General features: G+C 31.9%; 21 protein-coding genes, 2 non-coding genes and 1 pseudogene across 31 annotated transcripts; 6 read left to right on the forward strand and 18 right to left on the reverse strand.

The window, feature by feature from the left end:
• Window positions 1–6,542: 6,542 nt before the first annotated feature.
• Window positions 6,543–8,369, reverse strand: LOC130811343 (uncharacterized). The gene is made up of 3 exons (XM_057677613.1): window positions 8,021–8,369; window positions 7,646–7,719; window positions 6,543–7,445 (listed from the first exon to the last, which is right to left on the reverse strand). The coding sequence occupies exons 1-3, from the start codon at window positions 8,138–8,140 to the stop codon at window positions 6,818–6,820; spliced, it is 822 nt and encodes a 273-aa protein (XP_057533596.1). The 5' UTR covers window positions 8,141–8,369; the 3' UTR covers window positions 6,543–6,817.
• A 5,011-nt stretch (window positions 8,370–13,380) lies between these two features.
• Window positions 13,381–14,662, reverse strand: LOC130811344 (uncharacterized). Its single transcript, XM_057677614.1, has 3 exons — window positions 14,383–14,662; window positions 14,044–14,093; window positions 13,381–13,927 (listed from the first exon to the last, which is right to left on the reverse strand). Exons 1-3 carry the CDS (start codon window positions 14,497–14,499, stop codon window positions 13,471–13,473), a joined length of 624 nt encoding a protein of 207 aa, XP_057533597.1. The 5' UTR covers window positions 14,500–14,662; the 3' UTR covers window positions 13,381–13,470.
• Window positions 14,663–16,764: 2,102 nt separating this feature from the next.
• Window positions 16,765–23,331, forward strand: LOC130810213 (uncharacterized; annotated as a pseudogene).
• Window positions 23,332–29,053: 5,722 nt separating this feature from the next.
• On the reverse strand, window positions 29,054–31,903 carry LOC130811345 (brassinosteroid-responsive RING protein 1-like). The gene has a single exon (XM_057677615.1). It carries the CDS (start codon window positions 31,838–31,840, stop codon window positions 31,319–31,321), a length of 522 nt encoding a protein of 173 aa, XP_057533598.1. The 5' UTR covers window positions 31,841–31,903; the 3' UTR covers window positions 29,054–31,318.
• Window positions 31,904–47,351: 15,448 nt separating this feature from the next.
• Window positions 47,352–62,888, forward strand: LOC130811346 (uncharacterized). Of its 2 annotated transcripts, none has more exons than XM_057677616.1 (23): window positions 47,352–47,736; window positions 49,427–49,534; window positions 50,940–51,088; window positions 51,426–51,507; window positions 51,657–52,072; window positions 52,293–52,725; window positions 52,813–53,036; window positions 53,793–53,988; window positions 54,082–54,206; window positions 54,300–54,474; window positions 54,592–54,645; window positions 54,836–55,015; window positions 56,423–56,535; window positions 57,705–57,887; window positions 59,429–59,486; window positions 59,810–59,869; window positions 59,963–60,004; window positions 60,078–60,202; window positions 60,302–60,434; window positions 61,149–61,226; window positions 61,401–61,517; window positions 62,084–62,146; window positions 62,370–62,888. In XM_057677616.1, exons 1-23 carry the CDS (start codon window positions 47,590–47,592, stop codon window positions 62,454–62,456), a joined length of 3,348 nt encoding a protein of 1,115 aa, XP_057533599.1. In that variant the 5' UTR covers window positions 47,352–47,589; the 3' UTR covers window positions 62,457–62,888. The 2 variants fall into 2 exon arrangements, with proteins under 2 accessions (XP_057533599.1, XP_057533600.1); XM_057677617.1 differs by having other exon boundaries at window positions 47,673–47,736; window positions 49,427–49,481.
• A 376-nt stretch (window positions 62,889–63,264) lies between these two features.
• Window positions 63,265–69,655, reverse strand: LOC130811348 (ferric reduction oxidase 2-like). Its single transcript, XM_057677618.1, has 7 exons — window positions 69,409–69,655; window positions 68,870–68,969; window positions 67,862–68,053; window positions 66,986–67,220; window positions 64,833–65,401; window positions 63,951–64,657; window positions 63,265–63,742 (listed from the first exon to the last, which is right to left on the reverse strand). Exons 1-7 carry the CDS (start codon window positions 69,611–69,613, stop codon window positions 63,603–63,605), a joined length of 2,148 nt encoding a protein of 715 aa, XP_057533601.1. The 5' UTR covers window positions 69,614–69,655; the 3' UTR covers window positions 63,265–63,602.
• Window positions 69,656–74,145: 4,490 nt separating this feature from the next.
• Window positions 74,146–76,032, reverse strand: LOC130811349 (probable receptor-like protein kinase At5g24010). Its single transcript, XM_057677619.1, has one exon. The coding sequence runs from the start codon at window positions 75,894–75,896 to the stop codon at window positions 74,505–74,507; it is 1,392 nt and encodes a 463-aa protein (XP_057533602.1). The 5' UTR covers window positions 75,897–76,032; the 3' UTR covers window positions 74,146–74,504.
• Window positions 76,033–83,362: 7,330 nt separating this feature from the next.
• On the reverse strand, window positions 83,363–87,088 carry LOC130810214 (uncharacterized). The gene is made up of 3 exons (XM_057676191.1): window positions 86,291–87,088; window positions 83,810–84,355; window positions 83,363–83,467 (listed from the first exon to the last, which is right to left on the reverse strand). The coding sequence occupies exons 1-3, from the start codon at window positions 87,086–87,088 to the stop codon at window positions 83,363–83,365; spliced, it is 1,449 nt and encodes a 482-aa protein (XP_057532174.1).
• A 1,100-nt stretch (window positions 87,089–88,188) lies between these two features.
• On the forward strand, window positions 88,189–94,065 carry LOC130811350 (mechanosensitive ion channel protein 1, mitochondrial-like). Its single transcript, XM_057677620.1, has 8 exons — window positions 88,189–88,332; window positions 88,575–89,433; window positions 89,526–89,803; window positions 90,259–90,359; window positions 91,126–91,233; window positions 91,490–91,711; window positions 92,983–93,127; window positions 93,803–94,065. The coding sequence occupies exons 2-7, from the start codon at window positions 88,643–88,645 to the stop codon at window positions 93,094–93,096; spliced, it is 1,614 nt and encodes a 537-aa protein (XP_057533603.1). The 5' UTR covers window positions 88,189–88,332; window positions 88,575–88,642; the 3' UTR covers window positions 93,097–93,127; window positions 93,803–94,065.
• Window positions 94,066–94,980: 915 nt separating this feature from the next.
• On the reverse strand, window positions 94,981–95,054 carry TRNAV-CAC (transfer RNA valine (anticodon CAC)). The gene has a single exon. It is a non-coding gene; the product is annotated as a tRNA-Val (tRNA).
• A 732-nt stretch (window positions 95,055–95,786) lies between these two features.
• Window positions 95,787–100,005, reverse strand: LOC130811351 (mitogen-activated protein kinase homolog MMK2). Of its 2 annotated transcripts, XM_057677623.1 has the most exons (6): window positions 99,536–100,005; window positions 98,449–98,578; window positions 97,989–98,126; window positions 96,801–97,133; window positions 96,400–96,583; window positions 95,787–96,297 (listed from the first exon to the last, which is right to left on the reverse strand). In XM_057677623.1, the coding sequence occupies exons 1-6, from the start codon at window positions 99,673–99,675 to the stop codon at window positions 96,122–96,124; spliced, it is 1,101 nt and encodes a 366-aa protein (XP_057533606.1). In that variant the 5' UTR covers window positions 99,676–100,005; the 3' UTR covers window positions 95,787–96,121. The 2 variants fall into 2 exon arrangements, with proteins under 2 accessions (XP_057533606.1, XP_057533607.1); XM_057677624.1 differs by lacking the exon at window positions 97,989–98,126 and having other exon boundaries at window positions 99,536–99,865.
• A 2,868-nt stretch (window positions 100,006–102,873) lies between these two features.
• Window positions 102,874–105,385, reverse strand: LOC130811352 (protein BPS1, chloroplastic-like). The gene is made up of 2 exons (XM_057677625.1): window positions 104,992–105,385; window positions 102,874–104,133 (listed from the first exon to the last, which is right to left on the reverse strand). The coding sequence occupies exon 2, from the start codon at window positions 104,124–104,126 to the stop codon at window positions 103,077–103,079; it is 1,050 nt and encodes a 349-aa protein (XP_057533608.1). The 5' UTR covers window positions 104,127–104,133; window positions 104,992–105,385; the 3' UTR covers window positions 102,874–103,076.
• A 5,001-nt stretch (window positions 105,386–110,386) lies between these two features.
• Window positions 110,387–117,119, reverse strand: LOC130811353 (probable serine/threonine-protein kinase At1g01540). The gene is made up of 7 exons (XM_057677626.1): window positions 116,297–117,119; window positions 114,404–114,508; window positions 114,196–114,318; window positions 113,923–114,093; window positions 113,723–113,852; window positions 113,001–113,210; window positions 110,387–112,915 (listed from the first exon to the last, which is right to left on the reverse strand). The coding sequence occupies exons 1-7, from the start codon at window positions 116,932–116,934 to the stop codon at window positions 112,748–112,750; spliced, it is 1,545 nt and encodes a 514-aa protein (XP_057533609.1). The 5' UTR covers window positions 116,935–117,119; the 3' UTR covers window positions 110,387–112,747.
• A 4,855-nt stretch (window positions 117,120–121,974) lies between these two features.
• On the forward strand, window positions 121,975–136,154 carry LOC130811354 (CAAX prenyl protease 1 homolog). The gene is made up of 14 exons (XM_057677627.1): window positions 121,975–122,125; window positions 128,371–128,518; window positions 128,697–128,781; window positions 128,891–128,986; window positions 130,573–130,638; window positions 130,773–130,871; window positions 131,047–131,160; window positions 131,248–131,358; window positions 132,659–132,721; window positions 133,536–133,628; window positions 134,549–134,665; window positions 134,874–134,945; window positions 135,028–135,093; window positions 135,805–136,154. The coding sequence occupies exons 1-14, from the start codon at window positions 122,095–122,097 to the stop codon at window positions 135,919–135,921; spliced, it is 1,278 nt and encodes a 425-aa protein (XP_057533610.1). The 5' UTR covers window positions 121,975–122,094; the 3' UTR covers window positions 135,922–136,154.
• Window positions 136,155–136,761: 607 nt separating this feature from the next.
• Window positions 136,762–140,269, reverse strand: LOC130811355 (uncharacterized). Of its 4 annotated transcripts, none has more exons than XR_009041161.1 (5): window positions 139,754–140,197; window positions 138,667–138,821; window positions 138,172–138,238; window positions 137,273–137,462; window positions 136,762–137,014 (listed from the first exon to the last, which is right to left on the reverse strand). XR_009041161.1 is itself a non-coding variant. In XM_057677628.1 (5 exons), exons 1-5 carry the CDS (start codon window positions 140,127–140,129, stop codon window positions 136,936–136,938), a joined length of 729 nt encoding a protein of 242 aa, XP_057533611.1. In that variant the 5' UTR covers window positions 140,130–140,269; the 3' UTR covers window positions 136,762–136,935. The 4 variants fall into 4 exon arrangements, 3 of the variants coding, with proteins under 3 accessions (XP_057533611.1, XP_057533612.1, XP_057533613.1); XM_057677628.1 differs by having other exon boundaries at window positions 137,411–137,462; window positions 139,754–140,269; XM_057677629.1 differs by having other exon boundaries at window positions 137,424–137,462; window positions 139,754–140,198.
• A 294-nt stretch (window positions 140,270–140,563) lies between these two features.
• LOC130811357 (sphingoid long-chain bases kinase 2, mitochondrial) lies at window positions 140,564–145,820 on the reverse strand. Its single transcript, XM_057677631.1, has 12 exons — window positions 145,527–145,820; window positions 145,346–145,422; window positions 144,640–144,693; window positions 144,472–144,531; window positions 143,398–143,475; window positions 143,224–143,270; window positions 143,083–143,123; window positions 142,845–142,929; window positions 142,620–142,734; window positions 142,418–142,540; window positions 142,130–142,230; window positions 140,564–141,758 (listed from the first exon to the last, which is right to left on the reverse strand). Exons 1-12 carry the CDS (start codon window positions 145,669–145,671, stop codon window positions 141,629–141,631), a joined length of 1,056 nt encoding a protein of 351 aa, XP_057533614.1. The 5' UTR covers window positions 145,672–145,820; the 3' UTR covers window positions 140,564–141,628.
• A 499-nt stretch (window positions 145,821–146,319) lies between these two features.
• Window positions 146,320–149,130, reverse strand: LOC130811358 (50S ribosomal protein L5, chloroplastic). Its single transcript, XM_057677632.1, has 3 exons — window positions 148,728–149,130; window positions 147,387–147,587; window positions 146,320–146,856 (listed from the first exon to the last, which is right to left on the reverse strand). Exons 1-3 carry the CDS (start codon window positions 148,965–148,967, stop codon window positions 146,521–146,523), a joined length of 777 nt encoding a protein of 258 aa, XP_057533615.1. The 5' UTR covers window positions 148,968–149,130; the 3' UTR covers window positions 146,320–146,520.
• Window positions 149,131–149,156: 26 nt separating this feature from the next.
• Window positions 149,157–149,230, forward strand: TRNAV-CAC (transfer RNA valine (anticodon CAC)). The gene has a single exon. It is a non-coding gene; the product is annotated as a tRNA-Val (tRNA).
• An 864-nt stretch (window positions 149,231–150,094) lies between these two features.
• LOC130811359 (uncharacterized) lies at window positions 150,095–160,644 on the reverse strand. Of its 2 annotated transcripts, XM_057677635.1 has the most exons (12): window positions 160,487–160,644; window positions 160,137–160,213; window positions 159,739–159,981; window positions 159,552–159,650; window positions 159,018–159,193; window positions 157,854–158,047; window positions 157,513–157,621; window positions 157,136–157,431; window positions 153,252–153,593; window positions 152,394–152,469; window positions 150,841–152,319; window positions 150,095–150,411 (listed from the first exon to the last, which is right to left on the reverse strand). In XM_057677635.1, the coding sequence occupies exons 3-12, from the start codon at window positions 159,813–159,815 to the stop codon at window positions 150,248–150,250; spliced, it is 3,012 nt and encodes a 1,003-aa protein (XP_057533618.1). In that variant the 5' UTR covers window positions 159,816–159,981; window positions 160,137–160,213; window positions 160,487–160,644; the 3' UTR covers window positions 150,095–150,247. The 2 variants fall into 2 exon arrangements, with proteins under 2 accessions (XP_057533618.1, XP_057533616.1); XM_057677633.1 differs by lacking the exon at window positions 160,137–160,213.
• A 1,559-nt stretch (window positions 160,645–162,203) lies between these two features.
• On the reverse strand, window positions 162,204–171,114 carry LOC130811360 (protein REVEILLE 5). Of its 3 annotated transcripts, none has more exons than XM_057677638.1 (9): window positions 170,736–171,085; window positions 168,332–168,389; window positions 166,891–167,014; window positions 166,621–166,800; window positions 165,795–165,920; window positions 164,206–164,315; window positions 164,061–164,120; window positions 163,026–163,138; window positions 162,204–162,952 (listed from the first exon to the last, which is right to left on the reverse strand). In XM_057677638.1, the coding sequence occupies exons 1-8, from the start codon at window positions 170,975–170,977 to the stop codon at window positions 163,031–163,033; spliced, it is 1,008 nt and encodes a 335-aa protein (XP_057533621.1). In that variant the 5' UTR covers window positions 170,978–171,085; the 3' UTR covers window positions 162,204–162,952; window positions 163,026–163,030. The 3 variants fall into 3 exon arrangements, with proteins under 3 accessions (XP_057533621.1, XP_057533619.1, XP_057533620.1); XM_057677637.1 differs by having other exon boundaries at window positions 162,209–162,938; window positions 170,736–171,114; XM_057677636.1 differs by having other exon boundaries at window positions 162,205–163,138; window positions 170,736–171,114.
• Window positions 171,115–174,077: 2,963 nt separating this feature from the next.
• On the reverse strand, window positions 174,078–194,206 carry LOC130811361 (C-terminal binding protein AN). The gene is made up of 10 exons (XM_057677639.1): window positions 193,309–194,206; window positions 191,113–191,330; window positions 187,030–187,046; window positions 181,099–181,667; window positions 180,108–180,267; window positions 179,881–180,011; window positions 178,007–178,798; window positions 177,841–177,888; window positions 176,087–176,200; window positions 174,078–174,665 (listed from the first exon to the last, which is right to left on the reverse strand). The coding sequence occupies exons 1-10, from the start codon at window positions 194,002–194,004 to the stop codon at window positions 174,594–174,596; spliced, it is 2,817 nt and encodes a 938-aa protein (XP_057533622.1). The 5' UTR covers window positions 194,005–194,206; the 3' UTR covers window positions 174,078–174,593.
• Window positions 194,207–199,003: 4,797 nt separating this feature from the next.
• LOC130811362 (chlorophyll a-b binding protein CP26, chloroplastic) lies at window positions 199,004–202,355 on the reverse strand. Its single transcript, XM_057677640.1, has 5 exons — window positions 201,657–202,355; window positions 200,998–201,048; window positions 200,276–200,396; window positions 199,997–200,131; window positions 199,004–199,413 (listed from the first exon to the last, which is right to left on the reverse strand). The coding sequence occupies exons 1-5, from the start codon at window positions 201,980–201,982 to the stop codon at window positions 199,153–199,155; spliced, it is 894 nt and encodes a 297-aa protein (XP_057533623.1). The 5' UTR covers window positions 201,983–202,355; the 3' UTR covers window positions 199,004–199,152.
• Window positions 202,356–218,389: 16,034 nt separating this feature from the next.
• On the forward strand, window positions 218,390–221,500 carry LOC130811363 (heavy metal-associated isoprenylated plant protein 39). The gene is made up of 3 exons (XM_057677641.1): window positions 218,390–218,612; window positions 219,096–219,171; window positions 220,827–221,500. The coding sequence occupies exons 1-3, from the start codon at window positions 218,607–218,609 to the stop codon at window positions 221,240–221,242; spliced, it is 498 nt and encodes a 165-aa protein (XP_057533624.1). The 5' UTR covers window positions 218,390–218,606; the 3' UTR covers window positions 221,243–221,500.
• A 7,906-nt stretch (window positions 221,501–229,406) lies between these two features.
• Window positions 229,407–233,992, reverse strand: LOC130811364 (uncharacterized). Its single transcript, XM_057677642.1, has 9 exons — window positions 233,694–233,992; window positions 233,319–233,604; window positions 232,726–232,827; window positions 232,544–232,626; window positions 232,344–232,460; window positions 231,621–231,723; window positions 230,912–231,533; window positions 230,568–230,758; window positions 229,407–230,246 (listed from the first exon to the last, which is right to left on the reverse strand). The coding sequence occupies exons 1-9, from the start codon at window positions 233,810–233,812 to the stop codon at window positions 230,130–230,132; spliced, it is 1,740 nt and encodes a 579-aa protein (XP_057533625.1). The 5' UTR covers window positions 233,813–233,992; the 3' UTR covers window positions 229,407–230,129.
• Window positions 233,993–241,477: the final 7,485 nt, after the last annotated feature.

The raw sequence follows: 241,477 nt of genomic DNA on the forward strand, positions 1-241,477 counted from the left end.
TAGGATCTGTTAAGTTTGCTCCTGGCTTCTGCTAGCCTCTGGAACACTACTTGTCAATATCATAGTATGTGAAGTATTAGATTCGTGAAGAGGGTTAAATGCTTAAAAGTTGTGCTATCAATTCCAAATCAAATGTTAGGTGACTTGAAGAAAACCTTCAAAAAGGCCTCTTCTTATAAACAATTTGCTTATCAACCGTTGAAACCGACAAACTAACAACATGAAGCTAGTAAAAACTCAATAATCCGAAATGTGTACTCTCTCATATTTGTTTACACAAATTCTTATGAGAGAAGATCTTTTCAAGAAACGTATTAAATATATGAGTTAATTCAATTAATACAAAGGAAAAAATAAGAATGTGACTTTCTAATTTGAAGTCATTTCTTTAAGAGACGGTCTCGTATAAGAGTAACTGATTTGTTTAATATATAAAACATGAATGATTTGAAAGTTGGGATCGAATGTATGCAATCTTACCTTTTTTAGTAATAAGACTAAGAGTCTATTTCGATTGAATGTCGATAGAAACATAATATACAACTTCACATATATATAAAAAGTACACATGAATTAACGAATCAGTTAAATAACTACGAATAATCTTTGACCTCATCGAAATAAGCGAGAATAATATAATGTGAGGAAGATTGTAGTTTTTCAAAATTTAAGGAGTCTTTATTCTAAAATGTTGTACACACTACAAACCAAGAAAAGGAGAAAAGGCTTACATAATTATAATATGTACCAAAAACACCATTAATTTAAAGTATTATTTACAAATCACCAAGTTGACTAAAGGGTAGTTCATCCTCTCTCATTTACTTGTTTGGGTGGTGGAATTGGGCATAAGAGCTTAGCATGTTTGGCCGCCGCCACCGTCGCCGCCGCTGGCAACACTGGTTTTGGTGTGTGAGACTCCACAAGTATTGACCACAAAACATGCACATCTTCATATTGGCAAGATTTCACATCTTCATACAAAATGTATATCCCACCACTTCCTATTTCACATTCACAATCATAATTAAAACATACACAAAAATCATATTCTATCTGTTTCTTTGAGTTTGCACTGTTTGAAAATTATATGATAAAATCTCGTAGAGACAGAGGGAGTACATTCAATAACAAATGAAGATATAAATAGGACTTACTCTTGTTTGGAGGCGAGTGGAGGCGAAGCCAAAACTTCTTTAATGGAGAAAAAATGGATTGTAGCCACCCCATTTTGGATAGAGAGAAAAATGGGTGAGGCACAAATTAGGTGAGGCACTTCATGAGAAAGAAAGAAATACAAGTGAAGAGTGTTTGCTTAGACAAGGGTAAAGAAGTATTAACGATCACTATCCTTATAGTGATTTTGTTCTATAACTTCCTTTTCCATTATACTTACTACACTTTTCTTATTTAACCATTTTAAATTACTTGTTAATTGTTATATTATTATTTTTCGCAAAAAATAACTATTTAAAATTATATTTTACCCTTGCTTTTTTATCAATTATATTTTATTAACTCTTACACTTATAGGTTATAATGGACTTTTTAGCACAAAGATATTAAATTTTTAATTCTTATGTAAAACTTTTATGTCAGCTGTAAAACATAACGAAGGAAGTATTTATATCAAAAATTCTCCTATAAGACGTGTAACTATATGAAAATCTTCTCATATAAGACTGTGTAACTATATAAAAATCCTAAACTTTACTAAATAGTTCAACTAAATTAATTAAATCATTTACTTGATATATTAAAACAGTTATCTTTTAATTTGAATTTCATATTTAAACTGTATCATCAAAAAAATTTCAAAATGAGACTCTCATACAAAATTTGTTATATTGAATTATGTATCTAGTTTTCCCTTACAAAATAATCATAATAATTAATTTATAATTAAATAGATCACATTTTTTGTGATATTTGGTGAAATATCATTATCTAAAACCTTTTTCTCTTGTTAAAGAAGATGCAATCCTACCAATAAGGAGAGATTTAGAACACTTTCACGGTTTCCCACAAGCTCTTTTTTTAACTTTGGGTGTTTTTATGATTGTTGCCTTCTATCTCAAGCTATCCTTTTTTTAAAATTTCAGTTATTCTACGTGGCAAATGTTATATTGTTACATAATAAATTACTATCTTTTTTGCCTACTATTTCGGTCCACCTCTTGTACTGTATCTTTGTAAGTAATATAGCTAAGTGTTTATTCTGAAATTAGGTAGATTTTAAATTATGTGTTTTAGTTCAGTTTAAAATCGAGTTTTTGTTGTTTATATTTATTTTTACATAAATTTAATTTTATCTTGAAATTAGGTCAAAATCGGATGTAATTACATTTATTTTTACATAAATTTAATTTTATCTGAATATCGAATCTGCTCTGAATACTTTTAGAGAATAGTTGATGACTCTCAAACACGAGTATTCTTTAAGTATTCAACACACACCAAACTCATTTGTCTAACATGAAATTGATTATTTCTAAAGACAATGGGGCCAAATTTTGCCGCAATATGCACTTTTTGGGTTATGTGTTGCGCTAATTAAACATAAGTTACTTTGTTATTGTTAGTACTTCTATTAATTAAGATTAATCATGGTGATTTTTCAAGATATTGAGTTGATTGATGAAGAGAATATGCCACATATTTAAATAGTTAAAATGAATAAATTAGATAGAATAAGAGGCATGGGCTTATTTAGAAAAAAAAAACAAATAATGTTTATATTAAGTAAAAAAATATATTCAATTACTAGATGTGAAATATGATTCGAACACCATTCTTAAATACTTATCCATTGAAGTGTAAATCACAACGAAGAATTAAATCAACTCAATAATCATTGAGTTTATAAAAATGAAAATTGAAAACTAAGACCAACTAAAAACATTTATATTCATTTCAAAAAAAAAAAATAAAAAAATAGAGGATGCAAAGAAGAAAAAGGCAAGAGAATCCTGCAATAGTAGAATACGCTTTTCTTTAAAAGCCAAAATGAGTAAACAGTGGCGCATACTAGGATTCGAACGTAGATATGTGGTGTGACAAAGTTGTAGTCTTACCATCTCCACGAATTTTATTTCTTAGTTCTCTATTTCTAATTGTTTTAATAAATTTATGTGCTATCATGTGACAGGCTAACAGTATGGACGCCCCAATGCATTCGCCACTGATAAAGGGCCTTGTCAACATCTAAGGACGGCCTACTCAATGATTGGTACTTTAAACTTTGACTTAATGCGAAAAATTGATAGAATCCGACAAAAATCTAAACTGCCTAATTTATTTTCTTAATATGACATTTTTTTAACTCATCATCCATATATTTAAGTTATAAGTGTCTCGACAATTTTATCATATAAGTCAATATTACACAACTATAAGGCGGTTTATTCACATGTATGAAACAATGGGGATAACTAGTATGTACGTATGGGTATGATGTTGCTGCTAATAGACTCTTGGACATATATTAAAAAAATTCCAAAAATAAAATGCGCTCTTAGAAGAACATGTGCCTTTAGCTTTAGATTATAACGTTTGTATGCTTCTCAAGTTATTGTCGATCAAATGATAAGGCATGCGCTAAGCACTGTAGAAAAGAAGGAGAGTAAGTCACCCATCAGACTTAATGCTTGATTAAAGTTTAACGCCACTCATTTAGATAAGTTTTGTCTACTAACAAGAAATGTGAGGCTTGGGTAAAACACGACCATATCATATGGAATATATTCAAGTTGAAACAGGACAAAGAAGTTTCCTCATGGAATGAAGTCAGCTCGAAAATCAAAAACTTCTATAGGATTTTAAATATCTCAATTTATTGATTAAAATAAATTAAGATAATTTTAATCATTGTTGTTTACAATATGTACAAAAAAATTACGAGTGGGATGCCAAGCAGCAAACTTACCCATTTGTTCTTGCTTAGGTAGAATCTTTAGTATGCGATGTTTTTAATAAGTACAGTAAAACCTAAAAGTTTGTATAAAGAGAGTAGCCCGAGCAATATAATCGGTGTAAGGGGGATCCATACGCCCATGCACTTGGGACATAGTACTGCAATCCTTAATCTACCGCTTGAGTGTTCGAAGAAATGGTATGCATTTATCATTTTTTTTCAACTTTACCATCATACACGCATGTACGAACGCAAATGTACACGCACACAACACACACACAAATGTTTTGTTTATCTAAGTCAAAAAGGAGGGAAATTGGTGGCCTAAGTGCTTACCAATTCTATATCAGACTAAGCTGGTGGTTGTTTGAATAATAAAGATATATATAGCATTTTGGCTAACTCTGACGATATAAGACTCGAGGTACGTTATTTTTGTTTGTTAAGTAATAGTTTATATTAATACTGTAAATTTTTATTTGATATTTTTATAAGCTATATATATCGAATGGCGGATAAACTCCCACAAGCTTGCACAACTATGGACTACAACAAAAAAAACTTGAAGGTTATTCTGGAATTAACCAAGTGCCCAAAGCCTCAATCTTTAGTACATGACATGGGTTGGGTCTGGCAGCAATACTATCCCTACCTATGGGACTCCCTTGTACGATCGTCAATTAAAGATCATCTCTACCCATGTTTGCATAAGGGAGAGACTTGTGCGACAAGAGGAGCAAATAGTCAAGTTGGCGCGCTGTATCTTGCCTCCAAGGAGTCGAATGTATGGCTGATAACATGCGATAATTCCATTTAGATTTATTGCAACACCGTTTAGCTAGCGTTAAAAATGAAACGCTACACTTGTTGGCTCTCAAGCAGGGGTGGACCCACCTCGTGTTGATTATTTTTTTTAAGACATGTAATAAGGTATAATACATTTTATATATACAATTATAAACATATGTTTTTTTATATCTTATCTTTAATTGTTTTCGTAAGTCTTACATCTATTATATCAAAATAAAATATGATGAAGTATTATATTATTATTTTTATATAAAAACGTATATTATTTTTCATAGCAAAATATAATATGGTTATTTTAAGGAAAATATACTTTTAAAATTTCATTGTATAATTCTCTTTTAAAATTTCTAACTTTTAGTTATTTTTAAAAAATTCAACCATTACCTTAATTTTATCAAAAACAAACACCTCCGCCAAAGTAATATTACTACTTACTACAAGAGGAAGAATAGCAATTCCTTGTTGTGGACTGAGATGTTGTAATGCTTATATTTTTGAAGTGAAGGTTTTGAGACCTAGCCATGTTGCTAAAGATGTTATTTTTATGTTGCTTCTATGTTTGAGGGTAGTAGGAAAGATAAACTCATTGTTGAGGTTGTCGTGTTTTTTCGCCTTTGTTTCTGTGGTTTGTTTTATCTTGCTTGTTTTAGCCTTTGTGCTTACCTATTGTTTTAGGTAAGTGACTTTTTTCTTTTTATAGCCTAAATTGCAAAAAAAAAATTTGGAGTTAATATATTCTCTTACTTAAAAAAAATAGAAAAATTATTAATAGTATTCCTGAGTTTTGGTACTTTATCAATGGTACCCCTAAGTTTTTTTAAATATCAATGGTATCCTAGTATTATTGAGCGTCTTATAACTATAACCTTTTTAAACTTCTTCTGTCCAAAATTGTCAAAAATCGTTAATTTTTTTTTATTTTCTTTTATTTTTCAATTTAAAACATAAAAGAAAGTTAACGGTTTTAGAAGATTTTGGACAGAAAAAGTTTAAAAAGATTATAGTTATAAGACGCACAATAATACGAGAGAACCATTAATAATAAAAAAAATAACTTAAGAGTATTATTGATAAAATGCCATACTTACATTTATAATTTCCAAAAAATTACTTACTACTTACGTTATTGGATTTTATTTTTTTCATATGATGCTACAATTACACGTGTCAGATCCCTCGTAACACTGCTACTAATAAACTTAAAGCTGACTAAACCATGTTTGTTTTGGTCTAGTCTACCTTCTCTATTCAAGTGGGCTTCACATTTGCCCACAATCTCTACTCATATTCAGTCACATAGGAGTACTAATTTTATTTTTTTCTCCCTGTTTTTTTATTCCTCGTTTTTTTTTTTTTAATTTTGTTAAGTAAATTTTTTATCGTTAATATATCTAAATATATATTCTAAAAAATTATAAAAAAAAATTAAAAAATAATACTATACTTATACATTAAAACGAGTTTTACGGGATCTCAATATATTTTACATTCTAAATCTCTCCTAAAACCTTAATCAAATTTCTTTTTCCTTATAATATTCAACTTGTCTTGTATGAGACAGTTTCACCATAAGACATATCTATATAATTAACTCTTTAAATGCTCATTTTAAGATTATAAATAATCACTTTGAAGCTATAATTGATCACTTTAAAATTATACGTGATTATTTTAAGACAATAAATATATATTAAGTCGGTCTATTAGAAAAAATCTCATCATAAAACTATCTCATATAAAAAATTGTGAATAATATATTATTTTAGATGAGAAAAACATTATAAAGGAACAAAATATTATTTGGAAAAACCGATAATAATTCCAACTAAAAAGGGGCAATGAAAAAATGTTTTTCATTTCAATCATCCCATAATGAACAACATAAAAGTACAATGCTACCCTTCCAAGTTCCCACAATAAATAAAAGAAATCTGAAAAGCCTCAAAACGCAAGTGGCTAGTACAGGCTAAAATACTGTAATCTAACCACTTCCTATTACTACAACTCCAGTCATATAACAATCTAATTAAAACCGATAAACAAATATCTGGAATAACACACAATGTTACAATTATACACTTCTAAGTTACACCATTACATTAAGGACTTAAGCGACCTAGCCTTAATAGGTTTTCGAGGTCGTTTTTGACCCGATCCATCTTCATCTTCGTCATCATCATCAATATAATCTAAAACTTCATCCACTATTACAATGTCACAAGTTTTCTTAGCATATTTTTTGTTGTCTTCATCTTGTCCACCATTATCATCCTCGGACTGACTCATAAAAGAGTCGGACCCTAGAGTCGTATTAGTAACACCATTATCCATACCCCAATTACAATTTCCTCCATTTTTATTTATGTAAGAATTTTCATTTTTACAATGCTTAATATTTCCTCCTCTTCTCTTGCCCCAACTTGGACCGAACCCGGAATAATAGTAATACGAATACGGGTTATTATTATCATTATTAGCTTCACTACCCGTGGCTGGAGCTGGTAATGTTGGTTTTGGTTTCTTAGGGCGGCCGCGCTTCCTCGGCTCGGCGAGGATAGACGGTGGTGGCGGCGCGGCTGGAGTTAGTTTCTTCGGCTCAGCCACGGTACTCCGTCGTTTCTTGCAAAACGATGTCGTTTTTGGTTCAACTTGATAGTCAACAAGTTTTGTTGTTAACCCAGTTTTTTCGATGAACTCCAGCGATAATTCCCTTAAATCTCCACTAGGAATAGTATTTATAAATCAATCAAACCCAATAATAGTATAGATTTCTCAATTTCTTACATTATATTTAATAAAACTTGATTTACAACTGGTTATTTATTCAAAAATTAAACCCCAAAATGATGAAACCCTAGAAATACAAAAATTGTACAAAATGAAGATAAATTAAACCGAAAATAACATAAGATTGAAGATTACCTCTCTGAAGCATGAATACAATCAACTAAACTTCCATTAACAGGTAGACAATCATCCCATTGTTCTTGAAGAAACTATAATCGTTATCGAAAAAAAAAGAATAATATAAGAAAATAAAACCCATAAACAACATTTAAAAACTAATAAAATCAAATATAAACCAAGCATGAAACTAATTACAGATTCTAGAAACGAATAGAGATTAAAATGAGGAATGAATTACGAAAAATTAACCTAGATTTTATTATAGAGCAGAAAAAATGAGCTGAAAAAAACCCTACTAAATAATAATTAATACAACAAAATGGGGATTGATTTAAAAGCAATAATCAAGTAAAATCATGAAAATATAGATCTGGAAAAGATTAAAAATACCTGGGAAAAACAGGAATCATCGTCCCAAGGAGCGCGATTAAGCTGACAAACTGTAAATGAAATTGGTGTTGATGAACATCCTTCTTCAGCTAAAATTTTTCTGTTTTTTCTAATCCTCATGAGAATGAATAATAATTATGAAAGTAAAATTGGAATTTGCAGAAGAATTTATGGAGGTGAAAACTGGGGGAAAATGAAGAGAAATGGGTTTGGAGTTGGGTTTTTCTGTTATTGTAGCGTGGTTTGTTTCTGGTTTGTTCTTGGTGAGGGTGTGTTGTGTTGGGTTTTTATTTTTCTCTCTTGTTTTGTTGTTTCTTAGTTTTTGCAGATTTCTTTAATTTTCTCTCTCTTGTTGGACGTGTGTGACAAAGGTGGATATTTATAATCACTAATAATTTTGTCAAAATAAAGTTTATCTTTAGTCTTATCTTTTGTTAAATTTGAAGAGGCACATAAAAATATAAATTTGAGAAATTTATCTTGAATACTTCTGTATATTGCTTATTTGTTATGAGCAATCTTAATTATTTATTATTTTTTAAAAAAAATTATTATTTTTTAAAAACTCAATCTTTGTATTTTTTTTTGCTGATACCACTCTTTGTTATATTTTAATCTGCTATTATACGTACCTATCATCAAATAGGAGTAGGGTTAGACCAACGAAGTATAAGGGGAAAAAAAGTGAGTGTAACTGCTAATAGGTAACGATAATAGCCAATTAGAACGTGAAAATGGGTGTAGTCAGCAAAAAAATATACAAAAGTTGGATTATATAGATATAATCAATTGTGGAGATTATTCACAGCAAATAGTCAATAACTGAAATTATTCTGGACAATTTTTCCTAAAAATTATTGTTAATATTTTTTTGATAAATTTATGTAATAAATGTATTTTTGAAAAATTCTCAAGACCTCTAAATTTGACCAAAATCGAAAATGAGGAAGAAATTACAAACTAAAAGTTTGATTGACCGACTATTTTCACATATTTACTCTTATTATAAAAGTTTAATTCTTACCGCTTAGAAAAATATCATTTATTTTTAACGATTATCTGCCTTACCAAGTTACTCATACTAAAAATATTTTATATTAAAAAAGAGGTACATAAAGTTATTTTATTGGTTTTATTGTTTGAATTTTAACTAAAATATAATAAATTATTTAATATATGTGAATACCATGAAAAAATAAGTTCAATATGGCTTGCAAAATAAAAAATTTGAGAATGAGTTTACCTTCTACTAGATAGATACTACAAAATTGTAAAATTGCGAATATTCTCAAATAAGAATTTCCCTTAGATTCAAATCATCTTGATTATCTTTTTTTTTTTTTTTTTCAAATAAGAATTTACCTTAGATTCGAATCATCTTGATTATCTATTTTTTTTTCAAATATACATCTCATATGCACATAATAGTTGTCCTATAATTTATATAGTATAAAAAATTAATTATGTAGAACTATTTATTTATGTACCATTTTGAGAAAAAGTAATTGTTTATATATATTGAGAATTCGAGATTATTATGTATTAAAAATTATTTTGTTATGTTGAACTTTATTTTTTCAATTTTGTTTTGTATTCATTTTACAAAATTCAATGAAGCTCCTTTAATCATGAGATCAACTCATATTATATTTTTTAAACTAAGCTTGGCTTATTATCCGTCCAAGTCATATATGAACATTTGTAAGTTAAATAGAAAGCGTGGGGTCATGATATTAATTAAAAATATTGTAAAGCCCGCGAAATATTGTAAAATAAAAAAATAATAAATTTATATCCATAAATAATAAAATAGCACAATCATTTGATCCTAAATTAAATATATAGTAGATTGAGAGAGATAAATAGAAACTAAAATTATCTTCATATCATAGAATTAGCTACAATTTTATTACAATTAATTCTTATTAGAATTTTTATATGAAATAATGTAAAAGTTGGACAAAAACAGAGCGAAAGAGAAATATTACTTGCAAAATTAAAAATTTAAGAATGAGTTTGTGAATTACATTAAAAAGGTTAAATTATTGTAAAAAAAATAGCATATATAAATAAATATATGAGATAATAAATAGTACTCCTAAGTAGGCTAGAGAATTAATATTACAAAGTAGTATGTATTAACCCTTACGATAAGTGGTGAATGGTGAGCATTAATCTCATATTATAAAAAAAAATTATTTGTAAATTAAAGCCTTAAAGTTTAGTATTTTTGCGAATTACAGTTTCAATGTTTATTTTTTGTAAATTATAGCCATTAAAGTATCAAAGTTTACATGATTAGGTCAAAAACACAGAATTCCGACCATTTAACCTAAAATTTTGATCACTAAAATGGTCCGAATTATGTGTTTTGGGTTGATCCTGCAAAGTTTGGTGGTTGTAATTCGCAAAAAAAAAAACATTAACACTGTAATTGTGCAAAAATACTAAATTTTAAGACTATAATTCCAAAATTATTCTTATAAAAATAAATGTTAAAATTTTTAAACATCAAGATAATCCATAATTTTCGAAAAATATATAGGAGTATATCAAATCAAGGGAAAGTGATAATAATTACGGAAAGAAGCTACTTCATGTTGCTTTTTTAGCCTTTCATAATCCATATAATATACTTCCCATATAATTCCTTTTCAAATTAATCACCTTATATACCCTTGCAATTGGCCGAAATTAACTTTTATGCCATTATTTTCATTTCTTTTTAAAAATTGAAATTTTTTGGTGTGAACTACTTGATTCGTTCTGAAATATTCGTTATATAAGAGTTTTTGATACTATTTATCGTTCAAGCTTATTTTATATATTGCGGCTAATGTGTAAGAAATAATATAGTCAAGTGGGATCTTGTCTGAATCGTTTAATCACATACTTTCATAATATTAAGTTTTTATAATTTTTAGATATGTATAGTTCAATGTATAAATGATCAAAATAAAGGATTGGATTACGTAAAAAATCAAATGTAGCAAGTATAAAGGAACGAAGGAAGTATATTTTATTTGTCACTTCATCATTATCATGCCCATACCCATATTCATAAAAGAGGATGCGGCCAAAGAGTTTTCGGACTTGAGATTAATCCTTAAATTGATAGGTCCCTGCAACAGAGATTAGTAAGTGAAACTGAAACTACCTACTTGCGTCTTACTATACAAGTTTGACCCTTAAACATAAAAATTGGAATAAAATGTATATAATTAAAAAAATTAAAAAAACTAGGTAAAAATGAATAAAGAATAATATGTAAAAGACAAAGTTAAAAACTAGAATACCAACATCTAAGCGATCATTTTCATAGTGTGGATTGTCTTTTAAAATTATTTTGGATTTTAATAATATGAATAGATTCCAAAATCCTGGCAAATTTAAGAAATTTAAGAAATTGAAATTATCATGTCTGATTGGATATTTAATATGGGAGTATTTTATTTTAAGAAATTTTAGAAATTTAAATGATCAAATATTATAAACCTTTTAATGTTGCATCTTATATATTTTTGGGTTCGATTTCAAATTTTAAGTTTATTATCTATGTACAAATTGTATTATTAGGGCAAACTTACAAACATAAAATATGTCATGTTTAAATTTCAACTATAACATATTTTATTTAATAACAAGATTAGGTCAAATTGAGTTATTTATTTACTCGATAAAAATTTTAATATAAATCCACTAATATCGTATTAAATTCAATTTAATTAGTAGGTAAGATAAGTGTTTACATGCATATTATTGGTCATGATGAATCATATTTCCTTTTAATTATTATTCACATAATTAATTTGTTTTTTCACTTTCTCATAATATATGACTTTATATTTTTTTAAAATTTTTCATCAATTATCATTTGACCAAAATTGATACATTTGAGAGAGTAATACTTTTCATAAAATTAAATAATTGATTGAATTGAAAGTTGATATAAGCTAATGGTACATGTAATTGTATTTGCTTAGTCTCATAAAATTTGTTATATATTTTTAAAATACTCTCATTGAAGTATAAAAAACTTAAATATTACAAATTTGATGACACAACTATTACTCGTAGATAGCAAAATTGTGCAGAAGAGGAGGGGGCTCGGGCCTGATGAGTAGGGTCCTTTCGCATATTTTTTTGGTTGGTTCTTGCCTTTTAGTTTGTTGGTCTGTCAAACAGTTAAAAAAAAGTATTTGATAAATAACTTTTAAATCAGCTAAGTCAAAATAACAAAGCTACTCCAGTTAATTTTTTTGTTGGCTTTTGCCTTATTGACCCATTTTTTCTCTAATAAACAACCAATAACCAATACCTAAATTTATTAAATATCTCCATAAAAACCAATAAAAAATTAATCAATATTGCTAACTAGTCAAACAAGTCAACTCAAATTCAATTCTCATTATAAATTTTGTCTCCCATCTTATCCAATTTTATATTTTTTTAATAAAAAGGCTAAGAGCTTATGCTATTCTAATTTAACCGGGTCGTTACAACTCGCAAGCAGCTACACGCCTACACCACATGACCTAACAAAAAAAAATAAAGACTTAAATCACAAAAAAAACAATTAGGACTTAAAAATCTTTTCTTTTTCTTTTTATGTATTTTCCAATAATAAAAATCAATAAACCTACAATGCTACAGCCTACAACTCTACAACCTTCCTAGCTAAGTCTATATTATGTCTACAAGACATAGCTAAGAGTTTACAACCTCATTAGTCACAAGGAATACTAGACATAAAATTTATGCTGTGTTAACGTATTTAATTTTTTTCAAAGTTATTTTTGTGAGAAGTCTAAATTTTTTTTTTTAATTTGTATAATTGAGTTATTTATTCAGTATATTCAATATATATATTTTGGAGAGACCATCTCACACAATAATTTGTGTTTTTTAATGATAAGTTTTAAAATAGTGTGTTGGGCTGCCAACAAGCCTACTCACACAAAGAGATTATTTTCCATGATCATTATTACTTGGCGGCATAAAGTATGTATATAGTCTATTATAATTTGACAATAAAGAATTATAAATATTTAACCCTATTATTATGCGGTAGTTGACTCTAAAAGTCATATCTCATGTAGACGTCACTACAAGCAATATGTTGTTTAGTTTCAATTTTCAAATAAAAATGATGACTGTGACCCTTTGGTAACTTATTGTAGAGAATGTAGATTTTGCGATGTTATATTAACAACATGATATTGCAAGCCACACGTTATATCGTACCATTCTAAGAAAATAGTAAACAATTTGTAGAAATTAATATAAAAAGGATATATGTCAACAAACAAAATTAAAATAAAATCAATATAATAATCAATATCAATATTAAAACCCAAATTGGGATGGAGAAATTACAAAAAAAAAAAAAAAAAAAAGCTACAAATTAATTAGTTCCATGATTATGTTGATGAAACACAAATACAATACAATCACATTAACGATTTCAATGACCTGGCTTTTACCGGCTTACGAAATCTTTTCCCACCAAACCTATCATCTTCATCTTCATCAAATTCATCTTCAATATAATCTATCTCCTTCTCCTTATCTTTGCAATTAGATGAAGAAGATGAATATGGAGATTTTTGAGAATTATTTCTTTGTCGTCCCTCATCTGTCCAATTACACTGTGGCCCGAACCCGGAATAATCGTAAAACGAATACGGACTCATTGTTGGTGTTGTTTCGGGTTGCTTTTTCGGCCGTCCTCGTTTCTTCGGAGGCGAACTACAAAGAGGCGGCAGTTTTAGCAGGTGATGTATGTGTTGAAATTCTTTTCGACTTCCGATTTGTTCTTCGAGTTTTGGCGGCGATTGTGACGGTGATAATGGTGGTGGAAGCGATTTCTCGACGTATTCAAACGATAATTCCATAGACTCCGGAAAACTGTAAGTTAATTTAATTTTATTCGTAAAAAAAATTAAACAAGCATTATTTTGCAAGATGTTTTCAGCTATTTCAGCTTCAAGCATATTAAAACCCTAAAAATGGAGATCAATTACCTATTTGAAGATTGAATAATTTCACCATTATTCAGACCATTCCATTCACCCTGAATGAAATTAAACGACATCGTAAGAGTAATTATCAGCATTTCAGCAATCAGCTAGCAATAGCATACAACTAAAACAATAATTTTACAGCTAAATGATAATGGCAGGCATTGGCAGCTCAACAGAAAGCTAAAAAACCCTAGAATAGCTAGAAAAGTAACAGCCACCAAAAATGGATCAACTAAACCCTAAAAATTTATCGTCCGCCATAGTTTTATTGCATAATGAGTAATCTATTTTCTGAAATTAAGAAGATAAAATAAAAATAGATCTGAGAAATAAAAAGACCTGGAGGTTGAAAGAATCAACATCCCATGGAGAGCGATTGAGTTGACAAACCAGAAATGACGACGACGACGACGAAGATGCCGGTGTTATCAACCTTGCATTTTTTCGAATCCTCATTTTTAAAATAATTTTTTTTCTATTTTTAGATCTAAATCTAATAATAATGGAAAATATATTTACTTCATTTATTTTTTCTCATGAAATTTAACATTTTTTCTTCAAGGGAGCAATTTGATTTTGGTGTGGTTCTCTCTCTTCCAGTCTTCCTACATCGTCGTCTCGTCTACTACTGTTTACAGATCTCTTACTATATAATAAAGAGTTTTTTATTTGTATTTTTTAGTCTGTTTTATTAAATTATTTTATTTTAATTTTTGTAATGATTTATACATTTTAAATTTTTATTAACATATTTATTGACTCTTACTTTTTTGTTTACAACTTTTGTACTCTCTTTTATTCTCTTTACTTGTTTCATTTGGTTTTTGGCACATTTATCAATATACGTTTTTAATTTTAAATATTTTTAATTGTGCTTGAGTAAAAATTATAAAAAATTGATATTAATAAAATTTATAATAAGACGAATTAAATAAGATTTCATATGACTATATTGTAACTTATAGATTAAGAACAAATCACATAATAAGAGTGATTGATAAATAGTGTTGAAAACCAAATGGAACAAGTAAAGCGAATGGAAGGAGTATATTTTTTAATTTTTTATCGAATTTATATTTGTGTATTTGGATGAATAAAAATGGAGGGAAAGATATGAGAAGTATTTGGAGAGATGAATAAATCTTTGTTGGATAACATAGGGATTTGAAGGGGAGGATTTGAAAGATAGATATAGGCAAATTTTACTAAAAATATATCTTCTTTTACATTAAGTTTGGATAGCAAATTAGGAGCAAAAGTTTTGATAGTAAATTAGAAGAGAAAATAAAGGAAAGAAAGAGGAAGGGAAGGAAGGAGATGATTAAGGAGGACTACGGAGATTGTATCTTGTATGGGGAAGGAAGGAAAAATGAAAGAAAATTAGTATTTTCCTTCTAAATCTTTCTACCTTAGGAGATATTATATTCTTAATAAAACTTGTTGTTCCCGTTCAAATCCCTCTCATCCAAATCTTTTCTCTCCATTTTTATTATTCGAACAAAAAATTCTCTATCATTTTAAATCTCTCTCTTTCTTTTCCCTTTATTTCTTTCTATCCAAAAATAATATCAAAGTGGAAAGACTTTGAAGATCAACATTTATTTTCATTCTTTTTTCCTTCCCTTTCCTTTTAGACAAACAACTAAACATTAAACAATATTAAATATCCACTACCTCTCTCCTTTCCCCTCCCTTTTATTCCCCTTTTCTTCCTTTTATTTTTCTCTTAATTTGTTATCCAAAGATAATGTTAAAATTATTTTTTAAAAACAAAAGGAAAAGTTGTAATAAAAGATAATAGAAAGGAAAATGAAATTGAATTTATATGTTGTTGCTGCTTCTTAGTTGTTACTCTAGTCTATCTTATAGAGTTTGTTTTATTAATCATATTCTTAAAAAAATATATAAGGCAAATTCAAGGAGATAGAGTGTCATTTAATGACAACTATAATTAGTTTGGACCTTACCACTCTATCTTACTAGTTTTACTATAGTGTTTGACGAATGATTTTATATTGTACTTTTGATTTTCAATCTTGATTGACTAAATATTCAAAACCTTTTAGTTTGGACCTTACCACTCTATTTTACTAGTTTTACTATAGTGTTTGACGAATGATTTTATATTATACTTTTGATTTTCAATCTTGATTGACTAAATATTCAAAAACTTTGTTTGATACTCATTTTGTCTTCAATCATGAGATTGTTAATATTTTTATTTTAATTTATTTCTTTTAGTTTTACAATATTTTTATTTTTAGTATTTTTCGTATTAATTTTTTTTGTTTCTTATCCAATTTTTATTTATTTTTTCTTCCTTATAATGTCTCGCTTCTTTTAGTTCAGTGGATAACATTTGACACAATGAATTTGTGTCAAGTTTGTTTAAAGGTAAAAAATTTCGAATGGTTATGATTTTTGATGGCATAAGGGAGTGAAGAATTGATTGGATTTAAATATGAATTAGAAGTGAAAAAGATAAAAAATATAATAAGATATATTTTTAAAAGGGGTTGATTTGTATTTGATTAAGAAACAATGATTTTATTTTCAACAAACAAAGTTTATAAATTTAACCCTGTTACAAAGTGGAAAGGATAACCCTCCACTATTGGACAAATTAAATCTCCCTTAAAACTTGCAAAATATGAATGAAATAGATCAAAAAATTATTGTATGATACAATCTCACTTTAAGTGATGGAATTACAATTCTCAAATGAGGCGGTGTCACGGTGAAACTATCTCTATTGGATTGACTCAAGATACACTTACGGTTTTAAAGTGATTACTTATAACCTTAAAGTGATCAACTAGAGAAATTTAACTAATTATATCGGTTAATCTCATATCAGCTCGTTTCATGATGAGACAGTCTCATACAAGAATTGTTCATCTAACAAAAAGGTAAGCTTGTATAGATGAAGAAAATAAGCCCACTTCAATTCCGGCCTACTCAGAGCTCAGAGAATATGGGCTAAAAATCTTTCTGGGCTGAGCTCACCGCACATCTTATACAAGATTTATAGTAAGACCCAAGCTCATCGCCCCTATAGGCATCAAAATCCATAGGTATCATCCAAATAATGCAACTAAATGATAGGAGTAATTGTTAATAAATTTGGTTTTAAAATATTATATGTGAATTCTTAAAAATATTAGGTGGTCCATGATTAAAAACATTGATAAACAAATTTATATTTTTTTATTTTTATTACAGAGTTGAAAGGAAAGGAGACGATTAGACGAGATTTAAATCCATGATTAATGGTCATTGTTTTCCAACCGATATTAGGGGTTAGAAAACGTGAAAGTAAAAAGTTGAAACCGAGCAAATTAGTATATAATACTAAAAAGGAAAGAAAGAAAACATTAAGTTCTAAAATCTAATTAGGGCATATGGTTAACTTCCTTAGTTCCTTTACTCTTTGGCTAGCTTTTAATAGTAAAACATTTCTAAAGTAAGTAAGTTAATCACCTTTTTAAAAATGAACAAAGTTGCATTACAATTTACAAAAGTAGTTAACGCTTTATCACCTTACCAAAAATGAACATATATTATATATTTGGAAAGTTAATTTCTCTATATTTAGAGTATTACTCTCATTTCCTCCACCACTTCTAAGTAACAACTTTAGTCTTGTCTTCACACCCCATATATTTGTCTTAACCTAAAACTTTAATTATATAAAATGAGAAAATTTTATTCCAATTAACCAATATCTAAAAAAGAAGAAAAGATATTTTCAATAAAAGAATAAAAACTGGTATAATCTGATAAAAATGAAAGAAAGAAGCAAAAGATTATAAATTTGATAAGATTTCTCCATTTGAGAATCTTAAGAAATATTACCTTATTTATTCTCCTTTTCGATACTTAAAAAAGTCCTCTTTTTCTTTTTTCTTTTTTTTTTCGGTATTTGGAGTTACAATAACAATGGCTTTTGATGCGCAATTAGAAAAAAATAAAAATGTGTCAAAATTATCATAATGCATGGAGTGTAGAACTGATGAATACTCCCTGTTTTGACCCTTTATGTTATTTTTCTATCTCTACTTATTTATTTATTTTTATTTTAGAATTAATCTTTTTGCATTGTTGTTGTACTGTTTTTTTTATTTACGTTTTTTTGTTATTATGTATACAATAAAAAATTGTTTTAATTTGATTTTTATTTTTATTTCTTGTGTTTTGCAGATTGTTACTTCGCATTTTGGTCTGCATAAAACAGGGTAATTTTAGCCTGTGTCCGCCTAGTCCATACTCGTGTTATTAAATTAAAATTACATTAATATTGGATTGTTTAACATTATAATAAATTATTACAATCGTTTTTTATACTAGTATTATGAATTCACTCTTGTTCACTCTTGTTGGCTACGTAGGAATATGTACATCAGTACATTATATGCAATTAATCTTAATTTTTCAAATATTAAGCTTAGTCTTAATTATAATGCATTTCCACACACATAGAGTGGACCATGCGCCTCATACATGCTTCGTAAATCGTAAACGAGCCCTCCATGGTAATATGAGAAGGTTAGTAATTTCCAAATCAAAATCATTACTTTTAATTCAATTATATGAAAATTATATTAAATCGAAAGATTTTCCTATTGAAAGTTGTAAAAGTGGTAGTGTTAGATTTTATCTTGAAGAATTGTTTTTTATTAATTAAAATTGTTATTTAGTTATTATTATTATATATTTAAATGTAGTTAATTTAAATATAAATGTCGTATTACTATTTAATTGAAGAATTAATTTTAATTTTTTTAAAAAATTTATAATGCAAATATATAAAGTCCTGACATTTTAAAATATCTTTGATAGCTATACAATGTTGTGGTGGATATACGCCATGCAGTGGTAATTGTGGAGAACAAAAATGCCCTGAATTTTGTCTTGGTACAGAGGTATATAATTTATAATTTTTTCTTACTTTTTTTTCTTATTAGTTTAAAATTTAATTTGTTCTTTCTTACTTAACGGGTCAAATTTCAATGAGAACCAAGCTTATATAAGAACCGTGAGAACCAACCTAAATGATAAAAAATTATTACCAATTACAAAAAATGCGTTACTTTTGGGCAAAAAAATGTTACTTTTTTTTTAAAAAAAAGTTGTTACTTTGAGAAAAAAAAATTAAAAAAAAATAAACAAAGTAACACGTTTTTTCGGATAAATAACACTTTTTTATGTAAGAAGTAACACCTTTTTGTGAGTTTTGTTCAAAAACTTTTTTTATATCATATTTTTTTTATAAATTTTTTTTTTGCCTAAAACTAACATTTTCTAATAAAAAGTAACACTTTTTTGTCAAATAAATAAATTCCCACCGTTCTCATATATGAATGATTCACACTTGAATTTCTTCTTATAACAATTATTAAATCAAATTAATTTGTTGCAGGTTTTTTGTTGCTTCCCAAATTCAGTTGCATCAACACGTTTTTTGTTGCAAGATGAGCTTATTTCACACCACCAAATGCGATAATTGCATAATTGTATTCTACTCTTCTTTTTTCTCTGTTCAATTTTGTTGGATGGTTTATTCCACTTCCTATTAACAGTTATTTGAGTGGTTACTCCAATAACCATATGGTTTTAGAATAATATTTCTTTGACTTATGAAGAATGTACATCTCGTGTTTTTAATTATTTGCTTAACATTCACAATAAGTCTGTTATATCATGGACCTTCAACCATCAGCTTAAGCTTTTGGTTAAGTTGGTTTCTTGATATGGTATCAGAAGCTAGCGTGACAAGAGGTCACATGTTTGAATCTCAAGCACCCCTCATTTAAATTGGAATATTCAGGGCCGAATATGAGCGTGACAAAAGGCTCTCGTGTAAAGGGGCGTGTTAGAGTCTATAACATATCTTAAAGCCTCAACCATCAATTAAAGTTTTTTGTTGAGTTTGTTCCTTGACAAAATCTAACCTAATTTAATAAATTTCCTTATTTTTAATTTCTGAGGAATAGTTTTCCTTAATTAATTCTTAATTAACTACATTAATCACCCAATTTTTCTTATAGGTTCTGTATTAATTTTTTTGGTGGATTAGGGATTTATGTTCTGCCTGCAGCAATTGTCATGCATATGTAGCTTAATTGCTTGCATGATTGGAGATGATGATCTCCAAGATCTTACACAATGTTTGAGCTGTGTTTCCGATTCAATTTTTTACACGTAAGTTAATCATTTCAATTTTAATTTAGTTTGGTATTGAATCCAATCATGTGAATACTGAAAAGATAATATAACGGTTTAACGGAATGTTATGGATGGGTTCAAATTTCATCTATTCTTTATTTTAAAGTAAAATATTTAATGTCATATAGGAAAAGAGTATTAATGCGTCTCTAAACTCTCATAGTAGGGGCAAGATAGAATATATATCATTCTATAAGAACTTCAACTATAAACTTAATATTTTGATTAAGTTGATTGGTTAATAATCTTTTATCATAAAAACCTAATTCTAATTATGTTTTCTTGCAGGGTTTGTGCATGTATGCAGGTATAGATATTTCCATCTCTTACACTACACTTTTTAGTTCTTAATTACTATACAAACTTCTTTCTTAGATGTAGTCTTTCATATGTCATAACCCATATTTCCTAGACTACAAATGAATCATAAATAATAGGATTGTGATAATTGATCAAGTATATAATATAATATTGGACCTTTATTATTATTAGTGAAAAGAGAGGTAATTAACCTCACTCAAGGATCACAAATTAAGGTTTAAGTTGGGTGTTTATGTTGTGTTAAAGTTTAGAATCAAATAATGCAATATAATGATGAATGACAAAAATAAGTAAATAATCAAGACAAAGATTTCAGGTGGTTCACCAATTTTGGGCTACATCCACCATCTAGCCTAGGATTTATATTAATGTGTTTAAAGGATAAAATACAAATTTAAACGAATTACAATCGAGTATAAATATGGAAAAGAGAGGAGCTAAAATGAGAGTAATTTACATAGGCAAAGAATGGTAGTTCTTAGATGAGACTTTGGTGCACAATATGAGGGCCTAAGTCTCATGTATATATAGCCAATAATAGTGCATTAAGGGGCAGCAACTGAATTGGAATACGAGAGATCAGCAGCAGCTTCCAGTGGCCTCGAAAAAACAGCAGCTGACCCGCTCGACCGAGTGCTTGGGCAAGCCACTAGTCGAGCAGCTGGTCAGAACGTGCCATGCTGCTATCCCTTTTCTTTCCTCTTCTATGCTTACTTTGGTCTCCCATGCTCATGCACATTAATCCTTAGACTGAATTTTGCACTCTAATTCTTCACATGTCAAAAATACTCTTCCATAGTATCATATACTCTTTGATCCCATACTACCAAATCACAAATATGTGATACTTTGTCCTCCTCTAATCTTAACACTAACTAAAATGATTAATTACCTTAATGATGTTTTGATTACTTGGTAACACAAGTCCAATAATCCTAACAATTAGCTTGAGTGTTTGCTTTGTTTCTTGACATATCTGAGGCTCTAGCTGTGGGTTTGAATATAATACATCTCCCATTTTAAGTAAAATATTAAGCGTCAGGTATGAATAAGGTATGTCTTACATCCATAATGTTCACCTAAAATAGTCATTGTGATAGGGCTTGATAGAGTATGTTATCAAGAAACCAGCTTAGCAAAACAATAGCATTCATGGAAAACCTATGGCAACCTTTCCTATCATGAGAAAAATACTTTAAACTTTTAATTGAATTTGTTTATTGACATGGTATCAGAGTTAATATTCTAGATTTTATTTGATCTTATTATTGTTGGTCAATTCATCATTTTGATTTTAGATATCAGTCCATTTTAATATTCTCTCTAACACTATGATTGTTTAATACCATATACTATTATATCTCTTTGAGTTTGCTCTTTTAATTTTTAATTTTTACAAACTCTAAGATAAAAGAAAGAACTTTAAAATTAACAATCTTTGAAATATATACTTTCTCCGTCCTTTAAAGGATTGCCAATGTAAAAAAAAAAAACTCTTTTCATAAACTACTCAAAAGAAATGATAAACTCGATATGTGCCACGAGTGATTCTCTCTAACAAGTGGCGAAGCCACACTGGAAGCCAACGAGGCGCATCCATGGAAATTATATCCTAATACATTTTGGGCAATTACTATATATTTCTATAATTATGAATATATTATAAAAATAATAATTGCGGCACTTTAGTTTTTAAAATATTTATCTGGTAGAGATTAAATATTATAATAAATGTGGCAATGCACAAGAGGTTACTCTTAAGTATGTATTAAGATTAGTAGTGGACTAAGCTATAGTTAGGACTTTCTAATCCTCGTTAATTTCTCTTATACAGAGAGGCCTAGAAAATTGATGTATGAAGTGAAAAAACCCGAATCTGTTCTTGGTTCAAACGCGTGTCAGTTGTATTTTTAATCTGATTTCCCTACTAATTTATAATATATGATATGAAGATTGATTAAATTTACAAATTGTGGTTTGAATTTTTGAACAAGTTTTAAATTTATTACTACTTTGTTGTAATTTTATAGACTTTTATCTTGAATTATAGTGAAATTCTCCCATTTAAAGATTAGAATTTCGATTTCATGTTATGTATCTAATTTTTAGTTGCTAGTTTTTCAAAAATAATTATTTTGCTAGTATTTTAGCTAATCAAACACCAAAATTCAAATTTCTAACTTTGTCCTACTCATTAATATACTAAATATTAAAGTATATAATATATCATGAGATTCCTTGATATAGAGCTTAAAATCTTACTAACTAAATAAATTATTCTTAATGACCTATCAGTATCAAATACTTGTTTCTACTAATATTAATAAAAATATATTTCATAATAATTATAAATTTATATACATTCATAAATATGTATTCAGAAATAATATTTAATAATATATACACAGAAAATGTACCAAACGAATAATAATAAATAATGAGTATATTAATTAATAATAACAAAGTAAAACTAGTAGAAGAGTTCAAAACAGACTTGACAATTTAATACTTACCAGACTTTAAAATTAAATTTGATTTATTCGACTCTAAACTTTAATGAACCCATAGTTTCTAGCAATTGATGTAGCCAAGAGTATGATTACAAATAAGGTCAAATTTGGTCCATTGTTTCTACTGGTTTGTCACATAATTATGTTAACTTAAATAAGATTGATGTATATTAATACAAGTAATGAAAATTAACGTAGTTTCCCAATGTTGTAGTATGAACTTGTATCATGAGTTCATGACTATGAGCTATCTCTACAATTAGTTAACATGAGTTCGATATTATTGAAATTTTTTGCAACTCTTTCTAGATGAAATGAGTCATATATAATTAAATATTTGTGCAACACTTTCTAGAAATTCTTTGCTTAAATTAAATTTACCTAATTTTTATAGAATAGTAACACTCAATTCTATTTTCTTCTGAAATAGTATTTAGATGTTTAAATTCTTGGAAGTTCTACACATTTTTATTATTACAGAATAAATTTTAGCCATTTTGTCCCAATTACTTTTGCACGAAGATTTTGAGTATAATGGATTAAGTAGTAGGATATTTAGATTTAAATAAAAGAGAGAATATAAAATTAAAAGTGGTGTAAAATTCAAAAATAGAAATAAGATAAATTATCGTCACTATAATTCTTTTTTGACCCGTCATCACTATAATTCTTACTTACACATGTTTTTAGTTATTTTCTCTCACTTTTAATTCTATGTACGTATATCTATACAATTTAATCGTCTATACTGTTTCTAAAAGCTTGTAGAATTATACTCTTCTATCTCAACCAAAATTAGTCGGGTCAAATTCAAATAAAAAAATAAGAAAAAAAGAATAATAATTAGAATATAATGCGTTGAAATAAGAAAAGAATGTAGTGTGTAATAATTGATAGGGTCAAATTCAAAATAAAAATAAGCAAATTTTTCGATGATAGATTAAAATAGAAAATAAGCAATACGATAGTATTCACATCATATCTCCTTAGGCCTTAACCAGAATTAGTGAAATTTTAATTTTCAAGTTTCAACCAATTCTATTAATTCATTAAATGAAAAATAATTAGCCGACAAAGATGAAAGATTTGTGGGCCACAATGAATAACAAATTATGGTTATTAAAGAATCCAACTTTTATTAGGTTCTTAATTTTGTTAGTAGGTGTTAGTTACAACATATGTATCATAAAATGTGACCTAATTTTTTAATTCAGTCCCACTAAATTTTTATTTTTTTTTATTTTGACTAAAATTTATAATTTTTTTATTATTATCTCATTTATACAAATCTCACTTCCCTATCAAATATAATATCATCTATTTTTTTTAGTAGGTTCACGAGTTACATGTAACAAATTTACTGAGACAGAAGAATTAGGTATTACATCATTAAAGATAGGACATATGCCTTAGTTAATATGCAATATTAAATAGAGTACTCTTACGTTTTATGTTTCAAGATTTTATTCTCATTAATCATCATAATTGCTTGATTAATCATCATAACTTTCTTAATCATACAAAACATATTGGGTTGTTGGGTTGGATGCATTAATTAAAACTGGCATTTGTCTTCTTTATTTTGCTACAACATTAATTTAGTACAACATTAATTTGGATTAGTTGATCACTAGTGGAAAAATTAAACAAAAAATAAATAAATGAAAGTACGACATATAAAATAAATAAAAATATATTTATAAATAAAAATAAGTTTATAGATGAGATTAGGAGGTAGAACTATATCAATAAATACAATGTATCATAATCAATATAACAACTAAGAAACATAACATAATAAATTTAAATCGACAAAGAGAGTAGTTATTAACTAGAGGGGGAAAAACGCATGTAGCTTTATATGGTTGTGATCCTATACTACACAATATCATGTTGAATGTTGATCAAGAGAATTGCTAAATTTTATGAAGCTCTCTTCCATTTCATAGATTTAGTTATAATGTGAATTTGTACAAAATAATTATTTAGTGAATAAAAAAAATTGGGATGAAATGAAAAAAATTAAATTAAATTTGTAGATGAAATTTACCTAAAAATTATGATATTATATATAAACACATACATATATACAGAGATGAGATCCAATAAGATGGTTGTTTAAAATAAGAAGGATAAAAAACATTATACACACTTAATTTCAATTAGATAAAGAAAATATAAGATCATGATAGAGCTAGAAAAACCAACCAAAGTGGTGAATGGTGAAAACTAAAAATAAGTTTAAATACAAGTTTAAAATATATACATATTCGGGTGATAAGTTTGTAAATTATTAGACATTTACTAAAATATGTACATACATACTTGAAAAGTGTTCATGTTCAAGTGATTTTTTTTGAATAACACAAACTTTTCCCTTGACATATATATAAACACCCTTTTAGACATTATATATACCTTTTGCCACAACATATATATCTAAGTATAGTTATCACAGTTTTACATGATTTTATCTAATCATCCCATATATAGAGAGAGAATGAATAAATAAAATAGTAACAAATTGAGTAGAAGGGGATTTATAATATATCCATTTGTGGTTACAAATAGAAAAGTTAATAGGAGTAATTTATATGGGGTTAGGTGCATTGATTAAACTAATCATTTATAATTAGCTTTAGATTGAAGCTAAATGTGGCAATTAGGCATTATGTAACTTATGACCCTATTTATGTTCAATTCCACTTAGAAGGATAAAAATATTGAAAAATATATATCCCAGAATCTGTTTTAAGTGTAACCAAAAGATTTTGTGCTTGTACACTTGCATTCTTTATATCCAGTTTTTGACTTCTAAGACACTCTCTACTTTAACTAATTGATTTTAGTAATCATTTCAGAAATGATCAGGTTGAAAATTAATTTCTAAATTCTGATAGAAATTGAAATATTATCACAAATTTCTTGGAGTTTTTGCAAATTTTACTAGATTAACTTATTCCGAAGCTTCAATCTTCAATTTGAATTTTTAATTTAATTAGTTGCTTGATACATAATCAGAAGTCATCGTTAAAGAAGGACTACAAATTTGAATCTTATCCACTTCTCATTTCAAGTAAAATATTTAGCAGCTTATATGCGGGTTGAGAAGAACATGTATTACATCTACAGTACTTCTATTCTAAAGGACTCTCATGTGAGAAGGCGTGATATTATAGGAGTATAATTTATCATAGAACTGTAAATGTTGTAAAAGTTTTTTGTTAAGTTGTTTCCTTAAAATATTTTATTTTCATTAATGTAAATTAATTATAGAAGTCACATTTAGTAAAAATTAATTAAGTGAAAATAAGTAAAATACAAACAAAAAATAGAGTTCCAAAGAAAAACAACAAGAAAAATAATAAATTTAATGAAAAAAGGCACAAAAATGGTCCAATCTATGAACCATCTTTAAATTATTGAATTTATGGTCTAATATTTCAATAAAGAAAACATGGACCAATTTATAAGCAAATCAATTAGTTTTGTCTTTAATATTTGGAAGACCCTTCAATAGCAAGTTGATTGGTGATGTGGATAGCTTTATTATTTTTCATGTGTTGAGTTTCTCTGTGTAGGGTAATTAAAAACCACTCACAATGAAAAATAGTAATAGTAATATTTTAAGTTTGGTCTAGTCTAATTTAAAAAATTAATTTTAATACTAATAAATTATAAAAATAAGTAATAAATAGATTATAATAAAATCTTAATACTAGCTTTAAAGTCTCATTTAAAATAGGAATGAGTATGAAACTTTTATTACAAGAAAAAAACTTTCAAACAATTAGATACACTCATAATATTTTATAAGGATTCAACATATTAAATTATTAGTTTTAGAATTTTAATCAGAGTTTCCTGTAATTCAAAAATATCATAATAAGACAACAAATCACCCTTTAAATGTCTTAGTCAATTTTTTAGTTTTCATGTGATTTATAATTGTTAATGGTATGGAGTAGGGATGAGTATCGATCAGTTTGATCCAATTAAATTTGGATTCAGACCCTAATTTTATTATCGAATTCAGACTTAGATACAGATTCATAGAATTTGTAAAATTTGGACTCAAACTCAAATCTTTAGTATCTGGTGGGTCTATGATCTGAATCTGGGTCCAAAATATTTTTTCTTAAAAACTTTTTAAAAATTTATTATGCAATTTTTGACTATTTGTATAAATCTTTAAGCATTTTCGACTAATAAATATCTTCTAATACTTAATTCTAATTGAGCAAATAACTATATGAAATTTTCTAACATTCAAATTCTTAAAACAAAATATTTATTAAGTCTTTTAATTTTTAAAGTATAAATACAACGACCACATTTGAAATTACATAAAGTTTAAAATCACGTAACGTTCAAAAATATAACAAAAATTCAAATCAAATAATTAAATACACATAATCTGAATTGGATTTGGGTATCAAATATATGGATTTGAACCCAAATTCAAATCCAAATGTTATAAACTCAAATCCAATCCGATTTCATAAGGTTTAAAAACAACTAAATTCAAACCTTTAATTTAAAATTAGATCGAGTTTAGAGTCCAAGACCCATACTCCTCCTTACAATATCGAGGGAGGGAGTATATCATCTAATAGTAGTAATATAAGTAGATTACTAGCTTAGAAAAGTACTGAAAGTATATTCCCTCACCACTTTTTATGGGTGTTTGAGGAGTCCCCAACACTTTAGTCAGTTAACCCACTTTCTAAATTCCTCCCCCCAATCCAAAAAAAACAATTAAAAAGATAAAAATTATTTCGGTGAAAGTAAAGAAAACAAAAAAAATATTCTCTTTGCTTAAGGTGTTTAACAGGCTCGATGACTCAATTTTTACTGACCTTATAAACGAATTTGACTTGATCCGACTTCAAAATAAATTTAAAAATATGTAAAGATCAATGTGGATACAAGACCCGATTTTGAACCGACCTAAAACACCTGAACCGAAATCGACAAGATGACCCGAATGAACACCTCTACTCTCTCCCATTAAGAACTATCTCCATTTTCTTTTAATCCATTGGGTTTGTTTCTATTTTTGATCGTAACTCATTATTTTTTTGATTTTCATCTATACATTGATCTTACTTTTGAATCATCGGATTCACACAATACCATAATTTATACCTCTAACTCTGGACCAACTAAATACAAACTATAGAGGTGTAAAGGGACATGTCATGTGCATTGTGCAATCAACAAAGAAGTAAAAAAAAAAAAAAAAAAAAAAAAGCATTAAACAGGCAGTTGAACTTAGTTGATGATAAAAATTGGTGAGATAGGGATAGATGAATACACATACACATACACATACACCCAAAAACTAGATATTACTGTGGAAACATTCAACCATTTATGTCTCCATTTAAATAAAGTATTTAAATATGGCCCCCTTTTTGTTTTGTGTTTTAGGAAATCATGGGGGACAACTTTGCAAGCTAAGCTTCCCATCATTTGTATTGTGTATTGCATTTATACACATCCATCATACTTTTCTCCATATACATCCAACTTAAATGAATTACTCCTTTTTTTCCTTTCAATTTTTACCCTTAAATAACTCAAAAAACTCTTAACAAATATAAATCATATGGTGCAAATTTAAAAGATAAAAAAAGCTTATATCATTATTAAATATTTATCAATTCGATGTTTTAATATATTTGGATGTATATTTTTTTGACAAAAATATATGTCAGTAAATATCAATCACGACTTATCTTAAAAGCTATTAAATTGATATAAATTATTAGATCAATAAAGTAATCCTTGTGTTTGCAATTAAAATTACATAATACGTCTAAAATTTTAAAAGTTGGTCCGAACGATCAACTTCTACCTTAACCTTCCCTCACCTTAACTCATCGCTTCGCCTTTGTATATTTTACATATGAATATGAGTCCATATTTCATATTATTGTGTCATACTTAGATTCAATATTTCTTTTTTTTTTTTAATTTCATATGTCTATATTCTTTCATCTATTTTTTTTCAAATTTTTATATTTACTTCCAAATAAATTAATAGAGTAGAAGTCGGTAGTTACATTAGGAAGATTCTAGCTCATAATCTTACAATAATTGTCAAGTGTTTCTACCAACTAAGCTACCCACTTTTGAATTTATACTCTTATATTCTTATAAGATAAATTATTTAATTTTATATATTTCTTAATGTATTATTTTAATTTTAGTTATCTTTAATTATATTGATCGGTTAAAAAAGTCAAAAATTAATAATAATAAAATTAACATCGTAATAAATAAGCAAGATTGCATTTAACTATATTTAACTTATAAATTAAAAAAATACAAACCGAAAATAATTTGTGAATTAGTGTAAAAAATAAATGGAAAATGAGAAAGAAAAAGTTTGTTATTATATCCACATTCCGATCATAATCATGTTACTCGGTTATTAAGTAATAAAAAATGAAACAAATAATTAATGACCAAATCCACTAAACTATGAGACACTAGTTTAAGGTACTTTTTTAAGAAGCAAAAGAGGCTTTTTATAGGAGTATATTAAATATTAATTGTATTGATTTTTACAAATAAATTTCTAAAAGTTTGAGTCTTTTATTCTATTCTATACAATTTTTAAAGTTATGAAAAATAAAGATAAATGAAAAATATACAATTTTTTTATTTGGAGGTGAGGAGAGTCTCTAATCGGCAATTTGATTAAATGAAAAATTGGTAAATATAATATTAGGGAATATTTTAAATGAAACTTTAAATAGTTATCAATTTTATTGTCGACATCTATATATCTGGTGTATTATTTAATTAATCTATAAAGTATTTCCATTAGTGGCTAATTGTTTTTAATTGATGAGTTAATCTTACTTACCAAAAAAAGTAATTACTAATTACACATCGAGGACCACAAGTTGTGATCCAAAAAAACAAAAAAATAATGGCAAAATTATGATATTCTTAGGTGACAAGATCCGATCATATCGCTTGTTATCTAGCTATATGTGTCAATTACTTTGATCTTTAGGTTTTTTTTTTTTTTTTTTTTTTTTTCTTTTTCTTTTCTAAAAATATAAATATTTTTGAACCTCTCAAACATTTGCTCCTATCCACTTTCTTTAGCTAGTATCATTAAAACCGTACAATAATAATAATAATAATAATAATAATAATAATAATAATAATAATAATGTTTTCTCAAATAATATGTTATTATCCATTATAATTTACAAGTATTTCAAATACGTTTATTTCTTCCCTCAAACATTTAAATACAAATGATGTGAAAATCATAAAAGTGAATAAATAGAAGTCGTAAAAGCTACTACTTTTGTTTCATAATATTTGCACTATTTTCATTTAATACAAATATTAAGGAAATCATTTATTGATAGAAAATTATCATTGTTGTCCATAATCGTCTTTAAATAAAACATAAGTGTAAGAGATAATGAAGTAGTTGTATGAAAATTATTAATGGATTTACTTTGGTGTTGAAAATTAATTAATATAAAACAAACATTTAGCAAATTTCTTAAGTAATAGGAGTATTAACAAAAAAAATATATTCCCTTTAATTTTTTTAATTTGTCTCATTTATTTATTGACCACTTTTAATTTGCATTTTATTCTTAACTTAAATTTCAAAATATAGTTAATTAAAATCTTGTTTGATTCATCTAAATGCAAATTTTATTAATATTAAATTTTAATAATTTTTAATTATGCACAATTAAAAATATTTAAAATTGAATTAGTAGAGTGAATAACGTAACTAAATGATACAACTTAAAAAAAATTACAGCGAGTATATTAAAAGAAATAGAAGACCTCTAAATGTGAAATCTATTGGTGTGAAGTACTCTATAATAAACTCAAAGACAAATTATATAGAACTATAAAATTAATAATTATTTTAAATTTCATTCAGAATGTTTTCTAAAATTTTATATTTATAAAAGATATTTTCTATTGAATTCAAAATAATTATCAAATTTATTGCAAAAGAAAATTAAAAAAATATATATATAAATGTATATAGATTATAAGATTTCATTAATCTCAAAATTAAACTCTTTCTAATTATCATTAGTTATTTACAGCCGCATCATGATCATATTAATATACACCATCAAAATCAATAAAAAAAATCTACTTTAATTCTAATTATACTAGTATTTATAATATTTATATAAAAAAAAGAAAAAAAAATAAAATTAAAGAGAAGAGAATCCAGTGTAGTTAAAATGATCAACATACTGATGAAGATCACAGGAATCAGCAGCTAACAACCGTTGATTAAACTGATCAAGCAAATCATGAAGTAAAAAAGGTGTACGGCAAAGAGGACACGTACGATGATCAAGGTCCATCCAACGGTCCAGACAATCTTGATGAAAAATATGATTACAGTTGCATAACCATCTGATTTCTTCTCCTTTAACAAATTCATATAAACAAACAGCACATGTTTCTTTTTTCTGTTGTTCTTCGGATACCCGAATAACCGGGAGAAGTTCCCGGGTCAAGATGGCGGATAAGGGTGGGGTTGTGGGTCCCAATCGGGCTATAGAGGGTGTTGGTTGTGGGTCGGGTAATGGGCCGGGTTCGAGGAAATCGGATAAGCCCATGAGAGTGAAGAGGTTAGAGAGGATGGTACGGATAAGAGTGAAGAAGGTAAGAGTGTGAATGAAGAGAGTAGGGATGAAGACTTCTGTGTAACCAACGGGGAAACCCATGATGTGTTTTTGGTGAATGAATAATAAGATGGGGGAGAATATGGATGGAGTATTATATTTTATATAAGGAGAATGGACTACTTTTATAAGGAGAAAAGGTGGTGGGGTGGGGGAATCACTAATGGTAACTTGTTAAGTGTGTGAAAGCATACTCACAAAGTCTCCTTCAGAAGTGTTCATTTGAGTTATTAGGTTAAATGTTTTAAACTGGTTTGAAATTGAGTTTTGTGTCTGTATTGTTTTTTACATGATTATACATCATTTTAATGTCGGGTCAAATCGAATTCGGTTATAAGGTCCGATAAATTTTAAATCATAAGGTCCGTTTTAAACCCCTCTAGTCCCAATAAATTGCAACAACATGACATTGCATGCAAATAGAGAAAATAATAGTGATCAATTATTTTGTGTGAAAACAAAATAAGAGGAATATAAAAGAAGATATGTGGATGGAAATTTTAAAAATATGGTAAAACTATTACTATTAGAAATGTAACAAAGTTAAATGAATGGGTTAAGATGACTAGAAGTGTTGAAGCCTCTTAGAGTAAGAGGATGTTTGATAGTATTCAATTAAAATGATTTATTTGACTGGTTGATTTTATTAATGAATTATCTAATCAGTTGATTTTAAACTCGCTGCTGAGAGTTACTTGTTTAAAAACATTTTATTCATATGAAATAATTTTGTCAACTAGTCCATTTATCAAATACTAAGATTTGATAATTTGATCACTAAACTTTCTATCCGCACCAAAATAAATTGTTATTCAATATATTATATTATTATTTTACCTAATATCTCATAGTAGTAAGTAATGCTCATTGTAGGTCCGAATGTGCATAAATTTCTCATGTTTTATAAAGGTTAATCAACTTTTTCTTGTGATATCATATAGTAATATTGTTTGTTTTCAATTGAAGAGTGGATAGTAATAGTCTAATAAAGTAAATGATAGACTTATATTTTAAAATTTTAATTATAAAATTAAATTTATAATTGATTTGATTATTTAATATGCTATTAGAATTAATATAGCAGAATGTTGCAGATTCAAATTTTATGTTATTTATAATCAGTGGCGGATCAAGGGTTCGGAAACTCAAGGAGCGTCAATTAATGGACGAAATTTCGACAAAGTTTCATTGTAAAATTAACAGCTATTTTACACTTAGTTGATAAAATTTTAAATACGAAATATCATAAAAGAAATGGAACAAAATAAATCAACTGACCTAATAAAAAAATAAGACAAAATTACTAAAATAAGGGAGTATTTATCATCAAAAGACTTTACTATTAATTTTACACTTTTACTTTTACCAATAGAAAAGTCTACTTAAATTTTTTTTTTCAAAAAAAGCCTAAAAATACGTAACCCCGTAGACTTCAATATACATTCGCCAGTATTTATATTAAGTGAAATATTTAATGTTAAGTGTGAAGAAATAATGTCTTAGATCTTAGAATGGAAGTGTAAACTTACATATGATTAGAGTATGCTCCCCCTTCCCTTTTCATCCTCTTTTCCTCGTCTCTTTACCCTCACTTCCTCATCTTTCTAGCTTTCTCTCCCATTCTTCTTCATTAATTCTCTCGTCCTTAATATGTTCCCCCTCTACCATGGTTAATAAAATCACAATTCTGATAAATGATTTTACGATTTTACGATTTAAAAATAAGCGAGCGATTTAAATCGTAGGTAGAATCTTAAGTTGGTAGAATCTTATATGATACTAATTAATATAAAATTTGTAGAGGTAAAATCATAACACAATTTTACGATTCTACGATTTAACGATTCGATTCTACACATTTATTTTTAATTTTATAAATTTTTCTTATGTACCAATTTTTCTTTCAATTTAACAATTCATCATCATAATTTTAAAAAAAATAAATTTCTTCGTCTAGGTATGAAGATTTAAACTAATTATTGAATATTTTTTTATTTTATTCTTAAAAATGAATTGAATGAAACATTAATTAATAAACTTAAACTTTTGAGGTGAATAAGTATTACTAAATAGCAAATTTAAGTTTATTGTAGAATCTTACAATTCTACGACACGATTTTACTGTTTCGATTCTACAGGTCTGAACGATTCCAAGTAGAATCCCGATTTTAACAACTTTGCCCTCTAGAGTATTGGTGGCCACATTGGCATGTTCAATCGGTTATATTCCTTCTATTTTAAAGAAATAGCCTCAAGAAAAAATTGAGTAAAAATTAAAAATAGCGAATAAAAGCTGTAAAAGGATCCCTATTTTATAAGAAAGTAAGAAAAATATATAAATAAGATGAAAAATTAAGTTAAATATATAAATAAGAATTAATAAAGATGGTAAGTTATAGCTAGAAATAAAAATAAATCAAATTCGATACGACTAACTAAAAAATAAGATTAATTTTTTTAGAGCAGAAAGAAACATTTTTTTCAATTCAATTCGCTTTTTTATGTTTAAATCTTATCTAGTTATTTTTTATTCAATCTTTTGACTAATTTCTTGAAAATAAGTTGATTCTTATTTTTTAAGAAAATCTATAAAAAGAAAGGTCATATTGACAACAACTTGATTCTAGTAGTCTTGGATTTTTTTTTTATTTTTGTAATTGAAATTTAATTATCATCACCAATATAAAGAATTATTTTTAAGTTCTCCTTATCTTTAGAGATTTTTCTACCTTACCCTCCAATATAAAAATAAACCAAGGACCTTTTAGCATATTATAATAGTTGTGACCACTTTATACTAAAATAGGTTTAATTATTAAATTTACTAAAAACTAGGCTTTTTGAAATTTGATTCTAAGTTTTTCTTTTGAGCAATGGAATATTATATTTATTCAACAATTGAATTGATGACTACTAAAACAAAGATCATGATTGAAAAGAAAGAAAAATTGGACATTGTTCTCTGTAGCAAATTATACAAAAGATTTGTGTCCAAAATTAGCACCTAATAATACGTTTAATTATTAAATACTACTATTACTTATCCTTTACCCTTTTAATATCTTTATTTGTTTTTCTCTTTTGTTTAATTACTATGACGTACTTAATATTTAATTTTAATATGGGATTTTTGATAACAAATAAATAAAAATATATTAAACAATTATAACTTATTTTAAGATATTGATATGTTTAACAATGAGCTTTAAATAGATTAAATTTCAATATTATTATAAATTTAATAAGATTTCTCAATATTCACATAAAATAATTTTTATTAGTATTTTTAAATACAAAAATCTTGCTAACTACACTTTATTATACTACATTGGACTATTGTATGGAAATACTTAATTTGCTTTGTGATCTATGGAGTTTTTTTTTAAATTTTTTTATGGATTATGAATTTAATTTACACTAGAATATTGTTTACTTTTTTAATTAAAGAGTAGATAAATCAAGTAATTTAAGTAGAAAATAAGAAAATATTAAGTTTAGATTATTTATGAAAATACATATACTATAAATTTTGATTCATTAATCATTATACAAAATAAATCATCACAATCTACCATATATTATTTGACAAATTCTTAAATTTTAACCATAAAGTCAAATTTACAATAATAAAATGAGGCTCAAAATTGTGTTCAATTCTAAATTTATGACATAATTATTATCTTTAGAAGTTATAATGTTAATTATATATGTTTTTTGTTTGTAAATACTAGTTTTTTTTTCATAAATATAAATTTAAGTAAATATTTGTCAGTCCCTATTTATTACTAAACTAGTGTTAGTTAAACTTCGATTTTGTAAAAATGAACAGCTAAAAGAAGGTCTCGTGTTCGATCATATAAAGATAAATTTATGAACATTGAAAATAAAACAAACGATGAAAACTCCAAAAAATTAAAAATAATCAAATTGTTTCTAGTGATGATATCTAAACAACTACTTAATTATCATGTTGTGGCCACATTAAAAAATTTACATGTTTTAAAATATGTATAGATGTATATGTATATATTGATCAAATTGTTTGAATTACATAATACATAAAATAAAAGCACAAAAAATTATTACAACTTGATAACAAATAAAGTGATAATTGGTAAAAGAATAAGATTAATGTTGCGTTCACATTCTCATTGGAATCAATTAATGATAGAATATATATTCTAACTATCTCTTTGAGTTTGCACCTCTATATAAAAATAAAGGCTACACGCAAGTCTGCGGGAATCATAGAGGGATTAAACTCCTCAGCCACACAATGAAATTGTGGGAAAGAGTGATAAGGAAGAGAATCAAACAAGAGGCGGTGATTAGGGAACATCAATTTGGTTTTATGCCAGGGAGATTTACCATTGAGGCCATACATGTGTTAAGAAAACCGATGGAAAAATATATAGAGACGAAAAAGGATTTGCATATGGTGTTTATAGATTTGGAGAAGGCTTATGATAGCGTACCACGATGTATCATCTGGGAGAGTTTGGAGGCTAAAGGAGTCTCGCGGAGTCATATTGAAATTATACGAGACATGTATGATGGAGCATCAACTAACATACAGACACCCGTTGGAATTACAAAATCTTTCCAGTTAGAGTAGGCTTACATCAGAGATCGAGACTAAGCCCTTTCCATTTTGTAGTAATCATAGATAAGCTCTCCAAAACTATCTGGTAGATTGTACCATGGTGCTATTCGCTGACGATATAATATTGGTCGCAGAAACTAGCGAAGAGGTTAACACTAAATTAGAAGAATGGAGGGAGTTTTTAGAAAGCCAAGGGTTGCATATAAGCCGTACAAAAATAGAATATTTAAGATGCAATTTTAGTGGCGATGAGCAACATGATGGCCCAGACTTGACAATTTGAGAAGATGTAGTTTCATGTATGACTAAGTCCAAGTATCTAGGGTCTGTTATCCAAAGTGATGGAGAGATAGATGAAGATGTTACACATTATATACAAGCGGGTTGACTTAAGTGGCAATCGGCTACTTAGGCTGAAAGGTAAGTTCTACAGAGTTGCCATTAGGCCAGCTTTATTGTACGGGACAAAGTGTTGGCCTGTTAAGAAGATCTATGAACAAAAGATGGAAGTGGCAAAGACGAAAATGCTGAGGTGGATGTGCGGTAACACCATTATAGACAAAATCAAGAATCATGAGTTTAGAGAGAAGTTAGGAGTTGCCCCATTATCTACAAAATGCGTGAAAATAGGTTAAGATGGTTTGGACATGTGCAAAGAAAGACTGTCGACTGCCCCGTTAGAAGGATAGAAAGCATCATAGTGGAGGGTAAGAGAAGTCGAGAAAGACCTAAGAAAACGTGGGTTGAGCAAATAAAGAGTGACCTAAGTGAGCTGCGCCTCTCCGTGGACCTAATTAGGGATAAGAATAGTTGGAGACGTCAGATCCATATTTTTTATTGCTGATAGTTTCTTTAGATGTCTTCTTGTTGCTTCTTACCTTTTTTTTTCAAGTAGTTGTTCCTTTGTGAAAATATCGTCACTCATATCCTTTTTATGCAAGGTTCCAAAATGTTTGGGGGGGGGGGGGGGGGGGGGGGGGGGGGGTAAAATCGATCATTTTGCTCTAGTCCTCCCTGTAAAAGGAATACGGGTATGAATTGTCCGTCAACTTCCCTCACCCAAACCCAACTTTCCTCACCCAAACCCTACTTCCTAGCAGGACATTAGGTATGATGATGATGATGATGATTTGTGAGTCTTAAGGTGCAAATTCAAAGCTAAGGGATAGAGGGAGTATATCATGAATTTATAACTACCAATTTAAGCTTTTGGTTGAGTTATAAACTTAACATAGCATTAGAAGCCAACATGATAAAAGGTCACAAGTTCAAACTCATCATCCTTTCATTTGAAAATGGAATATTTATACTCATGTATGAAGAGAGTATTTATTGAGTTCACATTTCTAATATAAAACGATCTCATATAAAGTGATGTGATGAAGTATATAATATATTTTAAAACAGCAATTAATTATAAATTTAAAATTTTATTTAAATTAATTTTTTCACGTGTTATCAGAGCTGATGGTTAGAAACTTACTCTATATAGTTTAAGTAGAAATTGATGCCAATTGCAACTTAAAGCATGGTTGAAGTTGAACAAGACACCTTTCAATTTTAATTATAGAAATGAGAATGTTGATACCTAGTTTTATTGTTGTTGGTGCTTCTATTCCTATTCCTAGTCCTATTCCTATTCCTATTCCTATTCCTACTCCAACACCTACTATCCTAGAGTCCTAGTTGATAATGAGATGAGGCATAAAGATAAGAGTAAGACATTTGCTAATTGTGATGAAATGTCATGTCAATCATCTCATATCCAAGTTAAGAAAGCATCATCTAACTGAAACTCACCAAACATGATAGTAGCTTCATGCCTATTAACTCATAATCCATCCCCTATGCTTTTGCCACGAGAAACATAGATGTGAAAATTAAGAAATGGAGAAAATTACCTTAAAAAAACACTTTTATGAGATTTATAGAAAGTGAAAAAAATACATGCTTAAGGTGAAAAATAAGTTTAAATATGTAGATGGAAATTAGAAAAAAATTTTAAATAATGATATATATAAATTTAGCAAATTTTATGAGACAAACAAAAAGAAAAATGCGCAAAAGTCATGAGAAAAATATTTTTTGTGTTTTAAATTAAAAAATAAGAGAAAGGGAAGAAAAATTAAAGGTATGAGAAAACCAATCAATAAATAGAAAGGAGGAGGAGATGTACAAATAAAAAAGCAAAATACCATATGTTACACTAGATAATGTGTGTTTTCAAAAAGCATTCAAAAATAATATTTAATAACTTTATAAACACCAAAACAATTGGATATTGCTAATAATGCTCTCATCATCATCATTATAATATCTACCGTATCCCATTTATAAAACTGTGAAAGAAAATTACTCAATTAAAAATTTAACTTATATTTATAGTCTAAAATATATTACGTATAAACAATATGAATTTGAGAATAAAAAAATGACAAGGTTTGATCTTACAACTTTTTTGCTATTATAACACTTAATATCGCCTAGACTTACTATTTTTACGTGAAGATTAAAATGTTATCATGCACACATAATATTGGCAAATTAAAAGTCGGAGGCGTCCCATCCCTTCCTAAGTATGTTTTACCATTGCTCACACAAAATTTTTGGGCCGAAAGTGTGAATACAACACGAGACTTTATTTTGTACGATATATAATATTCTACTTGAAATAATAAGAGATGAATGAATGTTGAAATTCAAATTAATTTATTACTTTTATCATTTTATTGGCTTCTAATACCTTATAATTTTCCTAATCTAATTATTTTTTATTTTTAGTTTTATTGAGACATATCATTGATTGATTATTCATCTAAGAATGACTATTTACTTAATTGTTTATTTAACTGTATATATTTTTCACGGATTTGATCAATAGAGATAGATTTATGACCAATCAATAAATTATGTGTTCCTTGATCATCGTTTATTGATTGCATTGGTATAATATTGTTTACAAGTTGCAAAGAAAAAGTATGGAAAGGGTGAAATAAGAGGAAATATTGCTCCTAATCTAATTATCTCTTTAATTAGTTGTCTCACCTCTTACATGAACTTCCATTATCTTGTTTTTCCTTTTGTAGCCAAACATAACCCAACTTATTACATTTATTGGCAAACTACCAAATGCTTGCCTAATCATGTTCTTAACCCCACTCTTGTTTGGGGCTTTTGGGGTTTTTATATTGTTATAAATTTTCTATATTTTTTTTTATTACAAGGTAGGTTAGGGCAAGAAAAGATGAGGACTCTGAGAATCAAAATTAGAGCATTACTCAGAACAAGTGATATTTACTCCAGCTAAAAAAAATTTGATTCACTACAACAAATTTAACTTTTCGTGACATTGAATTTAGTGACATTAAAAAGTTGCCACCGATTTATATTTTTAGTGTAATAATTGTTGGTTTTTTTTTAAGTTCCACTATAAAGTGATTTATTATCCTACGTCGCGCAACACTTTAGTGTGATTTTTTATTATGCTGTTACAAGGTCTAATAAATATGACTAAATCCACTATATATACTATTAGAAATTTAAAGTAATGACATTTAAATTAAATGTTGCTAAATATATCTCATTAAAAGCAACTTATGTTGTAGTGATTTTCTTTCATTATGTTGTTACTACAATGTGGAAAAATCTTACAAAAATATTACCACTCGCGTTTCATGAAAGTTCGATGTTACCATGTAGAATTTCACTTAAATATAATACTAACATAGATATAAAAGTAATTTTTTATTTCAAGGTAAGGAGAATCCTCCATAGGTAAAAAGTGAGGAATCTTTCTATAAATTGTTAAGAATATTATTGTCTATATTCTAAATTGTTAAAAATTTTATCTATAATTACTTTTTTGATTAAATAAAAATTCTCTTATTAATTAGCCGAAAATGCTCAAAACTTGTATAGCTTAAAAAAGTCATACTAAAACTTATCATGCCAATTATCTTCATAATTGGCAAAGAGTATATATTCTATGTACCAAGTGAGTAGAACAATAAGTACGTACAAACAACAACCAACATTAGCAATTAATCAAATAATAATCAAGGATTATGAAAAGGTTAACTTGACAATAATTAATTGTCAAATTTAGACTATAATTTGTATGTTTTGTAATAATGATTAAATTTTCATCAACCAAAATGTATTTTTAACTATTAAGTATCAACTATAGATTAACAATTAATATATTAAAAACTACCAACCAAATTCATGGATGAAGGATATTGAGAACGTAATTCACCTAAAATAAGCTTAACTCTACCAAAAGTTTGACCTAAAAGTTTAATATGTTCAAATCTTACTTATTTTTTGTGTGAAGGCTTGTAATGTAATCACATTTTTAGCCCAATAATTCTCAATAAAAGAATATATTTGAGTGTATAACATATTATAAAAGGTCAATCATCAACGTAAACTTTTAATTAAATGATTATACTAAAAAAACGAATAGTAAGCATAAAATTTCGAAACACGACAAGACATAAACTATAATGTCAAAGTGGAGTATATTAGGTTTTTGATGGGTTTTAATGGGTCCCACCACAACTAACCTAAAAAATAAAAGCAAGATTAGAACAAGGTGCGGAAACTAAGGAGGTCCATACAATATTACTATTACATGACCATATAAATCAACCAATATAGCAAATGGGGAGACAAGATAAGCTAAGGAGTGTCAATTGAGATGTGAAATTGGGCATCAATTGAATGTATATGCATGCACGTATACAATATATACAAAATAGTAAGATTGGATGTGTTTTGTGACATTTATGAAAATGAAGTATCAAACTTTAACCCAAGAGAAGTATGTCGGCACGTGTGATGTGCGTAATGGTATTAATTTCAGATAAAATAAGCGGTTTAATTATTTGTTTATTCTTGTTTCAATATGTTTGGATTTCAACTCTCACGTTATAAAACTCACAGATAAATTTGCTTCGTTTATATTTTTTCGATTCACCTAGCTAATTGATTTTGTTTTGTCACGCTTTACCAAAATGAAATAAACAACCTAAGAGAAGTGGCTCGGTGCGTGTGATGTGCCAAATCATATTAACCTGAGGTAGAGTAAGTGGTTTAATCATTAGTTACTCGTGTTTCAATACGTTTGGATTTCTATCCTCATGTTATAGAACTTACAAATAAATGATAGTTGCTTCATTTATATTTTTTTCCATACACTATCTAATTGATTTTGTTTTGTCACGCTTTACGAAAATAATACATCAAACTTTAACTTAAGAAAAGTGGGTGAATGCTCATGCTTCAATACGTATGAATTTCGTTCCTATCATCATAGACCTTACAAATAAATGATAATTATTTCATTCACAATTTTTTCAATTCACCTAAGTTAAAATATAGGGGTTTAATTTTCACCAATATATTTTTTGTGATTATTACTTGTAGATTATTTTATATTTAAAAAAAAGGTGTGGCTGATGGGTATTGATTAGAATTTTAACAAGCATATAGAAGGAGAGGACGGGCCAAAAATGTTAATGTTCTCCCTCGTCGGAGTGCCTAGTGAAGCCAAGACATGAATGGGCCTCTTGCTTCCTGCTGCCTTCGTCTAACATGTGGCTTCGACACTCTTAGTTGGTTGTTTCAATTTATGTGGGATATGGGTCTTTGTCATTATCTATCTACTATTGTTGTGGGTATTTGTGAACATGAATACCATGATTGTCTCTCTTATTATACAAATAATTATGCTTATGGGTTTTCATTCGGGACATCGGGTAGATTTCAGATCAGATGTTTCGGATCGATTTAATATCGGGTTATGTGACTGTATTGGTTTTTACATAATTGATAATACATTTTTAATGTCAGGTAATATCTTACAAGGTCAGATAAATATCTAGGCATCACTCATCAGAAAATGATCATGTTAGTTTCTATGAGAGAATTACACTGAGTATGGTGATGATGAAGAATGATGGTACATAGGTGTATATTCTTATATTGTAGAGTATACAATGTATGATTTGGGGCTTAGTATGTAATATGAGTCCTCAATCATAAGCTTAGATTGATAAATGGTTATAGTCTCACAATATGTTATAAACTAATATTGTACAATATGTTCAATCGTAGATGTTATGACAAACACAAGAAAAATAAATCGAAAATAATAAATATCACACATAGATTTAACAAGGTCTATTAACAATGTGTTAGTTACATCCATAGGGAGAGAGAACATATATTTTTTTATTATGTGGGAGAGAGAAGAGTATATCATCATCATCATAACCAGTGTATCCCACTCATTGAAATCTATGGTCAGGGTTTGGGGAGGGAAGAAAGACGGCAACTCATATCCATAGGGGAGAGTGCGGTCAAAAAGTCCCTCAACTCGAGAAAGGTCTTCAAAGAGAGAGAAACCTACAACTTACAAATAGAATAAATAGAATACGTACAAATAACTAAAAATAAAGATAAAATTAAAGAAGGAAGTAAAGTGATAATTAAAGGTAAAGAACAATAACAAACGATGGGTATAAAGGACATGTTTAGTAATTTAAAACGTGGATAAGGCGCCGCCAACTGCCCATATCCCTGGTCAGGTGAAGTTCATGCAGGTCACTTTTAATCTGTTCCTCCCACGTTCTCTTAGATCTTTCTCGACTTCTCTTGCCCTTCACTATGATGCATTCGATCCTTCTTACTGGGGCGTCATGGGTCTTTCTTTGCACATGCCCAAACCATCTCAACTTGTTTTCCCGCATCTTCGCAGAGAGAGGTGCAACCCCTAACTTCGGAGAGAGAAGAGTACATAATACAGAATTCAAATCAGTAAGTTAACAAGAATTTATATAGGACTCTCATAAACAGGACTAATTACTAAATCTAATTAGGTTTGGATTCAGATTCTAAGCCTAATAACAAAAACAGTCAAACGGACATCTACGCGTATAGAAAAACATAAATCATATTATCACAATATACATAATTGTTAAAATAAAAAGCCTCAAATATTAATTTTTTAGATTCTCTAGTTTTTCACTATTCTATTGTATATATACTAATAATGAAAAATAACAATTACTCTTAATAGCAATTTAAAAAAAACATAAAGTATATATATATAAAATGCTCGTGTTCATAAATTAGATTTTTAAAGTGAAAACAACTCAATTAATTAATGATATTGATAGGCTAAACTACTCTATTAATTACCTCCGTTCGTGGGGCATCAGTCCCACAAACAATTTGGTACTTCACATTAGCAAGTTGCAACTTACATATCACATTATAACCGAGTTTTATCTCAAGTGAAGTAAGTATTTGTCAAGATAGTATAAGTCTATTTTTCTTTTATATATATTTTTAATAACTATTTTAAATTTTAATAAAAGGTGGTTTAAAAGATAAATAATGTTGTTTTATAATTAATACTTTCTAGTCCCTTTTATTCTTCCTAATTATCCCATTACTTTTTAGTTACTATTCACTAATTACTCTTAATTTATATTTTATTTTTAATCTATAAGTTAAAATATAGTCAAGTGAGATCTTGTTTTACTCGTTTCATTGCAACGATTATTAATATCAAGTTTTTATAATTTTAACTTTGCACAATTTGAGATATTAAGAGTTAAAATGTTGTTTTGACAAGTGTGAAAAAGGTAAATAGAACAAGTAGAATGAATAGGAGGGAGTATTAATTATTAATTAATTAATAAAAATATAATTGTTGTAACTAGCTAAACCATGACAACATGAGACGACTTGCAAATACTTGACATAAGCTCCGTGATTGTTCCATGCACTATGTCCACCATGCACCATGTCCACAATCAGTTGCAATTGATCATTATGACAATTACAAACACCCATTCTCATGACCATCCCAAACTCACATATTTTGGGCATTGGTAGATTGTGGGAAGTATTTAGATGAAGTTATTTTAATCATGGTAGAGTGAGAAAAGAAAATGATTAGATGAAAATCGAACTTAAAATCTGTTGGAAATTATAAGACTCTCAGCTCTCCACGTCAACTATTCGTGTGCTCAACCAAGCAATCCGTATGCATTAATAAGAAACACAAAAGTTAGTTAGACTCTTGTAACCAACTTCTGTTGTGTGTAACAGAAAGTTGTTAGTTATAGCTGTGTATTTTGGTTCTTCCCTTGCTTCTGATTTCTCTTGTATATATACTCTCATACTCTCATTACTAGTTTTTCCTTAAAAAACACCATTTCTAATTTCTTAATTTCTAAAATTAATTGATAAGTTTAAAGATTAGTCAATACATACAACTTTAAAAGCTCAAATTTGAAAAAAATTTACTCCAAATATAAAAAATCATTACAATTATTACATTGATGATCCAAAAATGATGACATAAAAAAATAACAATATAAAATTCAAAAATTAATCAAATTTTTAAAAGGGGATCATGTTGTATTATAATTCGGTTTGACCTACTTTTTTAAATTTTCTATTTTTTGATTGGTGGCCGAAATTCAATAATTATAACCCACTAATTTCGCCTAAGTTTTGAATTTTAAGTAAGATAAAATATTTATCATAATTAAAGTGATCAGGGTTACTATTGTCTCTTTGCTTTTGTTATATTTCTATTTTATTTATTATCTTTTTAAACTTATATACAAATTTATTCCCTCTCTTAGTTCATCCATAATTTTAATATTATTTTCTTTTATCTTTTTATCTAGTTAAAATTTGATAAAATAGACATTAAACTATAAAGACATGGACAATAACATGTCCTTTTTTTTTTATATTTTAAATAATGGCTTTTAAGAACTAATATAAGTACTTAGTGAAGTCGATATTTTAAGGAGTAGGTGATTATCTTGTTATGATACGAGGTTAACTCTATTGTCTCCTTTGAGTCCTTTTACGGGAAATCAAGACATGTCATATAATTTAATCTTTTTCATTTTTGAAGTTTCAAGTCCACCTAAAATTGGGCGGGCAAGTGCGGTATATATCCCCTCTCCTATATTTATACCCACTTCAACTTTTCATATACGTTATTTATCCATCATCCATCATCACCATCAGTATATCTAATGTATCTCGCTCATAGAATCACGATCAAGATTTTAGGAAGGATGAAAGCAACATATTAATCCTTATTGAAGGAGACTGTGCGCAACCAAAAAGATCCTATGCTTGAAAAATCTGAAAAAAATAAAATAAAAAAATAAGACAATACAAAAAGCAAGTAGTAAGACAAAATAATTTAAACTAAGTAAAAAACTAATAACATAAACTAAAGAAACATAAATAACAAACAAATACATAGAAAATTAGAAACTATAAACATGGGAAAGATAACCACTTATATTCTAGGGCACTAATTTCGCATCTCCAGTTAGATTGATAGTACCTAGTTCTATAACTACCAACTACTCTACACATAACGTGTAAATTTTTCATATCTACGCCTTCTTACTTGAGTATGTAATAATTTTCAGAAATTTTTATTTAAGATTGTATCACCGTGAGAAGATTTTAAGGAGTTAATAATTTATAATTTTTCATATCTACGCTTTTCCACTTGAATATGTAGACTATCTCTGTTGGGTTGGCTCTTGTTACAATGTACACTTATAGTATCAAACTTATCATTTATAACCTTTAATTTATCACTTAATAATCTTAAATTGACCAATTATAACCTTAAAATGACAAATAATAGTCTTTAAGTGATGAAATTTGATAGTCTTAAGGTGATCACTGATAACATTAATATGATCACTTATAATCTTAAAGTGACTAATAACTTTAAAGTATTCATATACATTTTTTAAGTGATCACTTTTTATAGTCACAAAGTGATCACTTATAGTCTTAAAATGATCACTTACAATCTTAAAGTTATTGCTTACCAATTTTGATGATTGAGTCATCATACTTTAAAGTTGGAATGAAAATTTTAAGCATTGTTTTGAGTCTTCAACTTGGTCTTTTAGGTCTTAAAATGGTCAAATTCCATGAGTTAAAATGTCAATTATAAAGCCTTAAAGTTTTTCAAGTATTAGAATTAGCCTAAATCTCAAAATAGGTAAAATTATACACTAGCTTTTTATTTGGCTGCGAGACGACTTCAATTGAGTCAACCCAAATTATTTAAAAAAATAAAAATGGTTTTTGTACAAGTGTGAATTCAGATTTTATTGTTTTTTTTAAAAAGGTTTTTTCAGTAATAGGCTGCTTATATAAGTCCATCTCACGGTGAAACAGTCTCATACAAGACTTGCAGAAAATTATATATATCATTGAATTGGCCTAATAAGACGTATCTACATAAGTGTGACGGTCTCATCCAATATTTTGGGAGTGCATAAAGTGGGAAGTTGTGTTGCCCTAACTTGCTCGATGTTATGTACATAAGCCCACTTTAAAGATCCACAACCCATCTTAACTAGTCTAGTTATGTCGGCCCAACCCCTTTTGCTCAAGAAAATTTAAAACAAATAAGTACTTTTAACAAAAAAATAAAAAATTGAGCTTCAGGTAAACTTAATTCCAAAAATAAGCGTCTTTATATTTGGGCCTAAGGTTAGGTATTTGCAATTAATAACTGCTAACAAAAGAGAGACAATATTATAACGTTAAAAGGGATAAAAAAGAATTGTTTGTTCGCATTTATTGCCAACAAACATGATTTTCATTTTTGTCCCTTCTAACGTTATGACATTGCCTTTTTTTTGTTTGTAGTTAATAACTGCAAACAAACAATTATGACTTTTTTTGACCAATATTTTTTTTGTTCGCCGTTAGTAACTACGAATAACTCTGACCTTAGACTAAGACATGAAAACGCTTACTTTAAAAATTAAATTTACTTATTTTTTTGTTATTTTTTTAAAAAATTACTTATTTGTTTCGATCTTTCTTTGCACTACCGACTAATCTATGCTTCCATTATCTTGACCGGTCCATTAACCCGAAAATAATATCTTACCCGAAAAAAAAGAAAAAAAAAACGGGAAATGAAAGATTTATGATTATAGTGAGGAGATTCAGATCCATGAACGCCTGAGAATGAGTTCGTCGTGTTTTCCCCTTTCTTCACTGAAATTACGCTTTCGATTTCTATCTATGAACCCTAAATTTGCTCGCTTTATTTAATAATCCTCCATTTTTCTTCACATCTTTGTAAATTTCTTCAGCTAAATCGAAAATGTATATGGCGTATGGATGGCCGCATGTTATGCCAATTGAATCAGGACTTTGTCCTTCTTCTCAACGGATCGTATATCTTAAAGTTATTAATGGATTATTTCTTGTTGTTACTCCTACTCATTTGGAGCTTTGGAGTTCTTCTCAGGTTGTTTTCTCCCTCATGATTCAGTTCAATTATTGTATGTTTATCGGATTATGTTGCTACATTCTGTATTTCAGTTGATGTTGTCGGCATTTTTGATTCGAATTAAGTTTAGTGAGTTTAATTTGTGTTGTTGATTAGGTGAAATTATTAGTTTTGAAAATTAGAATTCACTGTGCATAGTACAGGCTTTGCAATGTACTGGATCAATTCTAGTGGAATTCGTTGTATTGTGTTTTAGTCTATTGTAAGTGAAGGATTTCTTATTTTCTGAATTTTTTGGGGATGTCAGTTCTATTGGTTTTGCAAGTATGTAAATTTGTTGTGAAAGTTTCTTTTAATTGCTTGAAAAGGGAATTATGTTGAATTAGCGATAAATTTTGCTCCCGCATTGATAAGTGAACTGTGATTTTTAAATTTAGTTTGGATTTAGACTTGGAGTTGAGGAGACTACTTTCTCTGTTCTTAGACTTTAGAATTACTATGGCAAGAGTAATAAGAGGACGAGTTAGGGAGAGAGATACATTAGAGTTAAAAGGAATACATTAGAGTTAAAAGGTATAGAGTGTTTGTATGTGAACATTGAAAGAAACACTTTATCAAAAGAGCAATAACTCAATTGTCAAAGAAATTTTATGGAAAAGACTAATACGGAATGTGTAAAGAACTATAATGATGGATAGTAGTTATTTACTTATTTTCTATCAAAATTGTTTTCGTATTGGGAGTGACTTGGAATTTGTTGAAGGGATAATGATGGGGTGGGTATTTATCATTTTAGCTCTCCTCCTGTTCAATGGAGCTGAGATCTATCTAACTATGTGGTGCAGTGAGGTTCAAACCTGTCCTCTCTTTTTTCATCTTCATTAAATCCTCTGTAATACATTCTTTGTATTGCCCCTACCCACCCCTAGTTTGAGCTGAATTAACCATAAATTTGTTTGAAGAACCAAAAGTTGTACACCCTAAGAATTTGATGCTATTTTTTGTGTAAGACTTCTTTTGATTTTCCAACTTTTTAGCTTGGTGAGACTGTGAGAGTTAAAGTGACAAGATTTTCAATTAGTTCTTTAAAATTTAAGGGATTTCATTTCTCGAATTTCCTCTCCTCTATTTTATGCCTCTTTATTTTCTATCCAAATTCCAAATAGAGGAAATGTCATCCTCCATTTCTCTTCCTATTCCTTTTCTCCCCTCTATTTCCTCCCATCCAAACAATTTGTCGTGGGTCACATGTACCAACATCCCGCTGGTTTTGGGTGGGTGTAGACTGTGGTATGAACTCTAAAAATTAAATTCTATTCCTAATGCCTGTCAGCAAAATGGGGCGGGTGTACCGCACAATTGGATCGGTTTTGGATGGTTGGAATTCTTTCTCCAATGCAGCTTCAACCTATTGGCATCTCTATTGACTTGTTTGCTCTAGTTGGGGTGATTAATTGTAGTCATTGGTTGCTGTTCTAATTGAACTAGGGGCTCTTGTGAAAAACTTGCATGTTGCTTCTGTTCTGATTCATTTCTTACTGCTTTTTGTCTTTTGTATGGGGTTTGGGGTAGTGTTGAATCATATTAAACTTGTATATTTTTCTCTTGCACATTCTTTGTTCATTAACATTCTATTGGATAAGTCAATATTCCAATTAATTATTTTTATAAATTGTTTATAATGAGCTTTATTTTTCTTGTTGATCAGCATAAGGTGAGGCTAGGGAACTATAAAAGGGATTCCAGCTCAATCCAGAGAGAAGGTGAGAATATACAGGGCGTGTGGAGTCCAGATGCAAAATTGATTGCTATTCTTGTGAGTTTGATCTGTTTTACTTATTGCTTCCTTTTATGAATCTTGTTTGGGTGTTATTCAGATCAAATATGCTTTTTGGATCTCATGTGGTTTCCACTTATGTATAGATAGAATTCGGTAGCTAAATTTGTTTCTACCATGAATCTCAGGGCGATAGTGATACAAATGAGTTTCTTTTTTTTTTTTTGGTCATTTTCTTCTGTATATGTGGCTGGGTTAAATGCATAATATTGTAGCTATTGTATGATTACAGTATTGTGCATGGCAGTCCAAATTTCTGAAAGTATGTGCTAAACACGTGTTAATATATTTTGTGCTTCCAGATTTTCTGCTGTATTTGGTTTTTTATATTCAGGACATGTATTGTGTTTGTAAGATCAAAAAGCTGCCTTCATATTGTCTCTGTTTTTTTTTCTAATCATTTATAACCTATTGGTTGGAGTCTTGGAGGTAAGAGACAGTTTGCTTTTAGTAGTGGCAGAATTTCTGAGGAATCTGCTTAAGGAATGAAATACTGGAATATGCTTGATAGTGGTCCCTTCCCTGTTAGTATCTATAGGGATCATTTGTTCAGTCATACTTGAAGACTAATTTACTGTAGCTAGAGGTTTTGAATAAGTTTTACAAGATTATTATCTACATGCAAAAGAGTAAAAGGATGGTTGATACTTTTGAGTAAGAAGTTATTACAGTAAAAATGAATTGGAAGAAAAAGGATGAAGAGACGCTAATTGAATATTTTTTCATGATCTAAAAGTATGGTAGAAGCAGGGAGTATTAGACATAGTGCATGAATGTTGTACAAAAGGGTTAAAACTTAAAGGTACTTGAGTGTTGTTATTGTGGCGGGAGTCAAAAATGAATATTTTCTTCACGGTGATGATCAACGTGCTCCTATTTTTGTTTGAATTAGTAGTGCCTTCATGGAAAGGTAAAATACATTTATGTCTTAATCAAGAAAAGTGAAAGTAATAAAAGAAGTGAATGAGGCATTTGTGTGCATTATCAAGGTGCTATTAGTAGTATGCACATGATGTAGTCGCAAATGTATTTATGTAGGCTATCGTGATCTAGTGTTATAGTCACAGTTTTCTCAAAACTATATGTATGTTTATTTGCCTTATAATGGTTGTTATAGCCAAATGCAATGTTGCAATTAGAACCACTTTTGCAGGTAATATAGATGCCATTGCCTATCGTGGTCCAATATCACAGTCACAGTTTGATCAAAAGTATCTATAGTCCACTGTGATGGCTGAGATCTATTGTCCTGTATATGGGATTTTCTCATATGCATAGTTTGGGATTGATTTGTTCTTTAGTTCTTACAGTAGATGGTATATACTGATAGTTAAGAAGTACACAATTTTGGAATGCCTTTAACTGTAAAAAAATTTCCTTGCAGACATCTTCCTTCTACCTTCACATATTTAAGGTTCAATTCACTGATAGAAGAATACACATTGGAGGAAAGCAGCCATCAGCACTGTTTCTTGCAAATGTTAATCTTGTTCTGAATGAGCAGGTCCCTTTTTCTGTCAAGGATTTAGCAGTGTAAGCTCCAATCTTTACTGGTAGGCTTGGAATACTGTGCGCCTTTTTTTAAATTCAAGTAAAATGTCTCGGTTTTATTTTTTCTTTCCTTATGGTATCAAGCGCCATATGTTGCAGTTAGTGTTATTTGCTCACTATTTCTAATGAGGTAGAAATAAGATTATTTTTTGCTAATTTCATAGCTGTACGTTTGCATTGTTTGTCTATCATCTGATCATCTGAATTGCAATGAAAGTGACTTGCAAATACAGTAACTTGAAAGTCTTCACATGAAGTTCATTGATGATTCATTCAATCATTTTTAAACTGGCTTCTGATTAGTTTTCACCCTTTACAGGAGCAATATTGTATGTGATAGTAAGCATTTACTGATGGGACTCTCGAATGGATCCTTGTATACTATATCATGGAAAGGGGAGGTATCCTTTCACTAAAGAGCATTAATTAGCCTTTTAATTCTCAGACATTGTATTGCTTTATAGTTTGTTCTTGGAACCGAGTGTTATGTCTTCCAAATACTTTGTATCACTTTGAGTATAATTTGATTTTGTTTTTTTTTTTTTTTCAGTTCTGTGGTGCTTCTTTCATTGACTTACATTTGGGTGAGAGTAACGAGATAATTGAAGGGTCATATTCTTTTCAAAATGGTAACAGTGCAGGAAGAAGTCTAGAAGTAAATGATATGGGTCCAACTATATCTGGGCTTGCCTCAATTGTAAGGTTGGAGTTTTCATTATTACTGAGGATGCTAATAGTCCTTTTCGGTGATGGGAAACTTGTAGTGTGCTCTTCGAGCAAGAGGGGCCTTAAGCAAGCTGAGTCTATCAAAGCCGAAAAGATTTTGGGTTCAGGTGATGCTGTGTGTGCTTCTGTGGCTTCTGATCAACAAATTCTTGCAGTGGGTACTAAAAGAGGGGTTGTTGAGTTGTATGATCTTGCTGGATCAGTCTCTTTAATACGTAGTGTTTCCTTGTATGATTGGGGGTAAGCCTTACGTTTTGCAAACCCTTTTGACATTTGTTTTTAAAAGTGTAAGTCTAGCTTTATTTGCTAGATATGGAATTTGTGCATATTTTGTATGGTGATGGACTTGTATAATATTTCTGTTGTTTGGCTCGCTAGACAGCTAATCCTTCTTGGTTGAAACATGAGAAGCTATTTCTCAATGTTCTGATATGATGACGTTGAATGATCTTTTCTGCAGGTATTCTGCTGTGGATACTGGTCCTGTCAGTTGTATCGCATGGACACCTGATAATGCTGCCTTTGCCGTTGGTTGGAAACTAAGAGGACTTACTGTTTGGTCTGTGTCAGGATGTCGTTTAATGTCTACTATCCGTCAAGTTGGTTTGAGCTCTGTCTCTTCCCCTGTGGCTAAGCCAAACCCAGACTGGAAGTTTGAACCCTTAATGGCGGGAACTGCAGCAATACACTGGGATGAATATGGATACAAGCTGTACGCAGTGGAGGAAAAATCTTCAGAGAGAATTCTGGCATTCTCATTTGGTAAATGTTGCCTTAACAGAGGAGTTTCAGGCTCAACATATGTTCGCCAAGTAATTTATGGTGAAGACCGTTTGCTGCTTGTGCAGTCAGAGGAGACAGATGAGCTTAAAATGTTGCACCTTAATCTTCCAGTTACGTGCTTTACATGCCTGTTATGTTGAACTTCATTTCAATCTTCTGAAGCATGGCCATATCTGATGGATCCTTTATTTATTCAGGTCTCTTATATCTCACAGAACTGGCCAGTTCTACATGTAGCAGCTAACATAGATGGAACATTTTTGGCAGTTGCTGGTCTTCATGGGCTGATACTTTATGACATACGTTTGAAAAAATGGCGCTTCTTTGGAGATATTACACAAGAACAGAAGATTGAGTGCAAGGGTTTGTTGTGGTTGGGGAAAATTGTTGTTGTCTGCAATTATGTTAAATCATCAGATACGTGAGTTCATATTCCATCTCCATTTGCTATTCTTTTTGTGATTAACCCATCACTAAGCACAAACCTGATAAATTTTGTCTTCAATAAGACTGAAAAATGATTTTTTTTACTAGGTTAAAGAATGAAGTTAATGTTTCTAGACCATAATTCTATTTTGAATAATCAAAATCTGCAAGCTGAGGCCTGAGAGCGACTTCAGATATGTGTTGTGTACCTTTGTCATTGTGCAAGCTACATTTGGTTAGCTCATCTTCGACCAAATAGTGTAAATACATGACAATGGTAACAGGTGTCTTCTGTTGTGATTATTAATGAGAAATGATGTTCGAACTTTGTGATGGATACCAACTTGCCAAGAAGTGCTCTATTGTCAAAAGTATAGTGTTGCAGTTGCTTGATGTTATCTTTTTCTGCATAAACATCATTTTAATCTAATTGCATTTTGCTTTGTCATGTATTTTTTGTTGAAGAGTTATATTAAGCAGGTATTGGGATAGAGCATTAAATTATCTCCTTCTGAATGTGGTCTGTTATATGGGGTTATGACATGACAATATGTTCGGAATTGTTTCCTTTTTTTTCCAAGTTAATTACCGCCTCGTATATTAATTGGCCCAATGCATTATCTGCCGTCTTTTTTTATGCCTGTCTGGAGTTTTTGCTCGTTTTCTTTCGATAGAAGCTTGTCTGTGGAACTTGCGTATTATTTTTTGTTTGATAATCATTTCAAGCTTTTTTTTTGTGTGGATTTTGCAGGTATGAGTTACTGTTTTATCCTAGATATCATCTTGATCAAAGCTCATTATTGTGCAAAAAACCATTGTTGACAAAGCCAATAGTCATTGATGTTTATCAGGATTATATACTTGTGGCCTACCGTCCATTTGACATCCACATATTGCACGTAAAATTATCTGGTGAACTAACACCGACAAGTAATCCTGATTTACAGGTAAAAATGCCTTCATTTTGTGCTCTACGTACTCTTGCTCATAGTTTCAAATTCATATCTTCATGCATTTTTAAGTGATAAAATGACAAACAGCTTTCTACAGTACGAGAGCTTTCAATCATGACCGCAAAAAGCCCTCCAGCATCTATGCGGTTCATACCAGATCATTTTAAGGGTTACACTTCCATAAACCACAAGTCATCTCAAGAACCTGTGAGGTATATTTTCAAACGTAAATACTTCCTCAATTAATCACTAACTTATTTCTGTCCTTTTAGGATAATGCTTATGAGGTACATTTGGTTTTGTAGATGTTTGATATTGCGTGCAAATGGGGATATGTCCCTTCTAGATATGGATGATGGGCATGAACTGGAACTTACAGATTCTGTTGAATTATTTTGGGTTACATGTGGCAAATCAGATGACAATGAAAATCTCATTGAAGAAATTTCTTGGTTGGATTATGGTCATCGAGGAATGCAGGTGATACTTTGTCCCTTTTTGCAACCAATAATGGAAGCTTTCCACTTTTATTACACCTTGGCTGTCTCCGTGTTTTTGATGAGTGATGAGAATATATTTGAAAATCAACTTTTACAGGTCTGGTATCCATCTCCAGGTGCTGACCCTTTCAAGCAGGAAGACTTTTTGCAGGTATTGTCAAATTTTTATTGAATTCTATAAAGTTGAAACCTGGTTTTTATCATGTGGGAAAAGCTAAAAAAGTTGCTACCACTCGCATTTTTCTAAAATTGGTTGCTACCATATAGAATTTCCCAATTATTAACTTTAAATCTTTAATCTATTTCTTTCATCTCTGATGTATAATTTTCACTTGTTGTAGTTGGATCCTGATTTGGAATTTGATCGTGAAATATATCCTATGGGACTGCTTCCAAATGCTGGCGTGGTAGTTGGCGTTTGCCAGAGAATGTCGTTTTCTGCTTGTACAGAGTTTCCATGTTTTGAACCATCTCCTCAGGCACAAACTATATTACATTGTTTGCTTCGTCATCTTCTTCAGGTATTTCTAGCCGTTTCGTTTTTCTTTATTGGGGTGGGATTTTTGTAAGTGTAATAAATTAATTTCATATATTTGTTGAACTCAAACACCTTTCTTTTTCATGTGAATGCTGGTGTATCCTTTTGACCATGTAACCTTTTAGAATCCTAATTGTTAGGTCTTATGAAGCTCCTTTTCCTCTATTATTATAGCAGCTGTGTGAAACTATTGTAAGTTTGAGGATGGCCCAAGTAGAAAAATCTTGTGGAACAAGAAGCATTATGATGAATGATGATCCTGTGTGAAGTATTGATGATGAAAAATCTTCTATTGGTGACGAGAATTGGCTCATTGTAGCTCTGAAGTTTCTAATTATGAAAATTGATGGATACTAATCATTTGTTTGTCTGAAAGGTGATTTAGAATTTTGGTGTTTGTTTGATTGCAAATTTTAAATGGAAGAAGTTTGTCTCTTGTAATTTGTATAATCTTCCACATTCTAAAGCTCATTTTTCTATATAAAGCAGATTGTATTAGATTAATGCCCTTACTCTAAAACTTGAATTGGACTTCACATTGCGAAAGATCTAGGACTTAGCAGTCCTGGCAAAGTGACTATGATATTTTTCTTTTGATGAAGGTAGCCTTCTTTTATTGATTTTTCTGGTTACCAACTGCTTCTATCTACATTACTTTTGAGAAGATAGCTAAAAGAAAATTAAGCTATTTTTAGATTGTCTTTTTCCCCCGCTCTGAATATTGGGACTCCTTTTGTGTTTCATTGTTTTACGGTTGCTTGAATATATTTGAAAATTTTGTTTTATAGGTTCCAATTGATTGCTCCCTTAAGCTCCCCCCCTTCTTTTTTCTATTAATGAAAATGATGTGTTTAGGTAAGATGCTCGGAATCCAGTAGTTTCCTATAATATCGAGTTAGATATCACACTTCCCTATTTTGTTTGTTAATAAAATTTTGCATTCTCAAATTTTTACTCGATCTCCAGTTCTCTTGCTTTTTTATTGGTCTTTATAAATTGACTGTTTAAGTATCGTAATGTTGTCTCTAATGCTTTGCTCCAGAAAATCCTGATAATATCGGTCTTCCTCTAAAAACCCGGAAATTGTTCAGATTTCATTATGATTATTAGTATTACTGACATGATTTGCATTCTATAATTCCTCAATTTTCTGAACTAATTAGTGTGAGAAGGACATGTCTTTGTCTGAGTGTTTGACTTATGTTTGATGTTCAGGGTATCATTTATATGTGCCTTCGTATTTGCCTCTTAATGTTTTGCAGTCCGTTAAAATGTCTCTTGTGGGTTCTTTGCTTCTTTAGTTGGGGTTTTCGTCCTTCTGGTGCTTTATTTCTTTCACTTTTTCTTTCTACTAGGTCTTCTCTCATGTTTAAATTTCCTACTTCTGCAGAGAGACAAGATTGAGCAAGCTTTAAAATTAGCACAATTATCAGCAGAAAAGCCCCATTTTTCCCATTGCCTTGAGTGGCTCCTTTTTACTGTATTTGAAGCTGAAATTTCAAGGTATCTTACGCTGCAGATGATGAATGTAATTTCTTATTGGATTCAGTAGTTGCGACTTCTTTACCTTATATAATAAGGACAAATGTTGGGTTTTGACTACTGCCTATCTTTGGACCACTTGATTGAAGTCAACTTCTCCCTTTCCAATATTTGGAATTGAGGAGCTGCAACTTGATCTATTTTCTCTATGGTTATTGTGATATTTAATATCCAATCTTTTAAGGTGTCTTGGTCTCTTGTCAGATTTTGTTTAACAAAAGGTTACATATGTCATAAAAAAAGTTTCAGATAAGATAAGTATTATTATTTGCAGATGTGTGTATGTTTTGTTTTTTTATGACTCATCATCATACATGCCTAGAGTCCTAGCTACATTTAATCTTCTATGGTATCCTCCAATGTATATTGTACTTGGTTTTTAGTTTTTTCTGCCACTGCACACAATTTACTTATACGGTTACCACCGAAAAAATACTACATTCCATCACTCCATTATCGTTAAGCAGCTCCGACCTAGGTGGGGTTTGGGAATCAAATGTAGGCAATCTTACCCTTGTAAATCAAAGAGGTTGTTTTAGATTGACCCTTAATAGCAAACAATATTTGCATCTTTACATAAACAAATACACGTGATTTAACAGACCATTTTACTATATATGTAGTGCATTATATTTTTAAAATTAAAGAATTAAAAGAAACAGAATAGCTCAATGGACCTTTACATTAGGTGTTTTTTTTATGGTTAGTATACTACAACATTACGAAAGGCTCAATCCTGAGATATGGGGTTGACAAATCAATGTTAAAGAACAACTGTAACAATTCACCTTTTCCGTTCATCCCTATCCAACAGTCAATGCTTTACATGGTCCAGTATGCTTAATTCTACATATCCTTGTTTACAGTCCACCACATACATCATCTTTGGTCTTCCTTGAGTCTTGAACTCTTTTGTGGTCTTTTCTTGTGAGTATATCTTTTGGAAAATAATCAAAATTGTTTTCAATGCCTGTGGTTGTGGGGAAACACTTTGCTTCTCCCTTGATCCTAGTTCCATACATGTTACCATGTGCTGTACTTCTGCTACAAGTATTTTTCCTCCTTTTTACCTGTGATGGTTTCAATTTTATGTTTGGTTGTGTTAAATTGTGTCAAACATTTGTTTTCAGGCAAAGCATGAATAAAAATCAGAAGGTTGTTTCCAATCACAAGTCTATTAAATCTCTCCTGGAGAAGACGTGTGACTTGATTCGGAATTTTCCTGAATATCACAATGTTGTTGTGAGTGTTGCTAGGAAAACAGATGGTCGACATTGGGCAGAGTTGTTTTCTGCAGCTGGTAGATCAACAGAGTAAGTGCCTTATGTTCTTATTCAAATGTCTTTGGCGCTAGCATCCAATGTGAAATCTTAACATGTTGAATCTTTGATTTTTATTTATAATTTGAATATAATTATTTTCTTCGCATATATTTATGTTCTTCTCCCGCAATCTGGTATACATGTCTCTAGTTTGCATCCCTTTGTTTTCCGTTGGATAATTTTGTTATAATACTTCCTCCATCTATCCTTGATCTTCTTATGCTCAAGAATTCTATAATTTCTATCCTTGATGCAGTTCACCATACTAAGATCCTTGGTGTTTGCATGACTTCTCTTAGCCATCTTATAAATTTTCTTCTCCCTTTTTACTGAATCTTGTCTTACACTTCTTTGTAATTGGTTTTGCCTCTCAATCATTTAAAGATTAACTTCAGACATTCTCTTTAAATTCTAGAGAACGTCCTCTATATGCTCTCATTGTTTATAGGAAGTCTACTTTGGTTATATTTGCTGCACTTTGATAAGAAACACAAATGGCCATCTCTCTAAGTCTACTTGTTAATTACCGTCAAATCACATGATAGTAATTCCTTAATTTATATACAGATCTTCCATGAATAGTATTAAAGCTGTTGCGACTCATTCTAACATGATCATTTACAAAGTTTTTAACATACAACTTTTTGTTGTTAAAATGCTTTGGTTCACATCATCTAACTCCTTAAAATTTTTTTTGAGCACTTAATCAGCTCCTATTTGTGGGGCTGTGGTGCATACACATTAACGACATTTAAGATTTCACCACATGCTATCTTTGTCCGAATGATGCTATCATTTTTTCTATGTGCCTCTACCACAACCTTGTTTAACTTCTCGTCTAAGATAATCCAACTCTCTGTTCCTAATTTGTTTTGGATACCCCAATTTATACCACTTTCCCTTCCTCCGGATATCCTTTGCCTCTTTGCCAAACCAATTAGTCTCTTACAGGCATAAGATGTTGATACTCCTCTTTTTCATCACATCCACTGCCAAAGACTTTCTTGTACACGACCTAATGTTCTATAATGCAAAGCTTAACCGATTCCTTTTTTTTGTCTCGTATGCAAAGTACCATCAAGTACTGTAATCAATAGGAAGCTGGGACATCTACAATCTCCAATTGTATTGTGCTAAAGAACAGTCACAAACTCATAACTTAATTATCTATCGAGTTCTGTGATGAATCTCCCCCATCTATATGTCCTCTAAAAGAGTTGGGTAAAGCGTATTGTAACTTGAAAGGAAATACTTTGTAATTTCTATAGGATAGATTTCTTAGTGTCGATGCTAAACTGAAATTTTAATTTTAGGAATGGAGTGGTATCAATTATAACTTGCTAGGGAAATGATCTGGAAGATGTAGGTTTCAGGATTTATATTCTAAATTTAGTTGTTAATTGTTGGTAACTTTTATGTATTACCCTGTTTATTCTCTCTACTTCGTTCCTTCTGATAATAGCTTAAGTAAAGTTTTTTCAAGTTTCATCCGAATAGCTTTGAAGTAATTTTTTTTAAACGCATTTGCAAAGGTTGTTTGAGGAGTGTTTCCAGAGAAGATGGTACCAGACAGCAGCTTGCTATATACTCGTAAGTGAAAATTTTGATTTATTCATATTCCTATTTCTTTGCTTACATAACTTTGTAGTTTGGAAAGAAAATTCATGTATATAGAGTTGAAGCTTTTTGTTTATTGGTATCAAGGTGCTCTCTCATATAAGATTATGGTTGTAGAAATTTTGCAATGCTTACTTCTCTAAGTATGTTACTTGTGATGATGTGAATAAGTGTCCACTCACTTTATGCCTCTATATTCTTTCTTGGTACGGTTCATGTATGAATACGTAGGTCACATTACCTTCATGCTAGATTCCTTCTTGTTTTTGTGTCTCAAAGATGTTGACCTTTCCCAGGTTATCGCTAAACTTGAAGGCGTTGCAGTCAGCCAGTACTGTGCTTTGCGCTTGTTACAGGTAACATTGATTTTGAAACTGTATCAAAGCTATATTATATCTTCACTTTACTTGATTTCCCTCTGACTAATTTGGAGCCTTTACACATTGCAGGCAACTCTTGATGATTCTTTGTATGAACTCGCAGGAGAACTGGTAAGAATTTTGGATTGGCTGTTATTAATATTTGGTCATGTTTAGTCCACCAATATACATACTTCACTTTCAGGTGAGGTTTTTGCTCAGATCTGGAAGAGAGTATGAGCAGGCACCTACAGAGTCTGATGGAGTTTCTCCTAGATTTTTGGGTTATTTTCTTTTCTCTTCAAAGAAGCAAGCAGTTGATTCCAAGAGGTATTTTACTTATCTTAGGTTCTTGCAGTGTAGATATTATTCTTAGCCTTCAAAAATGTAAGCGATGATAATCAGGCAATTATTTCTTTGGTGCATCAGCTCAAATAAAGAGCATACTGCTCATATTGCTTCTGTTAAAAATATTTTGGAAAGCCATGCTAGCTATCTGATGTCCGGGAAGGAGTTGTCAAAGCTTGTTGCGTTTGTCAAGGGCACTCAATTTGATGTGGTGGTTAGTGATCTTTAGCATATATTGCTTTATTTTGTTAACTATATTGTATATTTAATAGCGTGTTTCTAATATTTGAGGCTTTATTTTGATCCTGATCTATTATTCGGCGATCCTAGGATCCAAAAGTAGGCGACCGATCTGGATCATAGGTAGGATCTTAATGCTATTAGGATCGTACGATCCTACTTAGCTCAAGAATTTAGGTGGTAGGATCATAACACGATTCCACTATCCTACGTTCCAACAATTCAATCCTATAAGGGTAGTTGCAATTGTAAAAAATTATCTAATATAATCTAGATTTCATTTACATAAATACATGTAAAATTACTGTATCAATACGACTAAAATTCATGTTTTTCTTGATTCACAGTTTAGAAATGATTATTAAAAGTATTCTTTTTCATAACTTAATAAATGAAGTCTAATTAATTTTTGTTTACACCTTAAAACTTTAAACAATTACATATAATTAATAATCAGTTATCCAAAGCGTATTAATGCATATTTATAGGATCAACCCGACGATCCAATTCTACCGATTTCGATCCTGGCCCCTCATGATCTTAGGTAGAATTCCGATCCTAACAATTTTGCATGTTATTACTTCCCAGGAATTCAATGACAGATCAACATTTTATATTTTGTTAATTGACATTGCTTTAAGTTTGTCTTAATCACTCCTAATATGTATCTCTCCATGCATCTAAACAGGACTTCCTTCAACGAGAAAGATATGGCTGTGCCCATTTAGAAAATTTCGCTTCAGGTCTTGAACTGATTGGGCAAAAGGTACCTTCAGATTTTTTTCCTTGTCTGCAATGCAATGTTGTTCAGAGTTTCTATTATTATCAAGAGATTGATATTGATTGTGTTCTCCTTTAAATTTATTTTTGTATTTCTATTTCCAATCAATTGCTTGCATGTTTATCCGGATCGTACCTAAATTTGACTGTACATGTGCAGCTCCATATGGGTACACTTCAGAGTCGCTTGGACGCAGAATTTCTTTTGGCTCAGATGTGCTCTGTCAAATTTAAAGAGTGGATAGTTGTCCTCGCCACATTGTTAAGAAGATCTGAGGTACAATGCATGATTTGTAGTAGTATTTAGAGTTACTTTTAACACTTGGCATTAATCTAAATGTTGACTTGAGGCAAACCATTTTTCCTCAAGAAGTTTGAAACGGACTAAAAACACTGCATATGCCTGTAATAGTGATCATGGATGAATAGAGATTTGCATATTTGTCGTTTATTTTAGCCGTCACACTTCCTATTTTGGAAGCTTCATTTCAATTTTAACTCTTGTTTTGGCTTTAACTTCTTACATTTCTTCTCATCACATGGCCACTCTTTTGTTTTTCTCTCTTTGTCTTCCACTTTTTCTTTTGAACGTCATCCCGTTTTAGTTGAAAAACATAGCTACGTATGTTGGAAACTACATTGCATTTCAAGTACTTTTTTTAGATACTCAACCCTTCAACATTGTTATGACACATAAGTTGAGACACTTCATTGGTTTTTGGAATGCTAGGATTTTTCTTTATAATGTTTAGCCTCTCTGTCTTTGGATGATGCCTCTTGTTCCTTAAAAGGATGAGTTACTTTTTGTTTCATATCGTCTTAAAATATTATGGTTTTTTACAGGTATTATTTGATTTATTTCGGCATGATGCACGTTTATGGAAAGCGTATTGCTACACTCTTCAGGTATACTTCATAACTATTATGGACTATAATCAAACCTCAATTAGTATTGTACATATGAAGAAAAGAGGACAAATGAATTGTTTTCGGATGCAAGGGCCAGGTAGAGGACAAAAGAGTATCCCTACAAAGCCCTATGCCCCGAGTGTTTAGTTTGTTGGTGTAACATTTACATTTTTCATTTTCATTGCTCGTATGATTCCATTCACTTCCTTTATAATCGCAGTCACATCCACCTTTTGTCGAGTATCATGATTTGCTCAAAGACTTAGAACAAAGGCTTGCATCGCTTCCAAATTTTCAGGAGATATAAGAACTTAGACCAAAGACTTGCATCCATTCCAAATTTCCAGGAGATATAACGTCAAAGTAGCATTGTTACACTAGCGCTCACCCTGATTCCCGATGTTGTGTCGTAGGCTTCTGGTCGCTATTCATTTCGGTAGTTTTCACTTAACAGGGTACCTATCACCTGTCGAATATGCGTTGAAGCGCAGCTTAGCAGATAATGTGTATCATTCTTTTTTTCCCCTCACATCTGTAACATTTACTTATAATCTCAATTAGATTATAGAATCTTCACCAGTTGTATATAGAAGCTAGAGCTTAGGTTACAGCCATGAAACAGTGAATTGCTGCTGGTAGTTGACAACCCTGGATCAATATATGGCTTGTATACTGTTTTTGTATTGATTGAATGATATTAATGTGGATTTCTTAAATAAAATGGAAAGCTTCCTTGTCATTTTACTTATATTTTAGCATATTATTCTTTGATATCGATTCCTAGTTTTAAAAACCGAAAACTTCCCGCTGAATCCTGTCGTGGAATCTTCTTCCCCGAAAAATGACATAAATATTTTGCATATGTATCCTTCGTTTCTGAAACTCTAAATTAATGCTTTTGGAAACATGCATATAAGGCGTCTAATCGTGTGTTCACCCCAATTTGATACGTTCGTTTTTCTCACAAAAATAGCTTTTAAGAGCAAACGCAGCAATTCGATCTTGACCGAAGAAGTATATATCTAAAACTAGTTTTATCTTATTAATGTAGTCGTAAGTTCTTGCGTTAGAGAATAAAAAATGTAGTGAAAACACAAATGAAAATTTATTTTTTCCTTAATATTTAAAAGAAAAGATGGAATTACACTCTAATCGTGGAAGTTTGCTCCACCTTCCATTTATATTTGTACAGAACATCACATTTTTGTAGACTATAGTACATTATGTATGTTGATTAGAAACTTCAAATTTTAGGACACACCAAAAAAGACAGGTCAAGGGATTATATTATACTTCCTTGTTCCATTATACTTTATACTGATAATGATATTTTTCCATTAAATATGTCACCATCATTTACAAGTATTCAGAACAGAGGTAATATTATATATATACTGTAAAAGAAATGCAAGTTCTCATGCTTCAATATAGCTTCCGACTCCAAGTTGGTATCTTACCAACTAAAACTGATTGATTCAAAATGCAAATTATCCACCAAACCAGACCCACATATAGCTGCAACCTCATGTCTTAGCCCACGAGGACCCGAAACGAGTACTCCTACACTTGACCCTTTGCAATCGAACAACAATTCTGCATAGCAAAATAATGTCACATATTAGGTTCAATGTACATTACTATTCTCTTTGACACATAAAAAGTAAAACGACATTTTTGGTTGACTTTGGTCTTTTTGGCTGATTAAACAGCCAAAAAGTATTGTTAATATCTTTTAAGCCAGCTAAAAAGATAGCTTATAATTTATATGAGTAAAATCGTTTAAAAAGATAGCTCGGCTTACTCTTAAGATCAGGTCTTCCACCATAATGAACTTCAGTAGATTCGAGGATAGATTGATGAGGAAGGCTCTCGAGCTCTCGATCAGCATTATAGAACCGTGATTCAGGTGTTGCGGTTGGTGTTATGCCTTCCATGTGAACGATTTTCTTATTTTCCATTGCATTTTTCTTCTTGTTCCAAAGGAATGCAGCACTGGCCACAAGGACCATGCACCCACAAAGGATCAATACATAGTATATAGTTTTTGCAGCCGAAGGGAAGATGTCATTGGTGTTATGATCAATAGGGTATATGTAGTAACGCGTAAGTAGCCCCATCAAAATAAGGAACATAACGAACGAAGACATGATTATGGCTCCGAGCCAAAGCCAACTGTTTGTACCTAGGCTAGGTGAAATGGGTGAATCGGAAGCATTTGGTTTGAACCATATAGTTCGCGGTTGGTTTGAGACGTCTTCATTTGGTACTTTATCTTTTGTGATGTAGGCTTTGATTTGTAAATCGAGACTTGAAAGATCACAAGAGGATCCTGAGAGTGGTAGGATGAGATTCAACATGGATAGATCACATGATCTTTTGAATGATGAAATTAGGAGGACTTTTGGGGTTGGGGTTTTGAAGTTGGTGCTCACATAAACAAGTTCTTGGATGATTGACATGAATGGTGTTATCCCACTTCCTCCACTCACCATCACCAGTGTATCATGCCTGCAAATATTCAGTAAAAATCAGTTCAGTTCTGTTTAGTTCAATTCAGTTCTGGTGCTCATAAAACATGGGCTAGGCCTAGTAGTAGACAAGCCCAAAACGGATGGGAAATGTTTGTGGGTTTGGATCAACCCAACGGACAAAAGAAAGCAGATGAGATGGTCTAACAACGAACCTTAGAAAATGGGAAGAAGCAGGGCCATAAGGGCCTTCAACGGAGACTTGAAGGCGATCAATCGAGGAAGAATTGATCAAGTCATAAAGCTTCCTACTCCAACTCCCTTCAAGCTTAATAACAACACTAAGCTTATCTTGATCCAAATTGGCACTAGAACTAATAGTGAAAGGGTGCCATTGCAACTTAGAAACACTAGGAACATTCAAAAACATAATACTTGTAGGATTATAACATAAACTCCTACTTTTAGCAAAGTTAAGCTCGAGTGCACCACACGCTAAGGATCGAGCAGACAACAAACGAACAGGTTGGCTCGATTGGAGGAAACGCAAGTATCGATCGATCATGAAAAGGTAGAAGCCAGGAAGCATGTATAATGCATACCCAATTCCCACATGGAACATGAAAAACACAACAAAAAGGATGTATAGATAGTGTGTGTAAAAAAATACTTCAAAATATTTTCTTCTAATTTTTGGGAATGTTGCTGCCCATAAGATTAGGCCACATAATAGGGATATTTCTCCTGCTACATTTGCTACTCCTGTTTTTTCCCATTTTAATGCCTGCATTAGAATTTCCAACATAAAAATTTAGATCATATAGTAAAAACTACTCCTAATAAATAAGTTTCAATTTACATTCAAATTGAAATGTTAAACATCAAATAATTTAAAGTGAGTATTAGCCCAATCACAATTGTTTCAAATTAAAATCACCTTAAATGAGAACTTTGGAGAATTACAAATTCTCAAATGAGATGGTCTTAGATTAGATTATTTTTATTGGATTGATCTAATATACACTTACTATCTTAAAGTAAATACTTATATAACCTTAGAGTGGTCATTTACGGTTTTAAAGTAATTATTTTTTATAGTTTTGAAGTGATTACTTATAACCGTAAAATGATAAGTTAGAGAAATAGACTAATTATATGGGTTCGTCTCATGGTAAGACAAACTCACACAAAACTTATTGTTTGAGAATATAATTACACAAACTGTCAATTTGTGTGAGACGATCTCACTGAAAGACGCGCCTTATACATGGGTCGAATAGCCCTCTCATACATATTATGAGAATATAGACTCATTTTTTAAGATCGTCTCCCCGAAAGATAATCTCCCACAAAATAGCTCAATTAATATTATATAACAGGTCTCTACAATAACCGGGGCCACATTGCACTTCCAACAGTAAGAGAAAAGGGGGAATTTTCTTTAAAAGCCCACCACAAAGAATGCTTTTAGAAGCTTCCAATTCCATTATTTTTGGCCCATCTACTGTTTGGTAGTCTTAAGTTGTTCAATTCACCAAATATAAAAGCAGCTTAGTTTCTAGTCTTTAAAATAAGAAGTTTATTTTTTATAAAATTCATATGAGTTAGACTATTTACTGATCTTTATATGTAGTGTGTCTTATCATAAGAGTGACTCATATAACAATTTGTGATATAATAAGTTTTTTGGAATAAAATAGATTTATGATTAGATATATGATATGATTGTGGCAATTTAATTTTTGATTATATGGGACTAATTTTTATCATCTAACTATAAATATTCAACAAAAAATAATTATTATCATGTCACATAGATGAGGGAAAAAAAATTAAAATTAGAAAGAATAAAGAATTTTCATATCCACAAATCAAGGCAAAAACATTTTATGGTGTTTGATAGTTGTAATGTTATATTATGTTGACAAGGAGATAAAATTATAAAAAGATTTTATGTTGACAACGAAATAATGAAATACTATTAGTTAAATGTGGAGTTAGAATAATATGGAGACCAATGATTGTATATTTGTATATATTGGGAATTGGAAAATGTAAGAAACTTTCTTTACATACTTAAAATAAGGAATTCACTCCATCATATTATATAATTAGAGAATTTAATCCATGTATAAAATACGTCACGTCGTTTTATAGTGTAACTGCTTTTATATAATAATTTGTAATTATAAAATGTAGGAAAAAAATATAGAGCTACTCTTATAATGGACTGTCATTCAGTAAGACGATCTTAAAATAAAACGCAAATAAGCGGATAATTTGTATTGATTGGGTTATTTAACTCATGTACCCGATACATCTTACGATGAGACCGTCTGATAGAAGAGTTTGGGTAAAGAAAAAATACCTGATTAATTTCACCAGCAACAGCCCAAAGAGGAATATAACCAAGGCCATGAGCAGTGAAGGTAGCCATGGTTAAGTGACCAAGCCAAATGTGGTATTTTATGCTTCCTTCAGATGTTAATCCGAATAGTTGTAATATGGATGATCCACGGGTTACCGGGTAAAATAGCAACGATAAGCATATGTTCCCTGTTAACCCTAACCTAAGTGTTGTTGCCTCCCACTTATACAACCATCTGCAACATTTTTATTTATTTACATTTTATTTACTTCATCTTTAAATAATTAATAATATTTCATAAAAATAAATATTCAATTTAGTATTACAACTCCATTAAAATAGTTTTACTCTTAAGCTTAAGTTTATGTAAGATTGTTTTATGATGAGACAGGTTCATACTAAAACAAACGAGTGTTTGAAGTATATATTATTTTTAAGTATCAATTAAACATATAAAATGACGCGTTAAACATTAAAGAATTAAAAATAATAAAATTAAGTACGAAAATAAATATTTTTATTAATTTAGTAGGGTTATATATATAGTCCATTTTAAAACTATCTCATAATGAGATAGTCTTAATCACAAGAATAATTTGTTAAAATAATAATAAATAGTAATTTAAAAGAAAATTTATTCAACAATAATCATTACAATATTTAAAAATATTAAAGATCATTGATTTAGTATTAATTTTTAATTTTTATCCATATAGAATAAATTTGTAGAGTAGTTAAACTTGTTATTTAAATTATTTTTTACATAGAATTTATTTATAATAGTATAATTAAGTCATATTGCATCTTTTGATGTTATAAATGAATATAAAATATGTGTATAAATATAAATAAATATAAATAATGTAAATTAATTACCTTCCTCCTCCATAACCTTGAACCTTAATATTGGCATAACCAATATGCAAATACATAGTTAAGGTCCAAACAAAAAAGGCTATGAACATCATTAGAAAAGATAATTCAATTCCTGAGACGATCCCCAATGGTTGTCTAACCAGTACTGGTCTTCTCAATCTTGCTAACCACCTTCCACTTTTCTCTTCTTTCCTGTTCATCATATAAATCAACATATTAACCTCTACGAGAATCTAAGTCCAGACCTGCTCAAGATCCAAATTATTTGATTAAACATTCCATTAACATGTCATTTTTATGTTATTTAATGTTTAAAACACGTTATTTTTAATGTTAAAATTGTCGGATTAAATATTATGTTTATTCTCACTTTGGTTGTTTCAAATAGTCATTTTAATTTGTATTAAAATTGGGCACTTTGTATAAACTTGTCCACTGTGAAATAGTCTTATACAAAAATTACTCATATTAAATTATGTAACATATCATCAACATCATCATCAATCCAAATAGAGTTTGGATAAAGAAAAATGACAGACAATTCATACCCGTTCTATCTTTAAAGCTAAGGAAAACTAGAGGAATGTGGTTAAGTTGGTTTGAGCATGTAATGGAACGTACATGCAATGGTACGTGAATATTTGACCCACCTTACACTAATTTTCTGAATTCAATTTTAAATTTGAAATAATTATATTAGAAAGATTTTAGTTATTTAACAAATAATTTGTTTAAATTTGATTGGTTACATAACTACTTAGAGTTAAACTAGCATAACAATAATCAAGATTTGGGTAACAACTTTTGATAGCATTTTAAGCATTCTCTTTATGTGACTATATATTTATATAGAGTTGTTTTGATTTCACTAACACAACTAACTTCAACAATAATATTACTTAAAATAGAAAGTGTAATTAATCACAAATTAAGCTTCTTTTAAGAAATTAAAATAGCATATTGCTATTTTTTCTTATCAAAGAAAATAGAAAAAATAATCTCACATACCTTGGTTCATATTCAATACAATTTTTTCCTAAATGAAGGTACACAGATCCTAAAGCAGCAATGAATAAGATAGGAAATGTGTATATCAACAATTGATAACCTGCAAAACAATATTTTTAAAAAACATATTATACTAAATAAATTAAAAACTAGCTAGCTATAATAAAAATATTATATCATATAATCATGTATTTATTTTATTTTATTTTATTTTATTGGTATATATGATCAGGGTATGGAGATGAAAGAAAGACGGGAACCCATACCCATATAAAAATTAGCAACAAACAAACTAAACTCCTATAAAAAAAATACATGTTTTAATTGATACAAGACATGATTCACTCTGTAAGATATAGGTATCGTTATCATCATCGTACTCAGTATATCCCGCTCATAGGAACTATATGATCAAAGTATGGGGATGAAAAAAAGACAACCCATACCCATGGCCATAAAAGAGTATAAAGCCAAAAGAGTCTCTCGCCTAGAGAAAGACCCTTAATAACATATAAGTATGTATTATGCATATTGATTACCTTGAGTACCAAAATAAGCAGAGCTTAAGGCAGCTGTCATTTTAACTTTCCAATTAGTTTTGTAAAGATTAGTGGGCATTAAACACCATATTATTAAGTAACCCAAAATTACCACCATAATTACAACCTTAATCACCTTCCTAATCTCATTTATTTCTCCTCCTCCATGCTTAAGTTGTACTTCTCTCTCTACTTTTGTATCCATTTTTTCTCTCCTTCTCTCTCCAAGATATTCTTTGTCGTCTTGTGTCCCTTCAAACATAGGACACTAGATCCACTTATATAGTGAGAGGAGCACAAGGAATTTTTTAGATACGGATTTATAGTTTATTTAATTATTTTTTTAGAAAAAAAATTAACTTTTTTCCGTGTGTGTGTGTGTAAGGTGTACGTAAGCTAATTTAAAGGCATGCTACACTACATTCCATATAAGCTATATGTAAGCTTTAGCTTACGTGGCTGAGTTTGACAATTTTTTTTTGTCAAACCCTACACTCAATGTCTCGACGGAGAATCTAATTCGTAATTCGGTTATAACTTAATGATTAAAAACTCGTATTAATGTTAAATTGTAAAACATATAATACAGACAGGTTACGACCAACTCTAGATTAGTATTATAGATTCGTACCTACTATATATCCGATTTGTAGGAATTTGTTAGAGTATATAACATGTTCTAGGATTTCTATGTTCAGCTTAAACTTTTGGTTAAATTGGTTTTTTGACATGGTATTAGAAGGCAACGTGAAAAAATGTTCGGGTTTGAAACTCAACCATGCAGCCCTCAAATTCAAGTGAGATATTACTCATTGGATATGAAGACGATCTATGTTACATCCACACACTAGCCTAAACGACTCTCATGTGAGAAGGCGTGTTAAAATATATAATATAATTTGGGATTTTAACCTTCATCTTAAACTTTTGGAACTAAATTATATTTGGTAGGATTTTCCCTAATAAATTATTTCATTACCTCATTTGTAGATTACCAATAGTAGTCCAAAATGCACGACTCATGCAACCATTTTTGAGTGATGATATACCTATGATAAATGTTTTCTTGTTGCCCCAAGAAAGAAGAAAAAAAAGAAAAAAAAAATTATGTCTTCAACATGATCGTTTTTGAGGGGTGATAAAAAAAATCGGTAAAATACAAATGATTAATATTTAATATAATTAGTTTACACATATATATGGTAAATGAGACTAATTAAACATATTTATAACGTAAAAGTACACATATAGATAAAAGTAAGAAGAACCAATTTTATGATCAATGTAGAAATTAATTTTTTTGATGAAAAATTTGTAGAAGAAACATGTTTATGGGAAGTTTGAGTCATAATCTTTAGGTTTGATATATGTATAACGTATTTAAATATATATTTATTTATATAAACATATATAATTTGGATTTAAATTGAGATTTATTATAGTAGTTTAGGTCTGTTTAAAAGAAATTGACACTTTTTGACAATATTAATTAAATTAAAGATTTATAACAAAATCATGCATTGTGGATGTACATGGATAATGCTTATTATTAGTTAATATATCTACTTTAATTTTCATTGTTCAATTAATAATGCTTTAGGGTAATGCTTAGTGTTTTTAAATAAAAATAAATCTTATTGTAGAAAGAAACATTTAAAAAGTATGACACATAGAAGTGTCATAATCAATGGGAGTAGACTAGTAGAGAATAAACAACTCCTAAAATAAATACAGAAAGATGATGAGCACTAAGACATTTAGTGAAGATTGTAATAATTTGAGTAGCAACCAACAATTTCTAAATTAGGATAGCCATTAAATATGATTGACTTTATAAAAGAGATAGATAATCACTATTTTTGGCAAACATTCCTTCTCATTGATATCTTAAAGTGGTGCAAGAAGAATTATGTTTGACTTTTAATAATTATTTTATTAATTTATTATTGTTAAATTAATGGCTCTATTTATTTGGGTGTGGAACCTTGTGATTTGTTGAATTTTCGTGTGTTTTTGGTGTGGCTCTCATCTTTTTGCTTGGTGGACCTCATGTTAGATGTGTGTCTTCTTGTGTCTATTTATTATTTAAAATTACCAACTAAATTATTCTTATAATAAAAAAAATATGTGCCAAGGAGAGATTTTTTTAATTTTTAATCATTGTTTTTGGAATAATTTAAGAAAAAAATAAACTTTCCGCTAAAATAATTTTTCAAATTGCCGCCGTGTCAAATAACCAAAAAGAAATGAATTATAGTTACTAACTACAACCCCCCACTCTTTAAAACAATCAAATTTTATTTGATTTGAACTTTTGAAGGCAATAGATCGCACTTGCTAACTTTTTCCAATCAAATGAAGTTTGACTTAGAAGAAGCAACGGGTCGGAGTTAGTAAGTGCAACTTAATGTTGGGTCAAAAATACTATAAAAACTTTCTTTTTCGTAATTTTATTTTCCAAACTTTCTCCTAAAATTCAAAAGGTAAAACGCACACTCATTCACTACCTCCATTTAAGGTACTTGAATCACTCAAATCTCTTGTTTCTTTTTCAATTTGGCACCACTAAAGTATTCAAGAACATACTTGGTGTGAACTTACTACATATGTCTTGTATTTTTAACACTGTTCACCAGTAAAGTTTATTTCTTATATTGCTGGTAATGTATAAGAAAAAATATAGTCAAATGAGATTTTATTTGATTTATTTAATTGCACATATTCATAATATTAATTTTTTTATAATTTTTAATATACATAACTCTAGATATAAATGATCAAAATAAGAAATTGAATTACATGAAAAGTGATATATAGCAACCATAATGAACAATTTTTTTTTTTTTTTCATATTATTTGGTTTTTGGATTTGACTTAATTTTCACTTTTACTTTAGGGCATGAATTGTCATCTATTATTCTTCACTATTAGGATATCACCCAAGTATTTTAAGACATACTTGCATTGATCAAAAGCACTATTTAGTAATTTTTTTGCATCTTCCTTTTTTTCTTTCTAATTTAAGGGTTTGACTTAATCTTCACTTTTACTATTGTCAATTGAACACCCCCATTTTCATCTATAGCATTCTAGCTTTGACTTCAAATTATTTCATAAGAGATTATTTTAGTTAACTTGTTGTTTTAGATTGTAATATTAATTTATTAGAGTTTGTGTGTTTGGATTATAGGAGTTTGTTTGTGGTTTGAGTTTATGTTTATTTTGTAGAAAATAGTTTTTTATCATTTAACTTATGTTAATGAACATATCTATCAAAGATATGAAACATAAATTGATGGTATGCAAGTTGAACATGAGTTTAATGAATTAACATAAATAAAATTGATTAAACATCTTTGGGTGTAAAGTTAAATTCAAAAACATCCACAAGATCGATGTACAGAATCACGAATCAGCCATTAATCGTTTATGTAATACCAAGTCACAACCAATTAACCGTATTTTCTTTCCCTGCATCTTCGGAAATCAACTCGCACACGTAATAAGACCACTAAGGTATTTTGCATAGTACTCAGTACTCACCTCCATATCGGTAAATAATATTTCCTCCTATTCACTTTAAATATTCCATTTGGTTTTGACACATTTGTCAATGTGCGTTTTCAATCTTAAATATATCTAATTGTGCTTGAGTAAATATTCTAAAAAGTGATATTAATAAAATTTACGATAAGACGAATCAAATAAGATCCCACATGACTATGTTGTAACTTATAGATTAAGAACAAAGCACATAATAAATATGATAGATGAATAATGTTAAAAAATCAAATGAGATTGGAAGGTCCTATAATAATAACACTAACAGCCCGGTAAACTCTTCATGATTGTCGACAAACCCAAGTTTTCGATTGTCAAAAGACTACTATCATACACAAGGAAATACAAAAAACCGAGCACCACACTTGCAGTATCACAAAAATGGGTTCTAACAAGATGCTGCCTGCAACCCAATAGTCTAATGTTAGCAAACGATTGTTCTTTTTTTGTTAGAGTGTTGAGACCTTGGGAGGGGTTAAGGCCTATTACATGCCCGAACGAGCGAGTATAAAAACTCTTACGGAAGTTCCGATGTCAGTGCTCGGTGAAAGTTAAGGTGTGTTTGATGAAAAGGAAAACATGCATTTTCCCAGAAAGTAATATTTTCTAGTTCCTTTATGTGGTTTGTAAGGGAAAGCAGCATTCCTAAAGGTTGAAATCATTTTCCTTTTGCAAGAAAGAAATCATTTTTCTTTTCAACCCCTTCCTTTTTCCTTTCATGTTGTAGCCACAAACAATAAGGGGGTGTTTGGCAAATTAGAACGGAAACGTTCGACTTTTAGTTGTGACTTGGGGTGAAATTTTGGGGCTCAAAAAACGTCCCATCTCATGTTTGTTATGCTAGATATTCAGTTGAGCCTATGGGGCTAAAGTAACAACCTTAAATACCTATATACCCTAAGGAATTTTTTCTCGGGGACTTTGATCAAACCTTAAGTCTCTTCCCTAATCCTCTTCCTAGTAAACCAAACAAGGACTCGGGCCTTTCTTTTCCTATATTCCCATTCCCTCGCCCCAAGTCCGGCATGCCATTCAAACACCCCCAAAGGAACTTACTAATTGATAAGATCCATTCACATCAACTCGCACAGATCAAGAGATGAGCAGAATGATAAATGCAATAACAAATTAATAAGACGACAACAAGCAATCGCCTTAAGTTAAAGAAAGAATTCATAGCAATCAATCATATCCTTCCAATAAGTTACAAGAAATACATCCATGACGGTTTGTTCTTATAGTTACGCCTTCATATTATACTTCTATTACACTCAAACAACAAAATCAATAAGTATAGAATAGATGCAAATTAATTTATACATCAACAAAGGATAATTCGAAGAACACTTCACAATACAAGGTTACTTACATAGCTGAAGAACAAGTCAAGCATATAACTGCTTTTCACATCCGGCACCGCCTTATGTCAAAAGTTCTCCACAGCTCCATTTTCGAGCATCAAACACGAAACATATCTTAACAAGTTACAAATATAAACACCCCGTTCACTTCCGTATATAACTCAATTAGCCACATTACAAACGGGTTGATTTCAAACTAACTTCGGAAACTTCATCAGGAATTCGAGACCATGATACAGAACCATGAACAGACACTAATCTTTTACGCAACACCACCGAAGCAGCAACCAATAACCCGACAGCAGCTATAAGAGGCACCATAAACCCGCCATGACCGCCCCTACATCTTCTCAAGATCGACTTCGCAGATACCGTTCCATCAAGACTATCCATCGAGTTGCTAATCTTGAAAACTTCAATACCATTCAACAATGCATCAACTCCTAAAGATGAGCTCAAAACCGAAGGCCCTATACTAACCGTAACAATCCCATTATCTCCTTCCACCACAAAATCAGCATAGTAAGGGGAAGCTAAACTGTTAGTAATCGTCGACAAATCCAAGTTTTCGATAGCCAAATGTCCGTTAACATACACATTGAAATACAATGATCCAAGAACTACACTTGCAATATCACAAAAATGGGTTCTTACAAGATACTTAAACCCATCAGTAATTGGGAACCCCCAAGTCAAATAACTCTTGGAAACACCAGAATTCTTCAAACCATTAATCATTCTAGCACTATTATACACATTATCAGGAGCAATTTCGCGGCTAGCTCCACCTTCTTGATACTTAATTCTACCACCAAAATGAACTTGTTTAGATTCTTTATCTGATTCCAAAAACCCTTCATCATGTTCCCATGTTCTCCATAAAGAATCATTAAAAGGGGTAACTTTAGGTCCTCCAACATTAACCCTAAACATAGTTTCAAACCCATTTTTAGAAAGTCCATCAATTCTAACAACCCCATTAGAATCTACAAATTGGGCTACATCTGAGATCAAGTCTTTAGGTGCAGAAATAACTTCAATTGCATTAACAAACCCAAAATTAGATTTCTTTGAAGGTTTAAATACAATTTCAAGCTTATTATCATCAACCCACAAAACATACTCCTTAATTTCAAGTGTTTTTTTCATAGTTAATCCACTAAAATCATTCAATAACAAATACCCATTAGCTAAAACATGAAATTGAGCATTAGAAAGATCAAACCTAGATGAATCAAATCGATGAAAATGAAGACGAACCAAATGGGCACCTTTTTCTTTGATTCTAAACACATATTTCGACGACTTTTTAAAAACCCTTGCAGAATTATAAAGCCCAGATGATGAATCTGAATTCAGAATCGAACTCGTTCGACTTGCGGACAATTTAACTGATTCAAAACTCGATGATTCATCACCAGAAAACTTGCGATTGTAAGAATCAGTGATTGAGGAAAGAGATGAACCACAATTGATCAAGTAATCATCGATTGAAGTAAAAGAGGATGAAAAGAGAGGGAGAAGAACAAGGATATAGAAAAAGGTGATGATTTGAGAGTTATTCATGGCGATGAGACAAGAATTAGAGACAAAGTCAGAGGAAAAGTGAAGAAAAAGAGTTTTGAAGGAAATAAATCAGAAAACACGGATCTTGTAGTTGTAGTACCACAGGCATTGGATTTGAACTTTGAAGTTGTCTATTCACTGATCAACCACTCAGACCCAATTAATAAAAGTTTAATATTTATTCTTATTTTATATTTTTTTATTTATTTGTTAATTTAATTAGAGATGGTCTCTTAATAAAATTGTATTTCACTAGAATTTATGTTTGTTAATCCCTTCTTATTATTTTGCCTCATTGTTAAATAGCACGAAAATTAAAAAATTAGTATAAATTTTAAACTTTTAATTATGTAAATATTAATCTTATCACTTAATATGTTATAAAATTTAGAATTTACTCCCTCTTATTCATTTTACTTGTCTTATTTATTTTTTTTCACTATTCACCAATCTCTTTTAATTTGTAGTTTATTCTTAATTTATAAGTTAAAATATAGTCAAGTATGGTCTTATTTTATTTGTCTTAATGCAAGGATTATTAAAATTAACTTTTCATGATTTTTGATTAAGCATAATTAGAGATATTAAAAGTTAAAATTTTACCTCGATAAGTGTAAAAAAGTAAATATGACAAGTAAAATGAATAGGAGAGAGTATTACTTAATTATGGACTAATATATTATATTATATTATATTTAGCTTTCATATTTTTTTTCCTAATTATCTTCATCATCATTACTCGTTGCATCCTGCTCATAGGAAAGAAAACTATGATTAGGGTCTAGAAATGAAAAAAAGACGTTAATTCATATCCATAAAGGAGAATTCGAACAAAAAGTCCTTTCATTCAAAAAGATCCACCAAATAATTCTCAGAAAAAACCTCATAAATAGAGGTTCCTGCAAACAAATAAAGCGAGCGAAACTGAATCTGCTAGCCCCATCTTTATTTCCTAATTATTATTTCAAATATATTTTTATTCTTATTAATAAACGACTTAGGGTGTTTGTTAGATTATGACTCATATATAAAAGAGTGAACACAAAGATTTAACGTGACGCATCATTAAAACGGACTAAATAAAAAATATGTTAAATTTAATAACCCGGAAGAATATAATTAAAAGGTAGACGAAGGAGATTAAACTAATGTGGGTGCTAATACTGTTGGTTTGTTTCGTGGGTATTGGGTTATACGCGTCTGACAGGCGACAGCTATTGTCGGCTATGGCCTGTGGGCAGCATATTATTTTGGTCTTATATAAATGGCTAGATCTGTCAAATGAATTTAATTAATGTCAATTCGACCAAATTTAACTTATCTCATTTATTTCTAAAAAATTTGGTGAATAATTAAACTATTTTTGTTTTTATTTTTTTTGAGTTTAATACGTTCTCTATTTTTATTAATTGTAAAATACTTCACTCAAAAAGCTCTTACATATAAGAATAAAGTATAGCTATTAATAAAATACGGAGCCATAGAGGTAGTATTACATAATTTTGACTTAAAAACTTATTTTGGGCCTATATAATAAGAAAACTATTTAAAATAAATTAACAAAAAAATTTACATGAGAAGTATACTTTATTCTTATATGTAAGAGCTTTTTGAGTGAAGTATTTTACAATTAATAAAAATAGAGGACAATACTATAAGAAAACTATTTTTAAATTTTATCAAAAAAATTTACATGATATTTTATAAGTGTTCTATTAATCAACCTAACAGGTCAAAATGCTGCACTTCCCCCTCTTGTATGCTAATTTGTATTTCCTATTGAGATTTGTAACACTTTAATTTTATGTTTGCATGTTTGCTTTTGACATTTTTAATAAATTACTTTTAATAATAACAAGATAAAGTCAAATTGGAGTAACTTTAATCATAATTTAAACTTTTATAATGAATAATTGTGACTAGAGATAAAACTTTTACCATGTGTTAATGATTGTTTGATTTTATATTAAGATTTTAAATATGATCTTATCGATTTGATCTTAACACCAATTTCACAAAGTACTACGATCATGTTAACCTTAAAAAAAAGTATGATTTTATTAAGATTCTAAATATGATATAGATAACAAGATTAAGGAATAAATATCGGATCTAAAAGAAGTGTGACTTGAGTCTTGTATTATTTAGTCATGCGTTGGATTGACAATTAAAGTGGAGAAGAATTTAGTCTTAAAAGTTAAAGTAACAAAATAAGATAACTAGACCGTAAGTATGCATTATTATGGATGGTCAAGGACTCATCACACTTTGTTTTTTGGCTTGTATGAAAATCAATAGTACATAGTACTATTGATGGTGTATCTTTGACATGTGAAGGCTAGGAGAGCAAATATTCAGTCCTAAATGCAATGTGTAAGAGCATTGGAGACCGAAGCATACATGAATAAGAAAAGTCAAGCAAAGCAAGCAAGCCACAACCAACACTGCAGCCTGCTACCTCTGGAGTCTTTTCTTAGCTGCTGTCCACTTTAAGATGCTGTCCCATATTGTTACAACTTGCCTATATATATGTGTGTATGTTGTATGTAGTATGAAGAGCCAAGCTTAGAGGTTGAGCCTCCCATTCTCCTTACCATTCTTTTTTAATTCTCTTCTCAAATGTATAGCTCATATTGCTCTCCATTGATGTACACTAGTGGAAAATACCTCATTTGCTGCTGTTTTTTTGCCATAATATGATGCGATTTTGGCCCCAAGCATTAGTGATAGCAGCAGATGACTTATTATAAATGCTGCGGTTTAAAACAGCAGTAGAAAAGTGCACTATATGCTGTTGTTTCTGTGTGTTAAGTGTTCTGTTCATCATCATTTGTTGTTTTTGTGTGTGTAATAAATCAAGGCTTCCGCTACACATTAATCATTGCATAATCAAGGTCTTAATCAGCCTTGATTTTGCATCATTATTGACGTCCTCAACAACACTTTTCTCTTTGTAAACTCCCTCCTCACCATGCCAAAACCAAACATGATATTGAGGCCTAAACCCACGTCGAAGTATGTACTCCCTAAGGATATGAACACTATCTACCTTTGATACATTGCCACAAGTGACACATGGGCAATAAAAACCAACTCCCCCCGTTCTAACTTGATGATGTTCAACCGCAATACTACAAAATTCTAATACGCCATCAATAAATTCTGACAATTCAATGCTTCCATACATCCAAGAATGATCTTTTGTCATCCTAATTAGTGTGATTAATTAATTCAAAACAAAATTAATAACAACTTTTTAACATATATACTTAACCCTAATTTAACCACAAATTTAAGTAATAATCATCCATTTAACCCTAATTTACAATAATTAACCTTCATAATCTATAAATTGTTCAAAAAATATGTATATTCTAATAACAACATTGTTTTAACCCTAATTAACCCTAATAATAATACAACTTTTTTTAAATTGTTCAAATTATATTTATTCTAATAACCATTATTAATATTCATACTAACAACTAATACTAACATCATATAAAAACAATAAAAATAAAATCACATTCATAAATTTGGACAACTAATTAATTAACATTCATATTAATATTCATGCATATAAAACAAAATAATTAACATACTAATAATATAAACTTGGAAAAATGTAATATTAAGAACTAATACATTCTAAATATAATCACATTTAAACTATAAATAATAAACAACATCATTTAACCCTAAAAATTTGAAAAACAATGAAAATTGGTATCAAAAGAAATTACCTTGTGTATCTAGATGAAGAATAGCTACGATGTGACCTACAATGAAACAAGAAAAAAAAATTAGTAATTCTAACCATTTCTCAAAAAACAAGACAACAAAAAACAAAAACCAAACGAAATACCTTGAACTCTTTCGTGGGTTTTTAAAGCAAATGAAGAAGAATGAAAACAGTGAAGAAAAAGAAAATTTTTTCGTGGGTTTGAAGCAAAATTTTTCGTGGGTTTTTTTAAGCAAACAATGGAACCTTAAAGAAATGGAACGAAGACAGTAGCAAGATGAGTACAGTAGCAAGTTAAAGGCGTGTGTGAAGACAGTAGCAAGATGAAGATGAAGATGATGAAATTTTCTGGGTTTGAAGAAAAATTGAAACTTGAAGGAAGAAGACGATGGAACCGTACATGTTTTCGTGGGTTTATGCAATAGTACTATAAGGGTTTATGAAAATGGAATGTTAAAAGGTGGGTTTTTAATTTATGAGAACTTAATTGCTGCAGGCCAACAGAAAACCGCAGCATATAAGAACTTAATTGCTGCGAGCCACATAAAACCGCAGCACATAACCACTTATTTGCTGAGGGCATCAAGAAACCGCAGCATTTAATCTTTATTTTTATTTTCCTAATTTTTTTATGCTATTTAATGCTGCATTTGCTAAAAATCGCAGCAAATGTCACGCAGCAGATATGTTTTTTTTCCATTAGTGGTAATTCCTTCAACATTGTAATAAGCACTCATGCTCCTCTATCCTTTAAACACATAATGCCACCTTTAGGCCCACGTTTCCGCATTCGTTACCCTACTCTAACAATTGGTATCAGAGCCAAAGGTTTGGTTGATGATTATTATGGTTTGGTGTTTTGGGTTGTGCTCAACCACCTATAATGAACAAAGGTTTTGGTGAAGTTAAAATTCTGTTTTTGGGTAAGTTAAGGTGAAATGAGTTTTATTTTGGTGTTAAAAAGGTGTTAAAAGATGAATGGAAACTTAAAGTGAGAAGAAGCATTTCAAAGACTCAAATTTAAAGTCTCAAGAGAGGTATTGAGACAAGTTGGGTAAAAGAGAAGAGTAAAGGGGTTAGTTGGGTTGCTCTTGATGGTCAAAGAGTCTCTCCATTTTAATTGCTCTTAATGAGTTTGTTGTTCATCCCCCTTATTTGGAGTTGGTAAGAATGTTTCTTGAAACCTCAACTCAAATTTTTCACATTCCATTAAAATGGATATGTTTGTTTAAATGGTTCAAGATTTGTTGGGATTTTTGTTTCACACTCTTGATTTGTTATTTTGCTATATTTTTCTCTTACAAATTTTTGAGTTAAAAATCCTTACTTTGGTTGAGATAAGTTGGAAAGTGAGTTTTTTAAGTGAATCTTGATCAAAGGTTTTGTCTTTCATCACTTTCACATAAGTTTTTTATTTTGTTGATTAGCAAAGGTGTGCTTGTAAGAAGTAAGACTAATGGATAAAGTCTTTTTAGGAAAAATATGAACAAAAGTCATGACTAGGTAATTATTTTTTGGTGATCATATTTTGATGTTTGATTGCAAGTTTAGGACTAGTTATGCCAAGCTAGTTATGTTTTATGATAAGCATGTTGAAAATGCATATGTTAATCATTTTAATGATTTTGTGGTGAAATTGGTTGCTCTTATTTGCTATTTGAGTATAAGGGTGGTTATGATTTGACTCTAAGGTTCCGAAACCACTTTATGTCCCCAAATTTGAGATAACTTAATGTCACTTGGTACTAGTATGTTTATGTGGGTTTGATGATGCATTGGTGAAGGTGGAGTTATGATGATGGTGACCGATTCATTTTAGACATTGATGGAACCAATTGTTGTGAAAACATTTTGTTTGGCACCATGCTCATAGTTGTTTGCATTCATGTTTCCACAAACTTAATCCAAGTATCTTGTTTTTTGATAAAGAACCACAATTTGAGGCAAATTTGTTGTTTGAGCAAAAATGTATTTCCTTTAAGTACAACTTCCTATCAACAAGTTCATGGTGTTCTTGGTTGATTTTGTAAGTCTTTGGTGTGTACTCTACTTGTGTCTTTCTAAGACATTTTCATATGGTCATCTTGATGTATAAGTGTTTGGTGAGTATGCTTTAGTGCCTTTGATTAAGTGTTTTTGGAGTGTTGTTGGATTTGTGTTTGTTGAAGGCGATCTTCATTTGGTTGACTCAAGTCAACGTGGAGATTGAAAGAAGTGTGACTTGAGTCTTGTATTAATTAGTCATGTGTTGGATGACAATTAAAGTATAGAAGAATTTGGTCTTAAAGGTTAAAGTAACAAACTAAGATTACTAGACTTTAAGTATGTATTATTATGGATGGTAAAGGACACATCACACTTTGTTTTTTGGCTTGTTTGGCAATTACTATTGATTATGTATCTTTGACATGTAAAGGCTATGAGAGAAAATATTCAGTCCTAAATGCAATGTGTAAGAGCATTGGAGATCGAAGCATACATGGATAAGGAAAGTCAAGCAAAGCAAGCAAGCCACAGCCAACACTACAGCCTGTTGCCTCTGGAGTCTTTTCTTAGCTGCTGTCCACTTTAAGATGTTGTCCCATATTGTTACACCTTGCCTATATATATGTGTATATGTTTTATGTAGTATGAAAAGCCAAGCTTAGAGCTTAAGCCTCCCATTCTCCTTGCCATTCTTTTTTAATTCTCTACTCAAATGTATAGCTCACACTACTCTCCTTTGATGTAATTCCTTCAACATTGTAATGAGCTTTCAAGCTCCTCTATCCTTCAAATACATAATGATACACTAGCCTAGGATGGTGGATGTAGCCTCATAAATGGTGAACCACCTTAAATCTTGGAGTTATGTTTATATTACTTTAATTACTTAAATCACCTTAATAATTACATATAACCATGTTTCATTAGTGCACCTTCTAGCCATGGTCATTAACCTTTCGTGCCACCTTTAGGCCCATACTTCCGCATTCGTTATCCTACTCTAACAGGATCATATATGAATGAATAGAAGAAAAAAATTTTATGTTAAGGGTTTTAATAATCTACCCAATATTATTAGAATTAAAATTTTAACAATATTAATAAAGGCTACAACCACCTCCTTGATGTTATAAGAGTATATAGACATACATTTAACATAATTTGTTGGTACTTTATAAAAACTGACAACTAATGAGTGAAAACTACTTTTTTGGTTTTGTATTTTGTATTTTTAGTTTTTAAAATACTGAAAACTAAAAATAAAAAAGACAATACAAACTGGTGTGGCTTAGCCATTTTTCATCATGAAAGTAGTAAATATTCAATTCACCATAATATGTAATTTTATATAAGTTGCACACGTGTGGACTCGTTGATATAAGTCAGATAAGAAAAAAGTTGATTTTCTAAGGACAAATATAGTGGTGCAAACAATTTTTAAGATTTAAAAAAAAATAACATGAACAAATCAAGTATGGAGACTAAATTATAATTTGCGGATTCATTTTTTATATTTCATTTCATATATATATATATATATATATATATATATATATATATATATATATATATATATATATATATATATATATATATATATATATATATATATATATATATATATATATATATATATATGATAAGCTATCTATCGGAATATCTAGCAAAAAAGAAGGAAGTAAAAAAAAAAATGAAGAGATTCTCAAAATATATATAAAGCCAAAAATTGAGTATTTGTTTATAGTGGTTCAATGGCTTCCCCTTCTCTACATTCCCCTACATTAACTACCACTGTATCTTGCTTGTCTGTTTGCAACACCCTACAACAATCCCTTCTTGGAGCCTGCCACATAAAAAAATCACAATAAACTTATTAACACATTATTAGTCAGTGTTGTTAGATGGTTTGATCAGTTAAAAGTATTGGCTGAAAAATATTCAGGTGATATTTGATAAAAATTATTTACTGATTATTGGCTGCTTATTCAAGAAAAAGTAGTTCAAAAAGCCAAAAATCAATGGCTTTTTTCCCTCTCGGGGTTTTTTATGCCAATATTTTTATTAATAATATTCCCAATTTTTTAAAAAAATAAAGAAATAAATTCAATTTTTTTTGTCCCTTTAAACTTATTAAAAAAGACAAAACGAACTAAAAAATTTTAAAGAAATACATAAAAAAAATTACCTCATCCCATTTATTTGGATTAGGCTTCTTATAAACTTGAACCCTATGAATCTTTTGAGGATTATCAACCATGTCCCACCAACACCAAGGATGAGGCATTTGATGCACCAAATAATCGGTCACACTTTCGTTAACCATATCATTAAACACACCATTAGTAAGATAATAAATGTAGGGTTTTTCACAAGGGTGTTTACTAAGTGGCTTTGTATTAAAAGAAAAACTAGAAGGTTCATCTCTTTTGTACCAATTAAAGAATGTTCTAGAAGGTCTTTGCATTTCTCTTGGTGTTATAGTACCTCGTATTATTTGAACTGCGTATCCCCATGAGACTGAGATCGTCCAATTTCGGGTTGTGTCGTAACAAATTGATTGTTGCATTAAAGAATATGAGTCGAGTTTTGATGGAATTTTTAGGCGTTGTAGGGCTTGAAGACGACCCATGTAAGGGAAGATTGGATCAACTTTCTCTAAATGGTGCAAACTCACTAATGGTGCTATTGGATGTGCTGTTAGGATACCAAATAAGTTGCCATATACATCAAACTGCAAAAAATACTTTATTAGGTTAAGTTAGGTAAAATATTTGCACTTCAGATAATGTTTCTGATAAAGTATATAATATACATATATGTATTGTAAGAACTTTAACCATAAGTTTTAAGCTTATTGTTATACTGCATCGCGGTAGCTATTAAGCATGTGCAACATGATGCTTCACCGGCATTGCGTTCTTGGCATTTTATAAGGCCTAGACAAAATGAAATGAATAGGCTTCTCTATAGAGAGTTGATTTTGGTTTTTAGTGGGCATTCGACAAAATAATAGAAGACATACCCCTATATATTATACGACATGTCATGTATTTCTTAATTGATAAAAGAATGGATCTAATAAAACATACATGCTAAAATTAAAGTATTAGGATAATTACAAACGATATTCCACGTCCTACGTGATAATATTAATGAGCTGAAGTATTGAGCTTCTTTCGAACTCTAAATCTTAGATAAATGTCTACCTCACCTACGATCAGAAACAATGTTTCAATATAGCTATCTCCAATTCGATATTTCTACCCCACAAATTAAGGCACCTTCTTAGTTGGGGTATTTAAGAATACTTCAAATGGTACACAAAAACCAAAAGGATTTAGTATAGTTTCAATGTTCTAAAACACTTGTCCAATTGAAATTGGAAACAAGGGCTTAAGGTCATCAAAATTTAGTTATGAACCTGGAATTTGGAATTACAATCTTGTGGGTCCATAAATAGTCTTGATTGAGTCCATTTATTTTGGGGTCTTTACAACTTTCTTGTTTCTTCTTTGACTTATTCTTGTTCCTTGGAAAATCACTCAAGATGTTTTGTAACCATTTGGAAATTGGGAAGGTTAATTAGCTCCGTTTTTAAAGTTGGGATCTCGATAAGGACATAGGATTGAAATCAATAGAATTATATTATAGAATCGTAATATTTTATAAATATGTTATGATATGCTATAAGATAAATAATTCTATGAAATTATGTGCTCCCATTATTACGTAACTCTGTCCTCCTCAATCTACACTATAATCAAAAAATTAATTATATTTTACAGAATAATAATAATAAAAAAATAAAATAAATAAATTAGGGATAAACTAAAGAAGTTTGATTGATTATGTTTAGATCCTATAACTCGTTCAATAACTAACTTGAGAAGAAAAGGGTAGTTTGTTACTTTTGGTTAGGCTCCATTGAATAGACAAAATAGTGGATAGTAAACAACATAGTTCTACGGTTCTATCATACTTGTTATATTTGACTTTTATAGAATTTAATGGATTATTTTGATTATCATATTTTTAACTACATTTAATTTAAAAATTATAAAAAAACTAATATTATGAAAGTATGTAATTAAACGATTCAAATAAGATACCACTTGACTATATTATTTTTTATACGATATATTTTCTTACACATTAGTCGCAAAATATAAAATAAGCTTAAACGCTGAATAATACAAATATTTGTAATATAACAAGTATTTTAGCAGAGAAAATACTTCCTCCGTCCCTGTGAATTTATAGACTAGAACATTTTCTACACTTTTTACCAACAAAGTACAACACTTATAGCATTGCATTCGTTACTTTTAACCCTATTAAAACTCAACTAAAAACTCACCAAAACTCACTTTTGTAACCTATTCTCCCATCAAATCTATGATCATTTAACACCAAACATGTGAAACTTAAAACAAAACTAACAACAATAATTCTCTAGTAACTTGTTAAAATAACGTGACATTTTGTAATTTCAAAATTTAAATAATTATAAAACTAATAAAATTCATAACTTAAAATTAGTAACCTACCTATATTTTCATCGAATCAATTCAATCAAAAATTAATATTAATAATTAAAAAAATTGATCCCAACCATGATAAATATATGTTGAATATAAACTAGTAACGTGACAACTAAAAAACGAACCTGATGAAACCCGGGTTCTTTCGTTAGCGAGACACCGAGCTCGGAGACACAAGCCTGGATCCGATCATCGGACCCATATAGACCCGTATACCTTTGGAGACACCGATCCTGAATTTTTTCAATAGCAAAAGCTAAAGTATAACTTATAGCAAATCCACCCCCACCAAAAGCCATATCATGTGCAAAATTAAGATTTTGCATATGTGTTTCTGAATTACTCCCAATATAATACATTTTATTATGATCATATTTTTGTAAGACCCGAACCAAATTATCCGGGAAAAATATAGTATCGTCATCTCCCATAACGTACCATCTAATGTCTTCAAGACCCATCCGAACCAATTCGGATATGATTCGGGTTATCCGGATACCATCTCTCAACTTGGTCGGGTAATTAAATTTATTGATATCTTCGGATATTTTTAGGGTCGGGTATTCATTAAGTTTTTCGGTTTTTGATAGGGTAACGGGTCGGTCTAGGAAGACGTACCCACGAGTAATGTTGGGTTGCCACCATAGTTTAATGAATTCTTTGCGGCGGCCCCATTTATTTGCTGCGGCCCCAATACCAAATACAATGTGGTTGAGTTTGGTTGTGTCGGATGCAGGTGCGGGTTCAGGTTCAGGTTCAGGTTCGGGTATCGAGACGTGGATAGGGAGAGAAAGAGGGGAGTAGAGGGATTTAAGAGAGTAGATTGTGAGAAAAAGTGAAAGGAAAAGACAAAAAATGAGAGAAAAAATGATTTTTTTTGAAGGGAATATAATGAAGGAAGAGTGATCTTTTGGATGTTTCATGATGGCTTGAGAAATGAAGATTAATGTTATGAATAATGATCAAGGGACAAGGATTATAGAGATTTGTTTTAGATGAGAAAAGGATGAACAAAATGAAGGAACAATTAAAGATACATGACTAAAAGAGTACATAAATTTAGGAAGATTTTGTTCACTTTTGCTTATGGTGTTGGGGTTTTAGGAAGATGATGTTGGAAAAGAAGCAAATTAGTAATGAGACTATGGAATGTAGACTTTGAGGGTATTTATATGTGCACTCAAATTACTCAACCTATTCTTATTAGAATACATTATTTGCTTTTTCCATGAAAATTGATAGAAGAAATTTCAGTTGGATTATAATACAAAAAATAAATAGATAATAAGTATGACAGTAAAACAAAACAAACTTTGCAGAAATGAGATTTAAAGAAAGACGATTAGATCGTAATAAAAAAATGTAAAAACAAAAGTACACACTAAAATAAAAAGTGATGCGATTTTAAAGGAGGAGAGGGCTAATATGGAGAATTTTTCTATGATAATGTGATTGAAATAGACATTATATTGACCTTATACCTTATTTAACATTTTTGTTAAAACTAACAATCGTTTAATTTATTGAAATTAATTATATGTTGTTTTTTAAACTTTTGTAACTATTTTTGTATTGGAAATCTATAAAACTGAATTCACTTATTTTGTAAATATTTTAATTGAGCTAAAATTTATTAAATGGATTAGTATGTAAACTAAAGAGATAAACTATAATATTCTCACTATCACTCTTAATTTCATTTTGAATTATTTTATCTCATCCACACATTAAAAGCATTTTTTTTAATATCATACGTAAAATTCAATTTATCTTTTCATTTAAATATACGTAACATACGATATGGGAAAAAATTTCATATCCCCATATTACCCTTGAAATTCATTTTTTCTTTTTGATCGATAAAGGACAGAGAAGGTATATTTTTTATTTTTATTACCGCAAAATTAATTTTATTTAAATATCCCTATATTTTTTTTATTTTGAGATAATAAAAAATCCTAAAAATTAATTTTTTTTTTTTAGATATGAAATTCAAAACCTCCACTTTTAACAAAATTTATTTGAGCAAAATTAGTTCATTGACTTGATGAACAAGGAAAAAAGAAATGGTGGGTTCATTACTCATTAGCTCATTTTCGTCATCCTTCATGCGTGAATTCAAACAAATTTCACTTGTTCAACCAATTTTCTGCACCCCCTAAAACAGGTAATTCATTCAAATTCTCTTATTGAGTTGTAATTTTGCCCTTTTTAATTTCCGGCAGACATTTACAGTTTTTTTTTTAAATGTCCGGCAGACATTTACATAATTAAATCATCAATTTCATATAATGGATCCCCAATGGCATTATTCTGATGTTTGTCTTGATAATTTCGAAATTTCCTCATTAGGTTTTCTGGGGATTACTTTAATGAATTACTTCTTTTTGTTTTTTGCATGTTTTGCAGCGTTGCGTTGATTAATTTTGGTGGGTTTTGTTACATGTTTGTGAATTTCGACTTTTAATTTGTACTAAATGGCTAGGATTTGGTCGTCAAAGTTGAAATCAATTGTTGGGTCTTTTGTTTCTGCCCCAAAATCAATGAGATCTGGGTGCTATAATGGTCAACAAAATTCTCTGAGGGTTGATGATCATTTTCACATTAGACCTATTTTTGATTATGTGGGTCATAATTATCACACTGGTTCTCAATGTAGAATTTTGAAATTTGAGCCTAGGGCAACTATACAGTTATGTAAACCCAATTATGGCACAACACTTTCACCTACATTGTTCGGTCACCAGGTTTCGAATAGCTTTGCTTCAACACCTGTGTCGGGTTACCTGTCGTATTCATCGTTCACCGGTAATAAAGGGGGTGATAAGGGGATTGAAGCTACTAGAATTGGAAATGGGGATGTGGATGGGGGTGAAGGTGAAGGTGGGATTTTTGGGAGCTCTGAGTGGATTGATAAAGTTAAGGATGCTTGGAAAACTGTTGTAGATGCAGCTAATGTTGCTGGGGAGAAGGCCAAGGAAGCCTCCGATGTGTTAACTCCACACGTGCAGCAAGTTTGGGATACTCATCCGTATCTTAAGGATGTAGTTGTACCTGTCGGTGGCACACTCACCGCTGCTTTGCTTGCGTGGTTGGTCTTGCCAAGTGTTTTGAAGAGGTTGCACAAGTATTCTACTCAAGGATCAGCTGCTTTGCTAGCTAAAAGTGGAAGCATCTCTGCAGCTGAAGTTCCTTATGAGAAGAGCGTCTGGGGTGCAATGGAGGATCCAGTGCGCTATATGCTGACTTTCATGGCGTTTTCTCAAATGTTAGTGGTAGTACTTAATATTTCTTCTGGTATTGTTTCAAGCACATGATTATAAATATAATGCAGGTAATATAGTTTGTTCGGAAATGCAGATGTTTTTTAGTAGCTCCGGATGCTGTTGCATCCCAGTTTGTTACACAGGCTTGGAAAGGGGCACTTGTCCTTTCATTTGTATGGTTTGTGCAAAGGTGGAAAACTAATTTGTTTGCTCGTATTTTGGCGGCTGAGAACCTACTTTTACATGATCGAGAAAGAGTGCTTACTGTGGATCGAATTTCGTCTATTGGCCTTTTCGCCATTGGAGTGATGGCTTTTGCAGAGGCATGTGGTTTGGCTGTCCAGTCTATCCTGACTGTTGGTGGTGTTGGGGGTGAGTATTCCAAACCCGAGCTGTGTTCTGCAATCTTAATGTTTTTGTGAACATATAATTTGTGTATAGCATTGCAGATATGAACCCTTTGTTAGTATCGATGTACATAAAACATTGACTCCTACGTAAATACACTCCCCACAACCTATGAGAAGTATCTTATTAACCTTATAAACATGTTTTAAATTTTGTGCGGGTGTCATTTTGCTTGTTCATTAGTCCATCTCCTATTATTAGGAGCGGGACCGCTCAAAGACATTGGGATAATGGAATGTATTCCATTTCGGTCTACTAAGTAGCACATTTAGACCCGAGTTCTTGCATTGCGCTGAATTTGTACACATTTTATATGTTCTTTAAATAAAATTTACAATCATATATTTGTTCATTTACACCCATTCACCCCAAGCGCAATTCCACCACCAAGAACAAATTTTTCTTCTGTTCTCCATCAGGTGTGGCAACGGCTTTTGCTGCGAGGGACATCCTTGGCAATGTCCTTAGTGGCTTATCTATGCAGTTCTCAAAGCCATTTTCACTTGGAGACACCATCAAGGTATGCTGCCAACTTCCTGAATTCCGCTTTTCTTTGCACTAGATCAGTTCGCTTGTCTGGTTTTGATTTCCTTACTTATGGTATAACATAAACATAGGTTTCTTTTGAAAATTTGTTTACTGAAAATCTATTAGTAGCAATGTCTTTTACTATTTTTTGTTGAACCGAGTTATCGGGTCCTGTTTATGTTGATTCTATGCAATTGCATTAAACTTCTGTTCCGGAAAGGATTTTTTAAAGTCAGGAATAAAATTTGGTTCTTTGTTATGAAGTTTGAAAGGGAGAAGCATATTGTACATAAAGATTTCTGGTTACTGCTTCTGTTTTCTTAATGAGAGTCTTGACTTATACTTTTGCATTTCTCGATTCTCTTTTCATCTGGTCAAAAGTTATGTGTTTGATTTCTAGAGTAAAAACAAGGCCGCATCACATTGGCCGTGTTGTAAACGTTTTCAAAATAACAAACCGGTATTTCCCTCGCTATAAAGAAGTATAAAAATCGCGTTTTGGGCAGTATCAAGGGATATCTTATGGTTTCGATCAATATTTAAGCATTACGATAACCGCATCACTCACATTACCGCATCACCGTTGCGTTACCGCGGTCGTGACCATTACCACATTTTTGCACTGTGGTTTGAGTTGTACGTCCCCTTAAAAGTCTTTGTTGTTTGTTGTGTGAGTGATACTTTTTTTTCTTTTTTCCTGGCTTGTTTCATTTATGTGCTGATTGTGGTCCTCACCTCTATTTTCATGTTCTTCGCAGGCTGGATCAATCGAAGGTCAAGTGGTGGAGATGGGTTTAACTACAACTTCATTGCTAAATGCTGAAAAGTTTCCTGTCATAGTTCCAAATTCTATGTTTTCCAGCCAGGTGAATACTTCTTTCCCTTACTTAGCTCACTTTTCAGAAATAATCGGGCTTGTTTCCTTGTGCGTGTCTACTTTCCATCCTGAATTAGCGTAAGCTGCTTTTATGATTTGATGTTTAACTGACCCTGGTGGAAGAATTGCTGTTTTAACTGTCCTTTGATGTGTCACATTCTCCATTGTGCAGAATTTATTCCAAAGATCCTGAAACCAAGTGGCTCCCCATTAAATTATAAATTTTGTTCATTAACATTTTTCAGGTCATCGTGAACAAGTCGCGAGCTGGATGGCGTGCTTTCATCAGTAATATACCACTGCAACTCGATAATTTGGAAAAAATTCCAGAGATTTCAACAGACATAAAGTCAATGCTAGAGTCATATCCAAAAGTTTTCATGGGACGTGAAGCTCCTTACTGCTATCTCTCTCGAATAGATAATTCCTATGCTGAACTGACTGTTGGATGCAATCTCAAACAACTGGTACTTTCTTTATGCGTTCCCTAGTTTCTTCCCATAGTCTTTTTCTTTGAAAAAATCGTTTCGGATAGAATGGTAATTTTTGTACCCGTTAGCGTATACAATTAATATAATAAGGCACTTGTGGTCGCTGAACCTTTGCAATAACTAATATTATATAATCACTGTTTGCAAGCTTTTAGATTGGCATTACAAATTTATTTGTCATATTGGGTGTAAAATCTAGTAGAAGCAAATTATATTTTGATCTATTTCTTCAATATCTAGTGTTTATGTGAGTACTTGTAATGATAGGTTTTTAATACTCCCTCTGCGGCTCTGCCCCTTTCAATTTGCTCCACTTTCCATTTTTGTTTGTCCCACTCGTTTTGCACTCTTTCCCTTTTTGGCATTGGTCTCACACTCTTTCTTTTAATCTCATTCATAAATTCATTATATCTCTCCTTCTTAACCATTTTTTTCTGTCGTCCACATGTTTTATTCTCCAATCCAATTCCACTTTCTACTAAATTTTACACAAAACTTTTTGGGTGCAATCTGAGAGGGACAAGGAGTATCACTGCGTTATGCCTATACAAACAAATTTACTTCTATAATAAAATGCTTGTTTTCTACATGTTTTTCACTTCATACGATCTTAGTTTTAGAAAGTGCGCTTGGGCGCTAGAATAATCGCTTATGGGCTAAGCTATATACACAAGGCGCGTGCTTTTCTGCACCTTATCGTGCTTTTTTAGCACTACGGAATGTTCTTCATTCTCCTCTTCAATTTCCTCTTCCATTCATCTTTCTTCTCTCTTCAAGACTTTTTATTTTTATTCTCATATGGGTTTTTCATTTTTCTCGGTTCTCCTTTTTTTTGAACATTTAGACAAGTAACTTTATAATGTTCATTTAGGTACCCTTTTGTGCTATTTTGCGCTATAATAGAGCTTTACACAATAATGATGAATTCTTTAGATCTTTGATGCAACTATAATATGAATATCATATCATTTACGTATCAAATGTGCTCTAGAATTGTTTTTATAAGCTTTTAACCCAAAAGTTGCGCCTCACCTCCGAAAAGCTCGTGCTTTTGCCTTGCACTTTACGCCTTGGCCTCAAGAGTTCAAGACCTTTACCCCTCAGCACACCTAAGCTTATTATCCAATGGAGAGAATTGATTTGTTAGATTCACTCTTAGAAATCTGTTTTTCGGGTTGATATTTCTTTGCTTTCTTATGTAATCACACTTGAATTGATTTTTCCGCATTGGATACTGGTAAATGCAGAGCAAAACAGAGAGGTATTCGACCGAACAGGATATCCTTCTACAATGCATCCAGATAATAAAGCAGCATGGTGCTTCATTGGGCAGTAAACAGCAAGATCTGATAAGCCAGTGATGTTTTCCTCAGCAGGAATTCCAGCAATCAGGTTTTCCAATCACACCATGATTAGCTTCAATACTTGCATTCAACTCTATGCATACGGACGATATTGCATATAAATCAAATCATATGCACTGTGTCCCTTATTTTGATGGGCTAAAGATTTATAGTTTTTTTGGTTTCGAATGATGATGGACTATAACCATCCTCGTTACCATATAATACCGACAACCAAATGGTTTGTAATGGTTATAAGCTATGTTACTCAGACTTCTCATTTTGCTTCACGCACCCTTGTTCGATCCTTGATCCTCGGACATTAGTATAGCACTTAGACGCTTCATTTTAGGCGTAAAATTGAATACTTAGACGTATTCGACACTTGGACACGTACTAGTATCCAACATCAGTTCCGAGTCCAAGTAACATAGATTATAAGTTATAACTAGGTTTTACGACAGCCACCAATCTAAAATTTCTGTTGTTAAGATGTTGTACGTGTTGGAAAAATAACCCAAATGTGATCCCACATCCAGAAATTGGAGAGAGGTTGACTAACATATAAGCTTGATGTGCTACTCCTCCTATTACTAGGTGCTTTTAGGATGGAACCTTATCGGGCTTGTGTGCAGTCATTATCAGTACAGATTTTGCTCTTAGATCTTTCCTTAGCTTCTTGTATTGCGTCGATTTTAAAACAAAATTTTCCAATTGTCCACAGGTATGCCACAAGGATGTTCCCGGGACACGAAAGGCGGAAACAAATTTTTGTTAGAGTAGGAGTACACTTCAATTTGGTATATTTGTGAAACTTATTAGGTTTGTTATTTTCTTATATTTACAGAAACTGATTTTGTAACAACTGAAATTAGTGTAATAATCAAGAGCAAAATTGTGGCCTGTACTGTGGTGTGGTTGTAAACTAGCCCTAATTGAAATGGGGGCCATGTAAATTGTAATATCAGCATGTGTGCCTTCTTTTCAGTCTTTCCCATCTTATTCCTCATTTGGAGTTCTCATATTTGAACTATTTGTGGTGGATTAATGTACTTCTCCGACTTTGAGTTTAGTGTAGCAAAGCGGAAGTTCTATGGATGAACGACATTCTATTACTCCAACGGTATTAAGTGACTCTCACTTCAGTGTGTTTGAGGGTTAAATGTACTCAAATTTACCTTTGTTATGAATTAAATTTTGTTTTTTGTAAATGCAATGATTTATGTATCACTAATTCTTTATTGAGATTATCTCACTATGAGACGAATCTCAATTGAGATTATCTCACTATGAGACGAATCTCAATTAGGTCAGCTCAAACTCTTTAAAATAAATTGATGCCCTATACAATTCAAATTTCATTTTTTTTATTTTTTTAACTAATAGGCTGTTTGTATGGGCTCGTCTCACGGTGAGACGGTGTCATATAAAACTTGCTGATGTATGTATTGGTCGGGTAAAAACGAGTTCATTGGATTTTCTCACATTTTGGGGTTTTATTGGACCCCCAATATTTTTGGTCATAAAACTTATTTTCATTAATCAATTTCTAATTACAGTTAACTGATACAGATTAATCTAATAAATAGATCATGGATAAAAAAATTACATTTCTTGTTTTGTCCCTACAAGTTTTATGAACAAAAAATGTACCAACAAAATCATGTTTAAGAAGAAAAAAAATATCCTCTCTATTTCAAAGAAATAGTCTCCAGGTGAGTAAAAGTAATAAAAAAAAAGTATACTTTATTGAAAAAAAATAAGAGCGATGTTTGTAGGAAAAGATAAGTTAAATATATGGATATTAAAAGAAAAGTTGGGTTGTGACCAAAAAATTAAAACAAAAAAAAATAAAGAATTTGTCAAAAATTAAAGCTGATTTTCCAAAACAGCAAAAAAAATTGTCTGAGCCCAGGTTCGAACTGGGGACCTCTAGTGTGTGAGACTAGCGTGATAACCAACTACACCACCCAGACATTGTTGTTTGCATATTCATATGTAAAAGAAGTCAACAATTTACTGTAAATAAAGACGAATAAATAAATAGGTTTGAGAGTTGAGGTTTGACTCTCATATAATTTATAGCAATGAAATTTTACACAATCACTTATAGATTATAAAAATGTGTTCTTTTATATTTGTGAACTGTAAAATAATCACTCATTAATATTAATAAAAAAAACTTTTAGAGCAAGTAGGGTATTATTATTTTTTATCACATTAAATTAATGTAAAGTGGTATATATTGGTGTAGAAAATAGGCTCAATCAAATTATCTATAATAATCAATCAGCACAAATGAGTTATTTATAAACGGATTGTTGCAAAAAAAAAAAACAATAGTAACTGTTAACATAGTTGAATATAGTCGGGTAAATAATAGACTAAAAAATATTTCAAAAATTTTTTTTTATCGAGTAATAAACATTGCTAATTAGAAAAGAAAAAAGCAAAAAAAGTAAGACAAAAACACAATTCATTTTCAAAATAAGTTGGCAAATTAGCTTCTTCAAGAGCTGGTAAGCCCTAGTTGGTCTACGATCCCAATAGAAATCCAACCGTATATAATATCGCTTTTCAAAAGTAGAATAACATGGGTTGATCGGGCGTTTTGTTTTTACAAAGATAAGAATGCATATAAGTGACCCGCCAAATCACTAAATGAAAATTCGATACGTTGTCTTAAAATAGAGTATGAATGTATGTAATGTACGGAAAAGTTTGTTCAGACATTAATGAATACTTTGGCAAGAATATTACACAAATAGAAAGGCAGCGTTTTATTCAACAAGACAGCATAAAAAAAACTTTCCTAATTAAGAAAGATTCACACTATACATCCATTTTTGCTAAGTGCTTCAGTCCAATTTTAGTAGCAATCGAAGAACGAATTTTCGCAGTTTACCATAAAAACTCACATTCGTAAAAACACATTTTTCCGTTCTACTAGTTTGAAGACGGAATTTGAAACCTTTGCATAAACCCATTTCGCCCCAGTGGTCTCTCGAAAAAAATTCACTTACTCATTTCAGATACAACACAGTTAATACGTAGGAGGATCCGGGTTGAATAACACCGACTCCCTCCAAATTAGCTCCTTGATGTGCTCCTCGGTGAAAGATGAATGCTCAAAATCAAAATTGAAGGGTTGTTGGCAAACGGGTTCTTCGTTTATGTCGTGTAGAGGGGCAAGGTAGGGATGACGGAGTGCCTCACTTACTGAAAAATACCGAAAAAATAAAGGAGATACGCGTTAACTTGGAAGCCAACAAGTGATGATTTGCATTAGCATATAATTCAGAAAATGAATGTAGGCATTACCTGTTATTCGCTTGCTGGGATCAAAGACGAGCATTTTATCTAGTAAATCTAAAGCCATAGGAGAAGCATTTGGGAATTTAGCCGTGAAAGATTGCTTCGGATGCTGTGGTAGCTGTCTAACATATCTTCGAGCATGGTCACTCTGTAGGAACCCTATACTGGCATCATCGGGTGAACCTATGAGCTACAATAGACAAAAGACCCAAAAATATCATTACATTTTTTCCAACAATGGCAAAGTAAGGATTTTACGTTATTAGTATAGACAATCCAGGCAGCCTTACCCTTGTTATTGATAACCGAGAATCACATAACATTACGACAATGTGAGAAGCAACAGATATTTACTATCATATTTCTTCTATGACTAGAAAGATCGTTTGTTTCGAATAAGAACCTACCTCAGTAATAAGTTTAAGTTGATGAATATAATCCTTTCCGGGGAAAAGGGGTTCTCGGGTCATGATTTCCCCAAGTATGCATCCAACCGACCAGATATCAATTGCCGCGGTATACTCTGAACAATTCAAAAGTAATTCTGGTGCTCGATACCACCGGGTGACAACATATTCTGTCATGAAATCGGTTTCAGAAGTTGTTCTGGCAAGTCCAAAGTCTGCGATTTTAAGGTCACAATTTGCGTTCAATAACAAGTTGCTTGGTTTCAGATCACGGTGCAGCACATTGGCGGAGTGAATGTACTTCAAGCCTCGTAATATTTGATAAAGGAAATACTGCAAATGCATCAAACTATTAATCATTACTTGGTTGAAATTTCACAATTCAAGGATACAAGCAAATGCTAGCTAGAAGACAAGCACAACCATTTAACTATCAACATGTAGACTAAAATCTATAGTTGTTCATTCGGGCATCGGGTTTATTTCGAGTCAGGAGTTTCAGGTCGGTTCAGAATGGGGTTCGGTTATAAGTTCAGGTGAATATCGGGTCAGGACTGTTTTGAACACCTCTACTAAAAACAAACATCAAACATGTAGAAGTCTCCAACTACAATTTCTAGCAAAGCAATTGTGCCATAGACAAACATGTGGATCCAAATTCATGACTTGACTACAATTATTTGTTAAAATGACTTGCTATGATGAGCCTCCTACTATGAGTCTCCAACTACTGAATGAAAAATTACTCGAAGAAATGATAAAGATATCTTCCATATTATCAACTTGTAGAAGTCTACAACACATAGGCTATGAGATGTTCATGCTTTTACTAAAAGAAAGAAGCTTTATCACCACTAATTACAAGTCTTTTGAACAACATTCCATTGCCAAAGTCGTTACATGGCTTCCACCTAAGCGGGATTTGGGGATCAGATTATGCAACCTTACCCTTTGTAAAAAGTCTTCTGAATGATGACCATAAAAAAAACTATGCACAATGCTACCACTAAATCAGGCCTAATTTTAAGAGTAAAGTTGTTTGTAATACAAATTGGTTAGCTTTGGGCAAAATCAGACTATTAAAGGGGCTGTTATTGAACATCAAGCATTTCTTACAAAGACACAAAATAATATGCTTTTTGAGTTTGCACGATAGGTTAAATCAGTGTCCAAAACATTATTTCATACCCGGCAATGATCATCAGTTAACCCCTGGTTGGATCGTATAATTTGGTGAAGATCGGTATCCATCAATTCGTTAACCATATAAACATCATTGAAGTTCTCTTTCTGTGGAGGCCGTATTATGTCCCGAAGGGAAATAACCTGTGCCAGGAAGATAGATTGACGATGAATACGTTACACTTTAACATACCTTAAAAACCCTCTACAAAGATTAACACATAGAATCAACATAAGCATTCCATCCTCATTATCCGCGGAGGAGCATAACCCATATGGAAATCTTACAATTTGAAGTACTTAATTTTATTCTATATATACTCATGTAAGGAAGTAGAGGGCTAAATATGAATATGTTCTGCATGATAGTTTCATAGTTTTATTCTATATATACTCATGTAAGGAGAAAAACACGGAGTAAAGAGAAAACAATAACTTATGAAATAATCGAAGCATTTGAACTCACATTGTCATGGTTCATGTGGCGAAGTAGTTTGATTTCACGGAGTATTCTTTTGGCGTCTATTCGGTTATGAAATGCCTTGCTGACCTTCTTGATTGCAACTTCTTCTTGAGTCTCTGAATTGACTGCAGCACTGTAGAGATTGAAATAAAAAGTTTTCGTTAGCACATTCAAGCAATCAATAGGAGAGAACCATTGAAGAATCATGTTGAAATTGAGCTCCGAAAAGGATAAAAGCATATGATCTTCTACCATCATCTCAACCTGTAAAACTAAAATCTTCATATTCTTTTTCACTCGTGCGCTATATCTCGCCCTCTTTTTAAATCCCAACATTGTAACTTTACGCCGTCCTTATCGGTGCACCAATCATACAACAATGAATTTCCTTAGTTTGTCTCCCTTATGCCCATTTTTATTAAGCCATTGAGATATAATTCTTAGATTTTGGGTTATTTAAATAAAAAATGAGAGATCAGACGTGGGTTATTTCTCCAACACTCTCCATTACATGTGAGCCATGTTTTCAATTAGGCGAGAAGGTCATCCTGCTCGAAGCTACATGTTTTAGTCAATGATCAAGATTTTTGTTTCCAATTAATCGGATATCGTCGACTCTGATACCATGGACGTTCTAACGTGTAAGTTAGTTTTGCAACACCCTCCCGCAAAAGAAATTATAATCAAACACATAGCACATACAAAGACAATCCCCCCACCCCCCACCCCCCATCACCACACTAAATGAAATTTTATCAAATCCAACCTATGTAAGCAGTTAAACAAGTCCATAAACAGAACATAACTCCTCAAATCTTTAGTCCCAAACTTTCATCTATCATCAAACCAAGCATGTAAGTAATCACTAAAGCTATATCCCAAATTACCCACTAAATTAATTCATCAAATCATCAACAATAACGAACATAACTACCCAATAATTGAAACTTTCACAAAAAAACCATATGAGGTCAGCTACATCACACAAAAAATCAACTCAAATAACATTAAGTAACACAATTTGAATATAAAAAACCCCATTTGAAGACTAATAAATTGATCGAAAGAAAAGGGGGAAAGGAGAACTAACCACACAATACCGTAAGCACCACGACCAACCGGACGAAGAGGAGGAACATATTTACTAGAAACTTCGAATAAGTTTCCATACAAATTATACTGCACATATCTTCCTCCATGAGTAGGCACTCCTCTCATATTCTGCTCCATTTTTTCCCCTTTTTCTCTCTCTACAGTTCACTATGATTCAACTAAGAGAGAGAAAATTTGATGAAGAAGATGTGAATTGAAAAGGGTATATAAAAAAGAAATGGATGTTTTTGGGTTTGACTCTTCTTCATCGATGGGATTGGTCCCTCTGTGCTTGTTTGGCAAGTCTAGACAGTAGGGGACAAAGAAGAAAGAGGAGAGAGAGAGTTGTTGAAGAGAAATGATTTGATACAAAACCGTCCTCCAATGACCCTACTAGTATTTTAGGTTAATCATCTAATAATGAAAACTTTTAGTTTATAAACTTTTTATTTTGAAATCGTTTTACGTAAAATGGTCTTATATAAGAATTTTGTGTTATTTTAAAGTATGAGAGAATTTGATTACTTAAAACACCAAACTAAGTTAAATTGCCCCATGGTCATATTATAGGTGTTTATTTAAAGCGATTTCAGCTCAGATTTTTTAGATCGAGTTTAAGTCAGGTAATGTGTCCACCTTAGTCTTTACATAATTATAAATTTGTTCTTAAAATTGGATTAAAATTAGAACCAAAAATAAAATTAGGTAAATATCAAATCGCTAAGTATCGAATACCTGGTATCTCATTTGTTTCATGTTTTGGAAGATACTCGTAGTCGTATCGAGTATTGAGACTTGAGAGAGGACGCGTGAAATTAAGTAGACTTATAAGGTTGACTTTGAACACCCTTTTTTAAGGAGAAGTAGGTCTTTACTCGGAGCTAAGACTAAGAGGAATGATAATATTTGTCAAGAAATTTTGCAATATTTGGTAGGAAACTTTTATCACAAATTAGACTGACTCATTATACATTTTTTAAAATATTATAAGTAGGTATTAAAAATGATTAAGTTGATATTTAAAATATTAAAAATAAACATTAAGGATACGGTAAGTAAGCATTAAGGATAATATAAGTAGGCATTAAAAACACGATAAATAGACATTAATCTTTAATGGGTTGGGCTTATAATACGTCTCTCAAAGAGATAGTCTCTGAAGAGACTAGCTAAACTTTTATAGGTGTGAATGTACCATACTTCTAGTGATATTGAATGTTTTGAAAATTAATGCTTGACTATTATTAATTTCAAAACAAAAAAATTTCAAATTAAATAATTCGAAAAAACTCAATTGAAAATTAGTAAGTTATAATCGGAAAATATTGAATCAAACTCATAAATCAAAGATGACCCAAAGCTAAATATCAGAAAATATTGAATCAATACAATCATAACTTTAATTTGACTATTTTAACTTTTTTTTCATTTTTCAATTTCATATCATCATTTTTTTAGTTAGGACTTAGGACTCACATTTTTCTTATCAAGTTTTTGATTTTTGTAAATAAATATAATGATAACAATTAAAGTAGAATAAACCCAAAATTAAGTCGGGATTTCAAAGCCTACTCAAAAACATTATACCATTTTTCACTCATTTATGAAATGAACAAATAAAATTCTGTCATTATTATAAATAAGATATCTTATGCCTTTCACAAATAAATAAATAAATTAATTAATTGAAAGACATATAACATTTACAATAGCATCAACATTTCATTCCCTGGTTGGCAACATATTTTATTAGACCATACAATTTGGTTGGCTAGCAATTAGCATTACTAGATTGACTAACGTAGAAATAATAGCAGCATCAATCTTTTAGCTGGTGCAAAATTATTTGAAGCGTAGTTTGCGCATGCTGCATAATTTTAAAAGCAGCATTCACACGTAATGGATGGATGGCCTATCATTAAAACAGCCTTTACGAGTCGAACTATAAGCGGACAGATGCTCGTGATTCTCGAACATACTAGAAGGATTACGAGCATCACGTGCAAAAGCAGAGGCCGATGATGGATATGAAATCGCAAGTTCCATAGGTTGCCATGGCTACTACCTCTGATAGCAGTTGATGTTGTCAGCTTGTATTGCCTGGCTATATCTGCGTGACCATGTCAGCAGTCATCTGTTCGAAAGGGAGGAGCTTCCGCATTATTATGTAAACAAGTCACAACAATAACATGATCATGCATCATTCATGACGATGTGAACGGCTTAGAGCTAATACCAGACACTACGTTATTCTAATTACCAATTTGCCATATGCATGAGGATACCGTGAACTCAATTGATATCTTACATTCCGAACTAACATTTCGGGCATGTTCCCTTGGCCTCTAGGACCGGGGGAGAACATACCCTTACGGCAAACCATTCACTGACCATGAAAGTGAAGGCCGGAGGAGAAGGATGACAGATAATGGCTTCGGTATCAAGCCATTTAAACGAAAATGCAATATTAAACTTCAAAAAGGTGCCAAGTCGAAACGCAGTTCATGAAAAATGTGCAGCGTAAACAAAGAAAGGTAGGACAGCGTAAAACAAACACGACAAACGAATTCGTTCCCAAGTTAAAGCTGAACTCCCTTTCTGTTTGTTAACTGTGACTTGAATGAAATTACTATACGGCCAGCAGAATTTGTTTCATCGAAATAAATGGCAAATTCATCTCAATGAAAATATATTAACGGCCCGTTTCATTAGTGGTATTAAATGGTGGTATTGGGAATGATTTATAGTGTAAAATTTCATCAAAAGTTTCACATCATTCCCATGGTAATAAAGCTTTGATGACAAAAAAAATTCTCTTTTTTACAAATTTTCATTACCAGAGTTTATTACCACCTATCAAAATGGGTCTTAAGAGTAATCAAATCATAATACTAAGCAATCAGTATCGAGATATATGATGCAACCAAATCAAAGATCAACATACTGAGCCGAAGGACATAGTAAAGACTCTACCATTGATGCATTAAGGAAGAAAACGATGACCGGTTTTACCTAACAGGCAACACCTTTCACAGGTAGGGAAAAGCTGCTTCCTTCTAGGAGCTCTGCTCAAGTTTACGCACCAAATGCAAGTTCTATTGCACTCCAGATGCTTGCAATCTTCTGTACCATTTAGGGACAGCATATTAAGCAAACTGGAAAATGAACTACAATTTTGGCATGTTCACATATAATGCATAAGTATGAGGGATGGTACATCGAAGTGCCGAAGTTGTGTCATGAAGAAAATGCATTTTCAAGTATTTGTGGTGGATAAATGAGACCGATATGAATATTGCAACAAAATATAGAAGCAGCGAGGTTCCACACAATAAATAAGCAAATATCTATATATATCATTATCATAATATTGTAGTACATAGGTATAAGGCTCAGGCACTCACTCAAAACACATATATAACAAATTACAAGATAAGCATAGTAACATGCCCGAGAAGATCTCATACATTTGCTCTTATAGCAATATGAAAAAACATACCTAGACCTGTTTATACACATGATTTGCAATAGTCTAGTATTCATCTCACAAGTTGCTCCTCCATCTTGTGCTTTTTCGGAGGATCAAAGACACTGCCTGACACTCTTAGATTACCAAGCAATGCATCGCGTCCACTCAACACTATATGGAAAAATCCGTCGACTTCTTTTGCTAGAAGATCTAATCCTGATGAGAGCTCATCCATGTTTCTCCTTAGTTCGACAACAGACTTTTGTACTGATTCTGATTTTGTAGGCTCCACACCTTCCTGAAACACGGAATACACTTCACTCACACTTGTAGAAACTGCTTCCAATTCTTTAACAAGAACATTTCTATCACTCAAAACTAGATTTCTAATTTCCCCAAAAACACATCTCTGGAGATCATTAAACGCCTCACCCCACAGGTGCGTCCCTGTAACATGCAAGTCTATCAACTTCTTATCCGAACCAGTGAAAGCAGACATGAACGCACTGCAGACAAACAAAGTTTGCACCCTGACTCCGTACATAGCGCGCATCAAAGTCTTTCCCTTGGCTGAGTTCTTAACCTTGGGCAATTCTAAAGATTCCGTCAACTTGTCAATTATAGCAAAACAATTATCAATTCTGGGGTTCTTCGAGCCAATGTGTTGCCTCCAACTATCAATTGAAGACTTGGCTTTCGAGGATCCACTTTGTTCCAAATTACGCAGAACACAATGCAGCAGGAGCTGCCCTTGACTTAGGCGTGATAGCTCAGAGCTTAAAGCGATGCAAATATCCAACAACTTCACACTATTGTCCAAATAGACATCTATCCATTTGTCATCCCAATCGACTACAGGAAGTCCAAGTTCAGTTATCAGAGATTTGATATCATTGTGTGTCTCAGAGAGCAACTGTACAGCTAATAGCATCCAAGAAACACTAAAGACATCATCTTTGCACTTTGGAACAAGTTTCCTCAACCTTCCGGCCAAGGTTTCTTCAAAGTTATTTAGCAGGGCTTGCAATTTAGGGGAAAGATAGGAGCCTTTAGGAAGTATCATCCGGAAAGGGTTTCCATGTGGGAAGAACGGCCTATGTGGCTCTTGTGGGCGACTCATTACTCAACTGAAAGCAACAAATAACACAAACAACTAGCAATCAGAAACAAGAATATCACAGTATATACCATAGACTCCATCTGAATCAAGTGTATGCTACAAAGAATCATTTAGACATGACGAAACTCAACCAACATGTCAGGGGAATCTAGGCTTGGGAATGCTAAAGTACTTTGGGGCATTTGATTAAAAACATATAAATATTGAATTTCGTAACACATAACACCAAAGGATGGTAGCCAAGTTAAGGATGGTAGCCGAGTTGGTTCGGCACTATCAGAAGAGTTTCCAGTCTACCCTATACACTACCCTTCGTGTATTCTGGATTAGCCACAGCAACTAGTATTCATACACTATGCTTCCTAATCCTAAACTCTCAAATTAGGAAACAGAATCATGAATTACAAGCACCACGAACCTATATCTAACCTGAAACTTTAAAATTAATCCTTTACAGTTTACCCTAAATTCTCAAATTGTTTATACCAACTCGATCCAGCCAAGTCAACCCTAATTACAAACAAAAAATTTCAATTCAATTCGAACATCCAGCAAACATAGACTGACTCACAACAATTCCACCCCAAACAATCAAGAATCAAACTCATTTCATACCTAAAATTCATCATTTAACAAAACCAAAAACACCAGATCTACAACAAATAACTAAAGAATCACCAAAATCAACAACAAATATCAAAAATCCACAACAAATCTAACAGATCTAACAAATTCAACCACAAAAAAACACCAAAAATCAATCTTCAAAACAAAAACCCTAAATTCAAGATTCAAACGAACAACGTACCAAAAACCACACAAACAAAGAAACAAAAAGTAATACAAACGACAATTCAACAAATACCTATAAGCTGTAAGAGAACCGGCGTAAGATTGATAGGATGAACGAGGAAGAGAAAGTAGTTGTTGAAAAGTACAAAGAAATGGAAAAGAGAAACGATGATAAGAATAAGAAGATTAATATTTTTCGTGGTGGTTGTTTGTTGACGATGTAGTAGGGCACCGTAGCGAATAATCGTAGGGTGGGGATGGACTTTTATAAGAAGATGATTGTGATGAAGTAACACGTGGACGATAATGAGTGAATTTAACGGTTAAGATTTTTTGAAGTGGAAAGAGACTCACGTTTTTTAGTGTGTTTGTGTTTAGAATATTCTGGCTTCTACCACTTGAAGGGTGGTGGAAAATTCCTTCTTTTAACGAGTTTTAGGGAAAAATACTGTCTGCCGAGTACGACCGAGTAATCTATACACGTATAATTTATGTACAAATTTTTATATGAGCATTGTTATCAACTTATGATCGAACATCTTTTTGGGTGATTATTTTTAATTAGCTTATTATTATTTTTTAATTTGATTAAGCTTTAATGAGTTGAATTAAAAGATGTTTCTTAGAAAGATGGTTTTATAAATTAGAGTAATTGTATCAGATAGAATGATATAAATTTAGTTTATTTTAAAGTAATTAATTAGAGAAATTGACTAATTATATGGGTCATTTTATAATGAGACAGTTTATTATTATTATTATTATTATTATTATTATTATTATTGTTTAAGATTGGTTTTATTGCGAGACAGATTTAAATTAAACTAAATAGTCTAACTAAATAATTTAAACCATTAATTTTATATATTTAATACTAAATTTTTAATTTTAGGCTTTTTGTATGGATTTATTTCATAATACAATTGTTGCATATAAAATTTCTTTTTGTGTTTGGTTATCTTTAACCAACTCTTTTTGTATGAGACCGTTTCATCGTAAAACAGGTTCATCAAAATGCACATTAGTTTAAACTAAATAAAATGGGTTGGATGGAGAATTAGTGATCTAACAAGTAGTAGATTTGAAGAAAGTGGGCTTTCTAGAGTTCTAGACTTTTAGTTGGACTAAAACAAGGATACCACTTACTCGTTGTGGTTGATGCTTTAGAGGCAAACTGGCTTTGTATAGGAGGAATGACTCTAAGCTCTTATTTTGTTTGCAATGCTTCAACTCATTATAGATGTCTTGTTTATGTTTTATTTTTAAAATTTTAATTTATAAGAAAATATAATTAAGTAGAATTTTATTTGATTTGTCTTAATGTTGATGTTATTAATAAGCTTTTTAAAAAATTTTACTTATGTTTAAATAAAAATATTTAGGATTGAAATAGTTCATTGAATAGCATGCAAAAAGTAATCATTTACAGTGAGTTGGAGGAAGTATAATACTTGATGAATTTTTCAAAATTATTCGTGAAAGTGTTCTTTAGTGCATGTCATTCATTGACGATATTGTGCATGGAGTGAAAAAGTCAATGTAAGGCTAGAGCATTATATTGGAGGGTGACTCTAAAAGGAAAGGGTTGATTAAGTCGCTCTTAAGCATAGTAGTAATACTTAAGATGCAATTTTAGTGGAAAAGAACAAGTGGGATAACCTTAGGCGACCGTTGGTAGATATCTTTGCCTTGGTTATTGTTTGTGCCTTTATGATTGTTATATATATTTCTTTAGTTTATGATATTTGCCTCCCAGTTGTGATGTCTTGCATTGCCTTGCTAATTTTTTTCATTTGTATGTATTTCTTGAGTCGAGAGTCTCATTGGTCGCATCCTAATCATAGCTATATGAGGAGATATATTAGGTTTGATGATGATGTTTGGTTAGTGATATTAAATAATGATGATGGATATAGTTTTAAATTTCATAAAATGCATTATGCCATGTTTATGGTTGTAGAGCTCTTAACCTCGCATAAGAGAAAACTGATAGACTATATAAATATCGTGTGGTTTCATCAATCAGTTTAACGTTTTGGTTGAGTTGATTACTTGACATGAAATTGGCCGTAAATGACAAATTTGAGGCTCAACATACTTCATTCTATGTAGAATTTTAGACATAAAGAATATGTTGATGGTGCTTTTGAGTGGCATAAAAGTTCGTCTTGTAGATGATGATGCAGGTCAATAGGTGGACATTGGTTGTGTAGAGACTTCAGTTCAGTTGTAAAACCAACAGCTATTCATAATGTTCTTAACCTGACATTATCCAAAAAGCGACCCATTCATCAATAGATAGTCAAAATTGCTATTTTTCATGATAATCGACCATTAGCTAAACTTTTAATTGAACTGCTTCTTTAATATGGAATCAAAAGTTGACGTAAAAAAAAAATCATGAGTTCATAACGAAATCTCGTATGAGGAGGCTCATAATAAAGAATATAACTTATCCTGAGATTTCAACCATTAATTTTAGCTTTTAATTGAGTTGATTTCTTAACAATAACTACTTGATCAATAATAAAGTTCAAAAATTGTGTTATTTTTAGTAAAGTGACACATATATCTTGTAAGTTCTCTTGGTAAACAATTTCGTGTAAGGTTTTTGCAAATTTTGGGTAGAAGTAAATCAAAACATGTAGTTGATTCGGGATTTTAATTTTCTTATTCAAGTAGCCTTTTTCTATTTTTAGATTATGTATTTTCTTTTGCCTAAAATTCAGGCATATTATTGAATGGATTACTTAGTAATTAAACCTTTTTAGAGTATATTTGACCTCCCAACATATTTAAAAGTACACGTAGAGAAACAAAAAAGGATGCAAGTGACATTTAATTTAAGAATACTAAGTTTGTAAAATTAGGGACAAAAAAGTTGTAAAAGTACATTGCTTTTTAGTGCATCTAATATTTTTTAAATAAAACGTTTTACTTCATATTTTATATTGAAATATAGAAAATTAAAGATTAATTTGCTACGAGGTTTATTAATTTTAGTTTGTTATTTAGCTAGGTGAGCAATATATAAAGGATTTTTATTATTTTTACAATCCTCTATTATATTGATGAATGAACCAAAAAAATGCTTTATTTTAATAAAAAAAAAAAGATTTCAAATACAACTAACGATAACAAAAGGAAAAATTACCAAGGCTCATTTGAGATTTTGACACTCATATCTAATTTCAACTCATGACTATTTTATTTGAATAAAAAGTGAGAATTTAGGTTGACTTTTTTGAGTTATATCTTTAAGTTATTTGATTTAAAATTTATTAATATTGAATCATAATCAGTATATAATATAGATTACTGATGTCCTCTTAGTTTACTTTTTAGTGTCCTTAACCTCTTGCTCTTATCGTTTTCTTTTTATTAGTTCTTTGTTTTCTTTTGTAGTAGTTCTACCTTTATTTGATGGGCCTTTAAGTTATCTTGCACGTGTAACCACGTCTCTTTATCTTCTTCGAGCGGGAGGACTCCTTTGGCCGCGCTCTCTTTTATGAGTATGAGATGTCGCCGTCTTTCCATTCCCAAACCCTGGCCTTAGTTTTTCTAAGAGCAAAATATACTGGCTAGGATGATACTGATAATGATATAATATAGATCAAATGATAATTGAGTTGATTCGATACTCAAACAAATAATAAACTCTCAACTCACCTCATACTATTATCCTAAATCTGCTCATGTCGAATAGTGTTTAAAATGTGTTGCCTTTTAAAAATCTAACTAGAGCTCGATCTGATCCACAAAAGTGGTAGCTTAATAACAAGTAGGCTCATTACCAATATAATTCCTAATAGTATAAAGACCCTGATTTTGTAAACGAATTTAAATTGAACCGATTTAAAAATAAATTTGTGATTATACTAAATTAATACGAATATAAGATCAGATTTTAAATAGACCCAAAACACTTACATCAAAATCTACCGATAACCAAAGAATTTATAAATCCAAAAAATTTAGGCAGAAAAACAATAAATTTCCAACACGTAACTGCTAATAAAGCTAATATTATGACTTGGCGTAGCAATTTACATTGTTGGTTTATATTCTTTAAGTAGGAATAGGAGGACAGATAATATTGAACTTTGACAAATACCTGCTTTTTTGAAAAGTAATTAGGTATGCCAAATTATAATAAACTACTACTAATATAGTTATACCAAGAATAAAAAATTAGGTCTTATTTCAGTTATAGTGCTACAATCACCTTTTAGAATCTTTATTTCAATTTTGACCTAATTTTTCCTTTTTTAATCCTACTTCATAATAAAAAAATAGAAACTCTCATGTGAGATTGTCGAAGCCGTGCGATTGGCCTAGACCTTGTAAATCTTTTTTTTTTATATTCTAACATACCAATTTAAAGACTTAGAAAGTCAATTCTAAAACATAAAAGACCAATTTAAAGACGCATTTGGATATGACTTTTTTATTGATATCAGATTAAGATTAAAGAATATCTACAAGCAAAAGACGAAAGAGGAATCAATCCTCCTAATACGCAGTGAAGATCGAACTCTTATCACAAGTCACAACAATAAACACATTAGCTAATACTCTCTTTGTCCCTCCCATTATACACAACTACACAAGTGTCTATTTTAATTCAACCCACTAATTTGACACTCTTTCTTTGTTAGCAATTGTCTCATTCTTTTTCTTTTAGGGGGTGTTTGGTTGGGGAAATGAGAATTTGAGGATCAAAAGGTAAGATTGAGATTGAGATTGAGATTTATTTGTTGGAAATTGTTAAAATAGAAGTATAATCTAAACCCTTGTTTGTTTCGTATATGTGAGAATAAAAATGGGTATAAATTATAATTTTACTATTTTGCTCTTTATAAATAAAATAATATTGGTAGATTTTTTTTATTAGATATAAGTAAATTAGTCTTTTTGCTTTCATTTTAATTCTCGGCCCCTATTACCAAATACCAACCCCCACATGGTATTATTTTCTTGGAAATTAAGGGGTTAAAATTTCAATCTCAATCCCACCTTTAATCCCCAATACCATTAAATATACATCAAAAATAAAAAGATTTCGATATAAATTCAAAATCCTACCCTCTAATCCCACATACAAAACACTCTATAATCTCATCTACAAATTTATACGTCTCTCCATCTTAATTATTTAATTCTACCATCTACCTGTTTTTAATCTCATTTTTCAATCCAATTTCTTTTCGATTAAATTTCATCCATTTTGAAAAATTTGAAAAAAAGCATGTTACTTAACTCATTTCCCAGAAACAGCACAGTAGTAATGGAGTAAACACTAAACAATACCAACATATTGTTAGACTGTCAGATATGGATTATTGTATTATATTACAATAAAATAAAAATTCAGAATTAGGTTATAATTAAGTGTTATTAAAAATAATGGAGATAGAAAGACCATTAAAAAGCAAGTTGGTACCACCAACAATGGACAACCAATCAAGTTCAAATTATAATTACTATCCATTAATACCATTCACATGCTTTTGAATTGTCAATGCCAAATGCAAACAAATACAAATGTGTGTATACACTGCATTCTAATTAAGGCAACCACATGCTACTATAATAAAATATGAAAGACGGTCTCTCCAAAAGACATATTAGATATACAGGTTAAATAGCTTAATTTATACAAATTAAAGAGAAAATAAAAATATGGGCTTCTTGTTTCGAAGTCATCTCTATAAGAGACGGTCTCTCACAAGAATAGCTGAATAAAATAACATATCGTGAGAGGAAATGTCACAGTCAGTAGCAACTTCAAAGGGACACTGTTACTCTCTAGTCCCACTCATTTTGAATCACGTTGGATTACGATGCGAGAGCTTTTTCTACTAAATAATGCAAAATGAGTTAAAATGAGGGGAAATGTCAATGATAGTAGTAATCTCAAAAAGACAATACTACTTTTCAGTCCCACACATTTTCAATCATATTGGATTAGAATTTTAGAATGCGGGAGTTTTTCAACTAAATAATGAAAAATAGATGAAAGCGAAGAAAAATATCACTATCACTAGCAATCTCAAAAAATTCTCACTCATTTTAAATCAGATTGGATTAGGATGTGGGAGCTTTTTCATTTCCTTAACCTAAGGGAAAACTTATTAAAGTCATTATAATATCTTGAATGAACATCCGTACTATTCCCGTTGTAGTAGGTATCCTTGATATTGCTATTTGCTACCCACATTAAGGTTGTTTTCTAAACTTTTCGGATAGCATAACAGAAAAATAAGATAAAAAATAAATACACGAAAGATATGAAATAAGAAAATATTAAGATGAAAACGAATTTCTATAAAACACAAAGAAATACTGTCCCTATCTTCATGAAACTACACCCCTTGTTTGAAGTGATGAGGTCAATCTTGAGTTTTATGAGGCCCAAGACAAGATAACAATTGTGGACCCCTAATTATTATGTAAAACTGTAAGAATAGGAGTACCAAAAATTGAAAAAAATGAATTTGGTTTAGGCTTATTATAGTTTTTTTGGGATGGGCCCGGGCGCAGGTCCATCTTGCCTCCCTAGGGCCGGCTTTGAAGTGGTAATAATAATTCATAGTTGCAGAATTGGACAACATACAAGTGCATAGAAGATGATGGTTGAGACGAAGAGAAAAAATAAATTTCATATCGGTGTAATTTCATATGGACATAGGACGTATCCCTATCGGTAACGTTCATGTATCTTGTTACCCGATTTCTCGGTTAAATGAAGCTACAACTCTATAAGCTGCCTAATGAGTACATGCTAAAAGGATAGGAATGGATGCATTATAACAAAACATCATAAGATGAAAGACAAAAGACAAACATTACCCAGAAACTGCCAATGCCAGTTAGCAAGCATACCTTTGATGTCAAATTCTTCAAGATGATGGCGCTGGCGGAAAAATCGAAATAATTTAATCTGGTCCCTGGACAGATCATGTTCTGGCATCGACTGCGATGTTCGAAAGCATTGGCCACATAAATAGTTCTTTAGAATGTTCAGTTTTGGCTAAGGAGTGCCCACAATATGGGAAAAGGCAAGACTTTGTGTGTGTGTTAAGGCAACATCACAATGTTAGCTGGTTTGTGGGTCCACAAACTATGGCCATAGTAAGCCATCAAGCATTTGGAGCAAACAAGTGATGTTGATTTACAAGGGTGATACATAAAAATGACAAACTCATAGATCAAGGCTTTGATCATGGTGACCATGACTTTTCTCTAATTAGATTTAGTTAATGCATTTAAATGTGATGTGAACCAAATACGATATAAACAATGTCGCATGATTTGATGATCTCCTCCTGAATCATCATTCTATTTCATTACCCCAATGTCATCAGGTGGGATACCCTTGTTAGTGATAACAACGAGGTTATTTACGATTGAATCTTGGTAGCAAAGCAAACTCACATAATCTCATCCCGAATCGCAAATCGAAAAAGCAAATTATGGTCGATTTTGGGTCATTTTGAACGAATAGCGAACTTAAAGTGCATTAGCTGGCGAATTATTTTACAATGGGGTATAAACTAGGAAGCAATGAATTTCTTTGAAAATAAATTTAATTTTATCCGAAAAAGAAAATGTCTCACTTTACAAATGGTTCCTAAGTATAAGGCAAAATTTACTTGAAAAGGGAGAAAATTGAATGAATAAAAAGGAATATAGTGGACGAAAATATATTACTTGTATAGAGAAATAATGTTACAAGGTGAGGAAAAATGAGGGCATATAATCAATGGATAAACTGAACTTCTAGAATTCGAGTGTAAAAATGAAGGCAGACGGTACCCATTTATGAATTAGCTTCGTCTGTTTGATTGGTGAAGGCGATTATCTCTACTTGTTTCACCCTCGCTTTTATCTGTACTGGCTTCCCGCAAATGCTTAGCATTCGGTTTTATTGCAATCGGCTTCTCTTGTGGATAGTCGTGACTAGAAGTCGAAGATTCCCTCCCGACTCTACGATCCTGTATGTAGTCAATTTAAACAATTGAGAAACTCTTAAGCAATACATCGTATCAAATTATTCGAATAAGTTTAGGGAGCATGTACGTCACGGATGAGCAGATCATCAGCCTCAAGCATATGGATAACATGCCCCATTTTCGGTCTCTTCTGCGAATCGGGGTCAACACATTTGAGAGCAACCAAAAGAATACGTTTCAATGCTTTAGAAGACGGCATCTCCGGAAGTTTAGGATCAACTACTTCCTCTGATCTTCTACTTCCCACCATCGTCTTCAACCAGTCTACCAAATTCACCTACAAACAGTTTTGATTACATTTAGGAAAACAGGGATAAAACAGCGTGAAAATATAAATATAAGGGTCAAATCATAGTGCAATGCAGTAGAGGTATTCAGTCATCGAGTTGATTTCGGGTCGGTTCAAAATCGGATCTTGTGTCCACATTGATTTTTATATAATTTTAAATTTATTTTGAAGTCGGGTCAAGTCAGAATCGGTTACAAGGTCAGATGGATATAGGGTCGTTAGGTTTGTTTTGAACACCTCTTGAATGCAATAACGGTTGCTATCGTGGTAACGACATGGTGATGCGGTCGCCATAAGTCCATAACACCAATTTTCCGCTGATTCCTGAGATATTTCTTGTAACAGCCAAAAATGCGGTTTTTACACACCTTTACAACACGAGACATATACGGTTCTATTAATAAAAAAACCTTTACAACGCGGCCGATGCGATGCAATACTGCCTTGTTTTTGCACTATGGGTCAATGTTAGCGTTATGACGTGGCTTACAAAAATTTACCTCTCCGGGTGGACGGTTGTAGTCAACAGGGTTTCTCCCTGAAATTATCTCCATAATAAGTATTCCAAAGCTAAAGACATCACTCTTCTCGGTCAACATACCAGTACAAGCATATTCTGGAGCTACATATCTGCAATGGATGAATAATTAGTTGACTAACGTCCAACGAATACTCATATTGTTTCACTGATTCTACTTACCCAAAAGTTCCCATGACACGAGTTGTTACATAACTCATCTCGGAACCTAGCAACTTGGCGAGGCCGAAATCGGAAACTTTAGAGTTCCATTGCCGATCAAGAAGTATGTTGCTAGACTTGATATCTCTATGTACAACCTTAGGTTCAAGACCCTCATGAAGATACGCCAACCTATACCCACATATGTGCGGAATCTTTGTCAATAAAACAACTACTCAAACCATGAAAAAGTACAATATCCAAAAATAGACGTGCATACACAGAATTTTTTACCCTTTGGCTGTTCCCAAAATGATATTCATACGGATTTCCCATGTGAGCGGGCTTACTTCACCGACGTCACCATGAAGCCATTGATCCAAATTTCCGTTGTCAACATATTCGTACACAAGCATCCTACACAAGAAACAAATATAATATAAACCAACTGCTCCATTAAACCGGAATCACGAGCCTTGAACTGAAATATAAAAAATAATACCTGTAAGCCCCCTCGACACAGTACCCAAGCAACCTAACAAGATTCTTATGTCTAACACGTCCGATAACTTCAACTTCCACTTTAAATTCCTTCTCAGCTTGACCCCTGGAAATCAACAATTTTTAAACAATTAAGCTAATAAACACAAATGAAAAATCATATTATAATATGATAATCAGCTTAATTGAGTTTATAATTACAATTAAGTACTACAAGCTGCAATAGTAGGTGGGGCTGCAGCACCAGCAAATAGAAGGCCCATATGGTTTTCCATAATTCAATAGTGGAGATACATCCATTACTTAACTAGAAAATGATTGAAGTAGAGAATAAAAGAAATAAGGTTCTGATTTGATATGTAATACAATAATTGAGAAAAGCACAAATTTTAAAAAGATGTTCACAGAGAATTCATTCCACTTTACAGCACAAAATATTATCATAAACAAGTAGATTTGTCAAAATAGTCGATCTGGTTGGTTGGGTTTGACCCAACAAGTCGAGAGTTTATTATCGTTTATTATTTTTGCTATAAAAATATTGAAAAACACCATATAAACTCTTTCGTGAAAAATGACAAAAAGATTCATAAAATCGTAGAGCAATTTTTTTTTTAAATCTTAATTATGAAATTTTGAACCAAAATAAAAAATTAAACTAAAATTAGTAAAAACCTAACTCAAAAACGGCTCGGATTAATCAGATCTTATTTGGGTCGGATTTCTAGGTCATAATATAATTTGGCAAGTTCGGGAACAAAACAAGAACACAAATTCTTAAATGAGATAGTATCATGCTGAAACCACCTCTATTGGACTGACCCATATACATTTAGTGTGTAAACAAGAATAATAGCAAAACAACTAAAGAAAACACATTACACCTCATAGGAAAATGGGAAATGATAACAACTACTTGAAAGCTCCATGCCTGTTTTACATGATTTCAAGTAAAAAAGGAAAACAATCTGTAGAAGCAACCATTACAATCTTGAACACCATTAAAACCTTGGTTGAAAACAATTTCCCATAAAAACACATAATATTTTCCATCAATATTAAAAGGCAGAAATATTGGTGATTAGAGTCAAGCTTCGTAGCTTCCTTCACTGTTTGATTGAATTAAACTACTCTATTTCCGGTCTAAACACCATAAACAAGTATAAACTCCACATTTCAAGCAACAAAACAAAATCCCACATTCCCAAAGAAATCAAAACAAGACAATCCCAATTCATTGACATATACTCATAAATCCCTAAAACAAGCAAACTCATACTCCACATTATAAAGTAATCAATTAAAACCTAAAACAAATACACGTTTTAATATTTCCGATCACAACCCAATTCACTTGCAACAAGACAATCCCAATTCATTGACATATACTAATAAAATCGTGAATTGCACAAGTTTTTAAACTAGTATATTATATAAGAGCCCATTAAATATTTAAATTCGAGTAAAGTTCAGCTGTCAAAATAAAAAGGCCGAGTCTTGCTACAATCTATTAAGTACCCATTTATTCTTTTGACTAAAACAAAATTTTTAATATTTGATTTTTAATTTGTTTTTACATAATTATTTAGCTAACATTCGACTAATTATTTTGCTAATATATCCGCTATTTGGCCCCTAATTTAGGCTCCTGAATCCTGATTCACCTCACCCATACATGATATATAATCAATCAAAATTCTAAAAAGAAACAAAAATACAGTCCCCAGATCCAAAATCAATCAAAATTGAAACAAATACAAAGTTTCTCATGGAAATAAATCAAAACCCAATTTATATCAACATAAAAAAAACACCAAGAAATTCAGAGAAATACAATTAAAACAAACCAAAATCATTGAAATAATAATCACAAAAAAGAGGATTCAGATTTTACCTGTTATTCAACAAATTCTTCACAGCAACTTGAGTATTATCCTGCAAAACTCCATGATAAACAATTCCATATCCACCTTCACCAATCACATTCTCATCCGCCAAACAATTTGTAGCCAATTCAAGTTCTCTCAAAGTATACCACCTCCCCCATCCTAAATGGGAAACTTCAGGACCACCATACGACGTCGTATTATGATTATGATGATGATAACTACCACTATTATTATTACTACTATGATGATTATTATCACTACCATAATTGTAAACATTATTAGACCTCAAACTTTCCCCACTTGACGGAGCCTTATCAGAAAACACAACACGATGTTCAGGTTTTCCGATATCGATCTGGATCTCAGGAGGACCATTGATCTGACGATGATGATGAACGGCAGGGATTATCTCTTGAATTTCCTTAGAGATCGGAGGAGTGACGTCAGCAGGTACAGCATTATTCCCGTTACTGAGCTTATTTTTGTGGGACTTGCGAGAAGTCAAGCATAGAGATAGAAGGAAGAGTAGGAGTACGATTGTGGACCCTACAAAGATTCCGATGACAACCCATAAACGAAGACCGAAGATTGAAGTGGGTTTTGATAACTCTGAGTTTACAAATGCGGCATCGTATATCGACATTTTTAGGTTAATTTGAGTTGTGAGGGGAATTATTAGGGTTTTGCAGCATAAGATAATTAGGGATTTCGTCGGAAAATGGAGGTTTTCCGGCGAGGGAAATGGCGGTGGAGAGAAAGTGATGAGCTGGAGAGAGTGTGAATACTGAATAGAGTAGGAGTGGACAAGAGGAAATGGGTATCGAAAAAGGTTGGAAATTTTTATATTAAATAATTTTAATTTAATTAAATATTTTTCTTATCATAAAAATAAAATTCCTACCGTGGCCAAAAGTCTACCGTACCGTTACTTGTAAATTGTTTATAGCAACAATAATCATACATTCTCGTTTCTCTCCATTTTAATCCAGCTTGTCTTATATGAGACTGTTTTATGTTAAGACGGTCTCGTAACAAGAATTATATAAGTTAAAATTTTATAATTAGGTTATTTAACTCAAATATGAAGTATATCTCACAGTAAGATCATCTCATACAAAAATTTGTGATTTTAACAGCTTGTCTTTTATGTATCACACTATTCTAATCAAATCCAAAAAATACATAGGATGGGACGAGCGATGAGTAAGTAAGAGAAAAAGTAAAAAAAAAAAAATCATTGAATGATAATTGGTTAAATAATTGGATCTCATAAAGATTAAAATTAGTGTAAAAAGTTACCAAATAAGAAAATGAGATATTGAATGTGAATATGCCAACAAAAAGAAATGAGACATTTATTTTAGAATAGAAAAAAGAATTATTTTGGGGTTTACAATAGGGGAGTGTGTTGGCACATGGGATTTCAAGGAGGGAATGGGATTTTTGGGTAAAAAAAATCTCAAGTCTTTGTTTGTTTTAAGGGAATGGGGATAGAAAATGGGACTAAAAATTGTAAAAATCTCTAAGAAAAATCTTTTGGGAACGGGTGTTATTTGAGTTGAGACTTTCAGTTTCATCGATTTCTTCCAAGTCTCTAACATGCCAAACAAGGAATGAGACTTTTTTATCTTCAAAGTCTCGTCTTAAATGTCTCATCTTAAAGTCCCACAAGTCTCATTTCCTTGTACCAAACACCCCCTAAAATTAGGAGGAGAGTATAGGGAACTATGGATGATTGACAAATATTGGAATTTTTGCTTAAAGTAATGCTCAGGTTTTTTTGAGAATTATAAGTTAGTATACTGATTGAGAGGTCTTTATTTTCAAAATGATATATATGAAATTTTAAAATTGTTGACAATGTTAGGATGGAGAGGGATCCAATGAGAAGGATGTTGGAAATGTGAAGGGTAAGAAGGACTCTACACTCTTGATTTCACTAAAATAAAAAAATTCTACAGTCACGATTAAGCCAAAAGCACATAATTGCAAAAGTAACTATGTTACACAGAAAAGTAATTATGACGTAAATTTTTAGAACGTTCTTACTTTATAACATAATATCATTTTCTGTGTATATAGTAACAAAACAAAATCAAATAAAAATCGTTCTCATCCTTTTTATTTTAAAATCCCTCTTATTCAATCCTACATCGTGTTAGGATTTTGCATTTTCTAGTTGAAAAGATGACTTTTTAATAAGCGTAAGCGTAACTATTTGTTTTAGTTGATAAAAACTCAGTTTCTCTAGTAAGTTAGAATTAATTGATCACAATGTCAATGGGTTCGAAAATATACAATCACAGGCAATGTCAAGTTTTATGCTTTTTCGTTTAACTATTAGTTAGTGCAATCGTATTAAGAAATCAACTCAATCAAAAGATTAAGTTAATGATTGAAGTCTTATAACATATTATATCCTCTAACACACAAATTCACTCACATATTTGGTTTTTAATATCCTAATTAAATAAGATATGTATAATATTTGAACTCGTGACCTTTTATTAATTGGCTCTAAAACCATATTAAAGAATCAAAATTAAAAGCGTGAGTTTTAGATTGAAGTCCATGATATTTTATATTCTTTATCAAAACAAATATAAAAACTAAATAGTAACTTTAGATTAGTCAATTGACTTTACAAAAAGCGTCATCAAAAATATTTATTAACCGAGCTTTAAAAATTCAATTAGTAGTTAACTAATTTTAATTGGCTCACACGTTATTTATTCATATAAATACAATGTATATCTTGACTAATTTTAAACTTAATAAAGAGAGATATTGTAATTATATATTCAATTTGGGTAGTTGTATTAAAAAATTATAAAAAAATCAATTTATATAAACTTAGAAAATTTCCTTTTAAGATCTAAGCAACATAACATCATCAATAAACGTATCTTTTGTTTATTTAAATTAATCAATATTTGGGTACAATTGTTGAAATATATATCAACCAATTGGCTCTAATCTTATTCAAACCTACTTTGTAAGTAAAGCAAATAGGAATAAACAATATATAAGTTTATTTTCACCAACTATACGTAACAGAGTTGTTTATTAAAAAAGAGAATAAAAAATAAATATATTTATTTTCCGTGGAACAAGCAAAAAATTAGTTTATTATTGACAATTTTGCCAAAAATATAAGAAATTACAATGTGTATTTTATTGCAACTATGCAATCTTATCTCAAATCTTCAATATAATTTATACTCCCTCTGTTCTTTTTTTATCTTTCACTTTGGGTTTTTCACACATATTAAGGAAGATAGAATCTTTGGGTTGTAGTGGGTATTATTTTAATTAAATGGTAGTGTGAAGTAATGATTGTATTGGAAGTATGAGGTTGTAGTGGGTATTATTTTAATTAAATAATAGTGTGAAATAATGATTGTATTGAAAATATGAAAGAGAAAATAATTATAAATAAAAGAAAAGGGGTACATTAAAAGAAAAGGGGGTTTTAAGGGGTAAAAGTGGGATAAAAGCTTTCTAAAAATAGAATGTATTCTAAAGTGGAAGAATTTTTAAAACTACCCGTTATAGTAATGTGGAAGATCAAAAAAGAACGGAGGGAGAGTTTAGCAATATCAAGTAAAAGAAGGAATATAAATAAATAAATAAATAAAAAGAGAAAAGTTAGTAATGATGGAGTATATCAAATTTGATACAAACAAAAGAAATTCAGAAAATGTTTTTATCTTTTTTGTATTGATTGCCAATCTTCAACAGGAAGAAAGATTAAGTAACCACCACAATCAAAATTTAGTTGCTTTATATACTCCCTTTCCCAAATGGTGCTTTATCTACTAAGTATAGTCAAACATTTTTAGCCAAACTTAATGAAATAAATAACATTATTATTATCGGTGTATTTCCCTCATAAAAATCCGATTAAAAAAATTATGATTATAAATTAATAATTTGAAAATTTTTTCTACTTCATGTAAATTGTAAGATATATATCTTTGTGAATATTTGAGGTAATTCTGAGCACATACAAAATGTTCGACTGCACAAATTTTCCTAAATTAAGGAGTCTCAACTATTAATTAAAAATGGTTATATTGTTTTAATTTAATATATGTGCTTGTTTTTAGGACCCAGGATTGCAATAAAAATCTAAAATAAACTAAGGCAACAAAATTATTATTTATTTTTTTCCACCGTATGATTTTGCAAGCATCCGAACCATTTAATTGTTTAATTACTACATAATTGAAGAGTGATACAATTTTTTTATAACACAAATTATGTTTATTCGATTTTGATAATATTTGATTTATATAATGTAAATTATATAAATTGGAATAACCTACTTCATAATTTTTTTTTCAACTCAAAATAATTAATCAATTTGTTAGAGGCTTAGAGCAAAACTCAAATATAGGGATAGAAGAACGTAACAAAGTAATAGAAAGGAAAATCAAAATGCAAGAACAAAGAAAAGAAACACAATTTTTGTCAAAGTATGACAAATACACTTAAATAGAGGAAATACAAATATAATCTTATTGTCCTTATAAATTTGTAGCAATTTGTTTTTTCATTTGTCCTTTTAAGTTTGTAACATTTTTTTTTAAGTAATGTCTCCGCCACTTTCTTTAATTGTCTCATTGTCAATAGTAGCTCTATGAATCTTGTTGCAAAGAAGGGTTTGAGGCAAGAAGACCACGTATCCTATCCAATTTGTCATTGCTATTAAATAACTATCTAGAACCCCATCATGATTTGTAATGTTGGTGGTTTCAAGTATCATCCTCGCTATAAACACTTAAAGTTAAACCATTTTTATTTTGTAGATGACCTCATTCTTCTATGTAGGCTTAACTAACAACTTTGCACTTGATAATGATAATTGTTATGATGTTTGTAAGCCTAAGAATGACGGTCATTTATGCATTTATATTGTAGAGTATTGAAATTTGGTTGCCATAGGTAAAATAACTTGGAATATCAATAAAATGAAAGAATCTCTTTCAGTTCGATGGGTCATATTGTCTATACAAAAGGGGAAATATATAGTCTATCTTTAACCCATCCCTTACTGTTAGTTGGATTATAAGAAAACGATGCTCGACTAGAAGCAAACTATCTAGATGGATGGACATATGCGATTATAAGATTAGCTCAGTATATCAAGCAAGTGCTCTTGCAAGTAATCAAGTTTCTTGGGCTGCTCTTGTATGACACAAAATATCAATCCCTAAATCTATTCCTATTCCTATTCTGTTTTTCGCTTGTAGTAATATTCATACTTAAGCCTCTACCCAATAGCATATATCGTTTATTCAAACATGAGTTTAAGAGTTAAGGTAGTGTTAGTAAAGTATTATTTCATAATTTTAGCTTATTTGGTACATATAAATAAAAATCATTGAGTGGTCAAATCATCTAACACAAATTCTTGTGAGAGCCTTTTGTTGGACCGAATCATTATATATATTTTAAAATATTATAAGTAGGTATTACAAATAGTGTAAGTAGATATTTAAGATATTGAAAAGTAGACACTAAGAATACATTAAAAATATTATAAATAGGCATTAAGAATGCAGTAACTAAATATTAATCTTTAATGGGCCGAACTTAAGATACGTCGTCAATCAATGGACTAGCCGATCATCTAATGTTAGCGTCCAATTTTGCATGTTTGGGTTGATCCACCCAAATAGTAATTAATCGGGCCATCTTGACATTTCTATAAAACTCACTACCCAAACCTGCTCCCTCTTCGTTTCTTCATCTTCGTCTCTTCAAATTCAAGAAGCAATAAACCTTCCTTCATTCAACCATGACGTTTCCTTATCTCGAAGCCGTCGTAGGTATGCTTCTCCTCTTCTTTCCGAAATCTGTGGAGTAAATTCTATTTTTTTGTAGGTTTTTATTTATTTATATATATGTTTTTTTTTTTATTTGAAGGGTTATTCTTAAATCTTTCTTGGTTTTCTTCATTACCCATTTCTGATTTCTATTTCTTCATATTTAATCACAATTTATTGTAAATACTTATTGTATTGGATGCTTGCAAATGGGTTTTGGGTTTTAGCCCTCGATTTGTTTGTCAAATCGACCTCTCTTATTTATTATTTTTTTGTTTGTTTCTGGGCATTGGATTAATATTGGGTTTTTGCATGCATTTTCTGGTTGGTGAACTGATGATTAGTTTTTTGAATTATAGGGTGAAATTCCCTTTTGATTGAGCTTGTTATACCATCCGAGTTCTTGTGGAATGTTAAATTTTGATTGTAAGTTAGCAAATGAGCCTTAATTAACACTCATAAGAACACAAAGGGCTTATTTTAATTGGAAGGAACTTAAATTTCTAACCATAATGTTAACAAAGTTACTCCCATTGGGTAGTTTATTTAACATTTTTGCAAGTTGATGCTTGATCTGAATTTTTTTTTTGTTAGAGCAAATGCTCTTGCCTTTGAAGATTCTAAAACAAAGACTGAATGGATTGCAAAATGTAAAAGAAATCAGACACACCAAGAAATGGAAGGTGGGGAAAATCCTAATATCAAATTGATATTAGACTATAAAACCCCACCCAATGGAATGAAGACAATTTATTGATTAGAGTTCTTGATTACAATATACTAATCCAACTCTAACAATGGAGAATGAAAAACTATAGTACAAAGTAAATTGAAAACCCCAATCACTCCTTTAGAACCCTAATTTTGTGGCTCCCTCCCTATCTAGATCAATCTCACTTCTTGAGGATTACTAGAGTGTTTCTCAATCACTTCACATTCTTATGATGACCAAGGAGTATTTATACAAAATAGAGGACTCAAATATATCCGCTCAAAAACAGCAATAAAAAAGAATGTCACACCAAGGAGCTGGGTTTGCTCGAGTAGGTCGAGCCAAGAGGCTCGAGTGACTCAAGCAAGATGCAGCAACATTATGACCTTGTGCTCCTTGAGACCCTTCATGTGAAGCCACTTATTTCAAGCACAAACATATTCCACAACATCAAACTACAATGTGAGATTATGAGCCACAAACACAACAAATCTCCACCTTGACCAAAAAATCTCAATTCCGCCAAAACACCACATCAATCAATCATCTTACCAAAGCAAATCTATCCATAAGGACGCTCCCAAATTATCCATCATCAAGATGAATCCACCTCTTTTAAAGGGAGTTAATCCATGAAAAATGAAAACTAAGCAAAAGAGTTTGAGCCATGTTCAAACACAACACCAACCAAGGTCAACCACAACTTCAATCATAAGCCCATTGGAAACATAGGAGCAAACACTTTACCTAAGACTACCAAGCACCAAGCTGCAAAGTCTTGAAAATGCAACAACCTCCTAATTCCTATCATTGCAAACCATCCAATGACAACACTAAGACCACATCCCACCAATGGTCGCCTACCAACCAAGTTGACATGCCTTCGATCTATCACATTGCTACCCATCATTGCCATGACATCTCCATCTTCAACCAAGTCCATCATATCACCTCATAAATATGACTCCACCTAACATATGTTCACACACATCCTAAACTTCATCCCCTTAGTTAGATTAACACCACTACCTATCTCCACCTTCTTCTTAGCGCTAGAAGAACTACAAGCCCGAAGATAAACAAACTCTACAAAGGCAGCCAAAATCATGAATGTTGATTTGCTAGGATTTCACAACAAGTACCTCTTGATCTTCCCTGAGTTCCCCAAGAAGACACCCTTCTTAACTCGTAACCCAATTTCGTTTCCCATACAAGCATAGGCCATGTCACCAAAGAACCGTACTCCGCAGTAATTTTGAAGCGCCAACTTCACCACTTTGGCATCAAACATTTCACCTAATCCTACTTTTAACAACGAATAATGAGTCATACCATGTAGAGCCATAACCATCCTTACCTTTCATCTACATCTCATAAATCCACCAAAACCACTTTGCTTTCCAGTTTCTTTCTTTGCCATAATCTTTCAAAGATCTCACTATGCCCCAAGAAGTAAACCCACACTTTTCTCAAAGCAAGCAAATACCGGTAGACACCATGTGATGGCACTAAGAAAAGATTTCACAACACCGAATAACTACAAACAAGAGTACTACATGTTTTATTCACAACCATCTTAGAGCTAACCCATCTTTGCTTGTAATGAACACCAAGCTCACAAGATCCAATAGAATCCATACATCTCTCACCAAATAGACCCCTCTTCGACAGAACCACTGTGTCTCCCTACCCTTTACTACAAGGCCCTCACCATCATTTGAGTATTTGTTACTCTTAGTCAATTGATTCTCAATCAACTCCCTTTATAGTAAAGCTCCTTTTACATCCTCAAAAGTCGACACATCTTTCCCATACAAGATTGTCTCCCTAAAATGCTTGTACTCCTTAGGTAGTGAGCACAACAATTTCATCGCAAGGTCCTCATCATCAAAATTAACATCAAGGTTACACAAATCCATCACAATCAAATCAAATTCATCTTTATGTGATTTAAGAGAACTACCTTCCTCAAGATGAAGACTATGAAGCTTTCTTCTCACTAGCAAGCGTTTGCCACCGATTTTGTCATGTATAATGACTCTAGCTTCACTAAGTACACTATTAGATAGACACAAATGTATCATGAAACGTGCCTTCAAATCCATTTCTTCAAAATCCTCCATGGACATTCTTGGAGGTTTCTTGGACTTCCCCAACAAAGCTTCCTCATAACCATTTTGCACCAATGTAACCTTCATCTTAAGTTTTCATAACTGCAAATGAACATTCCTATCAAACAACTCTATCTCAAACTTTGTAACACCCTTGGCTACTAAGAACCTGATCAAGAATCTTCAAATTACCCCAAATCAATAGAACTCTAACTTTCCTTAGTGTTTCAACTCAAGTTGTGATGCCAATTGTTAGAGCAAATGCTATTGCCTTTGAAGATTCTAAAACAAAGAATGAAAAGATTACTACTCGTCAATACAATAACAAAAATACCAACTATTTTGATCCATTGATGGTCGACAATAAAGATTTGGGTTTTCAGATGAAAAAGATTAAGGTTATTATCCAAAACTTCTTAGGCACCTCTAACACAACCTCGTTTATGACAATATATTTTAAGGTTATCATACCCAAATATTGGGGAATCTTATTGAGAAAGGTCTTTTGAGTGAGAAATGGGGTTGAGAATGAGATTTTGGGTATAGGTTGGGTTTGAGGAGATGAAAACAAAATCAAATAAGAGAAAGTTTTAATCGTTTTTTAAAGGAGAAATGCAATTGCTGATGTGTAAGTAGAATAATTTGTGTATAATTTAGATGATATTGAATGTTGCGAAAGTTGAGGGGGAGGGCAAGGTTGTATATAAAGGGTATTTTTGTTTTTCTTTTCTTTTTGTTTCAAATGATCTTTAGATATTTAATTAAAATTCAAATAAAAAGAAAACGAAACCTTTAACCATATAATATGCTATGATGTAGACAAAAATGGAACCTCATTACTTCATGTCGAGAACTTTTTTTTGCTGCCACTAGCAAAAGCTAAAAACCTTGTTGCCACCATATATAATATACCAAAATTTGAGTAGAATCCTTAATCTTTTTAAATAAATATCAAAGCATATTATACTAAAGATGTAAACAAAAATTTAAATATTCTCATGTTTATGTTTGAATTGATGAGTTTCACTATTGGACTCGCGGGATCCACAGTCAACTAGCATAGCGCCCAACACGTATTTGAGCTTAAGATTCATCCAACGGACCATCAAAATTTTGAGCACAAAGATAACAAATTGTCTTTGATAGCACCCAACACTTTTTGAGCTTAAGATTCTTGCTAATATACTAGAATATTGAGCACAAAGATATTGGACCGTCTCAAAGGCGTAAAAAAATATCAAATTGTCCAATAGGTAGGGAAATATTAGATCATTGCCTTTATAAGTATTTCTGCAGGGGAAAGACGACAAAATTTCACTTCAACTTTGCAACATCTTCCAAATATGCTGTTTGACACTTAAAAAAGTTGCACTTCAACTCCTTCCAGTATAAGCCATAAGCATTTTATATGAGTGGTTATGAGCATGTTCAGCGTAGCAATTTTTTATCGACTAGACGATTATTGAAGCTAAAATGCTATTTTCTACGTTTAAGTGGCGTTTAGTGCTGCACTTTATTATTTTCAGAACGTTATAACTTGTTTCGTTTCAAAATCTAAAACTAGCTGTTTGATTTTATTTATTATTTTTTTAAAAAAATTTATTCTAACACGCTAATTTTATCGAAGAATATTTATTTGTACACAATCTAACAACTACAACTACTTGTAGTTGACAAATTGGACAATAATTTCTTATGAAATGCAAATTGTAGTTTGTGTTTTTTGCATGGCCTATGGGCTATGTTTTCCGTGCATTCAATTTGGCTGCAAAAATATAGGGGAGACAACTAGAGCATTTCTACAAATTTTAGTTGCATGAAGATTAAAGTCTTTGCTTTTTGATGCCAAAGTAGTTATACCTGAACGAGCTTCTATACACTTGATATCAAGTTGGAGATACAATTGGCCTCCTTAACATTAGATAGAAAGGGGTCAATTTGACAACCACTCACCAAAGTAGACAATGAAATTGAAGTCACATAGGTTAGTCATATTAAACCTTGAGGGACATCAAGGTGATCTTCCATTGTTTTGTCTCACTGAAATGACAAAACTCCTCATTGCCCAGATCAAGAAACCATAAATAATGAACAAGCTTTTCAAAAGTTAAAGAGTGCGTAACCAGAAAGATGATAATCCGATGTGAAAGTACTTTGTTTGGTAAAAATGATATCGCGGGATAAACTTCTAAACTTTTTTTAAATAGAAATTCTGCAACCATTTAACTCAAACATCTGAATATGATAATAGCTTTTGGATAATAGGACCGCATTTTGGTATTACTAGCAGCGCACAACTTAACTCTGGTACACAAACCATGTGCAAACTTGTAATCATCGTCACTGATTAGCATGACTATGTTAGTATTATGAAAATTAGCATTCATGCCATCGGGTGGCTTGCTTAGTTATCGTTTATAGACTTTATAAATTTCATCCAGATCAAAAGCATTTATGGGCTGTTGGTTGATTGCTGCTATAGTTATGGCTTCATTCCTATGAGTTCTTCATCTAAATTCAGAGTTTGAAATGCTTGATTTCTAAAATACTACAGTACATTTGTGCCATTAGTTCAAAGCACTGCATAAATTCCTAAAATGACTCGCAGCTATATGTCAATTTCATTTTCTGTAGAGTCCTACCGTCCCGGGTCTTGCCACGGTGTCGATGCTTGGAGTTTTGAAGAATTTTCTTCTGTTTTCTGTGTGCTTGAGCCTTCTACAGGAAACTTTGTATTTATGTCGCATTCCACATCAATTTCTAGCCTTATGTTTGGTTCTCAAGAATTGTTTTCTTTTTAAGTTTTATTGATTAATGAAGACGAAGTTCAGATTGATTAGGTAAAAGATCATGAGATGATGAAATGAATGATCATCTTACTGATATGCTTTACTCCCCTAATCTAGACTTGTAAGATTATTCCCAATTACTAGACGAGGACATGGGTATGTGAGTGGAGGAGGAAGGAAGAGAATTGTCACTTTAAGATCACCCTTACTCAAACTTTTGAAAACTAAGCATAAAATATGACGAGTCTAACATATGGTTTGTTTGTCACACCAAAAAGAAAATAGTCGTACCAGGGCACTATTATATCATTAGCCAAAACTAGGTGATTTTTTGCGCCGCTAAAAGGATAAATTGAGAATGATGGCCATAAATTGAGGAAATAGAACAGAGGAAGATGTGGATGGAATTGTGAGTAAAATATATATGCTTATGTATCAAGTTCAAGTAATGGCTGGAACTATCAAACTAAGGAAAACAAATTGAGGATAATTATGTCGTCTCTAATAGCATCGGTTGCATTATAAAATGTCTGCACTCACAAAAGACTGGTGTTTATAGTGTGATCTTTTTGTTTCTTGGGCATCCTTGCTAAATTCTTCTTTCGGTGTAATTTTCTTGCTACTATTTGATTTCAGGTTTTATGATACTGATGTACTTCTTTGAAACCTATTTGGATTTACGTCAACATGCTGCTCACAAATTGCCAACACTTCCTAAACCTTTGTTAGGAGTGATAAGCCAGGAGAAATTTGAAAAATCTCGGGCATATAGTCTTGATAAAAGGTTATTTGCTACTTTCTCTTGTTCAATTATGTTGCTTGTGGCTTTAATCCTAAAAGTTTTTCAAAAAAGAAAATGTTCTGCTCGTGGAAGAGTTTTCATTTTTTGTAATTTCATTTTTTCTTTTCCCAACTGCACATAATGACTTAATTATTATTTTTATTTGTCATTTTAAATGCAGCGGCTTTCATTTTGTTCATGAATTTATAACAATAGTGTTAGATTCTGGAATTTTGTACTTTGGGATACTGCCGTGGTTTTGGAAGGTGAGAGGCTGAATGACTTTTAACTGTTTGATGTAAACCAGTTGTGAAATTTTTTTGCTCATAGATCCCTTTTTTGACCCTGGTGTTTTTTTATTTTCATCGTGTCCAGAAATCAGGAGACTTTTTGGTGCATGCAGGTCTTAATGCTGAGAATGAAATATTGCACACCTTGGCTTTCTTAGCTGGTGTTATGATTTGGTCACAGGTACTTGCCTATGCAATGTTAAAATAGAAGTTTTACTCGACGTTATTTCTTTGGTTGAAAAAATTTAATGACATCTCTTTTGCATTGCTAGACATTATGATGTGTTCTTAAGTTTGGTTGCTAGACATTATGATGACTTGATTCACCTTGTTACGACTTAAAAGTCTCGGTATGTGTATTTACATCAATAAGAACAATGACATAGTCTTAAGTCTTAACCCCAACAATAATGGGCCGGCTACATTTTTACCTCAAATATATTGTAATTCTATAATTGTTTTAGAGAAAGTCCTCAATTTAGACTCTTGAGTTTGACGGAAGAATTTAAAACTCCCAATCCCCACAATTGATGGCTTATGATGCTCCTGGTCTATTTGGTTTATTTGGGACAGAAAGAAGGAGTTTTCGCCTTACGGATTATTAAGTTTCTATCTGGATCAAGATAGAGTTAGAGAACCAACTTGCTCGGACATTTTTAGAATTGCTGCATCTTCAATCTTCATTTTGAAATTGTTGCTTGTTTGTTCAATGCTTTTTTTTCTAAAGAAATGTGTAGTTTTATTGGATTCCTTTAGTGTGTGATTTGTTAAATAGGATTTAAGACCAGAGACTGATAGTCTAAGTTTGGTTAAGTTCTTTTGTAACAGCCCTGAGGGGAGAGATATTCTGCAAATGCTTTGTATTGAAAGCTCCGGTGTTACTTAATCCTTTATAATCCTTTATATCAAAATGGGGATGGTTTGTGTAATCCACTTCTAAATATTGCTAAATTTTTCTAAAAGTATGCTACCTGCACAATTTTCTTATCCTAGTATGTAAGAGGATGGAAAAATTGTAGAGATGCAAAATGTTTTTTTAGTATCTTACTTGAAATTGACCTGTAACCCAAAATGACTCTATTCGTAAACAAAATTGGGCATACCCGACCAAACCCTAATGTTTTGACCCGCATTTTTAATTTTGTCAATTTTTGAGTTACTTGTCATTTATTGGTCGAGACTAGTTTCCGGAAGTTGGAAACTTCCCAACCGAATTCTGTTTCGGAAAGGAGGAGTAAGAAGAGATTTATGTCCTTTTATTTCTAATAGAAAAAATATTTCCAAAGTTGGAAAGATTCTGAAGGAAAATCATTAGCTTTTCACGACTTTATAGCTTGAACATGAGCATTGTATACATTCTTGAAGATGATGTGTTACATAATTTCAAGAATAATTTTACACTCATGATTATCCATTAATATTCCCGATGATCCCTCCTTTTCCCTATTTGTTAACCAAACAAAAGATTTTTCGTTGCTTTAAATCCCTTATTTTCCTTTAGCTTAATTTCCTTCCATCCTAACAAAGTGTTCAACTCTAAGCATTGTTAATGTTAAAAAAAGAAAGGAAGGAATATTTATGATGAACTATTCTAAAAGTACTCTTTTTGGAGGTGTATGTTTGCTCATAGAAGTCTCTTAATGTCTCTCTTTGTATGCTTAGGTAAAAAAGGATTTTATTATAATTATGATTGTAGAATAATATTTCAATACTAAAGAAACTTGCATATCATTTGAGGCTTACAATTTAAGGAATAATCTGATACAGATCACGGACTTGCCATTTTCTCTTTACTCAACTTTTGTGATTGAGGCACGCCACGGATTTAACAAGGTAGATTGTCTCGTGTTTTTTTCTTTGCTTTGCTTTTGTATAAGCTAGCCTAATTGAGGACTTCCCTTTGATATTACATTAATCATTTCTTTTTATTCTAATATCTGATTGCATGTTATTGATGGTTTTTACAGCAAACGATATGGTTATTTTTCAAAGATATGGTGAAGAGTATCATCCTTGCAGTTGTGATTGGACCTCCTATTGTATCTGCAATCATCTTCATTGTACAGGTGTTAGGCCGACTCCCAGCGCACAGCTACCATGTTGCTTTTTTTTTTTTTTTTTTTTTTGTGGTGGTTATGTAGTATTTCTTTCCTCTAAAATTTGAGAAGATTTCATTTCATTTTATTCCTTTTGTAAAGTTGGTTAATCAATTGAATACTAAGTTTTTTTGCATGGTTTCAGAAAGGTGGTCCTTACTTGGCGATCTATCTCTGGGGATTCATGTTTGTTCTGTCTATTGTAATGATGACCTTATATCCGATTTTGATTGCTCCTCTTTTTAACAAGTTTACCCCGGTATGCATTATGTAATCGATATAATTAATTGTTTAGGAAGATTAAGTGTAGTTTGATTTTTATTGATGTGGATTTGGTGAAAAATAGCTTCCCGACGGAGAGTTGAGGACGAAAATCGAAGATCTTGCCTCTTCACTGAAATTTCCCTTGAAGAAATTGTTCGTAGTTGATGGATCGACTAGGTCAAGCCATAGCAATGTAAGATCCTAGCTCTTGTATGTTTTTATTCTCTTCAGAGTTTCCCATACTCAAACTATGATGTGCCCTTTCTGTAGAATTATTTTGTTTCTTGTTCAAAGGGAAGCTTTTGAGCTTGACATTTGAGAATTACAATTAGTCTTGAGGTAAATTTTCTGGACGGAGTTGATCGTGTAATCTTTGGGGGTGACCTCTTTTGTTGCCTGGGGAAGTTTTATAGTTGCCCGAAGAAAGTGATTAGGGTTCATATGTGTGCACGTATTTCTCTATGATGTACTTGAAGAATATTCTTTTTTAGCCTTTTCCCTTGGTGTATTGTATGCTTCTTGTTATTTTTCTTACTATTTTGTGTTTAGAAAATAGTTGGAGGCTTGGAGCAAACTTAAGTATGAGATTACGATTATATAACAATCAAGACTTTAGAATTGGAGGCTCGAAGAATCATTCTCTCTATATTCTTTGTTAACGTTTGTAACCAAGTAGCAATTGACACTCAATAGTTTTCAAGTTAGAGTATAAGAGTAATGAGTCTAGTGGTGAACCCAAGATTTTGACTATGGGGGTTTTCAAAATTGATTATAGTAATTAGACAATAGAAAAGAATTGGAGGGAGCATGATTGAGATATTTAACATTTTTTACAAGTTTTCTCAAGAAGTTTAGTATGATGTTTAATTTATGGTGGGCACGCCCCTTAATGCGTCTGCCACTGTATGAGTCTGCATGTCTTCTATTAGTACTTGTCTCACTTTGAAGAAGCAGGAGGAAGTAAATGAATAATGACAAGTAAACTCCTGAATAGCAAACAAGATGAAAAATAGAAAGAATTTGAATTTTTTTTTTAATATTATTTTTCCCCTTATTTTAGGTGAGATATTACCAATGATTTTTCAGTGAAGAACTAGGAAAGTGATTTAGTTGGTATAGTTCTTTTAAGAGGTGAGGAAAATTTTTTGAGAGGTGAGGAGGGTGAATAAATATAACAATTAGCTGGCCCTTTATGTGTTTTAAATTGTCATTTAAGCACAAGTATTCTAAGAGGGGGGCTCGTCTAGTTATTTCTTGCATCCCACAGGAATTCTAAATTCCATGGGAGTGGTGATTCCCCCACGGAAAAGAGGTAAATTACACCACAACATCCTGGAACACCTTTATCTGCCCCTTTTGTGCGTTCATGTCTATTTTTGTATGCCATGCTTCTGATAGTTTTACAGAAATATGAATTGGAATCTATATGTCCTCTGACGCTTTCGTTTGTGAAAATGTTTCTTATTTTTGTATGTTTGCTTAATGATCTGCAGGCTTACATGTATGGTTTCTTCAATAACAAGCGTATAGTCCTCTATGACACTTTGATTCAGCAGGTAGACTCAGTACCACACCTATTAATTTCCTTACTCTGCTATTTGTGCCAGCTTATCTTTTTTGTATTCTTGTGCTTTCTGTGCGCTTTCTTCACCTATTTCCATGGTCTTGGCAGATTTCTCTTGGAATGTGTTCTTAATACTCTCGTTTAGCAAAAGAGAAATAGTATCTAGCCTGTTCTACACATACTAAAGTTTCAGTGAAAAATTAATTTACAGCGACATCTAATGCTTTGTGAATATCGCAAGAAAGAATTTGTCTTCGACTACGCTAAGTAAAAATTTCAATTGCAACTTTTTAGGGACATCTTATGTGTATCCATCTCAAACTTCCTTTGAGAAAACCGTGGCCTCAAGGATCTGAAGAGACTAATGGTTATCGTGCTGGCAACGCATATTGTGTGTTTGGTTGTATCTGAATATCAGTTAACAGTCAGTAGTCGGAAGATGTATGTTTTGCTGATGTCCAAGTAGCTACTTTGTTCATTTTGCTACTGAGTTTTAATCGAGTACATAAACAAGTTGCAATTTACAAATACAGGGAATTCAAGTAGCTACTTTGTTCATTTATAGTGATTGCCAAGAGACCTTATTTCTGATTTAGTTTTATATCTGTTTTATGAATTTTAAAAATCCATGTTTAAGGACTTGTCCTTAGAGTGTAACTTTTGGGAATTTACTCCTTGAAGTTTTTTTTGAATATCCCATGTTCCATTTTTATGGCATTTTCTTGTAAATATCCCAATAATTCATCGTAGTATTTCTTTTTTCGTTTCCGGTATTGATGTTAGATGAATAATTCATGATTTTGCAGTGCAAGAATGATAAGGAGGTTGTTGCTGTTATTGCACATGAACTAGGGCATTGGAAACTCAATCATACCATGTATTCCTTCATTGCTGTGCAGGTATGACTTGAACTATGTTCTCTGCATTGACTACATCACACCTGCTTTTAATGATGCCCCTAAAATTTTCTTTTAATTACTGAGAAATACTAATGAAGTGAAAAATCTGCTTTTGAGATATTTTTTACAACCTAGTTCCTCTATACCTCTCACTTATGATGATGTGCTTCATAACCATATATTTTCTTTTACAATATTTATGTTTTTTATTTTAATTGTGATAGCTTTTGAATCATTATAGGAGTTTACTATACCCGTATCAGTAATGTTACAAAATGTTGATCAGTTACCGGGATGTCATTTGTATGATTGTGTTTCAAGTTATCCTGACTATGGAGCTTAAAAAAGTTTCATGTATTGGAATTCAACTCACATAGTAAAACAGCGCAATATTGGAAACTGAAAAAGAAGTCTCTGGAATGAATATTTAGGCAAACCATTTAATGTATTTATAGTATAATGAAGGTGAAGGGAAGAATATGTTTATGCTTGTATTGACAAAAGTGTGTTTACAAATTTTGGATTGCTGAGCTCACTCGAATAGCTCACTTATATATTTTTGGTCAGTCTTTGTGCATTCATGAAATACATTATTGCTATAATCATCTTTTTTATTATTTCTCTGTTATATTCTTGCTGACTTTTAAATGACTTTTCTTACTACCCATACACATCCATCATCACAAATCTACGTCCAATACCTACAAATTTGTTTTCCTTTCATATATTTTTGTAAGGTTTTTGTTAACCTTATGATGCAATGATATTGTCGAATTTTTTTGAGTCAATGTTCGTATGAATATAGAATTCTTTTGAGGTAAATAAATAGATTTGTTAACGCTGAGCTTGTGAATGAATATATTTATGACATAAAACCATTGCAATCAAAAGATATCTTAATTGATGTATTGCTCATGCAGATTCTTACATTCTTGCAATTTGGAGGATACACTCTTGTGAAAAATTCAAAGGACCTATTTGAGAGCTTTGGATTTCATGATACACAGCCGGTGCTCATTGGTCTCATCATTTTTCAGGTTTGGATCCCACATAAATGTGTTTTTTTCATATAGATAGATGAGAAATCATAGTCAAAGTTTGACATTAACATTCGTAAATTCTATTTGAGAAGAACATATGAAAACGGAGGGAGTATGTTTTTTGGAATTTTTTTTCAGTTTTTCCGAGTTAGAAACAATTTTCTTTCAGGTCAGTAGTAACATTTAATTTCTCTTTTAAATGCAGCACACTGTGATACCTCTCCAGCACCTTGTAAATTTTGCTCTGAATCTCGTGAGCAGATCTTTTGAATTTCAGGTAATGTTCTTTTAGATACTAAAAGGTATCTCCTTCTACTAGATTCTTTGAATCATACTTTGACCATGTTTGCTTATCGCAGGCCGATGCTTTTGCAAAGAACCTAGGTTATGCAAATGAACTCAAGGCCGGTCTTGTAAAATTACAGGTAACGTATCGAATGACATTTCCAGCGTATCAATTCATGTTCTTTCTCTATGTGCTGCATGAATTTCTGCTTTATTATTAAAATTACTGTCACATGATTCGCTAATCATCTTTCGAGTCGCGAATCGAAAAAGCGAATTATGGTCGGATTTAGGCTATTTTTGATTCATTTTGGTTGAATCGCGAATCCAAAAGGCGAACTAACTAGCGAATTATGTTTCACCAATTAAAATCCAATTGCGTTCCTTTAGTTTCGATGGAGTCAAAATATGGGAGGTTCCGAGCATGTTCAACATGTTCGACCGTACAGGGCCTCGAAAAATTAGGGGCCTCAATATTAAATTACTTAGTATATGTTAAGTGTTTAAAGATACAAATTTGTTTAGAAAAATATCATAATTTTTAAAATTGCACAGGGCCTTCATAGAATTTATCAATTTTTGTTCTGCCTATGACAAAGATTCATAGTTCTTTGGTTTCAGATATAATAAATTAAAGTTAAATGCATCATTAAATCATGTGCAATTTTATTTATGGAAAGTTGCACATGACCTTTGCTATCAAGAGTCAATTGAAAACAATCTCTTTGTTAGTTTATTATTAACAAGGCTAAGATTGCATACATATTACATCCGACCCTCCCAAACCCCTCCTTAGCTTAGTTTCTTGCTTGGAAAGCGAGTTGCTGATCTATGTTATCCTGATATTCTAGGAGGAGAACTTGTCTGCAATGAATACAGATCCATGGTACTCGGCTTATCACTATTCACACCCACCCCTCGTTGAAAGATTAGCCGCACTTGATGAAGGTGACAAGAAAGACGACTGAGAAAAGTGTGACTAAAGCCGAGGATGTAAACTCGCTGGTGTATGTAGCACTACTTTTTCACTACAGATGAAATTGTTAGTCTGTTTATCAGACTTCCACTGATTTTAGACTTTGTACCTAATACTTATGCAACTTAGCACTACAGGCCAACAGGGAAAGCATGGGTTGGGGATTCACATGTATGAATTTTGCCATAGTTTGATTATTAATGGTCATAGTCTTGCTTCTTTTTCTGTTGGGATTCTTAGATTTGTTTTGTGCCACAATTTGATGGGTTACATGTTGCTTATAATGCGTATTACACGCTTTATCCGTTTCAGTTTGTTTGTTCTCAAAATTTTGATTATACTTGACAAACAGATTGAAACGGATGAGCAAGCATTAAATACAAATTATACAAGCACTACCACGATACTAACAAGGTTTTACATCACGAACAATTATGAACTCTTGAACACGAACCAATTTTTAACTGATAACCAACTTGATCAGACTTATTCAAAGTTTTCAAACCATGACCTAGACAAGAAATTGGCGAGCTAGGTGTGATTTGAGCCCAAAATGTGTGGATGATCAACCAGTAACTCATGAATCATCCCACACCCGGACTCATCATTTACTTACCATTGACTCCGTCGATACCATTTCTCTTGCCCATTCAATTTGTCAAAATTTTCTTTTTAATTTGCTCTATTAAATTTGATTTATTTTTATTTTTGAATATGATCTCATTCCCTATACTTCCTATATTTTATGTCTTTTAAGGAATATGAGCCCACTTGACCCAATTCCAGTAAATGGGATAAAATGGCAGGAAGTGATGAGTATAGTCTAAAATGGTTGACTTAAAGACGACCCGATGCTTAATTAACAGTGAATTAACATCCATTTTGTCTTACTTTCAATCTTTTTATGACTTAAGTTAAATCAAATACATATATATTTTCTAAACTCGTCTAAATATAAGTAATACAACATTACAAAGATACATCAAGTATATAACTCGAGATTTGCCTAGCTAGTAATTCGCCTACTTGGTTTCAATATTTGCTTTAGCAGTGCCATCTTTGGAACATTCCAATGCTCCACATGCCTGCCATCATTAAGTACAAGAAAATGGAGTTTGTTACGATAAATACAAGAAAAATTAATCTAGTAAGACTCCTAACTCTAAATATCTGCAAAACGAGCACATGAAGATACGTGTGGTGATCTAAACTCCTAACTTTTTTATTGATAGATAAAATGTTAAGATTTTTGTTAAATTTATATTGTTATTGCTCATCATAACGGTTATATTTTTCAAAAATCTGTTCGAAATGAGTACTTAATTTTAACAAAGAATTTTTACCTTTTGTTGGTACCAAAAGCTCGGGTCATGCGGATATAAAAAACATATTTGAGTCCCACGCAAAAAGTCGAAAGCTTAGAGTTATGACGTAGAAATTAAAAAACAAACTATACTCCATCATATTTGTTTGCAACTTACCGGCAAACCTTACCAGATTCTGAATCAAAAAAATACTCTGTATAACCTGTAGCTGCATAGAAGAAAAGTTTTAACATTTATATATTTATTGGTGAAGGCTATAAATTAAATTTCTAGAAAATTAAGTTTTAAATTTACCCTTTTAATGCTATATGACTAAAAGTTGAATTTTGACCAAAATGACATTATTAAAAAGACATTTCGTTTGTTAACTAGTTGGAAATTTTAAAATAGTAGCTTGACTTTAAAGTCATTTATAATTTTGCGTGGCTAGTCATCTAATTCGACACTATTTCATACTCATGACGTAATTTTCAATTTACTAGTCATGATTTATTTAAAAGATGATAAGATTGGCCATAGCTCGTGTTAACTCGCGAGCCTAAAACTTAGGTAGGTTAGACTAGAGGTTTAGTTAAATATCCAATGGTTGTGCCAAAGGCCGATGATATGTGATTTTATATTAAAGTTTGTCATTTTATAAAAATTGTTTTAAGATTTGTGGCCGAAAGTACATAATTGAATTGTTCATATATAATAGTAGACAATCATAGTTATAATTATACTCATCAACTCAATATTTCGCATAAGTCAGGAGTTTGAGAGAGAAAGGTAGCGGACAAATCATACCCGTACCGCCTAAAAAAAAATAAAAAAAAAGTACGCAGACTCAAATAATTCCAAATAAATTTGCCACATCTAAAGAGAAAGGTAGACATGAATTTCAGCAATTAATTGACTATGTGAAACTAAAGACGTACCAGAAAGGATAGGCTTCCAAGGGAAAGACAAGATACAGCTAAAACGCCAATGTCCAATGCCCTTGTCCTACAGTTCACCATATTATAATCAAGAAAATATAACAAAAATAACAAGCAAAAAAAATTGTATTTTGTTATGAACATCTTGAGCAATCTCACTTGAAACGAATAAAACATTTCATTACTCCAATATCACAGCGTAAAAATATGGTGTAAGTTGCGCGGTAATGAAATCTTAATATGGAAACTGAGTGATTCAGTTATCATAGCGTCTACATATCGATCGAAATTATAAGATATCCTTTGATATGGTCCAAAACGCAGTTTTTACTCCTTTACAATGCGGGAATATCGATTCGTTTATTTTAAAAACCATAATAGATATTTTAATATATATATATATATATATATATATATATATATATATATATATATATATATATATATATATATATATATATATATAATATATATAAGAAATTAGATTAATATTACCTCAAAGTCTTCCCATTTTGTAAGTTTCATGTCAGATTTTGTAATAAGGGAGCCAAAGTTGGTACAATTCCTCTTAAATCTTTTAAGCCCTTTGAATGAGCCTGCTGGATCAGCAAATTCACATTCGACTTCATACGCACCAAGCGTCAGATTTCCTAAATATTTAGGGCCAAGACGGAATAAAAATACACAATTATTAGGCATGATTTATTTTGCATTATCTCGAAATTTTAAGGTTGAAAACAAATAATCAAACTATAACCAAAGTAAAATACATTCATACAATAACAAAAATATATATATATATATATATATATATATATATATATATATATATATATATATATATATATATATATATATATATATATAAAGAAACCCCTTGTTAAGGGGGTCGTGTGTGCGTAGAGATGTCTATTCAGGTAATATATTATCTCAGATGGGTTAATATATGTTCGTGCGAGTTATTTCGGGTCAGATTGAGTCATATTCGATTTCGATTAATTGGTGTCAAGGAACCAACTCAACTCAAAACTTAAATGGTTAAAATCCCAAGATATGTTATATACTCTAACTTGCCTCCTCACACGAGAGCCTTTTAGTTAGAAATGTGGATGTAACACAAACACTTCCTATACCTGGCGCTGAATATTCCACTTTAAATAAGAGGTGATTGAGATTTAAATCCGTGAACTCTTGTCACGCTGGCCTCTAATACCATATTAAGAAACTAACTTAACTAGAGTCGTCTTGAAAAATTTGAGGGTCCGTAGAAAACTTTTATTTTACGCCTTATTTACAGTAAATATGTTTATTTTTTTATTAATAAACTTAACATATTTTTTTTAATTAACTTTTTCATATACAAGAGAAAGAGGGGCCCTGAGCGGTTGATCAACTTGCACACCCTTAAAGACCTCTAACTCAACAAAAAGCTTAAGCTGATAATAGAGGCTCCCGAAGTATATTATATGCCATTGGGTCAATTTTAAACAGTTCGCTATACGATCAGACATCTTCCATGTGTCCATCGTTAATAAGGAGATAATCTAGACAACCAGAGAAATATCAATATGTGAGTGAATACCTGTGACAAAGTAAGACCTTTGAAAGTCTTGTTTGATGGTTTGAACCACAACAGCTCGATCAACAGCACCATTATCATCACAAGGAAGGCTGGAACATTCCTCGACAACATCGGAAGACGGTGATCGGAGAACAGAAGCAGCAATACCCAGAAGTTCAGAAGCATACCATGCTACTTTAAGCACCACATTTTCAGGTTCCCCTTTATCTTTTTTCTGTGTTGTGACTGAACTATTATTACTCTTTTCTTTATTTTGTGCATAGCCCTTAAATCTGTATATTTTGGGGGATAAATGATGGAATTTAAGGGTAGTTATATATTTATAATCTGTGCTGAAGGGTGATGCTGATGAAGTATGTGAAAGAAAAGAAGCCATTTTTTGTGGGACTTTTGATATAAAGAGAGATTTGGTTTTGGTTTCTTACTGGTTTTAAGTGAAGGGAAAAGATTGTGGACAAGAATATTTAAGGGTTATAGACCATAAAATTACAATACCTTGTCAATTATGTGGCATTGTGGCCCCATATTAAATCTAATAATACTATGTTTTACCTATATGAAGCACAAAAGATTTTAAGAAAATTGAAGTGGAAGTCAAACTCTTACTATAATTCATATAAATTTGCAACATTCAATTGGGTTTTAGTGAGTTGGATAATAAGACAAATACAATTACTCGTTATCATCATCATACCGAGTAATCTGCTTACAGAAACTATTATTAAGACATGGAGAGGAATAAAAGATTATAAGTCATACGCGCGAAAAAAAATATTATCAGAAAGCTTTTCGTCGGTAAAAATAATCAGTTTATGAATGAAATATGTGAATAAAATGTATCAAATGTATGAGATTATAAAAGAATTTAAGGTCATTGTGAAGTTAAACAATGCATCAAATTTATCAGGATTTAAAACCAAACCTAGTGAATTTGATACATTAAAAGACACTGTCTCTCAATAGACTAACTGAAATGAAAATTATCAGCAAAATTTGTTTCTAATAGGTTTGCCTACTTATTAGGTCTAACTTTTAGTATTACAAAAGCTGGGGCTTGACCCTTGACAACTAACCAACATCCACTCGATTTATTGAGCAATCAATGACTCTGAGACAGCACCAGTGCACCACCGAGACTCATCGAGCACTCTAATGAATCTTGCTAGTTTCTCTCATTGGCCCACTCAACGCTTGTGAGAAACGTGCCATAAAGATTGCTTGTGCACTTAGCTCATATAGCACCTTGAATCATCAACGCACAATTGGAAACCTCTTTGTAATAATAAGGGTAAAGTCACGTACACTTAATCTCAATCTTCACTCTAGGCAGGAGTCACTTAATGACATTGGAGTAATGAAATATTGTAGTAATCATACTCACATCGAATGCATACATGATCTTAACACTCAACACGTGTGATCATATGAAAGTCAATCTCCCAAACGCTCCATACTCCAACACATTAATACTTGGATTTAACATCCACATTAAAAAAATCACCGGAAACCTGATATGAAATTTGTCACATATGAGTCTAACCAACAGATTACATTGAATTCCTGGAAAGTAGCAACAAAAGTAAAAGAATAAAAAACAATAGTAGTCTCAAAAAAAACTACAGAACTTCTAATCTTAACAGCTCCAGTAGAACAGTAACTTGGGACATTCCAATAGTTTGTCCTTCAGTATGTCCACCTTTGATAATCTAGCTTCTACAAAAAAGCAAGGCTCAAGCAAAAGAGAAAGAAGTTATGATACACGGAATGGCAAGGGGTAGAATGGTACGAGAAAGTCGGATCAAAATTTCATATACATGGATATGTGGACTTCAGCATGTCCCGACGTAGGAGTTATGCACCGATATTCTAGGAAAATCATGTCAGCATCTCGATAGCACCTGCTAAAATGCGTATTTTTCTGGGCAGGAAACCTAAATGTTCTCCATCAGACTGAATAAAGATGGTGCCATTGTTCTCAATTTGCTCCACCTCTATGGAACGTACACTGCAACAAGTGAAATGAGGTTTGTTCAATCAATTACGCCAGAGTCCAGACAAAGGTTTCAATAGTAAGCAGCACAATCAGTCGATATCTTCGTAAGTGTTCAAAAAATATCCATGAGTTCATCACCATAAGGCCCATATTAATCGGTATCACACTGAAAGTGAGGTAAAAATTGGAAAATGACATTATTGGCACGTTTATAAATACCAATGGAATTTTGTGAGTTGAGCGTGCGATACTAATTGACATGCTAAACACTGGTCTGTCTAATAATGATCTCCAAAATCTACAAGATGTGTATCATGCTACCAACTATGTATTTAAATAGCACTGACCGCGACAGTTCTCATTATCACAAATTGAGAACATACCTTTTGGATGATACATTTCTAAGTGATAGATGTGTCCCGTTATACAACTTGTGCAAATTCAGAATGAAGTCATACCACTTGAAATCCTGAAGGAACACAACCTGCACAAAGATGGCTATCAAGTTGTCTTCACAACATGCCGTTATTGATTACAATATCTTTCAAAACCAACCTGTAAATCGTTAAACCTATTAAAAAGTACTGGACTGTATATTTAGACTGTACGCACAAAACTAATTAGGAGGACTTTACATGATTACGGATCACAAAATGTAAAACTTATATGACCTCGAGATTTCCATTAGAAGGGTCTGCATTGGGGGTAATCTTCATGCCACCACCAAAATATTTTGCATTTCCAATGCATAGAGCAGTAACTTGAGGGTACTTCATCCATTCACCATCATCAATCTAAGCATTATAAAAGCAACCGAAATATAAGATTGTGATTAAGATTAAAAGACTTGATAAGAGTTGCACTTGTGCTCACCTTCACCCTGAGATCTACATTCTCGTGCCCCATGAAGGCTTGCAAGGCTCCAATGACGTAGCATAAGTTTCCAAAAGTTTTATACCTGGAAGCATAGTAGCCTGCCTTTGCACTCCTACATCCCAAAAAAAAAAAAGCAATGAAATGTGCTCAGTGAAAATATTAACGCCAAAAGCATCTAATAGAAGTTAGAAGGAAAAACTATCACAAGAAGGCCAAACTCACAAGTGAATATCAGCAACATTTATGAAATAATGTGGTTCTCTATTCTCATTTGTTATGACACCAACATCGATACGCGATCTCAGCCCTTCAAGCACACAAAAGTAGAAAATGTCACAAGAGCTTGCTAGGGCGGAAAAAGTTAGGCATGAAATGAAGGAGGTATTTAGATTTTTAACATGCCCTCATCAGACCTACATATCTCAATGACAAAGACTAATATATTCTTCTGTTGGCTTACCTTTAGCTATGCGCTCAACAGCCTCGTAAGGGTCATTTTTCCTGAAAAAGAAAGTAAAGAACTGATGTTTGATTTAATCTCTAGTTATATATGAGGAATCTGTAACACTGAATAAGCAAACCCAGAAACAAAATAACAAACCAGCCAAATGTTCTGGCAAAATCAGAACCAGTGCCCAAGGGAATAAGCTGCAGAAAGAAACAGCAAGTAACTCAACATTGAGCTGCAAAAATTAACAACAAAATACACTGAAAATCACAGACACAGTTGACCACTCTTTCAGCAAGAAACAAGGTTAAGTCAGTGATTCCTTACACCAAGTGCAGTTGTAGGAGCAGACATTTCAACTTTGCTAGAAACAGGTTTCCCTTGAAAAAAGAAGCCATTCACGACCTATTGAAAGCCAAACCCTATATTAAAAAATAATATTCCAGAAGAAAAGTGATTTTGGTAACCTCAAAATATTGCAGTAGCAAAGGGTAAAGATGATACAAAGTACAAACAAAAAAATTTTCCCTGTTTCCTTGAAAGTGTCCTTTTTGAAATTTTTCTTTGTTCATTACTAGTGTTCCTCTCCCTTTTCGTAAATTATCCCCTTCTATTAATATATCTACTCAATACAACAGGTAGAAAGAAATGTAACAAAGGTTAATACATCAAAGCCTATTCATTATAGAAATCACAATAACCTTAACTCACAAGGGCATGACCCTAGTGCTTTATTAACTTTATTTACCTGTATTACGAATCGTGCCCAATACTTCAGAGATATATTTGGTGGAAAAAATTAAAATATGAAGCTAAGTCGCTATACAAAACTTAACAGTCCAGGTATATAAATGAACAAGGAATTTTGTAATTGAAGACACAGCAGCATAAGAAGCTCAATGGTCTGTTGGCTAGAGAAACAATTATCAAATGTGATGGATATGTTCAGCTCCCTTATTAGCGAACAAGTCCAATAGAAAAACCAGCTTCTATAGATTATTAAGCTAATTTCTGGAGATACTCAGCAAACAAGTATCTTCCTAACATTTTAAACTGCTCAAATCAAATTTCTACACAAGGGTTGGACAAAACATTAGCCTCCGAAAACATATTGCATCAAGCAATGAACAAGGGAAAACTCAGTGCGCAGCATCACAACAAACCTTCTCTTTTTATATAATTTTTTACTTTACTAAAGGAGATGATACTATGAGAGTGCTATCACGGATGATAGTCAAGTGCACAATGTAAACTGCGTAGCCCAGTCTTGTACAAATTTCATCACATATACATCAATAACAACAAAACAGCGAAAATGAATATAGTATATTTTCATTATAAAACTATTTTGGATAGATCTAAAAAGATATTCCGACTTTTATTAAGCAAAAAAAGGCACACCTCATGAAGGGTTCCATCACCACCCACGGCAACTACAGCATTTGCACCCTCCCGGATAGCCTATTTGTTCAATCGAAAGCAGAAAACGAACAACATTAGAAAATATTTTCACTGAAAAGAGAGAACTTAATGATCAAAATTATGATAAATATTTGTAATAAAATATACCTCTCTTGTTATATCAGTAGCATGGAAGGGACCTGATGTAAAAGACTCACATATCTGAGTAAAAGACAAGTAACTTTCAGGAACTAACAACAACCATTAAGGCCAAAAAAAACAGTATACTAACTTTTATTACCCCAATATCACTAAGGGGATCTCATCTATGGGAGATTTGGATTGATTAGTTCTTTGTCGATGTCAAGTTTATTAAAAAACAAAGTATACTACCTTCCATTACCTTAAACCCCAATACCTCAATAAACTTGACATTGACAAAGAACTTATCATAAAAGTCTAGTATAAGTTTGCAAATTGCAAAATCAATTGCAACAATTAAATCCGATTGCAACTTAGCATACTTCCTTTCTTATCATAATTATTTATCGAACAAATAGTACTATTTCTTTAAAATTATTTCAACTTAATCTTTTCTTTCCACAACCAATTGGAATAAGAAAAATCAAAAGTGACATTCAGTTACAGAAATTTCAATGGAATTTATCGATCATTTTCAGGAAAATACTTCGAAACTAAATTTGCTACTTGCGTACACTACAAAGAAGATAAATGACGAAAAGAAAACAAACCTAATCAGTTAAATCACAAACTATTCGAATATTTCACGACAACAAACTAACATCATTCAAATTCCTCCAAAATTGATCATCTAAGATTCAAAATTTCACAGGAAAAAAATAAAGAAACTCACATTGCAATCAGAAGAAAGACGAGACCTCAAATATGGCAAAAGTTTCTTCCATTCTTTCGCAGTTTTACCATTTGCCCCTGCCGACAAGCAATTTTCCAATACAAAAAAAACTAATTATTTTTACAACGAACTCATTTTTTTTTTCCAAAAAATATAGAATTCAATCAACAAAAGATAGAACCTTGAGGATTGACGATGAAAACGAGATCAGAGCGACGAGAAGGAAGGTGAGTAGAAGAGTGAGAAAAATCGGGAGCCATTGAAGGAGGAAGATTTTGAGCTGCTGTAAACCTCATCCGTACTGGTATGGCAACTCCATGAATCATTTTCTTTGCCTGTGATAACCTCTTTGATTTATGGCGGTTGTTTGTTTTACAGTCGTACTAATCTAATTTTAATGGCGTTTGGAGTACTTGTTAATGATAGAGTTTAGTTAGTTAGTTTGAATTTGAATTACTCCCATTATCCCATTTAGTCCACCTTTAAAAAATAAATAATCAATAAAAATTTAGTTTTAATTCATAAAATTTAGTTCTAATCGGTAAAAATCAGTTTCAATAAAAATTAATAATAGTCGATTTTAATCGGTAAAAATAAGTTGAAATAGATTTTTACTATGCAAATATGCAATATGGTATTAAGGTGACTTTTGGTTGTTGATTTTAGCAATCAAATGATAAGCTTGTTAAAGTGACTTTTGGTATCAAATGTAAAATTTATCCATTTTGTTTGGTATAGAATTATAACTTGCATATATGTGTTGACATGCAATTAAATTATAGAGTACTCATTGCATTGTCTATCATGAGAAATTTGTAAAACAAAATTGATAACTAAAGATATACATCGACACAAATCAACGTGTACAGACGTAATATTAATAAATATGAACACGAGAATATGAATATCGCAAAAGACTTGTTTTAAACTAAACTATTTAGAATTGATTAAATATCGAAAATACGAGAAAATAATAATTGGTAAAACTTATTAAAAATGAATTGAAGTGAATTTGTTATAGAAGATACAAGTTTGAGAGATTGATTGATAGCAAAAGCTAATGTTATGGTTCATACAACATCACTGTTTGTTACAAGAACTGCCAAAAGATCAATTACAGTAAAATAGTACAAGGGAAATGCACAAAACAATGTTCAGGAATAAGCCTAGTTTCCCTATCTCCTACCCCTTGATTTCGAGTCGAAGTGGTGAGACTTCAACTTCTTCTTGCGAATGAGAGTAGATGGTCCACTACTCTCTCTAAATGGCATTCCCATTAGGGTTAGCAGCCTGAAGGCTTCCTTGTCTGTCTTAGCTGTTGTCGTTATGCAAACATCCATTCCCCTAGCCTTACCGACAATTTCGGGTTTGATCTCTGGAAACACACTTTGTTCACGAAACCCGATGCTGTAATTCCCGTTACCATCAAAACTATTTGGATTCACACCTTGGAAATCCCTTGTTCGAGGAAGTGCCAAGTTGATAAGACGGTCCAGGAATGCATACATGACCTGGATATCATCAACAAGCATAGAAGTCGGGGCGTTACCCAATGCATTTCTGATGCTGTCCTTTTGCATGGAATATAATATACAGAATTGAATGCACATATGCTATGGGCTGTTGTTATCTAAAAATATCGATAGTACACAGCAAAATGATCATATGATATCGACAGCACAATGCATATATAGCTAGTCGTTAATATGCTATCGGCTGGTTCATACGATCATACATCAGTCAGCACTAACCCTAAAGTTGTAGCTATTGTGGGTTCAATGGGTTTGAACAAATTTAGGAGAGATCTCCATTGAAGTTCACACTTCTCCAGATCCCTTATCTCCACTTATTTTCTAATCAATTTCTTGCACAGCGTGTTCTCAGTGCCAATCAAAATTAAAAAACATCCAACAAGTTCATGGCGATACTTTAGGTAAGACCATAAAAGGACAGAGAACCAGAGTTCATAAATATTATACAAACGAAAACTTTGAAATTAAATCAGGAAAAAGTGTGAAAATAGCAGGCATTAAAGGCTTACATTTCCTCGAAGTGTGACTGCGATCCCAAGCGTCATACCTTCTCTGACCTTAAAACCTGCAATGGATTTTTTTGCTTTTGTCTTTACGGGCCTCTGACCAGTGATGAGTGCCAACTCGTTCATTGCAGCATCCAAACCCTTTGCATTTTGTGAAGCCTCTCCAATTCCACAGTTCACCACTATCTTGTCAATCTTGGGAACCTGCCAACATCACAGATCAAACAATTCAGACTCCTCATTTCAGGACAATAACATCGAATTTATCCATAAATTAGCCAAGTTGAATACTTGGACACATTTCATGTTCGACATGGGTATATGAGTCCAAGTAACAAGTTTTTCTAAGTCCCGTCAATATGACTAGATTAAGAGTCAAAATTTCAGTTTGGCAAATCATTGTGACTGAGCATTCTCAAATATAGTATGCTGATCAACAATATAGACCTTAAAAATTAAAAGCATCAAAGTATCAAACAGTCAAACCACAATATCCTATTCATTGTAAATAAGGTCTTCTATACTTGAAATTCAGCTTAATCTATAGATATATCCCTTTGAATGCTCACAATTTTCCACAATCATATTAAGGATGTAAGATAAAATGACCAGGAGAGAAAAAGGAAAACTTCAAAAATCATCATTGTTTCAGAGTAAAATAAATCAGCATATACTGATAATTACAAGCATTTAGCCCTAAAATTGAAAGTAGGCTAAATTGGCAGATAAAGAACTTTGTCTTGTTTACCAAAAGTACCAGCAATCCAACCTTATCTTCACGAAACAAGAAATTAGATATGCCAAATTCAACAAGTTTCCTTCACCTTCATCTCTTTTCATCAAGTAAACAATATCCATTTCAACAACGAAAACACCTTGCAAATGATATACTTTCACCAAAATCACATCATGAACCTCAAGCATCTCATACTAAACTCAACGTAACTTCAGAAAGTCAGGTTCATAACATTCATATCAGAAAAATGGCTACAAATTTACTTAAAATTCATTACATCGCCACAAAATTCCTCATTAAATTTACATTTCTCAACATAACATCAAAATTCATAAATCCTTCAATTAAGCAAATAAACACGAGAAGTTCGACAATTGTATTCCATCTATAATTTCCCAACACTCAACATTTGTGCAATAGTGATAAGAAATTCATTACATTGCCACAAAATCCCTCATAATCTTAAAGTATATCTCAACATGATATCATAAATCCTCAAATCAAACAAATAAACAATAGAAATTCCAAAATTATCTTTCCACAATCTCGCAAAATCAGCATAGCAATAATGATAATTAAAACAAAAAAGCTGATAAAGAGAATTAAACCTCAAGAATGTTGGAGTAAGAGAACTCTTCCTTGAGAAGAGGAACAATTTTCTCTAAATAAGAAGTTTTAAGACGATTAACATTATCGGCTTCGGCTTTGTCGACAAAAACCGCGGCTCCAGCAGAAGCTTTCACCGTAACTGATGAGAATCCGGCCCGAAGAAAGACAGAAGTCCGGCATGGAAGTTTGATTCCGGAGAAAGTAGAAGAAGTTGACTGAAGTAGCGAAGTGGAAGCCATTGTTGAGCAAAGAGAGAGAAAAATGAGGAAATTTGCAGGTTCCTCTTTTATAATGGCTAAGCGTACTGCACAAAGGTTTACTTTTCAATGGATTTGAAGATTAGCCTGACTGCCTGAGCCATTTATAAAAGGTTGGGATGGCATATTTATTATTATATAATTTTTTAAATTTCAATAATAAACAACAGTGTCTGGGTGGTGTAGTTGGTTATCACGCTAGTCTCACACACTAGAGGTCCCCAGTTCGAACCTGGGCTCAGACATTTTTATCAAATAAGAATTTGTGATTACTTTTATTAAATTTTTTTATGCAAGATTTGCAGAAACACGAAACTAAATCCTGAAAATTGGCATTTGGCATATTTTTCATAGTCTTAAATTTTAATTTTATCCGAAAAACTTGTTTATTAATGAGCTATTTTCAATACTGTTTCAAAAATTTGAAATGATTTTTTAAGGTCATGTTTAACAAATAATAGTTAGTTAGAGTTATTGGCAAAAATTGTTAAATGATTCGATCGGCTGAAAAAGCTAATTGATAAGTTAATTATTTAAGCCAACTCTTGAAAAACCTTATAAATTTTAGTTGTTTATTAGAAAAAATATAGATTAAAAGTCAAAATCATTGATAAAAAATTTTTTGACTTTATGTGTAGCTATTTAGGTTTGACTTGGAAATAACTTTCAGCTTAAAAGTCATTTATCAAAGACTTATATTGATTGTTTGATCAACTAAAATGTCAGAATCGAAAAGTAAATCAAAAAGCTACTAAAGAAACTAAATGTCGAAAACCCTAACTACCCATTTGGTTAACAACTTTATTGATGATACATCTCATTCTCATGGCTGTAAAAGTTTGATCATAAATAAAGTTTTTTTTATAATTTTTCATTACCACCCAATACCATATATTCATATGGTAATACAATGGAATAAATTTTGTGAAGAAAATAAAATTGTTAGGAGTATAAGTATGGTCATTAAATTTGTCCAGAGATATTTCCACCAATTTTAGACTAATTTTTCCATAACCATTTTCACCATTTAGTACCAATTACCAAACAGTGGTAATATTGATCATGGCTAAAGCAAGACTCATAGGGCATATAGCACAAACAGAAGCAGATGAATAGAGTAAAAATCTCTAATCTTGAAAACAGAAAAAACTACATTATCAACAGTTTTACAGTAAGCACATACAACCCATCCTGAAAAAGTCATGTGGGATAAAACATGATTACAGTATATGTTTTTCCTTTTTAAATTACGTCGTAGACCATTATCTGTACCTAAGACCTGTGTCCAGCTCGTGTCCATACATGGCTCGGCTAGCACCAGCTGCAAATGGGTACGGGTGCATTTGTTTTGGATTTGCTCGAAGTTCCATCTCCAGTAGTCTTTGAAATGCTTCGGGAGGGTTGTCACTCACACCATGTTCGGGACCTAATTCACGAAATCTAATCAGAACGCTCAAATAGAACAGGTAACATTTCTGAATTTCATGAAAAAGCTAAGTCTCGAGTCTGGACTCTCAACTCTCGACTCTCGACGTGATGAGTGGAATGTGAAATGTTAACAGTTGCATATTTGTAGACTTCCCTAATCATTTAGTGTAACGGGGGATATGTTAAGATCAAGTAGGACTGGAGTCGGCTACACGAACCAACATATAGAACTCATACCAATAATCAAACGCCCCATAAATCACTTATATCAAGAAAATTCATACAAGTAGAATTCAGATAGGGGGGATATGTTGAGATCAGGTAGGACTCTCTTCACCTAATTTTCACTTATTTCAGCATAATAAGTTTTAATAAGCCATATTTAAGAAGCCTAAGTGTACATATGTATCTCGAGAAGAAGCTTTACCTGTCGGGCCCATTCCAGGGCCACCGAAAAATGACTGTCGTTGACCAAATGGGAAATTTTGTACTGGGTTAGACTCTTGAACGTAGCCGGCAGGATTGTGACTGGGATGAAGAGGCACAGGAGCAGAACCAGGAAATCCCCTAGCCAAACGCGGTGGAGGAAGATTTCCGGCCATGTGCATCTGCTGCAAGATAGGAGCGGGAATGGGACGATCAAACCCTGTTAGACCAGAACTAGGGTGTGTAATAGAAGGGTGACCCATGTTTGCAGGAAACTGATGATGTGCTGGAGCGTCATGATGAATAATAGCCTCCGGAGGAACGAAGTTTAACTGTGGATCAAGATGCGCAGGATGCGAATCCAAACCATGAAATAGTGGTCTGCTGTAATTCATTTGGGAAGCGTGGTGCTGCAGAGAAGACGTTGGTGGGTGCAAGTTTTGGAAACCGAGTTCAGGATTCACCATATCAAACGGACTATGCAACAAACGTGGGTCATGCCCCCCTACCATAGATCTTTCATGTCTAGGAGTCCCACCTAGTGCTACAAGTTTTTCCATAACATCAACGGGAATGCTTGATGACGAGGGTAGTAAGTCTGAGTCATATGAACCTGAATTGTTTACCGACATGGAATTCTGAGCATTTATAGGATCAACGAGATTAATCAAGGAATCTTCTTCGGGAAGTGCAACTTGAAATCCCCTATCAATACCAGTAAATTTAGAAGCATCTACAGCTGATTGTTTAGAGAATTCTACATCTTTAATAGCATCATTAAACCCTAACCATTCCCCATTATTTGAAGCCGAATGATTGATTCCATTTCCATTCATCACAGAAGGAAAGAGCACACCATCCAAATTATCAGTTCTGGCAGAATTACTTGCATTTCCTTGGGCAGAGTGCAATTCATTCATAAAAGCTGTCCCAAATAATGATTCAAGGGTCAATGTCTTGGCTGGATTAGGTAGCCTATTAGCATCATTTACGCTGCCATCAAGTACATCTACTTGACCAACCTCCTGATCAAATGGTTTAACGGTAGTTCTTTCTTCAAGTGAGACCGATGGCACATCTTTTGACCCAATTCCTCGCTGCAGCAAGGAAAGAAGATGTTGTGAAGCTTGATTGTCAACATTATTTGTCGGATGTCCAACTTTCACATCTAACGCGTGATCAGGCTGAGAATCAGATTTATCACCGCCAAATTCTGAAAGAATGGACTGCTCAAGATCTTCACAAGTCAACACAGCAGGCTTCTTTTCTGTAGCGTAGCTACTGTTAGAAAATTGCTCGGATAATTCGGCAGTTGCAGAATATGAATTGGACATGTTGTGCACCACTTCCGTTCCAGGGGTAATGACTGATTCCATGGGTGAAATGTCAGGGACGTTGGATCCACCTTTTTCACCACCAACGAATAGTGAGAGCAAACTATTTGACTTCTCAGAAGATACGTCAACGGGATGTTTCCTGTCTGCAAGGGTAGCAGATCAATTAGGAGTGATAACATTTTATCAATTCATTGATAGAAATTTAAGGGGCTCTTACCGTCTTCAGGAAACCAATTAGAAAACTTAGATTGTAGCATATTAGAGGTCCAAATACCATCTGTTTCAGCATTATCCTAGTAGCACCAGAGTCAAAAGCCAGAGTAAGATATTATTCAAAAGGAGTTTAATGTTTTATGTAGTACGACAAAGAAGACGCGGGCTTTTTGTCGAGGCTCATGTTTTCGCTAAAAATCTTGAAAACATTCATTATTCTTACGGCAAACACCACTTTAGCACATAACCATTATTAATGAGAATATGAAGAATAGCCAAAGTTATTTTCTTATTCACCTGTTTTTGTCTTTCTTAAAGAAGCAACAATTTCTCAAGCTTCATATTCAAGTAAATTTTGGTTTTGAGTTTTAGTCGCTTTCAAACACACACGCAAAAGTTAATAACCCAGCCCAACAAGGAGGCGCACCGGGCGCACAAGGTCCAACGCGCATTGAGGCACCCAAGGCGCATGCCTCTTGTAGTGGGCTTTGCCTCACCTAGCCGAGGCGTTCTCAACGAGCCTGTGCTAGAGGTGCACAAGGCGCAAAGCGAGGCAAACTTTTTAAAACTAAGCTCCCAGCCAACATAACAAGTACAAGAACAAAGCAGTGCATTTAGAGAAATATCAAAGTTAAGTACCAGACTTCTGCACGAGTGGAGGAAGAACCATTATCCTTCCTAAATTTTCAATTCATTACATGTGAGCAAAGAATTATGGAGGTAACTGCAGTGTTGATATTCCTAAACTAGTTAAGGGTCCAACAGCAGCAATAACCAATAGGTCATCATACTCACATAGCTCAAGTCAAGCTATGGAGATAATAAAGAAAGAAAAGAAAATGCAAGAAAGTGGTATGATTACCTCCACAAATTTAGAAGTATTGTTATTGCTGACTGTTGAAGCATTGCCAAATAGCTTGTCTAAGATGGATGTTGAACACGCAGGTTCACCCAGTAAATTCGGTGGTTTAGTTGCCTCAAAATCTATCCCGATAATTTCACCATCCTCAAGGACCTCATTAACACCAGGGAGTACTTTTGCCTCTGCAAGATCAGCACTTTGAAGCACTGAAGATAAGTCTTTCACTTTTTCCGCCTTAATAACTGATGTGCCACATATCTGACTATGGGGGTCACCGAAATCTCTTCCCTGAATTTTGTTTTTCACATCCTGATGACTATCTTCCAATTCTCTTGTTTCAATCTACAATGAATAAGGAGTCAGCACAAAAAGCAAAAAATCTCACCAAAAGCAATAAACTCTTACTGAATTCTTAACTGAATTAATCACAGGACCTGACATGATTTGACACTAGATAATAATATACTCCTTTTGCCTCTCTAGGATTGCATCAAAGAAAAAGAGTAAATTTTTAGAAGAGTACGGAGAGTTGTAATATTTTGCCCTTTAGTGTAATAAATGTGATATAAAACGAAGACAGAGATCGAATTATGTGAATGATATTAAAAAAAGTTTAAATGTGTGGTCGAGATTAAAGTTCAATTCCAAATTAGAAAATAATACAAAATGAGAAACGACCCAAAGTAGAAACTGATGCAAATTGAAAGGGACAAAGCGAGTATTCCACAAGAATGAACATATAAAATGACATGTTTCCTCTAACTCACTCCACCAAATGAAATACATAGAAGTATTCTAGTGCGGCCCCTTTATTTATTGTAGTCTGTGAACAAAAATAGGAGTGGCACAAAGCTCAAGCCAAACTGCCACAAAAGCTGAAACTCAAATATAGGTTCAGGGGGAGTGGAGCAAAGAGATTCACCAAAAGTTCAAAATTACCAAAATTGTCCAGTTATCTTGAAGAGGGATAAAGGAAAAAGTCAAAAACAAAAACAGAAGTGACAAGTGTAGCTTTTTTGATGCTAGAAGCCTAGAAGAGACAAAATCAATCATCATTATAAGATAGGTTCACATACATAAATATGCTCAGCCATAGCTTTTTTTATTCAAACAATTCAGCATCAATTTGCTTCGAAACCAAAATCTGAAGTCATGACATTAGTCACACAAAAATTTGTTGCTCAAAAGTTCATCAATTTTTTTATTAAAACAATTCAGCATCAATTTGCTTCCACATTTTAATTAATCCTTTCACCTGAATACCATATCTAGATTGTTGATAGTCATAAAATGAAAGTTACTCTGCATTTCATTACTCCCACAGTCCCAACATTTTTCAGTTGTCCTCGTTGATTTTTTGCAAAATAAAGTGCACAATAAGCATCAAGAACAACTACATCCTACATCATCACACTGAGTGTATGGAATGGAATCAAGACAATCAACTTATAACATACCTAAATAGAGGAAAGAAAAGTCGCACCATGATTGGTAAGCGTACATAAATTTAAAAAAGCTTTTATATCTAACCACCTAACCCTGGTTCACAATGGTAGAGGAATCAAATTAGAAAAGGAAAGAATTCTAGTTGTACTCCTAAGACATCAAATGGAACCAACATTGGGATTGAGATCTCCTTCAAACAAAATATATCAAAGATCTAAAGTTTCCCTTTGTATTTGTAATAGAAAATCCATTCAACAAGAACCTCAATACGAAATTGTTTAACTGTATTTCTCTCAGGGAAACAAAACATAAAATCACCTTGGATTTTGTACAGATTGTTGTCATCTTCGTGAAAGATAACAAGATGCTTTACCTTTTGTCTACTTCGAAAATGATACCAATTGAAGTGGTAAGGTTTTTCAAAAGAAGGGATTGGGTCAACTGTCCAATCAAATAACAAGCAAGTTTCTGAAACTTGTTGAATAACAAATGACTTTCTAGGTAATTACCAAGTTTTCTTCTCATGAAAAATCCAAATTAGTCGATCATTCAAGGATTGCAACAAGAAAAAACAAGATTTGGCAAAGACAAAGTGTGAGTGGTTAAAAAATAATTGGACATGTGTGCGGTGTGCCTCTTAGAATCCAATTCTTTAAGGAATAAAATTAGAGAAATTAGATTTCACTAAGACAATTTGTGATTGGTAAACAATAGTCGAACCTATACATACATATATTAATCAAAAATTCATACCTAAATCTGATTATTGTTCAATAACCATGCATTGTCTAAGCATAAACATATAAGGGTCAAAGTTTAATTTTTGGTATGATTTTGGACCTAGATGGCTAGTCCAAGACCAAACAAAAATAAATTCGGTTTTGTTTTTCTAGTCCAAAACAAACCAAACAAACTAAAGCATGGAAATTCAGTTTAGAGTTTGGATATGGGCCTAGTCCAAAACCAAATAGATATAAATCCATTTTTTGTATCCTAGTCCTGAATCAAACCAAATTAGTATGATAACAAATAAATAAATATACAATACAATATTTTGGATCCAAATTGAAATATAATGTTGCTAACTTGAAGCTAATTTTCATGCACGCACTCCAAAAATAAAATAATCATCACAAAGCACATGAATAAGTTGAAAGTAAGCAAAATACTCAAACATTCCCTCAGTAATTTTGGTTGCCATACCTTGACTTTAGTGTCTTTGATAAATTTAATATTACTTCCTCTATCCCTATGAGAAAGCTCCCAAATGAAATTGTTGCATTTTTGTGGAAAGGGAAATTAAATTGAAGAGTAATATAAAATACAAGTGGATGGTAGAAACGAGTGATTAAGAGGAGGGTGAGATATGTTTTAAGGATGAGATTAAAAGAAAGGGAGTGTCGCCATTGCCAAAAAAGAAAAGGGTGTAAATTGAGTGGGACAAACTAAATTGGAAAATGGTGCTAATTCATAGTTAACATAGAGACAGGAGTAATATCTGAATCAAATTAATTGTTTATAGCAAGAAACAGCCAAGGGTCAAACAAAAACAACTTTATTGTTATTACCAAGAGATGGTTGCGTTTATGCAGGAGCCACTTAGTGGCCTTGGGATAATAGAATAAGTAATGGAAAAAAACAACTATTATTACAAATTTGTTTTAAAATAAAACTTTTATAAAATTATATAAAAACTATATGTTAAATGGAATACCATAATACAGCAGAAATATGAGGTCACATTAAGTTCTTAGAGACCGCACAAGTGACAGTTACACTGACAAAAAGGAGATCAAGTAAGATCATGCAATTTAGAAACTATGTTAGTTGGATCTTTTGGTTTCAATCTATTTAGAAGGCATTCAATCTAAAAAATAATTTTTTGAAATTTCAAACTAAATTGAGAAATAATTTAATTTCGAATTCATGGAAAATACTAGGGCACTGGTTAAAGTAGAATATATCAAACAATTATATCAGCTCATTTAATGACGAATTTGTAAAAAAATCAAGGGGCTTATATCTGCTTATTTTAAAACTGAACCGAAATCTTACAACAAACCCTAATGCCACTCCCCAATGTTTATGCTCTTAAGTGTTTTTTTTTTTTTTTGGGGGGGGGGGAAGGCAATCCTCCCTTTTTCTCTTTCCACTATTCTCTAAATACTCCACCTTTATTTGTAAAAATAACAAGCGTATAGTGCATGGATTTCAACCGCAGCTCTACACGAGCTTAACCAATAAAGCATCCTTAATTACACTCATAATGCATCACTCCCATCAAAAGTCAAATGCCACTGCAGCAACGTGTATATATAACACTTACATTAAGAGAAGGAACGGGAAATCCGCAATCATGTGCAACCCAACACAAAAGCAAGATTATCATATCTAGAAGACCTCGTCTAATAAAAAGCCAGAAGGAGAAAAGTAATTACCTCCAAAAGTTCAGCATGAACCATGGACTTGGCAATAGAACTTTTATCAACACTGCTGACAAAACCCGGGGGCACAAGCGGCCTAGATGGAGGTGCTTGTGAGGGGACAGAAAGCTTGTTGAAGTCCTCTTGAGGAGTCTGTTTCAATACTTTATCCAAGTCACTCGAGGCTTTACCATCACTCGAATTGTCCAGCTGTCCAAAATCAGAAAAGGGATCCTCTGACTTGCCTTTATTGAATTTATGTTTCTCTTGAAGAGATTTTTGCTGCTCTTTCCTCATAAGTTCAAACTCAGCTGGCAAAGGATAATTAATTAAGCTTAAAGTTAAGCAAGCAAATGGAAAAAAAGGGAAAGTGTGGGGAAGCATGAACATACCTCTCCGTTTTTTCTCTTCCTCCACCCTATCCTCACTGGCATCATCAGCTGAACCAAATGTCTCATCATTAAATGAGTCATTAGCTTCCCTACGAGAATGAGGAATAGCCTGAAGAAAAGGAAATAAATTTGTAAACATGTCATACATGCCATAACTTCGGTTGTAACAAACATAAAATCTATAATTTGCATTTCAAGTCTCAAACAGATGAGTTGTATGAACAGCGATTCCTTAATTTTGCTTATAATAAAAAAAATATTCAGCAATAGAAGCAGAAAGAGTACAAAGACACAGAAATAGTAAACAAAACACAATGGCACAAAGCACTAAAACAATTTACCTTATATGGACGAGGAGGCTGATAAGGTTCATTGCTCCTGTTAAGATGTATGTTGTCATTAGGACGGAACCTTGGAGCTGGTGCTCCTGCTGCAAATCCAGCAGGTCTGGGAAATGAACCACTTCCAAGAAGACCATCATGTTCAGGACCCTGCCAGGACCGCCTCGCCTGGCCTCCATAACGCCTTCCTGACTCTGTTTAGTATTATTATTTGTCAATAACATAGCACAAGACAAAGCTCGTGAGTAATCAATATTTTAGCTCCAAATTATTCGATCTATTCAACAAAATTTATATTGAGGAACAGACCCAACCTCTAGCATTACCCTCTAATCTCAACGAGATAAACATCAAACCGATAAGAACAAAAATCCCTCCAACATGAACCACGGTCAACCACCCAATCACCCACTTCATCCACTAGAACAAAATTTTTAACTTTCCACAAGTAATGAGTTTCTGAAACAGAATGTTCTCCATCTTCCATAACCATTTGATATTTCGGTATATATCCTAGACCATCTTTACACACACAACCAAAAGGTTGTCTTGCTTCCGAAAGAATAAGGATAAATTGCAATTAGTGCTCCCATTAATAATACTGATCAGACAGGTTACATCATAAAAATCCTGTGGTGAAACCAAATTATCAGCACACTAGGTAAGGTACAATATCCAAATTCCAACCCCTCGTCAGCCTTCTCACCCTGATGACAAGAAATTTTTTTCCTCAAAACACCAACTAAACCCTAAGGAGTGAGGGTGCAGAAATCAAAACATTCAGTTATTTAACCGTCTTTTTCTCCACTGAATCTATTGGCTAAAGCCTATTCTATGTCAGTCTGTTGACACAGAAACCTGCACAAAACTGAATGGAATTGGCTTTTGTTGGTGGGGGAGAGGAGATATTATTTTCCTCAACATAAACATAATCTTTTTCTATATAAAAACTAGTAGGAATTAAACCAATAACCTACCACAAAAGGTATGCATAAATTATTCAGGGGACCAAGTGCCCTCTTCATTGCACTAATACGCTTAACAGAAATATAGTATCTATACATTTCAATGATCCAACGAACACAAGGTCAAATAAAAATGAAAAATGGAATGAATGTTATCTTAGGAAACAAATAGTTAGATGACTGAATCTAAAATACATACCTGAATCAGTATCAGTGTCGCTTCGTCCACTAGAACGACTATCCCATCTATTCAGTCCTCTAGAATAACTACCCGAATCCCCTCTAGCTGGTAGGGATGATCCATAGTCTGGTCGTTTGAAACCTTGCTGAGATGAGCTTCCCAGAGCTCGAGGACGGTCTTGGGTGCCGAATTCGCTGCTCCATCGTCAGGCAGAGATTAGCGAGCCACAAGTAAATGAAAAATAATTTTACAAAACACTACTCTCTTTGTTTCATCAAGTTAGTTGCATATAAGATATTCCATCTAAGGATAGAGAAACTTAAACATGAATTTCATGGATATATATGAGTTAAATATATCAATGCGGACATTTTTATGACCTTATTCATAGATATTGAGACTTCCGATATGGTAGAACTTGTTTGGTCTGAATCACATTGGGAAGAAATATGTTTGAAAACTGTGCAAAAAGCAAATGAAACTAAATGGAACAGAGTGAGCAATTCAGAGGCCAAGATTATCTAACAAATAGTCTTAAAAAGAACCTATTACCTCAGAAGTGAAGCATCAAATCCCTCAGGTAACTTTTTACAAACTTCAAGCCCACTCAATGATAAAAGAAAATCCCTAGAGTATGATCTTATTGGTTTTCTGCAAATAAAGAAACTTCATCACTGATTAACAACAATAAAAAGACTAAAATAATTCAGAAAAAACAAGAGTGAAAGTGATCAAGTACTTTGAAGATTCTGAACTCGAATCCTTCGCCTGTGCCTCCAAGGGTCGTTCCTCAACTTCGCTACTCACACTTGACATTTCGAACACAAACGACGTTGTACTTCCACACGATCTTACCAAAATACAACAATCTTCTCAACAAAATTCCTCAGATTAAAGCGACATTCAGCATATCAACAGCATTACATTCTCCCTTACCCATAAATTCAATCAGAAACCACTTGTCCAACTTCAACTTTCTAATCTAAAAATTCATCAAAGTTTTTAAATCATCATCATCATCATCATCATCATATTCATTGAAGTAAAAATCCAATCAAGAAACCCTTAAAAGAGGTCAATATAGCTCATCCTACTTCATGATCTAGTCAACATAATATAATAATAAATACTACTCACTCCGGAAAAAACGATTTCTTCATAAGATGAAATTAAATTACAACCCAAATCCAGCTCAACATGAACATATATACAACCTGCAATCATTCCATTTAAATCAAATCCATTTCACATGGAAATTCAACTTCATTAATTCAAGCATATTCTGACCATAACCCAGGTACAATACCAATTCCAACAATAAAACCCACAAATTAAAAAAAAAAACAATCAAAATGATTGAAATTCAAATTCTAGGGTTTTTTTGTTGCTCTTCTATTCCTCAATACATTGCACAAATCAGGGTTTTTTTTCCTCTTTTTGGGTAAATAGTAATGATGATTATTAAAATTAGAAAAAGGAAAAACTACCTGTAACAGGATCGAAGAAGAGATAATTCCAAACGTGAAAATTTGATAATTATTTCTAGTTTGTTTAGGTAAAAATTGGATTCTTTGAGGAGAGAGAAATGGGGAGAAGAGTTCTCAGAATAAAAAGATGGGAGAGGAGGTTCTCTACTTCTCTCTTCTACGAGATGCAAAACAAAGAAAAGATATTTAACAAAAATATTTTTTACAATAAATCTTTGCCCACTCGCGGTTAGTAGTGAGTGTACTCACAATTCCCAAAAGAGGGTGATTTCGAAAAAAAAAAAATAGTTTATTCAATAGTTTTAATTTTTTTAGATTTATATACAAGTAGATGGGTGGGTGGTCAAACGTCTAATATTAGTATTTGGTGAACTAGTTGGTTAAAACTGTTAGAGTATATAATATATCATGCGACCTTAATTATCAACTTAAGCTTTTAGTTGAATTGATTTTCTAAACTTTTGGTTGAGACTCTAAAATATGTTATATACTTTGATAGAAGCAATGTGTTGCTTTGGATAAGCTAATATACAAAAAGTTGCTCCTGCTAGCGTGTTCAAAACATATTGACTCCAATTATCTATTAAGTATTTGCTAAACATACTATTTCTTTCGCTAAACATACCACTATTTGTAGAGGATTTTCTGGAGTAGGGGTTAAGCATGGGCATGGCACGTACCAAGGGCCATTACGAACCATGCTTAGCAAATCGGCATGCATGTTCCCTGTAGAATGTGCTTTTCCATAGCTATTAGAGCGGCGAGTCGTGCCTCCTTAGATTTGCAGGCTTGTAAGAAGGAAGGGTTATGTCTCTACAAACTGGCGTAAATTTTAACTTATTTAGATATAAATAGATGGGTGGGTGTTTAAACATTTAAGGCTAATATTTGATAAATTAACTGGTTAAACAACTTGTTATGATAAGCAAATATCAACAAGTAGCTCCTACTAGCTTGATCAAAATCAATTTTTCAAACTAGTTAATAAAATCGGTCACTTCGATTAGTTATTAATTGTTTACTAACCACCCCTAAGCTGTACGTTTAACTTTTCCTTTCCCTCTTGTAATAAGGGTTTATTCTCATCACTTGCGGTAATAATTAATCCCTCACTTTTTTTGTGGAAGATTATCTAACAATAACCTGATTAAAAAAGTGTATCTAGAAACAATTTACGTGTGAAAGGGAGTAGGGGCTCAACATGGGCACGAAACATGTTGAGAACCGCTACAAATCATGCTCAGCAACATGCCTGTAGGATGTGCTTTTACAAGGCTATTAGAGAAGGCGAGCCTTAACTTGTAGGAAGGAAACACTATACAAGCTTTTTCAATTTGATGGGTCATGGAACAGTTAGTGGTCAACGCAAATTCTCATGAGAGATGACTTCTTTTTTCTAATTGGACTAATCCAAAAAGAAAAATATAGAATAAGTTTATCGGTAGACATTAAAATTATGCTGTTTTGATAACCAAAAGAATTCAAAAAAATTATTACACTTACACTCTAATCTTAGAAGTTAATTTACATTTTCAATGTACTTATTTCGTATACATTCAATAAAATTTAATAATATTATTACACTTAATTTTTCATATTATTCTACCCAACTTTCAAAGTATCTATTATGTAATTAATGTTTATCTTGACTTCTTCCCATATTTCAAATAAAAAAATAAAAGAAACGTAGGGATTAGAATTTAAATTCCTCCCTTTTCATTTGGCTAAAACTAACAACCAACACAAAAGCCTAAAATAACAATAACAACATATCTAAAAGCTAAATTGAAAAGCAAAATAAAAATAAAAATAATACAACGTATTTTAAAGCGTAATTTAGAGATAAATTCTACACTTTATGCTTATGTTAAGTAGTACATATTTATTAACAAACGCATCGTGCTTATTATCGAACGTCCAGACGGTACAACTTCAGCAAATTCCTTATTTTCCGCTAATTTAATCGAAACTCTTGACTTGCAAAAACTACTCCCAATATATAACTAAAGAGCCGACACATAAGAGAAAAAAACTTAAGACAACAGACTCCACCACTTCTTATATACACACAACATTCTCATTACTAAAATATGTACATGGAATTCTTGTAGAGAACACTTTCTGATTAACAAACATATTACAAAAACCTCAAATAGAGGAGAGGAGATCATTACATTTTACATCAGCCTGACTCATATCATCACACAGATCTTAAGACAACATAGTCATGCTACAAATCCTAGACTAACAAGATCATAAGCAAGCAACCTGCTCTCGGTAGAGAGCTGCAGCACCAAGCGGAGACGGTCCATACGAAGAGACAGATTACGTTCTTCCCTTCCAAGTTTAGAAACTTCGATTTGCAGAAAACAAGATATGATACAATTGAAGAGATGTGGGCATCTCGCAGCCTCGACCAAAACGTGGATTGCGCTAGTTCTCCTGAAGGTGTCTGATGATAATATGCTAGAATCAAGGAATAAAAAGGAACGAAAAGCAAATTTTACAACCTACTAGTGCCCTTTTTCATGTCAAATACCTTTATCAATAAACAGCAGGAATTGCGGTTTTCGAGTTATCCGGAGCTGGCAAGAGCGGACTGCACAATCTAGCTTTACCCGACTCCGCATCGTATGATGAAAATAGTTTTCTCTGTCACCAGCAATTAAAAACAATATCAAGACCAGATCAGTCATTTAAGTAAAACCATACTAACTATGACCTAAGAACTAACAACTGAATTCCGACACAAAAACTAACAACTCAATTCCGACACAAAATGGTTGCCTTATGGCACAAATCTTTCTGCACAATGATGTTTGCCGTGGCAATTTACATATCCATGTCGAGAACTTAGAGAAGTTGATTTGGCTAGAAGACTGTCACTGGAACTTTGTCCAAGTATCCTACCGAAAGGTCTACTAGAGATCAGGAAATATTGAAAAACTACAAATAATTACTTTTGCCCCTTCTAAATGATTGGAGAATAAAGAGATCGTTAATATATTCAACATAGTATTTGCAAAGAAAATACAGCACTAGTGAATTCATCATAGCTGCTTAATCAAATAAGCCAAAACCCCAGTAGAACTTATCTATGAGGCCTTGGCCAATAAGCCAACAATCTCCATGATAAGTGTCACCTTTTTATCAATACCCTTCCACCACTTTCATTTAAAGTACTAGTGACATTAATGATTTCATTTCTATCACTCCTATCATCTTCTAGCAATTGTCGATAAAAGCTTAAAAGCACCCGGAAGCCAGGAACACAATCCTAAACTTCCAAATGATTCAACTATAAGAAGCATCCACCTCATTCCCATAACCCAAATCACTTCCCAAACCAAAATCTGTTGCAGTTTAGAGAATGTTTTGAAAACAGAGAAAATTTAATCAAGAACATCATTAAGGATCTATTGTAAAGAATATTCACACAAAAAGGTAGAATCCAGAGACATATGTCCCTTCATGTGCAAACAATGTGCAACACAAAGCAGATAAAAGTGCCAGAACTGTAGTTATAAACAAATTACAACATAACCAGCAACTATATCTAACAAAGGGCACTTACATGTTCCTCAAATTCAGGGCTTAGCAGATTGACTGATAGATTTCTCATCAATAACAATGCCTGGTAAGATGGATTCTGAAGTTACAATCATTACAAAATAAAATAACCATGATGATGAAACAGAGCATGAGGTAACAGATCATACAGTTTCAACATTTATTGGGTCCATTGTCTTTAACTTCTGCAGGTGATCGCTCGAATTGGGGTCAAAGACGCTTCCAATAAAATTGTATACTTGAGCAAAATCTGGCATAACTGCTTCAAGGGAAAAGAAATTAAAACTAGTATAAATTCGGATTTTACTAGAGACAAACAGAAGACGAGTAGGATTCTGAGTATAAACATACACCATGTGAGACTACTGTAAAACAAAAGCACGACTTAAGAGCAGTTTCAAGTGCACGATGAGAAAGACATGGAACATCCAGAGCAACATCAACATACGATAGAAGTTCTATTTCCTTACCCCACATCTATATTCTTCATACCAAACAACTCAGAACAAAGCCTTGCATATCCTATTTGGTTATTCCTCAAAAGTTCCATCATATAACACTCCAGAAGCTAACAGCCAACTCAAACTGGAATTATACAAGGAAAAATAGAATCTAGATTTTTGCTTTCTATTTATTTTCTAATTCCCCTTCTATTCGTAATCTTTGAATAGAGGTCTAAAACGACCTACAACCAATTCATGCCAACTTTTAACTTTTAACCTTTATTCATTTATTTTTATAGTTTACAAGATGTTTAAACATAAATAATTATATTATATTTAAGAAAAAATCTCAAACGAAAGCCCCAGCCACCATCTCCCCTACCACCCAGCCAAGCCTCATCCTACCAGCAACACCATGTTCTCCACACAGTTCACCCTTCCCCAACCCGAAAAGACAGAAAAATGGAACAGAGGGTAGAGATCTCCATTTGCAGCACAAAAGAAACCTTCCGTGACAGTATACCTATTTTGGAATATGTTTCTCCTATCTACTTCCACCATGCAAAGCAGAGCAAAGTCCATAACTAAATCAACCAGTAATAATTTAATTTTTGATTGAACAATAAGAGCTAAATCAGATCCGTCACGAAAAGGTGAATGAACTTTTACTACTTTATGTAGTAACAACCCTCGAGACTTAGAGTGAGCGAGAAAACGTAATAAGCAACAGCAGAATCTAGAGGTATAAAACAAATAAAACATGATTGTGATGGCAATAGCGAGTTAGCGACTCCACATTTCGGAGTTCAGTAGTCCAACTAATACTCATGCAGAGTTCTAATAAGAGTTAAATTAATGGGTTTTGATTTGTAATCGTTTAAAATAAGAAATCTCAAATCAACACATCCACTTGAGGATGAAGAAAATTTTTTTAGAATTTTTTTATAAGTAAAAAGAAAAAAGACACATGAGCCTCTTCACCTCTTCCATCAATAAAGCAAGGCCAAAGAAACCCTAGTACTACAAAAAGCTATTGCAAGCACACCAGTGCTCGCTCGAGAAACAGAAATGTGACAAAAGAGTTAACATGAATTTAACTTGATGCTGTCCGTCTGCTCACAAGCTCTATACACCTCACGCTCAACAACTAATTCACAAATGTTACTAAAAAAGAGCATCATTAAATTACAGACAAACAGACAATTCAAAGTCAATAAGATTGTCAAGGGATCCGGCCCCACACGACAAGTGCAGAATCAATTTAATATGCATTGCCAAGGACCAGAGAGAAATACCTTTAATGCGCTTCGCATGGTCTGTACGGCCAATAGTCCCAGCTGTTGGCCAGGTACTTCCGCTTTCATTGCTACTTGTGCAGCAAACATTAGGAGCCACAGAAGGCATTGCCAGTGCCGCATCATCTGTAGAGAAAGAAGTCACAATTTCATGTTTTCTTTCAATCAATATCTGGAAAAACCCTGGACTTCCTCAAATCTGTCAGGACACGTGCTTATGATTTTGTATTGTTGAGATCAGACTTTGGTATTGTTGGTGGAATTGTTGGTTTTAAAAAGTTCTATCCTCTAAGAATTTCCATCCTCAATCCATACTACATTCTAATCTAATTTTAGATGTATAATCTTGACAACCAGAGTAATTTCCCACATTCTGATGTTCTAAAACACTATAAAAATTAGTTAAGCTCTCAAGTTCTTGTAATTAGTTGAACACTCAAGTTCTATGTATTCATTTCTCATTTAACTACCTTTTCATTATCCACCTGTCCCTTGAGTATCCCCCTCCTTTTCCTTCCAACAACTCTTACCCTTCTCCAAGCCAACTGGAAGGAAAGTTCAACCTTCCCGCCCCACTGATCCATACAACTCCAATCCTCGCTAGGAGAAAGTAGCTTCCATGGGGAAGGAATAGAGTGGCTCATCAAAGTAAAGAATTTAGGGGTCATAGGGCAACAAGTCAGAATTCACTAAAGTAACAACGGTGTTTATAGAAAACAACCATTTAAGTAGATCCAGAGTAGTTAAAATTGCCCAAAAAAAAATCAAACAATAGAAACAATTTGACCTTTGCTTGGGTACTTGGTAAAGAGAAGTAGAGAACTACCTCTTCTCAAGTTCAATGAATTGGCAGCTGGCATGGACCCACACGTCCAGGATGAAGTTGGTGCACTGACACTTTGATTACTGAGAGCTGATGACGGATCATGGTGGTAAACATACCCAGGCTCCAAAACTCTAACAGGTTGACTCTGATACTGCCCAGTGGGTTGATTAATAGTGGCAGCTGCAAGATCAAACATACCACGCGTTAAATTGCTAGTGCTCAAGAAAACATCGCCATTGAGAAACTGATACAAGAAAGAAGCATTCTAACCAATCTTAGAGGCCTTTTGAGGGTATGGATGAGCTGCTTTCCTCTTCGGTCGAGGAGGAGGTACTCGCTCTTTAGAGCCACTCTTCTGTACCTTGAGGAAGTACTTCTGAGCATGACTACGTATCTGTAAGAATCAAGATCCAACAGCTCATATCAGCAAAATAGGGGCTAGAAAAGGCACACTAACTTGACTACCACCAACTGGACACTCAAAAAACAATAATAAAAATTTACAAAAAAAATCTTAGTTAATACAATGAATAACAATATTATCACCTACCAAAACCAAAGTACATAGAATACTATAAGATCATCTAGCTCATAGTTATCAGAAACCGGAATATCCTCATCGAATCTCGTTTTGGAACCTTCATTTTCGAAACTTTAGATTAATGTACTAAACCACATAAAAGCCCTTGTCTTTTCTTTTACTCTTCTTATTTTTTCCTTTTAGTCATTTTATTATCTTACCTTCTTTTAATCATTATTATTTTTTTGTAAAATGTAATTATGCCTACGTTTCCGAAACTCTAAAATTAACGTTTCTCGTATGATCGAATTTCAGGTAACAATGATCCAGCTTGTATATAATGAGGAAGTGAAGAGTGAGCTATGTATTTATATGTTCTAGTGGAAGCATGGTGAAAAAAGAGTACCAAACTTCTTACTGCCCAATGCACCTGAAGAACATCACAAACTCACCAACTCCTCCCCAGCACCCTCTCAAAAAAAAAAAAAAAAATACAAAGGACATCTACGGACTACATCCTACAATTTGTGCAGCTCGTAAAATGGTGCTAAATTTCAACCACGCATGCTGCACAATAGAACAAATTGAATACGAACCAACCAAACTAGTACGGAGAACTAGTAGACCTGTAAACTTACATTGAAATTCACTACTTTCCAATTCCTCACTTCCCAAAAGAAATCCATAAGACTACAGTTAACAAAAGCTAGGTGGAATTACAACGCCCAAGAGTAAAAAAAAAAAACAATACACACTGCAAATGACCTTGCACTTTAAGTTAAAAAAGTCATAAACTAACAGGAAACACAACATGGACCACAATGGTGTTACCTCCAACACTGCAACACATATTTACTAGCAGATATGACCTTCACATTTGATATTGTAATTCACTCAGCTGTTAGCCTACCAGATTATGAGCTGTAGAATAACAAACTACACACAAATGTCAGTCCAATACTCCTTTAAACCCAAGGGTAAAAAGATAAATGAAATTTCCTATAAGGCTATAACCACCATCATCCAAAGATAACAGGAAAGACCAACTAGACTCATACACATGGACTCTATAGTCATGGAAACAAATAAGCAACCATTTGGTGCAAACTGAAGCCATATGGTCACCTTTCTGACAAGGTCTAAACTTGTTGAAGTTTCTAAAACAAACAAAAAAGAACCTTTAGTCAGTACCTGAATAACTGTCTTGGAACCAACAAATGCTTCAATCTTCTTCCAATCACGATCAAATCTAAGGCATACAATTGGCAAAGATGGTACATTAGCATTCAAACATTAACAGACTACAAACATCTAGCTTGCATTTTTAAAGTGAACTGCAACTACTTTGACTGTTCTGAAGCAAGCTAAATCCTAATCTCAACCTGTTTCATTAGAAACAATGGCAAATCTTACACTGGGACCACTGTCACATGACTCAATAATCTCCTTATGTATCGCGAATCAAAATAAGCAAATTATGGTCGATTTTAAGTACATTGTGAGCAAATCGCAAATTCAAAAAGCGTAATGTTACACTGATTGGGACTAAGGGAGCTCCCCCCTACTTTGTGCAATAGAAGTATGTGACTTGGTGGTTAGACTTAAGAGTATACTTGAGTTCGATACTCTGGCTCCCTAGTTTTTTATTTTAGATAATATTTTGCTCAAAAATTGCCACTAGTTGAGACAACTAGGACAATAACAAGACAGACAACCAGGCTTAATGATAAGATACTTGCCAACAAAAACCAAAAAATGCAACAATGTCGAAACCATTTATGGGATCCGCTACATGATTCGAAACGAATCAGAAAAGAAAAGAAAATCATTGTTGACAAAGAAAAGAACACTAATGACTAACATTCTTCTAGAAATATCTAGAAAAAGAAATATCATATTGTTGAATAGGTTGCTCTCCCATCAAAATGATTTCTAATAATCCAACAATGAAAGGAATTCATTGCTTCTCTAGATACAATGGTATTCATGTGTTCGTACACAGAAACACCCCATGAACAAGCAAGATCAGAGCATATGGGACACCATGACCATAAAGGCACAAACAAATATTGATTACAACACAAATCTCAGCTGTATTGACAAGAGCTCAGGATTTTGTGACAGCTCTTTGGTGATCCATCTAATTGCTGAAAGAAGATGAAGGCCAAGCCGTAAATAAATAAAATAATGTCGACCATCAAGTCTATATTGATGGTTCGATTATAACCATACAATTAAGTTCCTCGTAGTCCGTATAAACTCCCCACATCCTTATGAGTTTGCTAAATTAAGTAGATATTGATCAATGTCTTTCATCACATTTTGTAGGCCTTAGGCAAAATTATTGATATGGCCATCCCTATAGAAGATTGATTCTAGTTTTTAATAAATTTTTGAAAAAAATAATAGAGACGAGTCCCTTTATTTTATAATTATCAATATACGGGTAGACATATCATATAAGACTTAATTGATAATATTAAAATAAATAAAATATCATATAAATGTCAAATTTGTCAATGGTTCATACTTCATACTTGTGGTATATGGTCACCCTTGAATGTCTTGCATATTTCTTGATTTAATAAATATTATACTAGGTCTTAGCATAGGTCATCCTAAATAATATAATTTTAGTTTACACAACAAAATAAATAAAATTTAGAAGGTTTATTTGAAAAGTATTTGTTGGAAATTTTAATTCGTTTTAGAACCACATTCAAATTAATTGTTACTTCTGTTAATTCACGCTTATAGATAACATTTATTTCATTTATAGCCTTATTTTTAGGCTAATCATCAACCACTTAGATACTACTTATGCCAATTCACACTTAATAGTTATTTGTTGAAATAAATAATTTCCTTCGAGATTCATCTTCTTCCTCATCTCTCTCATCTCTCAGACATGACTTCTTTCTAAGAACATGTCTATCGTAGACTCAGGATTACAATGAAATTAGGCCTTCTATGTATTTTATACCTCGGGCAGTAGCACTCCTTGCCTAACCCGGGGAAAGGCCTGACCTCTTCGTCACCATACACATCCAAACCCAGCATTGTGTCATCAACTACTCTAACTCAAATCGAATAGCTACAGCAGTGATAAGCTCTAGCACATTCTCCACTATCATAACTATAACAATGATAAACCCCTTCAATATCTAAATTTCAATTCTAGGTTCTTTTGTATCAACAATCAACATTATATACTACGATCTCTAATTAAACATCTTCTAATCCTACTTAAACTCGAACAAATTTATTATAAAAACCAGCATTAAAGTCGGAAAAGGGATTGCAACCTAATCAAGATCAATCCACGATCTTGCAATAATAATTAACCAATTCACCTAACCGAAAAAAATGCAGATAAATAAACACAAGATCGCATGAATTTCGCTTGAAGAAGTTTAACAGAGCTCAAGGAACAATATTACCAGTCCAATCTAGAACCCAACCAGTTTGCATAAATAAATCAAAAACTATATCACTTCAAAATAAAATCAATATATTACCAACTCAACACAATACATAAACCCTAAGTCACCGCAAATTAACAGAAACTTCACTCAAGATTAGGTGAAAAACTCACAATTGAAGAGCTTCTAGAAACTTGTCGTGTTCTTGCTCAGTCCAGCTTTCTCTAGACTTAGTGATCGTATACGGCTTCCTCACTTTCTTACAATGATCATCCATCGGTGGAACACCAACTCCACCAACGGAAACCGGAGAACTAACCGGAGGAAGAGAGTTGACTCCAGGAAGTGGCATACCAGATGCAAAATCCAAATGAAATTCTCCCGATTGTGTAGGGTTTGGATTCACCGACACCATAACAAAGGTTGAATCAACAACTTGTTGTGAAATTGTGTGTGTTTTATCGATTTTTCTGGAGAATTCAAAGAATAAGTCTTGGAAAGTAAGTAAAGAATTTCGAGTGGTTTATAAAGGGAATTATAATCGGTTACCGGCTAAGGTATTAACCGCCTTTTGTTTTTTCTTTTTTCTTTTTTTTTTTAAATACATTTTTTTATAAAATTTAATTTAATTTTTTTTGTGTTGTGTGAGTGAGTGGGGCTAAGGAAAATTAAGATTGAAAAAGCAACGTGTCATAATGTGGGTAGTCTAATTTTGTGCCCTTTTTAATATGCGGGAAATGACTGTTATTTATTTGGATTATCAGATTAATTTTAAAAAGATAGATTGAATTGTTTTAAAATTATATTTTGTGTTTATGTTGTTTTTGACAAAATTCTAAATCAATTTTTAAAGTCCATTTAACTCTATAAGTTTTAACGTTTTGAAAATAGTAATTTACACCACTAAAAGTTATTTTATCAAATGATGACATTTTTATGTAAAGTCGTGTTTATGTCTCATTAACAAAACTACTTAAACAGATACGCCGCACACACATCCTATGTAGTATTCAATGACGAAGCTAAATGCTTTCTGAATATTATAATTTGTAGCATTCTAAAATAAAAAAATAACATTTGTTTCTATATGCTTTTTTTCAAAAAATTATAGTTCAACAGGTACCGTAACCATTACTTATCTTGAGCATTTTTAATTTACACACTTAGATAGTTAAATATTTAACAATTATAGTTGTATAGTCGTAACTACCAACGAGTGCAGCTTTTTTACGGTTAACATCAACAAACAATTACACACACTGTTTGAGTATAGAATATGCTTTGAAAACTATGCTAAAACAAATGGGAACATCAAAGGGGCATGAAGTAAATTAATATAAATCAAGAGTAAAATCTTCTAATAAGAGTTTAGAAGTATAATTGGGTCTTGTCTTAGTTGAATTAAGTAGTACTATTCTAGTTAAGGTCTTAGGTTTGATCCTCATCGGGCTCGCATCTTGCTTTCACAACCTATTATCGTAGGCTATTTTTATGTTTTACCCTTTAGAGTGGTAGTTCGATGCTACTCTACCCTTTTGAGATTGTTTCTAATAATGACATTTCTCTTACAACAGGTTACATCGGTAGAGTAGGTCATGGTTAATGGTCGGGTCCAATTAAACTCAGACCCGTTACTTTTCGATGGACTCATATTCAAACTTTAACCCTTAGTGTATGAAAATTTTGGATTAGAACTCAGATCCGCGGATCTTAATTTAATAATTTAAATTTAACATTTTTACATTTTAAAGGTTTTAGTACTAAAATATGTATATAGGTCGTATTTAATTCTATTGTGAGTTCAAACAAATATATAAATTGGTTTCAAACGAATTTAAAATTTAAAATTAGGTTTTGTTATAGGCCGAGTCTAGTACGAATCCAACGCATTTGAGACGGGTGTAGCAAGTTTGTGTTATAAACAGGTCAAAAGAGAGGGTGTGTGGTTTAGGTCTAAAGACTCTAGATTTAGGCCCATACCCATTTATTTTTTAAACTCTAAATCGATTTCATATCCGCTTGTCTCAACAAATTGAACACAGACCTTATGAATCCAGATGAGTTCAATACAACTTTGAACTCATAACTATCAGTACATATCAATAGCAATTTCAAAGGAATAAGTAAACTATAGTATATAGCTATATGTGACTATGCGAGTGTCTCAATATAATCATTCTTTTCATACGTCTTGTAGGTTAAAGTAGTGCGTGATGAGAGCATTATCATAATTTAAACGTAGATGTTATAATCGAATTTTAATTTGATTCGATATAAAAAATGGATTGACAATTATATAAAAATTAATATGGATGCAAGATCTGATTTTAAATTAATCTGAAACATTTGAGTTAAAATGATGAAATCGAGCCGATAACCTAAATGAACACCTCAAACAGAGTAGTACTTTATAAGATTAGATTTGTTTAGTGTTTAATGATGATTAATGAGCTTCACATGCGTAGTTTGTGAATCTGTAGTACAAGGAAACATCTTTTCCAACCAATTGATGAAAATGACCTATGACAACGAGATCAACAATAAATTTAAGTTTATTATGTAAATAGACAGTAATCTCTTTTGAGTTTTTTAGAAACCTAATAATTCCTTATTAAAAATGTACATCTACAATAGAGTAACAATCGATCAAATACATAACAATTTTAATCATACAAATTTGAAATTTCTATGTTATGAAATGTCACAATTATCATAAAGGAGATTTAACATTGAAGTATTCCCTTTATCACATTGTTGTTTAATACAGCCTCCTCCGAGGGGGTTTTTAGATCTAGTGTGGTTTTGAAATAAAGATAAGTTTGATATTAATGATTGTATTAACAGAACTGATACTCGTGATGATGCCATATACCTTTTTATCATCGAATTGATAACAAGACTCCAAACTCTCACCATAAGAGACTTTAAAATCCAATATATGGATAAATCGAATCTAATAAATGGATAGAATAACTCGATAGAATAACTCTATATCTATTATATAAAGAAATGGATTTTATTTGTAACTAGAAATGGAAAAAGCAAAAATAAAGAGATTAGGGAGTTCACCATCAACCATAAGGTCGATTGTAGCCCCAAAGTCAACGATGGAGGCTAGAATTTTTTAGCGAAAAAAGAATGAGAGACTTCATGTCTGAGTTTGTCTCCTTTTAACTATTTTTTGTAAGATTTATTCGAGTTAATTGAGATATGAAAATTTCATGGTCTATATTAATTGTGTGATAATATAGTAGTTATAATAAACAAAATTATATAGTCTAAACTCTAAATATACTTCTACTTCTTTTAACTTTTTAGTTGTTAGGACATATAAAGCTGAAATATGTGAGCTATTGTCTTCTCAAAATAAATTAAATTCATGTTAGAAAAAAGAAAACAAGTATTTAATTATATATTGATAATATTTTAGCAAATGGTTGATAATTAGAGTTAAACATCTAAAATGTATAATTGAAAAATAAAAGAGATTGAGGATAAGTAATTTAATAGGCAAGAAAATCCTTGCAAAATAGAAGACAATTGTATAATGATTTGTAGTGTTTATAAGAGATTACAACATTAAACCCACCCATAAAAGCACAAGCATTCTCACGAAAAACCTCACCTGACTTTCGTAGCTCTCGAATCGCCCAATAATCGGTCTTCACCGAAAAACCAAACCGCAAACCGAATATTCAGCACTCACTTTCACATCGTATATGTAAACTTAGAGCCTTGTAATTTGCAACTGTAAGGATTCTGTAATAGAACAATGCTATGAGTCTAATAACAAAAAGAAGGTAAATTTCATTCCTTTCCCAAGATAAGAATGGGATCACCAACAAGAGTTAAAAGGACCAAAAAGAAGGGAAAAAACAAACATAATACACAACTACATAAAAGTAACTGCAGATGGAGTAAATAACACTGAAAGATTTTACACAATTTAAGCCATTTTTGGAATCGTAAGCAACCTACAAACTGAATAATTCAGAAACCAATATTTCATTGGTTTTAATCGTCTCTGCAACCTACTCAAGCCAACGCAAAACTCCATCGTCTGCAACGGTAGCCAAAACTTCAATTCGGACATCCAAAACGGCCTGAAAAGAGAGGAAAGGCTATCAGAAGGATGAAATGATCTTGAACTATTAAAAGTCTTGGACAAATCATTAAGGATACACCAACATATTAGACTATGAAAGCATGTTCATTCTCCAGGTTGCCCAGCATGGCTTCCTGATCTAGCAAAGTTTGTAAATTCATAATCTCAACTGTCAATCTACTTCTCTTGGTAATTGATGACAGTTTCCTAAACCTTCTTGCTCTAGGAATCTATATCACATGCCTAAATTTCGAAACGGGAAAAGATTTAATGTTATAGCTCCCTCAATCTTCAACCTAAAATGTGGTCTCCCAATGTACACACAGTTTTCACAAACCCTAAACCCGAATCGGCAAGTCCACACTCAATGTAGAGCTCAAAATACCACATAAAGCTAGCTGTATCAGAAACAAGATTCACAGTTACACTCTCTTCTGCATCCAAACTGCCCATTCTATCCAAGCAAAACTGCACTGATGCATCAATTCAAACAGGAATATTAAGCCAGCACCAATTTTACTTGAAGAAACCCATGAGGAGTCCGGCAATCTATCACTATGCTAGTCCAGCAGGTACTTGACTGACGGTTAATATAAAGCAGTTGTCCTTAATATCAAAATTCTTACCGAGTTACTGAGAGATTACTAATAAAGATAGCAGAGCCTCAAAACAAGAGCAAGATCTGGTAAGTGGGAGGATTATTACGAACTTGTAAACATCAATCCTTAAAACAAATGTTGTAAACATCAATCCTTAAAACAAATGTTGTAAACATCAACAGTAGAATTCTGTCCAATTTTTTTAAAACTCCCATTGGATAACTTACCTTGAATAGCTTCGACACTTGCCACATATTTTTCTCATGGTCTCATTGAATGATCAAGGAGTATCAAAGCTATCCAAGGTTAAGAACAATACATAGAAGGCAACAGAAAACTAGAGCCAAGATTTTTTTTAATGTCAAAAAGATACAGCGTGAATTTTACTTTTATGAATGAGTGTATGCAAAAACCAAGAACTAGGACACTGAGTTATAACTTATAAGCGTAGATCTCATGCAATAATGTAAATAAAGTATATTATAAAAAGGACTAGAGGGGAAGATAAAGAAAAAGAATTGGTGGCAAAGAGAGCAGAATCGTAAAATGCAGATGGAAAGGAAGATATATTACCCAATTGTGAGGAATAAATATTCCCCAACCACCCCTTTAGAGTTAATATTTCCTCTAGCTCCAAACATTTTGTTCTCATTGCCACAATTTAATGTTCTTTATGTCCACCTCTAATCACATAATTTTTAAAGTTTTTATTTATTTTCCCCATAAATACATCACTACCATTCCAAACATGCTCTCCCATAGTATTCATTGCATGGTGAAATCCATGTATTTAACAACTGTAAGAAAGTGAAAAAAATACCTGTGTATTTCTACAGTTAACCAGCCTACAATCCTCCAAGGGACCTTCTAATGACCAACTCTCCCATACATCAAAGCTGTGGCTAGCAAATACAAATTCCATCCTTCTATTTATCTGTAAAATCAAAATAACTCGATGAGATGCAACTTGCATCGAAGATTGACAATATAAAATTAACAGCAAGAGACCAACAATACATTATCTCACTAGATAAAAACTTTTCTCCAATAGATCTAACAAAGCAATAACAGATTGCCCAAATGAACAAAAAAAGAGGGTAATATAAGCAATTAAAAAGCGATTAAACAAGACCATATCACCAGACAACTAAAAAAGTAACCCTTTTAGGTATCACAAAAACCAATATGATTTACACATTGATATCTTGCTATGACCCATTTAAAAACACAATAAGTTCACCGTCAATAATTGTGTTCACAGAACTTAGACTTAGTTAATAGTCTATTTGTCTCCGAGTGTTTGCCATGTTGAACAACTACAACTCATAAAAGATGGGCCATGTAGATAAAACTCTCATGACAAAGAATATTTTGTATCACATTGTTTCTTCACCAATTTTGTAAACATAGTAACACAACGAAAGAGAAACTAACACAAACATAAAGTCCCTAAAAAGTTACAATTTATAAATTACCCCACCAGATTATGACCTTGTAAATTGAACATAAAGTCCCTCGACAGCTGCAATCTCACCTTTATGTGGTTAAATTTGTTGGGCAGAGGGGTCACAGGGTCACCCGGGGGGCGGGTTCGAAAGGGGAAGGGGCAAGGGTGGTTGGGCGTTGGAGGGAGTTTGATAGGGTAGGGTTTTCAAAAGAGGAAGGGGCTGTGGAGGGTGGTTTCAAGGCAAGGTGTTTTCTTTTTATTAATTTTTTTTAAATTATGTTTCTGTTTCTGTTTCATTTTTGTTTGTTTTAGAATAAAAATAGAAAGAAAAGGTATCTGGGTCATTTAGATCTTTCAAGAAAATGTGATGCAAGGTCGGATCTTTAGAAGATAAATTAAAGGCCGAACCTTTGAAAGATAACCACATAAAGGTGGGACTTTTAGAGTCAAATTTTCCTTTAAAAAATGATGAGCAAAATCCTCTTTCATTCCTACTCCTAGCTCCTTTCTTTCATCACAATCTATATTTTATTTATAGGATAAAAATCCTTTTTTTTCCTTTCAATTAAAAACCTAATATTGTTTCTCCTCTAGAGAACGGTCACATTCCATTAAAAAGAAAAATTGTTGCAAGAAATTCATAATAAATTCAAGTTGCACAAATTTGAAAGTTGTTACAACGGTGTAATATTCTATAATAAACAAGTGAAAACTAGAAGTAAAATGCATTCAAGTCTCAATTTGAAATCCAAAAGTTGTATCAAGAAGAACCATTCGTTGAAATGAACCAAAAATGGCCTCATAATAAATGACATGAACCAGTTGTTGCAACAAATTTGAAATAACTTCAAGTTGCAAAAATTTGAAAGTTGTTGCGACAGTTTAATATTTTATGATGAACAAATGAAATTAGCAGTAAAATGCATTTCAAGTCTCAATTTGAAATCCAAAAGTTGGATCAAGAAGAACCATTCGTCGAAATGAACCAAAAATGGCCTCGTAGATAAATGACATGAAGCAGTTGTCACCCAACTTAAGTACTTCATCAGCATATTTGCCACCTTTGCCACAGCCTAATGTAAAAAGGAAGTTAGAAAATGCAGCGGATCCAGACAGATAAAAAATACCTGCAACAATTTCCCACCAGCTGCAAGCGATCGTAGTCCGATAGTGTCCTGAAAGATCAAAAATAACCTAGTCAACCATGAACACTAAAAGGATTTGGCTGGGCTATTCAGGATCAACCCTTCTATATATTCCGAACAATATCTAGGCAAAAAAAGAAAAATTCACCTTGCTTCCAAAAACAACAAGGAACTGAGCTGCAGGATCTCTTCTGGTTACATTACGCATTGTGTCCAGGAACCAACCACCCCCTTTTACCCTTTGTCTCGAGACATGCAGCATGGAACTGTCCCTTGCATGTAAGGCTATTATACAACCATCTTTAAGTAGATCCTCAGACTTCTTGTTAGCGTTCTTGCCTGATTTCTGAAAAATATCCGATGGCGAATCTTGCACCAGTTCTATTGATGTCTTCCTACTTCTGGAGTCTTCAGGTGAAGCACAACGAGAACCAGAACTATGTGCCTGCTCAGTACCACTCATAGCAGTATCATCTTCCTGCTGTGAAATACTCTCTTTCTCCAAGATATCCTCAGACTTGAGTTGAGACTTTTGGCGAGCATGCCTTTTTTTAGCCTTCTTACTTGATCTACTATGCTTTGTTTCAGATCGAGAAGAGCTATTTGGAGACATAGCTGAAACCTGATGTTGGCTTGGTGAGTCTACTTGTACAGAAGATGTCCTATGGGAACTTTCTGGAACCATGAAGTTATCAATTGTCGGTTGCTCAACAATTGGACTCTGTATCATCCTTTCTCTGTCTGGTTTATCAAATTGTTCATTTTCAAAGGTTATTTCACTTTCCTCATCCTCATCGTCGGAGACAGCATTACTTGGAACAGCTCCATCAAGGAAGTAGCTTTGCAATATAGAGATTGCTTTCTCCCTTATCTCCAGCCATACGTCTTCGCTATAATCTGCACTTCGTGGAAGTACCAACACATTAGGCATCTCCCTGACCTGAAACAATATCATCCCAACTATAATGATCAGAAGAACATAACTACTTACAACCAAAGCACAGAGACCCAAAATCTATTAAACAGTGTCTTCCACGTGGTAACTTCATGCCAGCATTAAAGGTTCAAAAAAAAAACTATTCCACTAGCACACGTGCTTGTTTTGATGCATTCCCTCCAGCTTGGTTCGATTATTTTTATAGGAGGAATGTTCACAAGGTTTGTGGGACTTGAACATAGTTTATGTTGGTTCTCAATGTCACCAGCAAACAGCAATTGTAAACTGAGCTGCAAAAGATGCTAAATGTAGCAACACTTCTTCATGCACTGCGGAGGAACTCATGATAATGAACTTAAATCACATTGCTTTGACGAAGATGGATAAGGACCAACAGAGTTGGAGGGCACCTCACCAAGGAAGCCTTCTTACTTCAATCAGGGTGAAGGTTTATTGGAAAATTCACCTTACCTTAAGATATAGAACGATAACTGCTCTGATTTAGACAGGTCAATAGTAGAAATAGAATGATCATATGAACAATCACCAATTGATGAATTGTGGAAACGATTACCATGATTCAAAACAATACAAGATGATATGGAAAGTTGCAAATGGAACCAGATTTTGGTCGGCAAGTACAACACAGGCAAAGGACAAAAAGATAGTGATAGAACTGTAGAGTAGCAACACAATGACATTATGAAGTTATGTAATGGGTAACTCTCCCCAACTACAATCAAATACAAGCTTGGAGCAAGCATCTGATCAGCTCCTACAACAAGAGATAGCTTGAAAGTTTACCAAATGGTAGACCCATATACAAAGAAAAAAGATTTACATAAAATTTCGGCAAATATCATACAAAACTTATGCATGCCATCATTGAGTGATGTCTTCATTTAAACTCTTGAAGACAAACCATCACAAAACAAAGATAGCCATAACTAGTATATAATTTTAAGTAAGGAAAACAACGCAAAACCACGTAAAACTGATAAAGAAAATGGCATAGTTGCTTAAAAATCACAAAAATAACACTAACCAAAAACATCGGAGTATTTTTTTGATAAGAATGAACATACCCAGGCTTCCATCCACTGTGGTCCTTCAGCACCATCAAGCGCACAACCAGCAAGGGTTCCATCAATCAATAGCTGCTTAACAGCACAATCATCCAAAAGCTGACTGCTTCCAGTATTCACCAAATATGCCCCTACATAACACATATGATTCATCAGTTTCAATATAAAACAAGGGACAGACTATCATTGCACAGATTAGAGTAATACTATGTGAACACTCAGAATACCTGGCTTTATATGCTGCAGGCATTCAGCATTGATAATCTGAACAGTCTCATCAGTCAAAGCACAATGAAGAGAGATTACATCACTTGCAGCCAACAAATCGTTCAACGTCTCCATTCTCCTGGCAGCAGGGGGGAATGTTAAAGATCGGCTTGCTTGCCCCTGCCAGATAAGGAAAAATAACGGACCTTTGTTCAGAAAACAATCCCAGTACCCTTTCAACCACAAGACCCACTACGCACATCAAGAGCCTAAAACTAATCAAAACTTGTCAGCGTGCATCGTAATAATTGATTGACCTTTGGCAATGTAATGGTAGCAGGAGTTTTTATTTACATAGCAAAACGCAAATTCACATCGGTCAATCAAAATAGAACGAGTTTGGTTCACATAATGAGCAAATAAAATCATAGCATTGAATTGAGTCTCACAAATTGAAGACAAAATTTGGATAGCCAAAGAATTCGCCGAAGCAGGTCTCCCAACCCTAAAACTACCTTCTATTGAACTGAATCACATAAACCTTAATTTAAAAAAACAAAGCAATTAACTAAAACACAACTTCAATTTTATAAAAATTAACCCAATACCTTACAAAATTTGCAAATCAATAATTCTTGTAATTCTGACATAGATCAGCACAATGTCACTACAACCAAAAAAAACATCACATTGCAAGTAAACTTGAAACAAATAACCAAAAAGTTCACAACTTTCACCAAATCAACCAATAAGAAACCCACACTTATTAAAATCAAAAATAAAAATACCAGAGAAACATCAAAATAAAGCACATTCATCTTAAAAGTCAGATCCCCAATTCTTAACAATACGGTATTGAAGTTGAACTGAAGTACATTAGTCATTTGAAAACTATCAAATAAAAAAACTTTTAAAAATTCACATACTTCACAAAACAATCAAAAAGTTCACAAATTTCATCAAATCAACCAACAAAAACCCTAATTAATCCAAAATAAAAAACAAAAATACCTGAGAAACATCAAAATAAAGCACATTCATCTTAAAAGACAAACTCCTAGTAGCCAAAGACTTAGCAGAAGCAGATCTCCCAACAATCCCAAGCACTAACCCTCGACACCGTCTCATCCCACGACAAAGTGGTTGCACCGAACCTAACCATCCCGACGACGACAATGAGTGCCTTGACAGCAAATGAGTCCGTCGTAACAAACCAAGAACAAGCGCCATTACAGTATCAGCAATCTCCTCCGATCTAGAAACATCAACATGAACAAGCCGTAACCCTAGATCGGCAGCTAATGCAGAGTCAACAGCACGATCAGCCGAGCCAAGACAAAGCACAAGCTGCCATGGACGAAGACGGCGTTGAGCAGCTCGTGGTAGAAAAGCAAGTGAGTGAAGAAGAACAGCAGCGGCAGACTCAATTCTTCCATCGGCTAATCGGCTTAAGCCGACATGTTCAACAATGGCGATTCCAGAAAGGGAATCTTGTTCTAAAGAATTGTCTTCAACACAATTTAGGGTTACGACTAATGGGATTGGTGATTTGGGCTTGTGTTGGGGTGATGATTTGGGACCTTTGCCGCCGCTTGTGGTGGTGGTAATGGACATTTTTGGGCGGTGAATGGTGGCGGATTTAAAGGATTTTTAAAGTTTCATTTCTTGTTGGAAATAAAATTTCGTAAATGTACTTACTCCTTAGAATGTGGATTACTTTTGGTGGGAATTGGGGGCAATGAGAAAAGGTGAGAAATTTGAGAGAGGACGGGGGGAAACAAACCAAAAAATAATAATAATAATAAAATAAAATAAAAAATAAAATAAAAATATTTCAAATAATAGCATTGAACTTTCATAATTGCGAGTGTAGCATTTTTATAATATTTTTCCACGTGGTAATATTTACTTTATGCACTATCTAACTGTTGTAGCATTTTCCGTTAAATTTTTGGCAATTTTCATTTAATTTACCATTTTGACGCTTTTATCCTTATTAAGTGTTAGTTGTTGTCTTTATAATTTGTCCTAAATCCTTTTTATGCTCTCAAATATTTAATTTACCGTTTTAACGTTTTATTCATCAATGCTCTCAAATGTTGTAACAATTTTGTTTTCATTCAAATTGTTATATTTATAATTTACCCTAGTTAATATATGTATTAGTGCTTGAAATGCTTTATAATCCTAATTAAGTACATTAAGTGAACATTATGCTTATGTTAGTGATTAAGGCACCTTTTGTCAAAAATGTCAACAATTTAAATGAAAACAAAATTGTTACAACATTTGAGAGCGTTGATAAATAAAAAAGTGAATTAAACGTCACATGGTGAATTAAATGTTTAAGAGCATAAAAATGGTTTAAAGCAAATTATAAAGACAACAACCAACACTTAGTAACGGTGGAAACATCAAAATGGTGAATCAAACGGAAATTGCCAAGAATTTAACGGAAAATGCTATGACAGTTATATAGTGCATAAACGGATGCTACCACGTGGAAAAATCTTACAAAAATGCTACCACTCCTGTTTCATGAAAGTTCAATGCTACTATGTGGAATTGCCCATAAAAAATTATTTTAGTTTGGATTAGCGTAAAAATTTATTAAAATAGTAAATATACATGAGTATAGATAATTATTGAGAAATATTTGCTTATAGGTTATTCATCATCATCATTATCATATTCAGAGTATCCCGCTTATAGGTTGTTATATACTAAAATAATGTAGACAAATTTATTATACAAGACTTTTACAGAAATTTAATGTCTGAAATTTCTATCTTATTTCCAACTTTTTTTTAGATTTTCTTTTTTAATTGAATATGATAGCGGTTGGCTAAAATACTGACATTTAAACTCGAAGACGAAATCAATCATTTTTATATATAATGAGAATGAAATTCATATTGTGAGAGTTAAAAAGGAAAAAACATAATTGCTAAGCTAAATAGCTAACCCATGATTTTCAGATGGTGAGTGTTGAGTTACATTATTTTAAAATAATTTATAAAATGTTACTACTATTTTTGTAATAAAATTTAAAGTGTATTTTTAATGAATTTTAATGATAAAACTTCATAAATGCTTTGGTGGTGTTTGCTGATAAAAATTTGAATCAATTTCAATAGTAATTTATCTTTTATATTTTAATTATACAAATATTAACTATATTATCTAAAATAACAGTAAATTTAGAATTTATCATCCATGCAACAATACATACATAATATTATTATTAACTTTGATGTGTTTGATAACTTACTTAAGTACAATATCATTTTCATTAACAATAAGCTTCTGCCTTTTATTATAATTCTATAAATATTTGTTGATTAATACAATTTAAAATTTTGAATGATATTTTAACATCCCATCAAACATTTTCATTTTTTTTTATAAAATCAGTATAACAAGGCATTTGGAATGTTGTATTCTTGTATACTTGAATAAAACATACCATTTCGAGACTAGTTACACATAGGACGTACTCGCTTAAGTTTGTCCTATTTAATTTTGTAAGTAAATAGAAACTTACATATAAATTTTTTAGTTATACATATTCAAGTTAGGTTTTTTTGAATCCGCTTTTATGTATAAAATTTTAATATATGTACTTTAACTTTTCATATTTTTTTAAATGAAAGCCTTAAAGATGTTCAACAATGAAGAACAAATAAAATTTTAATATATGTACTTTAACTTTTCATATTTTTTGAAATGAAAGCCTCAAAGACGTTCAACAATGAAGAACAAATGAAAAATATAATGCAAAGATGAACACAAGTGTTTTATGAGGTATCTTGGATACCTCCCCCTCAAATATAGTTTATTATATTGAATTCAAAATTACAAGTATAATTAACCTTCCCTTATCTTGAGAACAATCTCTCAAGATCACCAGTACTAAAGCAAAGTAAGAACACTCTCAAGTTTCTAACAATGCAATACCCCTCTCAACAATATGTGTGTTTGTGGTGGTCTTTGTTATATGAATGATACTTCCTAGGGATGACAACGGGTCAGATCTGGACTGGGTCCAGGTGGACGCGGATCCAGATCTGTTTTCGGGAACAGAATCCAGATCCGGATCCGGATCCGCGGGTCCAATTTTGCAAGACCCAGATCCATATCCGCAGATACTGCGGATCGGGGTCCAAAACAGGCCTGACTTGTTTTTGCTTTTTTTTTTTTTTTTTTGAATGTGTTGAGATTGCAATAAAGCGATATTTATAGGCCAAAGGTCCCTTTAGCCTCATTTCCACCTCAAATGCACCCCGCGAATCTCAGGTATCGATGTAGTCGATATAGCCTAGGTTGCTTAAGGGAAATATGTTAAGCAGCTACCATCTCATACTCTCATTATGCCTCACACATAGATGCATACACAACATGAAATTAAAAGGCTAATGTGTTCATAAAGCATGTGCGGTTAGATGATTTAAGCCAAAACTCTAACCCTTTCTCTTCGTTATCTCTCTATTTTGAATTACATGAAAACGAGTATCAACTACAAAAAAACAAAAGATACCAGGGAGATAATAGCTCTACCTTAGATGGAGAGCAATAAAATGCTTGCCCATGGCCCTCATTCTTTGTACCAGCAATTTGCCCATGTCAAGTATGGGACTAGTGAACTTTAATGCATGGTAATTAACTGGGAGTCTGGGAACTGGGGCAGGGGCTTGCGTGAGGGAACTGGGGTCAACTGGTCTGGAAAATGCGTGAGAGTGAGGTAGTGAGGGAAGGGAAGGGAACTGAGGGTCTGAGGTATTTTTAATATATATTTTTCTCAGATCCGGATCCGGACCCGTGAAATTAAAACGGATCCGGATCCAACACGGATCCAACGGGTCCAATTTTTTAGGACCCAGATCCGTGAAAACGGATACGGATCCACGGATCCGGGTCGGGTCCAATACCCATTGTCATCCCTAATACTTCCTTTTATAGTAGAAGGTGAGTATCATTCTTAGATACTCTCAATTACTCACCATAAAGCACTTTTAATACCTCAATTCATCATCATCATCATCATCCTATCCAATATATCTTGCTCATAGAAAACTAAGGCCAGGGTCTGAGGAAGGAAAGGCGGCGGCAACTCATACCCATAAAGGAGAGCGCGGCCAAAGGAGTCCCCCGGCTCGAGAAAGATAAAGAGACACGATTACACGTGAAAGATAACATAAAGGCCTATAAAAAGTAGAACCACTACAAAAGGAAAACAAAGAACTACTAGAAAGGAAACGATAAAAGCAAGAGGTTAAGGACACTTAAAGGTAAACTAAAAGGACGTCGGTAATCTGAGACATGGATATGGCGTCTCCAACTGCTCCTATCCCTAGTCAGGTCCGCAAAGAGGTTTAACTCATGCAAGTCAAATCTTATTTTCTCATCCCAAGTTTTCTCGGGTCTTCCTCGACTCCTCTTACCCTCTACTATAATTTTTTCTACCCTCCTCACAAGGGCGTCGAAAGTCTTTCTCTACACATGACCAAACCACCTCAATCTATTTTTGCGCATTTTTCTAGATATAGGGGCTACCCCTAATTTGTTCCTAAACTCTTGGTTCCTAATTCGATCCATCAATGTATGTCCACACATCCACCTAAGCATACGCATTTCTGTAACTTCCATCTTATGTTCGAAAATCTTCTTTACAGGCCAACATTTGGTCCCATATAACAGAGCAGGTCTGATTGTCGCTCGGCAGAATTTTCCTTTTAACTTCCTTGAGAATTTCTTATCACATAGCACTGCGGTGGCTGCTCGCCACTTGAGCTAACCCGCATGTATACGATGATTTACATCCCCGTCAATCTCCCTATCCCTTTGAATGATCGATCCCAATACTTGTACTTGGTTGTACTCTTAACAACTGTTTCATCTATGGACACCTCTGGTTCACCTACCGGTGATGTCCTACTATAGTCACAGCGCAAATACTCGGTCTTCGTACGACTAATGCACAATCCTTTACCTTCTAAAGTTTTCCTCCACTCATCCAATTTGTTACTAACCTCCTCTCTAATTTTTTTGCTACCAGCACTATGTCGTTCGCGAAAAACATGCACCACGATACCGTCTCCCAAATAGATTTAGAAAACTCTTCCATTATGACAGTAAAAATAAAAGGGCTTAGAGCCGATCCCTGATGTAGTCCCACTTTAACCGGAAAAGGCTCTGTTATCCCCACCGGTGTTTGAATGCTAGTCGAAACTCTGTCATACATATCCCGTATGGCTTCAATGTACACTGAAGAAATACCTCTAGCCTTGAGGCTATCCCAGATGACACGTTGTGGTATGCTATCATATGCTTTCTCCAAGTCAATGAACACCATATGCAAATCTTTCTTTCGCTCCCTATATTTCTCCATCAGTCTCCTCAAAACATGAATTGCCTCAATGGTTGACCTCCCTGACATAAAACCGAATTGGTTCTCTCTAATCACCGTTTCCTGTCTAATTCTCCCCTCTATCACTCTTTCCCACAATTTTATTGTGTGGCTTAGAAGTTTGATACCTCTATAGTTGTCGCATACTTACGTATCGCCTTTGTTCTTAAACAGAGGTACTAGTGTGCTATTCCTCCATTCTTTTGGCATCTTATGTGTCCTCAAAATAATATTAAAGAGGTTAGTTAGCCAACAAATGCCCTCTTCTCCTAAACTCCTCCACACCTCAATCGGGATGTTATCTGCCCCGACTGCCTTTGTTCTCCCCATCTTTTTGAGAGCTTCTCTTACTTCTCCTGTGGTAATAACACTCGTTGACCCATATTCCAGTGGTCTTTGGACGTTAAAAAATTGATTATCTGCCTCCTTTGGCCCCCAGACTCATTGAGCAGCTGGGAGAAGTATTGGAGCCATCTGGTTTTGATCTCCTCTTGTCTTAGGAGAATTCGTCCCCCCTCCTCCTTGATGTATTTCACTGCCTCTAAGGTTTGTCGTTGTTTGGCCCTAGTCCTCGCCAACTTAAAAAGCTGCTTCTCCCCCTCTTTGGTATCAAGCTTCTGATATAAGTCCTCATAACCACGGTTTTTTTTTCCTTCATTACCGTTTTCTTTGCCGCCCGCTTTGCTTCTTTATAGCTCACTCTCTTTTTCAATCCTATCCTCCTCTTCCGCGCATACCATAAGTTCCTTAAATCTCTTGTTTTTATCTTTTATCTTCTTTTCCACCTCATCGTTCCACCACCATGACTCTTTGAACACTTTTGGTTTACCCGACGACAACCCCAAGGTCTCTTTTGCCACTTTTCTAATGGTTTTTGCCATGTTCACCCACATTTCATTCGCATCCTATGACTGACTTGGGAAGCCCAATAAACTTATCTTGCTTGACAAGGTTGTGACCATATCCCCTTTGAGTCTCCCCCACATGATCTTTCCCTTGGACTTGACCTTCTTTTTTGCGATTTTCTTCCTCATCCTGAAAACCAGTACTAAAAGCCTGTGTTGGGTGGGCATCTCTGTACCCAACACCACATTACAATCCAAGCATGAGGCCCGATCTCCCTTGCGCACTAAGAATAAGTCAACTTGGGTTGCGTACCCGCCGCTCTTATAAGTGGTCAAATGCTCGTCTTTCTTTCTAAAGATCAAGTTTGCTATGACCAAATCTTTTGCTAGTGCAAACTCCAGTAAATTCTTCCCACTCTCATTCCTTGCCCCCAAACTAAACCCCCCGTGTACCGAGTTAAGTTGTCTGCATCTATGCCTATGTGTCCGTTAAAGTCTCCTCCCAAGAAAACTTTCTCATCATCCGGGATAGTTCTCATGAAGTCTCCTAGGTTATCCCAGAACTCGCACTTCACCTGCTCATCGAGCCTAACTTGGGGCCCATACACACTGACAATGGATATGATCTCTTCCCCAACTACTATCCTAACTAGCATAATCCTGTCACTGTACCTCCTTACTTCAACCAATTGCTTCAGGATATCATTAGACACTAGGATGCCAACCCCGTTACGTCTGCCGTCCAAACCTGCATAACACAACTTATATTCCTTTATACCTTTTGTTTTTTTCCCCTTCCACCTAGTCTCTTGAACACATGCTACATGAATCCTATATTTAGAAAGCTCATTTGTCAACTCCAATGTCTTGGCTTCTAGGGTACCTATGTTCCAAGTCCCCACTCTTAGTTCTAGATCCTGCTTACGTTGCCCCTCCTAACCCCTCACCTTGGACCTGAGCTCAGGTGACCATAATTGCTTCCTAACTCTATATTCAGCTACTACAGACTAAGGCAAAAGGTTACAAACAGATCACCAGCAAGGATCAACACAAAAGACAGATATATAAAAAGGAAATACGTAAATAGATAATCAATACGATGAAAGAAAGCTAGAACACTGGGAAACAAACTTTTCGAAAGGTATGAGGACACTCCAAAATATGAAACGGCAAGTACATACACAAAACAACCAAAAGACAGATCTTCCAAACCTAGCACACCAAATAATATTGAAAATAAGCAGGTAAATAAAACACTAAAGCAAGAGATGCACAAAAATTACTTAGAGATGTAATATACGTAAAGAAGATGGAGGTTAAGGACGGGTATCACCTGCACCTCGATTGGGTGGTTACCGGTTTCCTAACGCCGACGATGCTTTCACCTTTACAATGTTTACTTTGCACGACATCCTCTTTCTCCTTCCTCTGTAAACTTACCATAAACGTTACAATAAACAATAGAGTAATGCACCACATTATTGCATAATCACTACAAGTTCTGACCAAAAACAAGATTCAATGTAGTCTACTTGACTACCACTTGATCGAGCCACTACCATGCTCGGTCGAGCAAGCTTCCAGTGAAACTACTGACTTGTTTTGGACATTCTGCTCAAGTGAGCCAACACCGCTCGACCGGTCGAGCTAGGCACTGCTCGCTCGAGCCACTCACAGTTTGCTTCTTTTCATGTTGCTTTGATCAAGCAACTCTCATCAATCGTTCCAAACCTTAAACCACCCATATACAACACATCTTTATCGACCCTCTCCAAAGTACAAGACAAAGCATGTTCGATTAAATGTTTAAAGTTAATGTCATTGTTAAGATTATTGGCACTTGCTTTAATATGTTTTATGAAATATATTTTTATTCGTATAACTTCGCTTTTATAAGTATTAACTGCCGCCTTTTTTCCTGCTCAGACTCTGATCATAGTTCTTATGGACGAGATAAACTGAATACGAATTACAATGATGATGATGAAGAAGCTCGAACATATGCATGATTGCATTTCCAAATCAAGCCTTATTCTAGTTTGTATACCACTATTTTTTTGATAAAATTAGGTTGAAATTATAATTAGCAAGTTCCCATAATAGTATTTCCCAAATTAAGTCTTATTGTAGTTTTTGGAGTAAAGATAATTTATGTAAACACTACTGATCAGAAATTAATTAAGGTTGTTAAAAATACTAAGAAAATCTATTAAGAGACAACAAAGTGACAAAAACCACACATATTAAGTTCTCAATTACATCATTTCACACGGTACTCTTTAGATGAGATGACAGATAATAGCCATTAATAAGATTGCCAACTATGAACTACCACAACTACCAACAACCAAGCAACCACCTATTCCTTCAAATTGACATAAAAAAAAGTCAGCCAAGTGGATAAAGAAAGCAACAGAATGGGATATACTTTAACATCGGATCACATATTTCAATCGGTTCAAAATTGAGTCTTGTATTCACATTGAATTTTTACATAATTGCTAATCCATTTATAGTTGGACAAAATTAAACACGATTAAAAGATCAACTAAATATCAGATTGTCGAGTCTATTTTAAACACTGCTAATTACTAGCATCACCTGATATACCATACATCCACCCCAAATATGCACCAATCGGACTCTCATCTCTTCTTGAATTTCCTACCATAAACATCGTTTTTTAAGAAAAAACTAACAAAATTAACGGCTAATTATTATAGGTGTATTTGGCAAAATAGCGTATGGAAAATTTTAGCTTAATTATTTTGATATAATTAAAAGGTTAGGTGGTCAAAAAGTTAGCTAATTATTATAAGGGTATTTGGCAAAATAGCGTATGGAAAATTTTAGCTTAATTATTTTGATATAATTAAAAGGTTGGGTGGTCAAAAAGCCAGGTAATTATTATAAGGGTATTTGGCAAAATAGCATATGGAAAATTTTAGCTGAGCCAATGCTAATGTTTGGTGATTAGCTAATTAAAATAGCTTATTGTTATGAATAAGCTTTTTTGAACAAGCTGCTCATAGCGGCAAGTTCAAAATAAGTCGATTAAACCAATTAATAAAATCAGCTCGTCAAATCAGCCATTAATCAGCTATCAGCCATTTGTCAAACACCCATAATATTTACTCACTCTTTATCTTGATGAATGACGAGCTTTGGTTGACGAAGAAGAATGAGCTGAAACTGAGCACACATACACGGGAAGACAGATGAAAATATAAAATGATATACGGAATTTAGAACATATTATGTACTCTTGAACAAATGCCAAATTTGCTTTTTCTCTACATAATGAACATATATATGCATACAGCCACAGAAGTTGATCTAAACTTGACAATCTTTACACCACCATCGGAGGCACGATGTTCAACACCACGTCGCAGTTCCAAATCCAGACGACTACACTTTGAATTCTGAAAACTAGTCTAATGACAATCTAAAACCTAACATTGGATGCATCTTTTGTTTTTCTCTTGTAACACTGAGACCAACCAGTTAATTTCACTCAAACCGATCATAAACTCTAATTTACAGGAAAAGCTGCAAGCAGATGGTAGATGTCTTCATTATTTGATTTTATTAACTATACACAACTGTAGTTTTGTACAGTTAATTGCTCCTACATAAACGAGACAACAAGGTTGTTAGAGCTGTATGTTCTAACCCGTTGTCATGGCATCTTAAACTGTTGACATATTCTTTGTTTACTCACATATCGTCTTTTCATAGATCAAGAATGCCTTTGTGTCGTATCAGAAGAATCTCCTCCTAAAGTTTCGTGCGGTGGTTTGATAAGATCGCATTAGTAGTCCAACACCAATACCAATTCCTAAACACATACCTAGGCCGATACCAACACCAACTCTTACTCCAGCATTGAACCAAGTCAGTTGGCCATCTTCCCCCTCATAAACCTCTTCTGGATACCAATTGTGCATCAACTTTCCTTCTGCGTCATACTCATCTTCACTTCCAGTGAGCTGCAATAGCAAACATTCCATTAAAAAATGCCAGAGAACCAAGAATTCAGAAAGAATAATCAATCAAAGATCAAACAGATTTGGTACGGAAATACATAGGTGTCACAAAACACAACACTAAAATTCCAAAGTTTATATTTCAACAGAAGTTCGCAACCATCACATTTGCAGGAGGGTCGGGTAGAGTTCAGAAGATTGGGCCTGGGCAAACTGGTTTTGTTAACTCCGGAACAAGTATATACAAGGCTTTAATGGCTTCCACAGACAAATGTTAGGAGTGCATAAACAATGTCTCATATTCTTTTCCAAAATCGGACAACGAAGATTCAGTAATTGTTGAAGTAAATGTTTCAGAAAGCAAACAAACTGTAGCAAACAATCCCAATGCATTGAAGCCACTCCAGAATGAATCCTGTGATAGCAAGGTGCGGAGGAAGTAGACACATTAATAGCCTATTCTGTAAGGTGTAGGCTCCCCCATACAAACTGCATAAACAGCTTTAAGTTGCATGGACCTAAATTTGCAATGCTGCCCCTAAATTTAGAATATCAAACTCCAATCAAGTTTTACATGAGAATGTATATAATTTAAGGGGCTAGAGACTAAAAACTTGATAGATTTGCTACACACACTAATAGCCTACTCTGTAGGGCGTAAGCTCTCCCATACACAGTTTAAACACTCTGAACAATTACCTCATATCAATCTAAAAATCAAAATTCTAGCCACATGCTAAACAAAATCTAAAACCCAAAACCCTGCATATGACCTAAGGGTGACAGGACTTGTGCTATACTGATTATTACGCAGCAAAATCAGGTGCTGATTTCAGTTTGTCCATAAACCAGAAGTATAGTTGAAGTTAAAAAAAGAATGCACAATTACCAGTTCTACGACATTATTCAGTTGCAACTTGCAACTTGCAACTTGCAACCTTTTAGGTATATAGAGAGCATGTTTCCTAATTGCTCTTCATAAAGCTTATATATCGAAAGAACCGGTTCCATGTCCATCTTCTTCACAAAGTAAAAGGGCACTCCATGAAAAATGAACTACTATGCCCCACTAACAATTTTCTTTGGATAATTTAACTCCAGTTAGAAAAATAAATTATGAAATGATCTAGGACCATCATGTCATTTATAGTCTCTTCCATAAGAAAAAAGGCGAGATGATTGTTTAAGATGTTTGAAAGACCCATCTTGTTGAAAATGTCCTTTGTAAATGGTGGAGACCATAAACAACATGGTGGTCCTAGACCATCCGATAAATTTTCCTAGAGGAAGTTAATACCCAACACACCATCAAAAAAAACTTCATCCTCATTTTTTGATCCTACTAGTACTAACCTCAAATAATTGGTGTTTCTCCCCATCTATTCTACACAATCTAGTGAATATGGACAAAGAGAAGGAAGGGAAGGAAGGTGCAGAATCCATCTTCCAAAATTTGGGTGGGAGAACTTTGTTTTCCATCTAATGGTGAAAAAATAAGAAGGAAAATTCAATCCTCCACTATATTCCCTATCCCTCCCTCTCCTCTCGACTGTTGTAATTTGTAATAAATTTGGTCCAGGCATTCAGGTTATGAGCTTGAGTAAAGATGATGAAATCAACTCATCACAAACCAACACTAATCAGTAATCACAGCAACAATGACAGCATTCAAAATCAAAACCTATTTACAAATTATAGCAATTGATCTATATTTCTTAAAAAGCTACGAATTAAAAACCATTTTTCACGAATTCATACAGCAAAACACCTAACACTATCTGAATCAGAATGTTTTAATCTAAAATCTAATCCATTTGCTTGCTAAGTTAAATATTTTCCTTCAGATACCAATCTTCGTCGTCATTCAATAACATCAATAAATAAACAACACAAAGAAGAAAAATTACAAAGGCAGAACAATTTCATTAATATACTTCATATGACACTAAAGAAGGAGAACATATTGAGTAAATCAAATAACCTGCAATTTCCGTTGTCGCAAACCATTAGCATCAATGATTTTAAAATCCTTCTCGATCTCATCAGAAACCTCAGGAATCGCATCCAAAGTACTGTATCTCGGAGATTTCCTCCTCGGACTAAGATTAATCATCTTCGTCAAAATCACCGGCGCATCCATCCATCTTCCAGCAACATAAACCTCAATTGACGGCGAAGAAATTCCCAATTTCGGCTGAAAAAACGCCGAATCACATTTATGCATCGAGCCTCCATGAAACACATCCATACTCCATTCATTCTCGAACCTTCCTAAAGAACCACAAAGAATCAAATTCTCCTTCTCGTAAACTTCAAACTCCACACCACCAGAGATCCTGACATTGTCGGTGCTAACGTAAGTAACCTCGGATGTTTCTCTATCAATACGATCTCTACGTAGTGTATACGACGCCGTTTCAGAAGCCGGCACACGTGTGCCATTGATTTCAAGACAAACTCCAAGTTGTTCACGAATTTGTTTAAGAATCAAATAATCTGGTACATCGTCTATATCGCATGGTGTTATACGAACGTAAAAGAGTCTGATTTCGAGCCAAATTGACGGTGGCGATTTAGGTGAAGCGGTTGATCCGTTGTTCATCACACGATATACTTTTGGATTTGTAATTGTGAGAGTTGTTGATGGTGATTCCTCGTACGATTGATAAGAATCCATCGAAGAAATCTTAGTGTTTCAGGAGAAATTATTGGATTGAATTGATGAATTGATTGGCATGATTAGGGTTTTGGTCGCGAATTAGGAGAAATTGGTTGAGAGAAAAGGGAGGAAATGAAGACAATGGAAGAAAATGGTTGGAGCTGGTGCCTGGAAGTTTATATGAGGAAACCTTTTGTTTTGTCTCATTTCCTTTTTCTCCTTTATTTTTGGACCATGGATTGGAAAATGACTTTGAATTTGCTCCTAGTAATCTTTCTTTCTTATTATGATTATGACTTTTATGAGTAAATTTGCAAAGCATTTTAGAAATTTACATATGGAATTCAATGGTCGCTGTTTGACAAACGATGGTAGATTATATTAGTTGTTTTAATTGACTTTTTCGATTGGTAGAAAGTATAGATTTTTTATTGACTTTTAAGTTAGTTGTATATGTCATTTATTTGAAGAGGTATTTCATAAAATTATAGATTGATTGTTGACTTTTTATTTGAATCAACAAACCAAATGTCAATGAAAAAAACCAATCAAGTTATTAACATTTTCAGTTTTAAAAATCATTTATCAAACACATTTTTAACGTTTGATCAACTAATAAGCAAAAAATTAATCAAAAAGTCATTTTAAAAGTCATTTACTAAATACCACCACTATTTCGTGTATATGGCCTAGATGTTGAATGATTGTTGATTGCCTTTTAAAAGACATTTACCAAGTCAATCAAAATGTTATTTTAATAATTATTTACCAAATACCAGCTAGCCTAAAAGATGAAACACATTATTGTCAAAGTCTTGTCATGTTTTATTACTTAGATATGATTTATGTAATGTGTCATTTGCTTCTATTATTTGCTCATCGAGCTCAGATTCTCATCCGCAAATGACTGCAATTTTCTAAATCCTAATTATAACTTAAAAAAACAAATTAGTAAAATGATGAAAATATATTTTTACATATTATGTCATGCCGGTATTTAGCAAACAACTGATAGCTGATAACTGGTAGCTGATTACATTGACTGATTTAACTGGTTTGACCAGTTGATTTTGCACCCCTAACTATGAACAGTTTGTTAAAAACCAAATTATTCATATTAATAAGTTGTTTCAATCAGATAATTTGCATAACAATAGAATAGAAAAATTTAACTACTCAACCCTCTATCCATATCAAAATAAATTAAAATAACCTAATAAATTAAAATGGAGTATTTTATTAAACACCCCGTATGATTGTATCTTTGACACAAGTAGAATCTACTCATACCATGACAGCAGAGAAGGGAGCATGGAGATGATTGCATATTGGCGCAAGGAGATGAGTACACGTAGTGAAAGATACATAGTATACTTAAAAGTATAAACGTCACGTAGATGTCTAGATACGTGGGCTCATTAGTATTATTATTAGTATTTATTATTATTATTTTATATTTACCATCTTAAAACTCCGTGCTCTATGAGCAGTATTTTGACTTTTACTTACATTGAGCCTCTACGTGACAAAATATCTGAACTATTCTTGTCTTTTCTACTAATACTCGTTTTTTCCGATGAAAATTACTCTATTATTTTCATTTTAATTTGTCCCATTTATTTTGTATTATTTTTATTTTTAGATGATTCATCACTTATTTTTAATCTCATTTGTATATTTTAACTCTCTTTTAATTTCATTTATATAATTTATTCTCTCTTTTCATTTATTATCACTTTTTTAAAACTTACCCACTTTCTCTTTAATGCAATTCAAAGAGGACAGATGAATACATTCTTAATATAAAGCGAGAAACTTAAAAAAAGTGAGTTAAAGTTATATTTTATGGAAAAGTTGAAGAAACATGTGAATTAGATGAACATGTACGTTCACTATGTGGATGAAAATAAAAAAAGGAGTTTGAGTCACGAACAAAATTACCTTTCTCAAACAAGTGTTTGGCAATTCATTGTTGGATATTACAATTTACGTTTTTAAATTAACTTGTTTGACTAGTTAAAAATGCTAGTTAATTTTGTTGACTTTTAAGTAATATTTAAAATAAGTCAATTATTTTGGAAGATGTTTAGTGAATTAGATATTGGTTTTTAGTTGTTCTAGAGAAAAAGGAACTTAACAAATCAAAATCAAACAAAAAAAACTAACCCATCGAGCCCTTTTTAGGTCAATAAGTCTTGTATGAAACCATTTCATTATGAGATAAGCCTACGTATTAGCTTATTTCTTTAGTTTATTACTTTAGGGTTGTAAGTGATAACTTATGGTTATTAGTGGTCAATCTAAAACTATAAAAAGTTAAAATTTTAAAACAGTAAGAGAACACTATAAAATTATACGTGATCACTTTATGATAGAAACTGTACATAGCACCAATCCAATAGGCCAATAGAGAAGGTCTTATAGTAACACCTATCATTTAAAAATTTATATCTTTATTTTTAACTTAAAAATTAATTTTTCAACTGATATATAAGTCATTTACTAAAAACTTTTTTTAGCTTTAAGATCAATGAAAAAGCCGGAAAAAAAACAACAAAAACTATGTATGTGCCTTGAGTATATCCCTTTAATCAATTTTTATAAGAAACTTTTAATTATATTGGACAAAAAGACAATAAATATCAAATGATATTTTGGTCCACTAGTCCGACCTCAGAATGATTTTCGTGTATAGTGTTGATAAAGAAATCCTATTTTGATGCTCATGAAAAAAAAATTCTCATAGTGCTTATGTAGGTAAGCTTTAACTAAAATGAAATATTTTTTTCGGGATTAAAGAATATTTAAAAGTATTTTCGATTTGCCGATGAAAAAAAGTAAAAATTGTTTCTCTTGATATTCCTATAGCTAGCCACAACTACTTGATATTTGAGACTTTGATCATTCTGAGTAAAATAACAGTAAAAACTAAAGAAAAAAAGTTATAATGAACATTTGGATATAAAATTATTTTTATTATTGGTGTTGTTTGGTTTTTTTTTTCTTTTTTTTTCCATTTTTTGTTATTATTTTTATGATTATTGTCAATTTAGAAAATTAATATTGTTTTTTGTTCATGTGGTTAATGTAACGTAATGTTTGATTATGTTCATTTATTATTAATATCTAATGAAATTGTCAAAAATTGTAGTAAATGGCTGGTGATCAAGGAAAAGGAAATGGTTTTTTTAGACAATTGTTGAGAGGTAATAGTTCTACCTTACTCAGAGGGGACCCGCATGAGAGGGGGGTAACGGGTTCTGCTAGGAGGGCTAGGCAGGAAGAGGTTGTCAGACACAGTATTGCCCAAAGGTCGAGTGCGCTAGACCTAGTCCGAACCCCTCTTGATGACCAGTCTAGCAGCATCCATAGTAGTTGAGGTGTTTCTAGTAATGATGATAATGATGCTGATGATGTTCAATACGAAGCTCCTGATTCTCGCCCATTGGACTGGACTGTTGTTCGGGGGCCCGACTGGAGATTCGCACGTGGCGGCCCTAATTCCTCTGCCGCATCTGAGCGCGCAGGACGTAGTTTCGTCGATAATGAGCCGTCACGAGAGAGCAGGCCCTCACAGTCCGCTAACACGGACTGGTTAGTCACATCGCCCCAGCCCGAGGGGCCGACAGATACGTGACTGATCCCTAGCTATGGCGGGCACATAGCTAAACTTATTTTCGACGGCTCCGAGCGTACGCCTCCGATTTCTGGATTACCGTATTAGGAAGAGGCCGGTGGAGTCCATCATCCGACTGAGGGATATGTCCGATGCGCTAAATGATGTTCTACCTGCCACTTCCCTCGGCCGACTACCGTACATTATGCACCAGCACATCGACTGTGCTTTGATATCGGCGTTCGTGGAGAGGTGGCAGCCGGATACGAACACCTTCCACATGCCATGAGGGGAAATGACAATTATGTTGCACGACGTGCAACGCATAGTAGGCATTTCTATTGAAGGTTCTTTGCCGGCTGAGCCTTCTAAGGCGGAGTGGCAGGTCGGTATCACCAATAAATAATAATAATAATAATAATAATAATAATAATAATAATAAAATTACGAAAAGTAAAATTAATAATGACAACAACAACAATAACAATAATAATAATAAATTTCGTAAATAAATAAAAATAAAAAAATAAAAAAATAAATCGCACAAAATTGGGCGACTGAACCATGGTACAGTCGCCTAGTTTTGTCGCCCAGTTTTGTGCGATTGAACCATGGTTCAGTTGCCCAGTTTTGTGCAATTTAATTTTTTTTAAAAAAATTTCCAACGATTCAAATCGAAGAATTTACGTACCACATCCGATTCATAGTTGCTTTCGTTAGCCATAGTTAATCGATTACAGGTAACAGCTTGTTTAAGAGCTTTTAGAGAGATAGTACCGTGTTTGAATTCGTACTTCATACGCGTCTGAGAATTCGATATATATAGACAAATCTTCCGGATTAAAGTGTTAATAGTGTTATTAAGTGTGATTTACATTTATTAATTAAGTTTTAAGTCCAGTGGCAAATTTGTAATTTTTTAAACTTCAGGGGCAAATACGTAATTTCGGGGGGAGGGTAGCGATAAAATGAAAAGGGGTGGTGAAATTTAGTAACTCACTTCCCAAATCCCATGTAACCAATAAATACTATTCTTTCTCTGTAATTTTGCCCTAACCGTAAATGACACGAAAACTATAAATGGCGTGATCACTTGGAAAACGAGAGAGAATTTGATGACTAAAAATGAGTAAAAGCAGTAAGGTCATATTTCAAATTAGAATTTGAACAAAATTAATATGATAAACAAAACTAAAAATGTAAATTTTTGTTTGAGACGGTTTCACTGTGAGACGTGCCTCATACAAAGGTTAAATAGCCTAATAATGAAAAACTTTGGCATGATGAGCATTTTGTATAAACTCATCCTACAATGAGACAGCCTCATACTAAAGGGTCTGAAATAAAAAATGAGACAAATCAAGAGAAACGATAATAAATTGTAGCACCACTCTACAGAAGTGAAGATAATATAGGGCATTTTAGTCTCATCTCAAAAATTATAATAGTTGATATATTAACATTAACATGGGCCCCATGAAAAAAGTAAGTCTTTTTTTTTGTTTTGGGCTTAAGATATTACAAATCAAAGCCTACTATTAATTAGAAAATTACAGAGTAGGAGCTCTTTCAGCTGCTCCAGAAATAACAGTAAGCAAGTTGTTTCCAAATGGGTCACTTAGATGAGCTGCCAAATTCTCAACTGGGCCTTGGCCTGTAACATAGGCCTGAATAAAAAAGCCCAACATTGAAAACATAGCAAGTCTTCCGTTCTTGATCTCCTTCACCTTCAATATGGCTGCTTGGTCTGGGTCATTTGCTAAGCCCAATGGGTCAAATGGGCCTCCTGGGTGTAGCTTGTCTTCCAAATCCTGTCACCCCATAGTGTAAGAACATTGTTAGAAGAATTACGCTTGTGAGAGACTGTTTTTCGATGAGATGATCTCAATAAAGAGTCTATATGCTTATAACATGTATAAGTTGAGCTATTTAACCCAACGTATGGTGCGTGTTTCACGGTAAATCTTGTATGAGACCGTCTCACCATGAGACGAGCACATTGCACATATAATTAGCCGATTTCACTAATTGATCATTTTAATATTGTAAATGATCACCTTAAGATTATAAGTGATCACTTTAAGACAATAAGAATACATTGGGCTATCCCAATAGAGATGGTCTATCATGAGACCGTATCGTTTGAGAATTTATAATGATTCTTTTTAATTACTTCGGACATTGATTATAACTTCTATGATGGTCGGGTTACATTTGATTTTTATATATGGGTTATGTTAGATTGTCAAGTTATATTCAATTTAAGTTAATCGAGTCAAATTCAAACAATTCAGCTTAGCAAATATCCCAAATATACTTCAATATTTTAGGTAGTTAAATTATAAAAGCCACACATATAAATTAATATAAAAGTAAAAGACTAATTATTATTACCAATCCATTGATGATTCTGTAGTACTCAGCACCACCAACAAGAACAACCTCAGCAATAACAGCAAAGATAAGGTTGATGGGAATGTTTTTTCCAAAGTAGTTCAAGGTGTTGCCATCAAGCAATAGAGCACCAGTCTATACAACAAAATTAATCAATTTAATAAATTTAAAAAATTAGATAAATCTAATATTTTTAAAAATACTTTTCTATCTTTTTGAGTTTGCGTCATATAATGCAAATTCAACGGTCTGAGTAAAATTATGTTAAAGAAAATATACCTTGAACCAAACAGCTTCAGGGCCACAGTTTGCACCAAATTTGTTGAATGCTTCTGGAATAATGAACCCAGCTGCTCCAAGCATGGCCCAACGGGCATGAATCAACTCATATGCTTGGTATCTGAAAATAAAAATATGGTCAATATATGCCATATAATATAAGCTTTCATATATTTTAATTGAGCAACTCTTGTGAGATAGCATCTTTCAGTAAGACGATTTCAAACAATGAGTCAATATTCGCATATAATGTATTAGATGAACTATTTAACCAATGTATAAGGCGTGTCTGCCTATGAAACCGTCTCATACAACAATAGTGATTTTAGTTTCTTAATCGGAGAAATTTGGGCTTGGGCTTGCTTAGATAGTCTTGTTTTATACACATAACAAGCGAACAACGATAATGCCGAGTCTTAATTCCAACAGATTGAGATCATTTACATAAACTAATAAGTCAATTTCAAAGATTGTCCACGTGGATTGTTCTACTTCACTCATGTCTTTTAAGTTATCTTCGATATTCTTTGCCCTCTTTTTTTGTTTATAATTTTCTTAAAAATAAATTTTATATAACACGGAAGAATAGTAGTCAAGTTGGTTCAACAAAAATGCAAAAGTGATTATTTTGTCGCCTATTATATACTTATTTTGTAGATTCGCCTTTAATTTTAATTATACAGAAAAAGTATAATGTATTAATTGAAGAAAAGTTAGCTTACTTAGCAAAGTCTTCTGGCTTCTTGCTGAGACCAAAAGGATCATAGCCATAGCTGCAATAAATCAACCATACCAAATCATAGGTTAATGGAGGAATTCTTACATTACAACTGAATTAAAGATAATTCGGCCCACCCTATATAAAGTATAGTAGATTGCTTCCCTAAGTAGAATGTCTTGAGATTATTTATTTTAGTTTTCACTAAGTTATGAATCTTTTGGGGTTACATGATAGGCCGAGGGAGAGTAGATCTAAGTGAGAATTAATTCCAAATTTTTGTACGTGGGGACGATACTTGCTCTAATTGAAAAGAAATTTGATTCTCATTAAGAAGTTTTACTACCTCTATTTCATTATATTTACAACTGAACGCAATATGTCACAATCAGATGCGAATATATTTATTAACTAATAGTTGCTATAAAGTACAATTTTAATTCTTTATACTTTTAATTGCAATTGATAAAAAAATCTTGAAAAATTAATATTTTGAAAACATGCTAATTAAACAAATTTCTACTTTAACTATGTATTATATTATATTAAAAAAAGTATAAGCCAAATAAAGTCGGTTGAGAAACTTAATACAGTGACTGTAGCAATTATTAAAGACTAAAAATAATATTAAAATATGAAAATAAGGAAATTATGAAGACATACTCTCCAGGAACTTCTCCATTAAGGTATTCAGGGATTTCAGAGCGATCCAAAAGACCATCAGGCAAAAAGATCCTACGGTCAGGACCATACCATTTAGCAAGCTCATCATCAATGGACGAAGATGCAGCCGTCTTAGCTTTAGTCGGCGCCGGAGCCGGAGCCGCCTTTTTCTTACCAAATAAAGCCACTATCTTTGAAGTTCCAGCACTCTGTGTGGCGGCTGTTGGAGCCGGAGCCGGAGCCGCATTTCTCAAGTTAAGTTGGTTTCCCAACAATTCCGACTTACCTAAGCAAGCCGCCGCCGTTGAAGCCGCCACTGAAGCCATGAGTACCACCGATTAAGCTTTTTGATTTTGTGATGGTTATGGAAGATATGAGATGTGTTGGAGAAATGGGTTGGACTAAATGCATAATTTGGTGGATGTGGGGATGACACGTGTGAAGGTTTTGATTGGTTGGAATTTTGAAGGGAGAATCTATTGATTTGTTGTGATTTGTCAGGTGTGATTACGTGGCAGATAATGGAGTGTGACGTGGCATTGCTGATAATGAGATTGATTTGTGGATGGCTTAAGGTTCTAGACGGTTGTGCTCCTTTTGTTTTGGATAACTTATCTTCACTTATGGAACTACTTTCATCTCTTTTCTCAAAAATACCTTAAAAACACTAGTTGGGCTTGAATATTTTGTTCGTTGATTTATGTGGGCTTTTGAATTGAATTGGGATTGTTAAATGTATATGGATAACATAAATTGTTCTATGAGACAGTCTCATCGAGAGATGCATCTTATACTTGAGTTAAATAGTGAATTTAATATGTACAAATATTTTGGTGCAAATTGTTTTGTTTTTCTCAACAATCTTCTGTCGAATCTTTTCCTATAATATTGCCAAAATGAAAAATATTTCCCACTTTGCATGAAATGGAAAAGTATTTCCCACAATACCGTCCACGTGGCAATTTATTTTTTTTTTTTTAAATATTCCAGACAAAACCGCCAAATGAGATGACGGTTTGCATTAACCAGTAAACCGCCACATGAAGTAGCGTTTTGGTTAGGGAAAACCGCCATCTCATTTGGCGGTTTTGTCCTGTAAAACCGCCATCTCATGTGGCGGTTTGCTCTGTGCCCGTCCAACGTTTTATTTTTTTCTTTCAATTCCCATATAGTTAGCGCAACCTGCATTAAACTAGTTCAATACCATCTATTCCAAAATAATCTATTACGAACCAGCTTGATTTGAAAACATTAATTATGAAAATAATGCGAAAATATATTACAATCATGGAAAGTGATACAAGAAGTTCAAATCATATAAATTGATACAAAGTGTGTTAAACTATAATCCTCGGCCCCTTTTGTTGTGCGCACGGTGGATGATGATGGTGTATGCTCGTCAACCTCTGCAATGACATTAAGAGCAGGAGCTCGTTGTTGACTAGCACACTGATATGTGATGATCCTTTGTGGAGGTGATGGATGTGGAGGAGGAATGATCATGGAAGCTGGAGGAACGAATGGCGACATAGCACCGGATGTCGATGGGTATCTGGAAGACCGACCTCGAGTAGATGAACGCTCGCGACCTCGTGTGGACCGACTACTTGATCCTCCGGAAGAGCTACCTCGGTGGGCCGAACTCCGTGGAGAAGGAGTGTGGAATGTGTCATCTACCTTGCCAATGATAGCTGGAGTCAGAATGAGGTACTCATACCCCGCCTGACTTAATGATCGGTCAATGACGCGTTAATGGAGCCAAGGGTTTGAGAACACAGCCGATACCCCACATCAACTAGCGATGTAGCGGCCCCATGAATCGTGTCATTGCATTGTATGAGCACCAATCGGATGCGCTCAGCCTGTATGTTATCATTATATTGTTAAAAGAATCACATAAAAGTTTTACTATATGCTATGAGTGTTCAAAGAAGACGTACCAGTAACGTAGATGTCGGATGGTAATGTGATCCTGGCTGCGCAAATGTGGTGTTCGTTAGGCGTAATATGGAGATACGCCTGTATCAATTCATGTACGCACCAAAGCTATAACTAGTGTAGTTATCTCCTCGAACCGATCGAGATGCTCGATCATTCCATGCATCTACCTGTGATCTATGTCGTACGATGTAGTTCTTGTCCCCAGTCCTCCGATCAATCGCATATAGTTGAGGTTGGGTGTCACAGGCATGCGGAATAACCTGCTCCAAACCGAATTGACGCATGACACGATCCGGGAGATGTAGCTCGACGATGTCAAAGAAAATAAGTGGACAACGCGATCTCCAAATCTCGTGGCTCGATCTACATATGTGTGGCAAAGCGTCCATCTTAGCCTTTGTGTAAGGCTGCCATGTCATCTGTAGTAGAAATAATAGACTCAATACTATATACAATTTATTCATAACTAATACAAAGAGTAAATGTTATGCTCGTCCCATTATCGATCAAGTGCGTCTCTGTAGTAGACGAGAGTATATGGGGAGTGGGACCTCGAAAGATATACGCGAAGCCAGTTGCAAACAAATAAACATTGTTTAATATTTTCATGTATCATAAAATAGTGAAATTTTGAATTTGAATAGTGAATTGAATGTTGCCGCCTTACTGCTAAAGGATCCATCCCACGACGATGCTGTGAACCTAACACCGGTTCAAAATCCTCTGCGTCATCTTCCTGATCATGTTTCCCAGCGGGATGCTCGACATAAATTACGATGTAGATATGCTAGGGTGGCACTTCCCCAACTATACTCATCTACCCGCTCCAAGTCTCCTAGCAAAGGGAGATAGATCAACTGCACCGAGTTACCACTCTTGTCTGGAAACAAGATACATCTAAACAGGTACAAAATGTACGCTCGCGCATGTCTATCCACTGTAATATCATCCGCGTCATCCACTAGCGCGCTGAAATGCTCTCTGAGCCAAGTCAACTTCAACGAGGATCCAGGGATTATCTTCGGCTGTGGGGGGGTCTTGAGGGTTTTCTGGCCAAACCCCTAGTAGGTCATGAACTAATGCTGGCCAATTTCCCACTCCATCACCTATCACTGTTTGTCCTTTAATGGGCAGTCCCATTATAACTGTCACATCTTGCAACATGATCGTTGCCTCGCCACCCATGAAGTGGAAGGTATGAGTCTCCGGCCTCCACCTTTCACTAATGCAGTGATAAGAGCTCGATTGAGCTCTAAACCCCCGCCCAACAACCTGTAAATGTAACTAAAACTAGCTAATTCCACTACCTCTGATACTCTGTCATCCACCTCCCAATGTAACGTATTCGCCTGGTAGTGCTGACGAGTAACCAGCTGGGTAGTGGAGCCCTCCCAGGCAGCTAAGTTCCTGTGTGTCACCTGAAGCGTAAGCACTGATAGATCAACTAGGCCCGGCATCGCCACTATCGCTGTTACATACATAAGTATTATAAAATTCACAAAAATATTATCAGACTTAACATGATTACAAATTTTTTAAAAAAACATACTTTTTTTACCTTCGAGGACATGTTTTCTAATTATGACTACTAAATACACAAATGCTACATGTGTTACGAGGACGCGTCAACGGGGCATCCATTTCGTTTCGTATACGAGTTGATCGTGGACGACCCTTTCCACGCTTAGTTGAAAGACCTGGAACAACTATAGGACCATTCCAAGGATCACAGGTGAACACGTCTGGAACAGGCATAAAGGTCTTCTTATATGTGGATACGTAGTTTGTAGTGCGAAACGAAGGGTCCACAAAAGCATCATACGAAATGTTACGAGCTCGATATACTTCAAGAACATGTGAGCACGGTAACTTGAACATGGTTGGTTTCTGACAGGAGCATGATGTTACTGTGAGGTCAACCATGTAGCATTTTCCACCTTTTCCTGCTATCCTGTTGCCACAACCAGTGGTGACCTCAAAAATCCCACGTACTGTGTCATATATCCTAACATCATGAAAGCGTGCTTTTTCAAAATTCTTATCAATCATATCAGTTGGTTTGTTGGCATAAACATGTCCATTCTCTAATCTCTTTCTCCCTAAATCCCTCCTTGTAGTAAAGTATTCGTTAACCCGGAAGAATGTCATCCTAACCAATGAAGTGATTGGGAGACACCTGGCCCCCTTCATTACGCCATTGAACGCTTCATACATGTTCGTAGTTTTCACTCCATATCGATGCCCACCATCATGAATCAAAGTCCATTGGCGCTCAGGAATAGAACCATCCACTAAGTACTTATACGCGTCCTCATTAAACTCTTTAAGGCGATCCATATAGAAATTATATTTCCGAATCCTTTTCTATTAGAAGCTTTTCCAAATAAGTTTTTAACTGCTATGTTTTTGAACTTCTTATGCACGTTCGAAGCTAGATGACGTTTACAAAATCAATGGAATGCATATGGCTCTTCCCAACCTTTTCCAACTCTATTCATTGCATGCAAAATTCCCTTGTGACGATCAGATATAACACATAAGCCGTCCCTCTTAGTGACATAATGCCTTATACAATCTAAGAACCAGCTCCATGTGTCGTTGCTCTCTCCCTCCACAACGGCAAAGGCAAGTGGGAACAACTGAGAATTTGCATCTATCGCCATAGCAATCATAAGTGTGCCTCTGTTCTTTCCGTACAAATGTGTACCATCTATAGAAATAAGGGAATGACAGTGGGGAAAACCCTTAATGGATGGTCCGAAAGCCCAAAAAATTCTCTGAAACATCACTCTGGTAGGATGCATTGTCGGTTGGTCTTCCCATTGCACCATTGTTCCTGGATTAGATTGCATTAATGCCTGCAGGTACCTTGGAAGCTTCTCAAAGGACTTATCCCAATCCCCAAATACTTTTGTTATAGCCTTATTTTTGGCCAACCAAGCTCTCTTATATGTTAAAACAAATCCGTATAGATTTTTTACAAAATTAACGTTTGACTTCACCTTGAACGTTGGATCAACTCTGATCATATCCACGATAAGATCAACGACAAAATCAAAAGTAAGGAGGGGATGGTCGTCACTGTAATGTGCTGAGCAATCTTGATTATAACCCTTATGTCGCATAATCTTAAATGATCCCGTGGGGGTCGTAATAGCTCGCATCCTCCATTCAAAACCTTTACCCTCCGCATTAGTACATTGGATAACGTACTTTGAAGGCTCCGACTCAATTACACGGAAGTTTTTATTGTTAGAAATCGCCAATGCTTTAACATTATTCTTAAGTTGGTCTAAGGAGCAAAACTCTTGCCCTATCTTAAAGTCTCCATTTTCATTCATGGAGCTGTCATCATTCCAGATCATCCATGCATCAATCGATCTTTCATCAACCTCATCAATTCTAAGCCAGTCTTGAGATGGAGCACCTTCTCTAATCGCTGCATGTAGAGCTTCTCTTTTGTAATCATCCTCCTCTGAATCAGAATCAATATGCTCATCATCCTGATCTAAAGAGTCAACCTCATTCGCATTACGCCTACCCAAGTGACTCGTGGAAAGGTGTTCATTACACCACCACCAAAGCCACGTGAATGAGTCGGAGAGGTGAACTCATCAAAGTGCTGATTAACGTAATTTTGGTTACTTAACATTTCTGTGAACGTATCATGGCGTACACTAGGACCTAATTTTGGAAGTTCCATGCTAGTCATGACTTCCGTCGCATTACCCAAATTTGCAACCAATTCAACATAAACCTCCATTGCCATTCCAGGGGCTTGTGATGTCGCATAAGCAAGAGCACTTATGCTTTCATCCTTCTTAATCGGGACTAACACAATTTTCCCAATCACCTGATATTTATCTCCATTTTTAACATAAAAGAGTTGCGATCACAATCAATTACATCATAGACTTTGCTATAAAACACCTCAAAGTTAGTATTCCGACGATGGATAAACATCACTGTATTTAATCCTCCATTATACACAACATCAGATCTAGTATAGCTTACTTCCCCACCCCAATACACTATAACAGGATAATGATTTATATTCTGCAAACACAAGCATGTTTTTCATGTGATTTCACATACACTTTATTTTTGATTGTGAGTAAGGGAAGTGTAAATGTGAATACAAGAATGTGTAATATTAAAGTATTACAACACTTATTAGAAGGTTCAAGTCAAATATAAAGCTAACAATACTATGAATATATACTAAAACCATTAAACTAACCCTACAAAGTAGTAAACTTTCATTGAAGCATTTCATCAAACACTTTATATGCATACAAACCAAATCATAATATTCAACTACAAATGTGTAAAATTTAAGCTTAAATCATGAAATCAAGAGAATGTAACAAACAATCAATGTATTTATAACTTCAAATGACAACAATAATGAACAAAAGATCAATTCGCAAATTAAAAAAAATTAGGGTTATATTCATACCTTAAATGAGGATGACAATGAAGTAAAGAAGGAGAAGATGACAATGTAGTTGAATGAGAGGAATTGTGAGTATGAAGTAAATGAGGAGTATAGAGTTTTTTTTATAGAGAACCGGCAGCAACTAATGAGGAGAAGAAATGAGATGCAATGAACAAAAAAGCCACTTGAGATGGCGATTTTATGGGAATTTTTTAAAAAAAAAAAAATAAAATTTAATGCAAACCGCTAAGTGAGGTAGCAGTTATATTAAAAAAAAAAGGAAAAAAAAAATTTCCTCCCAGCCATCCTACGTGGACTGTAATCAGGGAAATATTTTTCCCTTTCAAGTATATTGGGAAATAATTTTATTTTTAACATTATAATGGGAAAAGATTCTCTTTTGTCTTGTTTTCATGCATGCCATCAACCAGAGTTGTTATAACTAACGAAACAATATGATATGTACCGGATCATATGATAGAATTCGATTTTGATCTGACTTCAAATTTAATTTGAAATTACGTAAAAATCAATGTGGCACAAGAGCCGATATTGAACCACCCGAGACACTTGATTCATTATTGACCCCATGATTTGAATGAGCACTACTACCATCTATTAATATACTAATGAAATCTATAAATTACTAAATTATTCCCAAAATGAAAAAAAATTTCCTAAATTATTCCCAAAATGAATAATAATGAAATGTTTTTGTTGTAATTGGAATTACTTCTAATCATAGGAGCTTCAACCATTAGCTTAATGTTTTATTTGTCAAGAATCAATTAAATCAAAAGTTTAAACTGATGGTTGAAACCTCAATATATGTTAAATACTTTATCATGCCCCTCACATGAAAGTCATTTGAACTAAAAGTATAAATGCAACAAAAGTTTACCTCATACTTGATCCTTATAATTTTACTTGAAAAGAGGGGTGAATGAGATTTGAATCTGTAACTTCAAGCTTTGGTATTATGTCAAATAACTAATTCAACCAAAAGTTTTAATATTACCTAATGATTAAGCCTCCAACATATCTTATTCTCTTTCATCGACGACATGTATATATACTCATTTGTTCTTTTGAATTTGCTAGTAATCAAAAAGCTTTTTGATAGGTGTGTTTCTGAGCATTTTTGTGGTCTAACTTCATCTTTATTTTGGTGATGTTTAGTGTTATTGGTTGCATTATGAGCTTAATTAAGTTAGAATTGAATTTATGTAGTGTTTGGAAATAAGTATTTTATTTCAAATTATGAAAAAATAAATGAAGAAATTGAAAATGAAAAGGTTTGGGTAGTAATTTTCAAATTCTCAACTTTAACTACTTTAAAAACAATGGCGAAATCTGATCCAAATCCAAATTCGAAAATTTTTGATTTGCCAAATAATAAATTTAAGTCAATTCCAAATTTTCAAATAAAATCATCGTTCTCAGACATGGCATTAAGATATTTTACATACCTTATATGTATTTAAGAGCAATAGAGGATGTAATTACTCCCTCCGTTCCATTCATTAAGCATTATTCGCTATTTTGGCATATCCCACTTATTTACATTATTTACTTTTTGGATAATGATTTATTACTTTTTTTTATTCCCATTCGTACATTTTAGCTGCATTTTAAATTCATTTACAATTTTTTTTCTCTATTTTCATTTATTACTAAATATCAACTTTTTATGTAAATAACACTCAATTTCTTTTCGAGTAAAATTAGAGAGACAAAATAGTACTTCTTCCGTTCCACTATATTTGTTATATTTGACTTATTATGAAATCCAATGCATTATTTTGATTATTTATATATTAAACTATGCATATAAAATATTTATAAAAATTTAATATTATAAAAGTATGCATTTAGACTATTCAAACAAGATCCCACTTGGTCATATTTTTCCTTAAAAGTTAGAGGTAATACTTCTTCCGTTCTACTATACTTGCTACATTTGACTTTTTATGCAATCGATTTGATCATTTATATACTGAACTATACAAGTCTAAAAATTATAAAAAGTTGATATTATAAAATTATGCGATTAGACGATGCAAATAAAACCCCACTTGACTATAAATTTACTCACACATTAGCCATAATATATAAAATAAAGTGAATAATAAATGGTGTCAAAAATGGTAAGGTAGTGAGTATTTTAGAACGGAGAATGTAGACATAATAAGCTTAGGGACTACTATAACTTAACCCCAGTGGAAAATTATATGACATGACATTAGAGACAATATGATTAGAATTTGGAAAAAACCAAAATGTGAGATTTAGGGTGATGGCCTTTGGGCTAGCCTTTTCTAAAAGCTGTGTAGGGGTTGGCCCGATTGTCACACCCAATCCAACTTGATTGAATGTGGCCTTTGACAGAAGGATTGCTAATTGCTATTGATTACAAGAACTACTACTTTTGTTTAGGTCCAAAATCTACATGGCAAAATAAACCCACTGAAGTGAGATGATCTCAAAAATTTTTAGTCGTATAAAATATGTGACTCTACCGATTGAAAATTGTGCTTGGATTTTTTTCATTCTATACTCCCGTTCTTATTTTCTTTTTTAATTGGTTTTTTTGAATTTGCTTACACATATATTTCTTACTTTTTCATAAAATATATTTTTTATTATTTTAAATAATTTTTTCTTAATTTCAACCCTTCTGTATTTGAGGATATTTCTATGGGACATAATCAGTGACAACACTATTGGTCACTTTTTTTGATAAAAATAAAAGATAAATTTACAAATTTTTATTTAAGACGGTCAAATTTGAAGATAGTCCTAAATTAAATAGTCAAACTAAATTAATTAAAATATTCATATTCATACTTGAAATATTCACTTTAATTATTTATATTCATACTTGAAAAGTCATTTTAAAAGTTAAAACTGACAATTAAGATATTAAAAACACTCACTTTATTTGTTTAAAAGAGCCTCTATAAATGTAAATTAGGCTCCTTGCATTGAACGGTCACATTGTCAATAATCTCATACAATAGTTGTTCAAGATAATAATCGATATCCATATGTTAAATTATTAATTATCGTAGAATCCCTATACTTTAAAATTAGTTTTAAAGAATAATTTTTTTAAAAATAAATAATTTTAGTAGACATATTTAATTCTATAAATGTAAATTTACTTTTTTGAAAGTTACGTACTGTAATCATAGATAAATGTTACTCCTCGTATGTCTTTGTGTTGAATTTATTTGTTTTCCATTTGCTTTGGAGATTGCATGGAGTTGATTATAAGTATTAAGGACTATTCCGTGAAAGCTAATTGTAGAGTAATTGTTAGTTATTTAGGTAGTTGTATAATTGTAGTTAATAGAGTTATTATAAAATTAATGGTTAATTAGTTGTATAAATTAAGACTATTCAATAAAATGAAAGGTAATGGAAGCTTTTAGTATATTAATTCAAATTAATTCTATTAAAATAATTTTTTTCATATTTTTGAATTGTTTATAAAAAAAAATTACCTGCATTACTCATCCTCCATTCCCATGAAAAAAATTTGTGTATATAGCTGAGAACATAATTTTATTCTCTGTTTTTACTTATTTATTCTCTGTTTTATAAATAAATTTGTCTCATTTTAACTTTTATGTAATGAAAATTTTATTGATTTATTTTTAAACAATGTAAAAGAACACATTCAATAATTTTACATATTTATCAAGTCAAAAACATTGAGATATATAATCTAATGAAAAAATATTATAAATTTCCAAATAAAATTATGAAGTTTGATAATAACCACAAAATATAAAAAGCAACTACCTAATAAGAATATACGAAACCATAAAATGAATGGAGATGATGATTGATGAGGTAATGGAAAAGGAATGAAGATAGCAAACATCCAAACCACAAACCATTTCATTGCATGCATCTAAAATATAAAGCATACAAAAATGAAAACAACTACAAAACTCATAGGAGCTACCAATTTCCCACTATCAAAAGTTAGTTTTATATTCTCAAAATTATTATAATTTTGTATGATGATATTAACATCATGTCTCTTACTCCCTTTTAGAAAGCACCATTTGTATTTCAAATGAAAATTGATGAAAAAAATTGAGTTAAAATTTAAGATAAAAATAAAATAAAAAATAAGTTAAAAACAAAAATAAGTAGTTAAGATGGAGAGAAAATGAGTTTATAAAAGAAATTAAAATAACGAGAATGAACTCATTGAAAAATAAATAAAAAATTAATAAAAATAACTAAAATAGAAAATAGTGAAACATGATTACTATATTGCACATCATCAAATAATAAGTTCGTAATCAAAGACAATTGTGAGGCGAATTCATCTACACTTTGGAGAATACTACATACACAAATTCTCGTGAGAGACGGTCTCTTTGAGAGATCCTCTTCAATTGGGCTGACTCATTATATATTTTTTTAAAATATTGTAAGTAGGCATTAAAAATAATATAAGTAGATATTAAGATATTGAAAGTATGCACTAAGAATACGGTAAACAAGTATTAAGGATAATATAAGTAGACATTAAAAATACGGTAAGTAGACATTAATTTTTAATGGGTTGGACTTAAAATACGTTTAAGAAGGTAAGAGACTAGCTGTACAACATACTTCCCCCTCAAGAGTATATCAACAAATAACAATGACATCAAGCGTGATTACGAAAAAGAGAAAATTACGTATGTAGGTGAATGTCTATCACTTATCGAATTTAAAGTTATTTCATTTTTGTGATCATATTTTTAATGAACTGAATTAATTTTTAGCAATATAATATACTAAAGTTGTTTGATTCACCTAATAAATTTTCAAACTGTAGAAATTTAAATGACTAAAAAGTAGGTATAGTAAGTGAATTTATTGGAATTTATACATCTTGAGAATCTTAAATTTTTATAATTACAATTATTATTTTTATTTTCGCAATTCTTAAATATTTAATTATTAGAAAATGGTGATTGGAGATGGAATTATAGTATCTCAAAAAGCATTTGTGAAAATGATCAAAACATAATTGATATATCATCTCAAAAAAAAAAAAAATTGATATATCATCACAAAAAAAAATTGATATATCAACTTTTGTAGTACAATGCAATACAAGTGGGCAGACACGTATATAAATTATGGAATGCAATTTCAACACTACAAGGGACATCGTCGTAGAACTTTGGATCTTAATTTACTTTTATTCCATTTTTTTTCTTCGTAAATTTCAATACAAATTTAAAAGTTAAATAATATTTATTGTATTTTTTAAAAAATAAAAAAAATTTGATATTTAAAAATATATGTTGAGATGAATTTATTAATATTTCACATAAATATATTTTTTCATATAAATCGATGAAAAATCTTAGTCGAAGTTTAACACTGAACTTCGTAAGTTCTATTTGAGAAAGACATATAATGGTTATACCTTTTAATTTAGTAGGAGTAGTGCCCTGATTTCTTAAACATAATGGAGGATTCTTACGATTAAATTGCTTAATGAGAAAATTTAATAAAGATTTTGAGAATTTGTATATTGTTTAATGCTAGTATAGATTTCGAGATCTTAATATATGAAATCAGGATCGTTTCGTTTATTTTTGGGCCCCAGAGCAAAAGATAAAAAGGCCCTAAAAAATTACAGCCTAATGACTAATATATTTTTTATTGTTAATATTTAAGCTACTTTATATAAAAAGCACTAAGAACTCATATTACTTAGCAAAAAATATAAGAAAATTTAATTCAAATTAATATCACTTATATACATAAGAATAAGTTTTTTGTGCCCTAAAAAATTCGAGGCCCTAAGCAGTAGCCCGCTTTACTCTTGCTAATTGACGGCCCTGTATAAAATGAGAAAACGAAATAGAAAGAATCCAACTATAATCATGGTCCAATTATGTTTATTTCCCACTAAAATTCTCAAAAGTAAAAATATAAAATATTCAAAAAATTAACAATTACTTCCTTCGTTTTTAAATACCGACTAATGTGTAAGAAAAAATATAGTCAAGTGGAATCTTGTTTAAATTGTTTAATCACATATTTTCATAATATTAAATATTTTTAATTTTTTGATATGTATAGTTCAATATATAAACGATTAAGATAAGATATTGAATTGGATAAAACGTCAAAGGTAAGAAGTACAATTGAAGGAAGGAAGTATTTATTTCTATTAACATTATGCAAACATATTCAAGCATTTGCACATAGACTTAGGGTCTAGGGAGTTCTCACCTAATCGGCATGAATTATACCTACATTCTATTATTACGGCTGATTCAAGTGGAAAATCTTTCAGGTATTATTTACTTCCTTGAACCTAAACATTTTTTCAAGTTTCTACCTTTTTACCCACATTTTTCCACAAAATCCAACTATAATCATGATCTATAGAAAGTGGAAACCTTTTGTTTTGTATGTTAGATTATACTTCCTCAACATGGGATATAGTCGTATTATTCGCTTATCTCTCTTAATTTATGATTAATTTTATATAAGTTAAAATATAGTCAAGTGCGATCTTGTTTGATTCATCTCGATGCAATGATTATTAATATCCTATTATTATAAGTTTTTGTTATACATAATTATAGATACTAAGGATTAAATTAGTGCATTGGACCGCGTGAAAAAACAAACGTTGCAAGTATTTTGAAACGGAGGAAGTATAATATATTATGGGATTGGGATCTTATTCATGAGTTTAAGCTTTTGTTTTAGTTGGTTTACATGATATCAGAAGCCATCATAACAAGAGGTCATAGGTTCGGGTCCCAGTCACTCCTCTTTTAAAGTGAAATCTTTAAAGCCAAGTATCATGTTAAGAAATTAATTAAACCGAAAGCTCATATATTTAGTGTAAGTTAATAAATCTTGATCATAATATTATCATATACTCCTTAAAAGACATGTTCTTGATCTATCCTTTGTTAGAGTATATATAACCTAACCTAAGGCCTCAACCATCAGTTTAGACTTTTGGTTGAGTTGGTTCGTTAACATAGTATCAAAAGCCAACGTGATAAGAGGTCACGGGTTCAAATCTCAATCACCCCTCATTTAAAGTGAAATATTTAGCTTCCAGGTATGAGAAGAGTTTGTAATGCAACCACACTTCTAGCCCAAAGGGCTCTCACGTGAGGAAAGTGTTATAGTATATAACCTATCTTGGGGGCTAGGGCCTCAACCATCGGCTTAAACTTTTGGTTGAATTGGTTCCTTGACATCCTTACTCCTTAGCAACACCTTGGATGCTCTTTTAGCAAAATTCAAGATTTCATCCCTATCAAAATATAGTATCGAGAAATTATAGGTGTCGACTCACCATTTTGGTGAAGCACAACTTATTTTGAGAGTGTTTGACAAATGAGTTTTATTATAACTTATATATTGTTTTATTTTGTTTTTTAGCTAGTTGGATAAGTAAATTGTTAAAAAAGATATTTAATAAAACTTAGATATTTGATGTTTATTGTTTATTATAGAATAAAGTGAATTAACATTTGACCTTTTGGTATAATTTGCATGTACAATTTGAGTCACGATTTGAAGGGATTGGGATGTTTGATGAAGAACATAATTAGTTAACTTTGCACAAAAAACAGAGCAGCAATCAAAAGAAGCAAAGACACAAGTGTTTATGAGATATCTTAGATACCTCCTCCTCAAAAAATGCTTACTTTTATTAATATATCAACATACACTAATGAATAAACCTCACACACCCCTTGAGAACAATCTCTCAAGGTAGAGACCTCGTAATCTCTCACAAATACACTTATACAAGGAAGAAGAAATTCTAATGATTTTAACCCTAATTGCCTCTAGATATTATCTCTCTCCTGATTCTCTAAGTCTATTTGAGCCATTATATAGCACAAAATATATTAGAGAAACCATAGGGAAAATAGCCTTGCTCCTCAAGTATATGCCGTAGTATTAGAAACGTGCATTTTTGGGCCTGCTGCTCCTTGCTCGGACAAGCAAAATTAATGCTCGGTTGAGTGGCTCAATAAGTGAGCTTCTGCATGTTATTTGTTGTTGCCTCGAACGAGCAACGTTCTCCTTGCGAGCCTTGCCTTGTTCATGGTATAACTTGAGACCCTTCTTAAGTGACTTCTTGTCTTGTTCAAGCTGGACATGCCTTGTCTTACCCAAGACACTCCAAATCATCAATATTGATCACTTCATCAAGTGATCCTAACCTTAGCATCTCATGCTCCATTTCACACCTATCATCACTCTTAAGTGTGCAAGTTATAAAGTATGCTATTAGGTGATCAAAGGCACCTCCAACATATGAGATTTGAGCCTTGTCACAACAACATTTTCTAAAATTAAAACTATAAAAAATATATATATTAAAATATATAAATCAAGACGAATCTAATTATTTCCACATGAATACATTTTGACTTTTATAAATTCATGAAAAATTACGTTTAAATTTTCTACCATTTTATATGAAATATTTTAAGCTTAACTCTAAATATAAATTAATCTTTTTCTTTTTTTTAAAATAATGTTTTTTTAAAATAATGTTGTTTTTTAAAATAATACTACTTGGTCATTTATGGGTGTTTGACATTAGTGATGTTACTATTAATTCATTATTGATACTTTATGACTTGGGTAGGCTGCTGGGGTTGTGATGTTAGTATTTGACCAATATACTATGTGTACTAAATCCTCCTACCTTTTCTGACGGCAAATTGACGTGTTATTATACACCCTTTGTCCTAGTAGATTTAAAAAAAATTAGAGTTTTTAAGAAATTATGAAATCAAAAGAAAGTAGTAGTTATTGTATAAAAATTAAAATAATACAAAATAAATTAGACAACTAAAATAACAATTAATATAAAATCAATGGACTAGAAAAATACTTATTGCTTTATTTATAGAAGTACATAGAGTATTTGATTTGGATTAAATTCTCAAATTTTATTTAATTAGCATAGAAATTGTTGATTATTGAGGTTTAAACTTAATATATTTAAAATATGATTTGTAACAAGAATATTGATTGTGGAATTGAAATAGTTAACATGTTTTAAATTTTTCTTGAAAATCGGTAGCGTTAGTTTTTAGTATTTTTGGTATCAAAACATTGAAAATCGGTAGCGTTAGTTTTTAGTATTTTTGGTATCAAAACATTCTACGAAATAATTTAAATTATAAAAGAATTAAATCCGCAATTTATTTTATTAAGATTTGTAATGAAAATATTCACCTAATTAGTGACCTTTTAAATTGAAATATTCACCTAATCAGCAATTTATTTTTAGTTATACGTTTTATTATACTTGCTTCACTTTTATTATTTAATCATTTCAAATTACTTTTTATTTAAAGCGTAAAATAGAACAAAAAAAATAGGTGGTTTTATAGAAAATACTTCCTCCGTTCTGAAATATTCGCATCAGATTGTAATATTTAATGTGAAAAAATATAAATATCAATAGCAAGTATAATGAAATTTGGAAAATATTAACTAACAATTTAGGTTAACATTAAACGTAATGGCAAAATTTTCATTGAAATAGTAACCACAAAAACAATCATCAATTACGTCAAAATTTACACCCGAAAGCAATGGTTCTTTAAAGCTTAGTCATCCAATAGACAAATGGACTCTAAAAAAAAGCGGAAGTTTCCAATAATTCCAACAATGAGAGACCTCCCCCTACTTGCTAAGCTTAACCAATGGGTTTGATTAGACCCCTCTTTTTCTTTTCTTTTATTTTTCCTTTTAAAATACTTGCTAATATATTACAATAAATTGACATTATATATCATACGCTAATAATATGTAAGAAAAATATAGTAAAATGCGATCTTATTTGAATTGTCTAATCGCATACTTTGTTAGAATATATAACATATCTTAGGGTTACAACCATCAACTTAAACTTTTGGTTGAGATAGTGTTTCGACATGGTATCAAAGCCAACGTGATAAGAGGTTACATGTTTAAATTTCAATCACCCCGCATTTGAAGTGAAATATTTAGTGCCATGTATGAGGAGAGTTTGTGCTGCATCTACACTTCTAGCTAAATGACTCTCGTGTGAGGGGCATGTTGGAGTATATAAGATATCTAGGGATCTTAATCATCAACTTGAACTTTTGGTTAAATTAATTCCTTTCCTTGACATACTTTAATAAGATTAATTTTTTAATAATTTTTAATCATACATAACGTATTTATTATAGAAAATAATCAAATTAACGCAATTATTGATATAAAAAATAAAAAATAATAATAAACTGAGGAAGTATTTATTCCTCCCTCACGTTTTCTCTTTCCTCATCCCTACCATTATTCTTGTTTTTATTTGCAAAAGAATTCTTATAATTCATTTATTATTACGCCCTAGAAGTCCAAATGTCACTCATTTTGTTAGAATAAAAAGTTCGAAATTATTTGATTTCGTATCCTCCTTTCACTCTTCTTCCTTTCTTTCTCTTTGTATTCATAGTTCATCTTCTTAGTTCTGTTTTTGTTTCAGAACGAAAAAAAAAAAAATCTTCACAAAAAAATAACAAATGAAGGTATAAATTTAATTTATCCTTTACCCTTTTTTATTCTAATTGTTGGTAAACATGGGTTTTGCTTTTAAGTTGTTAAAAATTCTCTTTTCATGTTATTTTTTCTTGAATTTTCCAAAGTTGTCATAATATTAAAATTCTAGATATAATATATATTAAAGCATTATTAGCTTCTATACTTTGATAAAAGGTGTTAATATTTATAGTTTTTGCTAGATTTTGTGCCTTTTTACAATAATAAACAATAAAGTTAGTTTTTAAAGTTAGTTTTTTTTTTTTTTTTCAAATAAGAGAAAAAGAAAAGGTGGTTTAGATGTTTATGAGCTTATAATAGGAGTATGATTTCTCTAATTAATTTTCTTTTTTATTCCCTATTAATTTGATGATTAATTTGATGGAATGCTCTGTTCATAATTAAAGATTATATATATAATATAAATTCTCAAAATAGTGTAAAATGGTGTTTATTTAATGGTTTTGTGGCAGAAAATTGTGCTGAAATTGGATTTGCATGATGATAAAGCTAAGCAGAAAGCTCTGAAGACAGTTTCTACCCTTTCAGGTAACTAAAACTCATCAATGGAGTTCTTATACTCAAAAGTTAAATTTTTTAATCTTAAATAAACAAATTTTAACTTACAATTAAAAAGGATGAAAAACAAATACAAATTTTTAAATAAAACGGTTTCATGATAAACTATTTATATTGAACTAACCAATACATATTCGGTCGATTATTAAGGTAATTATTTATAATTTTTGATACCATTTCTAAGTCGTATCAAAACTTACATATTCATTGATACTTCTATTTAGATGCGACCTACTTTCAAGTTTCAAGTACTTCCTCAATTTTGTTTGTCCATTTTAAGTTATTTTACATTATAAGAGAGAAAATTTAATTTAATTGTTGAAATATATATCTAAGACAAAATATATTAACGTGGAATCTTGTTAAATTTGTTTGGATGCAAAGAATTTTAATATATAATTTTTATCATTTTTTATTATGCGTGATATGAGATTTCGATGTTCAAAATTTACTTTTAAGTATGTGGAAAGGTAAAATGGACAAACAAAAAGTAACGGAGGGAATATAAAAATGTACTAACATTATTATTATGGGTGTCTTTTAATTTAATTACTTTTTATTTTAGTATGTTTTATTAATATTACATGCTTTTCTTTTTTAGCAATTAGTGATATTTTAATTTCATCTATTGCAACTACTCATTTATATCATCAATTTATTTTTATATTTTTAAAAATTAATTTTTTTTTCTCTACTAATTGTCACCCATAAAGCAAGAATGCTAAATGAAATGAAAATAAAGAGTATAATAATTATAAAGAATACCAGTAGAAGTATAGTCAAATTACTAGAAAGAAAAAGAAAATAGATTGCATAATTTAGAAAGTTGTTAGGACGGCATGGTTCTTAATGGAATTTTTTCTGATGTAAGCTTGAGGTGGATTGATCAGAAACTTGTTAGTTGTTACCCGTGGGTTCACCAAATATTTTAATTTCTTTTGTTTAATAATTTTCGTATACGGGAAAAATGACTCATACTTAAGTATAAGTCATTAATGTTTTATCGTGATCGGTTCATATTTAATTTTGATTTGAGTCGGTTTGATAAATGATTGTTAGTTAGAATTATAAATTAGAATCATCAGTCAAATTTCCCGGTTAGTGGTGTTTGCTTTGTTAATAGGTATTATAGAGATGTTTGATAAAAAATACTAGTTATATGTTAGTGTAAAAGTGAGTTAAAAAGTAAAAAATCAATAAAAAAAAAAACTATTAATAATAAATTTTAAAATTTTGACTTAAAGATTCAACTTTTCAAATAGCTTAAAAGCTTTTTACGAATTTTAGCTGTTCAAACATATTGTGTGGTATGTTGTTAGATTTATGTCGATTGATAGATTTTTTAATCTATGTACATTTTAGATTTTTGGTAGATATTGTCATGCTAAGGCTAAAATAATGAGTTTGACAAAGTAAAACTGATTTCCATGTCTTGGTAAGGTGCCATGCCAAGTACCAATACGTTTTGTACAATTACAAAATTCTACATCTGCCTATTGACATTAAATAGTAGCAAGAAATCTAAGTTTTCAAATTTTAAGTATTTTATGAATTTTCCATGTTTGTTCAATTATGACAATTTGAGTTGCTAGGTAATACAAAGTAATTTTCCTTATGATATGTAGGAATTGATTCAATTGCAATGGATATGAAGGAAAGGAAATTGACAGTTATTGGCTTGGTCGATCCCGTTAGTATAGTGAGTAAATTGCGCAAGCATTGGCCAACAACAGAGATAGTACTCGTTGGACCTGCCAAAGAACCAGAAAAAGAAAAGAAAGAAGAGCCGAAGAAGGAAGAGGCGAAAAAAGAAGAGCCGAAAAAGGAAGAGGAGAAAAAAGAAGAGCCGAAGAAAGAAGGGGAGAAAAAAGAAGGGGAAAAGAAAGACGAGCCAAAAAAAGAAGACGACAAAAAAGAAGAAAAGAAACCTGATCCCGTACAAGAGCTTGTAAAAGCTTATAGGCAATATAACCCTCAAATGACTACATATTACTATGTCCAAAGCATGGAAGAAAACCCTAATGCTTGTACTATTTGTTAAAAAGAACTTCTTCTTGACCTCTCAATTATAGGAGAGGATCTTGTCCCCTTTTATTTATCAAGGTTGGACTTTATATTCTATTGTTATAAGATGGAGAGCAAATCTTAAAAAGAGAATGCCATTTGTATATAGTAAGTGTCATGTCTATGTTGCTTCTCTTTGTATTTTGCATTGGTTGTTAATATATGATCAAATGTATGTATGGATTATATCATCTTGATTCTTAAATAAAATTTTTGGTAGTGAGCTTACTAATTATTTAATTAGTGTCATATTCTTGAAATTTATTAGTTTTTTTATTGAAAAAAATTATCGTGAATAATATATATTTTTTAGCTGATTTTTTTATAATAATATCAATTTTTGATTAACCAACAAATAATGCAACTTAAGGAGTGTTTTCCTAGAATATTATAAACTTTTGTTTGACCGTTAATTTATCTTTTTTTTTTGTCAAAAAACATGTTATAAACAAAAGTTGATATTGTCAAACGCTCCTAAGTTGATACTCCTTCTATTTCTTTTCGAATGTCCCATTTGCTTTTTAAGTATTATTTATCAACCATTCTTAATTTGTAATTTATTCTTAATCTATAAATTAAAACATAATCAAATGGGATTTTGTTTGATTCATCTCAACATAAGGTATATTAATATATTATTTTTTATAATTTTTAAAAATGCACAATTAAAGATATTAAAGATCAAACGTACAAAAAGCAAATGGAACGTTTAAGACGAACGAAGAAAGTATTATTTATGGTTAATCAATAATTAATATTGTTGTAGAAAAATCAATAAAAACTTAGAAGTATTATTCTCATGATAATTCTATTAATAATGAATTGTGCAACCATAACACAAAATAAAAACAGTTAAATTAATTCTAAACACATATAAAAGTAAATATTACTCTTACTCAATCCTGTTTTGGTCGATACTTGACTCATTGGATTGAAAATTCTATCAAAATGAATCATACAACATATAACAGGGAAAACTAATAATTAAAATTAATTCTAAATAGATGTAAAAATAAATATACCCTAAACTATATTACTATTCTGAAATCGCTCCCAACCAAAAAATTTGTTCACCGCTAATTAGTGGCTGAGATACCCAAAGACCAGTGGCCACTAACATATTTTTGATAAGTAAAATATAATTAAATTGGTGGGACAAATTCATGGCAATTGGTTCAGCTATTATTCCATCTCCATTCTTGTTTATGAATTATTCGTTACATTACATATATAATATTACGGGGTCTAACTATCAATATGACCGTAAATTAGCAAGAATATAGCAGACTATTATTTAGGGATTTAAATTTTTTTGGGTCTAAAAATTGTATTTATATGTACATGGTTGATATTAACATGAAATAAATTTAGATATAATTTATATTTTTTGCTAAGTAATACTTTCTCTGTCCGGTTAGAATTGAAGCAAAGAGAAAGTGAGAGTTTATTTTAAGAAAAAAGTTGATATTGTTAATAAATAAAGAGAAAATAAATTGTGCGGATGAAATTAAAATAAAGTTAAAATATATAAATGAGATTAAAAGAAAGTTGTAGGTCATTGTCTAAAAATAGAATGATGCAAAATAAGTGGGACAGATGAGTGAGACGGAGGGAGTATGAGTTATTAGTGCTTTTCTGATATAGTTTAAATATCAACAATAAATAAATAAATTAAATATTAGGAGTATATTTTATATTACGCATTAAGTTTTTAAAGGTATTTCTATCTTTCGTTCAATCGAATAATTTTAACTATCAGTTTAAACTTTAAATTGAATTGGGCGTTAACATGTTATATACTTGAAGATTATCAGCTTTGGTTACATGCGGACCTCTTATTTATTGATTTTGGCTTTTCTACGCACATATCTATGTGACACTGATCACCTTGTACTCTTGTAGGCTTCTACAGTGGACCAACTTAGCTAGCTTTATCATCGATTCATGTACACAAATAAGTTTATTTCTATTTTTTTCTTTTTTCCAAAATTACTCTTTCATATTTTATTCGAATGTGTTATTTTTTCTTTTGATATAATTTTATTATATGTCCTATTTTCTTAATTTCTTAACTTTTTTTCTTAATTAAATGAGTTTAAAAGGACAAAGTAAAAATTATAGCAATATAACTTACGATTTTAAATATTATTTTAATGTCAAGAAAGTCGTTCAATACATAACAATATATCTAAATTTTCAAAAGTCGAAAAATTAAGTGGAATCAAATGAACTCATAGTCTCATATAATGTGCCTTCGCCCTTGCTTATGTGCTTATAAGATTTAACTATTTACACAATTATCTTTAAATAATCATTTTTTCTCCTTACTTTTTCTCACTTCTCACTCTTCTCATTGATATCCTCTGTTTCTTCTCTACTTTTCTTAAAATAATGTCCAAGCAAATATAACATTTGATCAGCCTATAAAAATTCTAGAACCCCCCAGTCGCATAAAAAGTGCGACTTAATCTAGGAGGGGTCGCACAAAAAGTGCGACTGGACCTCAGCCTAGGTCCAGTTGCATTTTTTGTGCAATTCTCCCTAGGTCTGGTTGCACATTTTGTGCGACTGGGGGTTTTGGATTTTTTTTTCTTTGAAAAATTTCGTATCGATTAATTACTTACCGAATCATTATCATGCTCGTTTTGGTTCGCCATTGTTATTCAATGTATACTTTTAGCTTGTTTAAGTTAACATAGTATTTTTAGAGAGTTTTAGAGAGATATTACGGTTTTTGAGTTCAAAAATTATACAGAAGCAATCTTGGAAATTCATTATATATAGGGTGACGATAAAATAAAAAAGATGACGATATTTAATAATACCCATATCAAATGTCAATGACATAAAATCCAAACAATGAAAAGCCGTAAATGCAAAATGGTCGGTTTAGACACTTGCAAAAGTAATTAATAAGGCAAATAGATCGATCATATTTATTGTCATAGTTGAATTATTGTTGATAGTACATGATATTACATCAATATCGATCCCTCCTAGGTTAGCTACATCTACCCGATATGGTGCGATTCAATTTAGTAATAACAAAATTTTTTTATTTTATTGTAGTGGATTGTTTACTTATTAGATCAACTAAGTTTTTTTATCTCTTATAGACTAATCCTGAATATGATTAATATAAATTGGATTCATTTTTATATGTGTATGAAAACTACTTAGCTGTAATTTTTTATGGTATTGCTACATAATTTAATATTTAAAAGATTAAGCTCAAATCCAAATTCTCCTTACTTTCGTATTTGATGGAATCTTGTATATATTCCTATGTATTAGTAAAGTAAATAATTATATAAGATTTTTAATTATAAGAGGTTGGACTACATATACTTTTTGCTGCAAAATGAAAAACTACATTAAAATATATTTTTTAAAAATTTATGATTTTATCAAATTAATTTTTTCATACGCTACACTAAAATTCCCCTAAAACTAAAAGCATGCCATTTTTGCTATTGACCAATCATAAGTCCACCAATAATAAAAATATAGGAAAGAGGTGTGTGAAGGTCATTTGCTCTTTTACCTACTCTTCTCTATGAGTATGAGTTGTCGTCGTTTTTTCCTTCCCAAATCCTAACCATAATTTTCTATGAATGAGATACACTGGATATGATGATGAAAGAGGTGTGTGAAGGTCATTTGCACTATTATTATCTCAAATCCTTATTGATGACTCATTGGTTCTACTATATTAGGCGCATAATTTAAAATATTTTTAAAATAGTAGTTAAGGATAATAATAATAATAATAATAATAATAATAATAATATTCCATAATAATTTTAAAACGTTATAAGTTGTAAATTTTTTGAAAATAACTATCCGTATTATTAAACGTCATTTAAATTGCTACTTTATCGAGCAATAATATATTTTCTAAAAAAGTGTTTTAATTTTATTAAATCATAACAACTAATTATATTAAGGATGATTGGATGTGTTTGAAATAATATGTCAAATATCTATTATTGTTTTTATTGCACTACATTTAACAGCATAAGCATGCATGGCAGCATGTATATATGTGTTTAAAAAATAATACGTAATCCATAACGTATGACCAACTATTTTATAAATTTAATTAAATCCATGTATTAATTCATCAATATAATGAAATCTTGTCGTTATTATTTATTAATTAATACATTGCGTATGAGTTAGAGATAGAATGTTTGGTTAGCCTCTAGAATAACACAAGGGACGATATTTGAGTATGACACAATTAGTTTCTTTAATATATATATATATATATATATATATATATATATATATATATATATATATATATATATATATATATATATATATATATATATATATATATATATATCATCCTATTCTAGTGTATCCCACTCATATAAGAACTATGGATAGGGTCTGGAGAAGGAAGGACGGCGGCAACTCATACCCATAAAGGAGAGAGCGCGGCCAAAGGAGTCCCCCAGCTCGAGAAAGATAGGAGACGTAGCTACACGAGAAAGGTATTAAAAAAAAAATAAAAAAAAAAGATAAAAATTAAAAATGCATATAAATAAAATAAATAAGTAGAACCAACTACAAAAAGAGAACAAAAACTAATAATAAAAGAAACGAGAGAAGCAAGATGACAAGAACATCAAAAAGTAATCTAAGAGGACAATCAGTAGTCTAAAATATGGATATGGCGCTTTCAACTACCCCTATCCCTAGTGAGGCCCTCAGAGAGGTTTAACTCATGTAAGTCAACTTTTATTTGCTCATCCTAGGTTCTCCTGGGTCTTCCTCGACCCCTCTTGCCCTCCACTATAATGCTTTCTACCCTCCTCACAGGGGCTGCGAAAGTCTTTCTCTGCACATGTTCAAACCACCTCAATCTATTTTCGGGCATTTTTTCAGAAATAGGGGCGACCCCTAGTTTGTCCCTAAACTCTTGGTTTCTAATAAGATCCATTAATGTGTGCCCACACATCCACCTCTGCATACGCATTTCTGTAACTTTCATCTTATGTTCAAAAATCTTCTTTAAAGGCCCCATATAGTAGGGCAGGTCTGATTGCCGCGTGATAAAATTTTCTTTTTAACTTGCTTGGGACTTTCCTATCACATTGCATCGCGGTGGCTGCTCGCCACTTGAGCCAACCCGCTTGAATACGATGATTTACATCTCCGTCAATTTCCCCATCCCTTTGAATTATCGATCCCAAATACTTGTACTTGGTCGTACTTTTAACAACTGCTTCATCAATGGACACCTCTGGTTCTCTTACCTGTGATGTCCCACTAAAGTCACAGCACATATACTCGATCTTCGTACGACTAATGCGTAACCCTTTACCTTTAAAAGCTTTCCTCCACTCATCCAATTTATTACTAACCTCCTCTCTAGTTTCTGCTACCAGCACTATGTCGTCAGCGAATAACATGTACCACGGTACCGTCTCCCAATTAGATTTAGAAATCTCTTCCATAATGACAGTAAAAATGAAAGGGCTTAGAGCCAATCCCTGGTGTAGTCCCACTTTAACCGGAAAAGGTTGTTATCCCCACAGGCGTTTGAATGTTAGTCGAAACTTTGTCATACATGTCTCGTAGAGCCTCAATGTACACTGAAGAAATACCTCTAACCTTGAGGCTATCCCAGATGACACGTCGTGGTATGCTATCATACGGTTTCTCCAAGTCAATGAACACCATATGCAGATCCTTCTTTCGCTCCCTATATTTCTCCATCAGTCTTCTCAAAACATGAATTGCCTCAATGGTTGACCTTCCTGGCATAAAACCGAATTGGTTCTCTCTAATCACCGTTTCCTATTTAATTCTCCCCTCTATCACTCTTTTCCACAATTTTATTGTGTGGCTTAGAAGTTTAATACCTCTATAATTGTCGCATACTTGCGCATCACAAAGTTTGATACCTCTATATATTTGCCGCATACCTCTATAGTTTGATACCTCCATATATGTTTATATATATATATATATATATATATATATATATATATATATATATATATATATATATATATATATATATATATATATATATATATATATTCATCTAAAAAGTATTTAACTAACCTTAGAATGATTGAAATGCCAATTATCAATTGTTTGAATTATTCCAAAAGATGTTACGTTTATTGGTGATTTAATTAATCATTATTCCAAGCTAAACTAATCCACAAAATTAGGTTCCTATTATACTATAATACTATTATATACATAAGGCCAAATGATGATGTAATCAACAAGTTAACAAATTTCTACCAAAAATAATCTAGCTTAATTAAAAATTTAAGTCGATTGTCGAGACCTCAAAATATCTTATATACTCTAATACGTTCTCTTATACGAGAGTCTTTTATTGTAGAAGTATAAATATAACATGGATAAATTATGCTAGACACTAAATATTTCACTTGAACGTGTGGGGAAAAGGAGATAGACGCCGTAACGTACAATTATCATATAGCTCTGATATCGTATAAATCAACTAACTTTTATAGATTTGTTTGCTTGCTCTCTTTCTTGTAGACTATGTAAGCATGTCGCAAACCAATTGTTATAATTTTGTTCACTGACCAAATTTTCTTAATTTTGTGGTCAGAAGACATACAAAGTTACATAAAAAAAAAAGCTAAACAGTTCATAAGTCAAGAGGAGCTTTGTGTTAGAGAATTATTATTTTTAATCTTAAGTTGAAAAATTAGAGTGTATAACTAATATGTAAATACTTACTGTTATTTTGATAAGTGGTATCAAATAATGGTAATGGTAATGAAAACTAGTGTAATTTTAGTTGAAAAATCTTTTGGCTATCTTGATGGTCAAGCTTGTCCAACTTCGATCATCTCATTTTCTTCATAAAATCCGATCTAATACATTACCATTGAAAAGGTGAAATTAGGTGGAAATGAAAGTTTGTACACAAAAAAGCTTTTTTTAAGATCAAAGTTTCATCACCATCGAAATGACATGGAACTTTTTATGAAAATTTACACTATAAATCATTCTCATTGTTACCATTTAGTACCACTAATCAAACTAGCAGTTAGAGGTTACATTTTTTCTCACAAGCTAAGGTAGGCTCAGAAAATGATTGGGCTAGATAAGAAGCGAAATCAAAGACCTAATTGCCTAAAAAAATAATATTTGCTCCAGTTAAGACAAGCCTCGATTCTCAATCAGAGGTTACTTAGTTGATCACTAATTAAGAAGTAGGTACTTGACACCACTTAATTTAGATTTTAGAGTATTATTAAAAATAATTCTCTACTTAAATTTCATTCACAAGTTGAGAAACGTTATCAAGTTTTTTGAATTCTCTTAAACATAAAATGGAATTTCTAGAGACTAGCAATCTCTAACAATTTCATGAAAGAGCTTGATTTTAAATACCTTCAATCTTATGATCTACACTTACCAAAACAAGTATAAAGAGTAATTAACAAGACATATTGGAAAACTAACTCTTAAGTTCATTGCCTATTTGCCTATAATTTTATCTTAATTTCGAGAGTTTATTCTCTTGCAAATACAATAATGATTACATTCCATATCTTTAACTGTTGTTCATCTTTAATGCTACTCCAAGTCTTTGTATAAGACCATCTCTTTATAAAACGAGTCTATATAACTAACTTATTTTTTAATAATCACTTTAAAATATAAATGATTATTTTACGGTTATAAGTAATCACTCTAAGACTATACAAACTAATCATTTTAGAATTGTAAGTCATCTTTATAAGACAATTAAATCAACACAATAGAGATAATTTCATTGTTGAACCTTCTCATTTGAAAATTAGTGTTAATACTAAGCCAACACACTTAATTATATTTATGCAGTTAAGCCAAATTTCTTTTTTACTTATCAATACATCCAAGAGAATTATGTTTGTCTTAGTTGAAAAAAATATTACTTTTTCAGGGTAAAATTCTAAATTCAATTCTCACCTTACTCTCCCTTTCTTTCAGTTTAACCATTAATCCAAAGCAAAAATTACATTCAAGATTACAAAATTAAATTGTAAGAAAATTCATCATCATCTAAACTTTTACGGCCCATTTGATAGGTGGCAATAAAAGGTAATAATGAAAATGAAAAACTTGTGTAATTTTAATTGAAAAATCTCTTGGTTACGTTAATGGTTATGCTTGTCCAACTTCAATCATCTCATTTTCTTCATAAAACTCATTCCAATACATTATCATTGGGAGATGTGGCATTAGGTGGTAATGGAATTTTGTAAGAAAAAAAAAAAATTTGTGATCAAAATTTCATTACCATAGGAATAATAAAAAACTTTTAATAAAATTTTACACTATAAATTATTCCCATTACCACCATTTAATATCACAATCCAAAAAGCTTCGTTAGAAAACAATCACCTAATGAAAAAAAAATCTATAGTACTAACACTATAGCCCTTTTGTCAACATTCTAGTATCAATATAGTTATAACCTTCATGTCCTTGACCAATCTTCCTCTTTCTCACAACTCACTCATTTTCAGTCCAAACTTGATCCCCATATAATTACTTGACACCAAATTTCTTAATGAAATGATGTGGCCTGAATCAACAAGGTAATTAAATTTGTTGTCAATTCTCAAGACATGGATAAAAGTATCTATGATCCCCTACGACTCGTTTTTGAAATATTTGACTCGCAATCTGCACGACCGACAACCCGCCTTGCACATACTTATACACTATGCCAGTCTGCTTTCAACCTGCACCAACACTCCCACTTATATCTACCACCATTTAGGGTGTCTGACATGTAAAAATCACACCTGAAAATTTGGTTACAACAAGAGCTTAATAAAATGTAATGTACAATGTAGCCTTAAGACTTAAGTATTTGTCTTTTTGAAGAAATGATCTATTTGTCTACACCCATGAGAACGCAAGCCACTTGAATGGGAACCAGATCTGAATCTTTTTGCTGAAACGACACTGTCGTGCACATCCTGTGTTCATAATACAGACGTATTCGAGTTCAGAAAGTTATACAAAGTCAAGCTGCAGTTTCAAAAACTCACGATACTTAGCTCAACTTTACATGAAAATATTGGATTAGAACCAATGTCACATGATTCGTCAATCGCGAATCGAAAAAAGCAAATTATTGGTTTTTGGCTATTCTTGAGCAAAATTGAGTGAATCACGAATTCAAGAAGCGAATTATGTTACACCGATCAGAACACAATGGAAAAGAGATGGGAAAGATGTTGGCATTTTGCTATTCCAGGTATATTAAAGTGGAGTTTCTAAATATGGAAGAATCTTACCATAGTAGACTGACCGAGTGATCTCAGAACTTTAACTGTGCCGCCTCTCCCATCTGCTCCCACGGAAATTAAAGAATCGGTATTATTGCTTGATCCAGATGGACCTTTGTTCTGTGCCCGCTTGCACCATTTCCCCAGGTACCGGTTTGCTCCATCTGGTCCAAGCAGTCCTCCTGTAAAGCACCGATTTCCTGCACATACAATGTCATGAAAATACTATTATATTTATATCATCACTCATCGTTCAATTGTCATATGAATGTAGAAGATACCCTTTGATGAACTAAATAAAAATTAGAGATTGAAATAATCTTCAAAATGTTGAATGGGAAATTGTAACATGCCTGGCTCAGCTAGGTGAATGAAAGAAGTTTCTGCATTAGGTTTAAATGAAGGCTGAACTTGTGTAACGTCCTGAAGGCCCAAACCCGAAGCTTCATTTGTAGCAGGATCATTGAACACTTTGTTTCGAAGACCAGCAAAATCTGGCAATCCGTGTGGGTGGTTTGACTTTGATTGCTGAATTTGATCCTCCTTATTGTCAGAATCAACAGTTCCGAATGATTTACATTTCTGATAGAATCGACCCTTCCAGTTATCACCCTGTGAATGAGTATCCATGGTGTTCAACTTTTGTTCAGCATCATCACAACCTAAAGAGTCATCATCTCTCACTTTCTTATGTTGGTGTATTCCGTCACTTTTGAGAGTAAAAGTGGCCTTACTTTTATTGGTTTCTTTGTTAACGTAAAAATCATCGCCTTCCTCTTCATCCAAATCAATCACTGATGTTGGAGATTGACCCTTCTGTTCAAAAGGTGACTGGTTGAGGCTAGTTGAAGTGCCTGACATTTTATTCATGGTTGGCAAAGTGACATTATCAAGATTTCTCATGGGCGCTTTTAAAGATCTTAACTGTTCATTGTCTTTTGCTTCGATGGTTGTCTCTAGCTCCTGAACTCTGGTCTGATCATTGTAAATTACAAGCACAAATCAGACAAAGTCCATACTTGCAAATAGCTCCAAAGAACTAGAAAGCATTAGCTGAATCACCTTGAGCTTTAATATCTTTTCCTGTGCTTTTTCAAGCTTTCTCAGTGAACGAGCTTCTCCCCTCCCCAAAGTATTGCATTTGGCCATCAATTCTTTGTAGGTCCTGGATAAGAATGAATTCAAGTCTTTTTTTTTTTTTGCCTTACAACATCAATGAAATGATAACAAAAGTACATTTTTGGTACACACAGATGTGGGCAACCATGTATTTTGGGATTAAGGCTTTTGCTTTGTTGGTTATGTATGCAAGACAATGCATTGGTAAAAACAACTCCCTCCATGCAAATTGGGCTTAGCCACTTTCTATTTTAACTTGTTTGTCTTTACTTTACTAGAAGGACATAAGTGTATGTCCACAACAGACATATGTTGTTCAGCAAAGAAATTCAAGATCACTGATAAAAATTCATCTCAAATAGCATAATAGCCATAAATAGTTGTATTTGCTAAGATCAAATACCCCCATTTAGGTTCCATGTGTAGTAATATACCTAGTCCATGAATGACATAAACTTGAGCAAACATCAAAACCATAATGCAAACCTACAACCAGTTTAGAGTTTTAGACTGAATAGGAGAGTGGAATACAATCGAACTAGTGTATGCCAAGACTTGGTCCAAATCATTAAACAGAATGTTTAAGCCAAAGACATACATATGAAACATAAGCTGCTGCAAAAACAATAGACATTGAAGAGCAAGAAAAGTGCGTGCATCACTTACTTGTTACGAATTACCAAAGACTTCTTGAGTACATCAATTGCGTCTTGGTTATTGTTTTCATTACCCACCGTAGCAAGCTTCACAATCTCTTCCTCCTCAAGATTACAATCAGATACCCTAAAGGAAAAGGACAATTCCAAACAACAAAGCATCAGCATCAAACAGAATCAAATAAAAAAATCTACAACTCATTAACCTACAATTTTAAGGCAGCAATCTCTTTCACTAACGCCATATTCCTCTCTTGCAACTTTGAGCATTCCAAATTCGATTTAATCAGATCCTACATCACAATCGACCAAAGTTTTATCAGCATATGACCAACAACATCCTGATAACAAATGCATCAGCATTAGTAGAAAACAAAGATGCTTAGACTCACACTAGACTTTGCTTGAAGGAGTGATTGAATGCATTCCTTATGCCTCAAAGCCTCGGTCTTCAATGCTACTTCTTTGGATAAATTTTCTTTACAAATTTGAAGCTAAAACACATGAAACAGAACAATATCAACTCACTTTCCATAATAAAACAAGATAATTAAAACATCATTGTTAAATATAGATATATAACCTAAGTAATTCTCCTTAACACAATAACATGAGTATACAATATCAAGAACATACATTACAGCCTACAACTAACTTTTTTCCTTGTGCATCCCTATACTTTCTGTTTATTTTCCATTACATTATGTCTATTACACTTTCAATTCATTCCATTTGCAGTAAAATATTCCTTCCCCTGTAAATCGATAGGGAACAAAAGGAATACATTTTCTACATGTATGTCTATTAATTGAGGAAACATAGAATCGTATAGGAGCAAAATTTACAGCAAAAAGTAAAGAAAAGCTCTAAATTAATGTGATTAAACCTCATAAATTAGCGCAATTACTAAATCTTTAAGAAAAAATCAATAAGCTTTAGCTGAAAAAACATCAAAAGACTGGCCTGGCCTGGCCAAATACAATACCTCTTCTTTTACTTGATTTAGATCTTCCTGATGGAAATCAACAGCAGAACTTAATACCAAGACTTTGGCTTCCAATCTCTTGACTTCAATTCGCAATAACTCAGCATTTTCGGCATCTTGATTGTTATTATTACGCTTCAAACATTCATTTTGCGATTGGGAAAGAATTGAATCGCCAATTGATTGAAAGTAAAGTCGAGTTACACTCTTTTTTGTACAACCTTGCTTACATACCGGACAAGTCTGCTTCTTCGTATTCGTACAATACTCAAACCATTGTTGTAAACTAAGATTTCCAGATATCAATCAATTAGGGGGAAAACTCAACTACATACAGAAATCAATGTAAAACGAAAAGAGGAAAAAAGAGAGTACCAGAGTTCATGAAAGACATGACCGCAAATCGAAATTGCTTGAAGGTCTTCAACAATTGGTTTTAGATCTTCATAACAAATTGAACAAATTGTTTTTGCGAAACTATTAGATCCCGACATTGAATTTTAGGGGAAAAAACAACATGAAAGTGAATTAGGGTTTTCGTTTCAGGGTACAGAATATTTTGGGGGGTTTTTTCTGGGTTAACTCAGCCTTAAAGAACCCCATAAATGAGTGAAGTTTGGAAATGAAAATGAAAATCCTTTTGAAATTTTCATTTTCGAATTAGCGAGTTGAAAATTTTTTCTGGGCGCGAACATTTTGTATTTTGTAGGGATTTAATTTGTTTCACTCTTCTCGGGAAATTTCACGTGGTAGCGTCGAACTTTTATGAAATGTTACTGGTAGCATTTTTGTAAAATTTTTTTACATGGTAGCATTCAGTTTATATCTTATCTAAGTGTTGTAGCATTTTCCGTTAAATTCTTGTCAATTTCCTATTAATTCAAATTTTTAACGTTTCTACCCTTATTAAATGTTGATTATTGTCTTTATAATTTGCCCTACCATTTGAGAGCGTTGATGAATTAAACGTCAAAATGGTGAATTAAACATTTAAGTGCATAAAAATAGTTTTTGGCAAATTATAAAGACAACAACCAACACTTAATAAGGGTAGAAACGTCAAAATGGTGAATTAAACGGAAATTTAAAAAAATTTAACGAAAAATACTACGGTAGTTTGATAAGGCATAAATTAGATGCTACCATGTGAAAAAATCTTACAAAAGGGTTATATTTTATAAAAGTTCAATACTACCATTTGGAATTTCTTTTTCTTAATTACTAAGATGATAAAATAGTGCAAGATGATAATCGAATTAGCCGTACAATACGATTTTTTGTAGAATTAGTTAATGTGCATAACGCATTGCTCATCAAAAATTAAAATTCAAATCGCAATAGTGATTTTCGATTGGTCCAATTTAATGTCGGTTCAGCTCTGGGTTCGGTGACTTTGCCCCATAGCTTTGCCCGTACTTTAAGTTTATCCCTACGTAATAGAAGTATATGTATCAATTTTTGCTTTTAATTTTCAAAAGGATTTTTATATGGTTACTCTTCATTTAATTTGTGCTTCTATCTATTTTTTTTAAATATTTATAGAGTGTTTGGCAAAATAAGTTATTAGGTAATTTTAACTTATTTTGATACAATAGAGAGTTAGATGGTGTTTATAGTAAGAATTAAGAAACGATCAAATTTGTTAAGGAGACTTTAAGTGAGAAGTACCTTCAATTTAAAGGGAGTGAGATGATCTGACAGCCGCGAGTGGTGTACCTGCAATCATAAAGAAAGACTAAATTGGAGGTTGATGTTCCGAAAAGCCTTTTTATTGCTTAAGTCAGACCGGAAAAGATAAATATAAGAGGTAAGTGTAAGTATGAGTATGAGAGTATGATTGTGTAACCTGGTTTTAGTAGAAGAATGATGGAGAACATGGATATGGAAATAACATAGTAGCCAGCAGTTACCAGGGATAACAGGTTGTTATATTGAGAAGTGTTATCAATTGGCGGAAGTGGGAAGTTGCTTTAGGATAGTGGAATGAGATAAACTTATAACTTTAACCTTGACTGCAATATTGACTTGACTGTTGACATTGACTTTTGATATTGACCTTTGACCCATTGACCAAGGTTATTTTAGGTATTTTACTTATATGGGATATTTGATCCTCGACAGGTGGTCAAACTATTCAATGCTAATGTTTAGTAAATTAGCTGGTTAAAACAACTTATTATTACGAATAAACTATTTTTAACAAGTTGCTTATAGCAGCGAGTTCAAAATCAGCTGGTCAAATCAGTTAATAAAATCAATTAGTCAAATCAATCACTATAATTAGTTATCAGCTACCAGCAATTAGTTGTTTGACAAACAGTCTAATGATATTCTCCATATACATATTACCTACATACTTCAGTCATCAACTAAAATGTGGTGTGTGAAATACTTCTATAAACTAGAAGGTGGACAATTATACGCAGAAAAAAAATTAAAAAGAGGCGTAAAGTGTAAGAACAAGTCCACCATTATTAAATTAATGGGTAAACAATTTAGGCCAAGAAGAAGGATGATTATGTTACGGTGATACCTACAAAGTACGTTGATTCTATATGACCTTATAATTCAAGTGGATTTTAAATATTAGTTGATATTAATTGATATTAGCTCTAATTGAGTTTAATTATTTATTTTTAGGCTTCAAGCTTATAAAAAAGTATAAAATATATTGAACCTTCAAAATTAGTGTATTTTGCTTGACCCCAAAAATTATTTTTAAAAGATAAATAAAGTCCAAAAAGGCTTTTAAATACAAAGTGGTTCTTTGGTTTCTAAGGGGATTAAGAAGGTGTTCTCTTCAACTTATTTTTTTGACTTATTACTTATTCTTATTGGAATCAGATCAGATCAGATCAGATCAGACCAGATCAGAATTATTCAGATCAGATCAGAAAGTTTCAGATCAGATCAGACCAGAACAGACCAGACCAGATCAGACCAGACCATTATTATTATTATTATTATTATTATTATTATTATTATTATTATTATATTATTATTATTATATTATTATTATTATTATTATTATTATTATTATTATTATTATATTATTATTATTATTATTATTATTATTATTATTATTATTATTATTATTATTATTAATCATTATAACTATGTAGTATGTAATATTAATAATAAGACATAATAATAATAATAATAATAATAATAATAATAATAATAATAATAATAAATAATAATAATAATAATAATAATAATAATAAATAATAATAATAATAATAATAATAATAATAATAATACTAAAAATAAATAATAATAATCATTATAACTATTCAGATCAGATCAGAAAGTTTCAGATCAGACCAGACCAGATCAGATCAGATCAGATCAGAAAGATTCAAATCAGATCAGACTGAATCAGACCAGATCATACCAGATCAGATCAGATCAGATCAGATCTTAGTAAATTTAGATCAGATCCAATCAGATCAGACGAAGAGAACATGTCCTTGTTCTCTTCTATGAAAAAATGCTTTAATAATAACTAGGAGTTATTGAGTTGACTAGCATTTTGTTAAAGATGTTTCTCTTTGAATTATTTATCAAAAAGATACAAGTTTGTAGATATTGAAATATCCGGTGAGACTCATACAAAATTAAACTATGAATAACTTTCTTATAATCAAATGTCCGGAATAGACGGTCTATAAAATTAAGATTTGATTTTGGACACTTATTTGAAATACAAACAGTATATTTTTATATATAATTTTATCTGTTCATTTTTGAAATTTAATTTATATCGTTGAGTTGAACTTACTTTTTACTTATCTTGTTTTAGTCACAATAAAATTTTTTAATTATATATTACTAATATTGATTTATAATTTCCTATTCATTTTAGTATTTGGAAAAATTGTCTAGAATAATTGAATCTATTGGTCATTTAATGTCAATGATTCCTACTTTTAATTATATCTAAAAAAAATCAAAAATTTGTATATTTTTTGCTAATAGCACCCTATACCACATTTTTAACGACTATTGTAGGTACTTATCACCAAAGAAGAATATGGGTAGACCAACGAATAAGCATAAAGAGGAAGTAAAGGTAAGTGTAACGGCTAGTAGGTATCTACAGTAGTCTATGAAAATATGACAAGAAGTGTTGTCAGCAAAAAATATAAAAAATCATTTTAGTTAGAAATACCCCCTCTGTCCATTTTAGTTTGTCCATCTTCATTTGCACCTTTTTTTCATTTTAGTTTGTCTTGCTTATTTTGCACCATTTCTATTTTTAGCAATGACCCTATTTTCTTTCTTTAAATCTCATCCACAAACTTAATTTCTATCGTTCACTTGTTTTTTTGTCTCATTCTCTAATTTAATTTTACTTTCTACTTTATTTCACCCAAAATAATTTAGATCTATTTTTATAGAGACAGAGGAAGTAATTAATAATATGAATTATTACAGCAGATACACAACATAATAACTTTTCAAATTTTTTTTTTGGTGTTTTTATACATGAATGACGAGTTATAATAAGTGTTACAACTATGACTTCATTCATAATAAAAGGCTAAAGAAACTAATTTGGGATTTGAGAAGGCTTATCATAGGATACTCTTATCACAAAACAGAATCAATATGAACTTATTTTTAGTTGCCATCTGCGACTTGTCAGCTACTCATCATCATCAACAGTGCGCGCACAATGCCTTTGCGGAAAAGCGCGTTTAAACCCAATTTATTCGTACAATATCTTCTATTACACGTGTCGATTTGAGAATGCTTCCCTCATTAGAGGCACATCGAAAGTTCGACCCAAATTTAGGGTCGGAATCTCCGTTATTTAGATTTTATGGGTTAGAGTTAAATTTATTATGTTAAATTTTAAATTTGAGTTTGGGTTTCAATTTTATAAATTTAGATGCGACATTAAACCCTAAATTATATATAAAAATTATTCACTAAATTCTATTTGATTTTTCATTTATTTACACAATAATCTTCTATTACACGTTTCAATTTATCGAAATGCTTGCCTGATTAGAGGCTCACCAAAGGATGGACATGAGTCTAGATTCATATTCGACTCAACTTTTAGGCTTGAAATTCCATTATTTAGATCTTACGGGTTCAGGTCAAATTTATTATGTTAAGGTTTGGATTTGAGTTTGAATTTCAGTTTTATAGACTCAGATTCGATTTTAGACCATAAATTAGATGTAAAAATTATTTTTTCTGTTTTTACTTGATGATTCCATAAGGAATGTTTACGAAAAATAAGATTAGATGAATCTTTTAGATGAAGAATTTATTATTATTTTGATAAAGTTAATGGATAAAAAATGGGAACCATAAACATTAAAAAATATAAAATAAAATTGGCGAAAAAAATATACAGACCACAAACATTAAAAAAAATGCTAAAACAAAGCTAGTTTGGACCATAAACATAATAAAAAACTTAAAATAAAATTAGTAAAAAATTTATAAATCATAAGCATTAAACATATTAAAATTATAGTAATTAAGGCTAATTAAGTCAAAAAATATGATGTAAATGAAAAGATTTTTTATTAGCAATGAATTGTAGAGAAACATAAGTGATCTCATCCTCTAATGTGGTTGAAAATATTCATCAAATATGAGTTCATTAATAATAAAATTTTTGTTAGCAATTAATTAATGACAATTTCAATGGTTCTACAGATTCGCCCACAACGTGAGTATTAAGAACTAATAATGCAAATACAAATTTAATATGAGAATTTGTATTTTTTTTTGTTGATGGTTAAAATAAACTTACACAAAACACTAAAAAAATAACTTAAAGATGATCTTTGTAACAACAAATGTTACCAAGAAACTTGATACTTATTGTAGGCGTGTAATCACTTTGTTTTTGTGATATTTTCTCCACAAAGGTACTTGAGTTTTGACTTGTAAATTCACAATGAGATACAAACAACACAACAGACCCTTAGTATTTATGACCCGTTTGGTTAATGGTATTAATTGGTGGTAATGAGAATGATTTATAGTGTAAAATTTCATCAAAAGTTTTATATCATTTCCATGGTAATGAAATATTGATTACAAAAAAGTTTATAAATTTTCATTACCACCTAATACCACCTCTCCCCAATAGTAACGCATTGGAATTAGTTTTATGAAGAAAATGAGATAATTGAACTTGGACAAACATGACTATCAAAGTAGCCAAGGGCTTTTTCAACCAAAATTATACTAGTTTTTCATTCCAATTACCACCGTTTATTACCACCTATCAGACAGGCCGTTAGGGTGTGAAAGTTAACAATAAAGTGTTTGATGAATTATAAACTTTGGAAGTTCTAACAAGAAATTTATAACTCTTTTTGAAAAAACACAAGTAAGAGAGAAAGCAAAGATAAAGAATTCAGAAAATTGGTGTCAGTGGTATCCTTTCCCAAGCCCCTATTTATACTAGTTCAAGTATATCAAAATGTCATAGACATTTAATCACCCAGGTCAAGTATAATTACCATCAATCAATACCATTATAACTATGGTATTCATAAGCAATATTTACACTATTAAGTCACTTGTAACTCCATAATCAAAGTTGAACAAGAATAGAATTCAATACTCATTGATCAAAGAATACGAAAAGACAAATTTTTGTTCCAATCTGTCTTTTGTCCTTCCCTTTGACCCATTTGGACCTTGTATATTTAGTACACTTTGTCTCACTACTATTTGTAGTACTTGATGATAATTCTTAGAATTTAATATACATTAAATATTCAACAGTGAGTGATTCTATTTGCCCTAGGAAAATTATCCTACATAGACAATTGAAAATTAATGCATATTATTTTAGTGTGGATTTAGTCCATTGATAACATACTCACAATTCACATTGAATAATGATATACAAAAGTTTTTTTTTCTAAATGCGATAAAATGGTCGGCCAAACACACCACATAATTAAGTTTCAATTTAGTGAACAAATAAGGAGTCGAGAAAATATATATATATATATATATATCTATAAAAGTTGTTCATAAATAAACCCAATTTGCTTTAATGTATTAGCGTTGAACTCGTCCAATATACATACCAAAAGATTAGCCATTTGTGATTTGTTAAAAAGAAGACTCGTACCAAAAGAGTACTCGTGCATTTGCTATGGTTGTTTACTCTTCTAACACATTTGTGATCAAGCACTACCAAACAGCTGTTTGCTGCCCATCATGCTCTAAATTGGATGATTTTCAAGGATATGGAAGTCCTTTTTTTATTATTTATATATAACATATAATGATATATGATCAAATAAGAAAGACATTAATGATATATTATTTATATATAATATATAATGATAATTGAAAAATTTTTTTTTGTTAAGGACACTTCTCCATGTTATAAATTTAGAATATTTTTTAGATTTAGGACATAGTATCTTTTTTATATAAGATAGAGACTATTAGAATTAAGTGTTTTTAGCTCGATCGTGACCTTTAGATTTTTTTATCTTATTCAAATCAAGAGTGTATAATGTTTTTTATCCTTCTCATTTTGAACATTCTTCTTATTGGATTATTCTTTCCCTATATATAATTATATATATAGTTAGTGATGGATAAAAAAATTAAACACCTTGATTTCAGTAATATAAAAAAATGTAAGATTAATATAAAGTTAAAATTTAAAAACACTTAATTGTAAAGGACTTAGAATTCAAAAACACTTAATTGTAAAGGCTATTATATATAAAAAGAATATTATATTATAAATCTGAACTAATTTGTAACATAGAATCATTGTAGTATAAATAGTGACAAAAGTTTTTTTTATCCTTCTAATATACTCCTATATAATTTTTTATTCTTTAAAGTTTACAACTCTATCCTCTTTGAATTGCATCAAAGAGGAATTGGTGTATTTTTAAGAAAGTGGTAATAAATTAGGAGAGAAAATAAATTGTGTAAATAAAATTAAAAAAGAGTTAAAATGTATGAATGAGATTAAAAGAAAGAAATGGGCCATTGTCGAAAAATAAAAATAATAAAAATTAAGTAGGACGAATCAAAATAAAAAATGATGAAAATTTAATATACGGGAGGGAGTAATAAGTTTGGGGCATTAGGAAAAAAGGTTTAAATGTTGCATTGTTGCCAGCTAGTTTTGCGAGAATTGCATTGTA

Source organism: Amaranthus tricolor, chromosome 4 (genome assembly GCF_026212465.1).
Source record: "Amaranthus tricolor cultivar Red isolate AtriRed21 chromosome 4, ASM2621246v1, whole genome shotgun sequence".
NCBI lineage: Eukaryota > Viridiplantae > Streptophyta > Magnoliopsida > Caryophyllales > Amaranthaceae > Amaranthus > Amaranthus tricolor.

Bases quoted from the DNA above. Each gene is read 5' to 3' on its own strand.
- LOC130811358 (XM_057677632.1), bottom strand. From the start codon at position 148,967: ATGGCTTCCACTTCGCTACTTCAGTCAACTTCTTCTACTTTCTCCGGA. The intron at 147,588-148,727 runs GTTTAATTCTCT...TGATGTTGGCAG, and splicing joins CTTACTCCAACATTCTTGAG to GTTCCCAAGATTGACAAGAT. The intron at 146,857-147,386 runs GTAAGCCTTTAA...GATGATATCCAG, and splicing joins CAGTCACACTTCGAGGAAAT to GTCATGTATGCATTCCTGGA.
- LOC130811344 (XM_057677614.1), bottom strand. From the start codon at position 14,499: ATGAGGATTCGAAAAAATGCAAGGTTGATAACACCGGCATCTTCGTCG. The intron at 14,094-14,382 runs GTCTTTTTATTT...AATTTCATTCAG, and splicing joins TTGATTCTTTCAACCTCCAG to GGTGAATGGAATGGTCTGAA. The intron at 13,928-14,043 runs GTAATTGATCTC...ATTAACTTACAG, and splicing joins ATTATTCAATCTTCAAATAG to TTTTCCGGAGTCTATGGAAT.
- LOC130810214 (XM_057676191.1), bottom strand. From the start codon at position 87,088: ATGAAACATCCAAAAGATCACTCTTCCTTCATTATATTCCCTTCAAAA. The intron at 84,356-86,290 runs GTTCGTTTTTTA...TATTTTTTGCAG, and splicing joins AAGAACCCGGGTTTCATCAG to TTTGATGTATATGGCAACTT. The intron at 83,468-83,809 runs GTAATTTTTTTT...TTTATGTGGCAG, and splicing joins ATCCAAATAAATGGGATGAG to GCTCCAAGAAGGGATTGTTG.
- LOC130811363 (XM_057677641.1), top strand. The intron at 219,172-220,826 runs GTAACTAAAACT...TATGATATGTAG, and splicing joins GACAGTTTCTACCCTTTCAG to GAATTGATTCAATTGCAATG.
- LOC130811357 (XM_057677631.1), bottom strand. From the start codon at position 145,671: ATGATTCATGGAGTTGCCATACCAGTACGGATGAGGTTTACAGCAGCT. The intron at 143,124-143,223 runs GTTTGTTATTTT...TTTCTTTTTCAG, and splicing joins TTTGCCAGAACATTTGGCTG to GAAAAATGACCCTTACGAGG. The intron at 142,231-142,417 runs GTCATATAAGTT...ATCTTTGTGCAG, and splicing joins CTTCTAATGGAAATCTCGAG to GTTGTGTTCCTTCAGGATTT.
- LOC130811360 (XM_057677638.1), bottom strand. From the start codon at position 170,977: ATGGTGTCGGTGAATCCAAACCCTACACAATCGGGAGAATTTCATTTG. The intron at 168,390-170,735 runs GTGAGTTTTTCA...TGTATGCCTTAG, and splicing joins TTTCTAGAAGCTCTTCAATT to ATTTGATCGTGATTGGAAGA. The intron at 165,921-166,620 runs GTAGTTCTCTAC...CTTTCTCTACAG, and splicing joins TTCATTGAACTTGAGAAGAG to ATGATGCGGCACTGGCAATG.
- LOC130811345 (XM_057677615.1), bottom strand. From the start codon at position 31,840: ATGGGTTTCCCCGTTGGTTACACAGAAGTCTTCATCCCTACTCTCTTC.
- LOC130811364 (XM_057677642.1), bottom strand. From the start codon at position 233,812: ATGTCGGGATCTAATAGTTTCGCAAAAACAATTTGTTCAATTTGTTAT. The intron at 231,534-231,620 runs GTGATTCAGCTA...TACAATGATCAG, and splicing joins AAAAGATATTAAAGCTCAAG to ACCAGAGTTCAGGAGCTAGA. The intron at 230,247-230,567 runs GTAAGATTCTTC...TTATGAACACAG, and splicing joins CACTCGGTCAGTCTACTATG to GATGTGCACGACAGTGTCGT.
- LOC130811361 (XM_057677639.1), bottom strand. From the start codon at position 194,004: ATGGATTCTTATCAATCGTACGAGGAATCACCATCAACAACTCTCACA. The intron at 178,799-179,880 runs GTATGTTCATTC...ATATTGTTTCAG, and splicing joins CACAGTGGATGGAAGCCTGG to GTCAGGGAGATGCCTAATGT. The intron at 176,201-177,840 runs GTATTTTTTATC...TTGATTTTACAG, and splicing joins CTGGTGGGAAATTGTTGCAG to ATAAATAGAAGGATGGAATT.
- LOC130811362 (XM_057677640.1), bottom strand. From the start codon at position 201,982: ATGGCTTCAGTGGCGGCTTCAACGGCGGCGGCTTGCTTAGGTAAGTCG. The intron at 200,397-200,997 runs GTAAGCTAACTT...TTTTATTTTCAG, and splicing joins AAGCCAGAAGACTTTGCTAA to ATACCAAGCATATGAGTTGA. The intron at 199,414-199,996 runs GTAATAATAATT...ATGGGGTGACAG, and splicing joins ACAGAATCATCAATGGATTG to GATTTGGAAGACAAGCTACA.
- LOC130811343 (XM_057677613.1), bottom strand. From the start codon at position 8,140: ATGAGGATTAGAAAAAACAGAAAAATTTTAGCTGAAGAAGGATGTTCA. The intron at 7,720-8,020 runs GTATTTTTAATC...TAACGATTATAG, and splicing joins ATGATTCCTGTTTTTCCCAG to TTTCTTCAAGAACAATGGGA. The intron at 7,446-7,645 runs GTAATCTTCAAT...TACTATTCCTAG, and splicing joins TGTATTCATGCTTCAGAGAG to TGGAGATTTAAGGGAATTAT.
- LOC130811359 (XM_057677633.1), bottom strand. From the start codon at position 159,815: ATGTCAAGTGTGAGTAGCGAAGTTGAGGAACGACCCTTGGAGGCACAG. The intron at 159,651-159,738 runs GTACTTGATCAC...CTTTATTTGCAG, and splicing joins TCGAGTTCAGAATCTTCAAA to AAAACCAATAAGATCATACT. The intron at 153,594-157,135 runs GTAATTACTTTT...TATTCATTGTAG, and splicing joins TTCATGCTGAACTTTTGGAG to ATTGAAACAAGAGAATTGGA.
- LOC130811354 (XM_057677627.1), top strand. From the start codon at position 122,095: ATGACGTTTCCTTATCTCGAAGCCGTCGTAG. The intron at 131,161-131,247 runs GTATGCATTATG...GGTGAAAAATAG, and splicing joins TTTTTAACAAGTTTACCCCG to CTTCCCGACGGAGAGTTGAG. The intron at 134,666-134,873 runs GTTTGGATCCCA...TTTTAAATGCAG, and splicing joins TTGGTCTCATCATTTTTCAG to CACACTGTGATACCTCTCCA.
- LOC130811346 (XM_057677616.1), top strand. From the start codon at position 47,590: ATGTATATGGCGTATGGATGGCCGCATGTTATGCCAATTGAATCAGGA. The intron at 51,508-51,656 runs GTATCCTTTCAC...TTTTTTTTTCAG, and splicing joins CTATATCATGGAAAGGGGAG to TTCTGTGGTGCTTCTTTCAT. The intron at 54,475-54,591 runs GTGATACTTTGT...CAACTTTTACAG, and splicing joins ATGGTCATCGAGGAATGCAG to GTCTGGTATCCATCTCCAGG.
- LOC130811351 (XM_057677623.1), bottom strand. From the start codon at position 99,675: ATGGAGCAGAATATGAGAGGAGTGCCTACTCATGGAGGAAGATATGTG. The intron at 98,579-99,535 runs GTTAGTTCTCCT...CAATCTCTACAG, and splicing joins GGTGCTTACGGTATTGTGTG to TGCTGCAGTCAATTCAGAGA. The intron at 96,584-96,800 runs GTAGGTTCTTAT...TGTCTATTGTAG, and splicing joins AACTTAAACTTATTACTGAG to CTCATAGGTTCACCCGATGA.
- LOC130811350 (XM_057677620.1), top strand. From the start codon at position 88,643: ATGGCTAGGATTTGGTCGTCAAAGTTGAAATCAATTGTTGGGTCTTTT. The intron at 89,434-89,525 runs GTTAGTGGTAGT...TCGGAAATGCAG, and splicing joins TTCATGGCGTTTTCTCAAAT to ATGTTTTTTAGTAGCTCCGG. The intron at 91,712-92,982 runs GTACTTTCTTTA...TGGTAAATGCAG, and splicing joins GATGCAATCTCAAACAACTG to AGCAAAACAGAGAGGTATTC.
- LOC130811353 (XM_057677626.1), bottom strand. From the start codon at position 116,934: ATGTCGATATACGATGCCGCATTTGTAAACTCAGAGTTATCAAAACCC. The intron at 113,853-113,922 runs GTAAGTAGAATC...CATCCATTGCAG, and splicing joins CGTGTCATGGGAACTTTTGG to ATATGTAGCTCCAGAATATG. The intron at 113,211-113,722 runs GTAAATTTTTGT...AACTGTTTGTAG, and splicing joins ACAACCGTCCACCCGGAGAG to GTGAATTTGGTAGACTGGTT.
- LOC130811352 (XM_057677625.1), bottom strand. From the start codon at position 104,126: ATGAGTCGCCCACAAGAGCCACATAGGCCGTTCTTCCCACATGGAAAC.
- LOC130811348 (XM_057677618.1), bottom strand. From the start codon at position 69,613: ATGGATACAAAAGTAGAGAGAGAAGTACAACTTAAGCATGGAGGAGGA. The intron at 68,054-68,869 runs GTATGTGAGATT...TATGATGAACAG, and splicing joins TGTATTGAATATGAACCAAG to GAAAGAAGAGAAAAGTGGAA. The intron at 65,402-66,985 runs GTATTTTTTCTT...ATTCTAATGCAG, and splicing joins TTGCTGGTGAAATTAATCAG to GCATTAAAATGGGAAAAAAC.
- LOC130811349 (XM_057677619.1), bottom strand. From the start codon at position 75,896: ATGAATAACTCTCAAATCATCACCTTTTTCTATATCCTTGTTCTTCTC.
- LOC130811355 (XM_057677628.1), bottom strand. From the start codon at position 140,129: ATGGCTTCTTTTCTTTCACATACTTCATCAGCATCACCCTTCAGCACA. The intron at 138,239-138,666 runs GTAATATTAATC...GGTGAACTGTAG, and splicing joins CAAAATGGGAAGACTTTGAG to GACAAGGGCATTGGACATTG. The intron at 137,463-138,171 runs GTACGTCTTTAG...TCTTCTATGCAG, and splicing joins TTGGAAGCCTATCCTTTCTG to CTACAGGTTATACAGAGTAT.